This window comes from Leopardus geoffroyi, chromosome D3 (genome assembly GCF_018350155.1).
Source record: "Leopardus geoffroyi isolate Oge1 chromosome D3, O.geoffroyi_Oge1_pat1.0, whole genome shotgun sequence".
In the NCBI taxonomy this organism is placed as follows: Eukaryota; Metazoa; Chordata; class Mammalia; order Carnivora; family Felidae; genus Leopardus; species Leopardus geoffroyi.
The window spans coordinates 79,177,169-79,465,526 of NC_059339.1; the positions used below are offsets into that span (position 1 = coordinate 79,177,169).

The window sequence follows — 288,358 nt, forward strand, 5'->3', positions numbered from 1 at the left end:
AGAGTGAGTGGGGGATGGGCAGAGAGAGAGGAAGAGAGAGAATCCCAAGCAGGCTCTGCACTATCAGCACAGAGCCCCCCATGTGGGGCTCAAACCCACAAACCACAAGATCATGACCTGAGCTGAAACCAAGAGTCAGACACTTAACTGACTGAGCCACCCAGGTGCCCCTCCACGAAAGTGTTTTTAATGTGTCACTGTCATCAGTTCTATGAAGTAATTATCATTATAAATCCAAAAAATATCTTTAATGGGTAAATCTGATAATCTAGATCATGGAATTGCACTGGAAGGGTATTAGCTGACTCAGGAGACTAATTATAACGAGGTATTGAGCTGCTTATCACTCGTCTCAATTGTAAAACCATAAACCACACCGGATGGGCAGTGCCTGCCAATCAGGGTCGGCGTGGGGTAGCAAAAATAACACTGAACAAGGGGCAAACACCCAAGCTCCCGTCATTAGCTCTGTGACCTTGGGAGCTCTTCATAAAGATCATCCCATAGGAAAAAAGCAGATCCCTTCCTTAGAGAAATATGGCTATGCCAGCAGTTGAAGCTGCTCATTCACAGAAAACACCCTAAAACTGTACAATGATTACACACAGACAAGCACACACACACACACACACACACACACACACACTCACTCACCTTTCCCAGACTAATACCTTCTTGCTTAATGGGCCAGTTTAGTACTACTATTAACCAGATGATTATAATTTGAGCAAGTGTTATCCATCCATGTCCTAAATAACAGTAGCTGACATAAAAATGATCGAACTGCTTTCTCACCCATAGAATTTATCAGCCAGAGGTCAAGGCTAAAGTTACTATATTTATTTCTGAATCTACTTTTGAACAATAATAATAATATCATTACATGGTATTTTTAAATTTCCCAAGCACCTGCCAACTATTCCATTTAATCCTAATAGCCCAGGAAAGTCAATGGGACACATTTTCTGAAGGGTGCAGAATTAGTGTTGGTGGCCTGAGTGCCTCCCACTAAGCTAAATTTGGGGATACAAAAGTGATTAAGACAAGGCTCCTGATTTCAGGTTGCTTTTCGTTAGTGGTAGAGACAACACATTGTGTTCTAATTATTTCTTTGTGCATCTCAGACGTCCTCAGAGACCACAAAGGAGAGGATTGTATTTCTAGTGGGAAAAAAATGTGTGTGTGTGTGTGTGTATGTGTGTGTGTGTGTGTGTGTGTGTGTGTGTTTATGGTGGGGGAGGGAGGCTGGGCAGAGGGAGATGTCAAAGATGGCTACACTGAGAAGGTGACTTTGTCACTGGAGCAAAGTCCCCATTCTACCTGTTCCTAGGAGAAGCTCAGAGTGATACTGAATCTCTGTGAGCTTGATATTTCTTGTCAATTAAATATGGGTAACAATGCTGAATTCACAAGGAGGATGGAATTACTAGAAGGATGGACTGAGACAGCATATGGGAGAGCTTTTGTAAACCACTGAGCATCCAATTAATACAGTATTATTATTTCCACTTTGCAGAGGTGCTAACTTGGTTAACTCAACAGCGAATGGCTTGCCCAGGATTGTGCCACACTCCCAACCCAGTGTCCCTCCTCAGACTGTGGTGGTCCTCACTCAACACTGTCCCCTGAAACCCTGGGGGACATATGGAAAGCACTCATCCTGATAATATTTTATGGGCCCTAAAATCATGTTAACATATTCATATAAATAAACATTCCAACATCTGAAGACTTTTCTGGGATATGTTGCCTCTAGATCCTAAGAGGATACTCTCCATGAAAGAAAGATCCAACAGAGCATTGTAAGGGAAAAATCGTGATGGAGTCAATCTTAAATATTTAATACAGGGATAAAACAGTATATATATATTTTTTTACAAAGCATTTTAAACTGCCCAAAGTTTCAGAGCATAAAGTATGGCAGACCCTCAACTGTTTTAACTGATTTAACTGTGAACTTCAATAGAAAATGTTTGAGTAGAAATGTGCCTTGCATTTAATAGGTATTCAATAACTGTTGAATTCAGAGATTTAGCTTGATTATTTTTACTCCTAATATTATAATATTAAAATTTGTCCCCTCTTATATCTATAAACTTTGCTTTATGCCAACCTATTATGGTCCATTGTTGAATTCTTCAAAGACAATATTTTACTTAAAATATTTTACATATTTCATATAAGCTTTTATGTAAAATATATATAATTATACATATTTCATTTAAAATACTTATATACATACATATATGTGTGTATATATATATACATATATATATGTATGTATATATATATACATATATATATATATATATATATATATAAAGTTGTTCCTCCCTTATTAATAATCGTTCCAGAAAACCTTAAGTAAAAAAAATGTATATTTATTGTATACTGGACAGTATGTGTTGATAGATAGAAATATTCAGACATTTACAGGAAATTCACAAATAGTAGTATTTACTGAATGCATCCATCTGTATTAGTCAGGGTGTCTCAGAGAAACAAAACCAATAGGTGATAAATAATAAGGAACTGACTCATGCAGTTATGGAGGCTGGTAAGTCCAAAACACAGCTGATGTCCCAGTTCCAAGGCCATCAGGCAGGAGGATTCTCTTATTCAGAGGAGGGTAAGCTTTTTTTATTCCATTCAGGACTTCAACTGATTACATAGGACCCACCCACACTGGGAAGAGCAATCTGTTTTATTTAGTCTACCAATTTAAATGTTAATCTCCTCCAAAACACCCTCACAGAAACACCCAGAATAACACTGACCAAATATTCAGGTACCCTGTGGCCCAATCAAAGTAACACACTAAACTAACCATACCATCCCTCCCTGCCCCCATGCCCCCCAAAAAACCTGTTTTTTGTTTGTTTTCTCTAACTGTTGGTAAGGAATTTATCACTAAGGAGAAATCACTTCAACCTAACACCAGCACACCAGCCCTCTTCTTAGATAAGAAGGCAATACAGGCTACTGGGGGCCTGAAGACCCTAGCTGCTTTGAATCAAAGTTCATCTTCCCCACTTATACGTCAGGTGACCTGGACACACTACTTATCTTTCTGAGCCACCTTCCTCGTCTATTAAGATAGAAAAACAATAGTGTATACTGAACAGAGCAGTGGGAAAGATTAAATGAGATGACTGATGCAATGCCTGTCTGTCACAGAACACGTTCTCAATAAACACTGGCTGCTGTAATAATAATTGCTGTTATAACTGTGAGTTCCAATTCTAGGCCTTGCTGAAACCTACTTAAAATATGGCATAATTGCCTTAACCAGGATATTTACTTCCATCGGAGCACATTTGGGAATTTTATCAATTACTTAGACACATACTTTTATCAGTTGTTTATACTCATAGATCATTTGGCCACAAGTAAGAGAAAAACAGTTACTCACCAATCAACTCAATCAAAATAAGTTTCTGTATTTAGAAAATCAGTGATGGGGGAAGAAACCCTAAAAGCACTGCACCTGAAGACTGTAAAGAGAGAGAGAGGTAGATGCAGACCTGGGCAGGGATTGCCCCCTTTACCTGCTGGTTAAAACTAAATTGTAGTCAGTAACTTGTGAAGAACTTGAAATTCCAGGACTGGAGACAGGACAAAAGAGAGACTGTCTCTCCTGTCAACCTTGTCTGTTTGGCCCCAGAACCAAGAAGCTTGGACTATAGTCAGAAGTTGCCTTCTGGAATGGCCTGGTCATAGCTACTGTGTGATTCAGAAGGCTCTCTTCACCTGAGGGTGGGCTCAGCCTCCTTGGGAACTACTGACCTTTAAGGTAACTCTGCCCCATCCCTACTTCACCCGAAGACTTAACACTCTGTGGTTTTGCTAGGAGGACAAAGGAAGAAATGAGAGCATTTGGAGAAATTCTTAAAAGTAAATGATAAGACGTTTTCCTCTTCATCTGCCACGTCTCCTCACTCCTCCTCCTCCTGAAAATTAGGTCTGTTGCATCCTCAAGGTCAAGGTTAAACCTAGGTTGCTATTCATCCCTTTCTGATCCTGTTTGCCTATCTTCCTGTTCTCACTAACTGCCTCTTCTGGAATCCATAATCTACTCAGAATAAGTCACTTCAACTTCAGGGGGAGTTTGGGGGGTAGATACACGCCCCCCCCCCCAGGACTACCCACCTCCTTTCTTCTTGCTTCCTCTCAACATTTCCTTACTCTCTCAGCCAATAGAGGAGTTTAAACATTTAAATGTGGTATCTAAACTGCATTTAAAGAATTAACCCATTTTGCCCCTCACTGCTCTAAACCACAGGGTGCCAACCGGACTCTAATTGCTTTCATCTGGTGGGGTTCCAGACAGCTCCTCAGAAGGAAGGAGCGCACATTCCTGGCACCAATTGGCTAATTCAATTTACTTCCACGGCATTAGCCTCTGTCAGAATATTCATGAGCAGAGGAATGAGGACCCGCGGCACAGGCAGGCGGCAGCCACTCGGGCTAGGGAAGGCGCGAGGGAGGGGAGGCGGACCGCGCGCCGCGCTCCGGGGACGGTGACCGCGACGAGGCGGCTCTTCTCCCCGGCCGGGCAGAGCGCAGGGGGCCACGGGAGGGCGGGGCAGGGCATCGGCGGGGTTGGCGCGCCAGGCATAGCCGCCCAACTCCCGGCGACCGCGCAGGGACTTTGCGAAAGATCTGAAGGCAGAAAAGCTGTGACACTTTTGATAGAGGGGGTCGGGGGGTGGGGGGCGGGGGCACGTCGCAAGCGGGGGCGAAGGGACCCAGCGGGACACCGGCCGCCCGGCGATGTTGGCAGCGATGTGAGCTGGACGCCCTCCCCGAAGGAGTCTGGACCGAACGTCCCCGGAGAGTCGCCGGCCGTGCCAGGTAAAGCGGGGTGCTCGGGTGGGGGCCCTCGCGTTGTCCCCAGGCTCCGGAAGCAGGGCCGGCGCAGGGCGCCCAGAGCCCGCTGGCCCCGGGCAGCCACCCCCCCCCCCCCAACCCCGGCTCTGCGCCGGGTCCGGCTCCGCGCCGTGCTCTCCCCGCGGGTAGCAGATGCCGCGGCAAGCCTGCGGGCCGGTCGGAGTTGGACTTCCTCGGACTTTGGGGGAAAGGGACGTAAAGGGGCTGCCCGGGCTGGGGAGCTGTTTCCCGGGAGCAGGGAGCTGGGGCGCGGCGGGGCAGACGGAGGACACGGCGTGCTCGTGGCAGGGCTGCGCGCGCCGGGGCACGGGGACTGGGGACCCCAGTCTCGCGGGGGAGCTTGGCCCCGGCTTCGCCCTCGTTTGCCCCGAGGGCTGCGGCGCCTCCCTCCGGCTGCGGATGGACGAGGAGGGCTGGCTGCATCCCCAACTCGGGGATGCGCGCCGGAAGGGGGACCGGAGACCAAGGCTTCTGGGAGGCTAGGGCGCTTGCGGGGCCGATCGCAGCCCGCGCCTCTCGCCGCGCCCCCGCTGGAGCTCAGCCGGGGGAGGAGAATGTGATGGTGACTAGGGTCCCCGCCACCTGCCGGACATCGCCAACTCCCCGGATTTCCTGTCTCCGGGCCCTGACACTCCCAGGGAAAGCTCTGAATTGCGCGCGGGGTGTTTGGGTTTTGCTCGTTGTGGTTGCCGTGTGGTGAGAGCTGGGGTGAGGGGGGCGGCTAGGAGGTCGGATAGGGTGAAAGTTGTAGATTTGTAAAAGAAACGCGACCGCGGAGTCCCAGCCCGCCCTTAGCAACAGGACAGACTGTGGGCTGGACTTAGGCTGAAGCTGGAGACTCGGCCTGGCTATCCACCTCGGGGGTGGGGGCGGAGGGTGGGGGCTGGAACCTGGAGGGCAGCCCGGAGGCAGCGCCAGAGCCTTTTTTTCTGCGGAGACCAGGCAATGAGTGAGAGGACTGGCAGCAGAACACCTGGGGGGGGGGGGGGAGCGGGCTGGTGGGGAGATGGATGTTGGTCGTCTGGTGGATTCAGGGTTTGCTGTGCCATTATTTTTTGCCATTGTCATTACTGTTACTATTGCTGCTGCTGTTTTTGGCACAACCACCAGGAAGTATTTTGTCTTCTGATTGTTAATAAGTCTCCTGGAAACTGGGTCTGCCCTCCCCTGATCCCTTCTAGTCGCTGATGTCTTCCCACCAAAGGAAGTTACCCCTCAGAGCTGTGGTGGGGTCAGGGACACAGCCACTGGATCTACTTAAAAGCAACAAAAACAAGACACAACTGTATGCCGTGATCGCACCGATCCTATAGACGGACGTTGTACTTCCATCAGCTCACCTTCCTCAGCCCTCCCTGGCTGGGGAGCCCTGGGGTCATTGCCAGCTGTGAACCCCATACCTGACCCAGCTTTTTCCTTTGGTGTCTTTATACCATCTGGAAATTACTTTTTATCTTAGTGTGCCCCCTCGAAGCCCCACTGGACGTGCTACCTGGCAGGGGCAGGCTTCGGTTCCCAACCCTGGAGGCGGCCACAAGGGCACCAGCAGTTGGCTCTTCTTGGCTTGGCCCCTGGTGAGAGCTGGCCAGCCGATGGCAGAGAAAACAGGGCAAGAGTGTGGGAGAACAGCGTGTCAGAGTTGAGCCAAGTACAGGAGATGAGGTCAGGCCTCCTCACTGGCCACATCCCTTCCTGCCAGAGCAAAAAGAGAGATAAATGAAGAACAAGTGAGAAGTAGTATGAATTGGAAAACCAAGCTCTCAGAGTCTACTGAGTGGCTGTCACCACTGACTTTGGTGTGACCTTTCCTTTCCAGTGCTTCTGATTTTCCCTATTTGCCAATGCAGGAGTAGCCATGCCTTTCTAATGGGACAGTTGTTGTGAGATGATCTAATTTTGTATCCAGAAAATGCTTGGGAGCATCCTGGGAAAGGACAGTCTATAAAATATGGGATTTTAACGTTTTGTGAAAAGTTTGCTACACTGCAGGTTACGGAGACACATTTTTAGCATGTGTGCCATGTGGCAGTGTAAAATTAAAATGGAAAAGGAAAGTACAAACATAAAAATGACTTAGCATTCTTGACATTCTTGTGCATACTTGTAGAAAAATTATCTTTCATTTGGGGAGAGTTGCCCGGGAATTTAATCAGTGTTTATACTACTGAAACGCCCCCTTCTACCTTTCTCCCCTGTAAAATTTAATGACCCAGTTCTCACAGGGAAAGGCAGTGCGAATGTAGTAAGTGCTGGGGGCTGAGAGGCGAGATCCAAGGGTTGTTAGGGGAACCATCACATAGGGTATGGAGCCTGGAATGGGGACAAAAGATGCTATCATCCTTGCAGAGCAGGGAAATGTTCCTCTGGGGAAAAAAGGTTGAGCAGTGTAGGGCAGTGGCCCCCAGCACCGGTAGTCATCTGCTCTCAGATTCTGGAAGGGCGCTCCATCAGTTGGTCCAAAGAGGGCTACCCGAGGTGCTTTTTCCTTCTCCCTTTGGTAAAGGTATGGCCTTTCTCTTGTCTTTGGATCGGCCCTAACTTCTCTCTCCCCGGCTGTCAGTGCAATAGTTTTCTCTTGCCATGTCAAAGAGATTCAGACATACTCTCTCAGCCTCTGATATATTTGTAAATATTCCCCAAGTTCTGAAGCTTCTCAAAGACGTGCAGCTGTTGGCAAATTTAAGTAAATAGTTGGAAGTAATCAAGAGAGCCCCTGAAAAGTGGATATGTTTTCCCCTGGTGGAGAAGTTATTGAATGCCTTTTGAGCTAGAAAATTAGCAGTTGAGAAAAGCAGGAAGGATTTCCTTGACTTTCCTCTACCCATAAACCAGTAGTTGTATTTTTCCTTCCCTCATAGTAGTGAGCACTGTTTGGTTAAGCATTTTTTACAATTTTGGACTTAAAATGGGGTTTTGCCTGGTGGTGTTCTATGGAGAGAGGAAAAAATGTAAAGAGATACGGAAGGAAGAGCTGCAGTGGCCAGAACATAAATCAGCCAGAATATATGGGGGAGTGATGAGAATAGGTCTTTTCACCCTAAAAAAAAATGTCCACTTTGGAAGAAAAAGAAGTCTGATTATTGGCATCCGAGGCTGAAACCAAGGCAGCTGATGCCGAGAGAAGCCAAAGGGCAGTTCTTCTTAGTTTAGAAACAGCAAGACAGCCTCTGCCAAAGATTGCTGTAAACACGGAATAAAGATTTCATTGTGGGCTGGTGTGACCAGAATAATTAGACAGTTAATTGTTCATTCTGATCTGGTGGTGTTGGAATCACTAGTGCAGAGCAGCGAAAATAAGAGCAGGGCGAAATAGACAAGTAACACATCACTTCTATCTTCACTTGTTTCACTGTGATGTACTTTGGAAACCCTGGTTCCTTTTCAGGGAAGAAAAAAAAAAAAAAAAAGCAACATTCATACGCCCAGAATGCTGGGAACACTGGATCTACGAGCCACTGTTGCCATTCTTCCCCCCTCCAGGTTCTACTCTGGTTATGGATAAAATGTGGCATCTTCTAAAAACAGCCTGAGGAACCACAGCAGTAATGAATACATTAGGTAATCCCGGTGTCCATTACTAGATCTTAGTTAGGTGCAAACCTTAGCAGCCGCTCAATCAAAAGACAGGCAAAGAGCACCACATTTTTGTGCTTCTCCAACACTCTTTGCACAGACATTTAAAGTTTAAGAAGTAAATAATCCATTTTTGACATTTAACTATATTCTATTGTGAAACAAAATGCCTAGTGATTAATCTTTTACATTTAACTGAAGAAATCGCCTCCTCTGTGTTTTCATGCTAATTTAGAGACAAAAGAAAACATTTTAAGTGATAAAGGTGATTTTAAGCAGCTGAGCATCTACAGTTATTATAGGCAGGAGACTGTGACTTATTGGTATTTGCTAAAAGATGGCACTGTCATGAATTCCTTCCAAAATGCCTTCTGCAGAAAAGAAATGAGTAAGGGACTGTAGAGAGCATTAAGTACTTGGTGTCGAGGGCTGGAAGGAAGAACCATGTATTCATTAGGTTTAAACCCTCCCTGAATCCTCATATTGACATGGAAGATGGAGCAAAGTTCTCATTATTCTAATTAAAAAAGGAACATCTTTAAGTGTCAATGTTAAGTGTAATTGTTCTGCGAATAAAAGCACTATGTTATAAAATAAGCATACTAAATTACATGAGGCCATAAAGTCTCATAAAAAGAAATCCTTCATTTCTCCAAGATATTCATTTGGTCTCAATTTGTAAAGTACAAAACTATCTTTACCAACCTTTAGTTTCTTTTACCCATCACGAATCAAAAGGGATTGCAAAGGCAGAACACTTGCTGGGTGTTAAAGAGCGTAAGTGGTACAAAATTATGGAACTCTACCTTTCAGATGACAATATCTACTTTACGAAATGCACTGTCTACAGCAATTAAAAATAGAAAATCATATTGCCACATTAAATTATGGCAACAACCCATTATAAAGAGAAATTTAGCCTTTTCTCATTTAATTGCTATTCATGGTTCGCTAAATAGTTTTTCAGAATAACCTGCCAATCTCCTGCTAACCAGGACTGTCTAGTTAAGAACATTCCTAATTACATATGGATTCACTTAATTTTAGAACCCTAAAAATATTCAGCTCAAAGCATTACTCAAGTGCAATGCAAACTAGAAATGGCCCAATTCCCCTCAAGGTATATGTAATTTTTTTTTTAAGTTTAAGGAATCATAAAAGAAAGAACATTTGGTATGGGAATGCATCAGTTAATAACTGCAATAAAAGAGTAAGGGAAACTATAAACTGGTAGGTCTTTTTAAAATATGCAAAGTAAAGTTATAACAATGCCGCTCATTTCTTCTTCCAGAGCTGAAGGCCAATTACATAATAAAATACCATACAAAGTACAAACGTCAAATACATGCACAGCATTACCTGAAATGGGGGTGTTTTTACTACTTTAAACAATGTTTAGGGGCACCTAGGTGGCTCAGTTGCTTAAACGTCCGACTTTGGCTCACATCATGATCTCAAGGTTCAGGAATTCGAGCCCGCATCTGGCTCAGCACAGCTCTGAGCCTGGAGCCTGCTTCAGATTCTGTGTCTCCCTCACTCTCTGCCCCTCCCTGGCTTGCGCTCACGTGCGTGCTCCCTCTCAAAAAATGAATAAACATTAAAAAAATTTAAGAATTTTTGACAATCTAATTAAAAGTTTGGAGTTTATTCCAACTAATGCCTTGACCGTGTTGAGAGCAAAAAGTTCTCTTGCATGGAAGAGATATTTCTTTATAGTTCTATAGCTCATAGCTGGAATCTTACATATAGTAGATTCTCAATAAATATATGTTGATTTCATTTTATAAGGAAAAAACAGAATTAATAAAATTTCCAAGTTAGATGAATTTATAAAATATTATATGAAATACTGTACTTGAATACTTTGTTACTTTAAATTTTTTCTCTAAACGGGAAAGACATGCCTGTGACCAACAGTAATAATCATTGGCAAGTTCATTCTGGTGTGGATATAAGGGAGGTGAGAAAAGAGGGAAAATCTTTAAAAAAAATTTTTTAAGGTTTTTATTTATTTTTGAGACAGAGAGAACAGAGCATGAGCAGGGGAGGAGCAGAGAGAGAGGGAGACACAGAAACTGAAGCAGTCTCCAGGCTCTGAGTTCTCCCCACAGAGCCCGACGCAGGGCTCGAACTCACGGACTATGAAATCATGACCTGAGCTGAAGTCGGACGCTTAACTGACTGAGCCACCCAGGCACCCCTAAGAGGGAAAATCTTTAAAGGCTTTCCATATGTGTTGGCGTTTTGTTGAGTTTTACCTAAATATTGTATGCATATCTACATAAGTCGTTAAAAATGCATGGTATCTCTTCATAATAAAGATGACCCATCACCAAATGATTATTATTCCCAACAAGTAGTCACACAAATTCCACCCTTGAAGTACTGAGTATTCATCAGATCAATTCTGACTAAATGGCTGCATGTTCCCTTCTGCATCAACTAATTAAAGGGTTACTAATAAAATAATAATTCCATTGCCAGTGGCAGTGGCTACTTCTGGTTGTCATTGAGGTTTATCTGACATACGGTCAAACCCAACCATGCAACTGCAATAGCGTGTTCAACATCTGTAAGGACAGAAACTTCCATTAAAGTTACTTGTGGCCAATACGCTCACACTTACCTGCCCTTGCACCTAATTTGTAACTAAAATCAGCAATGTTAACTGAATATCAAATCAAAAACAGGTGCCCGTAAGGAACTAAAATGTCTATTATAGATAAATCAGTAGCCTTGTGTTTGTTTGTTTGTTTGTTTGTTTGTTTGTTTGTTTGTTTTCCTTTTAGGTCTGACCTTAGTGGAATGAACACCATGGTCTTGGTGTTTTCTTAGAGAACAGTACGTGGTATAATATGTTAGCATAATTGGGAGCTAGTAGTCAAGAGAAAACCAGGATAGAATTAGCATGAAGATTCAATTACCCCTTGTTCCCAGAGAGAGTTGTTTACTAGGATTACAGTTAAGGTTGTGGTCAAAATAGCATGAAAAGATGCACAGTACAGCTTTCTCCTTCTCTAGCTGATATCTTTGCATGGATCCAAACTTTGGCTTCCATTTTTCACCCCCAACTTACAATACAGTTTATTAAATAGTAGCTGATATAAATTGTTGGATAGACATTTTAAGTGTGTACCTGAGCATATACATATTTTAAACATATTTCTAAAAATCTGTGGCTAAAGCTATTGTATACATAATATTTTCCTGAAGGAAGAGTGTACATTTACTATCATATTCATTATCACTTTATTTTACTTTATAAAGCCAATGTCTTTGAATCCCTAACCAACTCTTAATATGTGGTTAATCTGTATATATCATGAATAATCGTGGTTAATTTGTATATATCATGAATGATCAATGAACTTACCATAATTTGTTTTTCAATGAATAGAAGTAATCTCATTTAGCCATTTAATTAAAAATTGGCTAAAGGAACTTCATTTAGAAGTAATTTCTAAAGGCAACCACATCCATGTTTTTTAATTTGAAAAATTATTAGTGCTCTGATATAAGTATCAGAACAGATGAAAATAAACACTCAATCTCTGTGTCTAAGATCTTTTTCCATGCAGATATTTTGAATACACATGTAGAGTGCAAAAGTCATCATCGATTTGCCACCTTTTAAGGTCAAGGAAAAACCAACTGGACATTACAGCCATCTCTGCCCACCCACACACAAGCCCATATGTTGCCTTCTCTTCATTTTCTAATGCAAGAAACAATACAAGTTCTGGTCTCCCTCTTCTTCAAATCCCTTGATTCTCCATGTCCAAGGCCTCATCTGGAGTATGAATTTGCAAAGGCAGCATCATCACATCACTGAAAGAAGAAGCCACACTTGAGAGCATGGGTCTTATAAACTTTTTTGGATATTAAATAAGTATCTAAATCTGTGCCCTTAATTTATACAAACTGGCAAGCACTCCAATTGGCAAGGACGTTCATCTTATAAATAAATATTAAATATAATTTTTGTACTATCATTAATATCACTACAAACTGTATTTAAATTTTTTTTTTCAACGTTTATTTATTTTTGGGACAGAGAGAGACAGAGCATGAACGGGGGGGGGGGGGCAGAGAGAGAGGGAGACACAGAATCGGAAACAGGCTCCAGGCTCTGAGCCGTCAGCCCAGAGGAAACAGGCTCCAGGCTCTGAGCCGTCAGCCCAGAGTCTGACGCGGGGCTCGAACTCACGGACCGCGAGATCGTGACCTGGCTGAAGTCGGACGCTTAACCGACTGCGCCACCCAGGCGCCCCACTACAAACTGTATTTAAAGCGAAAAGTATCTAGCAGTCAAAATACATTTTCATTAATATGGTAGTTTTGAGGTCTTCTAGTTTTATCTACCTTTACCCTTAGCCATGCTTTCATCTCCATAACACTCGGAACATGTACTTCAGTCTAAAAATGGGAGGTATACTGGTATTTGGAAATAAAATCTTCAAGTAGTCATTAAAAAATTAATCCATTTGGCAGTTCAGCATCTCCCTGGAATACTTCAGGCAGCTAAGCACAGAGGCTATCATCCGATTCACGGGCTGGTGAACATTTGGAGATCAAATTGCTGAGGGTTGTTTCTTTAAACACAGGAAAACAACAGATTTCTTCATGATATAGAAGTGCTATCCGTTTCTTTGGGTACATCTATATATACAGTAGTTCGCTTGTGTCAATTAAAATGCATAGTATTCACAGAGAAAGCAAACAGGACAATAAAAATAACCACCATTTATTTCAGTCCTTGCCGCTGTGCCAGACGCTACACAGAGTATTTCGCATGCATGACCTCATTAGTCCTCTTTGTGAAGACAGCATTGTTACCATCTTCATTTTGCAAATGCAAAACCAGAGGCACAAGGTTAAGTGGTCACTGAGGGCAGATTTCAAACCCCGGACTCTCCAGCTCCCGTTACATTGCCTCCCCTAGCGCGGGATTTTTCAGCCTCCACACTACTGACATTTGTAGTAGATAACTCTTAATTCTTTATTGGAGGGGTAAGAAAGGAGCTGACCTGTACACTATAAGATATCCAGCAGCATCCCTGCTCTCTATCTGTTAGCTTCCTTCCTTCCGACTGTGAACACCAAAAATGTCTCCAGACACTGTCATGTGTCTCCTGCTGGGCAAGATTACCCCTGGTAGAGAACCACCGGCTTGGGCAAAGTTCAACCTCCATGCATTGCTTACCAAAGCACACGTTTTCAATTTAAGGGTAGGTCATCCATTTTCCAAATAATAATATACATAATTCTCATAGTTATGTTGGCCACATTACACATGATTTCTAAAATTATCCTAGACAAAACTTTGAGAGAAAAAATTATTAAGTAAACAGGTCTTTATTAGTATCTTTTCCTATTAAACGGTTTCCTTTGGGGCGCAAACTGGGTGATCAAGACCGTGCTGTAATTATATCTTTGTACCAACAAAGACTGGTAGAAATGGTTGAAAAATTTTAAGCCACAGTGCCCCCAAACGCCAATGAATACATTTTCCACTAGACTCCAGTACCAGGAGGACAGGGATGGGAACTCTCTTTTTCATCTTTTTACCACCTGAATGCAACATCATGCTGAGCACATAGTTCTTTAATACTTCCTTAATAAATGAATGAAACTATGGTTAATCTAGTATAGGTTTTGAATTCTCTACTGTAAGCCTCTGTTCGCATGTATTACAAGTTATTTTATTTTTTTAATGTATATTTAGTTTGAGAGAGAAACAGAGAGAGAAAGTGCGAGCAGGGAAGGTGCAGAGAGAGAGAGGGCAGGCTCCAGGCTGTCAGCACAGAGCCTGATGCGGGGCTCGAACTCACAAACCATGAGATCATGACCTGAGGTGAAGTCGGGACACTCCACCGACTGAGCCACCAAGGCGCCCCATATTACAAGTTATTTTAATTTGTGGCACAAATGTGCAGATGACAGTATGCCGATCATATTTATAAATTTAATGAAGCCAGAAGAGAAAGGTGATACATTAGATGAAGAAATGGGATCAAAAAGGTTGATAGGACGGGACAGAGCTAAGAAGTTGAAATGTCACATGAACAAATGCCTGTGAGAAAGATAAACCATGTGAAGGGTGAGTGGCACCCTGGCACCTGAGTTGTCTCATTCTGTTCTACTCACCACACTCTACCTGAGTCCTATCTGTAGAATACAGCCACTGCCCTCAAAATATACCCAAATATGCCCAAAATATGCTAAAAAAATATGCCCTTTGAGATGAGAGAAATGGTTGAAGGTCTTCAAAATGGCAGACCCAACACAGAAAAGACCTGACATGGAAAAGACGGAACAGTCATCTCCAAGTATCTGGAATATCTTCATGTAAAATAGAAATTAAATTTATTCTGCGTCGCCACTGACCGTTGAACCAGAACCCCTGAATAGAAACTACATAGAAGCAAATTTTATCCCAGCATAATGACAAGCTTCCTAATGACGAATTGTCCTATATTGGAATGGGCTCCCCTGGGAAGCAGTGAGCTCTCAGTCATCAGAGGGAAACATGCTGCTGACTGGCCTATGGAAGTCTGAGCCCAAATAGATGGGAGAATGTACCAGACATTCTCCAGGGTGCTTTCTACCCCTTCAGTGTATATGAACTCTTTCTTATAGGTTATTATTGACCTTGTAAACTACTCAGTATAATTCTGGTAAGAGCAAGATCTAAGTTATCTCTAATCCAGATATTTAGAGTTATAGGGGTAAGTGCAATACAATAAGGACAGGGAACCTTACCATGTATCATCATAGAGAATAAGAACCACTTCCTGTGTGCCAAGGCTTCCGTAAAGTGTATTCCCCATATTGTCAAACTATTCCTGGTAAGAACCCCATAACGTAAGGATTGGTATCATCACCACTTTGCAACTGAAGAAATGGGAGTCACAAAGAAGTAATTTATCCAAGATGACACAGCTACTGATTACAGTCTTACTACTTGAAACTGACAGTCCAAAGTTACAAAGTCTGTTTTATAAATATACAGCATAGCGATTCATCCATTTAACAGGGATACACTATTTTGTTTGAAAGGCTGGCAATTTCTAGAGTTTGAGACATATGGCTATTTAAATGCAAATACCTAAAACATTTTCCAAAGACTCAAATACATTTAAAAAATTATTTGCTGTTTTCTATTATCCATGATATTGTCCCCTCAAAACAGTGCATATTGCTATGGGTTGACTTTAAGTAAATGAGCAAAACAGGGTTTTTAGGGGGTTTTTTTGTTTTTTGTTTTTTGTGGGTTTTTTTAGCATCTACAGAAGAAAGAGTTGGCAATAGCATTTTAGATACCATTTTGTAAATTAGAGAATTAGAACCCAGGCCTCCAGGCTAAAAGTACTTATATAAAAACAAGATTGATAACTTTGATTTCCACAAATTCAGGAAATTCTCATGGCCAAGGTTTTTAGACAGTTATATCATTAGAGATTATGTTCTCTTCTGATCCTAATTATCTTGTTGGATTGTCTTTTGCTTTATGATTATCTTACTGGCTATTTCATAAAAAATAAACTGATTTTTAAAACTACTTTCAATGCCTTTATTATTTCAATGCCAAAAAAGATCCTGAGAAGGTCTAACCTCTTCTGCCGGAGAGCCCTGCATTCAGCCTATTTGTGACTCTGATTTCCTAAAGAGAACTTCCATTTTGCAATTTCCATCTGGCAACTTCCTATTCTCAGGGAATGCTGTTTCCTGCTCACCATTGCAGACAATAATCAGCCAAAGACTTCAAACATAGTTCAGCACTCTCTTTCTAAACTTACTGCTGCCCTGGTGCTTCTATGCACTTCACTGTGAACTGAAGTCCATAATTGCAGGTTTTTCATTCTCGCAGAGCATAAAGGCAGTTGTAGGAAGGGGCCCAAGCACTTATCACAGGGCTAAAGATGGCATCGGACGCAGCTCTCTGCAGGCGGCTCTTTCGTCAAAAGGCAGAAGGCTTTGCTAGGCCCGGTGGCTCACAGAGTGCCTCCTCTGTCGATGACAGGGGTCATCTGCTGCTAAAAAAAGAGTCTGGCGCTATATGTTACAGCCCACCCAGCACATGTCTAAAATAACTGCCTTGTTGAGCCTTTTACTGTAACATTTACTCATGAGGGTACCATTGTACCATGTCAAACTGTGGCTTTAAGAATGTTCATATGACTTAGTGATGTAGAACAGAGATGAGCACACTCATGTTTTATTCACGGATTTCCTCCTAGGTTTTTATATTATTCCACAGGGGGAAACCTTTATAAAAAGAGTGTTCTCAATGTACTTTGTGGTGGGAAATATTCTAAATCAAGAACGAAGATGTCTCCTAAATGAACATGAGTCACAGGAAACATCTCTACAACTCAAAGCAGTGTGGAGCACAGAGTGTATGAAACCATATGAAAGCACACCCCAGTCACTCATGAGCTGACTGGTTATTCAGGGGTTTCCTACAGAATAAACCAGGAACTGACCTGAGAGAGAAACATCCTAAGAACACTGAGGAGTGTACCGGGCAAGTGCTGCTACTGGTCCCTTGACCTTGGACTTCCCAGTTTCTTGAGTCAATATCTGTCAAAAGTCATATGGCATCGATCTCTCCCTTCATTCATAGTTCTAAGAAAGTTGCTGCCCACAAGGCCATGCAGACACCTTTAGAAGTCACTGGCTAGGGAACTCTTTGGGGTAGAAGTATGTGATGTAGAGGGGAGAAAAGGACCACTAAGACACAGCCTTATTTATCACAAGGGTAAAGAGAAAGTGTGGCACTATTAGGAATTTGTTTCATTATGATAAGCAGCTTTTAAGTTAAAGAGATCTGTTACCTTCCCTTTACACCCACCCCACCATTATTAATGTCCAGTGGAAGATACCAAAGAGAACTCTTGCATCTTTGAGATAAAAAGAAACCTTTCATACATTTGGTGCTGGGAAAAAGAAATATTTAAACCAAATTGAAGGCATCAAAAATAAGTAACTGCATTGAAAAGCCACAGCCATATTGAACAATAAACAATTTATGGAAGGAGCCTGGAAAAAAAATTGTTTTTTTAAAAAATTGAAAACCGTAGCTTCTGACAAGTATTCTTTATTTATGAGTGTAAGTAGAATTTTTCAAGGAACACCAAAATACTAAAATAAAATGCAAGTTTGACACAGACATTTTTCTTTGAGGGTTGGCCAAAAGGGGAATCTAGGTAGATTCGAGGTTAATTGAATAGTTTAATTCAATGATCATTATCTACGCTGATTGAGAGAACTGAAGAAGTCAAGATTATGTGAAAATTGTAAATGATCCAAATCATTTACAGTTGACTGGGGAAGTGTTTCTGGCCTTTGACTTGAATACAGGTATGCCCTGCTATCTAGCAATTCAATTTTTTTTTTTTTTTTTTTTTTTTGGAGTTCAATTTTTAGAAAGACAAGTTTCATAAGTGAAGTCCAGATGCCCAAGCTTGAAAACATCTCTTGTCCCACCTCAGCAACTTCCTACTTGTCCTGGGGTGCTGGTGGGCCATACTCCCCAACTTAGTGCTGGGCTTACTTCATGCTGGGTATGCCAGATACTCGATGGTCCATCAGTTATATTCTTGTTCTTGCTCTCTGTTCCCTTAGAGCTCCGGTAATTGTATAAATGTATGAGTCAGAGGACAAGGAATGGGAGGAGGTACTGAGAAGGTTAACCTAGGAAGTTTCTGCCCCACAACTCCAGGCCGACATCCCAGACTGTTTACCACTATCAGAAACACAAAAACAAAATACCACCTCTCTTCAACAATTCTCTGGTTTCAAGGCAAATTGAAATATGAATTGTTTCAAAAGGATTCTGTGCATGCAAAGCGAATAGCTGTCAACAAAGCTATAATTAAGGAGATGAGATGCTGTCAATAAACTTGAAATAATGATTTTCCTTGTAGCAGCCACATTATGTCTTATCTGTTCCTAACCCTCTCCTCACATGGCCTCCATAGAATTTTCTCAATATAATTTAGGAGGGGTTGGGGGACTCCCGATGTTCCTCTCTGGAGACTTTGAGAAATTCATAGACAGCACTCTTCTTCCCTTTCAGGTGGACATGTTGCTTTGTTTTCTGAAAATTCATGATGTATTTTTGACCAATTATTATCAACTGTCCTATCTCCAGTGTTCCATTCAGTTAAAGAACCCAACATAGTTTCATCAGCCGATGACTACAGCAATAAATAAAAATTACCTGCTGGGTGAATGAATAGAGCCTTGCCTTTGCAAATTAGTTTTACATGTGCTATTTCATGTTTTCAGCACCATCTGCCAACCACCCTTCTGGCTGCAACTGATTTCATACTATTTTGGTCTACTTGGGACATTTTAGATCTCAACAAATGTTTTTAAAAGGAAGTATGGACTTTCCCTGCCAATTAAGTCAGTTTCCTCACTCTTCCACTCTTAGGAACTGTTTCTACCACAATCTTGCTCATGTCACTCCCACCTCTTGAGGAAACCACATTTCTTTGGAACTATCTCTGATCCTTTTCCCCAAAATATGACTCAAACATCTCTTCCTGGATGAGAACTCAATTAGCCATAGATTTCTCTGCCCATCCCCAAGCTTCCGTTGTTCTCCCTGTACAACTTACGTTTGTGCACCACGTTTGACGGTGTTTCTACCAGTGATGGTGGGTGGCTCAGGTGTGTATTTTCTTACCTGAGTAATAACTTCTTCAAAGCAGAGAGGGGATATTGCTCCTTGGAATCTAGGTGTAGCTTTGTGATGTGCTGGGGAAAGTAAATTTATTTTTAAATGTCATGTGGGCTCTGCTTTAAAGGTTGAAGACTGCAGGAGTTGAAAGGTATACTCTTTAGAAGTGGCCTTGAGAAACTCAGCAATTACCAGAACAACTAACCATGTCTCCATCTCTGAATTCCAGGCACCACATGGTATTTTGGCAAACCTGTTTTCCGTGCCCTACCTGCTAAAATACCTTCTGACTTTCACCATCTGCCTCCTAGCAAATCCAGCCCAAATGCAAAATGAACAGGGGGAATTAGGTCCTAGATATTGGCACTTTCCCAGGAAAACCTAGAGAAATTCATTAACTGTTAGCAGTTTGAAATACTCATTTATAAGTTGAACCTAAAACACTGTCTCTGAATCTGTCTTCCCAGGTTGAGATGCATGAATATGAGCTATCCAGGAAATAGGTTCATTTAGAAGGAATTTAAGTTCTTAATGAATGTTTCCTACAGATTCTATAATGACTCCATTCTGTTTTTTTGCCATGTAAAGAAGTGTGCCCTTTTCACTGTTGTTAGCATGCACTTTTTAGATATTCACTCCTACACAGTACAATGGCAATTATTTTTCCATGGGTATCTATAGATTCAGGATCTAGAGGATCTGCAGTGAGAATCAGCACATGCTCATTCAACCATATCTCTCCAAACTAAGCCTAAAAGCCAAATGCAGCAACATCCCAAATTAGGCCAAAGTACTATATGAACTCCTAAATTGCCACATGCATGTGATAAAAAAAGAGAGGAGTAGGGGCGCCTGGGTGGCTCAGTTGGTTAAGCGTCCAACTTCAGCCAAGGTCATGATCTCGTTGTTCCCGAGTTCGAGCCCCGTGTCAGGCTCTGTGCTGATAGCTCAGAGCCCGGAGCCTGTTTCACACTGTCTCTTTCTCCCTCTCCCTCCCCCGTCTCTCTCTCTCTCTCTCTCTCTCTCTCTGCCCCTCCCTCACTCATGCTCTGTCTCTCTCTCTCAAAAATAAATAAAACATTTAACAATTTAAAAAAGAGAGAGAATAAACCATATTAAAATTGGATGTTTTGGTCAATATCACATTGTAGCTTGCTACGATGTAATTTGGCACCTATCTCTATAAACTAACATAAATTGAAGATTTAAATGGATGACTAGAGAATCAGAGCCAAAGGTGGAGTATTAGGGGTTCCATGACAAAACAGCGCAGATGGGGTGGTTCAAACAACAGAAATGTATTTTCTCCTAGTTCTGAAGGCTGGGAGTACAAGATCAAGCTGCCAGCAGAGTCAGTGTTTAGGGAGAGCTCCTTCCTCGGATTGAGATGGCCACTTTCTCACTGTGTGCTCATGTGCTTCTTTGTGCATGTGTGGCTGGGGGGAGGGAGAGAGCGAGCGAGCGAGCGAGTTCTGGTGTCTCTTCTAAGAACATTAGACCTATCAGATCAGGTCCCCACCCTATGACCTCATTTAACCTTCATTACTTCCTTATTCCAAATATAGCCACACTGGGAGAGGGGGAGTTAGGGCTTCCACATGTGAATCTGAGGAGGATATATACATTTGTACCATAACAGTGATGTTTCAACCAATACAACTTATTAATGTATTTGTGACATTTAGATTGACTCAAGCATTAAGGGACCCCTGAATACTGTTTGAACCCACTGAGTAGAAGTAACTCACAGTGGCCACACAATAGTTGCCTAACCTGAAACTGGATTCTAGGGCCCCATGCCACCCGCCCACATCCCCCACCATCCCCCACAGTGCCTCTGTACTGATTAGATGACCACTGCATTTCATGCTATTTACCAATGTCTATTTCTGTCTAGTCTTAAGAAATACCGAAGAATCTAGGTTTTTCTCTCTAGTCTACTGGCTTTATGTTCTAGCCATTGTCATTTCTGTTACAATTCCCAGCATGAAATTACTGCTGGTCTCCAAACCTTCAGTTTCTTCCAGCAAGGCACTTGACTTTCTACCAAGGCTGAATTCCCTTCAATAATCCCTTCGGTTCCAGGACTAGACTCCCAGAGTCTCCAGTTGAGAGGGGAAGTCCAAGCAAGATTCCTTCCTCAATGAAAAGGAACCATAAGTGGATGTCTGACCGTGTTATGTGTTGGAAAGAGAAAGGGTGTACCATGAGGGCTCAGAACTATTACTGTCTGCAGTACTTAGGGCACACTACCTTCTAGCGACTATAACAAAAGCACCAAATGTCAGTGGTTTAACACGACGGTAGTCTATTTCACATCACAGTTCAGCTTCCTATCAGGCGGTCGGTCTGAGTGCTTCTCCTCCAAGAAATGACTCCAAAATTTACAGACTGCGTCCATCTCTTGGTTCTACTTCACTGAAGGGCAGAAATCTTTGCTTGAAGTCAACGGAGGAGGAAAGGCAGAAAGTGCAGAGGGAGGGTCTTTCAGAGTGTCTTATAGTTAGTAATGAAGTGGTGTATGTCACTTTCAACTGCCTTTCACCAACCAGAACCCTACCATTTGACTCCAAGTTATCAGCAGGGAGACTGAGAAATGTACTCTTCCTACATGTCCAGGAAAAAGAAATGGGACTCTTCAGCACGTGAACACAGCTCCCAACTTTTTCTTTACTACTGGTGCTTAGATAAACTCACCTAGTTTGGTGGCACTGGGGATGGGGAAAGGGGGTGGGAGAACACCAAATAATTGTCAGGAATTTCACTGTGTCTGTAACGTGAAATGCAAACCCCTTAACAAATCTCAGGAGATACAACACAGCAGTGCTGTATAATGGTCAAGTGCACTATCTCCGGAACCAGACAGCCTGAGTATGGTTGCTGCTGGTCCCAGGATCATATATAACCCGCCCCACTTTCTGGGAATGTGGGTGTCGCTCCCCCTATCTGATGAGCTCCAGGAGCACTGGCTGGGGGTTTAAGCCACAGACAGTGGAGTCTGGTTGGTTTTCGATCACTATTCCTGACTCTTTCTGAGCCAGTGATATTTACTTAAATTCCTGGACAATTTAACTTCATCTCTCTGAGCAAGTTCACTCATCTGAAAAGTGGGAGTAATAATGCCAATCTCAAAGGAATTATATTTGATTAAACATTTGATATTTGTTTATATATTTGTTACAATATACACATTATATTTGATAAAACATTGTGCACCTTCCCCAACACATAGGAAACACACAATAAATGGTAACTGCAAATACTATCAGAAGAAGATAGGGACTACAGTCCTCTTTACTGCCTGTCGCCAATAAAACTGTTTCAAAACACACACACACAACAGTTTTTTCAGTGGTACAGGATAGTTTAAAAAGCAGGAGGTTTGTGGGACGCCTGTGTGACTCAGTCAGTAAAGTGTCTGACTTCAGCTCAGGTCACGATCTCACAGTTTGTGGGTTCAAGCCCTGTGCCATCAGCACAGAGCCTGGAGCCTGCAGCACGCTTCAGATTCTGTCTCCGTCTCTCTCTGCCTCTCTCTCTCTCTCTCTCTCTCTCTCACTCAAAAATAAATAAATTTTTTTTTTAATTTTTTAAAGCAGCAGGTTTAGAATTCTCAAATCTATGTATAAGCTGTGTGATTTTGGTCAAGTAACTTGACATCTTTCTTTAAAATATATTCCTACTACCCATGTCATGAGATTGACGTCATCACTATGTATCATGAGAGAACACATAGAAGCATCTAACACAGTTCCTGCAACATAGTAGGTACTTAATGCAAGCTGAGTACCGGTTACCAAGTTCCTCTCAAATGGTTTTGCACTGGAAAGTAATATCTCACACTACAAGAGTGAGAAAATACCATCTTAGAAAGACATGTTTGGAGAGAATAAGTGATTACAGTTAGAGCAGATGCCTTCGTATGAAGATTTTTTGATCTTTGACCTTTATCACCCCTCACAGCCCTATTTAAGAACAGCTTCTCGATGCCTCTACTCAAATGACAATCATTGTGCAAAAACTCCATGTCTCGCCATTCAGGAGCTTACAGTACACATCTTAATAAACCATAATGAACTGAAGACGTGACGAGTATAACTGGATAAACAGGCCTCTCTCCCCAGCTGTCATGTCTGTTTGTGACAGCAACTGGTATTTCATTGTAAAAGATGCTAATTTCAATCTGAGCCGTGGCGGTGTTGAGAGGAGCATAAAAGGAATTCTTGATTATCTCTATCAGTAACCGTGGTCCCTGGGGATGTGCTCGGAAACTTCAGATCACATATGGCAAGAGTGCTGTGATAAAATATGCATCAATGAGGCTTCACGACTTATGATAACAAAGAAGTGGAAAGTTTTGCCCTCTGTGATAACTATTTGTGGCTGGGATTTCTCTCTTTTGTCTATTTGTGGAGGCTTTAAAAATGACATTTGTTGTACTAATTATTACATCATTCTGTACCTGGACCACCATCTCATTTCTGTAACTGTTCTGTCAAATTCCTGGGGGCTTATCATAATACTGTTTCAACAATGGTGATTTTCCCAGCCTAAATTTGAGAAATAATAATTACGTTGGCTGCTGGACCACATTAGCTGCCTATCAGACTTAAACAAACACTAACTGTTATTTCAACTTAAATATCATTGCTTATTAAGCACTGGCCAGGCTACAGGGAGGCCAAAGTTTTCAGAGATGCAAAGCACACATCACAGGGGAGATGAGCAAGAGAGCCAAATCAGGGTGGCCACTGTCTTTCCTTGGGAATGGGCCATTCTTTATTTTTAAATTATCGTCTTCCTATTTGGGGAGCAGGGAGTGTGGTGATGAAATTTATTACCTAAAATGGTATGAATATGAGATGATCGTGTCTGGGGGAAGAGTTAATACTCTCACTTGGCAAAACTAAAAGTTAGCAACTCCAACTCCTCTCTTGCTTTATTTTGACCAGTCCTTGAAATTTCAAAATCCAGAAGGCAGCTGGATGTTTCCCTCTAATCCCAGCACAAAACCTTTAGGTGGGTGAGGGCTTCCTGGCCATTTTATAAGGTATCTGTTCCATTCAAAAGCTCTCGTGGTAAGAAATTTACTCACTTTGGGCACCTGGGTGGCTCAGTCGGTGGAGCGTCTGACTTCAGCTCCGGTCACGATCTCGAGGTTCGTGAGCCCAAGCCCCACATCAGGCTCGCTGCTGTCAGCCTGTCAGCACACAGCCTGCTGCAGATCCTCTGTCCCCGCTCTCTGCCCCTCCTCCACTTGTGCTCTCTCAAAAAATAAATATTTTAAAAAAGAAGAAATTTACTCAGTTGATTGATCCAAAATCTGCCTTCATATAGCGCAACCTTTGCTCCTCTCGTGTTACATGGAATAACCCTCATCCCTTTAGTTACAACGATGCTTCAAATGGACAAAGGGCAGTGTCGTCTCCCAGTCAGCCTGCAATCTGGTCACCCACATCTGCTGCTCATGTTTTCACTTCATGGTAACCCTACTAACAGCTGCCCCTCGCTTCCAGTCACCTCCATGGTCTGTGCCCCTACAAAAGAAGGGTGCGATACATCCATTTCCAACTTAGAAATATTCATTTAATTGTCCAGAGAACAAAGCCCGAAGTTTTTAGAGAGGCACTAGCTTCTCCACCATTTGCTTTTCCACACAACCTTTCCCTCCCACTGGTACACATTCTTCTCTCCGGTCTTAACTCTTTCCTGACCCTGGGCCTTTTCTCACCTTGATGCTAATCTCTATCTCTCCAAGCCTGACATACTCTTCAAAGCCCACCACTCCCTCTACAAAACCTTCTCAGATCCATAGGCTGATATTCACTTCTCCATCCCCTAGATTCCCACAAAAGGGACTTCATGTTGCAATACCAACACTAATGATTTATCTACTTGTGTTCCCGTTGGTCTCAATAAGACATTATAAGATCTATAACTGCACGGACAGCCCCACTTGCTTTTGAATACCCTATAGTGTCTACCACAGTGCTCTGCGCTCAGTTTAATGTTCATTAAAATTCTGTACTGTTGACCGAAATGGTCCCTCGCAGGCACGCAACCTATCAAATACCCTTCGACTGCCATTCCCCAGTTTGCCAACCCCACCCCCCCACTGAGATCTCTCTCGATCTTCACCTACACTGTCCAGTACTGTAGCCACCAGCCACATGTGGCCATTTAATTTTAAACTCACATTAGTGAAAGTTAAACGAAATTAAACCTTCAGTTCCTCAGGCTCACTAGTTACAGTTCCAGTGCTATCCACAGCCACATGTGGCTAGTAACTGCCATACTGGACAGCACAGATATGGAACATTTCCATCACCACAGACAGTTCTATTGGACAGTGTGGGTCCAGCACTATTCCGACAACAGAACCACTACCTTCCTTGCTGTGTGATTAGCCACATCACACTCTTGCCAAACAGCATGCAAGCCTCTGGCTAATTAAAATCCCCAGGTCTTCTTTGAATGAACAGCTTTTAAGCTCAACTCCCTTCATATTGTACTTAGACAATTACTTTTGGGGATCTAAAGGTAATTTCCTCCCCACCACACCCCATTAAATTCTAATACATTTTATCTCTTCTATTTTATCTATTCAGCTTATCAAGATCTTCAGTTTTTCATTCTGGCATGCTTTGGGCTATCTTATCCTAGGTCTGAGTCACCTAAACATTAGTTAATATGATAAAAATGCTGCAGGTAAATAGGGTAGGTATATAACTTCTCATCCAAACGAGGATACTTTTCAGAGTGAAATGGAATGCTGTAAAAAATTATGCTGACACACAGGCATTAACTGGGACTCTCCAGAGCTCACCAGGGTGGATGGAACTCTGTCCATGGAAGGTCACAACTACACTGTCACTAGAGAAAGTCCTCCAGATTAAGAATGAACTAATATTTAAAAATCTGTGAATATGTTAACTAAATTTTATCTAATTTCAGACCATATCACTCCATTTCATTCATGATCCTAACATGAGAAATAAAATATCTTAAGTTCAAATCATCTTACTCTTTTCAGCATTCAATAAATGAACCAACACATCTTTTCCAAAAAAAAAAAAAAAGAAGAAAACACAATATAAGTAGACATACAATGTATGTATATGTTAGATAAATATGAGGAGAATTCATTTATAAATGAATTTATAAAATTTGGATTTATATAAATATAAGCAGAATTCATTTATAAATGAATTTATAAAATTTGGATATAGTATCTTCCTTACTGTTATATAAAGACTCCAGAGGTCCAGAAAAAATCTGCCTCATACTTAACAGACTAACAGTGACTTGAAGCTAATTCAAACTAAAGGAAAGAACACATATAGCAGTCTTATATTACTTTTTTTTTTTCTTCTGAAAATGTCACTTTGAAGGAAGCCTCCAGCTCATGGTGGTCACTAACTAGTACTTGCCATTCATCTATGGCAACTGGGCCAACAAAATCCTGGTAAAATCCTGACAGAACATGGTGCCCAGATTTTGTAAAAAAAAAAAAAAAAAAAAAAGTAAAGACAAAAATAAGTATGGATGCTTAAAAAATGAAGAAGATGATGTTACACTCCCAAACCCACATAAAATTAAGATAAAATAAAGATTTATGTGGAAGTCTGTTCTAGTAGAATTTATGTACAGAAATATGAATATATTTGGGCCAAAAATTGGACAAAAGCCCCATAAATTAATGTAGCTAAAAGTCAGATAAAGGTCACAGCATAAGACTGACAGAAAGAGAGAAAAGAGTCATACAGTAAAACCTTGGTTTGCAAACATAATTCATTCTGAAAACATGCTTGTAACCCAAAGCATTTGTATATCAAAGCGAATTTCCCCAGAAGTAATAATGGAAACTCAGATGATTTGTTCCACAACCCAAGAATATTCACATAAAAATGATTACAATATTGTAATTAATAGAAAATAATAAATAAAATACAAAACATAAAAAACAATAAATTAACCTGCACGTACCCTTGAAAACCTTTGTGGTTGGTGTAAGGGAGACAAGAGAGAGGAGGGTTATTGGATAGGACTAACTATCCACTATCACTATCAGAATCACTGCTGTCTGTTGGGTCAGTGGAATCTTTTTCTTTTCGTGCAACTTTAACAAGGAGCCTATCCAATGACACTTGTTTTTGCTTCCTTTTGAGGATTTCGCGGAAATGTGACATGTCATTATTGTTAAACAGATTCATCGCTTGCCTTATTCGGGTGGTGCTTTTCTACAAAAGTTCGCACTGTTTCCCACATTTTACACATCTCCCTAATCTCATTTGAAGTGAGGGATTCCCGTGCCTTTTTCTCCTCTTCCTCTGCAGACGAGATGCAGACACACACTTCTTATAAAATCTTGCAATTTTGGCCACTCACATACCTCATTTGTATTCCTCGATTTCCTTAACTTCACCATAATTAACTCCTTCTTCTTACTGCCTTTTTTTTCAACCTTTTTCTGCATGGGGGCCATTATATACATCCACGTGAATGTTGACTATAGTGCAGTATTAATAAACTCTTGCCATTTACTGTATTTAACGTAACTGGCAATAAGGCAGCAGAGGAAAGGGTCTGTATCTGCAGGCGGCCTGACCTAGAATGAAGCAAAGCATTCCTAAGCTTCCTCTTGTACCGAAATACAAAGGACAGTCCATAGGTGCTTTGAAGTGACAAAAAATATACCAGTGCCAGTTGTGGGCACCTCCCAACGTTCCGAAAAATCACTGATTTCTGCCAACACCGCAGCCTGAGCATGGGAGATGATCGCCCACAATCCTGCATCAAGGGAAAGAAAGAGAGAGAGACAGAGAGAGAGAGAGAGAAGAACCATTGGCTCAGTTGTGATCAAGTGACATTCTGTGTCACGTACTACTCGTATTGCAAGACATCACTCGTTCATCAAGTTAAAATTTATTAGAATGTTTGCTCATCTTGCAGAACACTAGCAGAACAAGTTGCTCACAATTCCAGGTTTTTACTGTTCTAGACCGAAAGCAGAAAAGAGGGGCCGAGTCCAGGCTCCCTGCTAACCAGCCCTGGCACCACTGGCCCTCCATACCCTCTGCGTGCATTTTCTCATTCACTCCAGAAACAGCTCTTTGCCCTGGGATGCCCCGGGAAGGGGGGTGTGCGGGAGGAGTGGCCTCAGCTCTCAAAGTCCACAGGGACAGCCTTGAACTCAAATTCTCCAGCGTTCACATCCTGCAATGCTACAAAGAAGTTTCGAAGGAAACACTTATGGCTTCTCAAACCCGTTGAAAATATAGTTCTCATTTATAATTAAAATGAATTCTTTTGGAGCTGTCATTTATTTCTTGGATCTCCACAATGTGTAGCAGGTGTCTACAATCCATCTTTCCTCCTTCTAAGACATTTTTAGGGCACTACATAGCATTATTCCACCTATGTGTTTTACTTATTTTTTTTTTTAATGTTTCTCTCACATAGATTATATTTCCTTAAACTTGAAATCAGATATTTGTAATTAGGTGTTTATAAGTAAAATATTATTTCAACAAAATCTGACTTCTACTGACCTATTACAGAAATATTAAAATGAAAATCATATTATTTCTTAGGAAAATACTTACTTTCCTCTGAAACCTAGGTAGGGAAAACAATGTTCTAATCAATAATCTGGGTTGTATCCTTTTATTTTGGTCCTTATTTTAATTCCCAAGCTAACAGCAATTCACAGGCAGTTAAGAAACCCAATTTGATCAATTTTCTAAGTCCTGTGTTTTTCATTAGGATGATCCTTAAGGCCGGTGGCCTTCAATTAGTTTGGCGGACAGCTCTGGCTAATGTTTTAATGATCCCTAGCAAGGGAAGCAAAAAAAGAGAAACAAATAAGGTGGAGGGAGACTTCACTACGGTGAGGAGAAGCTCGATCAGGCAGGGAGACAGAGTACATAACCACTAATTAACTCTCGTCGTTTCAACATCTGGAAGCTAAAAGGAGACACCCAAGTACCCATGTACTGCTGACGAGTCAGTCCTTGAAGTCTGCGCTAGAAAGAGTAGCCCCTAATCCTGTATTCTCAGATGCTGGGAACTTGTCAAACAGCCTGCCTAGTAATACGATTACAACATCTAACCTTTGAAGGCATAACTATACCAAAATACTTGTAAAACAAATAGGAGGAACAACATCATCTCTTGCAACAGCCTTCTAACTGTTCCCTCTGCTTCCATCTTGCCTCTCTGCTATGTAATTTACATACAACAGACAGAATAGTCTCCAAGAACAAACTAGATGGTATCACTCTTTTGCTTAAAACCTGCGGCTAAAGATTTTCTATTGCAGTTAGAATAAAGTGCGAAATTCTTTACTGTGATAATAAACCCTGCTTGACCTGGCCCCTGACCACTTACACTTTGAGCTGCATGTCTTGGGAACCCAGCTATCATGGCTTAAACACTGTAACAGTTAAACGAGCAGGAGATGTAAGCACTTTACCCTTACCCGAGTAAGAGATTCATTTTTCCCTCGTGTAACGACAAGTCTAGAGATTGGCAATGCAGGGCTGGTATAGCTACTCGACAGAATCATTAAGGAACCAAACTCTCCCTGGCTCCCTGCTGTGCCATCCTTAATATGTGGCTCTTGCACACAGTTGCAAAACGGCTGCTCTATCTCCAGGCGCTGCATCTGTATTCCAGGCAGGCAGGAAAAGAAACAAGGGAAGGATGAAAACACTGCATGCCAACAGAGTCTGTGACTTTTAATCAGAAAAACCATCATTTCCCCAGGATCCACACGCGGTAGTCATCATCTCCTTGTTCAAAACAGTATCACAACGCGACTGCAACACAAGGAAATCAAGTGTTGTGATTTTTTTACTTCATTTCCTAATCTTTTCCCTCCATGCGCCATGCTCCAGCCATCCTAGCCTGTCCGTCCCTCCAACACCTCTTCTTCCTTCCCATCTCTTGATCTTAGCACTTATGGTTCCCTTTGCTGAACTTCTTTTCTCCAAATGGCTGCACGGGTCATGCCTTCACATCATTCAGCCCTCTGAACAAATGTTAACTCCTGTGGGCTGCTTTATCTGACGCTCTTGAAAACACAATCCACCCCATCTCCAGTCCCTCCCCATCTTTTATTTTGTTTCATGTTTGTTGTAATGGGTTTATTTTCTTCATAGCATGTCTTGATATTTGAAATATTTTATTGTTTCTCTTCATGCCCTTATAGTCTACACCCATTAGAATATAACCTCGTAATAATGAGGTTTTCCCTCTCTTCTCTCTGCTACATTCAGTGCCTTGAACAGCACTTGGCACAGGGCAGGTGCTGAGTTAAGAGTCTTCTTCTGACTTAATGAATGGATCAATGGACTTCCTGACCTATCCCGAATTTTCAACCCTTTTCTGCACTGCGTTCTCACTCACTTGTCTTTGACTCTGAAATGAATAGCAAAATGGTGCTTGATTCTATTTGAATTTTTTAATTATATTTCATGTTTTCTTAAATTTCCATATTGCTTAGTTGGCTTTTATAAGCATGATTTTCTTGGTCATAAAATGTGTTTGCTCGAGGAAATGATTTCCAATTGTCTGGTATATGCATTGGACTTTTGGTTCCCCTATCATATAGAAGCCTCAATTATTTTATTCTTAATATTTCTATACATTCTTAATTATTTATTATTCTAAATATTTGGGCCATGAACAGTATTTTCACATTTTCTGAGTGACTCTTTCTGTGTTCTAGGAACCACTATTCAAAATTGATCCTGCACCCTTTTCTTTCTTAAAGTCCAAGAGCATATTTTTTAAACAATTTCTCACAAACATCTCTAGATCCATTATAAAGTAAACAATCAAGACATTCAATTTTCACACTCTACTATCAGAGAAATCTCCAAATCTTTGAATACAAGTATTTTTGACTGTCTGATTTTTATCCCTGCTTCAAAACTTGGTAGATAAGTAAATGACTTTAACATGACTTTCCTATTCCATCTCTTTTTGCATCCTCTAGAATACATTTTTGCAGAGCATTACAGAGGGACTCAATTTTCCTTATCCCGGAGATTTAACATTTATTATTCTCAAAGCTTCTAAAGATTTTTTTTGACGTAGATTTTTCCTTTACATTCATTTGTCCTGCTGCAGGGACAAAAAGCTAGGAGAGGAGGAAAAAAAGAAAAGAAACGAAAAAGAAAGAAGGAAAAAAAGAAAAAAAAAACGCACCCAGCTTAGAAATCTTTTTCCCTTTCCCTCATGGGCATAAATGAGAACCTTTTCAAGGCCAATCTTCTAAGAACTCATTTTTTTTTCACTCTAGCTTCACTGAATAAGGGTGGGGAGCACGGATTATCTGAAGTAAAGGTAAAAATAGTGCTGAAACTATGTTCTTCTTGAGAAGCCTGAGGCATGGTACGTTAAAAAATATATATATATCACCAAATCGTCCCATCCTGGGTTTTTTTTTTTTCTAAAGAGACAAGAACATTTGGATACCCCAAGCAGAGCAGCGAAATGTGTGATAACGAAGGCTATTCCCCATAGATGAACTAAAACGGATCTTTCCGGCAGTGGGTTCCAGTCCCTGGTGATCACACCCCTTCTGTCATTACAGCTATTCTGCCGGCAGCCTGACTCTGGGGTAAGTGCCAGGCTGCCCGGTCGATGTCCCTGGATTAGCATGGGGCCTGGGTCCATCCCTGTGTACAGAGTGACAACAGACAAGGCAGCTATCCCTTGAAGGAGATAAAGTCTTTCAGGAGATTACAGAATAATTGCTAGCAACCTCTCAGAGAAAGAGCAGCTGTTCAAATTTTAGGGGGTGCCGGAGTCACTAGAGAGTTTATTGAAAATGCAATCATTTCTTCTTTCACCTTACCTTTACTGGATAAGGGTGGGAGCATGGAACTAACTGGAAGTAAAAAGAGTGCTGAACCAAGACTCCACATTTGGTAGGTGGGAGGGGGAACTCGGAACCTGCGTTCAACAAGCTCCCCAGGTGATCTTGATGCAGGTGACCCATAGGCAACACTTTCGGAAAAGATACCCCAAACCATTTAATGGGCAAAAGGGAGGGATATGGCTCAGGCCTTGACAACTAAGCCTGTTCCCCAAAAGTGATGAAAATAGATTGTTGGACAGAAGAAAAAAGGAAACAACCCAGCCTGGTATGTATATATGTATGTACGTGTGGGCATGAATGCCCTTATTCGCTAACATTTATGGAGTTATGTAAAATGAAAGAAATCACCCTTGCCCCAGAGGTGCTCAGTCTCTTGAACAGAACACAAGCCCCCACCACCCCCAGCGGTAAGTATGTGGTGAAGGCGTCCTAGGCGTCCTGAGCGGAGGGCTCAGATTTACTGAGCAGCTAGGCTGTGCCAAGCACTGTGGGGACAGGTGCCCTGCAAGCTCTGCCCGCAGGCACTGAGTCTGCCTCCAGAAGGGAGATGACATTGGAAGAATGAATGAGAATTTACCTGGTAACTAAGGTGGACACATTCCAGGCGGAAGGAGCAGAGCCCCAAAGCACAGCCAGGCAAAAGGATCCAACACGTTTCCAATCCAATCCCACTTGCCCCAGGGCTGGGTGCAGAGAAAGAAATGGTGGGAGACCATTCCCTTAAGTTGCCACCAAAGCCGCGAATGCTTTTAAACTTTCTCTTGTGTCAGTTGCAATTTGTAGAAATCATATCGTGTTTGCCACACTCGTGTTAGCAATGTCGAAGCTACCGTAATTTATGCCTCAGAATTTTCCAGCAAGTGTGCATGATAAATCTCAGTCTGTGTCTTTGGCACTGTATCAGTAAGGTGGACAATTAATTTATCATTCGGACAGACTCTTTCTTTCTCTGGACGTTTCTAACAAGCCCTGTGTGGTGACTATAAGTATTTCAATTAGTTCGCAAAAGCAAGTTCCACTCACTTGTTGCCGTTGCTTCCTGGTTAGCTTTCTCCTCGGCTGGAAGCATGCTGCAAGGCAGTAACAGAAGCTTGGAGAAGGAGCTAAGGGGAGGAAGGTAAACGCGTGCACTCGAGGGCATCCCCCACACCAGACTGAACAGACTCCGGCATTATCAGTGCTGTGCACTTGAATGAAATTTTAAAACAAAGGAGAAAATTGTCTTCCTAGAAGATGGTGCAGTGCTCTTTTTTTTTTTTTGGTTTCTATCTGCGCTCTCCTTTTTTATAAATTTGTTTATGAGTTTTACCATCTCTTTAGGTCACTTAACCTCTTGAGATAGTTACATAAAAGAAAACCTAACAACCTTGGAACCCAGAACAGAAAATAGTCATTTTTTTACATACACCTCTCTGCTCAGTCACTCACTGATGACAGTAATCAAATGAGAAGAATCATGTGAGGCCACCTGGGTGTCAGCTAGTGTTCCATAACCAGCAAACTCCCAGAAATTGGGAGTAAGTGTTCACAGTTATAGCAATTTGGCACAGAAATATTTTGTCTATTATATCTAAAAATAAATTCCAAATTTTAAATTTGGGCTTGTGTATTTTTTATTTCATTTTTCTATCAAGTCACTTTTATTGTGCTCTATAAAAACCTCAGAATATAGCAGATTAGAAAATAAAACCAGCCAGCCTATCAGCACAGATGGTTTGAGATGCCTGTCCAAGATTATCCTCAGACCTATAATAATAATAATAATAATTACAGTATTAGTTTACAGTTGCACAGAGCGTTCTGTTTTTCAAGCGTTCACTTGGTAGCAAACACTTGACAGCAACCTTGCTAATTGTTAATCTCCATTTTACAGAAGAAATTCATCTCCAGAGAGGTTAAGTGAATAATCCAAAGGTCACACAGCAAGTCTGAGGTAGACCTAGGACCATGACCTGTGGCCTCTTATTTTAAGAAAGACTTTTTTTTTTCCTACCAAAACTCAAAACTACCACTTAAAAAATGAAGTTTTAGGAGCACCCGTGTGACGCATCTGACTCTTGATTTGGGCTCAGTTGGTGATCTCACGGTTTATGAAATCGAGTCCTGTGTCAGGCTCTGCCCTGACAGTGTGGAGCCTGCTTGAGATTCTCCTTCCCTCTCTCTCTGCCCCTCCCCTGCTCACTAATGCTATCTCTCTCTCTCTCTCTCTCTCTCCAAATAAATACACAAACATCAAAAATAAATGAGATTTTAGAAAATTTAAGAAACTCTACCAACATTAGGAAGAAATGTTTTATAATTTTTCTAGGGCATGGTTGAACAATGTTTAAAAATTATTTTCTGTTTATGGATGATTTTAATGACGGCAGAGATTTTAAGGATCCATAACTTATATACCTTCCCTCATATTATATGGATGGGAAAAACAGACCTAAAAATATCACTGTTATTGGGGTACCTGGGTGGCTCAGTCAGTTAAGCTTCCAACTTCAGTTCAGGTCACCATGTCACGGTTTGTGAGTTCAAGCCCTGTGTTAGGCTCTGTGCTGACAGCTCAGAGCCTGGAGACTGCTTCAGACTCTCTGTCTCCCTCTGCCCTTCCCCCACTCTCACGCATGCTCTCTCTCCCTCTCAAAAAAAAACAAACAAAAACATTTTTAAAAAAATTTAAAAATACATATCAGTGCTATTTATCGACAGAGCCAGGCATGACAGATGATACATCGCCTGGTCCAGTATCCTTTCCACTTATAAGCACAGCCTCTTTCGTTGATTTATTCAACAGTTACTTATTGAGTGCCTACTGTACACCAAGGGCTATCCTAGTGTGAAAAATACAAACAAGAAAAAATCCCAGCCCTCTTGAAGCTTACATTCTAGTTGGGACAGACAGATGGTAAATAATCAAAATAAGGAAATTAAACATATCGACAATAAGCACAATGCTGATGAAAAAAAAAAAGGAGAAAGGGGGCCCTGAGAGCAAGGGAAGCAAGAATTTTAAGAGATCGTGGTAACACAGAATAGTCTTTGCTCAAATATACATATTTATATTATATATATGCATATATAATACATTTATTCAGAGTTTCTCAAAAATGTCATTGCTTTTGGCCAATGATGGAAGTGCATTAGGGGCAAAATCATAGTTCGCTAACCTTCACAGAAGGTAAGGCCTTTGAAACAAGAGACTTTGAAGATTTAAATGCCCTGGAGAAGTTTTACGTCTTATTCTTGCCATCTCCACAATCCAAGGGGCAGAAATGAAAGAGAGCAGATGCACCTTCTATGATTAATTAACAAGTGTTTATCGTGCTCCCCTAACATACTTGGATCTGTGCTTGAATTGTGGAGAAAACAAAAAGATATTTGGTCCTCTCTTTAGGGGGTTTAAAATCCAGCTTGGGTGATTAGAAAAAAAAAAAGAACATACTTAAAACATCCCAGGAGCCATTTGGGGTGAAAGTAAGCAACAGTGGCTATGAGATGAAGTGAGGCCGCAGGCACACTGAGGAAGCTATTTACAAAAGCCTGGGTGGGAATCTCTTTACTGGGCACTGTACTTTTTATGGGACCTGAAAATTCTCCTACAAGGAACTCTACCCGTCCATCAGATAATAATGTAGCAAGCATGCTGTAATATCTTTTCTATTGTAGCCTAATTCATGGGGACGCGGAAGTATTCCTCCAGGATAAGAACTAAGACCAAGATGAGATAAATAAGAGACATCAGGAAAATAAAGCCATAGCATTCCTTCAATGCATTTAATGTTATTTTAATTGATAAATAAGATCCATGCTTTAATACATTTTCACTGTGTTTGTTCTTTTGGCTGAAAGAGCATAAATCTTAAGTATCCATGTGGCTTAATGTGATGCTTATTTTCTGGGCTTGTGCTACATGTCAGGGAGAGAATAATGACTTATTGTGGATTTATGAAGGAGGTCTGTAAAATTTTATTTTATCTTACTTAAAACAAGAGGCAGGGAATTCATCCCACTGGATGGTAGTAACAGCTTTTTATTACACCAAAGCTGGTGGTAGCTTAGAGAGGAAAAAATTGGCCTTCAATAGTGTCTAACTTTCACGACCCAAATGAAATGAGATAGACAGTCCCCTCCCCTGGCTGATTCTTTATACTGTATGAAATATTAAAAGGGAGAAAAAGAGAGAGACAGAGACAGAGAGACAGAAAGAGGGAGAGAGGATGGAAGGAGGGAGGGAGGGAAAGAAGGAGGGAGGAAGAAGGAAGGGGGAATAGGGGAAGGAAGGAAAGAAGGAAGGGAGGGAGTGAGGGAGGGAGGGAGAGGGAAAAGAAAGTACCAGTAGTAAAAGCTCATCTTTACACAGTACAGTGCAGTTGAGAACACTCAGGCACCAGAGTGAGATGGTGTTAGGGATGACTTAGAACAACGGAATCTCTGGTACAACTCACAATGGCCATCTCTATCATTAATTTAATTAAATTCCCTTAAGTTATATTTGTAACTAGTTCGCTATTAGGCAAAAACAAAACAATGAAACAAAAACATGATCAAGCTTTTGGGAATATCTGGGAAATAAGTCATTCTAAATCACAAGCTAGAGTTGACATTTTACATCTCCAATCTTTAGTAAAACTATCTACACTAGTTTTACTGTTTTAACTTGAATAGAAATCCCATTTTCTTATCTAGGAAATACAGGTACCTCCATAGTGTTTTGCCTCTGCTTTCAGGACATTTAACCCCCTATCTACAAATCACATCTTTTCACATTTGTCTGCCACCCCAATCAATTTATGGTACACTCCTCAGGAACAGGAAGTGTGCTTCATTCACCTTTGCTTTGCACAGAGTAGATGATCACTAACCTTGAGTCAGCATCGCCCTTGCCATGACCACTGCAGGGCTTTCAAAGACTCTCTCAATGACGTCATCATGAATAACCATTATTGAGCAGGACTGTAAGAGATTCCCTCGGGTCCTACTCAGGACTGCAGAACTGTTTGCGTCTGTATTAACTCGTCCCAGACCCTGTGGGTTCTTAAATTCCTATGACATGTCTTGGAGTTTTGGCTACTTCTAATCTGCTGGGAAACCAGACCACTACAGTTTTTTTTCAGGTGCCCTGGCATAGTAATGGATTTCCAGTGATGGTCCCAGGAGTAAGAATTGTCCAGTGAGTGAAAATAGGAGTTGTGATCAAAGAATTTTCTGAACTCTCTCCTGACAACTCAGAACTACCCCCTCATTTTAAACTGATTATTGGGTTCTCATATATGTATCAGAAAGATGAGGCTAGTGTCTACATAATTGAGATGTTATATTTTCCAAACCTAAAAATTCTTGTAGTTATAATAGGTTTACAGATTCCTGGAAATCGAGTCTCTTCCCAGGTAAATGTTTCCTTGGAACTCATGGATTCTACAACCTTATAAGCTACTGACATAGTAAAAATCATATTTCAACATGACACAGTGTTTGGCCACACCCCAGACATTACAAGTCTTGTGGTCTTCTTACAGAACAGAATTGACTCGAGGATTTATGTGTTCAATATTTAAAGCATTTAAAACTCCTTAGATATAAAATTTGGGTAGAAATACTGGAGTTTTCTTGTTACATTTATAACTCAAAACACACACACACACACACACACACACACACACACACACACACTACTTGCAACAACACCCATTTTAAACCTCTTGTGGATTTTACATACATACATAATTTGATCCTTATACTGACCACTCATAAATACGGGCTCGTGTGAGATCTTCATCAGTTAATCTGTAATACTTAAATTCTCAAATTTCATTTGGTTCTAAAACTAGCCTCCTGAATTCTCTTATCCTAGATATTATTCATTTCTTGTGTAAATGTCAGAGGCCACAGAAAAACAAACTCACATTCTGCCATTTGGTATGAAGCAAGGAGTCTAAACCAACATCATTAGGGGAGGCGGCATCGGTGGTAAGCACTACAAATACTGAAGACGTGTTTCCAAGTTAGAAGTAAAGGGCTTCTACTCCCCTCGTGTCCTTCTTGCGACCATTTCACGTTTCCTTAGACTATATAATGTGTATCATTGATGTCGTTCAGAAAAGTTAATGTTTGTAAAATGAATGTGGCCTTATTTCTCTAAATATACACTGAAGAAATGGTCACGTCCATAAGTATTTGATATTTTTTAAAGAATAGCAGCTGCTATAAGTTACAAAAATAACGAGATTTCTATTTCTTAATTTTTAATGTAAAAGTAGTGTATAATGAGTAATCAGCATCTCTGATTTAGGTATGCCTTAATTATAATTTTTAAAGCATTTGTTATACAGCTCATTCTGGACAAATTTGAGTGTTACTTGGAGACTTATAATGTTGCTACACACACACACACACACAATTTTTCCTAATTTCTTTTTCTAATTTCATTTCCAACAGTGAAACAAAGCAGAGCGTGTTAAAAAAAAAATCTCTTCTTGCATGGTTATAGTCTACCTCAAGATTTTCTATTAACTGTTACTTTACATAATGCTAAATTACTGTGAAAAACTGTGGAATTACAGAGGAGGCTTGTGGGGATACAAAATGAATATATTAGGACTCAAACAGGTAAAATCAATTCCTAATTCTTAGTATACTAATGGCCATCTGTGGTGTGACTTAAGAGGTACACCCAGGATTGTGAAGTAATTTCAGAGAAGAAGAGAAACATTAAAAAAAAAAATGGGTCTATTGTATGTCTCACTATAAAGGACTTCTCCAGCCTTTTTAGAAAAGGTGCACATTTCTAAAACATTTCCTGTTATGTGGAGCAAGGGAATATCCTAAAAGAGTTTGCAATTCTTAAGAAAGGGAGAAGAGAAGTATGACAAGTTCCTTTAAAAATGTTTCACATGTTCTCTAAAATAGCAGACAGGGAGAAAGGAGCCCAAAAGCTTTGAACCCACGAGATAAAACCAGAACAAAAGGAAGTCAAACAGAATCCCAAGGAAATCAGATTTCATAACTAAGAGAATTAAACTCATAGTATAGGGTTTCTATAGCTGCTGTAACAAATTAGTACAGCTGACCCTTCAACAATGTGGGGGTTAGGGGCACCAATCCCCGCACAATAAAAAATCCACAAATAACTTTTGACCTCCCCCCAAAAAACTTAATTACTAATTGCCTACTGTTGACCAAAAGCCTTACCAACTAACATAAACAGTCAATGAATACATTCTTTGTATGTTATACGCTGTATTCGTATAATAAGGTAAGCTAGAGAAGAGAAAATGCTGTAAGAAAATCATAAGGCAACGAAACCCATGTACAGTACTGTACTATATTTACCCCCCAAATCCACATATAAGTGGACCCATATAGCTCATACCCATGTTGTTTAAGGGTCAACTGTATTTAGTGGCTTAAAACTATGCACATGTAATATCTTATAGGTCTGGAGTTCAGAACTCCAAAATGGGTCTCATCATGTAGTCTCAGGGTTGTGAGTTCAAGCCCCATGTTGGGTTAGAGCTTATTAAAAAAAAAAAATGAAAAGAAAATCATTGTTTCGGGTAACTGGCTGGCCCAGTCAGTGGAGTGTGCAACTGTTGATATCAGGGTTGTAAGTTTGAGCTCCACATTAGGTATAGCGATTACTTAAAAATATAATCTTTAAAAACAAACAAAAAAACCCAAAAAACAAAAAACAAAAAATCCCAAGATGGATCTCACTGGTCCAAAGTCAAGGCGGAGCTGCATTCACTCCTTGCTGCAGGTTCTAAGGAAGAGACCGCTTCCTTGTCTTTTCCAGCTTCTAGGTGCCGCCTGCATGCTTGGACCATGGCCCCTTCCATCTTCAGAGTCGGCGGTGGCAGGTCAAGTCTTGCTCACCCGGAACCACTCTACGACTCTTTTGCCTCCCTTTTCCACATGTAAAGGACCCGTTTTAGTTTGCTGGGGCTGCCACAACAAAGTACCACAGACTGGTGGCTTGGCCAACAGAAATGTATTGTCTCACAGTTCTGGAGGCCCAAGACAAAGGGTGTTGGCAGTATCCTCCCTCTGAGGGCTGAGAGGGAATGATCTGTTCCCGGCCTCTCTCTTTGGCTGGTAGATGACACGTTCTCCCTGAGTCTTCACATGGTCTTCCCTCTCTACCTGCCTGTGTCCAAATTTCCTCCTCTTAAAGGACACAGTCATATTCGATTAGGCCCCGCTTTAACAAACTCATTTTAGGATTACCTCTGCAAAGGCCCTATTTCCAAATAGGTTCACATTCTGAGGTAACAGGGATTAGGATTTCAACATATGAATGGGGGGGGGGGGGAGGCCTAGTTCAACCCAAGCACCCTTGTGATTACATTGGGCCCACTTGGATAATCCAGGACAATCTCCTCATTGTAAGGTCAGCTAATTAACAACCTTAACTCCACCTGCTTTCTTAATTCCCCCTTTGCCATATAAAATAACATTTTCACAAGTTCTAGGGATAAGGACGTGGATGTCTTGGGGGGGGGTGCATTATTCTACTGATCACACTCACTTCATCCTTTTTATTTAATGTCAAGTTTTGTTTGTTAAGAAATCTGGTATATTTGAAGACACTCTTAAGCACAGAGAACAAACTGAGGGTTGCTGGAGGGATGTGGGCTGGGGGAGGGGCTAAATGGACAAGAGGCGTAAAGGAGGACACCCGTTGGGATGAGCATTGGGTGTTATATGTAAGTGATGAATCACTAAATTCTATTCTTGAAATCATTATTACACTATATGTTAACTAACTTGGATGTACATTAAAAATAATAATTAAAAATAAAATAAAATAATAAAAAATACATTCCTGGGACATTAAAAAAAAGAAATCTGGTATATTTGCTGTATGTTGATTCTGGAGACATTTTCGAAGATTGATAAATGGTGACTATTAGGAAAAACTGCTATTTCAGTGAGGGGTGGTGCAACTGATAAACGTATATAGAGCCAACACACATTTTAGGGCTAAATAGATAATTCTAGAAATTATAAACATAGATGTAATGTATATAATATTTTTTAACTTAAAAATTTAAATATGTGTGAACATTTCCAAAGTTCTAGAAGATGACTTTCCATTTTATGTTGATAGTATTATACCTAAAAACCAGATAATATCTAAAAATTTTGATTATGTTATTACATACTCTACCTCTTAAAAACAAATTAGTAACCAATTGCATTTAAAGTATGACTATACCATTTAATAAACATTACTTCTGAAAACATTCTTGTGGAGAAGAAAGAAAAATTTTTTTCAAAGGTCAAGAAGGAGTCAAAATTTATAACCAAGATGTGGAGTTCCCATAAAGCCATCCCAGAAAAAATAAAGTAGGAACTAGTTCTTTTTCAGAAAAACATAAGTTCCAGATTAGCTCCAAGCTAATCTACTAGTCCCACAGAAAGGCTGGGCCTGACATCTAATAATGTAAAAGCCTAATTTCTAATAAATAATGATTTTACTGAAAATAAGTCATAAAACACAACTAGTCCCTAGGACCTGGCAGTGCTCTGTCAAAACTCTAACCTGGGGTTTGGATTCAAATAAAAGAGCAAGAGGAAAAAGCATGAGCACTACTCATTTTTGTAGGTTTGCTATGCATGAGACACATACATACATTTCAAATAACACTACAAGACAGGTAGGTAGTATTTTCCAGTGTGGAAGCAGACTCAGAGAAGTTACAGGATTTATCCAAGCTCAAACTACTTCTAAGGGCAGAACTGGAATCTGAACTCAAGTTTGTCTGACTTGCAAAAGCTCATGTTCTACTCCACGCTGCTTCCCTGAATCAGAAGGAAATATACCATATGGATTTTTAATCTCTTTAGTTACAGGATATATATTTTTTTAAGTTCATTTATTTCTTTTGAGAGCATGGCTGAGGGGCAGAGAAAGGGGGGGGGAGGAGAGAGAGAGAATCCCAAGCTGGCTTCATGCCGTCAGTGCGAAGCCTGACGCGGGGCTCAATCTCATGAACTGCAAGATCATGTCCTGAGCTGAAATCAAGAGTTGGACGCCCAACCGAGCCACCCACGCACCCCTGTAGGATATACTTTTAATAGAAGCCTATAACTCTACACATAATATATATTCAAATTAAGTATTCTTTTTTTAAAAAGGATCCAGCCCCTATGTTAATGGTTACATGCCAGACATAGTGGTTTTAGGTAATATATTTTTAAAAGGATGTAAATCTTACGTTTAAATTCTCATTTCCAAGAGTTGTCTTTCAATTGTGACTTTTTATAACTAAGGATTTCTGTTTTCATGAGGATAGTTAAAACTTATGGGGTGCTCATTCTGTTGCTTTGTCCATTTGGTTTTCTTCGTAAGCCCTTTGTATTAAGGAAATAAAATGACACAAGGTCTCCTGTCCTGAACGTAGCATTGTTGTCCACAAGGAGGCTCTAAGGTTGATGGCATGCTTGCTGCCTGGCATATTCTTTTCCAAACGAGATTTGGGGTCTTGTTGATTTGGTAATTCAAATCGTTTAAGAGTGGGTACGTCTATGCTTTGGGTCCAGGTGAGTCTAATACCTACTGAATGCAGGATAGTTTTCATAACTGATGTTATGTGATCACAGTATTACTTTTCCACTATTAGATTTCTCTTTGAAATATTCACTGCTCCAGTAGTGTATTAATATCAAAAAGTATCTACTTTGGGGTTTGGATTCAAACAAAAGAACAATAACAGACCAATTTTTAACTTGAAAACCATAATCAGGACATTCTTTTAAAGTAACAGTGGGATTTTTCTCCCACTAGAAAAAAAATTAGATGAGGCAGGTAACTCCAGCAATAATTATCGATAGGTGATAAAATCTACGGATCGACAAAAGTGTCCTTTTAATACAACTCTTTATTGATAGGGTCATGATCTCCAAAAAGATCTTCTGAATTAAGAATGAATTTTAAGAGCAAGGAATATTCATTAAAAAGAGAGACCATGTTTGTTTCATGTTTCCTAAGTTTGAAAAAATACGGGAATTAGTAACCTGCAGTTAACCTGCTATATTTGTGCACTTCTCATTAATCAAAGTGCTTTCCATTGTAACTGATAAGACAGAGCAATGGGGCAATATTTCTTCATTAGTGCTGGTTGGCTTGTTTTTGGGTTTTGCTTCCTACTGAAAAAAATTAACTGGTGATAATGAAATAGTGTCTGTCGTGTTATAGGTGTTGTATAGTGAATCACTACAACCTTCTTTGGGATTGCTATCCATATTATTGGAACATGACATTTACTAAATTGAGGCTAGACTCAGGGAAATGAGGTCACACATATTTTGTAATCCATTTATATGCATGGATATAAAATATACATTTCCTTGGATATAAGAAAAAAAAAACTTCTTTTCACCAGAACTAAAGAGAAAAATGAGGTATTTTCTTTCCAAAAATACAGATGCCCTATGTGTCATTACACAATAATGATTGACAGCTGCCTAGAGGGCTTTGTCTCAGGAAAGGCTAATAAATGACCAAAAGAAAATAGCTCATTAGGAGCTAGAAAGGAATGACTTTTTATATCCTACAGCTAAATTTGTGACAAACATGATTATTGGCCTTACATTTTCCAAATGGTCTCCCTTATTTCATTACAGTACAGAAATGCACACTACTGGAAGTCAGCATGTCTTCTAGATGATTCCAGCAGAGGAGTGCTACCTGTAAACAGCTTGGCTACTCAGAAATGTACTGATTTCAAGAACAATATTTCAATCCTAGTCATTCCTTCCTCATACTTGAAGGTCATGTTCTTAAAAATCCCTGTGGGAGTAAAATTGCAAGTTGAGAAACTATCACTGCAGAGAAGATGAGGTTGGAACTCATAGTCAGGAAAGAGTCTAGAGAAGGCTTTATACTTTCATTCACTAGGTATTTCTGGGTGTGTGTGAACATGCATGTACAAATAATGCACACTAAATAAAGATAAATAACAAAGACGTTTCACTTGTTTTAAAATTTAAAATAATGGGTACTATACTATGAATTTTCATTGGTCTCTCCTAGCTCCCCAGAAATTGCTCAGGATTGCTTTTCCCCATAATTTCAATGTCCTAGATTTTGTTCTGTTTGTTGCACAGAATACTCATGCTAAAAGATTTTCTGCATCTGTTGATCCATTCAAATGGTCAACTCATCTCCAATTTGATAACACCTCGTTAGTAAAAGAAAAATATTTCAAAATAAAATACCATGTATTTAAATATGTAAATGCTCTAGAAAGACTTCAACTGGAAAACAAAACAAAAACTGCCTCCCAAAGTTTCCCAAATGCTCCCTAAGGGACAATATCTGCCCCATCAAGGACTTCTAATTTGGACCAAAAGTTAGCAAACTATGGCCCACTGCTTATTTTTCTATACTTGTCTACATAATGCTTTATTTTATTAAAATCAAAGTTTTAATCTAAGTCTTCTCATCTATGATTTGAAGATTAAGCATTTTGTCCATTAGCAATTATACATAAAATTACAGTAATTTTATGCTTATTTTATTATCTTTAAATTTTTAATTCCAATACAGTTAACATAGTGTTATGTTAGTTTCAGGTGTACGATATGGTGATTCAACATTTCCATACAACACCCGGTGCTCATCACGACAAGTGCTCTCCTTAATCCCTGTCACCTATTTTCTCCCGCCCATCCACCCACCTAACCTCTGGTAACCATGAGTTTCTTCTCTATAGTTAAGAATCTGTTTCTTGTTTCGTCTTTCCCTCCTTTTTTCCCCTTTGCTCGTTTGTTTTGTTTCTTAAATTTCACATATGAGTGAAAACATACGGTATTTGTCTTTCTCTGATTGACTTCCACTGCTTATTTTTTATACAGCCTGCAGCTTAAGAATTATTTTTACCTTTTTACACGGTTAGGCAAAAACAAAAGGATACTGTCTGTGATGTTAAAAATTATATGAAATTCAAACTTCAGTGTCCTCAAATAGAGCTTTATTGGCACACAGCTACACTCATTCATTTATGGCTCCTTTTGTGCCCCAACGGCAAAGCTGAGCCACTGTGGCACACTGACTGGCCTGCAAAGCCTAAATATCTGACCTTTTACAGAACAAGTTGGCCAACCCTTGATTTAGATTGCAACATCCCCCAATACATCACATTACACATTTTCAGCCTTGTCCCTGATGATCCCATGACCGAACCTACATCATCAATCCATCCGTCTTCATTGATACAATGTAATTCAAAGGCAAGATTTTGTCTTTTCTTCTATCCTGCCCCAAGTCAGCCTGTCTAACTCTTCTGCTTTGGGGTTTCGGTATTTTTGTTCTGTTACTTTAATTCTCTCCAGTATGAATTACTTTTCTTGTACATAAAACCCATATATTCCTCACCCTAGCAGATGATATTTATTTTATATCTAATTACTATTATGTGAGAGTCCTTTACCTCACTGCCAGAAATTTGCCCCCATCAGATTCTCCTACCATTTCTCAGGCCTTTAAGAGTTCCTTGGCAGATTCCATGGGGACTTCTGTCTCACCACAAGGAATGCCATTCTGTTGATCAGACATACCGTGGCAGCAATTGCTGCCACCATGGCTGAGTTGTTGACTGCTCTTCCCTTGGCTGCTCTTTCCAAAGCATGGGACAGACTCTGATTCGCTGCAGTACTTATGAAACCAAGTGTAGGGACGATGGAAGAAAATGTAACACAAAACATAACTGACAACTGTTACTAAAATGGCTGTTTGTAAAGCCTGGAGCCCAGACCTGCTAGGACCAGAACGACCCATTTCCAGGAAGTCACAAGCCACCTCCTTGCCTTGGTACCCGGGACCAACGGAGACCCCGTCAGACGTGGAGGAAGTTGCCCTTCCCAAACCAAGGCCTATTTTGTGTCCTACTCCATGTCTGAGGACGTTAACCTTTCTCCCAGACAGCTATTCTTCTCAAGGGAAACCATGTCCTCAAAGACTAGGGACTGAGTTGGCACCAGGGCCCAGACAATAAAAGCCCATGTCCGTGAGTACAGTTTTCCCAAACAATCCAAATTGATTGTCTTCCATTCTCTGCTACAATATTTTCCCTAAGATGAAGTGACAAGAAAATCAGATGTGTCTTTCTCTCTGAGCCCTGTCTTACCTCGCAATCCTATCTAGCTCAAATCATAACTTTCAAGCATACAGTATCTGTATTTAAATTTAGAGTGTGTGTGTGTCAGGGGTTGGGGGGAAGTTCACCAACTTTACCCCATAAAAGCATAAATAATACAGCAAATCTCCATTATTTAACACAACTCTTAACACTTCAGTGTAAAGCATCGTTACTGAATTGCCTCACTGCCAACACATCCTGAGAGTAAAGGGCTAGTATTTGCTTTATATCTGCATAACTAACAATATCCACTATAATGGAATATTCCACAATTGTATATTTTATATTTCTCCGAGAATAAAAAGATGGTCTGTTCCAAATGGAGGGAAATTCCCATAACTCTTTAAAAGGTAACTTTTCAACCTAAAAAGCAAAACCATAAAACTTTAGGTTTTATTTTGAACAGAAACTGTAACCAAAAATATTACTATTTTCAAAAAGGTATAGAGAAGTACACTAGTGTATATTAGAATTCCAAAAAGTTGAACTCCTCATTGGAGAGGTATATTTTTATATTCTGCTTGCAACTGGTTTTCAAAACACTAAGAAGAGATCAATTAGCATTTTACACAAAGTTATCTACCCACCCTCTTTTAAACCCGTGCGAAATTTTCTGTTTAAACCATTTCTAAATACTTTGAGTTTTTAGATTCTCCTGCACTTGAACATTTTGGCTTCCAGTTATCTATTAAAGGTTTAACTATGCCCTCACAGTTTAAGATTTAGGTCAGTAGGGATCTGTCTACACAAAGCAAGCACAAGTGAAAAGACATGTCTTATGCATTTTCTAGAAGGTTCTACTTTCCTGGTCTATCCACTCTGGTCTTATTGTTATTATTAATAATGCATCCTATTTTATCATTCATCAGTTTTGTCCAGTCAATTTAGGTGTCGTTAGCAATAATACAGAGGCTATTTTAATGTAAGCCTTTATAAAGACAACAAAAACATGAGATTAGTTAAGAATGACTGAACCCATAGTGTAGAATACATATTGCATAATTTATTACCAAATATCTATAAATATATATAAATCAAGTAATATATAAATTCATCATAAACCAATAAATACTTTCTGTAACCCTGTAACCTCTCTTTTTTCAACAGATAAGTAGTCTGGCCTCACATCAGATCTGGAGGGAGTAGGAAAGAGTTACCTATTGACTTACGAAAAGCATCTACAGAAAATATGATTCATTTGATCATAAAATGCACATAAACATATTTCTGACCTGATACCAAATATCACCCTGTTGACAGAATATATTTTTTTAATATAATAAAGTTTTCGAATATGGTTCTGGCTTGCAAATATTTTTTTTTTTTTAATTTTTTTTTCAACGTTTTTTATTTATTTTTTTGGGACAGAGAGAGACAGAGCATGAACGGGGGAGGGGCAGAGAGAGAGGGAGACACAGAATCGGAAACAGGCTCCAGGCTCTGAGCCATCAGCCCAGAGCCCGACGCGGGGCTCGAACTCGGACCGCGAGATCGTGACCTGGCTGAAGTCGGACGCTTAACCGACTACGCCACCCAGGCGCCCCCTGGCTTGCAAATATTTTTAAAAAGAAGTTTCATAGAGGCACATTGACATGTGCTCTCCATTCCTAAAACAGAGTAGGGCCATCCAGATTCTCTGTGAGGTGTGGTGTGAAAGGGTGAGGTGCCAGGGGTGAGGTGTGAAATCAGCTCACCTCCAAGTCAATTCCAGGGGATCCTGTTCACAGGTCAAAGGAATGCATACATCTGTTATACACAGCACAGTTGGCTCCTTATTCTGATTTTCCTATCAAATGTGTAAAAGACAAAGGCAGCGGTACTCAACTCCTTAAAGGTGGCATTTTTACAAAAACCAACCAATTCCTTTCTAAAGAAAAAGAATCAAGGCTGTATACTTATGCTGAATTTTTACATATACACATTTACAGGTTTTGGTTTACATTTGCATATAAAATATCCTCACTCATCTATTATTTTCCCATGAGAAAGTCACTTTCCCTGAAACTACCAGTAGTATTTTGGGCATTATCTAAGAGATAGATTTCTAGCATTAAATGCATAGCTTTTTAGGTGTTGATTTTCTTGAAAACTAAGTTTTGTCCAATCTGATCTTTCCTTAAAAAAAAAAAAAAAAAGTTGCCTCTTATTGATTTTGTGATTTGCTGGGGTTTTTTTCCTAATGTTTATTTATTTTTGAGAAAGAGAGACAGAGTGTGAGTGGGGGAGGGTCAGAGAGAGACAGAGACACAGGAGACACAGAATCTGAAGCAGGCTCTAGGCACTGAGCTGTCAGCACAGAGCCCAGCGCGGGGTTTGAACCCATGAACTGTGATATCATGACCTGAGCCGAAGTTGGGCACTTAACGGACTGGGCCACCCAGGCACCCCTGTGATTAGCCATTCTAACTCATTATTATTAAAATACACAGATTGAGTGTGTGTGTGTGTGTGTGTGTGTGTGTGTGTGTCCCCACTCGTGAGAGAGAGAGAGACTGAGAGAGAGACAGAGAGACAGAGACAGGAGAATGAAAAAATAAATATGCTAAAAACCTTAAGCCTTCAACTTCATACTCTGCAGACAGTTTCTTTATGAGTAAAATAACTTTAGTATATGTCCATGTCTCAAATGTCTCTTTGGAGTGTAGCTTTAACTTACAAGGTTTTCCGTATAACATATGAACTATTTCAGGGTATAACAGCCCCCAAAAGATCAGCAATCAGAGCAACAATGGTGAGGAATAGGTGTGTATGCAGGCACGGAGTTGGTTATTTATGGAGGAGAATTATCAGAGGGAACAACTGGGTAAACCTAGGGATTCTGCTAAGGTTTCAGTAAGAAAAACTGGGACGCCTGGATGGCTCAGTCAGTTAAGCATCTGACTCTTGATTTCGGCTCAGGTCATGATCTCACAGTTGGCGAGTTTGAGTCCCATATCAGGCTCCACTGAAAGCACAGCGCCTGCTTGGGATTCTGTCTCTCTCCTCTCTCTCTTCTCTCTCTTTTCTCTCTTCCCCCACACATGCAACACACGCACTGTCTCTCTCAAAATAAATAAGTAAGTGAACATTTTAAAAAGCCAGTAAGTTGTATTAGCAAGGCTGAATAAAGACTAAGCTGATATAGCAACAACAACAAAAATACAGAATAGAAATTTATTTCTCTTTTATGTAGAAAGTGAGGCAGCACTGCTCCATGAGGTCATTCAGAGACATACATTCCTTCCAACTTGGAACCCACAGAATTTACATAGTCAAAGTTGAGTTCGCCCCATATCCCTTTTCCAGCCTGTGGTTCTCATGGGAAAAGTGGGAAAAGGAAGTCTAGAACAAATAATTTCCTTCTAAACAATCGCTTGTAGAAGATGCACTTGGTAACACCTATTTACATTTCACTGGAGAGAAGAGAGTCTCATAGCCACATCCACCTGCAAGGGAGTCTAGGAAATGAAGTCTCTAACAGGGCAATCAGGTACCCAGGTAAACTCTATTACAATGGAGCAGGGGAAGAACAACACTGAGAGACTGAGAGATAATGAGCAGGTACTTATTGGAGCCCTTTCCTATGGGTTCCCCAGCATTGCCATTTATCTGTTTTTAGACGGTGGCTCTCAATTTGGGGTGGGGGGTGAAATTACATCCTGCATCTATGTTATTCTTCACTTCAGAAACGTGCACTTAGTAGGTCAATTTACTGTCTTTTGGATTAGATTTAATCCATGTCCCAACAAATAGTAGGTTATTTAGTTTACATTTTTTGAAATATGAGGTGTTCCTTTCAGGAAGGGTCTGCTGAAACAGGAGAAATTTGTACTTTCTGCCAAATTGAACATGTTTATGAGGGCATGGAAGCACACACTTTAATGTCCCTGCCTTCCTTGCAGATTCCCAAGGGTCAATAGGGCTCTATTACCTCAGAAAAGACTAAAATGCTAAACAGCAGATTGTTCACTCTTGGTACATTCTATCAAGATCAGATTAAATACTTCTCTGAGTATTAAGAAATAAATCTTAACACAGTAAGATTAGGAAATAGCTTCATTTTCAAAATGATGTTGATTTTGGCAAGCTGATGTAGTAGGCAGGGTTCTCCAGAGAAAATGAACCAATAGGGTATATGTATATATTATAAGAAACTGGCTTCTGTGATTATGGAGGCTATATAAGTCCCAGGCAACCGCTACACTTAACTGGAGACCCAGGAAAACCAATGGGTTTCCTAGTCCAAGTTCGGAAAGGCAGGAGAAGACCAATGGCCCAGCTCAGAGACAGGCAGAGTGAATTCTTCTGTACTCAGCTTTTTTGTTCTGCTCAGGCCCTCAGTGAATTACTTGCCAATCCACAATGGGAGGAGTAATTTGCTTTACTCAGTCTACTGATTCAAATGTTAATCTCACCTAGAACCACCCTCAACAGACACACTCAGAATGTTGTTTAACCAAATATCTGGGCACCTTGTAGCCCAGTCAAGTTACACAGAAAGTTAGCTCTCAAGGCTGATGACTGTCCTTATTGTCTTTAGTAAAAGTTCCGAATTATATCAAGTATGACAAAAATAAGCAGGTTGATAATGAAGCAAACAGTTCTGTGTTGCTGTTGTTTTAATTTCTAAAGGCCTGGCATTCGGCACCTGAGCTTAGGTGTGACTTGGGATATATTTTAAGGAAACAACCACACTCCAAGCAGAATTAATAGGAGACACTCAGGGCTACTTACCAGGAATAGAATATGTACTGCAAATAGTCTAAGAGAGGACATGTAGCAATTTAAGACGGCCTTGTGAAAAATTTGGATGGTGGCCTTTTCTTTTTCTCCCTCTCAGTTTTCCCATGGTATTAAAGACTTTCTGAGATGCCTAGATAAATATGATATAAAATGAAAATTTAAGAATAACATCCACAGTTAGGTTTTTTCCTTTATAAAAAACCTAATTTGAAAGCTTTTAGGCTGTGTCTCTTGAAATGATGTATAAAAATGATAATGACTCACAGTGTAACACAGACAATCAGTTCAGATAATTACGGCACAAAAGCAGATTTCTTTTATTGCAATCGGCTATTTTAATTGATCAAATAAGCCTAATAATCAAGCAAGTTCTACTTAATTTGTGCTAGGCACATACAATTTGAGCAGCTTTGAAGCATCACTATGCTCCCTCAAAATTTTTGCTAAGGCTCTTTGGAAAACAGTAATGTCGAATTTTAATAGCTTTATAGAAGACACCAAACCTTAAAACACGAATAGAAAAATCCCTTCATAGTATTGCATTGGTTTCCCTGGTTCTAAGATATAGAATACACAAACTTAGCAACTCCTCTCTTTGTATTCTTCAGGCTCACAGTATAAAGCTTAATAAGAGTGAGGAAAAAAACCTATAAAATATTCTCGAAGACCAAAGAGACGGAACGTCTATTATTAACTGGTAGTTGTCGGTACCGTTAGATAGTGCCCAGTATGAATCCCGAAGATATCAAAGTTTTAGAGCGCTCTGAGTAGCAAAGAAAACATCAGAGGGAAGCCTAGAGTGTAAAACCGTGGACTTGAAATTTACTTCTTCTCCCTCATCTAGTGTCTTTGTCCATAAAATGGTTATTGCTGGGGTTGTTCTAATGTGATTTGTTGACTGACTCCAAGGGTTTTGCTTAAATGAGATAACTATTACCACCGAGAAGACTGCCAGGAGGGAGAAAGCAGGTGGGTGTCCTTTGATGATTTCATTTGGGTTGTAAGGTCACGAGCCGTCAGCAGGCCTTCTGTCTGCCCTCCATCTGCTGCTGGACCACAGCAATGAGCAGGGTGCTTCGAAAGACTGTCGGCTCAGGGTTGATACAGGCGAAGCATCCTTGTCAGGATTAGTAATGCAGGCAGACAAGAGGATGTTTATTTTAGATCATTCATTCTGACAAGACTGTCGATTTGGAGTTGCTGTAACCGTGGGTTAAGAGAAGTACTGAGAGTGGCTGCAGGCAGAGAAAACCTCCAAAAGGGGGCTTCTGGGGAGGAGCGTCGATATCCTGATGAAAAGTCTTCTTAAATCTATCTACAGTTAGTTCTGAGCTTGCAAAATCTAAAGTGAAATCACAGTGTATTTCCAGGACTTGCAATAAAGAAGCCCCCATGGCAATTTCCAGCATTGCACGGGGACTGGGGAGAGCAGAGAGGGAGTGTGGTCTCAGACTGAACGCGTCATATAAAGACCTGGGCAAAAGGAAGTGAGAAAAGCACTGGTAAAGGTGAAGTATGTGAAGAAGAGATGACAAGGTTCTGGTTGTTGTTTGGTTGTTTTGTTTTTTGGTTTTTTTTGGTGCATCCAGTGGAAACTAAAGTTAATTCATATTTTCCTGTTTGCATCTCTACATTTTCTGTTGTAAGAATTAACCAGACTGGGGCTGAGGAAGAATCAGCACAGAGGTGCGTCTTGGTCAGTTGGTGGCATATATCGCTGAAGTAAGATAAATGGGCTCTGATTTTGAAAAGCAATTATTCTGCAGAAAGGATACAGCCGTCCCTCCCCTTAGTCTGATGAACAATGTGTTTACTGTAAAATGCTAATTAGCCCTTAAAGTTATTAATGTAATTATTGTTCATCTAAGGGCATAAATCTGACAGCCCCTGAGGACAGAGGCATTGCTCATTTTGAAGCAGCAGGCTTAAAGCAATTTTTGCTTACCTATTTGCTTATTTTAAACCAAATCACTCTTAAAAGACAAAAATAAAATATGACCAAGTTTCCAGCTGTTTGAAGAGGACAGAGATGCTTAGAGTGAAATAAGAGGTTATGAGACACTGACATTTGTGTCCGTAAGTAAGGCACCACTTTCTAGGCCTAGTAAGAGCAGATCGTCGACTTAAGAGTATGTGTCATGAATGCCTCATTTAATCTCGGATAGGGCAGCTTACTTTGAGTACTATCTGGAAGAATCATTTGGGCAGGGAAAATGAAAAGTGGTGTTGCTCTATTCACAAAATACAGGAGATTTTGGAAGGGTCTATTTATTTATATTTCTCCCAGAACTTCAAAGTTATTTGTCTCTGGGGCAATACTGCTATCTTATCCTCACTGCCTTCTTCAAATAGAAAGGTGTCCCTCTAGTTGCCTGGAGTAAATAAAATTTCCTTGCTACAAACATAAAAGGCATATTAGAATTTTACCAATCGTGTTCAACACTATTAAACTGAAAATGGTATCAGGACTCCCTCCTCATTAGGCAAAAAGAAACAGGAGGCCTCATTGCTCAAATTCCCACCCCTTTTACTATAAAAATTATTCACACTGCATGTAACAAAAGATCTAGCCTAACATGGCTTAAGTAAAAACAGAGAATGGCTTTTCTCTTACAACTGGACACCCTGAGGTATAATCAGCTTTAGTTATAGCTTGATCCAAACGTCCACCATATAATCAAGGCTCCCACTATGTTGTGCTGTGATTCTCACAGCTGTGTCCTACTCTGTGTATTGTCTTTGTCTTCAGGTGAACTCTCTCCAGAGCAACAGTAGTGGTGGCAGCAGTTTTAGATATCAGAGCCACCTATCACAGAGTCCATAGAAAGAGGACGTTTCTAGGTCTCTTGGAAGAGCCAGAAGGATGCCCTGCAAAGATCTACTTGTGTCTACTGAATCACAGGCCCCAGGCAACAGACTATATGTTGCCTATTCAATAGCTGTTACCCCCTTCCTCCTTGATAACAGAACGTTGATTTTGTTCAAGTATGAAGCAGCAATGGGCTCGGGGAAGTGGGGGCACGCCTTCGGTCTTAAGGGATAAACCATAATTGGACTAAGTCAATCATAACACCATTACTTTTTCCAGTGACTGGTTTAGGGTCCAGGCAATTCTGATCAAGAGAACCTTTAGATAAGTCTACTTGAGGCCTCTGTAAAAGATGTCTCCCTTTAATAGTACAAAGAAATGTAAGTCCCTCTACCCTTCTTTGCATGTTTTTATATAAGGAAGTGGTATTTGGAACTGTGGCAGCCATCTTGTGACTCTGAGAATCTTAGGTGGATCTAGAGAGTGACTCTGTTGAGTCACGGGAAAACATTTAGAGCCACCTTCTTTCAGAAATCTTGCTGCGGGGGATAACCTCCCGGTCCTTATGATGCTTTTCCTCGGATGTCCTGTTACTTGCAGCTCAAAGCATTCTAATTGATAAAACTAATCCTGAGGAGTCAGGAGATGCATGTGGTGGCAAGCTTAAGTTCTGAAAGCCTATCTACTAAGTAGAGGGTAGGTTAGCCCCATTCAAAGAGCTTGGCTGAGAATGAAAAAGATGAGTTTTCTAGAGTGGATCTGAGTATTTTCAAGAAAGGCAAAAGGAAGAATGAATGCCGGAAGACAATCCATAAATGTTTGACATATATGACAATCCACTTTCATCAAAAACACCAAGTTGCTCATCAGGAACCTGTAGAATCCCTGTTAACTATGAGGATAATCAGATTTCTGCCTTTTTATCAGATTTCTGCTAGGCACTTCTTCCTGTGTGTCCCTCAAGTTCATCACCCTTAAATGTTTAAAATAAAACTCACATTCTCCCTCAAAAGTCATTCCATCTGTTATATTCCACATCTCAGGCCATAAGATCTCTTTCAAATTCAAATTAACTAGAAACTTGAAATCTTTTTTTTTAAGTTTATTTATTTTGTCACACACACACACAGGCAGAGAGAGAGAGGCAGAGAGAGAGAGACAGAGAGAGAGAGAGAGAGAGAGAGAGAGAGAGGGAATCCCAAGCAGGCTCCAAGCTGTCAGTGCAAACCCGATGCAGGGCTTGATCCCACAAACCATGAGATCCTGACCTGAGCTGAAATCAAGAGTTGGATGCTTAACCAGCTGAGCCACCCAGGGGCCCCGAAAGTCATTCTTGACCCATCCGTCATTACCACTTCCCAATAGGTCAAAACTTCTGTTCATTCCACATCCAAAATGTCTCTTGGCTTCGTGTCTTGCTGGCCATTCCCCTTTCCTCACCCTAATCTATGCCCCATGCCCCACAGCAACAATGCGAAGTTGGACTTCCAGAGTTTAGATACATCTAAATCCATCGTCTCATATATGTTGGGGTTACAAACATGATTGAATGATGTTTAAAACAACTCTTCAAAAATTTCTTACACTGTTTCTAACAGAAAGCCTCAGACCACTTTGTTCCCTAAGTCCACACTTCAAAGCACGCGTCTGAACACACCATCGTAATTAAGCTACCAACAAGTAAGATTATTTAAATTGCAATAATGTATGCTAAAGAAAACAGAGTAATACCTAAGGCAAAAGGGCAGAACGAGAAAGCAAGGGCGTTGAAGTCAGCAAGCCCTACACCTGAGTGTTAGCTTACTAGCTGGGTGCAAACTGGTTAAGTCTCTTAACCTCTCAGAGACCTACTTCCTTCTTCTGTGAATACGGGGAGCTCATGCCCCACTCTAGGAGCCAACAAGGGTTTGCAATAAGGAAACAGAGGTTAGGCATCTAGTGCAGAATGACGGTAGATACTCAACAAATAACTATCAGTATTGTCCTTGTTACCAGGGCACTTACAAATGCTGGATTTTCTTCCTTATTCAGAACCAAGACTTGCAGAGATTAACAAACAAAATCCACAGACAGATTCATGTACTATTGCTCACACAATTTTCTCCTAAGAGAGCAGCACGCTAAGTTTATAAGTGGTGACAATATGCAATTCTAATAAGCTTTTTTATTCTGATTTCCCAAATCCAAATCCAACGAATAGCAGCAAATTGAAAGGCAGAAAGGATGAAAAGGGAGAGAAATAGCAGATGACAGCGGGGAAGCTTAAGGAGACCCCTTCGCATACAGATGGAAGAACTCCAAATGCACAAGACCAGAGCAAACAGCCTTCACTGGCCCAGAGGGAGCACCACGAGGGCTGCAGAGGGAGCACCATGTGGTTGTTAAGGACACAGATTCCGAACCCCCGCTGCATGCGTCTGAACCCCAGCGCTTCTGCTGGTGACCTTTCAGTCTCAGACAAGTTTCTCAACCTTTCTGCGCCTCAGTTTCCCCTCTGCGAAATGAACACCATCACTGTTCCTATGTCATAGGGCTGTATGGAAATGAAAGTGGAAGTAAATAACTTGAAGCTCTAGGAGACTTAGAACAGTGCCTGACCCACAGGGAGTGACCACAGAAGCACTCGCTTTTATTATTACAACACGGTATTATCAACAGGCTTATCTGAAAGACTGAAGCATTAAATATCATGCCCTGTACCCTCTGCTTTTAAAGAGAAGTGGCAATACCTCTGATAATCAGTTTAATCAAAAATGTCACATACTTGGGGTGCCTGAGTGGCTCAGTCGGTTAAGCCTCTGACTCTTGGTTTCAGCTCACGGCTTTGAGGGTTTGAGCCCCACCTCAGGCTCTGCGCTGGCAGCATGGAACCTGCTTAGGATTCTCTCTCTGCCCCTCCCCGACTTGCACTGTCTCTGTTTCTCTCAAATAAATAAACTTAAAAAAAAAAAGTCATATTCTTAAAATGGTGTGGTTTCCATAAGGTAGGAAAGTTTAGGTATCTGAAATATTTATGTGTCTGGAACTCCACCAAGAGTACCAGAAAAATGAGATACTACACTGAGGTTCAGAATTCTTAAGTGGATGTTATTTTCAGTACATTAAAAGAAGTCTTTTCTTTCCCCCACGCCTGCGGAACTGAAAAGAGAAACAGGGAGAAAGACAGGCTCTTTTGAAAGCAGTTTCTGAGCATGGCCATGGGAGGGCCCAGCCTAAGTGGACGTTCCCCAGTGGGAAAGAGTTCAAAAGTTTCTAAGTGATATAAAGACCCCAGCCTTGCGGTTTGTGAGATTGCCAGATCGTGGAACAAGGCTTCCCTACCTCACACACAAATCTGTCACAGAGGCACTTCTCTTTTCTGAAAAGAAACCACAAACAAATTTACTTATTCCTACTTTCTCAATTGAGAGAAGCAGGGAGGAGTCCTTCTGCATTTTTATAAAAAATGGGTGAAAACCACTTACTAAATTTTTATCAGTATATTATGTCAGACTACTAGGTATGTTCACTTTAGAGATTTTTTAAAAGAATAAATCACTCGGATAATGCTGCACTCCATTTTTGGTCCAAAAGCAAATTAAAGTCATTTATCATCATCATTCATAATTTTTTTCATTGTATCTCATCAGGAGAAAGAAAACAGAAGTCCTGATTCAGCCTAATTTTAACAATAAGTTCATATAGTCTTCAGTATTTCAATCTTTGTAACAAATCTTCTGAAGGTGGAAAAAAATGCCAGCCCTGAGCCACAGAAACATAAAGTAGGACCTGGGAGCCCTGCAAAGTGTGCCATCTTTTCTTACTTAATTACTCCCAATAACTTAGAAAAGCTAAACAAAAGTGTGGTTGGGCCATTGTGGCCAAAAAAATTACCTGACAACATTTTTCAATTTCAGTTGTGGGCACTAAATAAATATCTGATACATAAATAATTAAAATACTGATTTTATTTTCTTACAGAATCTTCAGGATTCTCTTAGCATTTAGGGATTAAGTCCAAATAATCAATTGACTAAGTTGGTAACTTCCAGCTGAAGGATTATTAAAAGCCCAACATTAATATTTACTCTTTAAAAAAATAATTAGGAGCAAATCAAATTTGAGAACATATAAAAATAACATTCCACTGCAGCCGAGTACTTTACTGAATCAATGTAAGAATCTATTAGTAGACAAGAGATAAATCTGACAGCATTTGCTCAATAGATATACTAAAAAGAAGTTTCGGAAAATGCCCACATTTTCCTAACATAAGTAAAAATAATAGCTAATATTGATCGAATACCTCCTGTGTGCCAGACCCTCTGTTATGGTTTAGGTATATTATCTTCTTTAACCATCTCATTACTATATCCAGAAGATAGCATCACAGAACTCCATTTAAAAATTAAGGCTTAGTGGTGCCTGGGTGGCTCATTCGGTTGAGTGCCCAACTTCAGCTCAGGTCATGATCTCGCGGTCTGTGAGTTCGAGCCCCGCATAGGGCTCTGTGTTGACAGCTCAAACCCTGGGGCCTGCTTCAGATTCTGTGTCTCCCTCTTTCTCTGCCCCTCCACTGCTCACACTCTGTCTCTCTCCCTCTCTCTCAAAAAATAAATAAACATTTAAAAAAATTTTTTTAATTAACATCTAATAGAAGACATTAAAGAATTTGTCTAACACTTTATTTCCAAAACTAGGCTTTAACTCATCATGATATACTACATATATTCTTAGTAAAAAAAAAAAAAAGAAAGAAAAGAAAAGAAAAGAAAGGAAAAGAAAAAAACTATAAGGCAACAGTCTTAATCTTATAAACTATATCTACCTTAAACCAACAACCAATATCATATTTATGACAAACAAGAAATCAATGACTAAGAACATTAAGACCCCACATAAAATACATTAAGAATTTATGCAGAAGACACAAGTAGAAAAATATACAAAAAAAATTTATCAACTACTAGCAATCTAAAGGGTATAATTTTTATTTTTTCTTTTTAAAATTTTTTTTAACGTTTATTTTTGAGACAGAGAGAGACAGAGCGTGAACAGGGGAGGGGCAGAGAGAGAGGGAGACACAGAATCTGAAAAAGGCTCCAAGTTCTGAGCTGTCAGCACAGAGCCCGACGCGGGGCTTGAACTCATGGACCGTGAGATCATGACCTGAGCCGAAGTCGGACGCTTAACCGACCGAGCCACCCAGGCACCCCTAAAGGGTATAATTTTTAAAAGTGAGTTACTGTTTATATTTATCAAAAATAGCAAACATTTTTAATATAACTTTTTTAAGGATGTACTGGAACAATTACTGGTAGAATAGCAAATGTCTAAACTTCTCTGGACAGACATTTATCAATAAAGACTCTTCTTAGGCAATTCATACCTCTTATTCAAATAATCCCTATATTACATATTCACTCTAGGGAAATATTTAGAAATTTGTACAACTTCTACAAAAAGACAATCTTTGAAATGTTCTATCTAACACTGAAAAAAACTAGAAGCAGCCGGACTATGGAACAATAGAGGAATGGTTAACTTAATGTTAGTTCATCTGTATGACAGAATATTAAGCTAACTTCTAAATGCTGTTTGAATATTCCCTTAACTTAAAAATAATCTGTATCAAAACATAGCTAGTTCAAGTTAAATGAAAAATAGGACAGCATATTTATATATAATACTACACTCATTGTGTACCTACACATTAACAGAAAAAGACTGAAGGTCAATACATGACAGCATTGACAGCAGTTATTTATGTGTGGTAGATGTATGCTTGACTTTGATTTACATCTTCATACATTTCTGCATTTTATAAAATCTCTACAAGGAGCTTGCGTAGATGTTATACTCTTTAAAAATGTTATAAAAAAAAAACAAGAGGGTCTCAACTAACAGTATCCTACAGGTGGAAAACTTGAGACTATCTCAAGTTTTGTCACCCAGGAGCTCTAGTAGTTGTGATCCATCTTCGTGGACACGTGCACTCAGCTTTTGCGAATAAGACAGCCCCCATTACACTGTCGATGTTCGTTAAAGGAATACCAGTGACCATCAGTGTGGTTCCTATGGCAAGCACACCTCTCTCGCTGTTCTGGGGCCCGGCTTTCATAACCTTGGCGGACTATCAGTTGTGCCAAAAGAAGCAGGAAATGGAGTAGAGCTTGAGGTAAACAACTGCCAGGGTCTGTGCTCAAAGTGTAAGCAACGTGCTCCTAAGCGTGATGATAAAACTGCCACTGAGTCATGGTTCTTGTCCCAGTCACCCTCAGACCCTTAACTGTGAGAACCTACGGGAGCATGCATTCCTCCTTTGGGATACATGTCCATTTCCTCAGTTCAATGAAGAGCGGTTCTCACTTGGCCAAAGGCTGGAATTCATTCACCTCTGCTCAATTTCTTGATGGGATTTTCAGAGTCAAGTGCCTTCACATAATGCTTCTTGACTTTCTAGAGTGCTTTCCAGACAAGCTTGTCCATACTCTGAGCAAATTCCCCTCTCTAGTCTAAATATACATAAAATAATATATACAGAGACATAGAACAGACATAAATATATGCCTGCCAGGTGACTACATTGGACATCGAGAGTCAGACAAGATAGATTTATAGTCGTCCGCTACCTTCTAGCATCAACAATGCCTACCTGACTAAAGTCAACATTTATTTGTCCATAATGGGGAAAACATTAGAATTATTTCAGATTCTAAGCACTGGTTGTATTAAGGCAATGGATCAATGAAATTAATTCTTTTTAATTTAAACGTTTTATAATTTTTCCAAATTCTCTCTCATTGAGTATATAGTACCGTTATAGTAGGGAAAAAACACACTTAAAAATGCTTAATGTCATCTGCTCTTGCAGAAATTAAAACCTAGCAAGGAGGACGGAGTTTTACAACTGGCTATATGTCCGTATAAAGGGTATTACCCACACTCTGCAAAGCTCCTAGGGGAGCCCTGAGGGAACGAAGAAGATTAATTCTGTCCAAGAAGGAAGAGGAGCCATGACACTGCATGAGCTTCAGAGAGAAAGGAGCTTCTGAAATGGGCCTTGAAGGATGAGTAATATTTTTACCTGACTGAGAAGTGCATTCCAAGGGAGAGGTCAGCATGAGAAAGCTAAGACATGAAAATCCAGAACATGCCAGGGCAGTTAATCTGGGGAGACAGTCCTTACTTGATGTGGCCACCCAAACTGTCACCCTAGTCCAACCCAGTATTTAATCTCAATTAGCTCTGAAGTCTTTAATATGCATTTGGGTTTAAATGGATGTCTCAGTTTTATATGTTTCAAATTAAAACTATGTGCTTCGTCTGTCTCAAAGTGGAAATTATTTTAAAAAGTGAAACTGATTTCAAAATTAAACAGATTTAAGTGTTCAGTCAATTCATTTAATTTGCATTTTAAAGATTTTTGTTGAGAAATTATAATGATTCCTCACAGCTCATTATTTCTCAGCTATTTGATTAAAGGTTCTGTAACTTGGCTAATGCAGGTGTAGAACAATATTTAGGAAAACATTTAAGTGGCTTTATGACATATGTGAACTGTAATATAAGTAAACAGTAATGGTTTCTGGCAGAAATCCTTTAAGATAGTTTAACCAGAGACTCCACTGAATCAACATAAAGCCAGTGGGGGAAATCATTTGACAGTAACAAAAGGACGGCCAGAACAAGGAACAGAGGACTGGGGCTCTGATCCCAGTTCCTCCATTTACCAATAAAGAGATTACAGCAAATGATAAACTCTGAACCTCAGTTTCCAAACCCATAAAAGATATAATAATACTATGTAAAGTATAACCCTGGTTCGCGAGCATAATTCTTCCCGGAAACGTGTGTAATCCAAAGCACTCATATATCAAAGTGAATTTCCCCATAAGAAATCATGGAAACTCAGATGATTCGTTCCACAACCCAAAAATATTCATGTAAAAATGATTACAGTACTGTAATATAATACAAAATAATAAAGAAAATACAAAATATAAAGAAAAATAAACAAATTAACCTCCATTTACCTTTGAAAACCTTCATGGATGGTGTGAGAGAGACAAGAAGGGTTATTGTGCAGGACAACTTTCACTATCACTAACAGAATCACTGCTGTCTATTGACTCAATGGAATCTTTTTTTTTTTTCCTGCAACGTTAACAAGGTACCTATCCAATGACCTAGAATGAAGCAAAACATTCCTAAGCTTCCTCTTGTAATTGAAAAGCACCATAGGTGCTTTGAAGTGACAAAAAATACACTAGTGCCAGTTGCGGGCACCTCCCAAAGTTCTGAAAAATCACTGATTTCTGCCAAATGCTGCAGCCTGAGCATGGGAGACAATCACCATGATCCTGCAGAGAGAGAGAGAGAGAGAGAGAGAGAGAAGAAGAACCACTGGCTGTCACATCAAGTGACATTCGGTGTCACATACTACTCGTATTACGTGCTCATTTACCAAGTTAAAATTTATTAGAAATGTTTGCTTGTCTTGCAGAACATTTGCAGAACAAGTTCCTCGCAATCCAAGGTTTTACTGTATTCCTTACTTCACAGGATTATTAAAAATCACATGAGAATTGGGGCGCCTGGGTGGCGCAGTCGGTTAAGCGTCCGACTTCAGCCAGGTCACGATCTCGCGGTCCGTGAGTTCGAGCCCCGCGTCAGGCTCTGGGCTGATGGCTCAGAGCCTGGAGCCTGTTTCCGATTCTGTGTCTCCCTCTCTCTCTGCCCCTCCCCCGTTCATGCTCTGTCTCTCTCTGTCCCAAAAATAAATAAACGTTGAAAAAATAAAAAATAAAAAAAAAAAATCACATGAGAATGTACATTCATCACTTATGCAATCGTTAAAGACCTTAGAAATAATCTTATTAGGTTTCTAGATTTTGCTCCCTTTGGGGACCCCTAACAAGACTCAGAAATACTGAAAACAGGATGAAGGATACTGTTGTGAACGGATTAGGGTTCACTCTCTCACATCTCCATTTTCAGCTGATGAGTCCCAGATTATCTGCTTTACATTTTGGGCTCCAGAAAAGCTTCCATTTGAAGAAAATGCCCAATGGTTTAAAAAGATTGAAAAACCACTGATTTATCCCAATTGCTTCATATTAGAATGACAAAAGTAAAAACCCAGAGAAGCTAAATAACTTCTCCAATGTTAAGTAACTAGCTAGAAAGCAGCTGTGCAAATCAGAAAACCCAAATGAGCTGTCCCCAAGCCCAGTGCCTTCTCTGCTATCCACATGAAAGAGTTAAATACGCATTATGTAGGGACACAGAAGTGCAAGTGTATATGGGAGATAGGACATTACCTGTTCAGTATGAAAATTCTATTTGGCAATAAAACCATATAAATTAGTTCATTCACTAATCTGCATATTTACTCAATAAATATTAAGTGCCAGATACGTGCTGGAAATTGTTCAAAGCCCTGGTTTAAAGACTGAATGTAATTCCATTTCAAACAAAGAAGTTATGATGCCTCAGCTTAACAATGGAACAAGACATTCCATTGTTTGCTGGAAGTGATGAACAAACAGGCAAAATATTATAAATTTAATTATTGCCTATCCAAAAGCACTTCTAAGTCCAGGAGTGAAATAAACACTAATCTCCTTGTTTCTGGACCCATCCTCCCTGAATTTCCTCTTATTAATTTCTTTCCTTCTTTCAAAGCTAACACTCCATTTGGGAAGTGCATTTCCTGTACTCTCACCTTCAGGGAACTGGAACCTGCAGGTACTTCCTTTCTTGTTTGCCCTCATGATCAACTCCAACTCAGTTTTTTAGGAAAGAAAGCCAAGTATTTTTGGAAAGAGTTATCTGTAGCTATCATAGCCTTCCCACCCTTACCCCCCACCCACATCTACCGGAGAAGGCAAACTCCAATGTTTCTCTTCTCAAGACTGTGAGAAAGGAGATCTTATCTGTTCGCTATTGCATCCCCAGCACCCAGAATGGCAGCTACCATATACCAAAATCAGTAAATATTTATTGAATGAATAAATCATGTAGAGCCATAGAGTGACTTACTGAATTACATCACATATAGCCTGCCAATTTCTCATATATTTCTGAAGGATGGCTCACAATATATGCTAAGTATTATTTGCTCCAAAATCAAAACACTACCATCACTATTTGAAAAAATTTGTAATGACCCCTAATGCTACAGTAAAAGTAATCTACAAATGTATTCAATCCCTACCAAAACTGCAAAAGGATATTTTAGTAATTTGGCAAAATAATTCTAAAATTCATTTTCAAGAATAAATATTTTTAAATAACTAGGAAAATCTCACAAAGAAGAATAACATAGGCAAAACTGCACTACCAAATATGAAAATTGTATTCCAAAATAACCGTAATTAAAACAGCATGAATCTGGCACAGGATGAGGGATCAGAAGAAGAATACAGAGTTCAGAATTGAGCTCAAATATATCTGAGGATTTGTGAATAAAAAAGACTGCACTTCAAATCAGGGAGGGGAATAGTGGTTATTCAATTAAAATGTTTTGGGACAACTGGCTAGCTAGTACTTGCTAAATAAATAAGTCAACGCTTCCCTATTCCTCATATCAAATTCCAACCAAATTCATAGTAGAAAATAAGGACTGGAAAATAATTTTACAGCCTTGGAGGGAGGACTCCCTTTTGAGTATATCAGCAAAGCTAGCACCCATAAAGTAAAGGACTGATGACAGATTCAAGTACTCCAAAGTGAAAAAATATAGTAAAAACAAAAAATAAACTAGGAAATCCCGTCAGCAAGATTAAAATGCAAACAAAACATGAGCAAACATCATATACATACGAAAGGGGTTACAGAAGAATGACACCAAGTCAACAGGGAGAACAGCCTGATGGGTAAGTGGGCGAAGGAAATAAACAACTCACAAAAGAATAAATATAAATGGTCAGTAAACACGTGAAAAGATGTCCGGTGTCATCAGTGATCAAGAGGATACAAGTTAAGATACTTAATTTTCTTTAACTGTGATCATAGCCAGCTAACATTAAAAATATTGACAATACAGGGGGACCTGGGTGACTCAGTCAGTTAAGCGTCTGGCTTCAGCTCAGGTCATGATCTCGCGGTTCGTGGGTTCGTGCCCTACGTCGGGCTGTGTGCTGACAGCTCAAAGCCTGGAGCCTGCTTCAGATGCTATGTCTCCCTCTCTCTCTCTCTCTGCCCCTACCCCGCTCATGCACTCGCTCGCTCTCTCTCTCTCTCTCTCAAATATAAACATTAAAAAAAATTTTTTTTTAATGTTGCCAATACACTGGGTTCGCAAGGGAATGGAAAGCAGAATTCTTACACACTTATTATGAGAGAATAAATGGGCACAGAGTTTCTGGGAGTTCCTTTGGCATCAAATGTAAAATATCCATTAAGGGAATAACCAGACAATTAATACATAAAGGATATTCTTTGCAGAGTCATTTATAATTGAAAAAAAAGTCCATCAATAAGAGATTATTGAATATGTCATTATTGATCCATACAAAGAACTACAATGGAAATCTAATTACGTGGATCTACATTTTTGAAATGTAGAAAGATATCCACGATATGTCCGGTGGAGGAAGTAGATTACAAAACTGTTCTACCTCCTAAACGTTTCTCGAATCAATCCTCTTCTTTCATCTCCATCACTACTCTGGTGCAAGCTAACATGCTCTTCTCTTTCCTGCCCCAGCCTGCATCCTATGGAATTTCCACAGGCAGCTATAGGACAGTTCCACAATGCTAACACCTGGTTCTCTCACCGCTCACTGAAAAAGTGTACCCCTTGCCCCATTTCGTTCCTGCTTACTCCTCCAGCTCTCTTGCCTCTCTCCCACTTGCTCTAGGTACCCCAGGCACAGTGGCCTTCTTTCAGTTCTTGTTACCCCTGGCCCACTCCAATCTTGGTCCCTTGCACTTGTTCTGGAACCTTCTCACCCACCCTACACTCTCATAGCTAGTACTTGCTAAATAAATAATATACTCTCATAGTTCTCTTTCCTTTTCCTTGATCACCTTATCCCAGTTTATAATTATTTGTAGACTATACCACTTTTATCCATCTCCCTCCAAGGGCTGAAGACAAAGGCCATGTCTATTTTCTTCATCATTATATATCACTGACACATGTTAGATACAATTTAGAGACTGCCATGTATTAGGCACTGAACTATCTTATGAAAGAAAGAAGAAAAGGAAGGAAAAAGAAAGGGGAGAGTGAGGATTCAGTACTGTTACTTGAAAATCAGTAAAAAAAAAAAAATTAGAGCTAAAATCAAGAGCTAAAACCACCTCTTGATTATTATAATTAAATATGTGTACATTCAGGGGCGCCTGGGTGGCTCAGTCGGTTGAGCATCCGACTTCGGCTCAGGTCATGATCTCTGGGTCTGTGAGTTCAAGCCCCATGCTGGGCTCTGTGCTGACAGCTCAGAGCCTGGAGCCTGCTTCGGATTCTGTGTCTCCCTCTCTCTCTGCCCCTCCCCCGCTCATGCTCTGTCTCTCTGTCAAAAATGAATATTTACAAAATTAAAAAAAAATGTGTACATCCATCACAAATTTTTGAACCATGAAAGTAGTAAATAGACACCTCACCCAAAGAAGATATACAGATGGCAAATAAGTTTATGAAAAGATTCCCCACATCATATGTCATCAGGGAAATACAAACAGAAACAATGAGGTACTTCCACTCACACACCTGTTAGAATGGCCAAAATCCACAATACTGACCACACTAAATGCTGGCCAGGATGTGAAGCAACAGGAACTCTCAATCACTGCTGGTAAGAATACAAAAATGGTACAGCTACTTTGAAGGACAGTTTGGTGGTTTTGTACAAAACTAAGTATGCTCCTAAGATACAATCTAGCAATTACACTCCTTGGTATTTATCCAAAGGAGTTGAAAACTTGGGCGTGCGCAAAAACCTGCAAACAGATGATGACATCAGTTTCATTCATTGTCAGAACTTGGAAGTAACCACAATGCCCGTCAGTAGGTAAATAAACTGTTGTATTTCTAGACAATGGAATATTATTCAGGGCTAAAAAGAAATGAGTGATAAAACCCTGAAAAGATGTGGAGACTTAAATGCATATTACTAAGTGAAAGAGGCCAATCTGAAAAGGCTACACACTGCGTGATTCCAACTAGATGACATTCTAGAAAAGGCTACAACTATGGAGACACTAAAAATATCTGATTGTCAGGAGCTGGGGGGAGAAATGGATGAAGAGGCAGAACACAGAGATTTCTGAAGCGATGAAAATACTCTGCATGATACTATAATTATGGATACATGTCATTATACATTTGTCTATACAGCGCCAAAAGTGAACAGTAAGTAAATTATGGACTTTGGATAATAATGATGTGTCAATGTAGGTTCATCACTTGTCACTCCTGCTGATAAAAGGCGGAAGCTGTGTGGGGTCAGGAGTGATAGAGGAACTCTCTACTTTGCACTCAATTTTGCTATCAACCTAAAACTACTCTAAAAATAGTCTCTTTAAAAAAAAAGTCATAAAGCGTTTTTTTTCCTACTATTTATCCTTCCCAAATAAGAGGCTCAATGATGCATTATCTGGTTATTGCTCCTCACTGCCACAAACGAGATGGCAAATTCATCTCAAGTGACAAGATCACCGTCTGGGTCAAGTTTACAGGACTTGAGTCTGATGCCAAGAACCAGGCCCATCTTTAACTCAGAGCCCTGATGTCCTAAATGTTGTCAATAACAAAGCCAATTCTATTTTCCATTTGCATACAATAAATGTTGAATCGATGATTCCAGATTTCTAATTCTCACTCATTCTTGCCCTGAGACAGTTCCCAAGATAGTTTCACTTTCTTGGGAAAATTTCATTATCAACCCAAAAGAGAAGACCAATTTCCTCTTCATCTTCTCTCTTTTCTTAGCTTTCTACCCCATACACCACCAAATGCCCATCAAATCCACCCACCCCTAACCACCTATGAAACTCGGGGCAGACATTTTGCTCCCATGGCTATCACACTCCAGTCCATAGATCCCAGCTCAATTTTAAATTTTGGAATTGCACTGGCAATAATCAATGTTTATCTATTAGTTCAATAAAGAATCCAGGCCTAAGCATAGAGCTCAGCGCATTTGTCCCAGTTAGGTCATTCTGATCTCACTTAGGAAGATGAAAGGTATTAAGGGAGAAGAAGACCAAAGTGGCTCAAGATGGTTAATGATTTTATTTTTAAAGGATTCAAGAAACTTCCTGTGTATTCTGGCATCAAAAACATATTATATAAATTGTGTATAACTGTAGGCAGATTGGCACCTGTGGATAGTGGGTGGCTGAAGATTTATAGTCAATATTTAGTCAACAGTTCCATCACTTTTTTCCTGACCAGTTATATAAAAATATTTAAATAATGCATTTCAAAGACATTTGACGTAGTAAAAAATAGATCTATAAATCTATAAATCTGTTTATATACACAGTGTAACTGAAAGAGTGGAATTACGGTAGGTAGACCTTCACAGCAGGTCATCTGTCACTTCTTGAAATGAGATTCTATACGTATATAATAAAAAAAGAAGCCAAATTAGCTGCAAGACTTCAATTCCCTTCTCAAACATTTTTTTTTAAGTTTATTTTGAGAGAGACAGAGTGAGAGCAGGGGAAGGGCAGAGAGAGAGAGAGAGAGAGAGAGAATCCCAATCAGGCTCCGCACTGTCAGCACAGACCCCAACTTGAACTGTGAGATCCATGAACTGTGAGATCCTTGAACTGTGAGATCCTTGAACTGTGAGATCATGACCTAAATCAAGAGCTGGATGCTTAACTGACTAAGCCTCCCAGGCGCCCCTCAATTAACAATCTTTTAATTTATGTAACAGTCTGCTTGTATCTCACATATAGCATTTACCAGGTTCTACTTTTGTTTTTAGTTATCTGAGTTTTTCATACTCTGCCCACTCCCTCTACCACCACCAACTCCAGGTCCCTGAAGCAAGGGATTTTGTTTCATTCTATCAGTATATTCCCTTCTATACCTAGTAAAGTGTCCTGAATGCTCAGGTGCTCAGAACAGATACTGAATGAATGGGAGTGGCCAAAAGGGAGCAATGCCCCTGACACCCACTGTTATGGGTTGAATTGTCCCCCCAAAATTCACATGTTGAAGTCCTAATCATAATATGACAATATTTGGAACTAGGATTGCTGCAGACAGAATCAGTTAAGATGAATAGGGTGGGCCACAATCCGTTGTGACTGGTACCTTTATAAAAAGGGGAAATTTGGACACAGACACAAACACAGAGAACAGCATGCAAAGATGAAGGCAGAGATCTCAACGATGCTTTTACATATCAAGAAACACCAAAGATTGTTAGCAAACTACCAGAAGTTAGGAAAGAGGCCTGAAACAGATTCTTCCTCATAGTCCTCAGGAGGAACCAACTTTGCAAGCACCGCGATCTTGAACTTTCAGCATCAAGAACTATGAGACAATAAATATCTGTTGCTTAAGCCACCCAGTTTGGGGTTCCTTGTTCTGTCAGCCCCAGCAAAGAATTACCCACTCACTGCATTACCAATAGCTGCCTCACTGGCAGTTAGAAAAATGAACCCCTGGGGACTCCACAAGCGTTTGCCACAACGGCTGCTAGAAACGAAGCCCACTTGGCCATTCTCACCAAATCCTCATCTCTACAGTCTGGTCATCTGACCACCCCCTTACCCTGCCTATCTGTTCACCTTCTCACATGCTTCCAATATGCTTTACCTTTCCATAAAATGCTCCTTCCACTTCCCTCCCTTAATGGAAACCAGTGTGTCCCCAGGAGGAACTGCTGTCTAGAACATGCAACTTTTTTTTTTAAGTATTTATTTTGAGATAGGGATCATGTGCAGGAGAAGGGGAGAGAGAGGGGGGAGGGAGGGGGGGGGAGAGAGAGAGAGAGAGAGAGAGAGAGAGAGAGAGAGAGAGAGAAGAGAGAATCCCAAGGAGGCTCCACACTGTTACTGCAAAGCCCAATGCGGGGCTCCAATGCATGAACCATGAGATCATGACCTGAGCCAAAATCAAAAGTCGGACACTTATCCAACTAAGCCACCCAGACACCCCTTCAACCTGCAACTTTCTTAAGTGGGGGATGGTTTGTCATTTGTGCCTGTCCTGTCTCCAAGCCAAGAGTTCGAGTTGCCCAAGACTACTACTTTCTCTTCCCCTTGTAAACCCTCCTGCTTCTTGAAGTTTCCCACCATACCCACTGTCTCCCTGTTTGTTACCTGCCATGTCACCTTACCATTCACTGATGCAGCAAAGCAAGGTGGTTAAGTATGTAGGCAATGGAGCCAGACTGCCCAGGTGTGAGAACCAGTTCTGACCCTAGCAGTGTCACTTGGTCAAGTCTGTCAACTTTTGTGAGGCTCCTTTTCCTCATCTATAAAACGGTACACACTGAATAAGTATTAGCCTCTGTTGTATCAGTTTCTAGATCTGAGTTGTCCTCATCCCTACCTTACTGGTGGTCCTCTTTCCTGGTGCCTTCCACATTCATGTGGATGACCCACCCCAACTTTGGCATTCGATTCCTTGATCTCCTTACTTTCTAATGACCTTTCCTCCTCAACATTATCTGACCCACCAATGCTCCTAATCACATCCCAACCTCATCAACTCCAAAATGTGTACCACTTCCAATTTCTGAAATTAAAAAGTTCTCTGACCACAACCTCCAACCTGTCTGCTGACTTGTGCAAGTGCTCTCACTATAACACATCTACCACCTCCCATGACAGCCCATGGATGCCATTCTCAGTATGCATCGGTCTCCCCCGTCTTCCCTTGCCACTAGCATATTCCCCTCCATGCTGGTCTTCAACCAGGTGAATACTACTAAAGAAAATTATAAAACCATTTAAACTGGTACAGTGGGTGTAGCATTTTAAAATACTTCCCTCTCTCCCATGAGTTTATCCATACAACAGTAAGGTTGTTCCTTTTAAATATGCTGATAGGCATGACTCTGCTGACTCTCACACAACTGGATGCATGAGCAGCTGTCTCTGACTGCTGGTTCCCAGTTCAACCCAAGTCATAGTCATTAATCTCGATAATGGATGTCTGTTTCAAGAGGCAAATGGGAACCCTCCAAGCCTGACCTTCACTCCCAGGTTCTTTCCTGAAACTCCCCCTCCCCCAAACAACCTATTTGTGTCTATTGCTAGATGTGGGATCTAGTTATAGGGACAGTCTATGAAAAAGTGTTCATTTCTTTTTATAAAAGCAAATGAAAACTTTTTTTTGAAAGAACGTGTACTTTTCCAATAGTCTTGGAAACTATCCCCCTCTGAGACCGTGCACCAGTCTTACGGTGAAATCTGGTTCCCACCTCTCTCCACCTATGCCTGCACATGTGTGTGTGTGTGGGTGTGTACGCGTGCACGCGTGTGTGCACACACATATGCACAGGTGCAGGATCACTGGCAAATCAGAAGCAAACCCCATTGAGGAGGTATTCAATTCACTTTTATTTTGATAGTCATTTCTGTCTAAAGAACAGTACTCTCGCTTTAGCTGGTGCTGCTAAAAGAATAAGTATTAGTTTACTTTAGAAAGACCACAGTCCAAGTTAGAAGCCATAAAAGTCCTTTTCATAACTCGTCTTTTCTAGGTATTCTCCCTAACACCTGTAATTCAATTTACTAAAAAAATTTTTTTAATGTTTTTAAACCTCTGACTGGCTTCACCTATCCTCTCTTCTGAAGACTACCTTTTATCTGCCCAGAGGGTTTAAAACATTCACTTGTGCTTTTTCAAGCTTTGCCTCATCACAGACTACCTTTATTTTCAAAATCCGCAGTGACTTCTGAGAGTCGACCTCCTCTCTGATGGTTCTCCCACAGTTAAACATGTTGCCTCCAAGTGATTTGGCTTTAATTCCAGTGTTTGTAATCAACCCACAGTGTGAATATTTGCTGCAGGTGAATTTTTACCAAACCTGGAAGATGCCTCCATGTGAAGCAAGTAAGAGCCTCACTCGGCCAACTCGGGTGTGCAAGAGATCAACTTTATTTTTCCATTATTCCACTTCTGTTTTAAGTCTCCATTCTGTGAAGGGAGCCAGAAGGTAACCCGTAGCATTCAGCAACCTGCCTTTTCCTGAGATCAGCCTAACTTTCTGGGGAGAAGGGAAAACTTTCTCAAGTAGCAAGACATTATTGACTGCATTTGCCATTCGGCTACAGAAAATCTCCTGAGACATTCCTAATGACTACCTGCGTGATTCCTTCAATCCCGGCTGTTTTCTCCACTATTTGTGTTCCTGGGGACTCGGGAACTGTTCTAGCTTTGGTGCCACACTGGGACACCAGAGTCTCTCTGATGCTATCCATGACCCCATTTGTCTGGCTCTAAGATACTGCCAGTTCCTCTGGTTGAGAAAGGGACTGTGCCTTCCCTGGGCATCAACCCAGGGCATAGGAACGGATGGCCCCGGATCTCAGCATCTTGGGAGTTTCTCAGTGACTGGCCACACCCCTAAGACTTTCTCCAGGACCCACCTACATCTCTGTCCTCACTGCCTCTCCACATACTTCCCATCCCCATTCAAACACCCCATATTCCAAGAAATATTTTTCTCTCTACGTGAATAGTTTTCTCTGTCTCATAAAATTTCTTCCAGACATTTTGTCTCAAACCCTGTTCTGGCTCACCCCCCTCCAGAGGCAACTAGCACCCACCAACCTGGCTGCTCTAACCCCCTGGCCCTTGTTGAGTTCCTTGAGCATCTGACCTTCCCTTGGCCTGAATACTCTCTCAACCTTGGCTGCCTCCTTCTTATCCTTCCTGCCTCGGTTTAAATCCTCCTCCCTTCAATGCAATTTCCCCTGATCGCCCTAAGCAGCTACCTGTCATTCTCCATTACCATTTGTTTCCCATAGACCTATCACTGTAAGTTCCAGGTGAGAAGAGACTGTATCTTGGAGTTAGAGGAGCTTGGGCTTTGGAGCCAGCCTGCCTGGGTCCTAATCTCAGCTCTGTGCTTACTAGCTGTGTGACCTAGGGCATGTACTCAACCTCTCTGTGACTCTGTTTCCTCATCTGTAAAATGAGGGAGACATATCTCCTACAGTTGTCATGACAACTGAATGAGTTAATATCTGGCACACAGTAAGTGCTATCAAGTGTTTATTAGACAAACTACCTCACAATTGGTATAATACCTAAATCATCCGGGATGCTCAAAACATGTTTACTGAATGTAGAGATCAATGAAAGAAAAAAAGAATGAATGAATGAATGAGGGCTACAGGTCCAAACATGTCATCTGAACTTACTTGCTCTTCTAGCTGAACCACAGTGAACAAGATCAAGGTCATTTGCTTGAATCCTAAAAAGGGCAGAAAAGTTCATTGTTCCATAGCAACAAAGGCCATCTTAAACCTGTGTAGTTGTCTAGCAACTGAATAGTGCTGTTTTCAGCTAGAATGGAGAAGAAAGTCTGAATGGGTCAGTGTTTGCTTGTCACAGTTAGCATACAAATCATACACAGGACATGTCCTATTTAACCACAGCCTCACAGCTTTACCTGCTTTACAAATGATAGCTCTTGTTTTCTAATCATCCTACAAAAACTGTAATTTTGCCAACAATAATTCTAGAACCCAAAAAGAGTAAGAGAAATTTAATTCCAGTCTTAGAATTACTTAGAATTACTTGCATATGTATGAAATTAATATATCTTCCATATTACTTACATTCGTATGAAATTAATATACCTATAGATACATATTTACTTCTATATATGGCTATGTAATCAAAATTTGAGTCAAGTATTTGACTCAAAGAATAATCCATGCAAGTACCTGAAAACCTTTCTGCTGCTCCACATGCTGACATTTTTCAACGTCCAAAAAAATAAAAGGAGACACAAAAATGATCTTTAAAGATGAGGCTCTAGTATCAATTTAAGATCATCTACCACAGCCAGGGGCGCCTGGATGACTCAGGAGGTTAAACATCCGACTCTTGGGGCGCCTGGGTGGTGCAGTCGGTTAAGCGTCCGACTTCAGCCAGGTCACAATCTCGCGGTCCGTGAGTTCGAGCCCCGCGTCAGGCTCTGGGCTGATGGCTCAGAGCCTGGAGCCTGTTTCCAATTCTGTGTCTCCCTCTCTCTCTGCCCCTCCCCCGTTCATGCTCTGTCTCTCTCTGTCCCAAAAATAAATAAACGTTGAAAAAAATTAAAAAAAAAAAAAACATCCGACTCTTGATTTCCACTCAAGTCATGATCTCACCGTTCGTGAGTTTGAGCCCCGCATCAGGCTCTGCACTGACAATGTGGAGCCTGCTTGGGACTGACTGACTCTCTCTCTCTCTCTCTCTCTCTCCCCCCCCTCTCTTTCTGTCCCTCCCCTGCTGGTGCATGCATGTACACTTGTTCTCTCAAAATAAACAAACAAGCAAACAAAAAAAGATTATGTACCCCATCAAGAAAAGTACAAGTGTTCCTGTTTTGTTTGCTTTGTGGGCTTTAGGGCTCTTTCCTTTCTTTCCCACTATCCACTCCAGGTCATTATAAAGGAATCTTTGGCATAAGAGTTGGTCTAGCACTGGCCAGTCAGAAAGATCATTCTCATAATAGAAAGTAGATGAGTTAGGAGGCTGTGCTTCCAGCCCACATAAGTAAGTCCTGGGTAGCTAGCACTCACCACCCAAGGAGAACAAGGTAGTCCCCTTGACTCTCTGACTAGGGGAAAAATTACTATTTCCCCAGCCCTAATCCATTATCAGTGCTTGAGAGCACAGCTGTTATAAAAGAGAGTCCGTATGTTTATACAGCACATTTGAAATTTAGTCAAGCATGGGGAAAATGCAACTTTGGTCCACGCAACTAATGGAATAAAGACATAAGACAGACACATTTCATTATGACCAACCTGTCGGATTCTGACCCTATAATCATTCAGCATTCACTGCTAATTCATGCTGAGTCCTAGGCTGTATTCACAGAGCACTGGCAGTGGGATGAAACTCTACTGAGTGGAACATCTGAGATGTTTTCTGTGATCAATGTGCCTAAGAGCAAAACATCCTCTATCCCACCACTAATTCCATGACGTACTCAAGTAGCCTAACTTGTAACACTTCTCTCTCCTTTCTGCTTTTCTTGGGTCTCACACCCCAATTTTAAAATCCCTTTGGCTATAAGGCCACACATAGAAATGCTATATCCCTGTTACACCTGATTTTGTGCCAATACCATGATTCATTTTAGACAGGCAGCTCAATCTAGCATTTCCTCTCCAACCTAAAATCTCATCGTGTTTTGTTCAGCTCACTGGATCAAAAATATATTGCCATATCATTTTCTCCACTGGAAAACACACTTACTATGATTATTTTCTGTCATGGAAATCAGGCTTTTTATCCTTTGCACACTGTTCCTCATCTCCCCTACCAATGGTTCTCTCCATTCCTGTCCAAAATTGTTCATGATTCCAGTAAAGTGATATATTGGAATGGAAAAATACTGGTTTCAGTCTTGGGGATCAATTTATGATCATCTTAAATAAGCCTCTTTTTAATTGATGAGTCTATTGCAAATTGCATACTTCAGTTTCCTCTGTAAGGAGTACAATTAAACTAAGGCAAAGCTGGTTATGACTCATGTATAATGAAATGAAAACAGTATCACCATTAAACACCAAATAAAGCCATTGATTCCGTGTATTATTCTGTCAGTTTTAATTGAATTGCATTTCCCCCTTTCAGTTCTTAATTATGCAGTTCATGCTGAATCTTTAGTTTTGTGCACAGAATGGGATAATGTTCTCTTCCTCCTTACCTTAGTGTCTAAAAATATAAGCCTATTGAGAACAGAGAAGTCTTTGTTGGTCTTAATTAAAGCAAAACACCTGCTTTTATCCCGGGAGCTGAATGTGTTGCTGTGCTGTGAGACTGTCACCAAGTGAGGGGACAATAGGGCTGTTTCCTTTTGCATGTCCCTCTCCCCGACCCGTGGTCTCAACCTCTTTCCAAATTCCATCGCAACTGGAAAACTGTGACATCACACTGCCCAGCAAAGAAGGTCCAAGGCCTCTCTAGCCTCTCCTAATGAGCATTAACCCTATCTAGACTGTCAGGGCTAGACAGTACAAAGTGAAATAGATACTGTTTAACGTGAGGGTAGATACTGTCAGTGAGATAGTAATCTAAAAACTCATTGTTTGGTGAACTTGTGAAAGATTTCAAGGCAAAAGCTGGACTCTCTTCTCTGATATGTACCATATACCTGAGATTATATGCAAGTAAAGATGAACAAAGAAAGACGGAGTAAGTGTAGAACCTAGACTGGAAGGACATCCCACTACTGGGGTGTCATGCCTTAATTTGGAAGAGGCAAAGACAACCTCTGTTCTTCTCTCTTCTTGTAAGCATGTTGGCTGTTTCTAAGTGCTTGTACCAGACTCAAGTACACAAATCACTCTAATATCAACTATTTTATTTCTCAGATTCAGTTCACTGGGGCCAGAGGTCCTCGGTCTAGAAATACCAAACAAGCAAGCTATTTATCCTAGAGCACACGATAAAGGCAAAACTGTGTATTTTCAGCTAGGACAGCTACCCAACAGAAACCTAGTTTGGTGAACAAATCTGAAAACTGACAATCCAGGGATGACCTGAGGTCAGTCTCTGATGCCCCAAGGACACTGCATAGGAACTGAGTAAATAAAAGACTGAACAATTAAGATCACAGCTTGTAAGCAGATGACCAGGGCCTGACTCATGGGAAGAGGAAGCAGTTGCCGTCAGGACATATCCTGAGAGTTGCGGGACTGGCCTTCTTGGGCTGAGAACATCTGGTTGGCGGTGAGGAGCGGGCCCTCCCTGGAACATCTCCTAGCTCTGGCATATCAGACTCTGCCACCCCTGCAGCTGCCATCTCCAGAGCGCATGGTAATAGACAAAGCTGTCTTGGAATGAGAAGAGGCACTAATCATTCTTGTACTCATTTTACCCATGTTGAAACTCATCTGCCAATATTTCCCTGCATGATACGCTGCTAAGCATTCTAATAAGCTTACTCTAATCCCATCCATTTTATGTCCAACTTACCCTTCGATAGAAGAAAGGAGAGAAAGGAAACGCCTAAGAAATGAGAAGGGGGTACAGACAAGGCTGTGGGATCTCAAATGTATCAAGTTCCTTTCATGTCATAGGCACTGTTTGGTTTTTCTACATCAGCGACGAGTTTTGGTTTTTGGTTTTTTTGTTTGTTTTTTTACATCACTGGAAAGGTTTTTTTTTTTTTTTTTTTCCTATCAGTTTATGTATAGGATTAACAGGGAAACAAATGATACTGGACAGCCAAGGGTTAAATGTAAATGAGAGACATGGGTCTACATATTTTATAACATTCCTGACTCGGATTCTACGGTAATAGGTAGTTGGTAAGTCCATAAATAATGTTGATTTTCTATGTTCATTGTTTTGAATGTTGCAAACTAATGCTTATGCGCCATGGTAACATCTATTTCAAACCAATTTCCTGCAAATGCCTTTCACCACTATATTGTTTATATTAATAAATTAAAATAGCATATTTGGGCAATGTTATCTTTCTTGTTCCACACAAATATGCAGAGATCCAAAAAGATTATGAAGGAGATAAAATTGTTGTTTACAGAGACTCTCCTTCAGAAGGGTCTATGAAATTATTCTTCCACTATTAAAAATGAGAAATCACAAAACAAGGAGATTATAACAAATCCTTGGCATAAATTCACATGAAGACTGCCTGCCAACATTTTAATTAAGGAGAATAGGTTGGCTTATCAAATAAAACTGAGAGAACATTGACCAAAGGTTGGCTTGTCTAAAGGGCTGTCGATGGAACAGGAGGTTCTGGATACAGCCTCTCTCCTGTTCCCCCTTGACATCCTTTGAAAAGGAACACTCTCCTTTACTTGGCCTTCCAAGAGCTGAAACCGTTAAATCAAAATGCCTGGCTGGATCTGACAGCCAGGTTCTCTGGAAGTATAAAGCCTTCTGATACTGAAGGAATGTTTTGAAGTTTGACACCAAAGGGATCTCCAGGCCTTTAGGGGTCCAACAGGATGCCCAAGCTGGAGAAGGGTTCATGCCCCACTCTGCCTATAACTTGGGCCCTAACAAATTCTCTGATTAGATTTGCTGAACTACTTCTAAATTCAGAACGACATAGATTTACCCTGCCAGCACACAGAAATAACTTCCTGAGATTAAAAAATGACATATATTCAAGAAAAAAATGGAAATCGACTGACAAAAATATCCTGTGAAATACATCCCTTGATTCCTTAATGCCATCCTCTTTGAGAGCCAGATTTTCTCATTGCCTAAACTACTCCCTGATTGTAAATTAAGCACCGTGTGGATAACTTGCTTGACAGGATTCTAGTGATCTAAGGTTAATGTTCAACTATTAACAGAAAATAGGATTACAGGTACTACGGCCTGGGAAGAGTATCATTAGGGTACCATTTAGTGAATTCCGTTTAAGACTTATAATAAAGAAGTAACTTAAGTGCTGGAGGAATCTGAGCCAATCAAGAAATTGATGTGAAAAGAATATATCCCCTGGGCTGGGGTATTTTATGTTTCAATATTGAAACTTGAACATTTTTTGCATCTGAAAAGTTATTCTTAGTTGTTGGCAGAGTAAATCCATGTTATCCTGCATTCTGAAGCAGTTCAGCTGAATCTAATTAGAACATCTGCAGATTTATGCAGCTTTCTGTATATTAAAGTCCCTACCCTTGTGAAATAAATATTTCTCCTCAATCCTTTATTTTTACCCATCTGAGTGTTAATCAGACTAATATGGTATAAATTTTAACAACCACTTTTATGATCCCAGGATGAATGGTGCTCTACAAGTCTAAAATACCGAGACCTTATAAATAGCATCAGTGTGTACTGCCTTTCAATGCCTTCCTACTGGCCATCAATTTTGGCTTAGAGAAGGGGAAACAATTATGAACTCAGTCATTTGCTTCTTATGTTATTAGTTTGTCAGAGATTTTCAAAGGTGTTCCATGCATTCCTGGGATATTATGGAAGATCTCTTTGGTTTCAAACTCTCTTGACAAAAAATACGTTGAATCATGTAGGCAATTAGACCAAAAAAGGTCAACTTGTTTTCGCAACTTAGAAAAACTACTCAGACTCATAGAAAATGAGTGTCTTGCTAGAGTTAACTTTAAAATACTCCAACTCTCGGGGCACCTCGGTGGCTCAATCAGTTCAGTGTGTCTGCTTCTTGGTATCAGCTCAGGTCGCGATCTCGCAGTTGTGAGACTGAGCCCCCATCGGCTCTGCACGGAGTGTGGAGCCTGCTTGGGGTTCTCTCCCTCCCTCCCTCCCTCTCTCTCTCTCTCTCTCAAAATAAATAAACATTTAAAATACTCCAACCCTCTTGGTAAGCAAGTCTGCCACTTTTCCTGACTGATACACCTAGATGCTGTACTTCACATTGGAACTCTTTTTTTTTTTTTTTTTTTTTTATCTTAACCAACCTTCTATATCAGATCAGGCTCACCTCAAGCTAATGAGTAATTTCCTCCTCAGCTGTGTAACACCTCAAGGTGTTATCACTTAGTCTTAAATTAAAATTAGTCTGAATTTTTCTGGCTGAGAAGCAGCATAGTGAAAAGAGGCTTCATCCTGAAGTCAGATGGCCCTGTTGAAATTCCAGCTTTATCTCTAACTAGGTTTGAACAACTGGGCAGCAATCAAACCATCCTGAAGCCTAAATTCTTCCTGCGTAAAATAGAGATAATAATATTTAACTCTGTACATAATTATAACGATTAATTGAAAAGATGCATATAGCTAGTACATACTCAATAAGTAGGAACCCAAATATAGACATGGGGGCCTAAAAAGACGAACATGCAAAAAGAGACCCTTTTTCTTGGCAACTAAAAAGAATGTAACATTTGTTCAATTTTTTTAAGGCATTATCAACTCCCAAAAGATTGTTACAAACAAACTCCATCAATTCTTCTCGCCAAGCAACACTTTAAAGCAATGATTCTCAAAACACAGGGCCTGGACCAGCAGCAGCAGCATCCCTTGAAAATTTGTTAGAAATGCAAATTCGTGGGCCCCTTTCCAGGCCTACCAAATCAGAAACTTTGAGGGTGGGGCCTAGCAACCAGGGCTAAAAAAGCCCTCCAATGCATGCTCAAGTTTGAGAAACACTATGTTAAGCCTTCCTTCAAATGTCAGCATAACCCCTAAGGCTTCCTCTATGAGGATGTGAAGATTCCCAGAAGACTTGCTACAGATCCGAATCTCACTTCCTCCCTCTTGGCATTCCTCTCCTGCTCTTTATTCAGGACTAATTGATGTTCACACCGGCCAATTAGTTAGCGCTACAATTCAAATAGCCCCAGCTGTAGCCAAAATTAACATGAAAGCTTTCCTAAAATATTTGAGTGGTTGTTTTTTTTTTAAACATTGTAGATTTTCCTATTTGAAAAACAAGGATTTATGCCTATTTTTATTCAAGTATGAAGGTGTATTCATGTATTCCTTCGTCCATATAATCATTTTAGATGCTCAACAAATACAAACACTGCTAAAACCAGTCTGTTAAGATTTCTCTACAAGTTGAAAAGAAATGCGAGAAAAGCAGATGTACATCTTCATTATATAACCACCCTAATCTGTTGATCATGCCCATCTTATTAATTCTGTTCCACAAATATTCATTGAATACCTATTAGGTGCCAGACACTGTTCTAGGTATAGGGGACTCAGCTATGAACCAGACAGACTGATTAGGGGTGAGGAGAATCTCTCCCTCCTTTTGCTTTATACTCTAGTAGAGGGAAACACTATGAAAAAGTCAACCAATCAATAAACATAGTAAGTACTGATTGTGTTCAGTACTCTGTAAGATATACACAGGATGATGTGATAGACAGTCCATGGAAGGAGTGGCTTCCGTAGGGTAGTCAGAAGGGCCTCTTTAGGGATATTATATATGAGCTCAGTCAAGAATGGAAAGAACCACTTTTATAAAGAGGTACAGGAAGGTGGAGGGTTTCAAGCAGAAATTCAAGCAGGTAACAGCTTGGCATTTTTCAAGACAGGAAAGAAAGCCAGAGTGAGTTAATGGAGAGGAGTGTTGGGGAAATAGAAATAAAAACAGAATCTCTCCAACCAGGAAACCTCTCCACAAATGTAGATGAGAAAGAAACAGTTTTATTACTGAAGAAGCATTAAGCCAAAATGTGACACCCATCACAAGCGATCCATCAAGAGATTCCAAAGACTGAAAGACGTCTCATCCCTTTACGTAGCCAAGTAGACACAACGCACTACATACACGTTCTCAGGAGAAACAACTAGTCATGTAAGAGGACTTGACAGCACCATTTGTCACACAGTTGTTCCTAAATTTACTCAGTAGTTGGGGTGACCATCTGTGTTCACTAATTGGTTTTATTCAAAGGAAAAATAAACTTCTCTTTATAACAAGAGGTAGCTTTATAGCTTGGAATAAGGCACCCGCTACAGCGAGGTTCTATCCTCCCACAGACACTGGGAGGTAGTTAGAGGCTCTATCTTCCTTAATGGTGACATTTCAAAGAGATGGTTCCCAGGTCCCTGAGAAACACAGTCCTGGGTCCTCAAGATGGCAAGAGTCTATTTTAGCTTTCACAAAGATTTACATACATTTCAAGCAGAGAGCAAAAGACCTTACAAGGTTTCTAAAGTAAATGTTCTAAGATTAGGGAGGGGAAAGACATCTCTTCCCTTATTTTCAACACTGAGAATCAAGCCCCGATTTTTCATTTGTTTTCGCCCTTCCATGAGGCATGAATTAAAGTAAGGGCTAGATTGGGCAGGGTCTTTGAAGAGTTTGCATGTTACTCTCAGAGAAATGGAAAACCACTGAAGGTTTGTGACAAGACCTAATATGTGTAACAAGACATTTAGCCCCCCTTCACAGATGTACTGTGAAGAACACAACATGATTTTGGTGACCATTCTTGCCAAAAATGCATAACCCTCAATCTAATCATAGAAAACAACAAACAAACCTAAACTGGGGAACATTCTACCAAAGAACTGACAAGTACGTTTCAAAAATGTCAAGAAAGTCAAAGAGAGACTGAGGACCCATCATAAATTGCAGGAGGCTAAAGAGATAGGACAACAAAATGTAATGAGAGGTCCTGTACTGGTTCCTGGACCAGAAACATTATTTGGGAAAACCGGTGAAAACTGAGTAAGGTTTGTTAGCTTAGTTAATAGTACTACATCAGTGTTAACTTCCTGGCTTCTATCATTGGCCATGTAAGATATTAACATTAGGGGAAGAAGGGTAAAGAATACACGGGAACACTTTGCAGTATTTTTGTCCTTTTCTATAGGTCTTAAATTACTCCAAAATTATTTTTTTAATTTAATAGATCATTTAGGCTACTGAATGAATACACTGATGGGGGAGCGGGGTGGGGACAGAACTGGTGAGCCCAGTTAGGAAGCTAATGAAAACAAGCCCAGGCAAGAGATTCTAGTTTGAAGATGATGTCAGCACAGAAGGAGAAAATGAGGAATCAAGGTGCATTTTTGAGACAGAATCAACAGTATCTGGAGATCTCCTGAGTGTCACAATAACGGGGATTATTTCTAGGAGCTTGGTGTAAGTAACTGTTGTAGTAGGCCATCTGTTCAGGTAAGAGAACTAAGGGCGACCCAGGATTTTGGCAAGAAGATCTGTGGTTCCAAACTCTCCTCTAAGATGTCATCTCATAAATCCAGCTGCCTGTGAATTAGGAGAGGGCACTGATCAATGTTATAATGATCATATAATTATAATCATACAATATATGATTCCTATATTACTCATACAGGTGGATACAGAAGCAGATACTTCCAGCCCTACTCTAGACACATGCACAAGGCACCATCTGCACACATAAGACTTGCTTGTTATCAATTACTTAGTTTTAGATTTGTTTTCTTTCCCTCCACTTCCCCCAACTACCTCTAAACTTTAAATTTTTTTTTTTTTAACGTTTATTTATTTTTGAGACAGAGAGAGGCAGAGCATGAATGGGGGAGGGTCAGAGAGAGAGAGAGACACAGAATTGGAAGCAGGCTCCAGGCTCTGGGCCATCATCAGCCCAGAGCCCGACGCGGGGCTCGAACCCACGGACCGCGAGATCGTGACCCGAGCTGAAGTCGGACGCTTAACCGACTGAGCCACCCAGGCACCCCTAAACTTTAGATGGCAAACTAGGAAGAAAAGAGGGATAACCCGAACGCAACCAAACCCTTTCTTCCTCTTCATTTAGCCAACTATGGAAGCCAAAAGGAAACTTCCACCTGCCTATTTTTTATTCAGATAGTTACACGGCATAGTTAAAATTTAACTAGTTTTCACTTCACAAAATCAGTATATGTGGATAAAAGATAAAACTAGTTAAGGAAATGACAGAACTAATGCTTCTAATTCTAGGATCAGCTCTTCATCCACCACATTACAGCTTAAAAATCAACGAATGAAATCAGATAAAGCAGTAACACTCTACTCTGCACTTTTAAAAAAAAATAAATAACTACAGTGATTACCACCTGCCCCTTCCAGATGAGGATGCCTTCTCACAGAGACCAAGAATGTTACTACTTTTCACAAGAAACTTACGCTATGCCTCCATGGCATTTTGGGCATTTTAAAATGCAGGCTCTGCGCAGAGAGCCCAGTGCGGGCTTGAACTCACGAACTGTGAGATCATGACCTGAGCCAAAGTCAGCTGCTTACCTGCTCAGCTGACTGAGCCACACAGGCACCTCATAACGCCCTACCTTTTTAAAAGGATGGGCAACTGTTTCTGTCTTTGCTGTCCTGACTCTGGGACAGACTCCTTCAGCAAGTGCCCATGGCTGTCCTGGAGAAATTACGGCAAATTCAGGAGACCCTCTGGCGGAAGCACTGGGACTCCAAAGTCACACTACCTGTGTTCACACCCTGGCCCAGACACTTACTAGCTATGTAGCCTTGACAAATTGTGTATCAGCCTGAGCCCCTGTTTTTCATTAGAAAGTGGGGTTTGACATAATGCCTCCCTCACAGTGGTGCAAGGGGGATTTAATAAGCCATGGAATATAAAGCTTTCAGAACAGAGCTGAATAAAGGTTAGCTACTACTGTCTTTGATGCCCTAGTGGTAGGAAGGGGGTTTCTTCAGTTCTTGGTTTCAGAATTATCCTGCTCCTGGATCAACCACTATGCTCTCTATAGTTAAGGCAAGCTGTTATTGAAACATGAGCACATTTAACTGACTGAAAATATTGAAAAACGTTGTAAAACTGCATAACTGAATAAAAAGCATTCAGCGCTCCTAGTAATCAAGGATATGTACAATAAAGTTTTCAGATACTATTTTTCATCGATCACATTGGCAACTTAAAAAATATATGTAAACCATATGTAATACATATGTACGGTATTAGTGAAATAAGTATTTGCATATACTGCTAGTGAGTATATAAGCTGGTACAACTTTTCTGGACTCTCTCAAACCATGCGTTAAAATCATACCCAACAATTTCATTTAAGTAAGTAATATTTTTTCCTTCCTTCCAGATGCAAAATATATTATAATAATATAAATATATCATTCTATTTAATTATAATAATTAAAATAATATGTTATCTGAACAAGGTACAGAGAAAGAGATTCAAAGAGATATGGCCATTTATATTAAGCTGGCATTTGAAATGAGTGGCAAAAGATAGTACGGAAAAGAAATAGTTTGGAAACAACTGGATATTCTTTAGGAAAAGAAAAAAAGGTTTTCTTCCTCATACCATTAAGCAAAAACAAATTTCAATGGATTTCAATGGATTAAATATCTAAACACAAAAGCCCTAGAAGAAAACACAGGAAACTATTTTATAAATTTTCCCAGCAAAGGCATAAAACCTAGAAGTCATACAGGAAATGATTAAAATTTGGACAATTAAACATTTTTGTATGGCAAAAAAATTACCACAAGTAAAATTAAAAGATAAATGAAGACTAGGGGTGCCTGGGTGGCTCAGTCAGTTAAGGGTACAACTTTGGCTCAGCTAGTGATCTCACAGTTTGTGAGTTTGAGCCCTGCCCCAGGCTCTGTGATGACAGCTCAGAGCCTGGAGCCTGTTTCAGATTCTGTGTCTCCCCGTCTCCCTGACCCACCCCATTCATGCTCTGTCTCTCTCTCTCTCTCTCTCAAAAATAAATAAACAAAAAATTTTTTTAAAGATAAAGACTGAAAGAACACATATGCCAGACATATTTAAAAAGGGGTCTAAAGTTTCTTTAAATCAATGAAAAGAGACCTAATTTAATAGAAATATACAGAAGTGACTCAAACAGAAAATAATTCACTGAAACGGAAATAGCAGACACACATTGCAAAAAACCTTTTGAATTAGCAAGGCAATAAAAATCAAGTTAAATGAAATTTTGCCTGTAAGACTGGCAATATTTTGTTATTTGTAATGCTCAAAAGGATGTGGAAAAATGGAAACTGACACTGTTGTTGGGGGGTGTAATTGGTACAACTTTTTAAATTGTATTAAAATATATATTCAAAATTTTTATTTGGCAATATATATTAAAATTTTAAAAGCCACACGTCCTATTACTCAGACATTTCTCTAACATAAATCTATACTATGTAACATTCTCAACACGAGCAACCAGATATGTGTCCAAGATGATTATAGTAGTTTTGTTTATAACAGGAAAACAAACAAGAGTTCATCAGCTGGGGAATAAGGGCACATAGTGACTCAGCTGAAAAGGGATGTAGAATCAAAAAAAATTTTTTTTAATTACAATAAACAAAAAACTGAAAATAACAAGTGTCATGAACTATCACTTTAAAACAAATGGTTCATTTATGATGAAATACGTTATAGTCATTAAAAACGATGCTTTACAATATTTACTTAAGAAACAATAGGAAAGGGTTCGTTATACACAGATCAAAATTAGGTTACAAGTACCACCTGTTCCATATGACCCATTTTGCCACACATACACGCCAAAGGAAGGTCACACAGCAGCATATCAACAATGGACATTTCTGGGTGGGGTAGGAAAAGGCATTGCAAAGCAGCTTAATTTATTCTTTTATTTGTACTTTCCCATTTCCTCCGATTCACAACTGAATTCTGTAATTGGAGGAATAAAAGTTTACCAAGAACAACAAAATGAAGAGTCAGGAAAAGAATTCCTGAACTTTAAGGCAGTGCTTCATTTTCTTTCTCTCCAACCTCTACCTAAAATGAAATGCTTTACGTTTACTTTATACGTCGAAATACAGGATGTTTTAATTTCACCTCCAAAGCATCCGTAGTACCATCCACACTCACATCTGTCAATCCCTTAGACGGGGGGTTTGGGAATTTGTATGGTGGGATCTGTGGAGTCCACATTCTGCTGTCAGTCTTAACTCCAGGGGTTTTATTCATCCAGCATGAATAAAATGTGCTAATAATGCTGGCCTTGGGATAGAAACATTCCACAGAAAAATGTTTATTTTTTATTTTTTTAACCAAAGAATGAATACATGTTTTCAGCTGCTATATATAAAAATATTCGCTTTTCAGTAGGAAAGTTCAGCTGCAATGGGAAAAGACTAGAATGCACTGTAAGAAAAATTTAAAGTTATAAGCTTGTGTGGCCATGCATAGAAACTCCTAAAAACTGTGACCATCCCAGGGTTTCTCTCTGAATGGGTCTTTTATTCCACTGAGCTGGCGCCGTGAAAGATGCCCTGCATTGTTCTGACATCACACCAGGGTGAAAACACACAGTCCTGTTGACATCAATACAATGCACTACAATATATTTTTTATATCCTCTGTAGGTGTTCTGAAAGGACTCCATTGGTGGAAATGTTTTTTTTTTTTTTAATTGCAGGAAAATCCCTGCAATGAATAGAACACAAAGGCATCTCAATTTCCTAGGAAAAACTAGAGTCTACTTAGAAATGTGACAGTAACATTAGGCATACAAATAGAAAGAAATTTCAAAGAGAACATATAAAACACTTTCCTGTGTCACAGTTTATTATGCAAACTCCATGCATCCTGGTATAATGCGGTATATTTAAGAAAAATCAGATTAGGAAACTTGCTCATAATAAACCTCAGCAGATCAAGAGAAACTTAATTTTGATGTAGACATGGATGCATCTCTCTCCATGCACTCTGTGGTTCTTATGCCTACTGGTCTTACTAAAAATTGTGTTTATTTGAATTCTTATCAATGAGAATTCTTGCGGACTTCATGATCCCTCCCCTCCATCAAATTCTGGAAACTAAAAAATAAAACATCATCAGATGCAGGTGTGAATGATAATATGAATAGTGTGGGATGCAATTAAAGCAGTGGGAAACCAGACAAGTAAGGAACAGATGCAAAGCTTGGATCCCAGTGGGTCTTGGGAGACTGCACATTCAAGTGTAAGAATTCAGAATCTTGTTACATGCAGCTTGACTCAGAAACTGGAGAAACACAAAGGAAGGTCTCAGCAAAATCCATTCATCTCAGCCCTATATATGACCCTCACATTGTAGGCCTATGAGCCTCACATTATGCAAAACAGTAGCTCCAAAAGAACAATGGGAATCAGAGTACTTAATCATTTGCTAGCCTAGTTAGATATTAATTATAGATTGGAATTAATTGAAAATAATATAATATAGTGTGCTCAAACTGATACGGGCTCCATTGTATAAAAGTGTCAAAATGAGTGACTTCAGATTCTATACGCTCTGCTTTCTTCTATGAGCATATCCATATAGTACAATATCCACATAACAGCAATCCTGCCCAAAAATATGTAGAACACCCAAACTAAAGGCATGAGAAAGAATGAAAGCAGTCACTAACGAAAGCATTCTGTGGAAGGCAATTTGTGTTTGAATTTAATTAAATTTTTTAAAATTAATTTTTAGTTTTTTGAATTTGTGGTAACATATAAATAACATAAAATTTACCATTTTAACCATCTATTTATGTATATGTGTACACTTCAGGAGCATTAAGTATATTCACGTTGTTGGGCAAACATCGCCACTATCCATCTCCAGAATTTTTTCATCCTCCCAAACTGAAAGTCCATACTCATTAACCAGTAACTCCTCACAGTAAAAAAATTTTGATAGAGGAAAAATATCAGTAAGAGTACAAAAACATCATTTAAGAAGTCAAAGTCAGAATAGAGAAAACAGGTTTTTGATGTGATGTTTCCCAAACCATATGTGTAATAGTAACTTGTGATTTTTTTTTACTATATTCAAGCACTTTTATTATCTAGTACTTTTATTAATATTTATCATCTAACTAGCTATTTCTACTTAACCCTCAGTACATCAGGAAAAACAGTTATCATCATTTATCATCTGAATCTAATGGGTCTTCTAATTCTATATATTTTTTAAAGTTTATTTATTTTTGAGAGAGAGCGCAGGCACGCACGCACGCGCATGAGCAGGGGAGGGGCAGAGAGAGAGAGAGAGAGAGAGACAGAATCTGAGGGCAGGTTCCAGGCTGTCAGCAGAGAGCCCGACGTGGGGCTCAAACCCACGGACTGAGAGATCATAACCTGAGCCGAAGTCGGATACTCAACCAACTGAGCCACCCAGGTGCCCCTTAAATCATTTTACAAATAATTTACATAATAATAAAGATATAATGAAAATTTTTATTTAAAGTTTCATAAAAACTTAAACACAGCAAATCTGAATCAAGTAAATTTTGGTGCACACGCATCAGAAAAGATGAAATAGTACCATAATACATCCTTTTTGAGAGTCTTGTGCCAGCTCAAGGACTGTAACCTCTAGCCTTTCTTGCCGCTAGGTGTGGTCATGAGTCCTCATTCTGGCCAGTGAGCAAAGCAGAAGTGCCAGGTGTGATATCCAGGAAGGATGTGTAAAGAGTGCTTATTCATCTGAGGGCTGCACACTTTCTGCCCTAGCCCCCTTCTTCCTTCTGCTTCTCCTACAGATGGATGGAAGGGCAACAGCTGAAGGGACCAGTAAGCAGTCATGAGAACAGAGGACTCATGCAAAGAGAGGCAAAGCAGAAAAATCGGATACTGGTCCCTAATTACTATGATGCTGCCATAGCTAAGATTAGACTTCCTATCTCTTGGCTACTGCATGAGACACTTACCTGTTTCAGCTGTTGTTATGTTAGGTGGGTATGTAAAAGCACCAATACCAGAGCGCCTGGGTGGCTCAGTCGGCTTGGGCATCTGACTTCGGCTCAGGTCATGATCTCACCGTCCATGGGTTCGAGCCCCACATCGGGCTCTGTGCTGACAGCTCAGAACGTGAAGCCGGTTTGTGATTCTGTCTCCCTTTCTCTGTGCCTGTCCCCCACTCACACTCTGTCTCTTTCTCTCTCAAAAAAAATAAACATTAAAAAAAAAAAAGAAAAGAAAAGAGCCAATACAAACCAATACAGCAAATATAACTGATTCTTCTAATTATGTCAGTGATTCAAAATTTACTTCTTTTTTTGGTGGGGGTTTTTTGGCTTTTTTTTTTTTTTTTTTGAGAGAAGGGAGTAATAGATATTGGGTACGTAACCAGCAGTTTATGCTATAGCCACCAAAAGCAGAGAGTAATCACAACACATTCAAGAAGAACAAAAATAATATGACTTTGCTATAGATCTGTATTTGCTGATAACTGAAGTTCAAAGCTCAAAAGCTTCTCTCACTTGGTTAAAAAGGGAAAATATAAAGTACAAGAAAAATGTTAACAATTTTCTCCTTGACTCCAATCAAAAGCACTGAAAAGGGCAAAAAACTGTTTTCCCCCCACTGATTTGATAATTCAGTGATTCAATATTCTTTAACACTGTATTTACATAAGCACTCAAAATCACCTCTTGAACCAGTGGTATGCCTCCCACACTTTGGGAAAGGTTGGGCTTCAATGCCACATTATGCAGCACTCAAAATCAAAATCACCTCCTGAACCAGTAGGGTGCCTCCCATACTTTGGGTAAGATTGGGCATGGAAGAAATCATGAAAGGACATAAGATTATAGAGGTAAACTGAGGATATGGAGAGATAAAAGACTGGTTGCTAAGTCAAGAACTAAATTAGAATAGTAGAATATATAACCAAAAGGGCACTTAGACATTAGCTAGCCACAGAATCATAAACTCACAAAATTGAAAATTATTTCACTAATCTTTCCCATTGAATAGGATGATTTCTTTTTAGAACATCTTTGGAATAGTTAATAATAGTTGTCTAAGCTCTGTTTCAACCCTTCCAATGAGAATGGAGCCAATAATTGACAACCAATTCCATTTTAAAACATTTCTAATCCTAGAAAATGCTTCCTTACACAGAATTAAAATAAGCCTAATACAACTGAGCCTGTTTCCTCTCTGAAACTATATAGAGAAAGGAATTTAACCATTTCTCCATGTATTAATCCTCTAAAATTTTATTTACTCACTTTTATTCATTTACAACTCCCACTTATTATTCATTCTTATTTTTTAAACCACTTGAATACGTTTTTATGTAAAATTTACAATTTATGCAAATAAGAAGCCCCTTGACCCTCCCTGAATCCCAAAGAGGGAACCATTATTGTCAGCTTATTATGAATTATTCCAGATCTTTCTCTCTTTACACACACAGGGAAAGATATCACTTTTGTGGGACTTTTCCATACATTATAATACATACATATTATATTCAGTATGCTATTTTTTCACTTAATAAATCTTAATAATATTTTACATATTGGAACCTGTAGATCCATCTGTCTCTTTCATTTTAACTGCTGCATGGTATTCCATAGTTGTATCAAGGATATAACCTATGATAAACCCTGAGGATATTTCCAAGTTGAGGAAATTAATAAAACTGCTAGAGTATATACCCTTATAAATTTCTTTGTCTACGTACTTTTGCACATATGCACTTGTGCACAGAACTTCCCCTAAATTACCTAGAAATAAACGTGCATCTTAAAAAAAGCAATCATGCCAAACTGCCGTACAAGGCAACCAGAGCATTATTTCACACCCACGACCCAACTACAAGAATCTCCATTTCCGGTACTAGATATTGTCAGCATATATCTCCTTTCCCAATCTGAAACAACCATTTCTTTTTTTGAAGTCATGTAATATCTCTACAATCTTTTCTTTCCAAGCCTAGCCTTCCAGTTCCTTCAATCCTTTTTTTTTCTACTTTTTTAATGTTTATATATATTTGAGAGAGAGAGACAGTGCACTAGTGGGGGAGGGACAGAGAGAGAGGGAGACAGAATCTGAAGCAGGGTCCAGACTCAACTGTCAGCACAGAACCTGATGTGGGGCTCAAACTCATGAGCTGTGAGATCATGACCTGAGCCGAAGTCAGATGCTTAACCGACTGAGCCACCCAGGTACCCCAATCCTACTTTCATAGGTCATGATTTTCAGATCTTTCACTATCCTAGCTTCCTCCCAGAGATGCTTTATCATGGTTACTCTTAAAATGCATTTCCAAGAACTGATTATAATGGTACAACTATACTTTGACCTGACCTACATACAAATAAGACTGTTACCTATCTTCCTCTGAACTAGTAGATCTTAATACTTTCTGAGTCACTGTTCTCATTAAGAACTTAATAAAGGTATGAGCCCTTTCTCGGAAGGAAGGAAGGAAGGAAGGAAGGAAGGAAGGAAAGAAAGAAAGAAAGAAAGAAAGAAAGAAAGAAAGAAAGAAAGAAAGAAAGGGAAAGGAAAGGAAAGGAAAGGAAAGGAAAGGAAAGGAAAGGAAAGGAAAGGAAAGGAAAGGAAAGGAAAGGAAAGGAAAGGAAAGGAAAGGAAAGGAAAGGAAAGGAAAGGAAAGGAAAAGAAAAGAAAAGAAAAGAAAAGAAAAGAAAAGAAAAGAAAGAACACATAGGTACAATATGCATACAATGTCAGAGGTTTCATGAACCACAGATGCAAGATTAATCATGTATTAATGCAGCCCCAAATCACATTTACATTTTAGTGACCGTATCAGATTATTGTTGGTTTGCATTCAGTTTGCAATCAACTACGTCTCAAGTCTAATCTACACGAGGTATTTAACTACAGGAAAACTACATCTTTGTCAGCCTATATATTTTTATACTTTTTGAACCTAGGTGCTACTAAGTATTTGCATTATTCTTCTAATGTTTCATCTTTTTACCTTCTACCTTATTCTAAAGGTCAATTGTGTTCTTTGTGAACTGTAAGTCTGCCGTCACCTAATTTATGAATGTCTCACTCATCTCTAGGAAAAAGATTTAAGTGGAAGCACCACAACATGCCATACAGCTTTCCTCCAGAGGCTACTATTTTCTTTTTTCAATTGCTGTTTTTTGAGTGACCACTGGCCAGGCTCTGACATAACTAACCTGTGACCTAACATATACTTGTCTCTTCCCCTGAAAGACGTAACATACAAATTGATCCATATCTTGCTGAATTCTAGGTATACTTCATGTATAGTATCCCACAATCTACCAAAGTTGTAACATAAACATCAAAACAGGAACTGATATTAGTTTGCATTGCCCTGATTTGTTTTATTCACTCTTTCAAATGATTTATTGAAATAAACGTGTTGATTTATTGAAATCTAGGCGAGATGTGCTGTCCCAGGGCTAGAATCCCCACAGTGCACAAAACAAAACAATGCCTCCCTCGCAGAGCCTGCAGTCTGGTGAGGGACTGAAGGCTCCTGTTAGGTCCACGTCATCACCGCCCCTGATGAGCGTTCCAACACTTCTATTGGATAATCCATTCTAGTATTATGCCAACTATAAAAAACAAAGGGTGAGGGGTATTACTTGATCTTTCCAAACTTAAATGGCTAACTAGTGATTAAGTTTGGCATTACCTGATCATCGGCAACAGCGGTGAGATAACCAAAATGGTGTCTAAGAAAACGTTCAAGAATTTTTTTGTTAGAAGACGCAGCAGAGCAGAAAAACAGAGGCCATCCAGAAGACTGTAAACTCAGAACGTTAAAAAGTTCTAAAAGTGTAATCTAATCCAATGAACATGAAGGTAAATTTCACTTAATGAAATTCCTATTACTCCCTTCTATTACCTTTGCAAATTCACTATTATCACCAGATGCAAAAATCCCATTTGCACATTCCAAAAGGTAAGCCCAGAGTCTAGATCTGAGTCTCAGGCAATCAGGCCAAAATGTCTGTCACTGTTTAATCATGTAGACCATCCAGAGGGCACATGGTAATAACATAAAACTGACAATTCCACTGGGAAAAAATCGAGTTTGGCTTCTTTGGTGTCAGTGTGTTTAAAAAAAAAAAAAAAAGGAGGAGTTTTCATCTGAATAGTAACAAATTCAATTTTTAATAGTCCATATCATAAAATGAGCTCATTTTCCAAGGCACTTTTCAAAAATCTATACACTACCACGCTTACTGTGCTTAATATCTAAAATAACAAAAGAAGCATATTGATTTGGGATTAACATGGTTTTAGGTCCAGGCATTCATGACCTTAATCAGTATGGTAATATAAAAATAATTCATGAAGTACAATGTTAAATTAACATGAGTAGGTCTTTAGTTCTGTGGGACAGAAAAGTGATTTCCTACATAAGCTTAAAGATATAATTAAACATATATTTCATTTCTCGTTCAAGAATATTCTATTGAGCATGTCTGATACAGCTAAGGGAAAAACAGCTGCTAGTCAAAAGAAAATCTACTGGGTTGGGTTTTTTTATAAGCTACTTTATGGCTTTTCAAATTCTCTTTTTGCCTCTCCACCTCACCCTCCTCTGTCTTGGTATTATTTGTTGAATTAGAAATTAGTGTTTTACTGGAAAAAAAATAATGTTGCTACAAGTAAAAGCAAAACTTAAATAGCCAAATTAATGGGAATTTTTCTAATTGCTTTCTAGTCAGCCAAGAATTTCTGTTGACCCTTGCTCTGTGTTTCTGAGAGAAGCTGTTATTAGAAGAAAACTACATAGCTGCAAATTATATTTTTAAAAAACTCAAACTATTTCTGTATCTCAGAGAAATAATATGACCCAGCATGGGAGCCAAGATTCTGAAAAAAAGATCATCACACTGTGAGTTTTTGATTACATGAGATTTAACAGAAATTATTCATAGCATATATCATAAATGAGAACAAAAATGCATTGTTAGTTATATTTATATAAATATATAATAAATATATACATACTTAAAATATTTATAAATATATACCCAATATATGAATATATTCCTAAAGCTATATAAATGTCCATATTTTATAGATATAACTAGTAAATGTGAAGGAGCATAAAAGTCATAAATAAAACTGCCCAAGACTCATCTATTTAACATAAATTTACTCTATGAAACAGCAGGGAAAATAGGTTGCAATAATTATAATATTTTGCTTTTCACTATAGTCAGATGCGAATTCTTTTGCAGAGAGCAATGTGTTTTTCTATTACTTTTGCTTATTTATCGCCCCGAGTCTTTAAACACTAACACACAGCACAGGAGGAAATGTTTTCTGTGAATTTTAAACTTTCGCAACCCTATTTTACCTTCTTCTAGGCAAGTTAACTTTCCTGAAGTAGCAGGAGAAAAGAGAGGGAAAAATACAATTGTTAATTTTGTAGCTTAGGATAAGTCTTATGGATAGGTGACTGGCTTGCTTACTAACTAAAAACACAACTGTAGAATTATCATTTGGTTCTATTGCTTCGTGTTCTTCCCTTGTATCCAACATCACAATTAGCATTGCCTACTACACACAATGATCACCCACAGCATCCATCTTAAGCAAAATTATAAAACAGACAATCAAGTTTTTACTTTGAAAAACATGTGAGCCAACATAAGTCAGGCAGCTGTTCAAACTAAACCAGCAAACCCAGAGGACATGCAATGGCTTTGTCCAGTGGGAGAAGTAGGCCCAGGAGCAAATGCTGAGCAGGCCAAGCATCGCATGAAGAGTGGACCATGAAAGATGAGGTCAGCAGGCTCCAGTCAGCATCAGAGCAACAAAGGAAGGAGGTATTGGGAGCACAGGGAAAATGGTTTTGAGAGGGCCTTGACTCCCAACGTCCCTCTGGTCAGTTCTACTAGGACAGTTTCCATCAGAGCACTCAGTGTTGTGTGACACAACACCAGACCTTCCATCTTGAGCTTCTCTGAGTATGTCTGAGGACTCACTCCTTGGTGTGGAGAATCCACTACTCTGTGAATACTTGGACAGTACAATCCCATTAATCCGTATGTCAACGACCTCTGCTTTACCCACCAGGGCCAAGGTCGATTTTCCCTCTGCACCAACTCCCCTGAGCATGATGTATCACATGTGTGAGGATCTCTGAAGTCCACACTGATTCTCTCTGGAAGTGTCTTGTTCTTTCTAACTTAAAACATCTGTGCTACACTGTAACATCTAGCAAGAGCCACTGCTTAATCATGATGTGTTCTAGACTCCCCAGGCTCTGCTCTTCCTTTTCTCCCCATAAAAATCCTTAAATTCAAGGCTCTGTGATCAGTTGTATAAATCTCAAATGCTGTAAAATTCTGTTACTTAACATAAATTGACTATATTTCACTTCCAAAAGCTAGAAAATGGGTTGTCTGTATTTCATTTCTAAATGCTACATTAAATCCTTTCAAGCTGACAGTGCTTTATTGTTTCCTCAAGTACCAAAATTAATTAAAGAATATAACATATGTACAGAGATAACGATCTCACTTTCAAAGATTTTAATCATGTCTAAAAGTTTGTAATTTTTTTCCATTTTATCTTTCTCCTATTTTCTGGCAAGTATGCCCTTTTTAGCCCAGTCTTCCTATGCTCATCAACAAATGGCAGACAAGACAATCTCCAGAACTGTCTCCAGTGCAAACTCAAGTACGTGCCAGAGTCTTTCAACTCATGTTTGCAAGCAGTGTGCTAGAGACACTGAAGTCTTGCCTGCCATCTTACACAACGTTTACTAAATGGGAGGCCAACTGGAACCGTAAAAATCTTACTTCTCTGGGCGTTGGGCAGCATGGTAGTACTAGCACTATTATTTGTGTCTGGATTAGACTTCACTTGCTCTAGAATACAGAAGATGCCCTTCCCAATCAATACAATATTGGGGCGCCTGGGTGGCTCAGTCAGTTAAGTGACCGACTTCGGCTCAGGTCACGATCTCGTGGTCCGTGAGTTCGAGCCCCGCGTTAGGCTCTGCACTGACAGCTCAGATCCTGGAGTGTCTCCCTCTCTCTCTGCCCCTCCACTGTTCACACCCTGTGTCTGTCTGTCTGTCTCTCTCTCTCTCTCTCTCTCTCAAAAATAAATAAACATTAAAAAATGTTTTTAAGGGGCGCCTGGGTGGCTCAGTCGGTTAAGCGTCCGACTTCAACTCAGGTCACGATCTCGCCATCAGTGAGTTCAAGCCCTGCGTCGGGCTCTGGGCTGATGGCTCAGAGCCTGGAGCCTGCTTCCGATTCTGTGTCTCCCTCTCTCTCTGCCCCTCCCCCATTCATGCTCTGTCTCTGTCTCAAAAATAAATAAACGTTAAAAAAAATTTTTTTAATGTTTTTAATACAATATCTGTCACACTATGGAAGCTTATGAAATATACAGAGATTACTGAGATCTCACCCATCTCGACTTTTGTATATACTAACTTTATTTAATGTCAAATAGCACTGGTTTCAAATTAGTCAATATAGTCTTTGAATGTATTTTTTTGACATCTGCTTTGAGGTAGCCTTCTTAGGATCACTGGAATAATATTGGAATCCAACCTGATATGATATAAGAACCTACCTGGTGCTTATATAATTTTAAATCATAGACTGCTTCTTCTTGCTTCAGTATTTTTGCTTTCTAACCATAAAAGAAATGGTGTAAGAATCTGGCCGTTGGCCACAAGACATTTTGGGGAATTCCTCAATAGTCTCACCCCAATTTCTGTTCAAGCAATGAAAAGCTGATCAAAGATAGGGTTAATAATTAGATTTCAGAGCATCTAAAATATCTCTCATTACTCAACAGTCCTTTTCTCTTTCCCTCCCTTTCCTCCTCCCACCTAAAACATCTTACTGAAAATGCAGGATTGTATTTCTGAGGAGAAAGCCAAAGTCCTAGGGATGCTTACATCAGACTGTAGGGTCTGTATTTACAATTTCCCCAACGTCACTATTCAGATTTGTTCTCAGGCACAGGCAGATGGACAGAAAGTGGTGAGGACTTCTAGTGATGACCCTGCCACTGCCCCCACAGAACAGAAAGTAGAGTGCTATGCTCTCAGGTAAGGGGGAAGGTTGGAAGGAGACAGAGAATGAGGGAGTAGGGGCCTCAGGGGCGGCTGAGGGACAGAGACATGAGCAGCACCCCAGCATCTCTCTCACGGTCCCCCCTGCAGACACGACAGGAGCACATTCCCTCCGCCAGCCCCACATCGTCCTGTGCCCCAACTTAAAATGGGGATACAAAGAGAACATAGTTCCCAGGGCGGCTGAGAGGATCAAATGAGTTAACATATATAAAGCTCCTAGAAAAGGGCCCAGCACACAATAAATCCTCACTAAATCATTTTTGAAGAAATACAGTGTGACGTACAAGAGGCCCAAGGACATAAGATTTAGAAAGGGCTTGAAAATGGTTGTTTAAAGCCTTACAGGAGGAGAGGAATTATGGGAGGAGAACGGTGTTCTTTATCTTCTCAAAGTATAGAATTTTTAAATAGGCCTAGCAAACGGGCAAAGGAGCAGATTTTTTTAATTTGCTTGTTGTGTTTTTTGACAAAACCTAAGGAAGACTCTCCAGCACCAGTCTTAGAATAAATCAGTTCTTTCATACGGGCAGAGTCTGATGAGAATTAAAACATCTTGTCCATTGTCGCCCACTGTTCTTTCCATGACAGGTCAATATTGCTTGTCCCGCAAGGACTGACTTAATGGCCTGCATCAGCAGCATACTGTGTGATTCATTTTCTTTGCAGGAAAATCAGTCATCATTTTCATAAACATTTGTAGTCACTGCTCATCTTTGCTGCAGTGTTCCTGTGACACATCCTCGTGGTTTCGTTAAGTGGCAGAGTGGGCACTCTGTCAAGACATCAGCCACCCCAGGTAATCTCTGTGACGACTCCGGCAGAGAAGGTGAGGCCCCCGGACACAGGAGCGCAGCGATTCTGGCGAGGTCAGGGAGGCAGGGATGCTACTGAGACCACCATGACTGAGGTGTGTTTTACAATAAACAGTGTGAAGAGGGCACAGAGAGCTGAGGGGCCAGAGCAGAATGGGAGAAGAGCAGGTAAGAATTCAGAAAACATTATCGTGGTTGGTAGGGAGAGATTTGGGATAAAGAGGGAATAGTGAGAAGGCATAATCTGTGGAGATGTCTGGGGACCCAGGGGTCTCTCTGAGTAGCCTTGTAACCACAAGCAACTCTCACACTTTCTCTGAGTCTGCTTTTCATCTACAGAAGTAATAGTGGCCAATAACTGTGCAACGTTCACTACGTGGCAGGCCCTGTCCTTTAGGTGTGTGGACTCTGTCATGACAACCACCTCAGGAGACAGGTACTAAAATCTCCCTCATCATCATAACCCATTTTACAGAAGAGGAAACTGAGGAACAGAGATTAAGTAATTTGCCCAAGGTCACTCGTCTAGAGAGCAGAGGAACCAGACTTCCAGCTGGGGAGCCTTCCTCCAGGTCACATGTTTATACCAAGGTGCCTCTCTGAAAAGGCAGAGCACCAAACTACAGATGTATAATTTGAGATGGGAAAAAAAAAGACCTTTTTGTTTCTTTTATTTTTAACCCTTCAGAGACCAATGCTACTGTAAAACTACTACAAGTATGAAGTACTAGAAGAATGACCCCAGGACTAGATGTTTCTGCAATGTCGAACTACCCCAAGTTTCCAAATGTACTTATCGCAAACCGATGAACAGTCCAAGGCCCAGGATCGGTCCATCGGCCACGCTTCTTGCGGCACTAGACTGATGGTCTCTGAACTCCAGCTCCACGGGTGTGAAGGGCCAATTTTGAAAAGATGTCCAGGTATCCCCCTTCTCCACAAAAATTCAGTTTCAGTAGAGGTTAAAATTCAACCCAAATAAAGCACCATAAGTGCCTGTTTTAGGTTAGATATCCTCCATCCATCTACAAGAAGTTGCTGAGCACGTGCTTTGTTTCTGGTGTTGGAGCGCATGCAGAGGACATAAAGATAAAGATACACCTGCTCTGTGAGCTTGGATTCTCGATGGGAGGACAAAAAAATACATGTCGGATGATACAAGATTATCACAAGTGCTGAAGACATTTAAAGCTGTAAGAGCTTTACTCTCTCTCTTCTACACCTTTCAAGGAATAAAAGGAATGATATCTGTTTCTCAAGTCTTCCTTTTTACCAGCTGAGTAGGACGGGAAGGTGTCAGGGTGGTATAAACATGGACTTTCCAGTCAAGTAAGAGCATTAACTGGGCCCTCGCATTACCCATGCTACAACAACTCTGGCTCTCTGTCCTTAACATTACTACCAACGAGGTCTGGGTGGCCCCAGAAGGTGTCTATGTGTATCCTGTCACTAATCCTCTTGACCCCATGGCATATCATTGGCCTTTTCCTCCCTCTCTGATCTGGTTCGCTGTGATGATGTCTTGTGCATCGCATATAAGTAAGCCAGAGCTCAGTAACTGAGGCCACTAGAGTCTCCTGTGTTCAATGCTGAGGGTCCTGCTACCGGGTCAAGAGTTTCATTTCCCATCACTGAACAGGGGCACCATCAAGGCTGATCTTTCCATCTCACTATGTCAAATCTCCTAGCCTCTACCATTCTTCCATCATGCTGGTCTCATTTCCCCTGTAGAGAGCTCAAGTCTTAGTTGAAAAGGCTATGGTGGGGAGGACACTGATGAACTCTACACAGAATCACCACACCTCCCGGGCACAAGCCAAGGCCCTCGGAGATGTGCGTTCCACCTTTCCCTGCAAGATGGAATTACTACAGTTCCCTTAGTTCTTTCTACTAACATGGACCCATAAAGGGCCCACCGCCTGTCCTCCGGACATGGCTGATACAGTAGAACACCTATTCAAGAATATGCCTGTGGCTAAACAATAAGCCCCTCCCCTTTTCTTTTTGTAATGATCACCACTTGTCTGTGCCACAGGGATTCCCAACTTAGTAAGTCTGCACAACACGGCACTTGGTAACAGATCTCAGTGTAGGCGTCGGTGTTATATGGGAATCCAGGTGGTGATGCTGGTTTATCTGAACCTCTGGGAGGTATGGAGGTGTCCAGAGAATCCCAAGTGAGTGACTTCTCTGCAACACACAGGCAAACAAGGGGACTTTTTGGAAAGTCACAATGCACTGCATTTTTTCAATGCTAATTCATTGCATTGAGAGAGTTGTATCTCCTCTCTCAGTTGCTCTCATTTACCTAAAAGTTGGCTTTCAGATACCCTTTCAGTTGTTTAGAACCTCCAAATAATTACAATTAGTGTGTTTGTTGCTCAAATAAACAGCCAGCCAACTTAACATCTCCCACGACTTCTGCTTTGAAGGGAAAGCCTGTTCTTCAGACGCAGCCACAACTTAAATTATTTTTGCACTTTCCAAATTTGACTCATCTTCCCCAAACCACCTGGAAGAAGTGCAAAGCACGCTCCCCTCCTCTTCTCTCCAGTGCACTAGACAGCCTCTCCTCCCCAGATTCTCACTGGCACCATCATCTCAGCAATTCCTTCAAAGTCTTAGCAACATGCCTATCAAATTAAGAGCAGAGAGAAGCTTGGGGGAGTTCATTTTGAGAAGTAATTCCTCACTAATCCCTTCTCAGATAAACGGTGATAGTTTACAATTGTTATTTCTTGTTTGGGATCAGTTACCCTTCTCTCTCTTACTGCAACAGACTTCTGTTCCTTTGTAGCTGAGACTGTGAAAAACAGCCTATAGATGCCTTCTACTTCGGCACCTATGTTTGTGCCACGTAACATTCGTGTAAACTGTGAGGAAGCTACAACGACAGAGGTGACCAGCACAGACGCTGTGACCACAGGGCATCAGAAGGGCTCAGTAAGGATCGCAGAATCTGTGGCTCTCAGTTCACCCCTCACCCTTAGGTATCCTTTTCTTTCTTTCTCTCTTTCTTTCTTTCTCTCTTTCTTTCTTTCTTTCTAACAAAAATGCCTGAGTTGTTTTTCAGGTTGAATAAATAAACCTGAATAAATCTCACAGTAGCTAGATTGTAAACTCTCTGTGAATAGTGTATCTTTTTGTTTTTTTATTTCAAATAGTGAAAGGTATATAAAATGAGTTCTCGACAACCACCAGTCAGCCGCTTTCAGAGGTAAACCATGAACAACCTCTTTTTTAAATTTCCAGAAAACGTCTGATCAAGAACTGAATTTGCTGCATTCACCCATCAAATGTTTTGTTTCCCCATTACCGTCGGCAACAGGTTTGTGGGCAAAGGCTGATGGGAAGCATTGGCTCTCACCTGAGCACAAGGAGAATAGAGGCTGCTGACCTGAGTCTGTGCTCTGCCTCCCACTCCTGCCACCTTCCTCCCACCTGGAGAATCTGCTCCTACTTTCCTTGTCTTCCTCCCTCCTGACTGGAGGCTGACTGATACTCTGACCTTTGACCAGCTGACATTTTTAATGCTTTTGACATATTCTACCTAATCACCTTCCACAAAGGTTATGCCAACACTCCCACAACAGCACTAACAGTGACAATTTTCCAGCACTCTCACCAAAACCGAGTATAAGGAAGTAGATTCTGGGTGACAAAAGTCACTCACTGTTGGAATGACAGGTTATAGATAAGCAAAGTGAGAAAGTAGAATGAACCATGCAGTACTAGATGAGAATCAGTCATAAGTGTGAGTTCGTGTTTAGCTTAATACACAGATGGATATAGACAGAGAAGTAATTAGAGATGCACAGGTACATGTGTGGCAGTACATACACATATTCCCTAGCAAGCAGGCCTAGAAGTAACAACACCCCAGTACCAACAAGCACACTGAGGGCCCAGATCTTGGTTTCTAATACCATTTTCCAGGAAAAGGAACCAGGGCCTCTTGAAAAAAATGGCTGATTCTGGGGCTGGGGCATTAAATATACAAGATGAGCCTGGAGCATCTTAACAGTGCCAGAAAGTAACAAAGTGCTGAAAAAACAAATGACGGGGGCCTGCCAGAGAGTCATAGGGACTAACCTGAAAGAGCTCTTGATGGCCAAAGCTGGAACAATTTAACCAACAAAATAGGTAACACAGTATTGGATTATAACCCAAAGTACAACATAAACATCCATAAGTCCATTACTAATATAAATCAATGATTAAAAAAGTAATTAAATGAGGGAGAAGAGACAGCTCTCTATGCAGAAGAATTCCAAATCATTATGTAGATACCCCACCTTCGAGGAGGTGGTACATAACTCCCCATTCCTTCAACGGGGGCTGCATAGTAACTTTCTTCCAAACAGTACAGTGTGCAAAGAGGAGGAAAAGAGTTATTTACAGTGGAGAAGCCTGACAATACTATCAATTGACCAAGGTTAACATCAACAGTGATGAACCATGTTGACAGTATGCATCCTGGATATGATGTGATGAGAATGGTACTCTACCTCTGTGGTCTTCTTCCCGAAAACCCACGTAACCCTTGTCTAACCACAAGGAAAACATCAGACAAACCCAACTGAAGAACAGTCTACAGAATACCTGACCAGTACTCCTCAAAACTGTCAAGGTCATCAAAATCAATGAAGTCTGAGAAACTAAGGAGACGTGATGACTAAATGCAACGTGACAGCGTGAATGCGAAAGGGGTATTGGGTAAAAACTAAAGGAACCCAAATAAATTATGGACTTCAGTTAAAAATAATTTATCAATACTGGTTCATTGGTTGTGACAAACGTCCCATAGTAATGTAAGAGGAAACTGAGTACAGAGTAGATGAGAACTCTCTGCAATATTCTTGCAGCTTTTCTATAAATATTAACCTATTTTAAAATATAAAACTTAGGGATGCCTGGGTCCTTCGGATTCTGTGTCTCCCTCTCTCTCTGCCCCTCCCCTGCTCACGCTCTGTCTCTCAAAAATAAATAAATACACGTTTAAAAAAAACATTATTAAATTAAGAAAAAGGTGTGGAAAGTACCTGACATATACAGGAGTTCAATATAATGGTACATCTATTCTTTTTAAAATAATTTTTGCCATTTTGAAAAGTAAAAGGAAACATCTTTGTTGTTGTCATTTTAATTTCTTTGATTTCTAACGAGGCTGGACTTGTAAAAACGTTTGTCTTTGTGTTTTATACTCATGTCTTTTATCTGATTTTTGTGGCTTCTTGACTCTTCTGATTTATCTGGCTTCTCTAGGGTGATCAAACTTCCCAGGCTGTCAGGGACAGTTCTAATTTATGTCTGCTGTCCCAACTAGCGATTAATGGGAACCCCTTTAACTTAGAAAGATAAATTGTGTGGTCACCCTACTGTGTCCCACTGCTGCCCTCATGTTTTCTGTGTTCTCCCACATAACTGCACTACCACTCCAGCTGCTAGTCCTTACTGGGTCCTTTCTGCTGCTGGTGCCCAAAATATACCTTGAAAATTAAACGGGGCAAGTCTTGGGGGTAGTCAATAGTCTTCTGCCAAAACACTCAAACTATTTTGCCACAAGTACACTTTATAGAAGATATGGTCTCAATATAAATTATAACTCAGTTCGTACTGTAATACCCAACTTTCCACATCTGGAATGAAAAGTGTTCGACACGCATGGAGGTCCCTTCCCCACGCTCTTGTGCTTTGAAGGACCATTTCCTCTGCTCCTGTCCTCTGGGCTGGACTGCATTCAAAGGGACACAGTGGGACAGAGCCATGTACACACATCTCCTAAAGCCACCTTAGGAAGACACCCTTCCCTCTAATCCCTTTCTTTCCTCTTTCCTCTTTCCTCCCGTCCTTCCTTTATCCCCACTCCCCCTCCTCTCCCTTCCCTTTTTCTTCCTCTCTTTTCTTACCTTACTTTCTTATCACTTTCCCTTCTTCCCTTTCTCCCTCTATCTCCTTCTGTTTTGGGAAAGAGGAAGTGGTTTATGGTTCAATTTACTTCCCCCCCCCTTTATTTATTATGTAAATAAGCTCATGGAAGAAAATCAGAAAATACAAATAAGCTAAAAGAAAAAAATTCCACATTCATAGATAACAATTACTAACCTATATCTGTTAGGGGCAGTATACCAATGTGCAAAAACCACTGTTTGGAGTCCAGAGTTTTCTGGCTCTCACACATACTGGCCATGTGATCTTGAATAACTCACTTAACCTAAGCCTCAGTTCTCATATCTGTAAAATGGGGATAAATGTTATATTTATTATTAAAATATATATTATTATTTATGTTGGGATAAAACAAGATAATATGTGTAAATCACTTAGCACAGTGCCAAATATAGAGCAGGTGCTGAATAAATGGTAGGTATTACTTATGTGTTTTGTCAAACATGAGATCATACCAACATTCCAAATTGGGTACCCTGGCGCTTTGATCAACAAAATACAGAACTCTGGGATTAAATATAGATCTGCATTCTCATTGTTGGTATTTACTTCTTTGTGCTGCATTTTTATTTTGTACTATAAGGAGGGAAAGTATATGTTAAAAGATCATTACTGGATGATACGTCACCACTACTTTAGAAACTCCCTGTGAATTATCACTGTTCTTTTATTTCAGTCTCACAGGAAAATAGGCCAAAGTGGTAAAAAGGCTGGGCCAAAGGTGTCCTTGGTGGCCCTTTGCTCTCCTGAGCAGCAGCTCCTCAAACCACATACACCTTCAGGGCCAGGACTGAGCCCGAGGCCTAATGAGCTCCAAGGAACAACCTAAGCTAGTACTGATCACTGAAGTCTGAACTTAAGGTGGTCTTTTTGTAATTTTATTTGAGCAACTGCCTCTTCTGCCATTTGCTGTTCTACGTGGTGGAGTGTGGTTTGCTTGTTGCTACTGCTGTTTGTGTTGTTCAAGAGCGGGGGCTCGGCCTGTGTTGGCTTTCATAATTGAGAAATAAGAAACCAGAAAACAGTGGAGAAATGTAATTTCTGTTTACTCGTAGAGAACGGAACCCTGGAAACAAATTCAGGAGTAGAATCAATACAACACAAAGAGAAGGTATGGAGTTCCTCAGTATGTGACTAGATTTTCCCTAGAGAGTAGTCTGGGCAGCCTAATTATCTGAGGACACACATATGTATTTGTACTCTTAGGGTTCCAACATAACAGTAATAGCCCTTTGTACTAGGACATACATTTCATAAGTTGTCTGTACATTTCTGAATATATTTCCATATCACACTCTGTATATTTAAAAAAAAAAACCAGGATGTGTATGAATCAATTAATGGAGCCTTGATGATATAAATCTTCCTGTCAGTTAACTGGTCCATTTCATCTATTAGAGGTCCCCAACAGGGACAGCTAACATAGTCCCTAATGTTCCAGGCAATGATAAAGGCCTGCTGAACTGATGTGAAGGTTAATTACCATAAAATGTGGCATGGAACTCCGTTTTTGGTTTACAAGTTATGTGGAGAAAGGGTCTTCCAAGGATCCCTCAACATAAAGCACATTTATCAAGGGCTTACTAAGCACCACACACTGTTCGAAGTGTTTCACGGGCCGTCCTCACTTTATCCCCTCTGACGCCTGTGACGGAGGCATATGATGACCTGAGTCTCACACACAGGGAAACTGAGACCTAGAGAAGTTACATCACGGACCAAGGGCCCACACAGCTAGCAGGTGGCAGACTGGCACAGAAGTCCCATCCTCAGCCACTTGTGCCTGCTGCAGGACTTGGCCTGGTGCACTCACCAGCATCAGCCCCTGCCTTCTAAGTCTTCACGCGTCATGCGGTTTCCTCCCGCAGCTCACTAATTACTGAGCTGAGACTGATGAAAATGGATAAAACACAAGTGAAAATCATGATGTGTGGGGACATTCTGACCCATCAAGTAAACAGTTACTGAATTCATCCCAATGTTTGTACCATTCCACAGCTCTTACACTAATACCTAGGTGTCCACAATAAGGACTGAGGAAAAAAACACAATGACCTTGAGCAAAGCTCAACCAGCACACCCAGGCCAACTATAGACAAACCCATGACGTAGGCAGGATGCCTTCGGTACCTCCTATTAGTACATACCCTGCTCTTTTCTCTCCCAGGTTCCCGGGATCTTCTCCCGTCCTGGTTCTCCTTGGCATGAAGGAAAATGCTACTAACCTCCTCAGGATAATTTACCTCATGAAGTGGGTCAAATATGGTCCAGGCATGTTGCTGGATGCAGGTGGACAAATATGAATAGGAAACTAACCCTTGCAACAAATACACAGAATAGTCATGGAACACAGTAAGGATGCTATTATCCTAGAATGAGGAACAGGTGGAATGAGCTCAGTTTTCTCCAATAGATGTAACAGCTTTATACGTTTGCATACCATATAATTCATCCAAAGTATACAGTTCAATGGTTTCTAGCATATTCGCAAAGTTGTGCAACCAACACCACAATGAATGTTAGGGCATTCTAAACACCCCCCAAAAGAAAACCTGTACACATTAGCCAACGAACACTCCCCATTCCCACATACGTCCTACACCAGTGCTAATCAACTGCTCATCTACCCTCTGTAGGTATAGACTTGCCTATTCTGGCTACTTTAGATCAATGGAATCATATCATATGTGGTCTTTTGTAACTGGCTTATTGGACTTAGCATGATGTTTTCAAGGTTCATCCCTGTTGCAGCACACATGAATACTTCATACTGCCTTACTGCTAAAGAACATTCCATTGTGTGGCTATATCACATTTTGTTTTTCCAGTCATCCGTTGACCAACAATTGAGTTGTTTCCACCTTTTGGCTATTATGACTAATACCATTATAAACATTCATGTCTAAGTTTTTGTGTGGACACATGTTTTAAATTCTCTTGAGAATATGCCTAGGAGTGGAATTGTTGGGGTATATATATGACAACTCTACGTTTAACCTTTTGAGGAAATGCCATGTTCATTTCCAAAGCAGCTATAACATTTTCCATTCCCACCAGCAATGTATGGGGGGTTCTAATTTCTCCATATCCTCACCAACACTTGTTATTGTCTGTCTTTTTTATTCTAGACATCCTACTAGGTCTAAAGTACTATCTTTCTCTTTGTTGTTTTGATCTGCATTTACAAGTGAGTGACAAAGTTTAGTTTTAGACAACTTGAATGTGAGATGCCTATGAAACATCTAGAAAACTTCTAGAAATGCAGCTTTAAGTTTAATAGAAAGTCTGAACTGAGGGTAGATGTTGTATTTACTCTTTGAAGACATCTGTGTAATAATGTAAAAGAAAGCACTTTTATTTGTGGGATTCAGGCACTATGGAATTAAGGGGGAAATATTTGGGATGTGGGATTCTCCCAGGAATGACAAATGGTACCACAATAGGTAACTACCAACTCTAACTCTGTTCACACTCAAGGTTAGCCTTGGCTAAACAAATTATCATCAGGCTTTTCCCATTTTGTGTTATGTGTAGAGACTTTCTGATGGTGGGAGAGGCTGTATAGCTGAGGGTTAAGTAAGCTCAGCCTGTGGGTTTAAATCCTGTCTTACACACTACATAGCTGCGTGACTTGGGGACATTTTTACTTAACCTAAATGGTTTCCTTTGCTGTAAGTGAGGAATAAGCATCTGTACCTACATCCTAAGGTTACTGTGAGGAATAAAAGAAAAAAAATAGAACTGGACCTGGCACAGAGTAGGCACTCAAAAAATAACAGTTGAATGCATGAATGAGTGAATGAATCAGCGAATAAAGCTGAATGAATGAATGAGTTAATTAAAAGTACTCGGCATGGAGTCCTGCACTTAGTAAGTGTTCCACAGTTACTATTTATACTCACTACGTGCAAGCAATAAAGATTAATGTGCAGCAAGGGCAAACATTCCTTGGCTACCATCATCCTTTGGCCAGAACGAAACATGAATGGTAGATGTCTTTATATGTTCTGCCCAGCTGGCAGGTGGCTCCCTGTGGGCCTGTCAGACAGGAAGAATTCATGTCCACAGTCACTCAGCTCTTTCAGCCGAGGAGACGTGATTTGTGAGCCGCCGTGCTCATCATCCTCTTCCATCAGGCCATTTATGGCCCTTACAATTTCACTCTTGATGAGAATGCATAAAATATTATTGGCCCTGTGTGCTTACTGTATAATATACGGAACTTACAATAGACATTATTAAATATTGTTAAATGAAGAGCTGAATAGGCACACTAAAATGACTGCATGTTGAAAGGATTCGTTAACCCCGCTGATGCCACAGACTGTAACTGCGACATTTCCCCGACTGCTCCTTGCACAGAAATCGTTAACTGGTTCAAAGGGGCCACGCAGAAGGCAAGTTCTGGGCCAGGGGCACTGGCCTGGGAGCCAGGAGCCTGGGTTTGCTACTGGCCCTGGTATTCACACCACCTAGAGCAAGCCAGTCTTTTTGGGACTCCAGACCTCAGTCTCATCTATAAACCGAGAGGATGGACGGTACGGTTTCTAGGTTCCTTTCAGCTCCAGCATTCTTTAACTCCATGGAAATATTCGGTGCAGAATCTACCGCTACTACTTCTTTTCTCCCTTCAGTGAACTCTCCATTCGTTTTATTATACACACTGTGTTTCGGGGCAGGGTCGATGAGACCTTGAACACAAAGCATCTCCAGGTAGAACGTCATGAATCGTCTTCACTTGGCACAGGTGCCCCAACCAAGCACAGGAGACCTGGGTCCTGGGGAGGACCGAGAATGAGTATCTTGAAGCTAGAAAGTCACATCAGTGGAACCCAACAGGAGCGTTTCGGCTCAGCTGACGGGTCTCCACCTCTTCCACATTCACACCTGCAGGTGCCTGTTTCCACCTCTTCCTGGTGCTCCGGTCTCAGCACCACTGCTCCACCCTGGAGGGCTCTTCTGCCTGTATCTCTCCCTCTCTTTCCCCCGGACTCCTCTGACGCTCACTGCTCCTGAGGACACAATACCTTTCTTCCCTGGCGCCGTATGTGTTCAGGAGTGAGGAGGGAAACAAGGAAAAGACGGGGGTTGAATCAGAGAAGAGAGGGGAGGGGGAGGATAACTCTGGAGCGGTCCCTGGCCCACCCCCAAGCTCCGGTGCTCCCGCTAGAGGGACTTCGACACATTTGACACAGGAAGACAGGCAGACAGGCAGGCAGGCAGAGGGCACCTTTAAAAGACAAATCCAGAGGGCAAACCAACTGAAAATATGTACGGTACGTCAATTTTTTTTCAAAATGCTATTTCAAATAAATTTTTTTCTCATACATGCTTGTAGATACTGAGATACTGGTAAATACTCATTTTTATCAAAGAAAAAGTATTTTGTGACTGCCCTACTTCCTAAATAATAAAGTGGCAGCATTCAAAGGAAGACCGATCAGTGGAAGAAACCATGTTAACAATCAACCACAAAAAACAATGTCAAGGTTCTAAAACTCTCAGGGAAGAATGTGACATACCTCTTAAGACACAGGTGACATACCATATATAATAGGGTGTTTCAAGCACTTTTCTGTGTAGCCTATTATGTGCGACGTAGAGTCCTGCACTTCTATAATAAAATGAATTTATTCTCTTGTTTAGTGGTTGCAACTCATTTTACAGTTCAAACTAAAAAAAAGTTTTATACTGGTTTTTCCGGTTTCTACAACACTGTAAAACCCAAGGGAACCTCACTAAAAGGGAAGCAGATAAAGTTATAAAACGGAAAGGAGGAGAAACACCACATAACCCCCCAAAATGCAGTGAACATACAGAGGAACTGACAGGGTGGCTGAACAGAACAATGAAAACATTTTTGGCACACTCCTGCTCCAAATAATGTCTATCTCAAAAAAATAATAATAATTCCATATTCTTCCTAGCATATTAATTGCCACAAATTTTTAATAGGCTGTTTTGGCTTTTTCATCCGCAAACTCTCTGTCGCGTAAATGAGTTTCATCAAGTACTTGAGAAAACAGTTGCCCCATTTTGCCTTCTAAATAGTTCTCCCTGTGCTCAAATACTGTTCGTAGTTCTTCATCATTTTCCTGTAATAGGATTACATGCCCTTCTTTTGCCATATGACTCTGCTGGGCCTCCAGCAATACAGGTAAGCTACACACTGCCACACTGACTTGTGGCTTGGCTGTGTGACTTCCTTTACACAATGGAATGGGAGTGGGCATGGTCAAAGACTTTAAATTTGCTTGCATGTTTTAGCTTGATTCTTGTGTTTCTGCCATCTGTCATGAGAAAACCACATCCACAGTAGCCCTTATCCTAGAATGAGGGACACATGAAACAGTCCTGAATCCTACCCTCAACCTGAAGCAGCCAACCTCAAACCTGGGAGGAAAATAAAATGGAAAAAGAAATATTGTAAACCAGTAAGTGTTGGGAATTGTTTGTTATACAGCTTTACTGCAGCCAAAGCTGACTAATACATACTCTCTGTATCACTTTTCTTTTTTTTTTTTTTTTAATGTTTGTATTTATTTTTGAGACAGAGACAGACAGAGCATGAATGGGAGAGGGGCAGAAAGAGAGGGAGACACAGAATCTGAAGCAGGCTCCAGGCTCCAAGGTGTCAGCACAGAGCCCGACACATGGCTCAAACCCACAAACTGCAAGGTCATGACCTGAGCAGAAGTCAAACGCTTAAACGACTGAGCCACCCAGAGGCCCTTGCTGAGCATTTACATCTTGGGAACCTATTAGATTCATTAATTAAATGAATTTAATATTTCAAATATTTATGGATGGATGTCCTCATTTTAAAGATTCTAGTTTCCTAGTGCCTTCCAAGTTCCCATCCTATTCTTTGACGGTAGATGTCTTTAAGATGTTTAAAAATTCATTTTATTTTTTAAATGTTTTAATGTGAGAAAGAGAGAGAGGCAGAGTGTGAGTGGGGGAGTGATAGAGACAGAGAGAGACACAGAATCTGAAGCAGGCTCCAGGCTCTGAGATGTCAGCACAGAGCCCAACGCGGGGCTCGAACTCATCAACTGCAAGATCATGACCTGAGTCGAAGTTGGATGCTCAACCAACTGAGCCACAAAGCCACCCTCTATATCACTTTCCTATTGCCACAACCATTCTATATAACAGAGCAACACAAAACACATAAAACAAGAACCACTTATTATTTTTCATAAGACTATCATCAGCTGGATGGTTCCAGTTTCAGCTCAATTCAATGAAACTTACTCATGCATCTGTAGTCAGCTTCAAGCCAGCTAGGAACATTTTCTGATCTTGGCTAGACTCTTCAGCATGTCTGGGAGCTTGGCTGCACAGATGGGCTTAGGCTTAGTCAGCTCTGCCCCACAAGGTCTCTCACCCTCCACCACATCAGGCTTGTTCTCATCGTGTAATTGAGTTTGGAGAGAAAGAGAAAGCATACAATGTATCCTTTGAACTTCTGCTTGAGGCCACTGCCATTTCTGCTGCTTTCTGACCAAAGTAGATCATGAGGTCACCCAGATTCTGAGTAGAGGAAGCCAACTGTACCCCTTAATGGGTGGAGCTACAGCCACATTACAGGAGATATAGATGCAGGGCAGGGCAGAACTTCAGAAAGAACCAAATGAAGGGCTGGGGCTCATCAGGTACCATCTGTTCTTTTTATTAGGTGAACCAAATAAGCAATAAATATAAACTCTGCACACGAAGGTGCCCAATAAATTACAGTGAAGTTTGTGAGACAAAGAAACACTGAATGATTTTTGTGCCCATAAAATATGCTGATAGCAATAGGACCCAGCACTGTCTGTAAAGCCAACTTCCTTTAAGTATTTATTTAACAGCACCCAACTTTAATTCCTCCTTTATTTTGTGCCTCCTCAACATTCCTATTCTGTTTACATTGTAGAATATTTTACATTTATATACTTACATACTTCTGTTCTTTTTATATTCTCTCACCCACCATTCCTTGCTTAAAATTCTAAATTCAACTGTCTTTAGACTGAAGAAGTGATGACCCCAGCATCCATCTCATCTCTCTCAGCTCAGGAGCCATAAAATCTCATGCTATTGTATACCATATAAATAAATTAAAAAACAACAAAATGCAAACAAAACTCAGAAAGCACCAAGCAAAGGGCTGCTAATGTGGTCCTGGGAATTTTCCAGGCAAGGTTTCTGTTTTAGAACACCTCAGTGGTTTCCAGAACTTTACCCAAGGCTGGTTAACTGAAGGCTTACTCAAAATCAAGTCTTATGCATCACAAGTACTCTCTTGTAATTCCCAATTTCAATCAGCGTACTTTATATGGCACAAGAAAATAGTCAAGGCTTTAAACCAATGAAAAGCTGGCAACAAGAAAGCTGACCAAAACTGAAGACTAGTGTGTGCTTTCAGAGAAGTCAGATCAAAAACCATTGTGTAAAATTTGTAAGGATTAGAGGGAGCAGTGAAATGAGAATCTTTGTAACAAGAAGATCACTGAACCATCAGAAAACCAAAAGGCAGTTTCTAAAGCAGACTTTGATATAACCTCCTCTCTTGGGAAGGCTAATGGTAATTCATCTCTGAGCAGTTAGGAGAGGTGCACAGGGCTGGGCCTCTGAGACACCCTCTTACCCCTTCCTGGTCTGCTCTCAGGTCTATAGATTTAACGGCTCCCCAGGTTCCTGGAAAAATAGTGCCTGACAGATTGGCACTGTGGCCTTGCTGTGCATGAAAGAACATATGCATACTCACCTTTCCTCCACCCTCCTCTCCCAATCTCATCACTCAGCAGGTTCAACACAACAAGTTTTGAGTGATTTTACGATGGGGAGGATCCAAGAGAAGATTCCATCAATGGATCCAACAATAAAGGAAGGAAAAGGAGAGGCAATCTTAAATCACACCCCAATCCACTCCTTCTCCTTCCTGGGGCTGAGCTACAATCATGCTCGTTCGGTGACCCCCATGATTCTTAGGGGATATCAAATCAAATGCCTCTAGGGGCCATCAGGCAACAAAAATAAACAAAGTGGGCCAAATGGGTCCCTTGGTTTCCCTCAAGGTACATCCTCAATATAAAAGGGATGGTCACTTTCAGTTTCATCTGAGTATTATCATGTAGGAATATGGGACCCCAAGACATCAGATGTTGAAGGAACACAAGACAAGGGCATGACTAAGAGGGGTTGGAAATGTGGAAGTTTATGCAAAATCTTTCCATTTTAAAATGCTGACACCTGGGTGCAGGCCAAAGCGAACATATCTGCAGGCCAGATACAGTACAACAGTTCCCTAATTTGCAGTTTACACAGTAGAGCAATGCTACTTAAAGTGTGGCCCACAGACCTGTCCACGAGTTTTTGTTCTCAATCTGTGACAAAACAGGGAGCCAACACTAGAATGTAAATCACGTCAACCACTAAGGAAACCATGTAGTTCAGCTGACATCTTTTCCACAGTGAGATTTTCTTTATAGAAGACACAGGGCACTGATTTCTCCTCTGGCGCAAGCTCCTTATCACATTGTAGGTGACATTTTGGGTAGCAATTACTCTCTGGAGAAACTTTCAGGGACCTTCTCCATGGGCCTATCTCAGAGACTTGAATGGACCCATACCTTGGCTCCCTGAAGGCCAGAACCCTATGAGGGATGGAAAGGAGACAGGATAACTCCAGAAGAGTCTGGAAAGTTGCTTGTGGATGGTCCAAGACAAAGCCAGGGAAGCAGGACCTGCCTGTACTCCAGTGGCTCTGAGTGTACGATGTGGGCAGAATGGCAGGCAGCCTTCCAGGCCACTTAAGCTTCCCCTCTCTTAACACACCCAACACCTGCGCTCTCTCAAGCACATAAGCGTTTTGGGCTTGTAGCCGGTCAAGATATATTGTATGTCATGGATATTCTTTCTAGTGGCATTTGTCTGTTTATTGTCTAGCTTCTGTGGTCTATCTCCTCATCAATGCCACCCTTTCCCAAACCCCCACCATAGATTACAAGCTCCAAGAAGATAAGGGGTCTAGACCAATGGCTAGTACATAGTAGATACACAGTAAATATCAGATGAATGAATGATGTTATAGCAAAGGTACAGAAGACAGGTGAACAGATCATGCTAATTAGATACGAAAAACAAAATTTTTTTAATGCTTCCAGAGGTATGGGGCACCTGGGTGGCTCAGTCAGTTAAGCATCCGACTTTGGCTCAGGTCATGATCTCACGGTTTTTGGGTTGGAGCCCCACGTTGGGCTCTGTGCTGACAGCTCAGAGCCTGGAGCCTGCTTCAGATTCTGTGTCTCCCTCTCTCTCTGCTCCTCCCCAACTTGCACTCTTGTGTCTCTGTCTCTGTCTCTCTCTCAAAAATAAACATTAAAAAAAATTTTAAGGGGCGCCTGGGTAGCGCAGTCGGTTAAGCGTCCGACTTCAGCCAGGTCACGATCTCCCGGTCCGTGAGTTCGAGCCCCGCGTCGGGCTCTGGGCTGATGGCTCAGAGCCTGGAGCCCGTTTCCGATTCTGTGTCTCCCTCTCTCTCTGCCCCTCCCCCGTTCATGCTCTGTCTCTCTCTGTCCCAAAAATAAATAAACGTTGAAAAAAAAAATTAAAAAAAAAAATTTTAATGTTTCCAGAGGCTGACATATACCCCTCTCAGGAGCTGTTAAGTATACCTTGTTATTATGTCCAGGCCAAAAGAGATGCTCAATAGCCATTAATTAAGGAATGGGGAATATTCAAAGGACAAGATCCTCAAAAAAAAGACTTAAGTTGGTAGATACGGGAAGAATTCAAGAAGCCAGTTCCCAGACACTGAGCCAGTAAATTACTGATTGATAACCTTTTGAGCAAAGAACAGTTTCCTGTCTAAGGAAGTTTGGGAGAGATTCAGCCACAGGTGGAGGGCCAGTAGAGGACCTCAAGTCCTGTGCCAGCCCAAGTGTGTGGCTAATGTTGAGAGAGAACACAGCTGTGGCCATGAGATGTCTGTTGAATGATGGAGGGATTTAAATCTTCCTCTTCTTTTCTGCAATGCCTAAACTAATCCTGTTCATCAATCATATTACTTTCCTTTCAGCCTCTTGGCCTTCCTGTTCTCTCATAATTGCAGACCCATTATGGTGAAGTTTTGTGGCCTTTTCTAATATTTAGAAACTCATTATTTTTCTAATCTTCTAAGCCTATTTCTTCTAATTCTTAGTACTAGAACAAAGGGGTTGCTCTAAATACTTTTTAAAAGTCTTTTTCCTACTCTCATCATTCAAAAGTTTCTTCTATTGAAACTTACATTAATTATTATCATTCCCAAAACGTCATCATTATCTTTACTAGAACCTTCTTCCAACTGCCTCCAAGGCTTCAGTGCTTGTCTCAGAATTTTCTAGTCTGCCCTACTCCTGCCAGTAGCCGTAAGTAATTCAGGGATATCATACGAATTATCATACTTACAATTAGTATATTACTTGTTGAGTACCTACCATGTGTCAGTCACTCCCTACGCTATTGCTAATCTGTCATACACTGATCCTAATCCCCAACAACCCTGAAAGAGGTTTCATCCTCCATTTACACAAGAAGAATACATGATTCAGAGAGGTTACATAACTTGCCCAAGCCACACATTTAGTTAGCAATGGAACCAGATGGTAAGACAAATAAAACTGATGTCAAAGCCCAGCTCCTCCCAGACTTCCCTAACAATAAAATGAATAGCTACCATTTGTTAATAACTATCATATAACAGCTATGGACTTTATACCAATTATTTCCAAATCCCACAGTAATCCCTGAGGTCCATATCTTCCCCACTTTAAAGACAGGACAAATGGAGCTCAGAAATGTTCCACATCACAGAGGTGGTCAAAGATTTGAACTCAGATCACCCAGTGTCCAACACTTTTGCTCTCTGGACAGACCACACTGACATACAGAAACATCTCTGTTGAGTACCTTGCTGAAACCCTACTCTAGTTTTCTGTTGCTGCATACAAACCACCCAGATTTAGTGGCTTAAAACAATAATCATCATACATTTTCCTCACAAATCCACAATCTGGACAGGGTGCAGCAGGAAAGGCTCCTCTCCATGTGGCATCAGCCTGGCATGATCAACTCAATCAAAGGCTTGAGGACCTGCCTTCCAGAGTTTCCCTTCCAGAATTGCCAGACTGCTGCTGGATTTGGGCTGGATCTCAGCCCAGGCAAGGGTTGGGTCACACTGTAAATGCCTCTTCACACAGATCTCTCCACGTGACCCAGGATTCCTCAGAGCATAGCAGCTGGGCTCCAAAGGCAAGCATCCCACGCGAGAGCCAGCAGGAACTTACGCTGCCTTTTATGACCTAGTCTCACAAGCCACACAGCGTCACTCCCAGTGCATCATTAGAAGCCAGTCACTGAGACAAGCCCATACTTAAGGGGAAGTGTTTCAACTTCGCCTCTTCTGAGAAGAATACCAACACACGCTGCCCCACACTCTCTCACCCATTTCATCTCCCTTCTAAACTAGCCATGAAAATAATGCACTTCAACCAGCTCAGCATCGCTGAAGACAGCATCAAACATAAGACTTTGACTCTGGGGCTCACCTCCTTAAGCTGTTTTCTGATCTCATATCTCTCTCTCTCTGTCTCTGTCTCTCTATCCCTACCTTACTGCTCCTGAACTTGACCTTCTCCATCAAGAACTCTAATCCCCTTCTCCACATTCTTCAAGTCCTCCTCTCTCAGTCTGAGCTCCATAGTCAGGAATTTCACTGCTGCCCCTTCTAGTATCTTCTAATTCTTCACATCCCCTTCATTATCTACACCCTTTTCATCACCTTGACATCAGTCTTCCTCTCTCTCAATTCCTCTCAAATTATTTACTCAGAAGTTACCAATGACGTCCTAGTCCCCCTAATTCCCTTCTCCCTTCTCTCACTTTCCTTCCTGTTTCTGCATCACTTGATATGGTTATCTAGTCTGTCTTTAAGCTCTTCCCTTTTTCATATCCTGGGATATGTCTGTCCTTGCCTCAATTCTTTTCAGTTTAACAGAGGAGCCCAAAGCTAACAGGAAGGCCAGTCATAAAAGCAGAACTGAGGATAAGCATGTGATGAATGATAGCACAGCAGCACAACTTGGCATATGTAAACCACGTGATTGTGTTATCCCCACACAAAGGGCATGAGACTGAGATGAGAAATATTACAACGGCTGGGATTTGTAAGTCTGCACAGAAGTACCTGTCCCAAACACTGGGATCATGATCCACGGGAAAGAGTTTTATCTTAAGGAGGAATGCACAATAGGTCTAACCTTTTCTTGAGCCATGGAACTTTCAAATTGTCTAATGAAAGCCCTAGACCTTCCCTTTAGAATAAAAATATCTACAGACAGAGAGACACAAATTTTGGAATATAGAGGCTTAGTGTGTTCATTTGGGGCATATTCGATTTACTGAATCTGAGGTGCCCTCGGGACTCCAAAGTGGAGTAGACTAAGAAACAGTTGGACACAGAGCTACGTGTTCAGGAAAGAAATTCAAACTAAACTAGAGATTTTGGAAGCAATAATTACAGGCTGGCTAATGCCACTGGGTGGAGTTTATAACCCCTAAAACATAAATACAGTAGACTGGCATGTATGTTAAGGGTAGATTCTTGGGAAACACCAGAAGGTCAAGAGAAAGTAGAACACATAATGACACTGGTGAGGAACAGGCAATAAGCCGAGAGAAAAACCTGGAGACGGTGGTTTCATAGATGTCAGAGAATTTCAAGAGGAAAGGGGTTTGTAACATTCAATAATGATCATTAACTGCCTTTGTATTATGGGTCAAAGATTCAGCAATAAAAAAAAGGTGAGCAAGGTCCATGACCTATGGGGTGAACAGACATTTAGTCGTTATTAAGTGTGATGAACAAAACCAACAATTCTCTTTTGGGAAGAGAGATTTAAATCTAAGTTCACATCATGACTTTAGTTCCTGTTCTGTTTCTCCACACAGCAAGGCTGAAGCCTCCTCACCAGTTCTCACACATACATAAGCCTGCCTGTTCGTCCCAATAACACTCTACCCTCAGCTTATACCTGCCTCTGCAGCCTATGTCCTGAGCAGAGGACTCCTGCCCGCGAGAGCACCTTCTCGGAGTCCTCTGTTACTCTGTACCTGATGAGGGCTCCACGCTGGTTTAAATCAACGCTCCATGTCTTACTAGCTACATAACCCCAAGCAAACACTTAACCTCTCTGAACTTGTCTTCTCATCTGTAAATGGAAGGTGATGCTATCTCCCTCCTGCTGATATCACAGGGCATTAAATCAGATAACATAAGTAAAGCACAGAACACAGTGCTTGGCCTAACGCTCATTAAATATCAAAAACAAAAGAGAAAAGAAGACTAGAGATGTGTTGAGCACAACTCCACCTCCCTTGATTTTAGAGGGAAAGCTACAGAAAGCCCAGCCCTTCCCCATCACAACATTTAAGGGAATAACAGGAGACCGTGTATTCTGGAATACTTCTGAGAACCTTCCTCCTCTCTCGAATACAAGAGAGAGGTTAAATAATATAAGCCTATAAAGTGTCCACCAAGTGGGCAAAACACATTGGGTGAGTTTCAAAAGTCATTTCAATTGATTAGAAAAGGCAAAGCCAAATATCACTAGGTTGCAAAGAGAATGGGAAGTGAGAAAGTGAAAGTTATATGAACTTCCCTTTCAGGAAGCATGGCCGAGGCCACCAGAGGACTAGGCGCTATTTAATTTTAATTAGCTTGTGCTCCTCTAAAATCATCCACAGCCTTCCCTGAATTGGGTGGAACTGGCCTTCTTGGCCTTATTTGAACAAAATCTCATTTATTTCCTCTCAGATACGGAACGAGTGAAGGTGGTTTTAAATATTCACCATTATCTAGTCGCCAGCTTTCTCTCTCCTGCCAATGGGGTACCATTTCTGTATCAGGAGAAGTGGCTAAATCTCTCTCTTTCTAGGGGTGTTTAGGAAATGGATAGATGCAGGGCACCTAGGTGGCTCAGTCGGTTAAGCATCTGATTTCAGATCAGATCATGATCTCACAGTTTGTGAGTTTGAGCCCTGCTGACAGCTCAGAGCCTGGAGCCTGCTTTGGATTCTGTGTCTCCCTCTCTCTCTGCCTCTCCCCTGCTCACTCTCTGTCTCTCTCTCAAAAATAAACATTTTTTAAAAATTAAAAAAAAAAAAAAAAGAAAGAAATGGATAGATGCTATTGCCAAAAGGATTAGACTTTGGATTAAACTAGGCGACCTCTGAAGTCCCTTTTTCAACAGCAGACGTTCCATTTCTGCTCTTGGAGCTGCTCTATCTAAAACTCAATCCTAAGGAGTCCTACCAATCTCTTCACCAAGAAAGAACGGATATATTCTTAGACTGCACTCCCCTTTCTGATGGTAGTGGGTATGCACCCTGACACCAGGTACACAGAGAGGCGACGGATGGCTTTCAATTCCGCTGCCCCACTTCTACTTTGCTCTCAGTGCCAAGAAAGTCAAGAGGACCATATTCACATAGCACTTTTCTCATTAAAGCCAAACATGAGCCTGAACCCCCCACCTTTACCACTCAAACCAATAACGACCTCATTTAATTCCAGCACAGAACAATGTCTTTCACTTAAAATTAATGTCTTGTCCACATAAAATTGAAATACAGAATGCAGCCTTCCTGATGATAAGTAGAAAGCATAAAGGTGACTTTTAAGGAGATAAATTTATTCTGTCAGGGAAGGAATAAAAACCTTTTGCTATTCACCTGTGACTTGAACACTCCTAAGCAATGAGTTCTTCCCTTATTTGTAACTAAATATGATCTGTCGCTCAGCCTTCCCTGCTGTCATGTGTTAAATTAAAATATATCATTAATACATACATCGCGTCTGATCCTCACACGGCTAATGGCTCTCTATTAAAAGACCGGGCAGTGTGTTGGCATCCGATAGCCACGCATACAAAATAATATACCGTACAAATGGATAGGTGGTAGGGAACATGGTCTTTAAATTACTTAAAATAGCATAATTGTATCACCTCCATTTACAGAGAATATCAAGCAAGGCAACGATAAACTGTTTTGAGTTAATGGAATAATAAAGAATTACAATGATCGAATAGAGATTTCTGGAAATAAAATTATATAGAAATATTTATGTTGTTTAATATGACAGCCCAGATTTTAAAATAGGAAAATATATTAGATAATTGAACACAGAAGAGGTATTTTCTTCAATGAGTCAAAACCAAGAGTCTTGCATTCAATCCTCCATTATCTCTTTTCTAGATGTGAAATGAGACAAATAAATTATATTAGCTATTCTCTCAAAGAAAACTTAGCTCAGGCTGCATTTCTGTTGTATTATTCCAGTGTAGATGCAACTAGCATTTGATGAATACTTACTGGGTGTCAAGCATTTTATTTCACTTAGTCCCCACAACAACCTTCAAAATTTATTTTATCATTATCATTATCATCATCATCATCATCCCTATTTTTCAGATTGGGAAACCAAACAACAGATCATCTGAGTAACTGCCTCAAAATCACTCAGTGACTAAGTGGATAGTATGGATTAGAATACAGTCAATCCTGCCTCTTGATAAGGAAAATAAGGTTCAGTGTGGACAACTATCTCAATCAAAGTCAGAAATGAAATGAAACTAAAATTCAAATGCCTCTTTTTTTTTTAACTTTTTATTATGGGTATTTTGAAACAGATCTAGAGAGAAGGTATTATGAACCCCAAATAAGACTTTCAGTTCCCAGTCTAAAGCCTTTTTTTCCCCTAGAACAAGTTTCATCTATGAGATAGACGTTATGTATCACAATAATTTTTAATGGAAGGAATTTCACTGTTACTTTTAATTTTAAAGGTAATACATGCTCGCTATAAAACCACTCATTCAAAAAGACAAGAAATAACAAGTGTTGGTGAAGATGTGGAGAAAAAGGAACCCTCATGGGTTGGTAGGAAGGCAAACTGGTGCAGTCACTGCAGAAAACAGTATAGTAAAGTTCCAGAAAAAATTAAAAATAGAATTACCATATGATCCAGTAATTCCATTACTGAGTATTTACCCAAAGAATATGAAAACACTACTTCACAAAGATATATGCACCCCTGCGTTTAGTACAGCATTATGTACAACAACCAAAATATGGACACAACCTAAGTGTCCATCAGTAGATGGATGGATAAAAAAGACATGGTGTATATATACAAAAGGATATTACTCAGCCATGGAAAAAGAACGAAATCTTGCCATCTGCCATAACATGAGTGTACCCAGCAGGTATAATGATAAGTGAAATGAGTCAGACAGAGAAAGACAAATATCATATGATTTCACCCATATGTGGAATTTAAGAAACAAATCAAACAACAACAACAAAAGAGACGAACAAAGAAAAGATGGAACTCTTAACTACAGAGAACAGATTAGTGGTTGCCAGAGGGGAGGTGTATGGGGAAATGGATGAAACAGATAAAGGGGATCAAAAGTAATCTTATCGTGATGAGCACAGAGTAATGTACAGAATTGTTGAATCATTATATTGCACACCTGAAACAAATATAAAACTGTATGTTAATTATACATCAATAATAAAATTAAATAAAACAAATAATCAAAGATTAAAAAAAAACAATGCATTCAGAATCGAAATATTTGCCTCTATTAGTAACTTGTGCAAATCTTTCTAGACTTTCTCTCCTCGTATATATACACATGTACAGAGACATAATTACTTTTTACAAGATGGAATAATGCTTTGTACACTCTTAAAACCTACTAATTTTGCTCTTAAAATGTACAACAGACATATTTCCATTTCAATAAACATTTATCTACAGATTCATTCCTTTATTTTTTTAATGTTTACTTATTTACTTTGAGAGAGAGAAAAAGAGCGAGAGAAGGGCAGAGAGAGAGCAAGAGAGAGAGAATCCCAAGCAGGCTCTGCACTGCCAGTGCAGAGCCCAACACGGGGCCCCATCCCACAAATCACAAGATCATGACCTAGGCCAAAATCAAGAGTCAGACACTTAACTGACTGAGCCACCGAGGCACCCCTTCATTCTTAATGTTTACATTGTATTCCATTGTGTCAATGAACCATCATTTACTTAACCCATCCTTTGTTGACAAACATTTATGTTTTTTCAATGTTTTGTTACTATAAAAACATTGTGGTTTGGCTCTCTCCCTAACTCTTAAAAACTGAGAATAAACTGAGAGTTGATGGGGGGTGGGTGATGGGCACTGAGGAGGGCACCAGTTAGGATGAGCACTGGGTGTTGCATGGAAACCAATTTGACAATAAATTTCATATTAAAAATAATCAATAAAAATAAATAAAAATAAAAACATTGTGGCAAATTTCCTATCTTATGCATCTTTCTACGCTTATAGAATTAATTCTTAGTTCCTGGCACATAAGAGGTTCTCAATAAATTTGCTGAATTAATGGATGAATAAATGGTGAAATGGTTTGGTCAGAGGATTGGTAAATCTTTTATTTTGATACGTATGGCTAAACTGCCTTTTAGGAAGGCAATTAATCCATCTTCTGTTATTTACATCTCTTTTTTTTTCAACTCTATGACTTAAATATTTCTGGTGGTACACCTGGGTCACTCAGTCGGTTAAGCGTCCGACTTCAGCTCAGGTCATGATCTCGCGGTCCATGAGTTTGAGCCTGGCATCGGGCTCTGTGCTGACAGCTCAGAGCCTGGAGCCTGTTTCAGATTCTGTGTCTCCCTCTCTCTCTGACCCTCCCCCGTTCATGTTCTGTCTCTATCTCAAAAATAAATAAACGTTTAAAAAATAAAAATAAAAATAAAATATTTCTGGAAGTTTCAAATCTTTTACTTTGTGGTTCTGTCTTAGGGACAGTGATGGGTAGGAGAAAGAGCCCAACATCTTGTGAAAGCCAACTGGTGAATTTTCAGAAATTGTGAGAACTGGTTGTAAAAGGTAGACATTATTTAAAAATTATGTAAACTTACAATTCAATAAATTTTATTTAAAACAAAGGTAATAAATACTCCAACTGCACTACTTCCCAAGTATTTTTCTAAATTTTACTATTCTCTATGCTCTCAAAGTCAGTTATGACTACCATACTGTCAACCGAGAAAAGAGGCAGGACTAAAATCAAACAAAAGCATTCGTTTAGGGTCTCAGAACTACAACTGAGGGAGCACAGATTCAGGTAACAGCCTAAACTGTGTCCCACTAGGCAACAAAAGTCAGGGGTTTTTTTTAAACAAAAGGGAATGCTTGTACACGTTGTTTACGAAGAATTTTGATTGGTGTTGGTGGCAGAAAACTATCTTGGCTAAATAACTGGTTGCTAAAACTATCACTAAGCAAAAGCCTGTTACTGTAGCAAGTGGCAGATGTCCCTGCAGAGTCCTTGGAATGTCTGGCCCAGTTCAGAAGTTCACAGTTCCACCCAGTGAGGACCTGCATAAAGCCCACGTCCCTAATGGTCTCTCGGCTCCATTTTAAAACCCCGTGACCTCAGTGACTCCATTTTATTTCACCGTTCACAGAATCTGGAGGCGGGAAATAACATATTGTGGTGTGCTTCTCCGATCTCTTCCCAACTCCATGCTCAGTGACTTTATGTTGGTAGCTTTGAAACTGGTCGTGGTAGGAGTATTTACCTTGGAAACCAGCAAGTGCTATCAATCAGGGCTTGATTTCGTGTTGAAGCTGAAAGAGTTTTTAGTTTAATTAAAAATTTATACGAGGGTGAGAAGTTTAACAATAAGCCACATATCAGATTTAATGGCAATAAATCTATTAGGAAAAGAGCAGACTGAGATGTGGCTCCCTTTGTCAAATCATGACTGAACATGCCTACAGATTTAAAGTTAGAAAAAAATCCAGAAAAGCATTATGAGGAAAACAACGGACTACATGGAATTACACTTACTGCCGATAAAGAGAATTGTGAATTTTTATTTGTCAGCTGTGTGCTATGCATCCTTTATACTGGAAAACCCATAATAAATACATGTGCGCATATATATCTGCATACCTTTTTTCAAACAGCTAGTTGTTAAACATTTAATGGCACATTACTGTTTAGACTCATGTACTGGGGAACCTTCCCTTTATAAAAACTGAAATACCACATGTATTGTATTCTCAGTTCCTACACGTAGTTGGCTATTTCTGAAATTTATGTGGTTTCACTGATGTTTCTGTATTTACGGTCTTAGTACTTCAATGATTAAATCATAGCTTTAAAATGCATTTAGACTATGCTGTATACCTGAAACTAATACCATACTGTGTATTTCCTATACTTCAATACAAACATAATAAAAACAAATAAAATGCATTAAGTATCTGGAAGGGCAAACCCACACACCACTTTCTCCACCCGTCTATACCAGATGAACTTTAAAAATCTCTTTCAACCTCCCATCCAAGAGTACACCAGTACATCTCCTTTCGTTCAGCTCTTATTTTATATTGTTGGAATCTTAGCATTTGCTTTATATATTCCCTATACATTTCTAGTCTTCTTAACTCTATATATTTTATGTTTTTGGTTTTTATGTACTTCATATGTGGGATTTTATATATTTTTTGAAATTATTTATCACATGAGCACTGAATAATGTATACAAATGGTGAATCACCGTATTGTACACCTGAAATTAATATAACACTGTGTGTTAATTATACATACATGGAAATTTTTAAAAATATGCATGGAAATAAAAAATTATTTATCACACAAGCTAGATACCACTAGTTACAAGTATTGCAAAACTCTTCCATGAAAAACCAAGTTTAAAAGAACAGTTGCAAGCCAATTCTGACAAGGATGATGGCTGGATCATTGCTCATTTTTACCATCCTTCTAGTAATTCTCAATTTTTTTCACCTAGAAACTGATTATGGTTATTTTCTTTAAATTTCCTTTCTTATAGAAAGAAAAGTATGAAGGGAGTACTAGAAAGCCAACCAAAGTTCATAATATCAGTTAAAGCGCAGATGCTTCATTTGTACCATATATAAACAGGTACAAATATGCCACCTCTAGTATTTACCCTTTCTATTCTGTAGAATATGAAAATAATATGAGCCCTACATATGCACTAGCCCTTGAATTACCTGTATTTGTCCTTCTACTTAACAGCTATATAACTGATTCATGTTTCCCTCTTGGCTGTGACTGAAAGGCAGCACAAAGCCAAGTTTTATGTCTTAACACTTTCTTAGTTAATTTCTGTTAATGTTTATTTATTATTTTGAGAGAGAGACAGAGAGTGAGCAGGGGGAGGGGCAGAGAGAGAAGGAGACACAGAATCTGAAGCAGGTTCCAGGCTCTTAGCTGTCAGTACAGAGCCTGATGCGGGGCTTGAATCCACAAACCGCGAGATCATGACCTGAGCTGAAGTCGGATTGCTTAAGCGACTGAGCCACCCAAGCGCCCCTAACACTTTCTTAGTTAAGATGCACACACTGCTTTACATTCTTCTTCCCCCCCCCCCCCCGCCGTTGGTAATTTTTAATGCACTAATAATGCATGAGTATCCATGAATTTTTAAAAAATGCAAACAAAAATATTTTCAGGACAAAGTAGCCACCCTTCCCTTCCTTAATGTCTGGCTATATCCTATTTTAAATTAAACTTTTTTATTTTGAGATAATTATAGCTTCACCTAAAGTTGTAACAAATAGTTCAGAGAGATCTTGTGTATCACTCAGCACCCCCTCCCACCATCCCCCATAGTAACTTGGTGAGTGAAGTAGAGGATCACAAGCAGGGCCCTGAAATCGATATGGTCAAGGTCTAGACTATTTCCATCACAGCAAGGATTCCTCATGTTGCCCTCTTACAGCACACCCACATCCCCCCTGCCTCCACCCATTCCTTAGCCCCTGACAACCATGGGTCCAACCTCCAGGTCTGTAATTCTGGCATTTCAAGAAAGCTCTATTAATTGACTCCTACAGCGTATAACCTTTTGGATTGGCTTTTTTCACCCAGCATAATTCTCTAGAGTTCACCAAGGTTATCACATAGATGAATAGTTTTCTTATTGCTGAGGCATATTCCATGGTGTAGACATGGCAGTATGTGTAACCATTTACCCACTGAAAGACGTCAGCGTTGTTTCTGTTTGAGGGCTATTATGAATAAAGCTGCTATAAACATTCATGTGCAGGTTTTTGTGTGAACATAAGTCTTCATTTCTCTGGGAGAAATGCCCTGGAGTGCAAGTGCTGGATAGTAGGGTAATTGCATGCTTAGTGATTTTTAAGAAACTGCCAAACTATTTATTTACCAGAATGGTTGTACCATTTTACAATCCCACCAGCAATGCATGAGTAATCCAATTTCTCCACATCCTCACCAGCATTCGGTGTTGCCACATTTTTTTTTTATTTCAGCCATTCTGAACAGCCAACAGTACTGTTGCATTATGGTTCTAATTTGCATCCTCTGATGGATAATGATTTTGAACACCTTTTATCTGCTGCCATCTGTATATTTTCTTTGGTGAAATGTCTCTTCCTGTCTTTTACCCATGTTCTAATTTGTTTGCTTTTCTTACTACCTTGTTTTGAGAATTCTTTATGTACTCTAGACACCAGTCTTGTGTCAGATATGTAGTTTGCAAAATCATTTCTCCCACTCTGTTGGCTTGTCTTTTGTTTTGGTAACTACAGAAAAACCCCACAGTAAGTAGAAATCCAAAAAGTTCTACATAAAATGCAGAGTTGTGAATTGCAAGATTAGTGCAAATCAGTAAATTTCATGTCAGCCTTCCAGTACTGGAGGGCAGGGAGGTGCCAGAGGTGGGGGAAGAAAACTGTGTTTTCATTTATTAGACATGTAAAGACAACATGCACTGTATACAATGAAATGAGAAAGTTTCAAGTGAGAGGAGTCACTTCCTACCTCATCCTTTCAAGATAAAAATGTCTGCCCTTCAGCCACCCACTTCTAAAAACAAGATCTGGGTAGAGCATCAGGACCATGTGCCAATCACGTTACATCCAAACAACCATCCTGTAGGATCTCATATTTTATCTGTTCTTTTAATATAAGCCACCTCAAATCAACTTATAAACAGTCCAGGTGGACTCGTCAGTACCCCCAGGGCTACATTCTATGTGAACACTGTCCCAAGAGCATAAACAGCATCACCAGGGTTTGCGGGTCCCCATGTGTTAAGGTGTTCACTGGATGAAGTTAGAGGCACCATTTTCATGGTGCCTTGAAAAAGGATCAGGTGTGTGGTAAGAGAATGGAGTACTCCATTCCTGTAACTGATCTGGGGGAAGCCATTTAAACTGGAGGCAGAGGACTTGCTTTCGGCCAATGAAATCAAGAATTCAGACTAATCAATAACATGGTTTCTAAGGTCACCTCTAGCTCCTAATTCTATTTCCATTAGGAAAGTACGAGAGTTACACTAAAAGGTATGATTTGAGAAAGTATCGTGCAAACCCAAACTGATGGGCCTTCTGCAAAATATTTAAGCAGTACTCTTTAAAAGTGTATCATGAAAGCCAAAGAAAGCTCAGGAAACTGTCACAGATTGAAGGATACTAAAGAGACATGATAATTAAACACAGTGTAGGATCCAGGATTAAATCCTGGAATAGAAAATGGACATTAGTGGAACAATTGGAGAAACCTAAATAAAGTCTGTAGTTAATTAAAAAGTATGATTGATGGGTAAAACTTTTAATAGGACAGTTTGCAAGATAACGGTTCTGGAGCCATTAATGAAATTATTTTTCGGAAAAGAGGTCAACTCTTCTTTTTAAATGTGAATATACATATTTAAATCATCTTAAAATGGCACAGCTTTTGAGTAATTTATTCCATGTTTGGGGTTCCTTCAATATGGTTAATTATAAAATCAATGGAAGGTTCTATAATCCCCTTAATATTTTTTGGCCACGTAGTCATCTTCTAAGAGGTTCTACAAGTATACAATTATGTGTCAAATGTGGGAATGTAGTAATGAGAACTTGAGCTAAACAAGCAAACAAACCAACCAACCCCACAATTTTACCCATAAGAACAACAATCATAGTTCCATGCTAAATGGCATCAAAAAGATGCCATTGAATTTTATTTTTAATTTTCATTTTATCTCAAATTACTATTTGTTATATAATTCGCACAGTTAACATCATCTCAATGATGAGCATCCCTTTTAGAAAGAGTTTTTCATAAATTACTGGAAAATGTTTAAACAGGAAGACATAAGTTTAAATTCTGGACCCTTTTTCACTACAGAATTTACCCCCACAGAGTTCTCAAAAATGAATTCCTGTGACCCTATTATTTAATAAGCTTGGACTGGCTTCATCCCACAGGAAGTTGCTAACCTCAACCCTCTAACCTATAGTTTGGGCAGCCCCATCCCTCATATTTGGTCCCTGGGGGGTGTGGAATCCACATAGTTGCAAGATAATAGAGTTCAGTGCATTTGATGGTAGTAAGCGCAAACTTTTTCTTCCCTTCTTTCAGGTCAGCAGATGCAAAGCATGACTTGGCCCAGGTATTCTGTGTTCTCCATGGGATTTGGTGGATACCTCTCTGAGTTTTTTCCAGACCTATTCCTGTCTTTATTTGTTATTCATGGGTAATACCACTAGATGCACTTCTCATGCATCTACAAACCAAATCTCTTTCAATGCTTGAAAAACTTCTAATCTATTTTAACAGAGCTGTTTATATGTTTAAAATATAAAAACTAGGGACGCCTGGGTGGCTCAGTCAGTTGAGTGTCCAACTTCAGCTCAGGTCATGGTCTCACGGTTGTCGGGTTTGAGCCCCACGTCCGGTTCTGTGCAGACAGCTCAGAGCCTAGAGCCTGCTTCGGATTTTGTGTCTCCCTCTCTTTGCCTCTCCCCTGTTCACGTGCTGTCTCTCCCTCTCTCTCTCTCAAAAATGAGTAAATATTTAAAAAAAAATTTTAAATATGAAAACTATTCATGGCTAAACAGAGATGTGTAATAACATAACTATTTAAAAAACAAAAACCAAGGTTTGGGAGGTCATGTCTTGAGAGCAACACAATTTTAGCCATTTTTGGGTGGGAGACATTTTGCAATAAAAACAGTCTGTCTTTACAAAAAAGACCACTTGAGGGCATTAAGGAATCTACTTCTGAAATCACTGTTGTACTATATGCTAACTTGGATGTGAATTTAAAAATTAATTAGTTAATTAATTTTTTAAAAAAAGATCCTACAAGGCAGTACAAACCAAAATCATGCTGTCTTGTTTAGGTGGCTATATACTGTTTCATTTTATTGGGTTCACAGATTTGTAAAATGACTAATTTTGTGCTAAATTGTAATTTTCTAGACTTAGAGAGTTAGGTGACCTCAGGCCTGTCAGAAAATGCTCTTAACGTGACATTAAAGCATCAAGTAATCATCAAAAAAACAAACAAACAGGGGGGCCTGGGTGGTTCAGTTGGTTAAACGTCAGACTTCGGCTCAACTATTTATGTCACTGCGGCTCAACTATTTATCTCACTGCTCGTGGGTTTGAGCCCCACATCGGGCTCTGTGCTGACAGCTCAGAGCCTGGAGCCTGCTTCAGATTCTGTGTCTCCCTCTCTCTCTCTGTGCATCCCCCGTTCATGCTTTGTCTCTCTCTCTCTCTCTCTCAAAAATAAGTACATTAAAAAAAATTTTAAAAAAACAAACACAAACAACAACAAAAAAAGCAATCATGTACTTTCTCATTAAAAACAAAAACAAAAAACCTTGATTAATAAAGCTATTTCTGGTAGAACGTATTCCAAAACAGACCCTTGGTCTGCCTGAAATTGTTCTTTCTTCCCCTGTAAACAACAGCAATCTTGTCTCTGAAGCATTCCCAGAATCTGAAAAGAGATGGTGACCTCTGATTATCAACTGATGCTCTAGCAGTTGCCTAACCATAGCTTACTGAAACGAGTGGTAGCTGTATATCCAGAAAGCCTGGTCGGAATAGCTTGTTGATTATTAATAATTATTAATGCTATTAATTACTGGAAAATTATAATAATTATATTAATAACAGTTATCATTTATCTAGAACTTAAAGAGTTTGTCAGACACTGTTCTGAGTGCTTGTTGTACTATTTCATTTCCTCTTGACAAGAATCTTGAAAGTCAGGTACTCCTATTATCCTCCCTATTTTACAGATGAGGAAATTTAGACACAGAAAGGTTAAATTACTTACCCAAAATATCATAATGGCACAGCTACCCCATGTGCAGCCAGTATAAATATTATTACTCATTTCCTTCCTAGCTAGGTCACTTTTCCCAAGCAATTAAATCCCCAGTCTCAGTTTCCTTACCTGCCTTTTGACTAGATGGTCTCAGAATTAATACCTGTATCATCAACTTCACAGACTTGTTGGAAGGATCAAATATGATGACAAAGTAATGTGTTTGGTGTTTTTTTTTTCCTTTGGGGCTATTATTAAAAATACTGAATACAGAATATGTAGCATGTGTGGCAAGACCTTAAGTATTTGGGTGAAAATTGAGTTCTTTCTAGAGCCAAACCACACTGAAAACAGTAAGTTGAGGATTCTTCAGTCCTTTCATGCCCTTCCCCCTCTCCATCCAGTCAGGCCCAGAGCCCCCAATGCATGGCCATCCACTGCCATTTCCTGGTTGGCCTCCCACTGCTGCCTCTCTTCTGTATGATACATGGAGTTTTAAAATGCAGATTCTCCAATGAACCACCTTGGTTCTCAGTCTACTCTTTTTGTGAACAAAGGAATGAGACTTGCTTTGAACACTTTAAAGAAAACACACAAAGAGCATAAGTGTTTCAATAAACAATAGAATGTCTTTCTGCTCTGTGGTGTTTCCTCTGCCTCTGCATCTCTTCTCCATGTTTGTTTCTTTCTTCTTCTGTCTGCCTTGTTGGTATGAGACCCTCTCCGTCTGGTTGCCTTCTCATTCTCTACCATCTCCTCCCTCTGCCCCATGCCACCCTCTTAGTTTACTGTGGTAAAATACTGAACCAATATATCACCTATTATTTACTCTATTTTGGAGTAGGGTTTTCCTTAGTTAAGGAGAATGGCAAAATATTCTAAATACCCATTTTCAAAAAGAATTCTGAAATACCTTAGGTTGTTCATGATTTATTTGGCCCTCGATCCTAATTTATTAGGCCCATTCCTGCAATATTTGGGGAAGAGAGGGCCAGGAAAGTAGTCTGTCAAAGAGACATCTTGGAAAGTATCTCTTCCCACACAAGGCCTGCCACAGCCCCCTCCCTTTCAGAGCAAAGCATCTGGGTCTGAGCTCTGCCAGACGAAAGGCAAAAAAACTGTCCTCCACAAACCTCTTTGATTCTGCTTCCATCAGTAGAGACTCCCTCAGGGTTGCAGAATCGGGCTGAAAGGCTCATGATGTCTGTAACCTGTGATTCCTTCAGGATCTGAACAGAAGCTAAAGGGCCCATATGCAGTAACTTAACTTGAAGGTAGATTGTGCATAAGCATCTGAGAGCAGAAGTCAGCCCTGCAATGGTATGTGAATTAATGAAGGCAAATTAGCCTGGGATTTGTGTTTGCTGTGTGGGAAGGTGATGGCAGGGTAAATCTTCCAAATTTAAGTATATTTTATGTTAATTGCATAAAGTAGCATAGATTTGTTGCTTTAAATCTCATCCACAGGGAGCTAGAATTGGGCTTGTTGATTTCTTTTATTATCCACTAAAATGACTCAGTCCTTGTTTGTATTTACTTGAGAAGCACAGATCTATTTCAGAATTGCTTCACAACTTTAAGTGTTTTAAGAAACTTCTTTTTAATACCATTCAGTTAATTGTACCATGATAGCTCCTAAGTGGAACATTATATCTATCAGTCTTAAGTGCTGCTGTGGATATAATAGCTTTGGTCATATTATTATAATCTCTTTTATTTAGAGCACTTGGAAAGCTGAAAATTAAATATGCCTCAATCTGCTATCATTCTATTACTTACCTTAGTGCTAAGTAAATAGTAATGAAACTCTATCACCTCTGATACAACTATTTTCTAAATTCTTTCATGATAGAATATAGGTTCACTGGAAATAGACATCTTTCCTTGTTTCTCCTCTCTCTACACAGTCAAAAATGTTTTCTCTATAATGGCAAGTTTCTGTGTGCACTAATTTTTTGAACACAATTTGTGCTTTTAGTGAGAGAGAGAAATGAAATGAAGCAGAAAGGGGAAATGGTGGAATTACATCCATGTGCTAAATCCTAATGCACTCAACGTATCAAGCCCAGAAATTTCTAAGTGTTGGGAGAGAGACAGGGCCAAGTAAAGCTAGATACCCCCAGAGGGAGCCACCCCTAGCTACTGTAGATGCAGTCCACCAACTAGCATCTGTTCACAGCACCTCCAGGCTTTTCAGCAATGCAAAAGCCCAGGCCCCATCCCAGGCTGACCCAACAACATCTGCACCTTAGCCAGACCCTAAAGGACTCCTGTGCATCCAATGTACTTTCAAGTCTGAGAAGCCTCGTCTGTACCTGGACCAGAGCCTCCACTGGGAAGATGGGCAAGTCCTCGTTGACTTGCCCTCAGGAACTAACTAGGAACACTCTAGTCATTCCCCTCAGTGGAGAATGGTGCTATAGAGATAATGGAAAGTAAAAAGCCGCAAGTCTTTAAAAATCAAATGAGCCATTGAGATCCAGTGGCAGAAGAGGTAGAGATGGGGAGGCGGGAAAGTGTCACACACTTAAGTCCAACCAACTGTTGAAAGAAAAAGCTCTTGTTGAAACTATTTTACCCTCCCCTCTACGTGATGTTATTGGATTTGATTTCCTTTCTTCTAGAGAAGGACAAATTGGAAAGAAAAAAAAAATGACCTAAATTCAGTATTCCATCCAGATGCTTTCAATTTGGCAGGCGGGAAGCAAGTTTTGCATAGAGACTGAGCTCACCGAAAGGGATTAGAATTTTGAGTTTGAAATTTCAAAGGCATTTTAAAGTCAAGAAACTGTTTAGAAAAAAAATAAATACAAGTGACCTTGATATAATTCTGCAACGATACTCACATCGCAGAGCCGTCTTGCAAGAAACCCCCTGAGCACCTTTATAACTAGTCTTCTTGGCGCGGAGTTCAAAACAACAGACATATGCTAAATTTCCCTCAGACAAGTGACAAAAAGTGGGAGGTGTCGCGGGATCTCAAACACATCTCTAATTTCAGTGGACGAGCCAGTCACAGAAACCTCCTGCGGTTCAGGGAGGTTGTAACACAAACGCAGCCACCACCAAAAGGGCTGTGCTTACCCAGCTAATGGGGTCTCAGGATCGGCTGCCCTCTTTGGGTCTGACACAGTCCTGGCCTTCACACTTGACAGTCATCCATGGGAGTGACATGGGCAGCCACACCATCCTTCCCTGAAGGTAATCTGCAGGGTCAGATTACCTGCCTCTGGTCTCAAAATAAATTTGAGATTTTTGACACCCCGCCCCGGCCATACAGCCTATTACTGCATAAGCTGCTTTGCTGAGTTTCCTTAGCCATTTGTGTTTTTCTCATGTTTTTGCCACTTCTTTAAATGAGTAGACATCTTAGATACCATCAGCTGCTGACATCAGACAATATTTAAGTACTTGTTTTTCATTTTTTCAAACAATTTACTGATTTAGGAGTAAATATATTTTCAGTATTTTTTAATCAAAATTATTTAGAATATCTCAGATAGTAAGTGCTGACAAGTTGTAAGACACTGTTACTTACATTTTTTCCACTAAGATAACACAATTAAGTTTTTTTAAATCTAAAAGAAAAATAGCCAGGGAGCCTGGGTGACTCAGTCAGTTAACTTCCAACTTTCTGGTTGTGGTCTCGTGGTCTGTGAGTTCGAGCTCCGCGTCAGGCTCTGTGCTGACAGCTCAGAGCCTGGAGCCGGCTTCAGAGTCTGTGTCTCCCTCTCTCTCTGCCCCTCCCCTGCTTGCGCTCTGTCTCTAGCTCAGAAATAAATAAACATTAAAAAAATTACTTAAAAAAAGTAAAATAGCCATTTTGGCATTTCATGAAAAGGTAAATTCAACCACAGCACACACAGATTATATAAAAACTATACAGGTGCCTATACAAGTAGGGGATTTGAATTTAGTATTAATTGAGAACATGTTTTAGTTTCTTTAATGACTGTAATGATTATTCCATCTCAAATAGTAGTAGACAAAACTAAATGACCTCATTCAAAATTAGATAAAAATGATAATTCATTATAGAAAAATAGTTAAGCATGGTATATTAGCTTCCTAGGCTGCCATAACAAAGAACCACAGACTGGCTGGCTTACGACAACAGAAATGTTCTGTCTGGCAGTTCTGGAAGCTAGAAGTCCAGAATCAAGGTTCTGGCAGGGCTGTGCTCCTTGCACACCACTACAGGAGGATCCTTCCTTGCCTTTTCCAGCTTCTGGCAGTCCTAGGAGTTCTTGGCAACAGCCTCCACATTCTCAGGACCACCTTCCCTCTTCCTATAGAGACATCAGTCTTGCTGGATTAAGGGCCCACCCTAATGGCCCCATCTTAACTTGATTCTATCTGTAAAGACCCTATTCCCAAATAAAGCCACTTTATAGGTGCCAGGGGCTAGGACTTCAACCTATCTTTCGGAGAGGACACAATTCAACCCAGAACATGTGGCTAGCATTTTCTCAGGGAATATACCCTTTAACTTTACCAAAATCATAGCCTTATTCTCTCTCCTTGCTCCAAAAATTATAACTGCTTTACACTTGCCTTCACAAAACAAAGGAACAGTTAGAAATCAAGCAACAGATGCTAATATAATGTGTCCAACAAGTGTTTGGTAAAGGTTCTCTGAGAAAAGAGAAAAGGGCATCCAGAGCATGTCAGAGATGGTTGTGCCAATGATAGGAACTAACGACTTAAGACCCTTGAGATTTTCCAGAAGCTCATCTGCCTGGGTGGCATAGGTTTTTTTTTTTTTTTTTTTTTTTTTTTTTTTATAATATATGAAATTTATTGTCCAAATTGGTTTCCATAAAACACCCAGTGCTCATCCCAAAAGGTGCCCTCCTCAATACCCATCACCCACCCTCTCCTCCCTCCCACCCCCCATCAACCCTCAGTTTGTTCTCAGTTTTTAACAGTCTCTTATGCTTTGGCTCTCTCCCACTCTAACCTCTTTTTTTTTTTTTTTTTTTTTCTTTTTTCCTCCCCCTCCCCCATGGGTTCCTGTCAAGTTTCTCAGGATCCACATAAGAGTGAAACCATATGGTATCTGTCTTTCTCTGTATGGCTTATTTCACTTAGCATCACACTCTCCAGTTCCATCCACGTTGCTACAAAAGGCCATATTTCATTTTTTCTCATTGCCACGTAGTATTCCATTGTGTATATAAACCACAATTTCTTTATCCATTCATCAGTTGATGGACATTTAGGCTCTTTCCATAATTTGGCTATTGTTGAGAGTGCTGCTATGAACATTGGGGTACAAGTGCCCCTATGCATCAGTACTCCTGTATCCCTTGGATAAATTCCCAGCAGTGCTATTGCTGGGTCATAGGGTAGGTCTATTTTTAATTTTCTGAGGAACCTCCACACTGTTTTCCAGAGCGGCTGCACCAATTTGCATTCCCACCAACAGTGCAAGAGGGTTCCCGTTTCTCCACATCCTCGCCAGCATCTATAGTCTCCTGATTTGTTCATTTTGGCCACTCTGACTGGCGTGAGGTGATACCTGAGTGTGGTTTTGATTTGTATTTCCCTGATAAGGAGCGACGCTGAACATCTTTTCATGTGCCTGTTGGCCATCCGGATGTCTTCTTTAGAGAAGTGTCTATTCATGTTTTCTGCCCATTTCTTCACTGGGTTATTTGTTTTTCGGGTGTGGAGTTTGGTGAGCTCTTTATAGATTCTGGATACTAGCCCTTTGTCCGATATGTCATTTGCAAATATCTTTTCCCATTCCGTTGGTTGCCTTTTAGTTTTGTTGGTTGTTTCCTTTGCTGTGCAGAAGCTTTTTATCTTCATAAGGTCCCAGTAATTCACTTTTGCTTTTAATTTCTTTGCCTTTGGGGATGTGTCGAGTAAGAGATTGCTACGGCTGAGGTCAGAGAGGTCTTTTCCTGCTTTCTCCTCTAAGGTTTTGATGGTTTCCTGTCTCACATTCAGGTCCTTTATCCATTTTGAGTTTATTTTTGTGAATGGTGTGAGAAAGTGGTCTAGTTTCAACCTTCTGCATGTTGCTGTCCAGTTCTCCCAGCACCATTTGTTAAAGAGGCTGTCTTTTTTCCATTGGATGTTCTTTCCTGCTTTGTCAAAGATGAGTTGACCATACGTTTGTGGGTCTAGTTCTGGGGTTTCTATTCTATTCCATTGGTCTATGTGTCTGTTTTTGTGCCAATACCATGCTGTCTTGATGATGACAGCTTTGTAGTATAGGCTAAAGTCTGGGATTGTGATGCCTCCTGCTTTGGTCTTCTTCTTCAAAATTCCTTTGGCTATTCGGGGCCTTTTGTGGTTCCATATGAATTTTAGGATTGCTTGTTCTAGTTTCGAGAAGAATGCTGGTACAATTTTGATTGGGATTGCATTGAATGTGTAGATAGCTTTGGGTAGTATTGACATTTTGACAATATTTATTTTTCCAATCCATGAGCAGGGAATGTCTTTCCATTTCTTTAAATCTTCTTCAATTTCCTTCGTAAGCTTTCTATAGTTTTCAGCATACAGATCCTTTACATCTTTGGTTAGATTTATTCCTAGGTATTTTATGCTTCTTGGTGCAATTGTGAATGGGATCAGTTTCTTTATTTGTCTTTCTGTTGCTTCATTGTTAGTGTATAAGAATGCAACTGATTTCTGTACATTGATTTTGTATCCTGCAACTTTGCTGAATTCATGTATCAATTCTAGCAGACTTTTGGTGGAGTCTATCGGATTTTCCATGTATAATATCATGTCATCTGCAAAGAGCGAAAGCTTGACTTCATCTTTGCCAATTTTGATGCCTTTGATTTCCTTTTGTTGTCTGATTGCTGATGCTAGAACTTCCAGCACTATGTTAAACAACAGCGGTGAGAGTGGGCATCCCTGTCGTGTTCCTGATCTCAGGGAAAAAGCTCTCAGTTTTTCCCCGTTGAGGATGATGTTAGCTGTGGGCTTTTCATAAATGGCCTTTATGATCTTTAAGTATGTTCCTTCTATCCCGACTTTCTCAAGGGTTTTTATTAAGAAAGGGTGCTGGATTTTGTCAAAGGCCTTTTCTGCATCGATTGACAGGATCATATGGTTCTTCTCTTTTTTTTTGTTAATGTGATGTATCACGTTGATTGATTTGCGAATGTTGAACCAGCCCTGCATCCCAGGAATGAATCCCACTTGATCATGGTGAATAATTCTTTTTATATGCCGTTGAATTCGATTTGCTAGTATCTTATTGAGAATTTTTGCATCCGTATTCATCAGGGATATTGGCCGGTAGTTCTCTTTTTTTACTGGGTCTCTATCTGGTTTAGGAATCAAAGTAATACTGGCTTCATAGAATGAGTCTGGAAGTTTTCCTTCCCTTTCTATTTCTTGGAATAGCTTGAGAAGGATAGGTATTATCTCTGCTTTAAACGTCTGGTAGAACTCCCCTGGGAAGCCATCTGGTCCTGGACTCTTATTTGTTGGGAGATTTTTAATTGGGTGGCATAGGTTTTAAGAAAACAAGGTAATGATAAGTTCAAAATATTCATCAAGGGGAAGAGATAGCAGTCTGCCTAAAGTCATTTACTCCATGAATACCATAAATCATTTAGCATGACAAATCTTCGATACCTGTTGGATGCTTAGAAAACATAATTCACACTAAATTGTGATATAACATATTGTAGTAAACAACTTTTTGTTGTTACAGTTCTGTCCCTGTATTTAAATACATCACTTTCCTCCCCAGACTTTGAATATTCCCACATTCCCCCTTGGAGTACCACTTAAGGGCCCTTTCCATTGTCTCTTCCCCTGTGTGAGCTCTTTTTCTATTCCTGCGAAGGTGTACTTATGGGCACCTGTCCTGCCTGCCGGCTTCCTCTAATCTCAACCCCCGCTCCCTAGTCCTATCCTCGTGCCTTCAATACGCACTCACGCTTCTCAAACTTGAACATGGAATCTTGTCAAAATGCAGATTCTGATTCAGTATGTCGGGGAGGGGTCTGTGTTTCTGACAAGCGTCTGGCTGATGACCATACCCTTGCGTGATGACCATGCCACTGGCCCATGGGCCACACTTCGCACAGCAAGGCTGCACATGCTGATGGTCGGCCCTCCGAGGCCTTCACTATAAGCCCCGCTACCTTCCCCAGTTGGGCCTCCCTTCTCCCACAGGAGCTCATACTTAAAAAGGATCTCTTACCACTGCTAGCTGCCTCCTCTCGTCAGCTCCTGTCACCTTAAGCACATGTCAGGTAGGCAAAGGAACAAAACAGCCCTGCTGAAGAATAAGTGGTTGATCCATGCTTCCTACCACCCCTCTCCTTCCCATCCTCCCAGACGTTTTCCTTGGCAGCTTGTGTGACTCTCTGAATCAAATACTTTTCACGTGAAGTGTAAACACTGGTACATTTTTCTAGGGAGTAGAGTCAAGAATGTTATCAGACTTTCGAAGAATTCCCTAACCCCAAAAGATTAAAAAACAAAAAAGCATACTTTAAGTAGTAACATATCAGGTACTGCCAGTAAACATATGTCAAAGGGCGGAGAGAGGTAAAGGTGGAAGGGTCTCCTCTTAAAGCACACCGCTTGGCTTTCTTCCTTTCCCTCCAGCAGGCTGTTGATGGGGGATAAGGAGACGGCAAGAGATGGGGATGGGCAGCAGGTTTCCTATTCACATTGCCTCAAACTCAGAGAAGGAGTCGCTTTAGGTTCTGCTTCCTTGCACTCAAACAGAACTTCCACCTGGAGGCTGGAGCACAGGCTGCCGGGTCAACTCCTGGCCCTTGGTGACACCTGAAGGTAAGATAGGGCATAGGGAGAAGGAGTTGTGTCCTCATTGCATCCAACTGTGGCTAAGATTCTAGGGCCCAGAAAGTCCAAACTCCCAAACTGGGGAGAGGACAAAGGACCCTGAACCACTGGGACAGCGTGTGCCTTGCCAAGGAAAAGAGAACCCCGAGTCTTCCCAAGGGCCGAGAAGTGTAACCTCTCCCTCCTCCAACCACGTCGGACCCTGGAAATGCCTTGTTTAGCTACACATTAAATGAGATAACATATGTAAAGCACCCAGCATGGAGCCCAGCAGATATTAGGAATTCAATAAATATTAGTTCCCTTCCCTATTAAAAGTAACACCAGCTACACTGTTTATGTGATTTGCTTGCCGTTATTACCATATAGCACAGTGAGAAGCGTGCGTAATTAAATATGTACCACTATGGTAATTTCGGGTTTTTTTATTTTATTGATAACATCATTATATGCTTTATATAAGCTCAGAGTTTTTCTGCTTATGCAGCATGGGCAACTCTTCTTCCTAACTTTCCAAAAACATGCAAAGGAACATCTGAGAGAAGAACAGTTTAGTGGTTTCACAAGGTAAAAAAAAAAAAAAAAAGTTTAATGCCTTCTTGCAGTGCAGAATACCACTTTCCTCACTGTTCTTCCTGTGCTAACACCAGGCACACCCCTCAACCCTGATATGCCCCACCAACCTCCACACAACACCCCCTCCCTCTGTCCTCGTTACACTGCACCAAAGACCAGGCGACCTCCAGGAATATGCCCTTCTATCCATGTTCTAGATGCTTTGACTCATATGCTGTGTAACCCTAGCAATTTGGGAACATGAGCCAGGGCACAGCACGCCACGGGAGCTGACAGGCACCCACCCTCACTAGGATCCCTGATCAAAACACTGGTGGAGAGTGAACATGAGCGGTGGCTTGATGCCACCTGGGAGCTGGAAACAACCACACCCATTTATCAATTATCTGAGACGAGGAGGAAACATTAGCATCAGAGTGAAGAAGAGCCAGACCCCTCCAACTGGAAGGGAGACACTAATAACTCAAGCACAGAGCTGAAGAAAGTCAAAGCTGAGCTTGTGGAGAAGCCACTTGGAATCTCCATCAGGGTCTGGATGTGAATTATTCTTCCTAAAAAGTCTGTGGAACCACTGAACCTATTTAGGAAATCCTCAACAATATTTATCACTGTATAGTAATAAGTCCCATTTGTAATTAACTTAGGAAATGATCACAGCCACAGATGGAATCAATCATTTCAAAATAAGCCTTCTAATAGCAAACAACTTCAATTCCAAAGTAAACCCTACAGAATATTTCACGATCATGCTCACTGGCCTGGTTCCCCAAAAACATCACCGGATATTTTTTAAAATTGAAACTGAGAAGTGCCTGGGTTGTTCAGTCAGTTAAGCATCCAACTCTTGGTTTCGGCTGAGGTCATGATCCCACAGTCGTGGGACTGAACCCTGCATCAAGCTCTCTGCTGGGCGCAGAGCCTGCTTAAGATTCTCTGTCTCTCTCTCCCCCTCTCCCCCTCCTTCCTTCCCTCCACCCCTCCGCCATCCTCTCTCTCCCTCCCTCCCTCTACCCCTTCTCCGCCCTTCCTCTCAAAAAAAATTTTTTTAAACACGAAAATAAAAGAGAATTTGAAAAAAAACCTGAAATTGAAAATAGGGTCACTGTCAACAGGCACTGGCACTCATTACTCCCCCCACGTGTCCTCCTATGGCTACTGAAAACAAGCATAAACATTAAAGAAAAGCATCAAATCTACTGACTGGAGCCATCCTCTAGCCTGCTGGCTTCCCTCAACCATAACTTGGCATCTGATACTTAGAACCACCATTTTATTACAAAGAATGGCACCACCCCCATCTTCTGTGTGGACCTTTCACCAGTAACACACATTACCTCCTCTCACGATGAAGAAAACAAGACAGAAATGGCAATAAGAATCCTAGATTTGTTCAGATTTACCAGATTTGCAGAATAGAAATGACAATTTATAAATTTAAGACATTTATGTCTTAAATAATGACATTTATTTAAAACAAAATTTTAAATTTTCGTATTTGGGAAGTAAAATGATTCTTAATGTTCAGAAAGAATTAAAGAATTAATGGCCTTGAATTTTGTTATCAAATCAGGTGAATTTTAAGAGCTCATTTTAAAAATTAACATTGAAATGAAACAAAGTTTGAATGGCATAGGAGATCAAAGCATCCAGAAAACAGATGGAAGGGGATGTTTGTGAGTGTGAAATCAATAAAAACTATCCTCTTTCTAATTCTACAGAAAAGCTCAGTAACCCACCCAGATACATGATGATCTGACCTAAAAAGCAGGCATCCTCATCACCTAGACAATACAAAGCTGAATAAAGCCATGTCCCCTTGAGCAAACAAGCAGTTCTTTTCACCATTTGAAGAGTAATGAATTACCTTTTGAAATAAATACAAATACAAAGTCATGGTAAGTGAAACACTGGGAATGGCTTTGGCTCACTGTAAGTCCCAAATAAATACTAGCTATTAGTACTAGCGGGAGAAACACTATGGGCTGTGGGATCAGGCAGAACTGGGTTTCGATTTCCTTCTGTAAATTAGCACCCAAGTGATCCTGCTGCACGTCACGTCAGGTTGCCTCCTCTGGAGAATCTGAGCCTGTCCACAGCACGTGGCTCTTCCCAGTGATCACTCTCATTATTAAGTCAATGTGCCCTAACGTTGTCTGTGAGAATAGCCACAATTCCATCCCAAGTTCAAAGTAAACCAGAGTTAAAATCACATGGCTCGCCTTTTCACTGCATGCGTGGAGAACAGAAAGGGCAGTCTCAGTTGCCAGGATTCTGCAATGTTTATTTCACCCAAACACAGCTCTTTTTCCTTGTATCTCCTAAAGATTGAAGACACCATGACATGTTAAAGGTGTTATGAGTGAGGGGACTCTCTTCACTTCTGTGTGTAGGGGTGTGTGCACAGGTGTGTGCACACACGTGTGTGTGTGTGCGTGTGTGTGTGTGTGTTTGGGGGAGGAGAGCACAGTATAAAGAATACTGGGAGCTCTCTTCTAAAAATGTTCTTTTCCAGGGGCGCCTGGGTGGCACAGTCGGTTAAGCGTCCGACTTCAGCCAGGTCATGATCTCACGGTCCGTGGGTTCGAGCCCTGCGTCAGGCTCTGGGCTGATGGCTCAGAGCCTGGAGCCTGTTTCCGATTCTGTGTCTCCCTCTCTCTCTGCCCCTCCCCCGTTCATGCTCTGTCTCTCTCTGTCCCAAAAATAAATAAACGTTGAAAAAAAAAAGTACCTTAAAAAAAAATAAAAATGTTCTTTTCTTACCTCTCCTTTTAAACGTAAGCATATCTGGTCTCTCTGCCAGGTGACCTTAATGGACTGCATTCCTCTAGTAGGTTTTTTCCCCCTGCTTGCTCCATTAAAAGTCTTCCAAATTCAAATCACTACAGTGCAACTGGCTTAGATAATGTACTGTCATCTGTACCTCATACATCGTGTCCAGGGGACGTGCCTTACAGTAAGCATCACTTCAACTGCACTGAGCTGGCCACAAGCCATGACCTATGGGGGCCCTGGTGGCCATTTATTGTAAACTATAGCTTCTGGGTGATGCTAATGAAGTTCTTCAAGAAACCACATTTGCATGACTTCACATTTTACTGTGTCTCCTTTAAAAGTGATAATAAAAAGCTGGCAAACGTGTTCTTTATTAATGTGTTGCCCCATTTTCTTCATCTCTGTACAGGGAAACCACTTCCATTCATTACACTACAGCACATCCCTTCATGACCAAAAACCAAACACCTCCCCGAAAAAAACTTGCAAAAACCTAGTGTGGTAACTGCCTCCAAATCTGGAGTTTTATATGCAAACTGTTTATGACATTTACAAAACCGGGAAGGAACTGCAATAGCGCTGTGCTTCTGGAAAGATGAGGCCAATTTCAGAATCCAATTTTCAAAAAGAAATGCCATGTTTGTTTCATGTCAGCCTCTGCTTCAGATCAGAAAAAAAGCTGAACAAAGAGAAAACCGTTGGTCTGGCTGGTTACTTCCAAGCAAAGCAGAGGGCAGATGGAAAGCCATCCAGTTGGCCGTAGCACCTTGTCTTGTCTTCCTCCAGTTGCTCTGAAAGCAGCTGAGCAAAGCTTAACCCCATTGAATGGGAATTCTCTCTCTCTCTCTCTCTCTCTCTCACTCACACCCACACACACACACACACACACACACACACTTCCAACATATTTAAATAACAATATTTTTAAAAATATAGGCTGGGCTGTCACATAGACAGGTGGCCTGACTGCTTTGGCAGTTCTGATACACCAGGCTGGCCACCCAGTTTGCCAAAGGCCCTGCCTCCCAACCGACCTGTAATAACAACACAGTACACAGTCCTGGTTGTACAAGCCCAACCATAGTCTGTCGTTAAGGTGGAAAGATTTCTGGAAGGGAACATGTGGTACTTTATAGATTTAGAATCAAGCCTTGGAGTATGAATATACATATATATGTATGTGTGTGTGTGTGTGTATATATATACATATACGTATGCACATATATATGTATGTATACATTATATGCACATATTATATATATACATATATACATATATATATATATATATATATATATATAAATGAAAATCACCTCGGCTATTGCATGTTTGCATTTGCACTTACATAGGCACATTATAGTTTCCAACCACATCCATGTATTGTGGACTTAATGAATGCATAAAAACATGTAGTCACAAACACACAGACACACAAATATATACCAAACACAGAGCAGGATCTAGATACACTACAGACATCATATATGATATATGATATCAGATATCAATGTATCTAAATACAATGAAAATCATATATCATTTATAGTTCACGGAGATTCTGATTTAAAAATCTGCATAGGAAAAAAATATGTAATCGACTTTTAAATGAATTTCTTTCCCCTGTATTCAACTTTCTTACCAAAGACCGTTTTTCTCATTGCTCCCTAGTGCAGAGCAAGCTGAGTATCGCCCCTGCTGGTCTACACAACGTGCAGAAAGAACGCGAGCACCAACCAGTCGCATCTGTGTTTGCTCGCCTCTGCCAACTGTCCATATAGAAGTTCCACTCACTCCCCTGCCAACTGCTGTATATGCCGATCGTACAGAGTGGAATGCCCAGAGTGTGTGGGAAAACACAGCTCGGCTTGATAATTGTGGGGTCACATCTTATCGTCCCTGTATACAATATATCCCATGACAGTTGTCTGCAATACGACTGGGCACTGGCTGTATCCAATCTATTTCAACGCTGTATTGTCACTGGTCAAAAATGGCCTTGTTCTCCCAGTCCCTCCATTTTCCAAATGAAAAAGGAAAGGAACCGATAAGCTTGAGTTCAATTTGTTCTGGCAATTATTGCAAAGTTCCTACTGTGAGGGAGGCCTTGCCCATTGGTGCGGAATGACATGCAGCCATCCAGGGTCCAGACAAAGGGAGACCCTGCTTTTCTCCAAGTGTATTCATCCATGTGTAGACATATTGGCTGAGATGCCTACCCATTCACATCTTAATGGGAAAAAGAGAGAGACAAGAGCCGGGGGTTTGGGGGGGAAGGCGAATGAAAGATTATCAAGTGACACCAGACAACAAAATGTGAACTTGGCGAAGAGGAAGAAAGGAAACTATTTTGATCACAGGACAGTAAATCACTGATAAAATGTGGATATATATGTTTTAGTACTATCCAGCCAAATTATGCTTTTATCACACATAAAGGTTACTATAATGATACTGCAATGTGAAATTGAAGAAAGTTATGCTTAGAGGTTGGATTACATGAGTCTCTTGCTTCTACTATTTTCTCTCTCCTCTTTCTCTCTCTCTCTCTCTCTCTCTCCCTCTCCCTCTCCCTCTCCCTCTCTCGCTCGCACATTAATTCAGCCAAATGAAACTGTTGGATGAAGTACCACCAAGATGCATTCTAAAGTGTAATTCCTCTGAAATAAGTATGTAGCCTTATTAGAAAACCAAAGTACCGGTCAAAAGGTGAAAAAAATGTATTATATTATGATGAAAAAGAGGTCATTTAAGAAAAGGCTGAAATAGCACTTCTTTTTGAAATGGCATATGGAGGCTTTTATAACGCTAAAAAAAAAGGTGACTTTTTCTTAATATTTGTCCTTATTCTCTGCTTATGAACAGAAAGAAAACGTTTGAAGATAAGGTCACTTTAAATTCTAGGCCACGGCACATGTTCCTCTCTGGGGCCGAATGCCCTCACCTTTCCCCCTTTCAACTACATCTAATGATAACTGTTCTACCCATCCACCACTCCTGTCTACTAGAAAAACAGTTGACAAGAAATAATGTCAGAGTTGCGCCTGCGACATACCAGAAATCATTTCTCCCAGCAAAAGTCACTTATTTCAAAGAATAAGTAATGAAATGAGCAAGGGAAAATTAAGTTAATTTTAAAATCTGTTATTAGTTGCTTCTCTTTAGTCATAATGGAAATGGGGGGGGGAGGAATTACAGATTCAATAACATGCATTTTTTCCATTACGGAGAATGGCTAATTCAATGGATGAATCATTAGAGAAAGATCCCTCTGGCCTTGTGGAACTCCAGACAGAGAAACAAAAAGGAAAAAGTTTCAGATAGAAAATATACCATAAAATTGTTGGGAAAAGTGATCTACAACCCCCAACGAAATTACCTCTTCTGGCAATTAAGAGCCCGTTTGTTAGAGCATTAATAGCCCCAGGCAAACTAAACAAACCCGGTCCTGGCTGCCGGTAATGACAGATTTCTTAGGGAGTATTATTTAATTAACAATAATGTGAAAGAGCAGCTCGGCTGAGACACACTGCATGTACTTACTGGAAACACTGAGCAACGGTAGTGGAAAAGACGTGCAATGTGTTAGCCTTCCCATTATCTTTCTGAAATACGTAAGTCGCTGATAGGTATTATACGTAAGTAGCCACTAGGTATTTTCAGCTGAGGCCGACATGTCCAAAAAACTTTAGCTCTTACTGTACAAGGCTGCTAATCGTCCTCTGCAGTTTGATTCCGTGAAGAAATCCCCCAGGGCCTCAAATGTTCAGGGACAGCATTCTTTGTCCTTCCCCCATCTAGACAAGGGCAACTGCCGCCCCCCTCCCCTGTGTACACCAGGCTCCCACCCACCCCCACACATCATTTGCCGCTGATCACCTAACATAAGTGATGCCTTTTGTTCTCCTTCCCGTCCCAAGGAGCTGTGGGGTGCGTTAGCAACTTGTGGCTGGCTGGGCCTTCCTCCCCCAGAGACGCCTTCCGACCCCATGGCACTGGCAGAGGGGGAAAGAAAGCTCTAGCCGGGAGCTGCCTTCTGCCCTCCAAGTTGCTGGACTGAATCCCCTACCTCCAACAGCCTCCTTCAGAGCTGATTATAATTTAAAGACCAATTTCAAACGGCAGAAGAAGGACCACTTTAAGTTGTTCTGACACAGAGTGGGAGCTGGCAGCGTGACGCGAACTCCACAACTAAAGTGACGAGCTCAGGAAAATGCAAAAATAGTGCGCTCCAAGGAAGAAGGAGAAAAGTAAGTTGTAAAACTTCATGCCGTCTGTGATTTCCATGACATAGCTTCACAAAATCCGGTTTAAATTTGGCCAGTGACACAGAAAGATTGTCTTGGGAAGTGAAAGTGTTGATTTAGTTCCTGTGGGAGCCAAACAAAGCGAGCTAAGATAGTAATTTTAAATTATTATCGGGTGGCTGTTAATTGTATTCACCAGGGTCCACTAAAATTCCTGCCAACAGAAAATCTTTATCTTGACTTGATTTGTGATAAGCTTGGGAATGAACAGTCAGTTGTAGAACATGTTATTAAGCAAAACAAACTTCTGCGTGTGGCTTCTGAAAAGACAAATCTGAAAGTCCAACCAGTTAGCTCGTGCTTATGTTTGAGAGTGCATTACGACAGGGTATGTATAGACACCTAGCATCCACACTGGATTAAGATTGACTGCAGGAGCTAAAGATTTTGTTCTGATTCTTTTGAGTCCACAGTAACTATTCCTCAAGTCATATCAAAGGCATCTGATTAAATACATCTCCCAGCAGGATTTTAGCACAGGGCATGATGCTTTATTGTGTACAGTATAATCAGATTGATATCATATGGCATCAGCCAGTGAATGCCTTGTTTTGAAACAACTTGTGGAAAGAGATTTTTATCCCTTTCTTTAATCCTAATTTGATACTATTAACCAATTCCATTATTTAAATGGACTATTAAGATTGAAATCAGTTTGATTTATCAGAATGTATTTTCCATTAATAAGGCTTTCTTTTGAGCCTCCTCCCTTAACCTTCATTTAGTTTTGGTGCTTTGAAGAGAAACATTTACAAAATCTTTTTCCCTCATGTGGATTAAAGCATGTGGATTGGTTCTTGTTAAGCTATTCTTAGCCTTATGGTAGGAGAACAAAACCTTGTAGAGTTTATATGGGTTTCTTTGAATGTTTCTTTACTACATAGAAGAAAAAAATGAAAGGGATTATAAGAGAAAGAAAGAATAAATTAAATTCTGCAAGAGATATATAAGAGCATTTTCCATTCCAAAGAAACCCAATTCCTTTACCAACACAGAGAAGAAATAGACAGGAATTTCAACTGCTAATGCAGTTTCCACTGGTAACATTTGAACATCTTTGTGGCACTGCTATATGGTATTTAAATATCAGAAAGGCAGAAAAGTGCCAGCATAAAAGCAAAGGAGACACTCAATTTTTCCAGGCAGCAGGGCTAACAATCCTATCCTGCAACAAGTGTTACCAGAGATCAATCAGCAAGTTATTTAAAAAAAAAAAGTTTTTTTCATTTTTTATAAGTTACTTTAAAGCAAGTAAAAGTAGAAATAGCTAGTATCAAGCATCATCACCAACCGACTACGCTTTAGAGAAAGACTACTAATTCTTTTCACTGCATGCTCACAAATTCACCATTTCTTCTAGGCGAACATGAGTGAAATGTTATAAATGCTTACTATGATGTAAAGTCAGCATTTGAAAACATCCCTGATTTGTGGGATTTGTAAAAGGCCTTAAGGCCCTTTGGTTCCATCCCCACCTCTGGCAGACCTACTTGAGTCTGTGAGAGCCTCTGTGCCTGCAGTGTCCTGCCCCTGCCTTCTCCCCGCGCCTGGAAAAGGGCAGACTTCTCAATTTCCATAAGCAATCTGTCCCAGTTCATAAGCTTCACTGTCTGGAAATCTTTGTTTAAATCTCTTCCTCTACTGATTAAGGCCATGTTCCCTGCTCCTGATTCCTAGGAGATCCCATCTTCAGTGGAAATGAGTTTCTAAAATGTGGATGTGGTTAATTAAGCAGCACCTTGACTTTCTCTCCTCTAGCCTTAAAGCTGTCCTTTCCTTGGACACTGTAGGCTTCATCTTTAGAGCCTTGTGGACTCTGGTGAATCTGATCCAAGCTTCCAGCCTCACTCCACAGTCTCCTTCGGGTTGCCCCTGTCAGAAACTGAGAAAGTTCTGGTGAGGATCCCAGTCCCACCTGGTGGATCCTCAGAACCCTTCCCTGTTAATATTGCCATACAAGTGCCACAATTCTCACTGAAATGAGAATGCTACATTGCTGAATCTTTCACTTTTTGTTTAATTTCATTCAGTTCCAAGTTTTATTAAATTGCTGCTTGGTGCTGACACATGCTAATTCTGAAGACACAGGGGTGACAGCCGCTGCCCTCAGAGATTCATGGGCTAGTGGGGAAAGCAGACTGATGTGGGCTGTGCCAGTGAAATGGACAGAGTAGAGTGGTATGGGGGCACAAAAGACAGGCCTCATAATGAATAAATACTTCCTGGAAGAGAGGTTGCCAAACAAAGGGCCTGGAAAAAGCACTTTTGTTTGAACAAAATCATAAAGGTGTTAAACTACAGGGTCTGTAGTTTATTTTAATGGACGAATGTGAGGGGAGAAGGGACAGGAAAAGAGGCTAGAATGGTAGAAGGAGTCAGATCATTTACGTCCTTGAGTACCTCCTCAAGAAGTTCAGATTTTATCAGTTAGGAAATGAGGAGCCATTAGAGACCTTTTAGCAGGTGAGTGACCTGGTAAGATCCCTCTGGCTAGTAAGAGAACAGATAAGAACAGGGACACCAGTTAGGAGGCTGCTACAGTGGTGAAAGCTTGAAAGTTTACTGGGGCAGTTGGAGAGGAGACAGAAGGAATCTTACCATAGCTTCTGGATTCCTACTTGGATGGCTGGAAGTGCCATTTGTTCCACAGACTGGAGTAAGCAGAGCAAGAGACCCAAGAGAGGAAACAATTAGGAGTCAAACTGGGAGGAAATGATATCCACTATGACCTATCTTATGTTTGTTCTTTGAGCTCTTACTTCCAGATATTACCAGATTTTATTTTATTCATTATTGTTCTGTTTATATTCTAATACTTCTTCAAAGAGCCACATGCCTAAAGCCAAGACACGTCCTTTTCCACCATCTCTTTAATTTGTTCCACTTTGGTAAAATCTCAGTGCTTAGTGATCATGACTTTAGATATCCTTACAATACAAATGAATATTAAACACTCTATACAGAACTTACTCCTTTAAAATACTACTTGTCATTGTACTAAAGTTGAGAATAATCAATTGATAACAATTCTCCAGCCACTCAGTACTAAGGAGTCAGAACCATATTTCCTTATTGTGTATGTATAGCTCATATAGATACACTCATCCTTTAGATACACCCATCTCTATCACAACATACATGGTAACTAGGCCATTCGAACAAGACCTGCTCTCTATATACATGTTTTTTGGTTTTGGTTTTGGTTTTTGGCTTTCTGTTTTGTTTTGGGGTTTTTTTTTGTTGTTGTTGTTTTTTGAGAGAGAGAGAGAGACAGACAGAGAGAGATCGAGCATACACACACAAGTATGTGTGCGCAAGCCAGGGAGGGACAAAAGGAGAGGGAGAAAGAGAATCTTAAGCAGGTTCCATCTCCAGAGAGGAGCCTGACGAGGGGCTCAATCTCACAACCATGAGATCATGACTTAAGCCAAGATCAAGAGTCAGATATTTAACCGACTGAGCCACCCAGATGCCTGTGTATAAGATATGAATATGGATATGGATAGGTTTAGTTAGACAAAGAATGACTTTCCCCCACCCCTTCCAAATCCTCTTCCAAATACAAAACCCTGCTTTTGCTTATCTGAGATCACAAAAGTTCTTCCACACTGACCTCAGTGGCCCTGGATGGCTTGTCTCATGTTCCAGGCATGGCAAAGTATATTTTCTAAAGGTGGTCACAATAATATGTCTCATCCCACAGGCTCTTCTGGAGCCTTGCCACTCCTCTTCAGGAGGTGGAGTCCAATTCCCTTCCGTCCAGAGTACAGACCTGGAAGTGGCTGATAACCAACAGAATGCAGCAGAAGTAAAGTTGAGAAGATTCTGAGGTTGGGCCATAAAAGATAATGCCTCTTCTGCTTTGAGAACAGACATCCTCACATGGGAGCCCTGACCATATTACGTAGTCCAAATGCTCTCATGGAAGCCACCATGCCATGAGGAAACCCAAACTAGTCCATGTGGAAGACACGTGTGAAGAGACAGAGATGCACCAACAGCCTCCAGCTGCACCAGATCCCTGTGTCCCAGTATAGCCACCATCTGACTGCAGATGCCTGAGAAACCCCATGCCAGAGCCATCCAGCCAAGATACATCCAAATCCCTGACTCACAGAAACCACAAAAATTAACAAAAACAACTGGTTGTAAGCTACTACGTTTTGAGATGATTTGTTTCATAGCAATAGCTAGCCAGAACAGGAATTAGTGCCAAAATGATCCAGTGCGGGGTCAAACGATGAAGGGTCAGGGGATAAGATCTCCCTTACCTCATTATATGAGGCTATACTTGTGCCTTTTGATCTAGGCCTAAGGCCAGTCGGTGACCCTGATGCCAAAACCAGACTGGACTCTGATGAGCCTGAAATGACCAAAAGATCCTAGACTGAGAACAGTTCTCATTCCTCATGACTCCACTGGTCACTTCTGGAACCCATGATGGATGGCTCTTTGGACCAGTTTGTTTTGCTTGGGCCATTTGGGAATCTCCTTTTTTATATATCCCCTGTTAACATGGTAAAATGTCCCTAAGAACACAAACTTAAGTATATATTCAATGATTCTATCAGAGGCTAATTGGACCAGATTTGGGGGGAGCAGAAGGAGTTCATTCAAGAGTTCAAATTAAGACCATCTCACACATTTGCTTGGAAGGTAGTTCCATTACTGAGCAGAGAACACTACCAAAGAACCATCAGGGGATAAACTAGCCCAGAAAAATGAGGATACTGAATCAATCTCCACCCCATGATCATATCACTATCATGTAATTAGAGGGAGGTTGCTGCTGCAGCCTGCAGATCAAATAACCACTCCTGTCACATGCACGTGGCTATGTGTGCGAGGCTGGGCATGGTCTGTTGAGGATAGCCAAGGCACAGCAGTATCGAGGAGGAGTACAGAATACTGAATCTCAGGCTTAAAGACAATGCCTTCTGTAACTACCTTCTATGAAGGTAACTGAGATCTATACATAATGGACAATACCAGTCTTGGATCAGCTAATTCTAACATAACTTGACTCACGGTATTAATTCATTTTGAGGTATTTCTGGAGTAGATTTCCCACTTTCTGATAAAATTATGAAATGTCTAAATTCTGTTTCTCCAGTTGAAGCACACATGGCAACATTGTGTTAAGCAGGTGACAATAAATGCTGTTTCTGAGAGCTGCTTTTTATTTTTTTGGTTTAAGTTTATTATTTTGAGAGAGAGAGAGAGAGCACAAGTTGGAGAGGGGTAGAGAGCGAGGGAGAGAGAATCCCAAGCACTGACAGCGCATACCCCAATGTGGGGCTCGAACTCACAAACCATAAGATCAAGACCTGAGCCGAAGTCAGATGCTTAACTAAGTCACCCACACGCCCCTTGAGAACAGCTTTAATACGGATTCTCGACTGTCCTTCAACGACAGAGTTGCATGATAATCCTTTGTGTGGATATATCATAGTTTTCAAAATCATCTATTGTTAGAAATCTGGATGAATCTCACTTTCTGCTACAGTAGAAATACCATAATAAATACAAATATATTTAAATTCAAATAAAATGTGTATCATAATTATTTCCTTAGGATCAATTACGTATTCGTTTTAAAGACATGACACATACTGCAAAACTGCTTTCAAAAAAACTTTTGTCAACTTACACTTCTATCTGAAGTATATTTTCAATATGTCTAGTTTCTCACATTCCCAGCAACATTGGTTAGCTTGTTTTTTAATGTTTTCCAAGTTAACAGGCTGAAAATAACTCATTTTCCTCAGCTAACTGTAAAAGTAAAATGTTTCTTATATATTACAGGTCATTTTATTTGCTGTTTTATGAATTTCTCTTGTGTTCATTTGATCATTTTCTACTGGAATGATCATCATTTTTAACAATGAACACAAAGACTCTTTAATATGTTAAGGATAATAAGTCTATGTTTTCTCATGCATGTTGCCTCATTTTTATATTAAATATATAACAATTTCTAATAATTTAGTTCACTCTATTAACATTTTCCTTCACGACCTTAGCTAATCCTTTGGAAGGCTTCTTCAACCCAGTATTCTAAAAGCAATATTCACCTATATCTTCTCTTAGTATTTTTTGTTTTTTTAATGTGTTCTATGAACCTGCGTGGTTTAATTTTTCCCATTTGACTGTCCAGTGAATGAAGAGTGCATGGTGGATGGTGGATGGTGGATGGTGAAGGACAGGACATAGCTTTTCCAACCACAATTAACCAACTTACTTAAGAAGTCTGCCTTGCCAGACATATAATATAGATTAATATGGAGCCTAGAAAAGACGATATAGTAGTAAAGACAAGGAAAAAGATGAGGGAGGCAGAGTCTAGCAATTTCACCCTGAAAAACCTCCAGAACTCCTAGTGCCCAGAAGAGCAGAGCTCTGAAAAATCCTGTACTAAAGGATTTCCACTTCTGTGATCCTATGAAACCACAATTAAAAGGTACCAGAAATATAATAGTTGCAAGTTTTGGTTGGGGGAGAAAGGCACTTACACCTAAGTGCTAATAATGTAAGTACTAATAACCTTCATAGTTATAAGATGCATTCTGATCTCAGAAATACTTAAAAGGTTTTTTTTTAAGTCCTAAAAAATACAAAATATATCCATTTGTATGCTTTGGATACAGTTTGGATGCTTTCTTTTCTATTCAATATCTATTTTGCTTATTAATGCTTTTAAATTTTTAATCAGTTTTTATTTTATTAAAAGTAAAATATTTGCATTGGTCAAAAACAAAACAAGATGGCACTGGAAGGCTAATGATAAAAGAAAAAGCAGTTCCTTGCCCCAATCCCAAAACCCAATCCCCAAACGCAACCCCAGAAGCTGTTTCTTCAAATACTTGCCCATGTATTTCTAAGTAATATGCTTACACAGATATTTCCTGAAAGATCTATTTTACATATCAGCACCTGACTTCCCAGTAGAATAGGTGAGAATTTAGTTCTCTTTAAACATATTCCTGGGGCACCTGGGTGGCTCAGTTGGTTGAGGGTCCAACTCTTGATTTCGGCTCACGCCATGATCTCACGGTTTGTAGGTTCGAGCCCCATGTCAGGCTCCGCACTGCCAGTGCAGAGGCTTGCTTGGGATCCTTTCTCTCTCTCTCTGCCTCTCCCCTGCTCATGCTCTCTCTTTCTCTCGCTCTTGAAATAAATATATAAACTTTAAAGAAAAAGCATTTAAATACAATAAAAATAAATAAAAGTAAGTATATTCCCACCCATTCTCCTCTCCCTCACCTTCTTAACACAGTTCTATTTCAGTTTTCATTAAAAGAATAGTCAATATTTACCTTATTATGAATGAATGTTGTTTCCTATCAAGTTGTACATTAAGATTCTAATTCCTTCTTTCTAGAACAGTTTTGTTTTTCTGGATTAACAACTGCCTAACATTTTCTTTTCCCTTCTTCTTTATGTGCATGTCACTTTTTTCAAATATTCCTAAGATCTGTCTCCTGCCCATCAACAATTTTTCCAAGTACTTCAAGAATTTCTCAAACCCTCTAATACCAGTTTCATTTTTTCCCCTGGTACCCTCCCTCTCCTGGCCTGGCTTCCGTGTCTAGACCTAGGATACACCTGTTAATTAGGGCTTCTCCTTGCTAGTCCCCTATGCTGGATCTCTTTTCTCTGGAATCCCATATCTTTTTCTTAATTTCCTCTATCATTTTGCTAAAATGCATTAAATTTCTCAATGGTAAGACTCAGTTCTAAAAGACAGTGAAGAAATTTTCATCATAGACCTCTATGCACAGCCAAACTAGATACAATAAAAACATTTTGAAAGGAAATGTAAATACAGCAAAGACTGGACTACTAGAGACTCTAGGTTCAAGAAAGAGGCGACTGTCAAACCAACAGGTAGGGGATGACCATGAAAAGAATTAGAGAATAAAGATCTTCTCATATCAGCCCCTTTCCCCCAAGGTTAAAAAGCCAAACCACCAGAGACAACTTCGTGGTCATATCCCTTTAACCAGCTAACTAAAAAACATCCCAGAATTTTAGGTCACCATAATTTTTCAAACCCCAATTCCCTCATAAGGTTTCTGAGCATCTCTACAAAGAATTCCTTAACTTTGCATTACAACAAATGATGCCAAGGTCTAGAGCACTTCTGACGTGTCAGGGCTTACTGTATTTGCTCTCCAAGAACAAAAATATCATGCATAAAAACTCACTGTTTTCTGGACTTTTCTGCCTTTATACTGTCTGGTTATGCATGCCTCTTAATACATTGGTGGTAAGAATAGATATTAAGATAAGTATGAAGAACTATTCATTAAAAGACTGAAAGCAGAAAGAATAATAATACCAAACTGTTAAATACTTGTTTACAGCTTTTAAAAAACCACATCAGCATCAGTTAATATTTACTCAACACCTGGGATGTGTCAAATACTGCACTAGGCATCAAGTATCTAGGGATAAAAGACACTACCTGTATCTTCAAGGAGCTTTCAACATGGGGAAGGGAGAGGCAAGTAAATAATTACCAGACTGAATAATGAAGAGCCAACAGGAGATGCATGAGGCACTCTGAGAAGAGATGAGATGGGAAACACACAGGAAATTTTTAAAAATAAAATAAAACTAGAACTTAATCTATAGTATTAGATCGTGATAATCTTTGACAACCCTTTAAACCCCTTAAAAAAGATATTTGAGCCTCAAAAAGGTTAAGCAAACACCCAGCATCACCCATTGAGAGGCTGAGCTAGAAAGAGTCTTTAGCCAAGATGTCCAGAGAGTCCAAATTATGCATCATTTTCCAAAAGAGAGGGAGGTTTTGTATTAGAAGAGAAGTTTCTCGGGGCACCTGGGTGGCTCAGTAGGTTAGGTGTCCGACTTCGGTTCAGGTCATGATCTCGCAATTTGTGAGTTCAAGCCCCATGTGAGGCTCTGTGCTGACAGCTCAGCGCCTGGAGCCTGCTTCAGATTCTGTGTCTCCTTCTCCCTCTGCCCCTCCCCTGCTCACACTCTGTCTCTGACTTTCAATAATAAATAAACATTAAAAAAAAATTTTTTTAAAGAAGAGAAGTTTCTCTTTTCCTTTAACAGAATAAATAATAAATATCAGTGAGATTTTGTTTTCTTTTGTTCTGTAAGTTTCTCCTTCCCTTGAGCAGAGCAGCCAGTTGGCCTTTTTGCATACATTCCTTCCACACTGGAGAAATGAAAGATACAATACACATGACTCCAATGTGACAGTGGATATTACATAAAGGGAACAATATCTGGGAGCTGACAGGTCAAAAAGTCCCTAGCTGAGATGAAGCTTCAGATCAGTTTCACCAAGTGGGCCACAGGAAGCCACTTGGAGCAGGCCTCAACCCGGGTCATGAGCAGGGGGCCTGGATGCAGGGTAAGCTCTGGAAGCAGCGAGAAGCGCTCTAAAGGAGAGGAAGGAGCTCATGTTCTTTATGCCCAAAGCTGCTTTGAAGTTTTGGACTAAAAAGAGAAGGAAAGTTCTTCCTCTTTAAATAACCAGGCATAGAAGGATGAATTTTTTATCCCTAAATCTAAAACCGATTTTATTACCTTGCCTCTAACGAATGCCTCCTCCCAACTTCCAGCTGTAGCCGAAGCACAGAAGTTTCCTGCCATTGGTTCAGACCCCCTCCCCGCCCCGTTCCCCACCCCCATACCCACATTCTTTCACATCCATTCAGTGTACAAGCGATGGAGACTCTGCCTCCTCAATGGTTTGGACTCCTCACCAATCCTTTTCTGACCCGGGATTCCTGGTTGAAGTTCTCCTCACAGGTTTCCCTGGACTCTCAACCGCCTGGCCCACGGGCCCCCCCTACGCTCCAGTGACCCCACTAAACAGTGACCGGAGTGGCCCGCCTGCACACTCAGAAACCTTTCATCGCTCACTGTGAACAACTACAGATACTCAAAACACTTCGGCCCAGCAATGTCCACAGCTCCTAGCTACTGGTTTCTGCTTGTCTCTCCTGCTCATCTCTCATCAGTTCTTGAATGGGCCCCATTCTCCATGCAAATTCAAGTGTTCTCCTGCCGGCCTCCGCACCCTGCGTCTGCACCTTGCCACTTGCATTTTCTTTCACTTGGAATGCCCTCCTCTCTTTCCTTCAAGGTCTAGTTCACGTGCTACCTTAAACTTTTCCTCACTGACGCACATCATTTCCCCCTCCCCTGACCTGGCCTAGCGCTGTTTCCAGGGCTCTGGCGGGCCTTCTCACAAACAGATCTGTGTCACAGTCAGTCATGAACAAAGCGCGTGCGACAGCCGCTTCTGAGAAGAACCCAGGTGCATCCGCTCACACTCTCCGTCGCACTTGCCAAGAGCTGCGGTGTCAACACTCTCGCCATGACCAGTTTAAGGAGCTGCAAAGGGATGTGCAAACCAGCTCTTGTGAGAGCAGGTGGGAGCCTACGAGCCATCCCAGCACAATGCTCTGTCTCTGTGTAAAACAGGAAAAGAATACCTTTTCGTGGAATTCTTGCAAAGACCAAATGGTAAAGTAAAGGTAAAGGACTTAACACAGGCTGGCATAAAGTGAACACTCCACGCTAATACTTCTGCTGTCCCTGCTTCTGTTATTCCTGCTGCTACAACACTGTCATCCCTGTCACTAGCGATGCTGTCACGCCTACGCCTACGCCCACTCCTACCACTATTTCTACCACCAGCATTAACGGCAGTATCTCCCCTACTAAACTGTAAACTCCTTGAAGGAGGGAAAAAGAACTAACGTTTATTAAGCACCTACTGTTTTTCAAACACAAGGCTTTGACCATCTGCCAAATACTGTGCTAAGAGCCTTGCATGTATTTTCTCGCTTAATGCTGACAATCACCCTGTAAGAGTCTACAATGATCTCCAGTTTGTAGACGACAGACAGACTGAAAAAGTTTAAGCCACTTGCTCAAGACCACACAGATCAGAAGTAGCAGGGCTAAAACTGAAACTCCGTTCTGTCTGGCTTCACAAACCACTATCGACTAAGCATATTTGAGGCTCCCATATGTACCAAACTGAGAAATTAAGTCTTAACTTTGGCACACTGACTTCTGCCAAAAATTCTTCTTCCTATGGATTAATCTTTATAGTTCAGGAAAGACTGTGGTCCAGGAAAGAACTGTCCTGTTTTCCTAAAGTTCTGTACAAAGGCGAAGTTATAAGAGAAAATACTAAGCAGCAATTATCTGCAACTTCTTTCAAAGAACTTTAGCCGAAGAATTACATTTCAAACACATGCTTTCTTTAAAATGAACAAGCACAAATTAAAGCAATTATAAAGGCCACATAAGGCTACAAATTAGTGAGCATGTGAGACAACTCTGAAAAATCAAAATTGATCATTCTTGTCTAACAGTAGTCAAAAAAATTGCCCGTGGACTGAACTGTACTTTCATTAGCTTGATTAAAAGTGAAAACTGGAGGAAGCGTAAAGTAGGTCAAAAACTTCCTGACTCCTTTAGGATTAAAACATGGACTAGATACTAAGTATGCGTGAAAGGAACTCGCAAGAATCCATTTGCCATTCTTGGAAGATACAGAAGAAAAGACAGGGCAACCTCACATGGAAAACTGATTCTAATGGGAACGAAAGCAAGGAGGAATTGGACAGGAACTCTTGTGAAAGGACTTCTAAAGTGTATATGCCTTTTTTGTGACCCGAGCTAGGGAGTTTACAGCTAGGGGCATCAGCAGATACCCGGGATGCACACAGCGGGATTTATTATGGGCCTCATCAGGTTTTTCAAAGCCAGTTTCTAATTACATAATTCATGCTTTCTCCCATTTTTTTTGTTCTACTCTTCTCACCCACACATGGGGACACACACACACACACACACACACACACCCTCATATAAAACCAGATACTGTTCCTAAACTCTTCGGTTCAGCTACCCTGTGCCTCCCCCTCAGCCACGTCAGCCCCATGCTTCCATTTTTGAACTTCTTAAAAGCACTCCCTCTCATAAACCAGTCCGGTTGTGGGGAAGAAAATGAGAGTAGAAAGAACCAGCGGTGAGAAAAGGAAGATGTCAGAGGCGATAACAGCTTGAGTGAACACTGTAACTGCTGAACCGTTAGGTTCGGGATTTCCAGTTTCTGAGGAACTTGGAGAAATGGGAATTCATCGAGATACACGTCAGCAAAGTTAGAACAAGCAAGAGTGATAACCACCTTCTCTAAGAAGTATCCATGGAAATTAAAGTATTCTTTGTTTTTCTACTTCTGGCCTATTAAAAAAAACAAAGGTCTACCAAAATTCCTCAATTCTAGACACACCATCAATCTATTAACAGCCTCTTGGAGCGGTAAAGGAAGGAAATATGACCACATTAAATGTACACACTGACACTAAGCCGTATCTGTTTCAGAAATGCTAACTTTGGGGATGGGAACAGTGTCACGAGGAAAGTCAGGCATGGAGTAGCAGAATAGAAGTGAGAACACAACCCAAATCCAGGAAATCTAGTACCTGGACAACCTCTTCTGGCTCTGCTGAGGGTCGATCGCCTCCGGAGATGGGTAGCTTTGTGGAAGCTGGTATGCTGATGGCCACAAGAGAGGGATGAAGCTTCTATCATTCATGACTGCCCAGTAAGAAACAAGATGGCACGTCTGTAGCAAATAAAAAAGACTTCTGGTCAGAGAAGTGTCTCATCTTTCAGCACACAAAACCACAGTACACACCTTCTCCAAAACACATCCCCAGTGGTAGACTTTGGTCTGTAGCACACATACACACACACACACACACACACACACACACACCCAGATTCAGGAATGCTACAAGTTCATTGACACAAGCAATGGAAGTAATTTCTTTACAGAATTTCACAACGGGAATCTTGCTGTTTGTGAACTGTACATATTCAAAGATATCATCATCATATGAATTTTTCACTCCAATTTATACTCATAACCACCTGCTCTGTTCTCTCTGGGTCCTATATCCTATTCTGAAGAATTGTGACTCCTATAAAGTACAGTATTTTTGCTCATATTTCTCAAGCGAGACACTTGATCGAGGCAGGATGGCATTGTGACACTGAGATGCGTTTCGATTCAATGTCGATGCACGTCATAGTACACTGTCACAGCTCACTGTAATATTTAGGATCTTCACAGGTTTCTTTTTTTTTTCTTTTTAAGTACATTTTTAAGGCTCTTTCCTTAAAAGCGATAGCTTAAGAAGTTTAGTTCCCCAAAACCACAATATCATCATCTATGTTTACCTCTTAAAGGCATGAGGCGACGTTAGAAAATTAAAACACCTTCCCTTTATAGAAAGAGTCTGTGGCAGAGGCAAGTGACTTTCTGCTTCTACAGAGATGTCATTTGAGCTTTACTGAGTAGTACTTCCATTAACCATGAAAGGCTCAGGAAAACTGGAATAATGAAGAAAGAAATCAGAGGGAGACCATAAAAGCCCAGTTCACTTCAAGGAGAAAGCAGTAACCATCCCTTCCCCCTCCATCTTAAATATCACAACGAATTTAAGTAATGAAATAAACAATCCACCAAGAGCACACTTTATCTACAACTTTAATTTCTTCCTACTGTGTTCATTACCAAGCTGTTTGCTTTCTTCAGGCAGGATGGGGGAAAAACTTTTAAAAGACTCATTTAACACAGAAGTCAATTTCCACTAATGTATTCTCGGTGTGGCATATGTGGTCTTCCAAAGCAAATCCATACATACAAATATACATATATTAGTCTCTTCCTTTATATGAACAACAGAAATCAGCCCACCTTCAAACATGTCATTGCTATTATTATCCCGTAGGAAAAACATGAACAGGAGAACCGTATTTTTTATAAAAAAGTGAAAATGGGTTAGTATTTCTGATAGAACCGATTTCCCTTCACATGTATAAACAGCCCTAATTATGAAAAGATAATGGAACTTTTGTATAACCCAGACTGTACTTTCTGAAAAGTTAGGCAGGGAGTATTTTTCATGTATTCTGCCCCCGAGGAAGCAGGAATAAAGTGCTTTCCATCAACTGCAGCTATGGAGTTGTTTAACACAAAAGAGTTTACAGGCACAGCGGGCTTTGATATTTCATGTCTGTGACGGGGAGCGTGAGAGGGGCACCTGGACCACCGGAGCTTTCACAGGACCACCGAGGGGCTCCCCAGGTCCTCAGCATCCACCCTCGGCCGTGTTCGGCAAAAAGGAAGAACGTGAGGCCTTTGCACTCGTGTGTAGGAGGCCAAAGTGGGCAGGAGAGACAGATGAAAGCTGAGGCAGCTGAACCGCCTACAAAATATTCATCACAAAGATTCGAAAGAACACCTTTTTTTTTTTTTCTCCTTGAGCTCTTCAGAGCACATGGAGGAAAGGGGGGGGGGTTAACTGGCAAGAATGTATGCATGCATAGTCTGTAAGAGATGAGAAAATATAAGGGACAGTATTTAATATCCCTCAAAATTTCCTCAAATCTCATTCTGTCCAGAAAATTCAGCCAGTCCAAGCAGGCAAGGGGGCATCTACAAACCCCACACACAAACGCGTATGCACTTGGGCACTTAGAATTCAAAAGCAAGATGTTAAAACTAGCCAGAGAAAATACAAAATCATCAAAAATAATGCTTAGGCAAAATGTATACATGTGAAACACAGATATTAAAGGAAATAAATAAAGTGTGTGGGTGTGTGTATATGTGTGTGTATATGTGTGTGTGTGTGCGTGTGTGTGTGTACTGAGTTTAGTCTAACTTTGATAAATGCAATCCCAGAAAAGAATTTTTCTCTGTTCTACAGAATTTTCAAATAGCTAGCTGGTCCTTCATTAAGCTCCCTTATATGGAAAAAAAAATAATGTTGTTTATTAGAGAATTAGGCTGGGTCAGAATCTACTACCCCATAGTACTTATCCCAGAGATAGAAATCTGAAATAATACATATACATTAAGTCCTTTCAAAATTATGGTCCAAAAAGTGCCCATGAAATATGGTTCAGGCTCGGTTTCGTCGTTTTTACACACGAGGTCGTTCAAATGTCAGCTGGCTCCCCAGCCATTTACAGAGGACGTTCGCCTACATTCTCTCAGCTGATAGATCCTCAGGGTAGTCCTGTGGAGTAGGTCCAATTATGCCTCCCTACTTAATAGGAGGAACGGAGGTTTACAGAGTGAGTAAGTCAGAGGTAATGAAAATACCACCAGGGGCTGAAGTATCGGACGCTTAATCTAATGCTCTCTGGGGAAGTTACACATGGGTTTGTGCTTCACAACACATGGAATAATCCCCTCGTGATGACGCATCACAGTATTCTGGCGATAGCTTTTTGGGGTCATGCCCTTCGGTCCATCTTTTAAGTCCCTAAAACAGCATAGCTGTTTCTCACCAATCTTTGTTCATTAATCCATCTCCTCGGGTTAAGACTCCTTCTTCCAGAACAAGACTCCTTCTTCCCTGGAACTGGGTTTCTGCCTATCTGTCCAAAGAGGAAACCACTAATACTTGGTGAGCAACCTTCTAACACACCATTGTTCTTTATTAACAAACACGTCACCTTAAATAAGGTACACCTAGCTTGCTTTTACTTAACAGTCAATCTGCCTTTCAAGCTAGAACCTGAGGCATAGCCTCCCATTCTATTACAGAAATTCCCTGGTCTCCCCCAGCTTGTCCTCTTTATCAGTTCTCTCTGAAGTGATTTCTTACACAGAAATGAAATGGCATATTGTGTGAAATGATTATAAGATATCTTTTTAATTCTTTTGTTCATTTCAACAGTGAGTATTTGAGAGGCCACTAAAATGAGTTCTGATGACAGGTAGAAGGTGGTAATTGAGATGGCATCACTGCGTTCATTTTAAACCACTTGCAGAAATGGAGCATTGTTTAGCTACATGGGTCGGAAATCCCCAAATACACACATTTGTTCTGAGATGATGACAGCAGTTCTCCACATCAACAGTGAAAATATTAAGCCCTCAGAAGTTACTTTGGTTGTGCTGACAGAGTGGTGGAAGGGCTATGCCATTTCATGACACCCGGCCAAAGTCAAGGAAGAAAAGGTTGATGAGGTCATAGCCCAGGAGTGAGGTCACCAGGCAATCTGACTTCATAGCAACAGAAGAAGTTTGACTGATGAAAAGGTGTCCCCAGGGCAGAAGTCAACATCCCTTTGTCTAAATGACTCTTTCAGATCAGGAAAAAAATGTGTTGGCTAGCCTCTCTTCACATGCCCACAGAGGCATGTGACTAATGGCACTTTTAAAGTCTGGTGTGAGTGATATAATGATTAACTGGCCATTCAAATCCTAGAAAGGTCACATTAGCAGCCCCTCTCAGTGCTTCAGAGCCAAAGCAGTAGAGTGTGAAACTCAGATTCCACCAGGAGGTCAGAGAATGATTAGAGTCAGAAAGGGATCTGTAGCTGCCTGTAAATGAAGTCCAAGATTCCTAATATTATCGATAACATGGGGTAGACACAAGATAATTGTGGGTGGCAAAAAAAGATAGTTAGATTTGCTTTTGGTTTTTTAATGAGCCAAGAAAAGCAGTTGGGCTAATGAAAACATTAGTTATTAGCTGTAAATTTTGGAAGCGAACGCTATTTTTAAGAGTTTAGGAGGCTGCCTGATCATAAATATTTCAAAGAGCGCACTATTAATTCAAGCCAATCAATAATACAGCATAACCCTCCAACTATGATATCAAAGAGAAGAAATTTATTCACCAGTTTTATTCCCGCTGAAATCCATATCCAAAGGCTTGCGATTGATTATAGCTAGATAGGTTGTCTTCTTTTTATTAAAATATTATTTGTTACTCAAACATTTCTAAAGCAATAACATGTGATGACTCTTTAATTCATGGAGTAGAGAACGGAATATTTACTGACATTTCTTGAAAACTTGCTATAAGCCCACAGGAAAGAACTGACATCATCACAGTGTGTTCTCCTTCACTTGACAGGAAGTCAACTTCAAGCAGATTGACTTGAATCGGGATCTCATTTGGAAGCCTAAGTGTCCGGTAAACTGTAGTAGTTATTTTTTATTTGGAAAACCCTCAAGTTCCAGTGGCTTCATCATCCTGTACTTTACTTTCTGAAAACCTGGCAATCCCATGTGGACTTCTGGTAGAATGAGCAATGCAAAGAGCTGGCTGGGACTTGGCATGTCCTTGTACTTCTGGGGACTGATGGACCTTACGACCACCGTTCTCTCCGGCACGCCAACACCACCTGGCAAATTAGAAGCGCTCCTGTCAGATAAGCCACAGTCACACTCGCGGACAAAGAGGAGCTGGGTTTGGAATCAGTTTTTTGTTCTGGAAGAGTACACTGGAACTGACCCTTTGTATGTCGGCAAGGTAAGAATGGCCACACAGACACATTATCAGGTTCTGAATATTGAAAGAGAATATGAGTATGAACTGAATATGAAAAGGTCACCGAGCCCATGTTTGGGTCCTGAGAACAATTTTACCTAGCAGTATGTTACTTGGCAGCTAGTTGAAATCTAATTTTTGCTTTGTCAGATACCAGTCAGGAAAGGAAAGATTTCTCGCCTTGTTCGTATGTCTGTTCTAAGTGGGAAAAAACAAGGAATTGGATTTGGGAGGAAAAGCCTGGGACCCTGCAAGAAACATTCGAGTCCCAAAGGAGGCAGCAGCAGCCCGGGGAATAACAGGATGGGGAAGAAACTGGGAAATGCAAAGGGAGGAGTGGAGGGAGGGTTTTTTTTACTTTGCTTTGTTTTGTTTTTTTTTTTTTTTTTTTTCAAAGCATTTCCACAGGTATTGCCTGGGGCCTAAATTTAATGGAAAAAAAAAGAATAAAACATTCTTCATTTCAGAAGATCCTAGCATGCACTTTAGAATAGTTGGAGACAATCAATGAATATATTTATAAACTTTACACTCGAATTCCCTTGATTTATCTATCATCATTTCATTTTTAATCCAGGCTTTCTCCTGTGTTTACTTTATTTGGATGCTAATCAGAGACCATTTTGTGAAAGCAACCAAGTGAGAGAAAAGGGGAAACAAGGACCTAATTAGAAAATAAATAATTCATTCAAATGATAACTTAAACACTTGTTTAGCACAGAGGCTAAGAATGTGGGTGGGCTTCAGAGTCAAACACATGTGGGTTCAAAACCCAGCTTTACCAACTGCTCCCGGAGTGACTCTGGACAGGACACAAAGCCCCATTAGCCTCTATTTCCTCAAACATCAAATGGGGATAATAAAAGAACTACTACTTCCCAAGAGTTGTCTCTTTCCTCAACTCCCACCCACTTGTGGATTCAGATCTGACTTCTGTCTGCTGCATTAAAGTTGTGTTTTCAGTGCCCCCAAGGACCTCCCTACTACCAAATCCTGTAGTTTCATATTATGGAACTGCCCGACACAGCCTCAGACGCTGCCCACTAGTCCTTCCTTCTTGACTCACTTTTCTCTCTCTGCCTCATGATCGTCACAATCCCATTTTCCTTCCTTCCTCCTCAGCCTCTTTGCTGGTCTTCTCCCTTCACCTGACACCCTCCATTAGTGGTCCATCTCGTCAGCTTTGCCTGGGGTCTCTTCTCTACCCACATTCATGCTCTGGATGGATCTGCCATGCCCTATGATTTTCAACACCACCTCTAAACCAATGAATCCAAAACCTCTATCTCTGGCTCAGACCGCTTGTCTGGGCTTCAGACTCATAAACCCCACTGCACACATGATAGCTCCCTATTTATGGCTCAAAGCCCTCCCAAACGTGGCATATCCGCTAAGGAATTCTTGGTTTTCTTCCCAAATCGAGTCTGCCCACCCCTGGCATCTTCCCTATGTTCGCACTGCCATCACTCAGTTTGTAAGACCTTTCTCTTGCCCCCCACATGCTCTCCACCGGCAAACTGTCAGTCCCTTGCCAAAACATATCCCCAAATCCTTCATTCCTCCTCCCTCCATTTCCCGTCGCCTCTCACCTTTGCAAACGCCTAGACTCCCAACCAGTTTCCGCACCTCCACCCACACTTTCTTCCAATCCAATCTCCACACATGAGAGTCAGACCATGTCCCTCTTCTTCCATCCTTCAATGTCCTCCCATTGTACTCTGAATCACCCAGGCTCCTCCCCATGGCTGCCATGGCTATTCCTGTCTGACCCAGCCTGCCTCCTGGCCTCCTGCCACACTGCAGGCCACTCTTTCTTTCCCTTGGTCTCATGTTCCAGAGACATAGCTTCCTGGTACTTCCTACAACTTGCCAAGCTTTGCCTTATTGTTCCATAATAAAAATTCTTCCTCTGGCTTCTTTGGTGGTTGGCTTCTCCTCGCTCTTTAGGGCTCATTTTGAGTCTAGGTCTTTCTTGACCATTCTCTAAGGTAGGCCCCTTGGTCAGGCTCTCTCACTACCATTATTTTTTTCTAATCACAGACCTCTAATCACAACCCACAATGTCTCATTCATGTGTTTATTGACAGGAGCATTGTCTGAAGCCTTTGGACTAGACTCTAATAAGGGCAAGGACATTGCTCCCATTTTATCCCCAAGGCCTAACACAGCACCTGTCACATAGAAGGTACGCAAAAAGACATTTAATAAGTGAATACCTCATGGTACAGTAAGGGTTAAATAAGCTAATACATGTAAAGTGCTTAGCACAGTACTTGGTCCAGAGTAAGATCTTCACAACCATTACTCTGTAGCAGTAGTGGTAAGGATAGTGGTGGTAACAGTGGTAGGCAGGGATTTCGTCACAGGAACTCAGTAGCTCAGGATGCATACACCTAGTGCAGCTGCAAATCTCTTAGCCTCAAAATCTGTGGCTTTGACTTTCTTTCTCTCCATCCCTCATGCACAACCAGTCACCACATCCTGTCAGCATCTCCTTGCCAGTTTCTCTCAGAGTCACCTCATCCTCTCCAGGCTCTGTCATTACTGTGGTCCCTCTGCTCCTCATGATTAGATTAACTAAGCAGCCACTGCCCATCTCCCTGTAGAGAGGATCTTCCCATTCCTCCTCCCAGGACTCAGGACATTCATCTCCTTGAAGCACCCTTTCCATCATGTCACTCCTCTGATTAAGAAAGCGTTGTGGCTCCAGTGCTTATCAGAGCTCTTAGCATATAGTTCAAGGGCTTGCAGAAAATGAGTCCTTCTCCCTTACCCGGCCCTCCCCCATGATTTCTCAAATCTAGTCCCGATCCCAGTCACGCTGGTCTCCTTACTGACCCTGACACACACACCTAGGGCATCTGTCCCTACCTCAGACGTGTACTCAGGCTACTTCCCTGCCCAGGACACACAATCACCAGCTCTCTGCTGAATCACGTTCATATTTCTCAGGGCCCTAGCTTAAAAGCCACTGCCATCATGAACACATCTTCTATCTATTCAGAATTCCAAAGACTTCTAGCTACTCATTATTTGTAAAATATTTCTTCCAACTAGACATACATGGCTACTGCTAAAGTAAGTTTCGGAAAATACATTTGTATTCAGTAGTTGCTTTGTGTGCATGTACAGTCCAGAGCCCCCTTCCCTTCTCCCGTGGGTGGAAACTGAGATGCCATCTGTAGCCTTCCCTACGCTTCTCCAACCCTGAGCACCCAGCACAGAGCTGGACATATAAAACTACAGAAAGACGAGGGCACCTAACGTTTTACCGGGCTTCCACAGGACCACATGCCAGGCACAGTCACACAGAGCAGGTCACTTCACCATCAGAACAATGCTGTGAGGCGAGTATGATTCACCACTTTCCGATAATCAGCCGACCGAACACGGCTCAGAGAGGTTATGCTTACTGCCCCCAGTTACAAAGAAGGTAACAGGAAATCTGACACTGAAGCCATGGGTTTTCCTTTTCACTGCCCTGAGATTTGGCCCTAAGAAATACACACAAGAGTCGATGGCGTTAGGGTGACACCAGGAATCCAAGCAAGCCTGACTGCTTCCTGACGTTGGGAATACTTGGCTGTGTAGCACCCTCGAGTACTCATGATTAGTGCCCACCCTTTCCTAACTACCCCAACCCAGGACACAGAACACCCTGCGTGCATCTCTACAGCCACCTTGTTCAACCAACACTGCGCAGCCACTGAGGTGGGGTGTGACCTCCACATTTTATATTCACTTACCCAGGCACTTCCCTCCGCCCTCACTTTGTTATGAAAGAGAATTCATCCACTTCACTCCCACTCCCCCCAGGGGCATTCAGTTTGTCACCTTGAGCTCTGGAAGATGTCTGTTTAGAGAGCCTGCCTGAGTATTTGCCTATTTCAGAAGGAGTATGGCAACAATTACCGGCTGTAATTGGTATGGCCTTATAAAACCCACACTGGGCTTTCCAGGGACAAGGCAGTGTCGAGTTAAAGCTAGATTATATTGACATATGCAAAGACGGGGATGCAGAGCGCCCGTGCCTGGGCACGACGCTGCGGTTCCAAGGCATGCTGAGGTCCACAGCTCCACGGCAGCTGTCTGACCACAAAGTGGAAGCACTACTGCATTCCTGGAATTGTACGAGGCACTATGAAAGACGACCAAAAAAGAGGGAAAATCACCCTTGATTTTAAAATCCTAAATCAACCAAGATGTGTCATAATCTACATGGACTGCCCATCATTCACTACTCCTTTAGCTGAACTGAAGCATTACGAGGGTAAGTAGGATATCCACCTGTCTTATTCCGCCTGGATTTGGGGGAGAAGAATGTTCTCCCAAGGTGTGCATGAGCATGTGCTGCCAACTCCATTCCAGAAGCTCCTTACCTTCTTCAGAAGAGCTGGCACTCAGACAGTGTTAGTTGAATTAGATACGGTGAAACGGAAAACACATTTTTAGTACACGGCCAATCTGCTGAGTGACTTCGGGGAAAGCCGTCAACGTCTCATGTTTGCAACGGTCGCAACCAAACGTGTCTTCTACGGCTGGTGAACCCTAATATTAAATGCGCACTACCAAGCTGCTCCGGAAGCTGGGGTCTCTCGGCTCTGTGTTCACCTTACCATACTCCACACGGTGATGTCAGGACGCAGACTTTTCCCGACCAGCTCCCCCTTGGGTTCTGACGGTACAATGTACTAGAGGGAGAACCAGAGGCAGGAAGAGGGAGAAGGGACTTGTTCCTGGAAGCCAGCAAATGGCTCCAGTTCCTGGATGCTTCCCCCACCCCCAGCACAGCACCAGCCTCGCCACACCCCCTCAACAACAGCGGCACGACTGGATGGTACACCCTTCTCAGAAATCGGAGTCTGAAGTCTGAGAGAAGTGCGTGATAGGGGCACAGCCACTGAGCTCCTGAAGCCCCAGCCCCAGGCGGCCGCGCTCCCTCCTCAGATGCCTCAGGCCCAGCCTCCTCCAAACGTCTCGATTCCAGAGGCGCCAACTGCTGCCCTCTGTTCCCCTAGCTGGAGGGACGCTAGCTGTTTCCTGGAATTTCTCTCTCTCTCTCTCCAATACTTCCATGTTCCCTTTTTGCCTTTTCAACCCTCCATATTAAATTCACTCTGCGAACATAACTCGTTTAGGTTTTGTTCCCTGACTGGATCCTGAACTGATACAATGATATTCCTCAGAAAACAGTTCTGTGTAAGCAGATTCTGGTCCCTTTCATAGCTGGTCCCCATCTCTTCCTGTTCACGAGAGGCTCATCATGCCTCTTGTTCCTTCCTCCCTCCCTCTCTCCTCTCCCTCTTGCACACGGGCTCACACACACACACACAGAAGCTACCTGCAAGATGCTTGCTAGCTCTTCTGAGACAAAGGGAACAAGATCCCACAAAATGCTTTAAACCTAACCCTGTACGCTACATGCCCCATTCGATACACTTGTACTGAGCATTTGCTGCATGTGAGAACCCACACTGTGATGAAAGCCACATGGTTCCCGCCTTCAAGGAACCTACCATACAGAGTTCCTCAAATTCTTCTCCCAGCACTGACAAAAACAGAGAACAGATCTGAGGTTCAGCCCAGGTTATACTGACCTCAGCCAGCCGGATGGCTCCTAAGGAACTAGAACCCCCTGCAGCAGCAATGATGTTAGTCTTCTGTTATTTATTAAGCTCTCCCCACAGGCAGAACACTTATGTTTGGCCTATAATGACAGAGAGCATGCTTAGTTTTTTTAAGGACCATAAGATAAAACTTTTTAGATAATACGCAGAACACCTCAAAACAGTCCTGTGTACTTCATGTCAGATATTCTTTTCTTTTCCCCCTAAATAATCTGCCATGCCCTAAATGAACCTATCTCATTCTAAGTAAATGTTCTATGCCACATGCCTTAAGATTACACGTCTTACAACATATATAAATACTCAGCAACTTTTTTTAAGTTAAAAAACATCCTGAGGTCCTTGTCCTCCTTTGCCCAATTCCATCCCTTTGCCTGGAAACATAGCTCCCGATGGAATGGATTTTCATTTCTTTGTGGCCAGGTCCCAACAAAATGGCTTTCTATTCTACACAATAAGAGCTGGCCACCTCTTTTTTTTTTTTTTTTAACTGCATTATTAGAAGATTCGGATTGCAAAAAAATAATAATACTGTATACGGTATGAGGAAACGTGAGAATTGCATATTCTAAATCGAATTCTCGAAGTAGAAAAAAAATCCACAGCTATTTTTTCAGTCAATTTTATTCTCTTATTTCTCTTCTCTAGATAAGACACAGCTGAATTCCTCTAGGCGGCAAAACAGTTGCCTGCATGATTTGGCCATCAGTCAATCTGAGATCACCTCAGAGCCAGCCACAACCTCCAAACCCACCCTTGTCTTAGGATGCCGTGAATACATTTTTCAGGTGTTCTCCTGGTATCTGTGCCACCTAATCCTCAGAGTAACACTGTCCCAGCAATGCTTCAGGCAGCCTTCTGCAGCTTTTACTGTTAGACTGTGCATAATAAAAAAGCCAACAGGTGGTTTCAGCTGTCTCTGCTAAACTCTTGAAGATTTGAAGGAAGCAGAGAAGATTTGGGGCTGTTAAGACCCTTTTCTCTATGCACATCACCATTACTATCATCATCATAATCGGCCCCATTTGTAGCGCTCCTATTATGGGAAAGACAGTGTGCCAGGTGCTTTACATCCATTAATTTCTAATGATCCCAACAACCCTTCAAAGTAAGTATTAATGATGTTCTCCACATTTATAATATCAGAAATTTGAGACTAACAAACATCCAGTACTTTGTCAAGGGCCCTCAATTTATAACCGCCTTCGTGTTTTCGACCCCATTTATCTGCCCCACTAGCTTAAGCGTAACACCGGGTTGCCTGATTTATAAACTAAATCTCTGAACTGTGCAAAGTGCTAAAACCCAGGCAACCACAGACCTAGTGGCGGGCCCCTTTAGAGAGAAACTCTTATTATATGATAACACAAAATTCCAGGATTCTTGCCATAGAACTATATCTATAATTACAGACGCAGAAGGAACATCTTTCTAGGCCTACTATGAATATAGGGCCCCGGACTCCTTTTGAGAGTGCATCAGTCATTACAGACAGAGTAATCCAGTAGAAAACACAGTTGGATGGGCAGATAAAAGCATGTCCCCATCCACATACAGATTTGAGTGGTTCAAGGACAAGCCCAGGAAACGGTCCCACCAAAGAGAGATACATTCATGCAAATAATAACAACCTCCGGTAAACCCATGTTGACACCTGAAACACAAGCACTCATAGTCCTACCGAATGCAATTACTAGATTAGGACCACAGCATCAGAGAGTTTCAAGAGTCCCTGGAAGTCACTTAGAATTTCCAGTACAGTGGCCACAGCCTATTTTTAAATCCGTTCATCAGTTTTTCAGGCAACTTGAATCAGCAGGTTTTTGAAACTCAAAAACTTAATTTATGTCAAAAACTTTACTTTTAAATATTAGGCTTGTTCATTTTTTTCTTAAGTGGAAAAGCTAGGTTCCTCCTTATGATACTTGCTTCTATTCTCATGCTGGGGGCCTATACTTCCCAGAACTCCTGTTTTCTAGACTTCTCAGGGAAAGGAACCTAAAGATAGAGTGGTAAGTCTAGGATACTGAATGTGATATGGAAAAACTTTACTTACTCGTCAGTCTGTATTTGCTCCTTGATACAATCATGTTCAACGTATGGTAATTCTCTGTAGATCAACATTTTAAACACTTGAGTGAAAAAAAAAATTACTACTATTTGAAAGGAGGTCATAAGTTTGGACCAAACTGACAATTTATTTCCCACACCTGTTCATACCCATAATGAGATTTCAAGTTTCTCTGTTTGTTTCCCCAGCTCCATTCAGACATGGACAGAGGGGATGGATCCATCAAATACATCCTCTCAGGAGAAGGTGCAGGCATCGTGTTTACCATCGACGACACCACTGGAGACATCCACGCCATTCAGAGGCTTGATCGAGAGGAAAGGGCCCAGTACACTTTAAGGGCTCAAGCCCTAGACAGGAGAACAGGCAGGCCTATGGAGCCGGAGTCTGAGTTCATCATCAAAATCCAAGACATCAATGACAATGAGCCCAAGTTCCTGGATGGACCTTATGTCGCCACTGTGCCAGAAATGTCACCAGTGGGTAAGGTGGAGAGTCACTGATTCTCACAAAAAGCAGTTCTACAGAAGATCGCCCTCTTTATACCCAGAAAGGGAGAATGTGCAGAACAGCTCACAAAGTATAAAACTGGACCAAAAATGATAACCAAGTCCTTAGGCAGGAAACTACACAGACACTGAAATCAGTCATATTAAAAAATAATAGTAATAATAAGCCTAGCATGGTTATTTGGTTCTGATTCTTTTTTTTTTTTTTAATTTTTTTTTTCACCGTTTATTTATTTTTTTTTTTTGGGACAGAGAGAGACAGAGCATGAACGGGGGAGGGGCAGAGAGAGAGGGAGACACAGAATCGGAAACAGGCTCCAGGCTCTGAGCCATCAGCCCAGAGCCCGACGCGGGGCTCGAACTCACGGACCGCGAGATCGTGACCTGGCTGAAGTTGGACGCTTAACCGACTGCGCCACCCAGGCGCCCCTGGTTCTGATTCTTAAAAGACAGATGATAGACGGATACATGTTTGGTTCATGAGGAAGAAGCATTTTGGTATTATCAAAAGAGCAATGAAGAACCCAAAGGCTGTGTTCCTCTTGCTGGTTACTAAGAATTTAAAACACAAATAACTCTTGTCCCACTAGAGAGGCACCAGATAGGAGTTATGGAAACCTGACCTCAAAAGGGATGCTCCCAAGGAAACAAACGTAACAATTCCAAATGCCCATTCAGGACTGCATCCGGCCTTTAGCAATTCAACTTGAACAGGTTTCCATCATCTCTCTTCCTCAGGGACCTCTGTCATCCAGGTGACAGCCACAGATGCTGATGATCCAACCTACGGCAACAGTGCCCGGGTAGTATACAGCATTCTCCAGGGCCAGCCATATTTTTCTGTGGACTCCAAAACAGGTATCTGATGCAAGTTGTGGGAGGTGGTTGCTTTATTCCCTATTAATTTATAACTGCTGCTTACGGCAAACTCAACTCTCCTTTTCAAGGACTCTCTAGGGACCGTATAAAACAAAGGAGATTGTTACAAGCTTTAGGATTAAGACAGGAAACCAGCACTGCCCCGGTGGGTAAGAGCAGGGCTACGTATAGACAGTGTACCAAATGTGACTGGAGAGGCCAGAAAGCCTGCCTACACAAAGGTATAGCCTCACTAGCCTTCAATAACTCCTACAGCTGAATTTATCCCCAGGGAATGTCTTTTATCTCTCCAGAAAGACCTGAGAGGATTGACACATTAACCTGGGCTTGCTAGAGAACTAGGATCATTGATTTTGCAACTATGAAGAGCCTTAGGGGAATCATCCAGTCCATCACTGGTCACTTAACAGATAAGGAAATTGAGAACTGAGACCTAACAAAGTACTTCTATTTATAGATATGTCCCCTGACATGTGGTTTGATGTTCTTCCCACTGAGCCACCCTGCACTAAGCAGAAAACACGGCCAGAATAAATGGATGCTGGGACGCACAGGTTTTGTTGAGGCGGGGGAAAGAGCACAGAGCATGAGATGTGGCCCCCCAAAAGGCAGGTACTGAGTGGGAAGCTCTAGCAGGGGGGACAGCATAAAGAATTGGATGGGTAAGGAGGAATGTGGCAGAAAAGACAGAAGTTTGGTTTTGTTTTTCTGTTTTGTTTCAGTTCTACCTGAGAGTTTTGACTACAGAATCTGTTTTATCATTATCTTGCACTTGTGCCAATCTTTCTTCCTTTTAAAACACTTTCACAGACATTACCATACTTGAGCCTCCCATTATTCTTGTGAACTCATGAAACACATGAGTGCGCCATTATTCCCATTTTACATACCAGAAAATTGAAGACCTAAGAGTAATTAACAAGGAACTTGAGTGAAGAAACTTACAGTCACAGAGGTAGAGTAAATGGTGAACACTCAAAGTCACCTCTCCATTTGAAAGAAAAAAAATACATTTCCATTAGCAACCTGATAGAATTTTTTTTTCCAGAAGTCCTAAGGGGAACCAGGCATTCAGAAAATTATATCATAAAAGTACAAAGTGAAGGAGTATAAATTAGTAGGAGGAAAGAAAAAAGGTTGCAGTGAGGGACTTCTATAAAACAGTAACTTTAACAATTCTACAAATGGGGGGGGGGGTAGTGAGGAGATGCCCACAGGGAAGAAAAATACAGAAGAAGAGGGTAATGTGTCCTTTATATCCTAAGAGGAACCTTACATTATTTTGACAGCTCCCAGGGGGTATCTTTAGTGTTAAGGTCAAAAATACATGAAAAGATAGTTATTGCTGTACCCACTGGGCATTTTAAAAAAGGAAAATGCTGCATATTTCACTTAAGAATGTTGTTACTATAATGCAATATATACACTACAGGAGTAAACTGGAGACAGGTTTGTGGTTCCCAATGTCTTCTGTTTGCATGCAAAAGGTCTATTTAGCCCAGGGTCATGCTGTAAACTTGCAGTAAACAAGCCTTTAATCTTTGCCTAGAGTGCTAGAGAAGTCAACTTTTCTAAGTAGCAGGGCTAAAAGGGAGATAAAACATTACAGCACATCCTCCGCAGGATCAAAACAACACATTTCACTGGATTTTGATTTAGACCCCTCTTCTTAAATGGCACTGTATCATCACAATGTGATGCTGCTCCTCACTGTCTGGGGAAGTTCGTCCCTTACGCATGTTAAAAATGAACAACCCAACAGAGCATCTTTCATGTCCCAGCTCACGGAAATCAGTGAAGCACAGAGGTAAGCAGAATGTAACAAAACCGCATGGATATATAAGAAAAGAAAGCGTATCAGAATTCCAAACCTGCTTACAGGTATAGGGGAGGCAGGGAAAAGCAGACTAGGAGTGAGCTGCCTAAAGAAAAGTCATTCACACTACAAAGGCTCTAGGGGCTGAAGAAAGAGCAAGCTGAAAGAGGGAAATCTAAAATCACAGATTTGCAGACATATGAGGCTTTGTTTTCCAGACGCAAAGCCCCAGTTTTCTCCGGTAAGACAGAGACCCTTGAAATCTGCCCAGACTGCAAGTCCCTAACTCTGTTGGAGAACACTGCTGCCACCTCCTGTTCTCTCCCGGTAATGCTGCCAAAGGAAATGGGCTCTGAGCTCTTCCTGAGGGAACAGGGCCTACTCACCAATTGTTTAATTAAGCACGGCATTTTTTTGAAGCTAGACTCCTGACCTCAAGTTTAATAAAACACAGATGATTTGCATCTCGACTCTAGATATTAACAATGCACAAGGGAGAAACCTAGAAGCCCATCTTAAACACTGCATTTGTGGTTTTATTTTTAAAAACAAAATCTTAGGGCAACTGGGTGGCTCAGTCGGTTAAGTATCTGACTCGGTTTCACCTCAGGTCATGATCTCACAGTTCAGTTCGTGGGACTGAGCCTGTTCCCATTGACAGTGCAGAGCCTGCTTGGGATTCTCTCTCTCCCTCTCTCTCTCTCTGCCCCCGCCCCCACTCGTGTGTGCACGCGCACAAGAGCTCTCTCTCTCTCTCAAAAAATAAATAAACAAAACTTTAAAAAAAAAAAATAAAAATGAAAACAAAATCTTTTCTGCCCTGCAGGTGTCATTAGGACAGCTCTCATGAACATGGACCGAGAAGCCAAAGAATACTATGAAGTGATTATCCAAGCCAAGGACATGGGAGGGCAGCTTGGAGGGTTAGCTGGGACCACAACGGTCAACATCACCCTCTCAGATGTCAATGATAACCCACCCCGCTTTCCCCAGAGTGAGTACCTAACCAATCAGAGTACAGATCTCAGGCCAGAGGGATGCACCTATTACAGAAATGAAAGAAAAAGGGCAGTCTGAGTCCTCCTTAAGTTCAATTATCCATGGGTTCCCTTCATACATTTTATTGTGCAATTCTCACATAAACATTTCCCTTCTAGGTCCCAACATCCCATAGCACTATACCAGTGTTTCTCACTTTTTTCATTATCACCTCTCTCTGGAGCTCTTCTAAACTTTTTTTTTTTTCCTTGATCGTCATGCCCTGCACCCTGCCCCATAAAATTAAATAGTAAGGAATAAGATTTTGTTGGATAGGGGTGAACTTTAGAAAGCTACAAACCACTGTAGCATCTAAGGTTTTTTTTTTCAGATCTCCCCCTTCCCCAAACCAATGTTTGTCCCCTAGGAGACAATACTGCCCTGTTGAGAATGCAAACAGAGAAACTAAGCCAAAACTGTAGGTGAACACATAGCAGCCTAACTACTTAACCAGTCAACTCACAAGAGTACCAAGTACCTGCTTTGCAATGGCACTGGCCATGAGGGACACAAGATACCTGAGATCCCGTTGCTGCCCCCATGAAGCTTAAAATTCAGCTGGGGAGTACATATTCTAAACTCATCAGAAGTTAACCAACAAGTAGATTTGCCATGCCAGTTGAGTAGTGCAGAATGAAACTTTCACAATGAACTAAGAAGCCTTCACAGAAGGATGATACCTCAACAGGGGACTGAAACATATAAAAGATTTAAATAGAAAGAAAGGAGGACATTCCAGAAGGGGGAAGCCATTCAGTCATTCAAAAAAATATTTGTTTTGGGCACCATCTAGGTATGGGACATAGAGCGGTTTACAAAACAAACAAAATCTCTGCTTTCCTACAGCTCATTCAAGTAGAATCGAAATGTAAGGGAAAATATATATACATACATACGTATACGTATATATGTACATATATATGTATATACATATATATGTATATACATATATATGTATATACATATATATACATCTACAACAGAAAGACCTGGAAATAAAGTAGGGAACGGAATTTTATGTTCAAAGACCGCCTAAAAGTGGAGACGTGCTCTTCAGTGTTTCAAATGTGTTATATTTCTAAAGGAAGTCACTGAAAAGTTTTTGAGCAAGACAGAGACATAAAAGAAGGCTAATCTGACAGCCAGGTACAGGAGGGGTTGGCAAAAGTGGAGGCTAGAAGCTGGGGAACCTGTCAGGGGGCTTTTACAATGGTCGAGACTTGACCTAATAGGGACTTAAAGAAACAGCAGAAGGACTGGAGTGGGACTAACCAGAAAACATGGATTTCTGTCTCCTGATTTCCTGGCTGAAGGAAACATGGCAGAGGGTGGAGTCAAAGATGACTATGATGTTTTAAGTCTGGGTGACAGGGAGAAGAATCGTAGTACTGATGGAAATAGAGGATGCATAATGGAACCAGTGGCAGGGAAGGAGGAAGACAAATACGGATTTGAATATGAAGTGACAGCAGGACAATCTGATTGAATGTCCTTAAGGAAGGTGGAAATACAGAGCTGTAATTGTGGAATGGAGCCCAGCAATGGAGAAGGGAATTTGAGAATCAGATGCCTAAAGGGAGCCGTTGGAGAAATGAGAATTCCAGGTGAAAGCACCCACAATACCAGGTGAAAGACTTGACCAGGGAAATCAGGTTTAAAAAAAAAAAAACTAAACTAAACTAAAACCAGAGTCAAGCCAGACTAGTGGCTGAGTAGCTATATTCTGAATCAGACAGACCAAGTGAGCCATCTCTTTTATCTCTGAAAGATAGGAGAAGTTCAAATACTCACATACAACTGGTGTACACAAAGACCCCCATGAGATTTTATGAAACAGAAAGGCAGAATACTAGGTAAGAATTTCACGAATGGCACAAGCAAGTAGGCTGAGAAGCTGACTGGCTCTACCATACTGAAGAGCAGTGCATCGTGGAACAGTTTGTGAAATGCCATATGGATTGGTTTCTTACTGCTTTGCTGATTCTGTGGGTTCTATCTTTATTACTTCACGAATGGCTCATATTGCACACTATAGATTATATACACTATATATATGTACACTATAGATACTATTTATACTATATATATACTATATAGATACTATATATACTATAGATTCTTGAACATCCTTAAACTACCCTATTTGGCTTTTTAAATTTGACACTAGAGGGTATCTCCAATGAAAACAGGGCAAAAAACCATGTTATTATGTAGCTCCTAAGTGTGTGAATTTGGACAAACCGCAGGAAACTCTTATCACCCCAAACCTGCCAACTTCACAACGGCATCACACAACACAACGAGAACCAGGGTTTTAGTCCTGCCCCGCAAGCCAACATCTTAACACCCATTCTAAAGCAAACATTTTGAGTTGTCACTTTTTCAAAATAATGGAGAATCCAGCGTAGAGTAAAAGCATGGACCATGTTGCACAGAAGATGAAATGTAAATACACAAAAGTAATCGTCGTTAGGGTGCCTGGGTGGCCTAGTCAGTTAAGCATCCAACTCTTGATCTCAACTCAAGTCATGATCTCTCAGTTCCTGGGTTTGAGCCCCGTGTCAGGCTCTGCACCGTCAGCACAGGGCCTGCTTGGGATTTTCTCTCTCCCTCTCTCCCTCCACACTGAGCATGGAGTCTGATATAGGGCTTGATCCCACGACCCCAAGATCACGACCTGGGATGAAATCAAGAGCTGGATGCTCCGCCGACTGAGCCACCCAGGCACCCCTTGACTGCTCATTTTAAAAATTCAATTTTCCTTCTTTCTTATAAATATTACCATAATTTGATCATGGGATGTTGACCAAATGACACAACTATTATTTTATATTGAGCAAGCTCAGTTACCTTTAACTGAACCAAATACAAAGGAATATCAAGATCTTAGGCTATTTATTTCTAGTACAATCCATCATGTATAGAAATCTTACGTATATGCTTGTTTAAACACAGAACACGTAGCTTTCCTGGTGTGGGAAAAATACTTGTTAGTTTTTCCCAAAAGTTCTGCAATAATCCTCAACAACTTTGGAAGAGAATGGAAAGAGATCATGAAATCCAAGTGCCTGCCAGCTTAGTACAGAACTTAGCAATTTCCTGGCTCATATTTGCAAAGAACAGGCTTTATTTCTTTTCCTGTACAAGGGAGGGTGCTGTGAGTTGGCTGGGTGCTATCAACCTCCCCAAATCTTTGTGAAACTCAAGCCCTTACATCTCAGGCTTCCCTGTAGCTTGCCAATACATATTAGAATAAGAGACCATGAACATACTGAAAATGTGATTGTGTGATTTTCTTTGTTATTCAGTCAGTCACATTTTGATTGACAAAATAATGAAGAACGTCAAAAAGTTGAGCCCCAGAGAAGGTAAGTTAGTGAAGACACAACTCTTTGAAAATGAAAATGAACAAATTTAATTGTGAATTCAAAATATCAAGTTGAAAAGGAGAACATTTCCAACTCTGAGATTCTCACAGATGTGACGACTTTTGGGATATTCTAACCTGGAACAAGAGAACAGGACACCACAGAGGTCTGCAGTGGGCAGGGCTGAGGGCAAGGACGCACTGATGGACAACACTCGGAGCTGGAAGCTGGTCGTAGAGTAGCTGGAGCTGCTCTTTGTGGCTGTTCCTCATTTAGAGCTCACTGATCCCCACTAAATATGGGCAAGTGGACAGAGCTAGAAACTCCATATGCTGGCCAGGCCACGAAGGAAAATGTGGACATTTCAAGTGTGAACAGAATAAATACATACTTTGCAATCATAATATTTTTTCCTTTGTCAGAAGGAATTAACATTTGGGGAAATAGTTCATTAGGAGGGACCGAAAGATTGGAAAGCAAGATAATTCCTTCCACTCTGAAGGTAGAGTCACTGAGAGAAGAAATATTTTGGGGACACCTGGGTGGCTCGGTCGGTTAAGCGTCTGACTCGTGATTTTGGCTCAGATCATAATCCCACAGTTCATGGGTTCAGGCCCCGTGTTGGACTCTACACTGACAGTGTGATGCCTGCATGGGATTCTCTGTCCCTCTCTCTACCCTTCCCCCACTCTCAAAAATATAGAAACTTTAACAAGGGGGGTGGAGAAGAAATATTTTTGTTTTCATCTTGTCCTATTCTTTTTTTTTAATGTTCATTTATTTTTTTTTATTTTTTTTTTATTTTTTTTTCAACGTTTATTTATTTTTGGGACAGAGAGAGACAGAGCATGAACGGGGGAGGGACAGAGAGAGAGGGAGACACAGAATCGGAAACAGGCTCCAGGCTCTGAGCCATCAGCCCAGAGCCTGACGCGGGGCTCGAACTCACGGACCGCGAGATCGTGACCTGGCTGAAGTCGGACGCTTAACCGACTGCGCCACCCAGGCACCCCAATGTTCATTTACTTTTGAGAGAGAGCATGAGTGGGGTAGGGACACAGAGAGAGAGGGGGACAGAGGATCCGAAGCAGGGTCTGCTCAGACAGCAGCAAGCCTGATGCGGGGCTTCAACTCATGAACCATGAGATCATGACCTGAGCTGAAGTTGGACGCTCAACCAACTGAGCTGCCCAGGCACCCCTCATCCTGTCCTATTCTTAGGATTAGGTCAAGCTATTTTGGTCCCTCCTTATCAAACATCCAGTATAGACTATGACCTCATAATGTTTGCTCAGCCTGTCTGGATTTCAGTTTTTTCTCTGTAAAACTCAAGTTTTAATTCTTAAACCAGGAGGAAGGCATTTTGCCCAGCATGCCTGATATGATTTGACACTATTGAGGCATTTTTTTATAGCAACAGATTACACGAATGCATGTTCTGACCTTTCTTCACAGAACATTATCAGATGAGTGTGTTGGAATCAGCTCCAGTTAGCTCCACTGTGGGTAGAGTATTTGCCAAGGACTTGGATGAGGGAATCAATGCAGAGATGAAATACACCATCGTGGATGGAGACGGTGCAGATGCCTTTGACATTAACACAGATCCCAATTTCCAAGTTGGCATCATAACTGTGAAGAAGGTAAGGCAACCCCTCTTTTCAAATCATGTTAATGGGGGCTGGGAATATATATGAGATCGGTAAGGGCTGTTACACTAGAGGTATGTAATGTTTTAAATCCTCGGACAAATGTTCTTTCCACTTGTTAAAAAAAAAAAAAAAACAAAACTCCTTTCGCTTACATGTACACACTGGCTGTGTCATCATTTTACAGAGAGGGTACCATGTGATGATAAAAATATAATTATGTCATTTCTCCTAAGTCATTACTTAATCACTTAAAAAAACTGTGGTAGCTTAATTCACTAATGATGTTAATGACTTGATCAATATTTACAGTTGAATAACACTCAGATTTCACTATTTTACACCATAAATAATAAAGCAAGCTATAATATTATTTATGAGTCAATAAATAACATGCAGAGATTTTTTAATTGCTACTCGAAGATCCACAGATGCTAATTAGGCTTGGAAAAGTTTTATCAAACATAGCTACTGAGTGGTATTATCACTTGAAATTCCTTTGCTTCACAAATTACCAAGTTTTCTGAATATCAGTTTTCTGAAAACCAATTTTTTCTGTGACATAAAGCACATATGGATATATCTGGGTGGAAAATAAAACCTTAAAAAATAGAAATTTTATCGTCCTAGTAGCTCTATATGTGATAAATTCAAAAACTCATTGATTTAATCTTCCATCTCCTCTACTTTAAATACATCTAAGATATCTTATTTATTCAACAAATATTTGTCGAGCATCTACCTATGTGCCAGGTATCACTCTACACGCATGATGTAGACAGTAAGTAAAATAACTGAAAATATCTGCCTTTGTGCTGCTTACATTCTAAAAAGGGGAAGAAGATAGTTGAAATACCAAATAAAACAACAAAGTAATATAGTACTAGGAAGTGACAAATGCCACGGTGGGGAGGGGTAAAACAGAACAAAAGTGAGATCAGAAAAGCCAACATGACTTCAAATTTAAATTGGGTGTTTGGGACTGGCTTCACAGACAAGCGACACTTATACAAAGATTTAAAGTGGGTAGAGTTACAGCACAGAGCTGGGCAGGTTGACAACGCACACCCCTGGGAGGTGCCCTACAAATGACTTCAGTGAGAACTATACACAGAGCCCTGCAGACAGGGAATGGGCATGGAAATGTTGTTCCAGGCAAAGGGACAACCAGTGCCAAGGCCCAGAGATGGGCTCTGTCTAGTCTGTTTCAAAAGCAACAAAGGGGTTGATAAGGCTGAGTACAGGGGAAGACTAGTAGACGAAAAAAGTCAGACCTATACGGTCTGACTTATAGGATCCTATAAAGAGTATAGGATCCTATACTCCTTATCCTATAGGATCTTACAGGCTCCTCTAAGTACTTCTTCCTCTGAGGAAAGCAAGGAACACCTGGAGGACTTCAAAACATGTATGACGTAACTGGACTTTCATTATAAGATAATTACTCTGTAGGCTGTGTGGAAAAAAGACCATAACAGGGAAGCAATCATCCAGGTAGGAGATGATGGTGGCTTGGCCTAGGGTAGTAGGAATGGAGGTGGTGAGATGCGGTCAGAATCTGGATATAATCTGAAAGTAGAGCCAACGGGATTTCCTAACAGACTGAATGAGGATAAGAAAGAAAGAGAAGAACCAACTGAGCAACAAGAACAGAGCTGCCTCTGAGATGGGAGAGTCTGCAGGTAGAGAAGGCAGCAGGCAGGTGGTGACAAATACTGGGATTAAGCGTGGACATCTTACCCAGATGGAGATGTGTCGTAGCTACTGGTTACAGGAATATGGAGTCTAGAGAAGAGTTCTGGGCTGGAAATATAAATTTGGGCGTCACAAGCCTATCAATGCTGCTTAAAGCAAATCCAACAGAATGACATTCCAAGGGACTGGGCACATACGGAGAAGACAATGAAATGAGCCCTATAGCACCCCAGCATGAAGAGGTCAGAGAGAAGGGCAAGGATAAGCAAGGAGACTTAGAAGGAGAGATCAGGGAAACAGGAGGAAAATCGAGGGAGTGTGGTACCCTGGAAGGTATTAAAAACTGTTTCCAGGAGAAGGGAAAGACAAATGCTGTTGAAGATCATGTAAGAACACTGAAAGCCGACCACAGACTTTAGGAACAGGGAGATCATCGATGACCTTGACAAAAGCAACAAAGTCGTAACTTAGAATGGAGCACAAGTCAATAATGTCTTTAACGACAACTTTACTACACGCTATTCCACAGAGTTGAATTAACACTGATTTAGAAGGGAAAAGTTCACGTTTGTCCTGTATTTACATAAGCAATATACAAATACAGCAAAAGAACAGATGTATTCAGCATTCCACCAACCAGAAATCTTTATAAACCAGCACAGGATGACCTCAAAACAGTGTAAAGTGCTGATATTAACTTCAGAATAATCAAATAAACCTGGATGTAATTTAAATATTACAATTTCTTATGTTATTCTCATCCTTTGAGTTAGTAACACATTAGAATTATAAAGACGACTAAAAATGGTAATACCAATTTGGTATATGACATAAGATTAAGAACACTCCCCTATGATGTGGTATGCCTCAAGTAAAGAGTTAATAATACACTGCCTACCATGACTGGTAACTGTACACAAGGTAAATGCTCAAAGATTTGGAGAATTATTGTTTCTTTAATGCAAAAATTTTCTTTAAAAAAATTAAACAATCAGAAAAAGAGCTTTTGGCATTCCCCATATATTTTAAATTTCATTTTGTATCTTAAAATAATATATAAGATAATTCTAAATAATAATATATCAGTGTATTTTAAATTATTAGAATATGGCTTAGACCTTATTATAGGCCATTTATTTTAAAAAATACTAACTATTACAATTTTGTATCTGAAGGGAACCCCACAATATTGTTTCTCCAGCTCCCTTATGTGGAGAAAAGATTAAACCTTATAAGATAGACCACTATCTTTCACTGTCATTACTAAAACTATATCCATATTTAATCAAAATAGGCATCAGTTTTGCCAAGGTCATTTGGATTTCTCTTCTGAACTTAGGAGGTGATAGAAAATAGAATTAAAAAAGAGGTCAATAAGTTGGGTAGATGGACAAGTCAAATATAATAAATACTTTAGAGGCTATTGACTGCTCAGTCTGTACTTTTGGAACAACATTCACTCAGATGCCTGACCCACACCCATCTTCCTACTTTGTCATTAATAATGTCATATAAAAGTGAAACAGAAGTTCTGCTTTTGATTTATTTCCATAAGCCCTATTATTTGTCTAAAAAGCACATACTTTTTCAAAAAGAAAAATTAAGTTGAATTGATAGAATTGGGTCTTCATAAAACCACACTGATTACTACCCAGTATCTTGGGTCTTTTTGGCTTTTAAGTAATCAATCAATTGATTTCCAGTCTCTTAACTCAAATGCTTGAAAGATAACTTGAAACACGTATTTTTCAGATTGCTCTTTATTCTAGACAAGCGTGCCGTTATGCCCTACTCTGGTCTTCAGCATGTCTTCTATCTGCCAGCATACAACAAGCAATTGTTTGGAGTCCATCCTCCTTTGTGGCAGGCCACAAAAAGCAAAACTTCCATATTTCATCAAATCTAAGGTGCTCATGAAATGTAAATCACATCATTGTTTTATAAAAGAAAAAAAAACTCTTGCACTTTAAAAAAGAAAAAAAAACCCTTGCAATTCAAATGATACGATGCTTTCTTCTTCCTTATGGTTTTTTTGGTAAAAAGCTCTTATTGACACAGATACATGTGCTTCACTAATATCAGAGTTACTCCCTGCTGTTGTTTCCAGGCCATTCTGCCCACACAACAATTTTTGTTTCATTGTCAAATCATAGTATAATCTTTCTGGAGACATTTTAGGAGGTAATAAAATTCAACACATGTAGTCCCAAGAATGTGCAGAACTCAGCTGAAATACATGCATGCTATCTCCTGCTGGGCCTAAAGCAACTGTAAGATGCCATCAATTGGAGAAACAACTCTATTTCCAAAATGTCAAAATATGAAAAGATGCACACCTTAAAATCACTGAAATATTGTAACATAAAATCTATGTATATTATCACCCAACTGGTACTTGTCAATACTCGTCAATACTTGAACTGAAAAACTTTTTTGCACTATTCAATGTAACATTTTTTGCTGCCTTTCAGGTTTTAGGCCCTTGCTAGGCACTGGGGAATAAAAATCTAATTCTTAGCCTTTGCCCTTGAGTTTGGTGAAAAGAACCAACAGGGTCACATTTGTAAAACAAAGAAAGAAGAACCGTAATAAAAGAACCACAAAACATGACAAAGTACTATAGGAACAGAGGAAGGAATAATTAATTCTGCTGAAGGAAAGTACATTACTATTTTGTGCCCAATTTTTGTGGTTCAATTTTCAAGAATATAATGGCTCTTCTTATGTGCTCTAAGTCTAGGAAATTTCTCGAATTTGGAACTTGGGTTCTAAGATTATTCTTCTTTGATTTACTATTATGACTATGGAAATAAACAATTCTTTGATGTTAAAAAATAAGTACAAAAACTTTTCAAGACAAAAGTCAAACTCCTATATCAATTGTGAGCAAATTAAAGCTTAGGGTATTTCGGGCAATGCTTTCTTTCAATTTTAAATCATAAAATTAGTTAAGTGAGGAGACAATCTTAATGTAATCATCCCTGGGTAGTTTATTTCGAAAAAAATTTTAGCAATAACTAAAAACTCACTTTAGTCCTTTCAACAGATAGTATTGGAACAACTGGATATCCATATGCAAGAGAAACCACTTTACTACCTCACAAAAACAAATTCAAAATGGATCATATACTTACCTAAACGTAATAAACTAAAACTATAAAATTTCTAAAAGGAAACATGGAAGAAAATCTTTCTGACCCTTATTAGGCAAAGATTTCTTAGATATGACACCAAAATCCCAATAAGAAAGTGATAAACAAGACTTTATTAAAATTAAGAGTTTCTTTTCTTCAGGGTACCTGGGTGGCTCAGTCAGTTAAGTGTCCAACTCATGATTTTGGCTCAGGTCTTGATCTCATGGTCATGAGATTGAGCCCCACATCGAGCTCTGTGCTGGTCATGGAGCCTGTTTAAAATTCTCTTTTTCTCTCACTCAGCCCCTCCTCCACAAGCACCCATACATGCTCTCTCTTTCTCTCTTAAAAAAAAAAAAAAAAAAAAAGTTTCTTCTCTTCAAAAGCACTGTTACAACTAATCACAGGTTGGGAATAAATATTTGCCAACACATGTCAGATAAAGGACTTGAATACAGAATATATAAAGAACTCTTCAAGAAGATTTAAAAAAACTGCTAAACGTTAGGCATTAGGGAAATAGAAATCAAAACCACAATGAGATACTTCATATCCACTAGGATGGCTAAAATCAGAAAAACTGATAAAATCAAGTAATGACAAGGATGTTGAGCAGCTAGAACTTTCATGCATTCCTGGAGGGAATTCAAAATGATACAGTCACTTTAAAAACTGGTGTGGAGGGGCACCTGGGTTGCTCAGTCGGTTGAGCATCTGACTTCAGCTCAGGTCATGATCTCACAGTTCATGGGTTCGAGCCCTGCATCAGGCTCTATGCTGACCATTTGCTCAGAGCCTGGAGCCTGCTTCAAATTCTGTGTCTCCTTCCCTCTCTGCCCCTCCCCGCTCACGCTGTGTCTCTCACTCTATTTCTCAAAAATAAATAAATGTAAAAAAAAAAAAAAAAGAAAACTTAAAAACTGGTGTGGAGGGGTGCCAGGGTGGCTCAGTCAGTTAAGTATCCGACTTCAGCTCAGGTCATGGTCTCACAATTTGTGGGTTCGAGCCCCACATCAGGCTTGCTGTGGTCAGTACAAAGCCACCTGGGCGCTTCGGATCCTCTGTCTCCCTCTCTCTCTGCCACTCCCCCACTCACACTCTCTCTCACAAAGACAAAAAAAAAAAAACAAAAACAAAAAAAACTTACAAAAATATATAAATAAAAATTGATCTGGAAGTTTCTTACAAAGTTAAAAATACATTTAACCATATAATCCTACAATCCAACTCCTAGGTTTTTACCCAAATTAAATAAAAATCTATGTTCACACAAAAACCTGTACGCAAATGTTCATGGAAGCTTTATTCATAACCATCAGAAACTGGAAACAACCCAAATGTACCTCGAGTAGAGAAGAGATAAACAAACTGGTACACCCATATCCATACAGTAAATAGTAATAAAAAGGGACAGACTATTCATTCACAAAATAACATGGATGAATTTCAAACGCATCATGCCTAGTGAAAGAACAGATTCAAAAAAGTATTTCCTGAACAGCTCCATTTATACATTTTTTTTAATTTTTATGTTTTTTTTTTAATTTTTATTTTTGAGAGAGAGTGAGAGACAGAGAGAAAGAGAGACAGATGGTGAATGGGGGAGGGGCAGAGAGAGAGGGAGACACAATCTGAAGCAGACTCCAGGCTCTGAGCTGACAGCACAGAGCCCAACCCGGGGCTTGAACTCGTAAACCACAAGGTCATGACGTGAGCCAAAGTTGGATGCTCAACCACCCAGGTGCCCCTACTACGTTCTTATAATAGAGACAGAACATAGATCAGTGGTTGCCAGTAGGAGGGACTGACCACAAAGGAGCCACTGGACAAGGAGCAATGGTGGAGTAATGACAATGATGGAACTGTTCCATATCTTATCATGGTGGAAACATCACTGTGTTAAAACTTACAAAACTTTATACTAAAAAAAGACAAATTTGAATGTATATAAATTAGACCTTAATTAAAAAGAAAATACAAAATGGGGTGCCTGAGTGGCTCAGTCAATTGAGCATCCAACTTCAGCTCAGGTCATGATCTCACAGTTTGTGAGCTCGAGCCCTGCATTGGGCTCTGTGCAGCCAGCTTGGAGCCTGGAGCCTGTTTTGCATTCTCTTGTCTCCCTCTCTGCCCTTCTCCCGCTCACGTTGTCTCTCTGTCAAAAATAAACATTAAAAAAATAATAATACAAATTTATACCAAATTACAAAATGACTTAAAATTAAGGAAAACAAACTTTACCTAGCTCAAACCTACCATAAACAACAGTGCCTACTTTGGGTTACCAATAAGCAAGAATTCTAAGAGAACATAATGTGTAATCTAACAGGAAAAGATGAATATCTAAATTTTGAGAGTAAGTATAAATAAAATGAATTCGTAGGGCACTCGGGTGGCTCAGTGAGTTAAGCATCTGGCTTAGGTCATGATCACACACTTCCGTGCATTCAAGCCCCTTGTTGGGCTCTGCACTGACAGTGCACAGCCTGCTTGGGGTTTTTGGTCTCTCCCTCTGCCCCTGCCCCAGTCACACTGTCCCTGTACCTCTCAAGATAAATCAATAAACTTTAAATACACAGATAAATAATTGGTAAAACTATTCCTTCAAGTAAAACTACTCCTTCCTATCATATAATCTGAGTGGTAGATTTCCCTGTTAATAAAACTTTGCCTTGTTTAAAACCATTTTATTTATTTACTTATTCACTAAATTATCTCTAAACCCAACATGGGGCTCAAACTCAAAACCCCAAGATTAAGAGTTGCATGCTCTACTGACTGAGCCAGCCAGGCACCCCTGAAGCCTTGCCTTTTGACTAAGAACTAAGGAGACAGGCAAGCTGGTGGAAATGGTGCCTGGTGCCTGGTGCCTGGTTTTAAAATGGGAATGGCTGACAGCAAGACACAAGGAATACAATGTACGCTGTAAGTAAATGCAAAACAAGTAGTAAGGGAACAACAACAAAACAATGTTTTGTTAGAATTTGAAAATACCCAATTTAATTAAAGCCACTTCTGCTGTTTCTCAAAAGCTAAGCACTTAATTAAATGGACACATGCCTCCTTCTAACATCAAATATGCTGACATGCAGCATATTTTATGAAAAAAAGTGCCAGTGAATATTTAGTTAGAAAAATTTAAGTCACTGCCAAGTGGACAGGTGACTTTTAAGCTTTAGTTACTGCTTCGCTACCCACTGTAATTATTTTAAAAGTTGGACTTGCCATGATTTTTTTTTTTTATTATTGGTGATGTTTTGAGGTAATTGTTGCTCAAAACATTTTGATATTTTTTTTAAAAAAATAAATGGGTCATTCTTTTTTTTAACGTAAAAATAAATGGATCGTTCTTAAGGGATACCATTCAAGTTCGCTTTCTACCCTAAAGTGTTATATTTTTTTTGACAGAAAATATTCTTATGGTATGAATAGATTTAAAAAAAAGGAACCATCAAAAAAATTATATGTATGACACGGAATGTTACCAGACGAAGTTAAAGTTTTGTGGATGGCCTCTGAATGTGGAATTTAAAAATCTAGGCCAGCAGGGCACCTGGGTGGCTCAGTGTGTTAAGTATCCAACTTTATCTCAGGTCATGATCTCACAGTTCATGAGTTCAAGCCTCGCATCAGGCTCTGTGCTAACAGCTCGAAGCCTGGAACCTGCTTCGGATTATGTGTCTCCCTCACCCTCTCTGCCCCACCCCACTTGTGCTCTGTCTCTCTCTCTCAAAAATAAATAAACATTCAAAAAAAAATCTAGACCACCATTTCTACTCTGACACTATGTAACCATGTCCGCTTAGCCCAGTATTCTGAGCTTCCTGTGTCTCAGTCTCTCCAACTGTAAAATGAGGCCCCGGATTAGGCTCTTAAAAGAGGTTTTTACAGGAGAACAGCTATGGTAAACTTAATACACAAACACTGATCTAACACAGTGCTCTGAGAACCCTTGTAAGGTGCCTATGGTAGCTCCTTGGGGGTAAAATTCACTATTGCCTCTGTACTTAAGAATTTTTTTAAGAAGAAAATGGAAAAGACTTAGGCCTCAGTTATATGTATATTCTCAAACTGGCCTCAAAATCTCTTTAATTATCACATCTTTTCAGACAAAGGAGTATCTCTAAAGATAAGGTAACTAGGCTGATTAAAGAGGAGGCACATTAAAGTTGAGCCTGCCCAGAGTACAGTGGATGTCCTGATCAGGACACTGGCTGCCTTCACTCTCTGCGGTGTCTAGCATCTTCCTTACCTTCTTTACCCGATTTGTGGAAAAGGACCTTAAGAACAAGAAATACAGAACAAAGGAAAAATTCCCTTGTTTTTCCCTTTGCCTCTTTCCCACCATTTTAATGACGATGGAAACCCACCCCTAGCTGTCAATCTTGGCCATCCTTTAGAACCTTGACATCCATGCTCACGGCTAATCAATTTTCCTGTTACTGTTACTTTTCAGCCCCTGAGTTTTGAAAGCAAGAAAAGTTACACCTTGAAAGTGGAAGGAGCCAATCCTCACCTAGAGATGCGTTTTCTGAACCTAGGCCCATTTCAGGACACAACAACAGTGCACATCAGTGTGGAAGATGTGGATGAGCCCCCCATATTTGAACCTGGCTTTTATTTTGTGGAGGTTCCTGAGGATGTGGCAATTGGAACAACCATACAGATCATTTCTGCCAAGGACCCAGATGTGACCAACAACTCAATCAGGTTTTTCCACAGATTTCACCTTTCCCACATTTTCTAGCACTTTTTCCCTTTGCTTCTTCTGAAGACTCTCCTTAGTTCTTCCTGTTTAAATAGCACGGCCTTTTCACGTTATTTAGAAGTATTATGTTGGCAACTCACTGTCAACTGGTTTAGCAAAAAGCACACGTGTGCACACACACACACACCTTAGTTTTCAATCATGGCCCTAGTGACATTTTGAGATGGATTCTTTGTTGTCATGGGCTGTTCTGTGCATGGTACAATGTTTAGCAACATCTCTGGCCTCTACCCACTAAATGCCAGTAGCACCCCTGAGTTGCAACAACCTAAAATGTCCCCACGTTTACCAATGTCCCAGGAGGAAGGGGTGGGGAGGTCAAAAGCATCCTCAGTTGAGAACTACCAAATCACATAAAGCACAGACAGACACAGAGATTACCCAAACATTAAAAGAAAAAAAAAAAAAAAAAAAAAACCTGTCAAATCTTAGGGCACCTGAGTGGCTCAGTTGGTGAAGATCTGACTTCAGCTCAGGTCATAATCCCACAGCTCGTGAGTTTGAGCCCCACATCAGGCCCTATGCAGACAACTCAGGGCCTAGGGCCTGTTTCAGATTCTGTGTCTCGCTCTCTCTTTGCCCTCCCTGCTCATTCTCTCTCTCTCTTTCTCTCTCTCTCTCTCAAAAATAAACATTAAAAAACAGTTCTTTAATTGTCAAATCTTAGTGAGGAATACAAAAGTGATCATCGCACACTCTTTCAATTTTTAGGAACATTTTTCTACTTTAAAAAAATTAGAAAAAAAAGTATACTATATATATTTCCACACACTACAGAAAAAACATAGAAACTACTCCTGTCCAAGGCTTCAATCCCATGTACAATGGCCAGACAGGGCTTTCTATTTCAAGCCTTCAGATCAGTCTCTCCAAAGTGTGTTCTGAACTTAAAGATTCCAATCAAGATGCTTCCCCATCAAGAGGCAGAGGAGAGCGGCTCCTACAGCCATGGCCATTTCCTCCCATCAATTCTGGAACCAAAGTGCAAACAGCTGGTGGACAGGTTGACACCTCAACCTTCCAGAGCAACTGCCAAGCCTCTGAAGCTCAACACAAAAGATCAGGATTCCAAGGCTGTTTGAGGCCATCTGTCACATTCATTGTGGAAGCCACATGGTAAAACGGATCCGGGGCTTTGGTGCATGCAGACAACACATTTTAAATGCACCCAATTTATCAAATGCCTTTTCTATCATGGGTACTTCCTTCACCTAGTGCTATTTTGTATTTAAAATGTGCTTTTTCAGTTCAACGAGGACAGTTCTCTCCTGAGAATAACTATAGTGGGGGAAATCTGCTTCGTCTAACCAATTAGTAAACATTTCACATTTTCAGGCATTACAGAAATGGCTAAAATGATTTTGCTTGAATTCTGATCTCTGATTGTTAGAAGCCAACTAATCTTTCTAGTATAAATTATACCAACTTTATAGAAGTGATATTTCAACCTTAAACTTTTTAAATGTATGATAGGAAGGAAAAAGTTAGTGAAAATATATTATCCCCAACAGAAATGATACATAATAACCATAACATAAATGAAACAAATTCTGTAAATTCATATTTTCAGAAACCAAGAAAACACACATACATATATATTATATCTATCATATATTAGAGATAAAGTAATGTATCATAGATATAATATATGTATCTTCTAATCAATTAGTTAACCTACTCATGTTAGGGAAGATACTGTGAGGAAAGCTTCAGAGAATAAACCTTTATGGGGGGAAGAGAGAAGTAAAACAAACACAAGCTTGAAAATATCAGAGCCCATTTCTAAAATAGTCAATCAGAAGACCCAGTGGATACTTCTGCATCTTCTTTTAGGATTCTAACTCTGGACTTCCACATGGTTAGCACTGGAAATATGACTGTTAGACAAGTCACACTGCTAAATGACAAGCAAAAGGGACTGAATGGAGTCAGAAAACACACACCCTAGAGTGTATGTGCAGTATTCAAGACTGAAGTCATGATCTTAAGACATATGTAGAATGAAAGCAAGATACCAACAGGCCTACATCCACTACTGCCATGGAGCAGTGAGGCATACACAATTAAGAAACCCTGTCTGGCTAGCAGAAAATGCTGCTTCAGATGACTGGCCTTTGAAAACCATCAGTAGGGGTGCCTGTGTGGCTCAGTCGGTTAAGCATCCGACTTCGGCTCAGGTCATGATCTCGCAGTTTGTGGGTTCAAGCCCCGCGTCAGGCTCTGTGCTAACAGCTCAGAGCCTGGAACCTGTTTCAAATTCTGTGTCTCCTTCGCTCTCTGCCCCTCCCCTGCTCATGCTCTGTCTCTCTCTGTCTTTCAATAATAAATAAATGTTAAAAAAAAAAAAAGAAAAGAAAAAGAAAAAGAAAACCATCAGTGGGTCAGCATCAGGAAGGTAGATAATGGAGAGGCTTTCTATTCCAATAGATCCCAGTCAGGAGGAATCCACGAGTGAATGAATAGGCCAGAGGCAGAGAGCAGGGTCCACTGGGCGTATTCTGGGGCAGCACTCTAGGTCCTGAGAGAGAAACTGGCAAGAACAGCCTGACGGCCACAGGCCTGGAGACAACAGATAAGCATGCAGGCAGAGGGGGCAAGGGATTCCACTTATCAGAACTAGGGGTAATTCTCCCTCTGCATTTTGAGTGCAAAGGAGAATTCATATTGCTAGCTTTAGGGTCCCTGACTCTTTGTACAGCCTCACAGCAATAAAGAATGGTCCCTAAACCCAAGTAGAACATCAGGGGTCCTGGATTCTCAGAAGGAAAAACACTTAAAATCAAATCTCTGGAGATAATTTAATAAACCCACTTGGAAATTACTGTCCTGTTATCTTTCCCCAAATTGTTCATTTTATCCTTATTTTTTCCTATAGAAGTTATTTTCTTTTAAAATAAGTTGCATGTTATATGCACCTTGGCTAATTCATCTTCTACATTTTTATTAAAATTAATGAGATTTATATTCCTAAAAAGAAAACACATATTAAATTGCCCTAAAATCAATATATCACCTGAAGTTAAAATGTTATAGATAAAAGGCCATTTAATTTTTTAAAAAGATTGTTAGGACTTTTATAATCTCCTTTCTAGAAAGTCTATGGCATGTTCAGGCATATAAACTGGTCGTGATTTACTAGTAAATCCCAAAACTAAATCTCAATATTTAGTTACGTATACATGAAAAATATAATGTTTAGTATCTCCTAAACAATTTAGGATCTCCTAAATTTTTTAATAAATGCTACAGGCACTTCTGGCAAACAGGAAACTGAACCATTTGGCAACTGAAATAGACTTCTGCTGGTATGGAAACAGCCTGCCCTCCTGTCCTCTCCTACGGGGGCGGGTGTGTGTGTGTGTGTGTGTGTGTGTGTGTGTGTGTGTGGATTTAGCAAGCCCGCCCATTGACGCCCTACCTTCAAATCGCTCCCAAATTCCGAGTGTGCCCTCAGCCAAGCCATTAAGCAGGGAGCCCAACAAACACTAGTTATTGTTCACTGAAGGCTGTTTTGTCTGTGTATATTATGCCTATTCTGCCCATAATAGGTGAGAATATTATGGTTAGAGAAAGGAAAACCACCTACATAATTCACTAGTGTGTCCCAATGTCCCCATTTTCCATCTGTACCTACACCTTTAATTTGTTCTCCTGCCTCCTGAAAACTGGCCCGGCGTCCCATCCAGAGCAGGGAATGCTACTGCTACCGCAATTCAGTAGCTTCTGCTTTGGGAAATCAGAGGGGGGTTCCACCTGCTGAGGGAGGCTTCTCTGAAGCGAGCGTGCAGTGCTTCTGCTCAGTATGTCACCAGGCAGTACCGTCAGGGTTCTGTCAGTTACTTCTATCGCTCCATCTCCTACACTGTCTGTGCCATTTGCTGTGGCGCTGTAGGTCTGAGTGTAGAAAGCTGGCGCATCATAGAGGCCGGGGGCTGCCTCGGCACTGTGCCTACCGCTTGGAGAGCCGCCACCAGGGTTATGGCTCTGTGGGCTGAACGGCTGACTGAGGAAAAGACTGTCATGAGCCAACCAGTACTTTTTTCCAAAGACAAATTCAACTCTTAAAATAGTGAACTTTAAGGGGCGCCTGGGTGGCGCAGTCGGTTAAGCGTCCGACTTCAGCCAGGTCACGATCTCGCGGTCCATGAGTTCAAGCCCCACGTCAGGCTCTGGGCTGATGGCTCAGAGCCTGGAGCCTGTTTCCGATTCTGTGTCTCCCTCTCTCTCTGCCCCTCCCCCGTTCATGCTCTGTCTCTCTCTGTCCCAAAAATAAATAAACGTTGAAAAAAAAAAAATAGTGAACTTTAAAACTACATCACTAATTACACCTAGAAAAGAAACGCTCCAATTAATTTTAAGTGAAATTTTTAGGCATTGTTGTTCTTTATTAAGAAGCCAATAGTTTGCTATCATGGCTTAATCTATCTTCAAGAAGAGAGGAGGCCGTGTTCCCTTAAAGAATTTCCTACGTTCCATGTGCAGTAAGGCGGAATGGTGTGGTGGTTAACAGGAACCGGAAACCAAACTGCCCAGGCTTGATTTCAATCTTGAGCAAGTGACTTAACCAATCCAAGCCTCAGTTTCCCTACCTATAAAATCAAGACACTGTACCTACCTCTTAGGGATACTGTAAGTATTAAATGAGCCAATATATGTAAGGTGTATAAAGCAGTGCCTGGCTACAGTAAGTGTTCATTAAATAGGGTCAGAAGCAGAGAAAGGCATTAATGTACTTCCTTAAATTTCCCAACTCTTGGAGAATTATAACTGAAATGATTCCAACTTCTCCAGCCCTTAGTGGTCACCTTTCCCTTTAATTCATAATCTCTGAACAGCCATTCTGAATTCCTACAGAAAAAAAAATACGTCTTTGGAAGAAAACATTTTACCAAATAATACATATACATGACATAATACATACATATGTGTGTGTGTGTGCATATATACATATCTACACCCTTGTACATATTTGAAACAGGAGTTTTACCATCAATATTTACCCTCATAGCAGTCTGGGATGCATATGTTCTATTTCATTTTCTTTCAACGCTAGTCTGAAAAACAATGCACTCCCATCAAAATGGCAGTTTCCCAGTTTCCACAACTTTAAGATATACACTGTAATCGCTGAGAACTCTAAATAGAATTCTGAACCCAATATATTACAGTAGTTTTATATGTACATATATAAATATATATGTGCTACCTTTGCAAATTATTAGCTGTTTAACTGTATGAAAGTGACTTAACTTCTCTTAGTTTTCTTTTCTGCTAATTGAGAGAATACCTACCTCCTAGAGATTTTATAAGAATTTTAAAAGAAGCTATAAAATATCTGGTATTCCATAAATGGCAGCTATTATAATTATTCACCATTACCAAGGACTACACAGATTCTCAAGAATGGTTCTCAATCATGGCGACATATTATGGAGGGTTTTAAACGTACAGATGTCTGAATCTCCCTCCACACTAACTGAATCTCCCAAAATAGGCACCACGTGAAAGAACACAAAGGGTCAGACTGCCAAATCAGGTTCAACAGGAATTATGGAGTACCCAGGTAAATAATAATTCAAAGGATACAGACAATAGCAAACTATGAGGCAAGCATTCTGTCCTCAGAGAGGTCTGAAACCGTCAGGTAAATATCCTTCTTTTCCTGTGTAAGGATGAATTTTGGTCCACACTGAACATGAAAGATAAAAGCAATGAAGTGCACTGCCTGAACAAGAATGGAGCCATTTGGGTTATGGAACATCTGCTTTGTATATCCCATTAATTATATAACTTACACGATATTTTCTAACAAGTTGTGCCCCATAAACTCATAAATTCCAAGTTTATTTACATGATGCAACCCAGTCAAACCTCGTTCGCCCTACTAAAAATATTGCATGAATGAGGACTCTCTAGCTATTAAACACTATTACTGTGTTTGTCAGATCAGTCATTAGCATGTTTACAAAGGACCTAATGCAAAATCTTTCCTTCTCAATAGGTGATACTAATTATAGGGACTGGAAACACTAACTACAATTTTTCCAGTTCCAATCCAGCATTTCAAAAACTTAGTGAATAAAATTCATTTTGAACAAAGACATGCAGAGATTGATACTCAGCATGTCCCAAAAGCCTTAGGGCAGTATTAAGATTTAAAAAGCTGAAATGGATCTTTAATTGGCTTAAAACTGTCCTAAGCCTTGGTACCCTGTTTTATTTCAACTTACGAATGAGAAAATTCAAGCAGTAATACTTTGTTGTTGGTTTTTTTATGGGTTTTTTTTTTGGGGGGGGGGGGTGTTGGTGGGGGATTGTATCTGGACATGATAAAAACAGCAAATGCAGTCTTCCAAGTGTCCATAACTCAGAACTCGTTGCACCATGTTTCACATAGTATGCACTCAGTTCTCTCATGAAATATGCTGTAGTATATTTATCCAAATAAAGCCACGCATTTAATCTGTGTTTTTGCAGATATTCCATTGACAGAAGCAGTGACCCTGGAAGATTCTTCTATGTTGACATTACAACAGGTGCCCTAATGACTGCAAGACCCCTTGATCGGGAGGAGTTTTCTTGGCATAATATCACTGTCCTTGCTATGGAAATGAGTAAGTAACACAATAAATTGCTCTCCATAATGTGACAAAATATAAGCATTGTAGAATGTAGACATTTCTAGAGCTTGTTGGAACAAGCATTACATTCTTTATGGGAAGAGACAGAAATTATGGTTTATACAAGCAAGTGAATGCATTTAGTTCAAATACTTACTGAGTATCTCCGATATACCTAGTCCTGTGCTAGAGATTAAAAACTAAATAAATAAAAAATAAAAAACAAGACACTACACAAAAGCAATACCAAAAATAGCATCCTTAAATCAAGGAGCTAGACTTCTATATGAAGAAAGGGACAATTCCTGAGAAACCTAAAAGGCTTTGAATCCTTAATAAGACTGGAATGCACACAAATAGTATGGTCAGGGGGCAAGAATTCCTGTCCCCTTCAAAGGTCCTTACAGCTGGACTAAGAATCAAATTGACATGAGACAGATTAACAAGAGAAAATCTAATTTAACAGGCATATATACAGGGAATCCACACAGACATAAAAATTCCAAAGACAGGCACAATGAGCTATACCTGTCATTCTGAACTACGGAGAAGGGGGTAGGAGTTTGGAATTTCAAAGGAAAGGAATGCACTTTACAGGACTATAAGAAGAGCAAATGTTTAGTAATCAGAGGCTAGCCCGACCATACAGATGGGTCACTCAAATAAAATCTGTTGAGAACCCTTATTCTGGGAAAAGTTCCCAATTTAGATTCTTCTCTGTGGGTTAAGGGAGGGACAAAAGTCTGTCTTGAACCCACAGGGCTTCAAGTCCTTCAGCTCAAAATAATCCACATGCAAGAGTGGCACATGGGTGGGGGGGGGGGGGGGAAGGGGGTTGCTGTCCTTAAGTATAAAATAGTATCACTGGATGAAAGGCAGCATTCATAATATATCACCCTTACCATGCACACACATACACACAAACATGGACACAAAAATTTGAGACACCTTGCACTAAAAGGCAGATTTATGGGGCGCCTCAGTGGCTCAGTCAGTTAGGCATCTGACTCTTGATCTTGGCTCAGGTCATGATCTCACAGTTCGTGAGTTCGATTCCTGCATCAGGCTCTGCGCTGACAGCACGGAGCCCGCTTGGGATTCTCTCTCTCATGCTCTCTCTCCCCTTCCCCCACTCATGCTCACTCACTCTCAAAAATAAACATTAAAGAAAGTAATAAAAGGCAGATTTATGAACATAAATGTAAAAATGGAAAACTACTAAAAACTAGATTAACATTTATTATAAACTTCACAAAAAAGTAGAGTATTTACTACTATACTCAATTTTTTTTCATAACACTTGGTGATGGTAAAAGTTCAGGGAAATGCAGACCCTGAGGTACTGGCAGAATTATGTACAGCCATTCAGAAAGGCAAATGGGCAATTACGCTTTGAATTAAGATTATCAAAAATATTCACAGTCTTTTTCCTCAAGAATTCTACTTATAATAACCCTCTTAAAGAAATAATCACAGTTACCAACAAAAATCCATGCACCAAATGTCTACCGCAGTGTTATTTTGACATAGGGGGGAAAGTGGGAATGACCTAAAAGTCTAATAATACGAGTCTAAGTAAATTGTTATAACCACACAGTAAAATGAGATTATCAGCAGATATTAATATACATGTCTTCAAAGCATATTTCAAAGACACAGGATAATACTTCCCTAAAAGTTCTAAATCCAACTTTTTAATTTTGCTTAATTGCAGTCTATGCATGTGTGTGTATGTTTCCATACTTTCGGACACATATGTAACATTACATATATAATGGATATAGCCAGTGGTGGGGTTGTAGATCATATCTACCCTGATTTTTTTTTTTTTTTTGTATTTTCATGATTCCTTCTATAAACAAGTACCATGGTTATAACGGAAAAAAATTTAAGTATGTCAGCACTTTTGGTAAATAGGCAATAGAAATATTTAAGGGGAAAATATAGCAGAGCATAGGTATTTGGGGGAAAGAAAGGAAAAAAAAAAGAATAAGGCATTCTGAGATTTCATAAAACTATTTAGGAAGAATAATTTATGTGTCTTATAATTTCTATTTTGTCTTCCTGGGATGTGGCCAAAACAAAAAAGGACAGCAGGGACATTCCTGGGGCTGTGAAACTGTCCTCGTGTGCCATTGCCAAGCAAAAGACAGACCAAAAAGACACACTCCCCAAGCAAAAGACAGACCAAAAAGACACACTCCCCCGTGAGTGATTATGAGTAACTTCTCCTGCCCCGGCTAAAGATACAGATTCGGTGTGTGTTTGATCCTGTAATATCTCCTTAGTCCCTAAGCAGAAATAAATGTGCAGTGTTATCTGGACTCCCGCGAATAGCTTGAAACCTTGTGAAATATAATTCGATTATTATTCCATAGGAACTGATTACTCCACAGGAATCAAGCCAAGAATGCCACAGAGTATACACCCAATTAGAAATGGGCTGTTTTCAAGCCCAGAATACAGAACTCACCTGTCTTTAATTCCAGAACCTGAAGCATGAGCCTCTTTTTAAGACGCGTTTTACGATACCACCACCCCTCCTCGGAGTCAGACTCTTCTCCTCAACCTCCTAACGTCACACACTCTCTCAGACACACCCCTTGTTTGCCCAGGCGCCTGCGTTCTGACCGCACTCTTACTAGGCAGCACACACGCCCTGCATTTATCTTGCCATCTTCATGTTCTTTACCCATTCCTTTAAAAAGACGGACTGACAAGGTGAAAACCTATTCCAGCAAAGAGCCAGCTTCTTGGACTGCTGACCCCTCACCTTTGGTCTTCTTTGTGTTCTCTTTAGACAACCCTTCCCAGGTTGGAAGTGTTTCCGTCACAATCAAAGTCTTAGATGTGAATGACAATGCTCCAGAATTCCCCAGATTCTATGAAGCTTTTGTATGTGAAAATGCCAAAGCAGGGCAGGTAAGGCAGCCTGTGTGGTGTGTATGTTGGTTAACCTCCAACACATAAAAAGAACCATTACTGGGGCGCCTGGGTGGCTCGGTCGGTTAAGCGTCCGACTTCGGCTCAGGTCATGATCTCACGGTCCGTGAGTTCAAGCCCCGCGTCGGGCTCTGTGCTGACAGCTCGGAGCCTGGAGCCTGTTTCAGATTCTGTGTCTCCCTCTCTCTCTGCCCCTCCCCTGTTCATGCTCTGTCTCTCTCTGTCTCAAAAATACATAAACGTTAAAAAAAGAACCATTACAGATAACCAAATGTTCCCTCAAAGAAATTGAGACTCCAGAAACTAGCAGTTTACAAGAGTCCCCAACTTCTGTGCATCATGCCGCAACAGTCTGTTAGGAAACGCATGTGGAGCCCCCAATGCATTTTATGACCTAATCAATGCTTTGATGGTAGCCTGATTCACAGGCTGGCCTGAACTTATCTACCCATCTTGTGACTCAACAGTATAGTACCGACTACAGGAATATGTGCTCTGGGTCCTGGGAGTGAGGGACCATGAAGACCAGGAGAAGAGTCCTCTTTTCCTCAGTTGAGCACTAACAGCTGAAAATATCTGCAGTAGGGAAGGTTTATTCTTAAATCTTTCCATCTCCCTTTCTTAACTTCTGACAACGGGCACCTTGTTGGGGGACTGCCTGCCCTATTCTCAGAATGCTTTGTTACCTAGAATACCTACACTCTCTCTCCTCCCTCAATTAAAACACCATTTTCTTGGGGCGCCTGGGTGGCGCAGTCGGTTAAGCGTCCGACTTCAGCCAGGTCACGATCTCGCGGCCCATGAGTTCGAGCCCCGCGTCGGGCTCTGGGCTGATGGCTCAGAGCCTGGAGCCTGTTTCCAATTCTGTGTCTCCCTCTCTCTCTGCCCCTCCCCTGTTCATGCTCTGTCTCTCTCTGTCCCAAAAATAAATAAACGTTGGAAAAAAAAAATTAAAAAAAAAAAAAACACCATTTTCTTAATGTTGTTCATGTCACGTAAATTTTGAGAGGAAAGGAACTGAAGGAACAAGTTTCTACCAATTTGAGACAGCCATAGTTCTATAATCTGTAGAGACATATTTGTACCTTCTTTTATAATATGCTTTTAAAGGTAAATGAATAATTTGGTTGATCAAATTCTAAGTGGTGTAACTGAGAAACATCCAGCACTCTGCTTGGAGTAGTCATGTAGTCAGGCGTGCAATGGGCTACTGCCCACCCTGTGCCCACCCTTCTGTACCTCAGAGCACAGGCCATGTCCCTGCTTCCGTAAGATGCTTTCTTGTCTACCTATAACCCAACAGACCCCCTAATAGTCCTAATTTCTTCTTCCAAAGTATATTCTATGGTCCTGTGGATTCTGGTGGTGAGGCAAATGGGTCAGTATAGTTTTAATATGAAATTTATGAGTCTATGAAGCACATATCTACAAGGCAAGGACTCATGCTTTGGTACTTCAGGTCTTCTGGCTGAAATGCAGATTTTGCTTTCACTTCTACACCTGGAAAGTGGCACCTTGCTGCACAAACTGACAAGTGTGTACAACCAAAACTGCTATCGGTGTCCGTACTCACCAAAGATTGAGTCCACACGTCTCCACCATTCTCACTCAAAAGTGATTCACATTCTCCACAGGGGAAAAAAAATGCCCTATAATGATTCTGATCTAAATCATCTCATCCATTGTTTCTTAAAACTCAGTGTAATGGTCTATAGCACTCCTAAAAATTTTTTTCAACAAGTCTAGGATAATTTTACTTCCACATATATTGAATTTCTAGGGAGACTTGAAACATTACACAGCTAATAAAAGTTACAATGCTGACTTTACAGTGTAACAAATGATCTGTGTTATTATAAGTAAAGAGAGAAAGTATCAAAACTACCTGTATACGCTCGCTCGCTCGCTGCTCGCTCGCTCGCAGTTACATAAAGTTATGACTACATGTGAACAAAGACTGGTGGAGGCAGGATACAAAAACAGCAAGTTACTGTGCTGTGGTAATTGAATTTTGAGTGAGAAGGTCTGGACCTTGATTTTAATAATTTCTTTTATGTTATAATATAAAAATTTCATATATAGCCTGTGAAGTATAATATATAAAATTGTATTGTATAAAATTTTACCATGACAAATGTATAATACACGACAAAGCTAATTACTAATCTCTATTATAAAGAACATGACTAGCAGCACAGCAAATTAACCTCTTCTCCCCCAGGAAATGATGTACTGAGCATACAGCTCGGTAGGCATGTCTGGCGTATAAAGAACCAGGCCTTCTTGTGTTAGAGGCGTCGGGTAGTCGTCAGCTGTGTGTCCGCCGAGGCGGGATATGTGCTTTCCTCCTCACAAGCAGCCAGGAAGGAGGCCCACAAAGAAATCAGACAACATGCCTGATGCTGGCTAAAGGCAGAATGAAACCAGCTAAGCAGAATACTGCATGGCAAGTGGGGCTGAGAAGGAAATCTGACCTGTCAGGATAGCGGAGGGCAGGAGAGCAGGCCCCTATGTTCCCAATTGCTACCGATAACCAAATTTGCCACCAAAGAAATTTAGCCTCCAGAAACTAAGCCAGCAAGGCAGTGTCTTTGCTCACTCATTCTTTACAAGCCCAATCATGAACCAGTCCTATATCTCAGGGCCCTCATCTCACCAATATAGTTATGATTTCACAGGTCAGATATTCTGAAATGATTTACCCAACTATGTTTGCCAAGTTATATATAATCAACCATTTATAACATTCAGTAAGAGGTATGTTTTGTTAAAAAAGAGAGAGACAGAGATTCTGTCTTTATGTGTTTGGCACTGTGGGAAAGATGGAAAATACAGGATTTGTCTCAGTAGGGATAGGGTGGTAGGGTGGCCCTCATATGTGAGCAGAACTGACACTAGGCTATGCCATGGGGCAAGTTCATCTCTCAGTGCTCAATCAACCTCTCTCCTTTATGCAACTCCATTCCTTCAACCTTTAGGTTCAAAAGAGGCCAGCTGCCAGTTGCGTTTGCAGGAGGCGTATCCGAAAGCGGAGTTCTGGTATAAGATGTTTATTAAGGAATGCCCTTGGGACCAATGCCTGTAGAAGAGGACGACTTTGCAGGACTAGGCAAAATGAGAAGTCCAGCTGTGATGCAGACCCACTAACAAGGCTTGCATGACTTCAAAGAGCTCTAGAACTAGTTTGCCCAAGTTTAGATGGGATGGTCAGGCTTTTACACTACTACATCAGTCATTTGCCGTGGGCTTCCCTGGAAGGATGTGGTAAGTGTGGGTAGGTGACTCTCAGCAAATGAGACAATCCTCAAAGAGACTGACAAATCTGGGGCATCAAATCCTTCACTGAAGGGGGATCTGAACAATGCAGTGTCCACCAGAAGGCCCCCAGCTGGGAGCCTCCCTCTCTTGTTATTTAACCTTCGGTATACTGAGGGGTAGCATTACCTCCCTTAATTTACAGAGGAAGAAATATAGACTAATAAGCAAGCCGACCTGGGCCCGCCAACTGACCCTTGATGCTCTGGTTTCTACCCTGGCAGAGAAGCATAACCCGTTTTAAACAGCAGGAAGGTCAAGTCTACAGGTTTAGGCCCAAGACAGGTGGGAGGTATCTGTGGCATTGGTTGGTAGAGGAAACACATAGGAAGGTGACCATCCATTCAACACTTTTTCTATATCCCTCCCAGTTGGCCTGCTGCTTTTTCAATCGCATATTCTGCATTGCTTTCTTTAGTAGCTTTTTTTTACCATGGCCTTTATAACCCTCCTAGCAACCTACTACTTTCAAAAGCACTATGGAAAAGGCAAAGTTTAGGCCAAAGAGCTCAAAAGAAAGCCATCCCTTCTTTTGTTCTCCTCACCCCCAAACCCTGCTTCTGACGCCAGTCTGTTCCACATATCCCACCCGAGATCTTGGGCTCTCCACGTTTCCTAGCTCCCCTTCCAGCCAACCAAAAGCAACTGCCCTGTGACCCATCCCCTCCCAGCTGTGTTCCATTAACCTGACACAGTAGATGTTCACGTGTCTATTTCTCTTCTAGGTATTGGTCATTTTTCAATAGAGGCTTCTCAAAGATAGCAATTTGACCCCGAAATATTAACCCAAATGGTGAGGTTAAGTAGGTGAAGTAGAAGAATGGAAAACAGAAACAAGCAGGGCCTTGTGGCATCTGCCCACAGTGTTCTTATCCAGTCTTCTCTTTAGACTGCTTAAAAACACTGGTGTTGGTGTGAGAATTTGTTATGCTGATGCCTAACCCCTGAAGTATTCAGGTAACTTTCACCATGTGCCAAATATGTACTCAGGCCCAATAATAAAGACCAAAATTCAATCTTGAGTGGTGTGATGCCATGGAGAGTTTCCAGGTAAGTTTTAGGATGCCTTTCTCATCAGGTAAAACAATCCACTATTGGATTTTAGGGTTTGGGATCTCACGGGGTCCTGACGATTTTTCTTCTGACTCTGACTCACATGATTCCATGTCACCCCCTCAGCTGATCCAGACAGTGAGTGCCGTGGACCTAGACGACCCACACAGTGGTCAGCACTTCTACTACAGCTTGGCTCCCGAGGCTGCTAACAACCCCAACTTCACCATTCGGGACAACCAAGGTAACCAGGTGGATAGGTGGCCACCAATGCTCTTCTAGCTTGGGCTGGAGACTTCTGTTTACTCTACCATGCAAACAGTGTCACGCCAAAGGTCACCTGCTCTTTAGCAGCAGCAAAGACATGAATGCTCATTTGCAGTGTCTTTTAAAGTTTTGTTTCAAAACATCAAAGAAAAAAGAATGTCCTCTGCTGATTCTGAAACTTTCAGTTAGTTGACAAATGTCTGAGAGCTGCCTCTGTGTGAGACACTGTGCCAGGCACACAGGCAAAAGCCTTCCTTCTTTCCCACAGATAACAGCCATGTGTGTATGTTCTATAACTATGGGGGAAATCTGAGAAAGATAGAAATTGAACTAGACAAAGAGAGAAACCTGAGGGAACATGTCTGGGCAAGCATCAAAGGGGATGACGGTAAAGAGCTCCCAGAACAAAAGGGAGACAAAGCCTAAGATAACAAAGGACAAATATAGGATCACAAAGAGTAGTCTGAGCACTGACACAACTTTATTACTTTAGAATGGTTTAAAAAGAAAGAGTCAGGTGGGGTTTCCTATTCTAGAAACCATTCCCCACTACAACTTAGCTGGAATGGAATTCTAGACCCCTCTTTTCCAGTAAGCACTCTGATCAGCTAGGAAATTTGTAAACCTAGCACATTCTTCATCGGGCACAGGTAGGAAAAGGAGGAGCTTCTGCTCTCCAGCCAGATGATTTTCAAAGGAGATCAGAAAAAAAATTTTTTAATTGTCAAGTGAACTCCTTCTGTTACTAACTCTGCTACTTTCTGTCTGACCTTCCGGAGAGAGAGCGTCACTTCTCTGGGCTCTACTAGCCTCATTTTTATTCCAATTATAAAATATTGTCACTGTATAACAATCTAAACAAAGGATAACAAAAAGTCATGACTAGGCCTGCCTGGTCTTAGTCTCAAACACCAATTATTTGAGACTTAAAGTATTAATTCCACCCCCCATCATATTCTGCCATTAAAACTTAAGACTATTAAACCTGTTTTCTTTTACGTGGAAAATGTTCCTCCAAGTCTTTCCTTTAACCTTCTACATGTTATCATAAAATCACTCTAACAATTCTGGAAGGAAGGGTAATATAAATCATAACAACAGAAGTACTACAATTAAACATCCCAACATTTTTATTGGATCAAAGTTTGAAGTATTCCTTTATCTGCTTCACAGGGAAATCCTTCCTACAAAAAGTGATTTTAGCCCCCTTAGGACTGGTTTTACAGCGGAAACCCTGGGGTCGGGAGGATGATACATTATACTGTTTCTCCAAATTTTCAGTGAAATGTCACTCTGTTCTTTCACACTATTTGTCAGATTCAGTACGGAAACAATATGCAGCAAAATGCTGCAACTTTCTTAAAGATGACTTTGGACGCCAATTCATGGAGCCAATACTTTAAAAAGAAAAGCCACTAGAGCATGATGACTATAAAAGAAATGACTCATTACTTGGAAGGTTTTCCAAAATGAAAATCAGCACATCTTCAATAGAAAGAACGAACTCTTAAAATTTCCTCATAACAATTATCCCATGAGTACCTTTTACTAAGGCTCATGAAAAATTGAACATCTGATTTGGTGGATCCGCTGTCAGGACTCCAACTCTCGTGCCCTACACATGATATCCTTTTATAAACACAACAAGGCACTACCTCAAGTAGCACCTTTTTAATCCCCAAAGCATTATTAAGAGGACTGTGTGTGTATAACAATTTGCAGTTTCAAACGTATTTTCCCATACTTTGATTTATTTGATATTTTTAATAATCTTCTAAGGTTTCAAGGAAGTTACTAATCCCTCCCTCCGATTCTCATTGTCTCATTTGATAGATAAGAAAGCAAATGGCCCAAGATTAGAAACCGAGTAGGCTAAATGTATTTCACTGGTGTGAAGTGTATTTTCCTGGAGTCAGAGAAAGACAGAAATCTTATGTTTTTACTCGTATGTGGAACTTGAGAAACTTAACCGAAGACCATGGAGGAAGGGAAGGGGAAAAAATAGTTACAGACAGAGAGAGAGGGAGGTAAACCATGAGAGACTCTTAAATACAGAGAACAAACTAAGAGTTGATGGGGGGATGGGGGAAGAGGGAAAAATCGATGATGGGCATTGAAGAGGGCCCTTGTTGGGATGAGCACCGAGTGTTGTACGTAAGCGATGAATCATGGGAATCTACCCCAAAACCAAGACCACACTGTATACACTATATGTCAGCCAACTTGACAATAAATTATGTTACAAACAAAATAATAAAGTAAGTAAGCATTTAGAGTAGAACTAGAATTTGGGAACGGTTTCAGAAAAAAAAATGTTTTGTGTCACCTTGGAAACAAATATTGCTTCCAAATGGGTTACTAAAGCCCTAATTATCATGTTCAACAAAATCTTCACAAGTGGCTACTATATGCCAGACCCCTTCTAAGACTAGACTTAGCAACACAATGCTCTGATCTTTTTTATTTAACTGTAAATAATTCTAAGATCAAGAAACATGTTGTGTAAGTAGGCATGATATAATACTTTTATGAAATTCATCTCTGGTCAAGCTTTCTACAAGTCTTACAACCTAGCCTTGATTAAATTGAAAAATAAAAAATAAAACAGCACTCTGTCTGAAAAAAACTTGGTTTCTGGAAACATAAAATTAACACTGTGAAAAAGAATTAATAATACTTAGCTACAAAATCTGGACAAACAGAAAAGGAGGTGGGCTGTAGAGTACACAGAGATACTAATTAATCCTCAGGTTGGCAACGAGTTGCTACATTCCTCCACTGAGAAGGAAATAAAAGAGGAAAGGGGCCTGTACCAAAGCAGGGAAGGGATTTCCACTGGCTGGATAATTTTCTAGAGTTAGTATCACTAAACTAAATTAGTAGTTACACGGCACAATAAAAGAAATGTTTACGTGGAGTCAGAGAGACCAGAGTTCAAATCCCAGCTCTGCTACTAAGTAACTTTGAACAAATTATATAATCTCTCTAGGCCTTAACCCATCCACTGTAAAAGGGTCAGCTTATCACTATCTCATCAAATGTGAAAATTAAATGAGATACTGCGTATAAAGACTAAGTATTTGCACATGAGCACTCAGTAAGCTGTAACTGCTACCATGAAAAGGCAGGGCAAGGAGGAAGTGAAAGAGCTAACGAAGGATAATGTGTTCATCAGGATAGGCTAGCCTATGCTGCAGCAACAAATGACACCAAACCTTCAGTGGCTTAACACAACTAAAGTTAATTTCTTGCTCACATGAGGCTGATCGTGGGTGTGAGCGACGAGGACAGCTGTCCACGTAGCTCAGTGTCCCAGGCTGCCTGGATCTCCACCTTAAACGTTCTTGCATAACGCCACGCCAAGGCAAGAGAACAGAGACACACATACCACCTGCTACGTGCTTCTGCCTGGAAGTGACAGGAATCACTTTCGCCCATTTATCGTTATCAAAAGCAAATCCGGTAGACGTGCCAAAATTTAAGAGGGTAGAAAAATATAATCCTTCATTATGTCCAAGAAGGGAAAGAGAACCAGAAATATTGGTATTAATAATGTTCACTTTGGTCAGGCTCTCAGAAGTTTTTGTGTAGTTCTAGACTCTTCCCGGTGAAATGTAAAACACATCCAGAGGACCATGCACGTCGATATTAGCTTTGAGAGTCACTGCCTACATGTCCTACCACATCTCTCAAACTTTTCTACTGAAAATGATCTGAACTTTGCAAAAAAAGACATGACTTACGATGCAAACCCACTCGAGGAAACGTGAAAACACAGATTAAAAAAATAAAAGATCCCAAAACACTACATTAGGCAAATATAAATATAAATACACACACTCACACACACCACCTTTGTGGAAACACATCAAATAATTTTCTAATCCCCTTTAAAACTGGAGGAGAAAAACTAATATTGCTGACCAGGTACGAATTTTCACCACATTCATATTGTGTAAACTCTCAGACCACCAAGAAGGGGGGAGATAACAGGGTGTATCAATCATGTGATTAGGGGATTTCAAGTAAGCTTCTGCTAAATGAGCAGGTTCTTCAGAAAGCACAGGAGGAGGTGGTGACTGCGTTTCAGAGACATAAAAGAAAATAGCAGAAGACGTGAATTCCAGCCAAAATGGCAAAAATAAGCAATCTGCCACAGCCAAGAAGGCTCGTCAGCGTTCTTTTCCTGGAGGCACGAAGCAGCCCTGTGGCCTTGGAAACCTGCTGAGCGGGAACAAACAGGGATCACAAGTGGCCAATGGTTGTTCATTTACATCAAGCTTTCACAGGAACATTCAGTTAGATCTGAAGTCTAACAGTTCGCCCTGGGCACTTTATGTCACAAAGGGTAAAACAGACTCTCAAAAAGGGTTTCTCTCCTAGGCCTCAGGGTTTTGCCTAGAAGCAAGCAAAAATCCAATGTGTCTGAATTCAAATGCTGATCCACATGAACCAGGAGTGGCTGCAGCTAAATGCCTCCAGGAAATGTGTGACCATCCCTCTCTGCCCGTCCCACATCCCATCCCTGCGCTCTTGGCTTTCCTCAACCCAAGAAGTTAATTCACTCGTCGGTTCTTCCATTTTCTTCTTTCCTCCCATTATCCCTCTCCCCATTTTTCAATCCTGGAATCCCTGTCTTTCAGATAACACTGCCCGGATTCTCACCAGGAGGTCTGGCTTCCGGCAGCAGGAGCAGAGTGTGTTCTACCTGCCCATCCTGATAGCAGACAGCGGGCAGCCGGTACTGAGCAGCACGGGCACGCTGACCATCCAGGTGTGCGGCTGTGACGACGACGGCCATGTCCTGTCCTGCAGCCCTGAGGCCTACATGCTCCCGGTCAGTTTGAGCCGGGGCGCCCTCATCGCCATCCTGGCCTGCATCTTCGTCCTCCTAGGTGAGCAAGCGGCTCCCTTCTATTCTGGGGGGTCCCGCAAGTGCCTACTTCGCCATCACTCTAACACAGCTGTTCAGACCCGGGCTTCTACACCAGGCTTGGTGAAAAGGTGACAGAGGGAGGCCAGGGAAAAAAGAAAGAAACCAAAGATAGTCCCTTCCTTCAAGGAACGCGTGGCTTCTTTGGCCGGATCAAAGCACATCTGTTTCGGGGCGCCTGGGTGGCGCAGTCGGTTAAGCGTCCGACTTCAGCCAGGTCACGATCTCGCGGTCCGTGAGTTCGAGCCCCGCGTCAGGCTCTGGGCTGATGGCTCAGAGCCTGGAGCCTGTTTCCGATTCTGTGTCTCCCTCTCTCTCTGCCCCTCCCCTGTTCATGCTCTGTCTCTCTCTGTCCCAAAAATAAATAAACGTTGAAAAAAAAATTAAAAAAAAAAAAAAAAAAAAAAGCACATCTGTTTCTCTGGCATCTACTCTGGGCCAGGATACCTTTCCATGTGCTGGGATTGATAAAACACACACGTCTGTCTTCACAAAGCTTACTTCAGAACAAAGCAAGCTCATTTTGACACCACAAAATCAACATGACAATTTGGGGCGGGATACAAGAAACCCCTCTTTTAACCCCTTCATTTCAAATAAATAGGAGCTAAATCACAAAAGGATAGTGACGGGCCCAAGGCCAATTGTCAGAGGCAGAGCCAGAAGTGAAATGCAGCCCAACCCTGCACTGTGTATCTCTGTATCTGAACCGTAAAGGCTCTTCTCCTAAATGTTCATTCTCAACTTTGGAGGCGGTGTTACAGAGAAGAGGGACAGGGCATCCTGAGGGGACAGGAGACAAGGGTAGGTGTCATTTTAAACAAAGTGGTCAGGGGCACCTGGATGGCTCAGTCTGTTAAGCGTCAGACTCTTGACTTCAGCTCAGGTCAGGATCTCACGGTTCATGGGTTCGAGTTCCACACGGCGGTCTGCGCTGACAGCACAGAGCCTGCTGGGGATTCTCTCTCTCCCTCTCTCTGCTCCTCCCCCCCACACACATGCTCTCTCTCTCTCTCTCTCTCTCTCTCTCTCCTTCTCAAAACAAATAAACTTCAAACAAGGTGGTCAGGGCGGGCCTCACTGTAAAGGAGACCTTTGAGCGGAGACCTGAAAGAAGTGACAGAGAGAACCCCATGGGCCTCTGGGAGAACAAGCTCTCCGGGGGCATCAGCACCCCTCCGAGGCACCGCGGCCATCTAAGGGGGAGCAGAGACTACACAGGGCCCACGGGGCCGGTGTGCCACTGCTGCTGAAATAAAGATGCAATGACGGGCTAGTGGGAGAGCACCAGCGAGACAGAACCCTTTATTCCTCCTCTCAAATCGTACAGTGAGGCTGCTACCCACCTCCCTTGCGTATCGGGCGACTGGAGCAATTCTTTTTCAACTCAACACTCAAAAACAAACAACAAAACACCTAAACTAACTCTGGAAACCACAAAAGCATCTGAACATATATCCCAACTCTTCTGATTGAATTACTTCATTGCACACATGTTTTGCTTAGAAAAAAAGCAGACACAGAAGAGAGTAATATTACTCAACGTGAAAGAACTCCTAGCGTTCTATGAGGAAAAAGAGTACAGCCCTGCGGATTTAAGCGAGAATAGACATTCAGAAATCCACATAACCCCTTGATCCCAGGTTTACCTATACACCACGAGACTGAGTCAGACCAGAGAAAGAAGGTTCTACGGCAAAATATCAGCACCTGTTTGAATTTCTAGGTCAGTCTATGGAATATGCTTCTCACAAAACATTTACAAATACAACATGTGGTTTGATTGTGTTGTTTTAGTTCAGTGCTATATGAAGGGAGAAGTAATATAAATAACTAACCTTTCTAAGTCCTCAGATCCCTGGATCAGAGAGAACTGTTTGGTTTCTGCTCCCTGTCTGCATTGACAAATAACACCTTCCTGCAATTCCTTGGTTGTCCGTAAGATGGCATTGGGAGTCCTTGAGTGCAGAACAGGATACACTACAAGAGGCCTTTGAAGGAACTTGCTCCTAGGAGAAATTTCCAAACTGGCTGTCCCTACTTCTATGTTTGGAAAATGTCTGCATTATAAGTTCACGCTTGCCCACAAAGAGTAGAAAAAGCCATCATTACGGAAAGACTGATCTCAAAAGACTGGCACAGAGAGGCTCCCAAGCTAGAAATGGTGTGCAAGGAGCAATTTATATTGTGCTTCCCAAGCCCATTATGCCTTACCTTTTCAATTGTACGGAATAAATAGACAGCTTTCAGGAGCTAAACTGAGCAGAGCTATGCAACTTTATTTACAACCCTCACAGTTTTAGGCACTCTTATTTCTAAGAATGCACATCCTAAATTAAATATAATTCATAAAACTGAGTAAGATTCAATTGCAGTGGATCTGTCAACAAAATACACTTTGTGGACAATTAAATAAATATAATTTTGACTTTACAGGATTTTTTTTCACGTCTCCAGTATGTATCTACTTCCTAGAAAATCTCATAGGCCCTTTGGACTGTGCCTATAATACTTAAAGAAAAAAACACCCCTAGAACGGACTCTCTTCTGTCCGGGAAGCCTTTCAGTTGAATAGGACCATGTTTCCCAGAATCTGATTTTCAGGGCATTATCCAATACTTGTTATTTAAATCAGATTACCTAAAAAATAAGATATTTGACCTTATTTTGTAAGATATATGTAAGATTTCTGTACAACAAATACAAGATGGACCAGGTCTATAAGCTGCCTAATTCTCTATCTTCAGAATTCTTTCCAGAAGATATTCAAAGACTTTTCTAATTTTGCTTCCTAACATTTTCTAAACTACCACACTAGCATCCCAATGTAATCTATGTGAAGGTTTTCCAGGCCCCTAGGAAGAATTACTTGGCCCTGCTTCTGTATTCTCTTTGCAACACTTAGAACCCTCTGATAGGCCCTATCACTGCCTGACTTGCATTAACCATCAGTGCCCACAACCTCCTTAGATTACAAGTTTTAAGAGCAAAAATCATCAGTGTTGTTTCTCTTTTGCTTTGCACAGTGCCTAAAACAATATTTGAGTTTAGTAACCGTTTACTGAACCCCACAAACAGAGCAGGTTCACACAGAATCCCATTCATCCAGCCTGCATCCATCCAGATCACACCCCAGCCTCCCACACCCAGTTTAAGCCCCTACTTGTTTAGGGGCTTGTTAGTCCACTTCTCTGAAATCACACAATCCCGTAGTCCATGAGCTATATTCCGGCACACACAGAAAACACACGAGAATATATCATTGTTTCCTGGGTGTGCATTCTGTCACCCAAGCTATTTGGGAAAATATTAGGTACGAACATTATTAAATGCAATTTACAGAAAGCACCTTCTACATTCAAATTTTTTAAATCGTTACTGTGAATTTTTTTGTCAGTTCATAATCATACTGGGCATACAACCAAATTCCACTTTTGTCCCCCTTGGTAAACTGCAGTTTTATTTTGCAATGTTGTCAAGCTGTTACTGTTCACAAGCTGCAACAAAGCGTATCAGGGGAAAAAAAAAAAAAATCAATAGCAGTTCTACCGCTAAAACCTCAACACACTTCCTGGAAAACATTTTCAGTCACAGAGATAAACAGTTCAATGGGATTATCTCTCTCTCCCCTTTAAACCCCAGGGAACACATCCTGGAAAAAAATACATTTGTTGGGATAAAATTTTATCCAAATCTGCAAGGGCACATCTAACAATGTGGTGCTTCTTTGAGAACATGATGAATTATATAAAATGTCACTGCTCATTCCCTCCCTTCCACGAACATCACTGGAGCCAGAGTCCCCACCACCGCCTTAATGGAAGGCTTGTCTGAAGAATCAGAGTTTATTGGAAAACGGCCGTCACTTACACTTGTTTTTTGAAAGAGGTATAAAAAGACTAAGACTTGGATTCATACTTAGCCTATGTCTACATGCATACGTATTAGTGTATGATATTTACACAGCAGGATCCTATTTACATACTAATGTTTAAAAAAAAAAAAAACCCGTATTCCACCTACATAATAAGATTTCCACGTTATAATAGAGAAATGTATACTGTCCTGATCCCTGGCATAGGTTCTATGGCGGGCCACAAGGCTCTGTGCTTGGTTAATGGGATTGTATTTTGGGTGGCTGGCTGGACACATACCCCCACACAATTTCGAAGCAATAAGCTAATGCAACGAGACTTTATATACAACTTCTCCTAAGTGGGCCGCTTGGAAAAAATAGAAGGCTTCGTGTGCCTACACAACCTGCCCTACAGAACGGGTGAGAACGAGGCCGACCCTGTGGTTTAACGTATCCAAACGCGGTCCCTGAGCTCACAGCCCAAAGAACTCTCCCGGTACCTGTGGTCAATCATGAATATTTCAAGTCACGGCACACACAGCCAGGTCTCCCGGGTAAATATCCTGTCGTCTTTGTTTCCGGCAGTGCTGGTGCTGCTCATTTTGTCCATGAGGAGGCACCGGAAACAGCCGTACATCATCGACGACGAGGAGAACATCCACGAGAACATCGTCCGCTACGACGACGAGGGCGGCGGCGAGGAAGACACCGAGGCCTTCGACATCGCGGCCATGTGGAACCCGCGGGAGGCGCAGGGGGGAGGCGCCCCCAAGACGCGGCAGGACATGCTGCCCGAGATCGAGAGCCTCTCCCGCTACGTGCCTCAGACGTGCGCCGTGAGCAGCACGGTCCACAGCTACGTGCTGGCCAAGCTCTACGAGGCCGACATGGACCTGTGGGCCCCGCCCTTCGACTCCCTCCAGACGTACATGTTCGAGGGGGACGGCTCCGTGGCCGGATCGCTGAGCTCCCTGCAGTCGGCCACGTCGGACTCGGAGCAGAGCTTCGACTTCCTGACGGACTGGGGGCCCCGCTTCCGGAAGCTGGCGGAGCTCTACGGGGCGTCGGAGGGGCCCGCGCCCCTGTGGTGACGGAGGCCGGGAGGCAGGCGCGCGTCCAAACCCAGACGTTCTCGGCGGACGCTCGCCGTGGGCGCCGCCAACCGCACGAGCAATACTGTGCTGGAGAGCGAGAAGGGGGTGAGCGGCGAAGAGAGCTCTCTCTGGATCAGCTTTACTTGGTTACCTTAAGTTAAGTAATCAAAAGGAAACACAGGAAGAGGGGGGCAGTAACTCCAATTACCTTTCTTTTCTTTTTCCTTTTTTCATTTCAATTTTTGTGACACTGTCTGCCAGGGCTTGGAGCCCAAGGTTAAGTTCTGGCGAGCTTGGCTTTTCTCTGCCACGCGCCAAGGCCTTGGTCCCTTGGCCACCGCTAAGAGTTTCTGGTCTTACATACACAGGTGGCGAGTGAAAGAAAGTCTGACTCCTCATATCCTTTTCTTTGTCTTTCTTCCTCCCTTTAAAAAAAAAAAAAAATCTTCTTTTATTCTCCATTTAAGAGTTTTGCTGGCTCATCAAACCGCACAAACCAACCCACACAAAAGAACACTGAAAACTTGTTATTCGGTGAAATTAACCTACTTGTCCTGGGATGGATGGCATTTCTTTTAACCCTTTTGAGACAAGGTTAAGGCGAATCGGCCTTGCATGATGGGTGGGTGGGGGATGGGAGAAGGAAGAGGCATTGACTTTGTGCTCAAGTTTAACGGCTGAACCAAGAGTTGTTGGCATTAGGATGGCTCCAACTCCATCAAGTTAGAGTGCCCTGTTCTCTCGGCTCTTTAACGGTGCCCCTGCAAAATTGTTCAGAACGAAACCAGAAAATCTGCCTCTTTTGCACTGTAGATGTCTCTTCCATGTGCCAAATGTGAAGATTAGATGCTACAAATGAAAGCCAAATAAAAAGAAGTATCTGATAAAAGCATGGGTTAGAGGGCTTTCCTAATCTGTGTGAGGTCAATCCAAGGGATGTTTACATACTGTAGATAACCTACTTGAACAAAAATCAGTATTATAGAGAATAAATGGATGTAAGAAAATTACATGTATAAGTTTTGTATATTTGTTAATAATTTTGGTAATAAATATGATGTACTGCATCTCAGTACCCTAGCGCTTCTTTTAATAAAAGCTAAATAGAAGGGAAAGTCTATGGCACATTTGTTTAATTGCCGAGCCCAAAGGAGGCTTTGTGATCTTGACCTAGCCTCGGGTTCCTGGGGCTGGAGCTGATTCATAAGGCAAAGGCAGCAGCAAAGAAGTATGAGGCTATGCATCCCTTTTCAGTCACTGATCATATGAACGTTGTGGTTCCTACCGTTAAGCTTTTCATGAACACTCTTCATTCCCCCATCTCTGGAAAGAGTAAAGGATGATTTGGTAACATCAATGATACAATGGTGAATTTTGCCCGTATTTTTCATTTTGTGAGAGGGTTTTACACATAGCCACCAAGGAGGCACGCCACTATGCTTTTACCGCTGTTCTATTGGTAGATCAAACATATACAAATTAATGTGTGCAAATAGGTACAGCTCACCAACACTGGATGAGTTCACAGAAGGCTGGGACCATATTTTTATTCTTCTTTCTTTGCCCCGCAGTTGATTGTGAACAAAAGTGTTTTCTGTGGATCTTGTTTATAGAAATGGATATCAAATTTTAATGGGTATCAGAATCCTGGAACACTTGTTAAACAATAGCTTGTTGGGCCTTACCTCCTCCCTGCACCCCCCACCCCCGCCCCAGATTGGAATTTAGTTGATCTGGGGAAATTTGCATTTCTCACAAGTTTCTAGGTGGTGCCAATGCTGCTGGTCCAGAGATCACACTTTCAGAACCTATGGTGTATGGCCTCTCTCTCTCAAACATAAGAAGATTAGATTATCAGCCCACTTGCTCTGGAAGCCAACCCATCCATAAAATGGTGTGAATTTTTTTTCCGGTATAAAGAACAGTTTGGCAGAAATGTGTGAGAGGGCTGATGAGGGTCCAGGAGCCAGAAGGATGTGCTTTATTGTCTATTATATGGTACACTAATAACCAAGTAAATTTGCATCATCAGCCTTCAGCATACTAACCCCTTCTTCCCATGAAAGCTCTCATAATCCTCTATCGGGGTCAATGGTATAAAAATAAACAAAGTTAGCAAAGAAAGAAAGCATGAACTTGTGTTCAAACTAGGCTCTACAACATACCAGTTATTTGAATGTGGCCAAATTAACCCCTATATCATTTTTCCTTTCTGTCACTAGCCATGAGGATAATTGTGTGACTATTTCACTTTGTATTGCATGTGTTAAAAACTGAGAACAGCTGTTCTCCTAACCACAGGAGGTTATCATGCCCCACATCCTGCAAATGTGGTACCCATGATACTGGGCATGAAGTGATTAAACAATCTCCTGGAGCTTCTGGTCCCTGGGAGGATGTTTAATGGTGTGATACAGGAAGTGGGAGAGAAGCAAAGAATGAGAGATCCATTTCAGCTCACACTCTAAGCTGAAAAAGATTTTCCCTCCAAATGGGTTTTAAAATTCCCTTTCCACTGCCACAGTTTGCCACAAATGCTGGCCCCTCTGAAAAGAAAACATTATCACCACCAGACAGAATGCAGGATGTGATCAGGTTAGGCAAAAGAGCTGTAAAAATATCCAGCCATTTCTTTGTTAAAACGTAAAGGAGCTAGCCTATAATTTACACGTTGGGGGAAAACAGGAGCATCCGTAGAAATCCATTGATAAGACTGTCTGAAATTATTCTGGATCCAGAGCCCAAGCAGATAAAAATTATCAATGAATTTTCTGAATCAAAAACAGTAGAAAATCCCAACATAACAGATGGCAAAGACAAAGATGGAGTGGTTCACACAAGGAAGATTCTAGATCCTGAACACAAAATTCAGACAAGACAAGATCAGTGCAGGCACACTGATTACAGGTTGTTACTAGTTCACTAGTGATGCAGAACTAGACCTTGATGTCAGAATTCATAATATATTATTTATAGTCATGGGACTACATTAACATAGGATACACTTTACAAGTAGCTCTTGTTGCAGATGGACTTATTCTCAAGTCCATTTGTCATCTTTGTAACGGAGCTAAAGAACTCTAAATATTTTTATGCATAAATACCTGGATTTGGGAGGCTTTTGCCTGATTCTAAGGGTCAAGGTTCTGATCTAGGGAGTGGACAAAAGTACATCAAGGAATCCTTTTTAAAATTATCCGATAATGGGGCGCCTGGGTGGCTCGGTTGGGCGTTCAACTTCGGCTCAGGTCATGATCTTGCAGTTGGGGAGTTCGAACCCCTCATTGGGCTCTGTGCTGACAACTTGGAGCCTGGAGCCTGCTTCGGATTCTGTGTCTCCCTCTCTCTCTGCCCTCCCGCCTTGTGCTCTGTCTCTCTCTGACTCTCAAAAATAAATAAATGCAAAAAAGAAAAAAAATTTCAAAGTGTTCTACTAATGAGACATATCTGTCTCTTGTGATTCATGTTGTGCAAAAATCATGAGTACTAATTATAGTATGTGCAATTAACTGCAACATTAACCCCAAACAAAATTTTTCTTAAATCTTTATTTCAGAGACAAGAGACTTACAAATCCTACCGCATGTGTTTGGCCACATTTTTGGTTTTGAAAGGATTGTCAGGGGGCTGATGATGAAGGAGTTTCTTCCACTCCAATACTTGTGCTACTGTGGCCACTTTTCTGGTACCCATGATAATAAGGGCTACTTCCCATCCCAGAAAGCCTTAGACCACTTCTCAAGAGTATCAACTCTTGGGGTGCCTGGGTGACTCATTTGGTTAAGCAGCTGACCTCGGTTCCGGTCATCATCTCACAGTTAATGAGTTTCAGCGCCACATCGGGCTCTGCACTGATAGCTCAGATCCTGGAGCTGATTTCAGATTCTCTCTCTCTCTCTCTCTCTCTCTCTGTCTCTCCCCCTCCACTTCTCACACTCTGTCTCTCCCTGTCTCTCAAAAAAAAATGAATAAACAAAAAAAAATTAAAAAGAGCAGCAACTCTCAAAAGCCAGTAAAACTACTTTTCTAATTTTTCAGAAAAGCTGGATCCTAGCTCTCTTGTACTATTTCTATGGCTTCCCCTTCCATCCTAATAACTTATTTTGTGACCATTGCTGCATAAAAGGACATTCCAAACTTAGTGGTGTAAAAGGACAATGACTTTAGCATGCTTACAGATTCTGAGGGTTGGGAATTCAGGAAGAATCCATCAAGGACACCTCCTCTCTGCTCCACAATGTCAGGACCTTAGCTGGGGTGATCAGGGTCTGGGGGTGACTCATCCATCTCCTCCATATGTCTTGGGCTTGGTGCTGGCCATCCAGACCTGACAGAACTGGCAACTTGTTGCCTCCTCGTGGCTGCTTGGACTTCCCCACATCACAAGAACTAGATTCCGGGAGTGAACGTCACAAGAAAAGGCGGAAGCTGAATCATCTTTTATGACTTCGGAAGTCACATAACATTACTTCCAAAGTAGTCACAATCCTCCCCATATTGAAAATGAGGAAACCTAGATTCCACCTCTCAACGCAAAGAGTGTTAGAGCTACAGTGTAAGAAGAACCAATGTGCCCATTGTTGGACAATATGATCAACCACATTGTCTCTCCCCTTTTCTGCCTACCTCCTCCCTCTATTCCAGGAATCATTCTTGGTTCCATTCACCATTTCCTTTCTCTCTTCCACTCCTCCTTCTCTCCAAAGACTACATTCTTGTCCTATGGGTATATTATTCTTCTCTGAAATTCAGGTGTATCCCTGCCACACAGTACTTTCAGAAGTAAATTAATATTTCCAGAAAACAGGAAAATACCCAGCAAGCATGTGTGTGTGTGTGTCTATAGACACACACACACACATATATGTATGTATGACAAGCATATATTTTTATTGAGGTGTAATTAACATACAATAAACTACACATATTTAAGGTAGACAGTAAGGGTTTTTTGAGAGAGAGGGGCAGGGTGTACAAATGCATGCACACACACAACTGGAGAAGGGGCAGAAAGAGAAGAGAGAGAGAATCTTAAGCAGGCTCCTCGCCCAGTATGGAGTCCAAAACAGGTCTCAATCTTGAGAGCATGACCATGAGATCATGACCTGAGCCAAAAATCAAGGATCAGACACTTAACCAACTGAACCACACAGATGCCCCCAATTTGATAAGTTTTGACCAATATGTAGACCCATGAAGCCATTACCACAATCAATCGTGAAGCCAAATCACAATCAACTATATCTATCACCCCTAAATGTTTTCTCACACCCCTTTATGATACACCCTTTCCACACCTGCCTATCACCCCCAACTCCAAGCAACCACTGTTGTGCTTTCTATAGACTAGCTTGCATTTTCTAGAGTTTTATATAAATGAAATTATATAGTGTGTGCTTTTTCGTGTGTGGAGGTGGAGATCTGGATTCTTTCACTCAGCATTAGTTTGAGATTCATCCAGATCACTGTGTGTGTCAGTAGTCCATTGCTTTGTATTGCCAAGCAGTATTGTATTATAGATAGACTACAACTTGTTGGTCCATTCATCCGTCAGTCTGCTTGGGCTGCCCTAACAAAATACTGTAAACTGGGTGGCTTACACAACAGAAATTATTCTCACAGTTCTGGAATCTGGAATTACAAAATCATGGGTGCCAGCATGGTTAGGTGCTGAGGATGACTGTCTCTCTAGTTTGCAAATGGCTGCTTTCTCACGGTGTCCTCACATAGTAGAGAGAGCAAGTGAGCTTTCTGGTGTTTTTTCCCATAAAGACACTAATGCTCTCAGATTAGTGTCCCATCCTCATGACCTCATTCAATTTTAGTTACCTCTTTACTCCAGGCATAGTCACATTAAGCACTGGGGCTTCAGCATATGAATTTTGGAGAAACACAGTCCATAGCAATTCACATGTTGATGGACATCCATGTTGTTTGCAGCTTTCGGCCAATACAAGTTAAGCTGCTATGAGTATTTGCATATGAGTCTTTGTACAGACATTTTTTTTTCCTCTTGGATAAAAACATAGGAATGGAATGGCTGGAATCATAGGGTGAATATGTGTTTTGTTTTGTTTAACTGCCAACCTGTTTTCCAAAGTCTTTTTATCATTTTACATCCCCACCAGCAGTGTATGAGAGCTCTATTTCCTCCACACCCTCATCACCCCTTGGCATGGCCAGTTTTTTTCATTTTGGTCATTACAATAGAAGTATTATAGTATCTCACTGTGGTTCTTGTGTCTGACAGCTTAGTGATTCATAATGTTGAACATTTCTCTGCATTTTTTTGCTTTCCATTTATCTTCTCTAGTGGTGCATCCAGATGTATTTGCCCATTTTTAATTGAGTTGTTTGTTTCATTATTGTTGAGTTTTGAGATTTCCTTATATTTTCTGCATACAAGTCCTTTATCGGGTATATGCTTTGCAAAGATTTTCTCCCAGTCTGTGGCTTGTCTGTTCATTCCTTTAACAATGTCTTTTGAAGGACAGGAGTTTTTTATTTTAATGAAACCCAATTCATCAATTATTCTCTTATAGATTGTGCTTTGGTGTCATTTCTAAGAAATCTTTGCCTACCCAAGGTCACAAAGATTTTCTTTCATGCTTTATTCTAGAACTTTTATGGTTTCTGGTTTTAATGTCTATGATCCATTTTGAGTTTATTTTTATAGCTTAGCAGGTTTGAATTGAAACTCTCTTTTCTTTTTTTCACATATCAGTATCCAATTGTTCTAGCTCATTTGTCCCATTATTATAGCTCCATGTTTTTAAATGTTTATTTATTTTTGAGAGAGAGAGAGAGAGAGAGAGAGAGCGAGCCAGGGAAGGGCAGAGAGGGGGACAGAGGATCCAAAGCAGGCTCTGTGCTGACAGCAGAGAGCCAGTGTGGGGCTCGAACTCACGAACCCATGAGATCATGACCTGAGCCAAAGTCAGACCTTTAACCAACAGAGATACCCAGGCACCCCCAGCTCCATTTTTAAAGGACTATCTAAGGGCTGTTTTTTTTTTTAACTACACTGTGTTTGAGCCTTGTTGTGAGTTGAATTGTGTCTGCCAATGTTCAAGATATGTTCAAGCCCTAACCCTCAGTACCTGTGAGTATGACCTTATTTGGAAAGAGGGTCTTTGATTACAGATGTAATCAAGTTGAGATGAGGTCATACTGGATTAGAGTGGGCCCTTATCCAATGACTGCTGTCTCTATGGAAGAGAAAGTTGGACAAAGAAACAGAGACACAGAGAGGGTAGCACCATATGACAACAGGCATAGTTGGAGTGATGTGTCCATAAACAAAGAAGCATTGAGGATTGCTTTCAACCACCAAAAGCTAAGAGGGAAGCTTGGGACAAATTCTCCCTCCGAACTTTCAGAAGGAACCAACACTGCCCACACCTTGATTTCACACTCTTGGCTTCCAGAACTGTGAGAGAATAAATGCCCACCATTTTAAACAACCCAGCTTGTAGGAATTAGCTCTGGCTTCCCTAGAAAACCAATACTAGCCTCATGCAGTACATTTTAAAAGATCTATTTTGGGGGTGCCTGGGTGGTTCAGTCAGTTGAGCGTCGGGCTTCGGCTCAGGTCACGATCTCATGGTTTGTGGGTTCAAGCCCCGTATCGGGATCCGTGCCGACAGCTCAGAGCCTGGAGCCCGCTTCGGATTCTGCGTCTCCCTCTCTCTCTGCTCCTCCCCTGCTCCCTCCCTCCTCTGCTCTCTCTCCCTCTCAAAAATAAACATTAACAAAACATAATAAATAAATAAAAGATCTATTGTAACGTAAAAAAAATAAGCATGCATCCTTTACGGGATCCTGTCATTTTGGCTGGATCTACAACACACACACACACACACACACACACACACACACTCCAGCTTCTGTATTAATTAACTAATTTGCGTGTTTGCTTTGTGGGATGTTTGTGATTTCCACCCAGCCATTGCACGTGTTTCGAGTGTATGGCGAAGGCCTGTGAGGGTGCCCCTTTGTCTGGCAGGCCGCGGGCAGCAGCGGCCCTCGTCAGCTGACTTGGCAGCGCGTGAGCAGCTCTCACGGTTCCAGGCGGGGGGTAGGGAAGAATGAATCACCAGATGGCTCGGAAGAGACCCTTGCATTTGTGTGACCCCACCGACGGGGGCGGTGCAGCGAGGTTGCACACAACGGAGAGAGGCATGCTGCTGGCCGAAAACAGCGCTAAGTGCCCGCCAGTCCGCAGGCACCACAGTAAAAGGACGATGGCCTGAGTGGCGTCCCCCACTGCGCTGTCACACGGAGCATATGTGCCACGTAGGGGAAGAGCTGTACCGCGAAGCGGAAAAATTCACCTTCAAAGAGCGGGCCGCGTGGTTTCCGTCTGTGCCTCACGCCGCACCCCGGCCACCCCAGGCCCCTGCTGCGGTCCTCTGTGTTCCCCTGCCAGGCCCATATGTAGTGACAGCCACCCTAATTGCTATTCTTCACTAGCCTCCTGAGGGACACTGGCTGTCCAGCCTGGTGTTTACCTCCACGATTAGCCTCGGCAACCTCAAACCTCATTGTTTGCCGATGACGTCTTGGGACTCTGACTGTTGGACTACATAATGGTCAGTGCAAGATGAGATTCTCAAATGAGGGCCGCTACCTGAGGATGAATATTCATGGCACAAGAGGGGACAGAGGCCCTCATCGGCATGCTCCGGGCTGCCCGACATCACTGCTGATGAGCTGCAGACTTTAGGAAAAGAGAAGGGAGCAGGAAACAGCCGGCAATCGAGCAGCTACTGAACGCAGGTACCGTGCCGGGTGTTTTCACGCCAAGTATTTCACACACCTTGAAATATAAGCAAAGTACAGACCCAGAATCAGAAAAGGAGATGGAGCCGTGTATGGCACATTTACCTTGGATGCTGAGGCCATTGGCCCCTCTGGGAATTGTAAGGCGCAATAGGCTTTGCACGCATTCTTTACCATTGGTTATCGACACCCCTTGTACACCTTGAGCCCTGGAGGGTTGGAGGCTGGCCTTCACAGTGGACGGTGAAGCCAGGTGAGGACAGCTGACGTGAGTCATCTGAGAAATACTGAGCAATCCTGCTTTCGAAGTTCCAGTCTTGGGTTCTTTCCTGAAAGCGTGATTTCACTACAGATGTAAGAGTTTTTATAAAAATAGATGTTATTGGCTAGGACTTCATTATCAAGGACCCAGGTTAATCTCCTCTCAAAGGAGTGGGAGGCTATTTCCGGAGGACGCTGGCATGCCGCCATATCTACAGCGTGTCCCGTACCTACAAACTGGGTACAAATCCTCTATAAACTCAAAGCCGCTTACCCCATCCAGACTCCACATGGATCTAAGCATATGCCATGTACACCTCGGGCACATTGGGGAAACAGATTATTTATGGGACTTGGCAGAGAAGTCATTAGCAGGGTTTTTAGTCATAGTCTCAGTGATGGCACCCACTGTGACAGCGAACAGGTAAAGTGAATAATAATACATCCAACTTGGAAGGTCAATTCCTGCTCATATTTCTAATTATTAAGTACACCATTATCAAGGGCCTCTCTGTGGCAGTTTCCCACCGTGGAGACCGTTCATTATTCAAAGCTGTTATTTGTTGCAGACACACACCAGCACAAGCAGAAATTGCTCTAATACAATCCCTTTATTTGGGGGGAAAAAGAGTTTTTTTCTTGAAATGGAAGTTGAGTGCTTATTTCTTCTCATTTCATTTCCTTGACATCCTCACTGTTAGAGTTCACTGGTAAACTTGAGGCTCAATTAAAACAGACCTTGATTAGGGAGCACCCTTCCGCCGTGCCTGGGTGGCTCAGTCGGTTGAGCGTCCGACTTCGGCTCAGGTCATGATCTTGTGGTTCGTGAGTTCAAGCCCCATGTCAGGCTCACTGCTGTCAGTCAGCCTATCAGTGCAGAGCCCACTTTGGATCCTCTGCCCCCCCCTCCCTCTGCCCCCCCCCACGCACTCTCTTTCTCTCTCTCTCAAAAACTAAATAAAAACATTTTTAAATAAGGGATCACCCTTTAGCGTCCCTTTAATTGGTCTGTTGCCCTCCTGTCTAAACACTTTCTTGTGAAGGAAAAGGAAATGATGGGACTCTCCCATTTTATCTCAAAGAGAAAAAAAACACATACAAAAAGAAATTTCAGTTTGCAGAAATAGGAACTCACAGCACAGGAGAAGTCTCAATGGGCTCCCGCTCACCAAACATAGACTAGGCTCAAAAACACCAACACAGGAGAAACGTGACCATCTAAATGAGGGTCACATTAATTGTATTACTTGACTGTCCTTGGCCAAGTTTTCTAATAAGGCCCAAATGGATGGATGAGATAAATAGCAAGCTTACGTCAGTAGGTTATTTTTATATCTCCTATATTAACTAGCACACTTGGGAGCCTAAATTATTGAATACTAATCATAAGACTGTTCATGGGATGACCCTATATCCTTTGTCCTTCTGTTTTTAAGTCTTTGCTTATAAATGGCATTATTACCCATGGCCGTGTTCTAAGAGTTTGCTCAGCATCGTATTAGTGGTTTCATCCAAGTGCCACACCACAGGGGGGTATATTCTGCCTCTCCAAAGTAATAAGTATGGCGACGTCAATGTGTAGTCACTGCTAAAAGAAAGCTGCATCTCAATGTGGTGGACATTAGGGCTGTTCACAAATATTCCACTTCTCCTCCTTACAAGCACACAGTAGGTCTGCGCTTCCCTACCTTCTATGGTTAGACCTGGCCATGTGACTGCACTGAGTTAATGAAACATGGCCAGGAGCCTTACCAGTCAATGTAGGAGTTGCCACATTCCCTGACCCAGCTACAGTGATGTTTAAAGTCTACTCTAAGGTGGAGCCTCTGTCTGCTTAGGTCTCTGAGTGGCTGTGTTAAGTAGGGTCCCCCTGCTGGCTTGTAGCCTGAGATAGAAATGAGAGCTGTCCTATGACAGAGACATCAACTTTTGTAGTATTAAGCAACTGAGATTTGGGAGTTACTTATCAGCGCAGTATAACTTGGCCTATCCTGACTAATACAACGACAAAAATTGTTAACTTCTCTAAGAAGAGAAACTAAGGCAGGACGCCTGGGTGGCTCACTCGGTTAAGCCTCTGACTTTGGCTCAGGTCGTGATCTCACAATTCCTGAGTTTGAGCCCCACCTCGGGCTCTGTGCTGACAGCTCAGAGCCTGGAGCCTGCTTCAGATACTGTGTCTCCCTCTTCCTCTGCCCCTCTCCCACTCATATTCTCTCTCTCTTTCTCTCTCCCTCTCAAAAAATAAACATTAAAAAAGAGAGAGAGAGAAACTAGGGGTGCCTGGGTGGTTCGGTCAACTGAGTGTCCAACTCCTGATTTCAGCTCAGGTCATGATCTCAAAGTTCATGACTTCAAGCCCCGCATTGGGCTTTGTGCTGACAGCACGGAGCCTGCTTGGGATTCTCTCTCTCCCTCTCTCTCTCTCTGCCCCTCCCCTGCTTGCATGCCCACGTGTGTGTGTGTGTGTGTTGTGTGTGTGTGTGTGTTCTCTCTCTCTCAAAATAAATAAATAAATGTTTAAAGACATAGAGTAGCACTGCATCCTGAGATGGACAGGCACAGAGGCAGTGTGGCCATGTGACAGTGGACACAGATTAGAGTCACGCAGCTATAAGCCAAAGTTTGCAGGCAACCACCGGATGCTAGGAGAGAAGCATGGACAGATGCTCCCTCTGAACCCCCAATAAGTTACCAATCCTGCCGATACCTTGATTTTTGGACTTCTTGGCATCGAGAGCTATCAAAGAATAAATTCCTGATGTCTTCTGCCATCCAGTAATAGGCAATTGGTCACAGCAGCACTAGAAAATAATACAGTGACCTTGGCTGTACTTCCCACCATTCCTCAGTCTGTTTGGCATTTAAAGAAAAATTTTTTTAATGTTTGTTTGTTTTTTAGAGAGACAGCACAAGCAGGAGGAGAGGCAGAGAGAGAGGGAGACACAGAACCTGAAGCTGGCTCCAGGCTCTGAGCTGTCAGCACTGAGCCCGACACGGGGCTCGAACCCACAAACCGTGAGATTGTGACCTGAGCCGAAGTTGGATGCTTAACCGAGTCACCCAGACACCCCTGTTTGCCATTTTTATGATGAGTCTTTACACAGTAGTCCTGCACAAACCTGTATTTTAAACCCTGATGCTTTCCAGGCCTCTTCCCGAGTGGAGTAAAATAGAGCATGAGGCCTAAACTCTTCTTTCACCAAATAAGCCCCATCAAGCAATGTCTTGCTCATCCTTTACTCCTTCTTCCAAGACCTTCTCAGAACCTAGCACAGCACCTGGCCCTCCAAAGTATTTGTTTAGAAAATCACAGAACAAATATTGGGCATTACCCCTTACGGCACCCCTCATCCCATACTAAACAGTGATTTAATACGACTGAATTCCTGTCTGTTAGTGTTGGCTCACTTCATGGCCAATGACCAAACAATAAACTGGGTCACTTTGGTAGCCAATCTAAATCTGTCCATGTATATACAGTGCCAACTATTCCATGGTCCATTAATGCCATTTTCATCAATGATTATATCAAGTCAAGCAAAGAAGCAGCCAATCACCAGAGCCAGGCTTGGGGTGTTTGAAGTAACAGAACATCATTAATCACTGAGGGCAGAACAAGAAACCAAAGATTTAAGAAACAAAAGGAAAAGTTAATCTGAAAAAAAGAAAAAAAATGGGATTCCATGCGCATAAAGCCAGTCATCAAAGACTGTGTACACATACCTCATCTCTCAACAGAATTTGTTTATTCATTTGTTATTCGTCTTAACGAGCTGGCTCACAGGTAAGATATATTCTGGCTTCCATATATACCTGACTTTCTTTCCAGGCATAAGGTAAAGCCAGTTTTCTCATTCTGGCTGGGAAGGAGTCCTAATTACCTTAAGAACCAGCACATTTCAATCGTGAGAGGACTGAGTTTCACTGTGTGAAAATGCCACCAACACACAGAGTTCTGTCTCACACACAGAGAAAACGAATCGAGGGTCTCCCCCCAAACCATTTAATGCCTGGGAGAATCTCCAGTCAACTTTATCATTCAAAACCATATCCCTTACAGGCAAACAAATGATCCCTGAAGCACCCCTTTCACCATTAATCTTCTCAATTTGTGGCATTTGGGGGATGTTTTAATTAGCCCAGCTGCTTTATCATTCCCTTAAGTCTCTCCAGGTAATTGCTGGCTTCCTACGGGTCTCAGGAAAATGGCCCTCCTCCCTAGAGGTGGTTAGGAAATCTATATTTGCTTTCAAAGTTCTATGACAAGCAGTTTATCTTCTTATTTCCTTTCCACTGCTAGTTACTAAATATTCCAAACCTGGGGCACCTGGGTGGCTTAGTCAGTTAAGTGCCCATCCGACTCCTGGTTTTGACTCAGGTCATGATCTTGCGGTTCGTGAATTCGAGCCCTGTATTGGGCTCTGTGCTGACAGTGCAGAGCCTGCTTGGGATTCCATCTCTTTCTCTCTCCCTCCCTCCCTCCCTCCCTCCCTCTCTCTCTCTCTCTCTCCCTCTCCCCTGCTCGTGTTCTCTCTCTCTCCCAAAATAAATAAATGAGCTTTTTAAAAAAATGTTCAAGACCTTAACTAATTCTTCGTACCCTAATCCACAGTAAATCTGAAACAAGGGAAAATGAACTGAAAGCTAGATCGTGGATGTTCCTGTACCCATATTAGGACCAGACTGGTCACAAAGGTAGAATAGCTAACTATCCTCTTTGAGTTCCCAAAAGGGTCTCAAACTTCTTAGCATTACCCTCCACCCCCAGATCCTCTCTAAAAATGCAAGAAACCTGAGGGAGATAAATCCTCTTTAAGAAGACATCTTTTTCCCATGGCAGCATCGATCAGGGCACTGAGGTGATGATGATTTTTGTAGAGCTAGAGAGAAAAGGGGTCTGACAGTGCCTGGGTAGGCACAGAGCTAGAGAGGGGATCCAAAGAGTAGATGATAATATCTGTGATCTGAAATTTAGAAATAAGAAATTTAGAAATTTAGAAATAAGGCAACTGAGTCCTTTAGAATTAAGAATGGCACCCTGTCGAACAGGAAGAAGACACCAGAAGAGAACGAAAAAGGGCAGTGGGAAGGTGCCAAATCCTAGCTGGCTCCTTCATAACTGTGCCCAGAATTTTCTAAACTATGTGAAAATGCTAGTGTCACCTGTGAAGGTGACACATTAAGTCAACACCAAGTATGGCTCTGAAGAGGTAGGACATGAGAGAGGGGTGTTTACATGAAGGAAGGGGTGCCGGGCCCAGGAGACATGGTGGTGGGGGTAAGAAGGAGAATAGAGAGTCAGGGACCTTGAGGGCTCTGAATATCTGGCTGAGAAAGCTGGGAAATGGGGAGAGCGAAGACAAAGCTTGCTTTTTTATTGCTCGAAGCCAGCACTAGCCGTGATTTTTTTCTTGCATTTAGGATAGATTGACAAGTAGTGGAGGAGCGGGGAGGGGGGGCAGGGAGTGACCAGAAAAAAAGTCAAAGTAATGCAGAAATGAGTAAATCCAAAGCTTTTCTGTGTAAAATCCATTGTTTGAAAACCTCTACACTAACATCCACAACTCTACCTTGGACCTTACCCATGCTATGGTGGACGTGGCCACGGATCAGTTAAGAGCGTCTCCAAGTAACGGAAAAGCATATTAATGGTGGCCTAAGCCAAGATTTATTTTTCTCACAAACAAGAACTCCATGTTGCTTCGGTAACTCAGTGGTGTCAGGGCCAACATTGCCGCAATCCGAAGGTCACAAGACAGCAACAGAGCAAATCTCACACTGCACACTGCGTTCGAAGGCAGGAAGCCTAGGACAGGGCTAGGTCGGGTTCTCTTCTGTACCTTCCTCTTACCAGGTAGGAAAAATCTTTCCTGGAAGGTCCCAGCAGATTCCTTATATTCTTGTTGCTCAATATGACATGCTTGCCCTTAGATTAGGGACTGTGCCCACATTCCTGAAAATTAAAAGTTCCCTATCCGAAGCCTGTCCAAAATCGCTTGCCCCTGCTCCTTCCTGTGAGCATGGAAGACGGGGGCAATGGCTTTAGAGGTTCTAACTTCTATTGTTGATGAGATCTGAGGGTAGACTGAGCACTACTCTTGGCAGAGAGTTGTCAAAACAAGTGGAAGCAGAAGGCTGCCCGGACTGCCATGGAGAGAGAAGCATGCATCCCAGACAGGCATCCTGTCCAGATTTAGAAGCAAGAACTAGCCCTCCCAGGGGCTCCTTTGAAACTGGTAAGAAGTTATAATTAGACTTTGTGCTTCTGCTCAGCCTTTCATCCCAGGAGCTCAGGGCACTTCCCTGCATCGTCTCATTAATCTTCACACTATTCAAGGCCACCGGCATCTATTGTCATCTTTATTTTCAGGATGAAGGAACTGAAATGTAGGCATAGGTTAATGACTTGCCTGATGTCATGTGCTCAGTGAGTCACCAGCCGGCTGGGGACAGGACCAAAATCGATGGGTCCCCAACTACCCCAACTCACTGAAGACCCTGGGCAAGTACATGGAGGTCATTGACTTACCCAGATAGCATGAGTCCTGAAATGTGACTTGAGAAGGTCAGAGCTCTGGGCCAAAAGGCAGGAAGAAGAACACAGTGCGAGCTGTGAATTACTGTCCAGGCAACCTTGGGCATGTCACCTGCACTTTCTGAACACTTTCCTTATTTAAACAATGAGGAGAGTAACATCTACCCCGTCTAATTCACTCAGCTGTCTTAAAGACAAAATGCGTGTTTCAAATGAAACCATGTGGGCGAGGACATTTAGCCTAAATCTAAGTCAACTGAAGGAGTTGATAGAACCAACATTTAAAATCAGCCTGCTGCTTTTGGCTCACAATGACAATCCTAAATTGCAATCAGACAGATCATACAGAACTCTTCCCGCTTGACCAAGAAATTTCCTTTGGCCATTCAGTGTGCTAAGAACCTGTTTTCAGCACGTACTGTATGGAATATGGGAGGTGGGATGCAGGCATAGCCAGGATATGACCCACTTTTCTTTAGGAAATAAAAGTCTGGTGGAGAAGGCAGACGAATGAACCACTTATTTCACTGGGAGGCAAAAAATGGAGTAAGAATTATAATGGACAAGAAGGTCAAAAGGCGGAGGTGGGGAGGAGAGGCAGTGATGCTTTGGATGAGCCAGTGAGCTGGAAGACGGTGAAGTGGGGAGGAGGCCAGCATACCAAAGCTAAAACAGGAAAAAATATATATCCTTGGCCCTTCTTTTTCTTCCCCACCATCTTTCATTCTTCCCTCTGAGAAAGGTGAAGTCAAGGTGGTAAAGCAGAAGAGTGGAAGGTTGGATTCGCTTGGTTTATACCTGTGGGCAAGGATATTTACAGAGAGAACATTTCCTCTGTGCACCTTGGGCTGGCCTCTCTGCGGACAGTCTTACTTTCAGCCACAGGAGGGCGCTTCTCCTCCTCTACTGGTTTCTTCTCTGCAGCCGGCGCCACCCAGCTTCCCAGCTACATCTGGCTGGCAGGGGTTGTGTCTCCAACACCTGCAGCCTAGAAGCAGCGCACCCACAGCTGGGGAGCCTGGAAGACGGGGTCACAGGCATGCCCAACTTCCAACGTGTTATCTGTTTTAAAGCAGCCGAGATAGACGTTCAAAAAACAATTACTCTCCCATCAACAATGTACATTATGTAGACAATAATCCCTGGAAAATTCTCAGGGAGCACTGTTGGAACACTGTCTATAGGAAAGAAAGAAACTGATTCATCAGGAGGTGGAAATAGTTTCTGCAGCCCCGGCAGAGAGGTCTCCCCTGTTCTAGGCTTAAAATAAGGTGGTAACCAATTGACATAGCAGGACGCTGTCCCTTCCCAGGGACATCCAGTGTGATGTGAAGGGGGCTGACAGGAGAAGAAAGGGGCTTCCAGATCTCAGACATGATCAGAAAGGGAAAGCAGCCACCTTTCATTTATTTTTGTTTGGGCAATTAATCGTTAAGATATCTGAAGAAAAGAGGCCCTTTGGGCTGGCTCTGTACCAAGCAAGAATTCCTAAATTGCACTAACGCGGCTGTTCCCCAAAGTTCCTTTGTTCTCTCCACACCCTCATGTAAACACACCCCTTACCACCACCCTGTGTTATTTGTCCTCAAAGAATTAGAAAGAAGGTTTTAAGATAAGGCCAGATGAAACACTGACAGCCAATTAGGAGGCTTTCACTCAAAACTCCCCCTCAGAATTAATGGAGGACTGTTTTGTTTGTTGGGTTTTGCCTAAGAGTAAGTAATTCCATGATTTGGGGGTCACCACTGGATTAGAAACAGCCTAAACGTTCCTAAACTTAGAGATGAACAAAACCATCACAGCGGGTAAAAACAAAAATGACCAGCACACTAAAATTACCCCTTCTCATAAAGGGAAAAAAAAAAATCTCAGCTTATAAAAAAGTTCTAAAACAATCTAATAACTGCACACTAACACCCAAAATAGATCTTAAATAATCTGAGGAATGCTTGAGCTAAAACCCCATTACTCGCTCCACAATATTTGTCAAGACGCATGCCTAAAACATACTGCATATACAGAAAGGTGCTGTCAGACGAAGGGGGCATCATCATTGAATAAGTGGTTTATCAGCCAGAGGCTGGCTCAGGTAGAAGCCATCATTAAACCCTAACTTTTCCCCCTTTATTTGCTGAGCCTGAGTCCCTATGTTGGCACGCTTGCTGGGTCATGGATTGCCTCTGTGTTACTGTGGACACTAAAGAAAGCCTCTCTCCAGTTCCTTCCCCAGAGCAGAGCACTATGGATTACATGTGAATTACAGCATAAGAGGAACAGAGCAAAATTGGGCTGAGTGCATCTATTTCTGGAGACATGTCTATGGATGTTATGGGCTGGCAGGAAAAACAATGATGCATGTGCTTTCTATAGTGGCTGCACTCTCACCATAGGTTTATGCTTCTGAAATCACAGCATCACCACCCACTTCAAGGAGATTTGAAACTGGAAACACTAAGGAAAGTAAGTCTAGAGAATAAAGATTATGTGACGGTTAACTTCATGTGTCAACTCGGCTACGTTATGGTACCCAGTTGTTGGGGCAAACACTAGTCTAGATGCTGCTGTGAAGGTATTTTGTAGGTGTAATTACGATGTACAACCAGTTGACTTTGAGTAAAGCGGATGACTCCTGATGAAGGGAGCATGCGTCCTCCAGTCAGTGGAAGGCCTTACGAACAAACACGAGGTTTGCTGTAGAAGGAATTCTGCCTCGAGACTCCACCATCTCGGGAGCTCCTCTCTTCTTGCTACCTGGGATGCTGCCCAATTCTTGAATTGTTTAGTAAAGCCAGTTAGCTCTCCAGACTTAAACTGTGTCTCCAGCATGCTGGGCTGCCCTACAGATTTCAAACGTGCTAGGTCCCACAACGGAGCCAGTTTTTAAAGTAATTCTGTGTGTGTGCGTGTGTGTGTGTGTGTGTGTGTACGTGTGGTGTATGTTGGTATATACCATTGGTGCTGTTTCTCTGAAGAATCCTGGCTGATACAGATTTCAAGTGAATCTATTTTCATTTTTATGCTATCTAAATTAAAACAGTGAAGACCTTTAGTAATGCTATTTTACATGATCTTACACACAGCACCCAGGCACCCCAATAAACATTTTTTTTGAAGAGGGGCTCCTGGGGGCACCTGGGTGGCTCAGTCAGTTAAGCGTCCAACTTCTGCTCAGGTGATGATCTCACAGTTTGTGAGTTCGAGTCCTGCCTTGGGCTCTGTGCTGTCAGCTCAGAGCCTGGAGCCTGCTTCGGATTCTGTGTCTCCCTCTCTCTCTGCCCCTCCCCCACTCACCATCTGTCTCTCTCTCTCAAAAATAAATAAACATTAAACAACAAATTTTAAAGACAGGCTCCTGTGTGGCTCAGTCAGTTAAGCATCTGGCTGTTAATTTTTAGCTCAGGTCACGATCTCACGGTCCATGGGGTTGAGCCCTGTGTTGGGCTCTACTTGGGATTCTCTCTCTCTTTGCTCCTCCCCCACTCACAGGTGCGCTCTCTCTCTCTCTCTCTCTCAAAAATAAATAAATATTGGGGCACCCGGGTGGCTCAGTCTGTTGGGCATCCGATTTCAGCTCAGGATCTTATGGTTCCTGATAAGCCCCACGTTGGGCTCCACACTGATAGCTCAGAGCCTGGAGCCTGCTTTACATTCTGTGTGTCTCTCTCTGCCCCTCCCCTGCTTGTGCGCTCTCTCTCTCTCTCTCAAAACCAAACAAATAAACATAAAATGTTATAAATAAGTTAAAAAAACATTTAAGAAACTACAGATACATTCACTCTACACCCCAACCATTCCCATCTAGAACGTTATCCGACAGTTATATATGCTCATGTATAAAATGATGTTATTTGTAATTGCGATAATTGGAAGCAAAGTCGTATCAGTGGAACAAGGATTAAATCATCATAGATGTAGACAATAGGATAAAGAAAGGAGGTAGCTCTCTGCCGTAAAATGGAATAATCTCTAAATTGTATGTTAAGTAAAAATATAAAGATGAATGACAATGAGTATTGTATGCTACCATTTATATTTTCTTCTTTTATTTTAGAGATGGGGTGGGGGGGGGGTAGGGAGAGGGGTAGAGGGAGAGAGAAAACCCCAAGCAGGCTCCACACTCAGCTCCAAGCTGGACATGGGGCTTGATCCCACGACTCTGGGATCATGACTTGAGCTGAAATCAAGAATCAGATGCTCAACTGACTGAGCCACCCAAGTGCCCCTTAAGTTTTCTTTTATTAAAAGCTAAATATATGTTTGTGTAGAGATCAAGTAGAAGCCGACCTAAGAAACTGGAAATTGTGGCTCTATCTAGGGATTATAACCTAGGAACTAGAACACAGGGTGAGACAGAGTTAATGTTCCACTGGGTATCTTAAAAAATAATAATAACATATAAATGTACATCAGTTATTTTAAAATTAATAAACTTGGGGAGAAAGTGAAATTATTATATATACATTTCCTGATTTGCTATAATGACAGTAATTCTGAAAGTAAACTACCACGCTTATATTTTGGATAAATGATAATTAATGATCAGATATAAAACAATGATTTGGTACATTTGTTCTCATTTCCCTTTCTGTCTAAATAAGGGCAGTAGAAAAAGGATCTTGAATTAAGGAAAGAAAATGACTCTTATCTATAACGTTTTAAAAACTAGTTTGCTAGGCATTTGGCTTTTCCATGCATTCTACCCCTAAAGTGCCGGGTCTAGATGTCTTCTAGTCCAGGGTCCTATCATTCACTCACATCCACTCGTTCGAGAGATACTTAACTAAATGCCTTCATTGTGCCGGACACTGGGGCTACAAAAGAATAAGAGCCAATAACTGCCATCTCCACGAACTCAGTCCCTTCACTATTGTCATCCTTCAAGGCAGATAGGAAGAGTGATGGTGTAACCAACACACTGAGAGCTGCAGACCCTAAAAATACAGAGAACCCACCAGAAGAAATGATAACAATCTGGGAAGGAAGACATTGAGAATTCATGAAGAATACCATTGTTCCATAGAAAATCATTCTAGAAAGAACCTTTTCCAGCCAATGGTTGCCATGACCCAGGAAAAGCTTATATTAGGAAAAAAAAAAAAATTAAGAAGGAAGAAGGAAGGAGGAAGTGAAAAACAAAGAAAAGAATGGGCCCAGCTGCCAGAATAATGCTGGAGAAGTAACCTCCAAACCTGGGGTTAACACATTCATTAATTCATCCACTTGTTTAACAAATGTTTAGGAAGAGCTTACTAGGTGCCAGGCTAAGAGTCAGAGGTAAACCAAAAGCCCCTGCCCTTGAGAAGCTAATACACAAGAGAGATAGATAATAAGTGGCTAAATGTATAATGTACTGGCAGGTCATAATAAATGTTATAAATAAAGGAAAACAGGGTAAGTAGAACGACGGGCTGCCATTTTAAATTGATGCTGAGAGAAAGTCTCTCTGAGGAGACACTGAGCACAGATTTGAAGGAAGTGAGAGACCCATATGGGTACCTGGGGGGAAGAGTTTTCCAGGGAGAGGAAAGACCCCTGGTGTGGAAACATATTTAGGAAGTTGAAGAATCAAGAGACAAATATGAGTGACTGTCCTCATTGAGTTTAGAAAAACATAGCTGGGAAAAATGTCACTGTTTCTTCTGGAAACCGTACCCAACAGTTACATAACTCCACACAGACAGTCCTGGATCTTTAAAGCAGAAACAGAATCTCATTTAGACACAGGGTAGGAATGTGCTCACATGAAATGGTGTCGGTGACACTTATGAATTGCCCTTTGACCAAGAAACACTGCCCCCCGCCCCTCATAGTCATCGACCCTTGGGTTTCCTTCCATAGAAAGCAACACTTCGGGGTCCATATTTTTAGGTGAGCTTCAAAATGTGACATCCCATAGATAGATAATGTGTAGATTTGAATTCATGCCAGGGTAAAAAGAACCATTATCTGATAGAGCAGTATAGGCTTTCTGAAATCAGGGAGGGCAGGACATCATCAAAATTAAACACTTAAAACACAAAAACTGTAAGCCCCCAAATCAAGCTTCAGCTGTGCACTATCTTCTCTCACACTGCAGAAATATTCTTTCTCCCCAGAGAGAATAAAGGTATTTCTGTTAAGCTACCATAGCTTGTTACAAATATCCCTTAGGGACCCACAGCTCCCTTTGGAGTCTAATTATATATTCACCCAGCGGTGTTCTGATCTGAATTTAGCTACCCGGGAAAAGCCCAAGAAGGGAATGCCATTTGCAGACAGCTGTACTAAAGGCATGTTGTAAATTAATAAATGTATCTTGTTCTGTATAATTCCAACTCTGATGAATTTTGCAAGTGTGATAGAGCCAAAGACCCAACTCTGAAACAACCTAATAAATAGAAGTGTCACTTGAATTGAAATCTGTGAATGCCTTGGTTAGGCCTCACTATTCCTAAACCTCTCCAGATTTGATAACTAAGGACATTGATTTCCTGGTCGTAGACGGTGGAAGGAAGAATCCATTCATTCCACAAAAGATGTGAGTAAGCAGATACTCCGTGCTAGGGGCAGGACTCCCAAGGAAAAACAGGATGTGCCTCTTTCCATGTGAGGCTACCCACATCCAGCAGTTAAGCAGAGTGGGACCAAGACCCCAACGCTGAGTCCTGTCCCTCAGGCTGGCTGTCAAAGGGCAGGGAGAGAACTCGCCCAGCCTCAGTCTCTGTGGCAGGAGAAGGACCTTCTGCACCTCGTCCCTGACCCCACAAGACACACAGTGAAAGGAGGCTCCAGAAATAGGAAGTAGGTATGGTTTGGGACCTTCAAAAAAAAAAAAAACAACACACTTGGATGGCAGTTGATGTTGGAAGTCAGACTGAGAGGCAACAAAGAGGGACGACAGGAACGGACTCCACAGACAGCTGATCTCAAAATCAAAATTCACAGAGTCTATCTCTACATACAGAAAGATGCTCCAAGTGAAGAGTCGAGTTTAAGAGCAATGCTGGGAATAAGACGTCCATAGTTACCTGCAAAGAGATATCTCTTGGTGGGGGGGGGGGGGGGGGGGAATGACAGTCCCACCTGCCTTGAACAGTGTTATTGAGAGATTTTGAGAAATGAGTTATCCAAAGCACAAATCAAAGTCACCCCAGAATTATAAGATAAAAATTTAATGTTACTTATGTTTAGTACAGTTAGCACATCAGAAAGGAGTCAAATTTATGATATGGTAAAGTTATATATTTTTTTAATTTTTTTTTTTTTTTTTTGAGAGAGAGAGAGAGAGAGAGCGCGCGCACACGAGCAGGAGAGAGGCAGAGAGAGAAGAGGATAGAGGACCCAAAGAGGGCTGTGAGCTGTCAGCACAAAGTCTGATACAGGGCTCGAACTCATGAATTGTGAGATCATGATCAGAGCCAAAGTCAGTCGCCCACCGACTGAGCCACCCGGGTGCCTCTAAAGTTATATTTTTAACAAAACATACATATATTCTATAACACATTTGTGCCTATTTTATAACCAATATACAGAGTACAGTTATGTCTATTTTATGACATCAAGTATAATTTTACTACTTATATGATTATACTAAAGGTTTATGGATGTTGTGGCTTTACATGTATTAGTCTGGTCCATAATTTCTTTGGAATAAGGATGTAACCTCCAAATCATTTAAGACTGACCCTTCCTTCTGCAATAATCCGCTTTATAGCATTGTTTCCAGGGTCACAGAGCAAAAACTGAGGCCTGACCATTTGCTGCACATAACTTTTGACTTATTATTATAATAAAATGGTTGAGGTTTTTTGGCTGCATTCTCTTTGAACCTACAAAACTTGAACTTTACAAAATTATACACCATGGATGCTTTCCAAAGTTTACATTTTCCAAAATGTAAATGTTCTAATGTTCTATTCTGTTAATGTTCCAAATGTCCCATTAATGTCTCGGGGCTGTGATGGACATTTCTACAGTCCAAGACCGGAAGAGACTATAACGAAAGTTTACAGGAAAGGAAGGCGTGTGGAGAACATCTCCACTGCTCACCTGGGTCTGGAGCTTATACCAAAGTTGATTGACTCAGGACTTTTCCCATCAATGCTCACTCATTACGCTGTCCCCTAATGCCTGCCTCCCGACAGCGCCCTATGAGTGTGATGCTCTGCTCAGCCCATGCTGTGCCTTTGCAGGAGTTGATGAAAGATGTGCGTTGAGGACAGAAATAATTCTGAAATATATATATATATATATATATATATATATATATATATATATATATATATATATATAAAATCCATCCCCCAAACCCCACATGGTTTGCATTTTCATGATTTCAACAATCTAAAAGTTTACACTCCTGGTAAACTTCTAGATTGGGCTGAATTGTGTCCTTCCAAAATTCGTATGTCGAAGTCCTAACCCCTGGCACCTCAGCTGTTGACTGGAGATGAAGTCTTTAAAGTGGTAATCAGGTAAAAATAAGGTCAGCAGGATGGAACCTAACCCGCTACGACTGGTGCCCTGAAGGGAAGAAAAATTAGGACCCAAACACAGAGAGAAGACCAAGAAGTCTCAGGGAGAAGACCACCACAAGCCACTGGGAGAGGCCTCAGAAGACATCAACCCTGTCAACACGTTGATCTTAGAATTATGGACCCAGAACTGTGAGATAATGAGTTCAGTTGTTCAAACCCCACATCAGCCTAGCGACGGCGTTACATCAGCCCTAGCAACTACTATCTTTGGGTAAACTTAAATACATTGATACTAATAGATGTGGAGAACAGAGGCAAAAGAAATGGAGAAAAAAATTCAAACTCCTTACAACTTGCAGCCCATGCCTAGTACTTGGGACCGGCAGGGTGACCTTCCTCGAGGAGCTCAACCGCCTCCGTGTGAATACTTTGCTAAAGGCAAAAGGCAACCTTAGCTTGCCATGAGCCCTACCTCCAGGATCCTGTAAGTCTTCTTTAACATATGAAAATCCCTTTGGAAGCTTCCTTTATCTCTTCCCACCCCCCCAGATATACATTAGCAATCATCCTCCAAGCATATAGCCCCCTGATACACCTCTGAAGGGTCTCATGGCTTTACTGGACAATGTGGTCTAGATCGGTTTTCTTGCCATGTGGCCCCACGTGCAGGTCACATTGTGGACCTTTGTGTTCTTCCAGACCAGCCAAGACACATGTATATGACTTCCAGTTCCCCTCCAGTCAGCTATAGCAAGATATCCTGTCACACTGTGGTATAACATGACCTAATCAAGAGAAAGACGATCCTATCCATTCACAGGCCTGCCCATGCCAGGGAAGTGGGCATCCGTGAGGTCCCCTTCAGAGCTCTGCCTCCTATGAGGGTCTGGATGGCTCTCTGCAGCCACGAGTGTCCGAAGCGGCTGACAGCTGAAGGCTGGGCACCAAGTCCCCTACTGCAGGGGGATCCGAAACTCATCCCAGTGTGACTCATCACGTGCTACCTCTCTGGGGGAATACTGTACTTTTTGGACTGCCTGCTGCCAGCAGCTTGCTTGGACTTGTTTTTCACAGTTTCTCTGTAGTTATGGTAATACTAGCTCCTGTAACATGTAAACCCTGAAACCTCGGCTTAAGGCAATAAAGGTTTACTTCCCGCTGCTCTGAAGTTGGCCTGGGGATCTGGAAGGCAGCCATCTGCATACAATGAGACTCGGGCTCTCTCTGTGGCACCCATCCGTCATCCTCTAGACATCAAGATTTTTGTTTTGAGCAAGTATAACAGAGAGAGAGAGAGAGAGAGAGGGTGCTAAAGACACCCATGTCAGTATGGGAGTGACACACGTCGCTTCCACTCCTATCCCACCGGTGACAGCTAGTCCCGGGGTCCCACTTGGAAACGGGGAGAGCTGGGTAATGCAGACCCCCGCTGGGCAGCCACCTCCCACCTCCCACTGGCCGAGGGGAGGGAGCAGGACAGCTGGGCTGACTGTCTCTGCCATGTTCCCTTTGTGCCCGCCCAGACTGTCACCAGCAACCTGGCCTCTTCTTTCCCACCCAGTCACCAGTGCACCTGCCCAGCCCTGCCCAGGCCCAGTTTGGACAGGAGCTCAGTGGGCCACTGGTCTATATTTGCCATTTCTGAGGAGGGTGCTTTCTGCAGGAGGAACACACCCTGATTAACATCTACCCCCCAAAGGGCTAAGTGGTGAAACCAAAGGACAGCAGGACATGCCAGTGCTCTGATGAGCTCTCCATCCACTGGGGGAGATGGACTTTACAATATAACCACAAGGCAGCACGAAACCCACCACAATGGAGGCTTATAAGGGCCTGCAGGCATATGGGTGAAGCAGAGTCTGCCTTTGCCCAGAGTAGCACAAGGATTCTCCTAGGAGGCAACGTTCAAGCTCAAGTGGAACAGATAAAAGGGGAAGGATGTGCATTCCAGATCGAGGGTGAAATGTCCGTCAAGATACAATTGTGTGAAGAATCAAAAAGCTGCAAAGAATTGGGACACCTGGGTGCCTCAGTCCGTGAAGCAACCAGCTCTTGGTTTTCAGCTCAGATCATGACCTCGCAGTTCCTGAGTTTGAGCCCCACCTGGGGCTCTCCGCTGACGATGCAGAGCCTGCTAGGGATTCTCTCTCTCTCCCCTCTCTGTCTGTCTCTGTCTCTCTCTTTCTCAATAAATAAACTTTAAAAAAAGCTACAAAGAATCCAGGTGTCCATCAACAGATGGATGAATAAACAAAATGTGGTATACACATATGAAGGGACATTATGCAGCCTAAAAGGGAACGAAATCTAGACACACGCTGTAACACGGATGAACCTCGGAAATATTATGCCCAGTAAAATCAGCCAGTCACAAGAGGACGAGTATTGTATGATTTCACTTACGTAAAAGATCTAGAATAGGCAAGCTCAGAGACAGAAAGTGGATTCAAGGTTACTAGGGTCTAGGAAAGAGAGAATGGGGATTTGCTGTTTAATGGGCACAGAGGTTCTGCCGGGGATGATGAAAATAGGGAGTCGCCATGGTTGCACAACACTGTGAATGTAATTAATGCCGCTTAGATACTTTAAAATGGCAAGTTTTGGGGCGCCTGGGTGGCTCAGTCGGTTAAGTGTCCGACTTCGGCTCAGGTCATGATCTCATGGTTCACTAGTTCAAGCCCCGCGTCGGGCTCCGTGCTGACAGCTCGGAGCCTGGAGCCTGCTTCCGATTCTGTGTCTCCCTCTCTCTCTGACCCTCCCCCCATTCATGCTCTCTGTCTCAAAAGTAAATAAACGTTAAAAAAAATTTTTTTGGGGGGCGCCTGGGTGGCTCAGTGGGTTAAGCGGCCGACTTCGGCTCAGGTCATGATCTCGCGGTTCGTGAATTCAAGCCCCGCGTCAGGCTCTGTGCTGATGGCTCAGAGCCTGGAGCTTGTTTCGGATTCTGTGTCTCCCTCTCTCTCTGGCCTTCCCCCATTCAGGCTCTGTCTCTCTCTGTCTCAAAAATAAATAAACGTTAAAAAAAATTTTTTTAATTTTTTTTAAAAATAAAATAAAATGGCAAGTGTGTATTAGTTATATATTTTACCACATTAAAAAAAAGATATGTTTGCATGAAAGAGCATAGGGAAAGGGAAGAAGTTTCTTGATGATCTCTATTTTTAAACATTGAAAATTTAATTAAAGATCAATTTGGTTCCTGGTTACAGCCTGCAGCTTCTTTTTTCTAAATTAAAAGGGGGAGGATTGAGCAGAGACAGAAAAGGAGCCTCAGAAATTCCTCTGCAGACCAGCTCTAGCGAGATGCTGCCTTGTTTTTAGAAGGTTAGCTGTTTGTGGGAAGGGAAAGGCCCTGTGTGCTTCAACTCTGACTTCCTTTGAAATGTTCTTTTCATTAGGCAATAGTCCATTAAATGAGATTTAATTAAAGTTGATTTGATTGATGCGCTAAGACCCCACAGCCTCTCCAAAGACAACGTAGGTTTGTGTCATTGATCCAAAAAACCCTCACCTTTTGGCAACCATGTGGCAAAATGATTTATTTCCATGGTAAAAGCAGGCAAGACTATTGATCTCAGGAAACATCCCTTCAGTCATTCCTGTGTAGTAGAGGTTCTTAACTGTTATTAAATCAGCTGCTCATTGGCTGACACATCGCAAATTGAAACTACACGCACAAATCACGGGGCTGAACTTGAAAAGCCAAACCTGTTTTTATTGCACTGTGGAAACTAGAAATGGGATTTCATTCTGCTGAGGTTATCACATGGAAATAAAAAAAAAAATGCAAAACATCCCTCCTTTAAAAAATAATAAATGGCATAAATCATCTTGACAGCTGACCATTACGCTGCAATATTCCAGTGAGTTTTGCACTAACAAGAGGCTGAATTAGATTAATAACTGTGCATTCTCCTCAACGTTTCAAGGAAATTAATTTAGCTCTTCATATGTCTGAACGAAATGCTTTGGAAATATTAACTACCTGATTCTTGCCACCAAAAACACATTTCCTTTACACCTATTTGCACATGGGGATTTTCTAAGCAATTCAAACTGATGGATTATATAATCTAAAAATGTAGTTTTCCTATTAAAAAGACAACTTGGAACTTGTTTATTTAAGTGGCAAACCGTGCTGAGTTTTTTTTTTTTTTTAAGTTGGATTATTTCTGGTTATAAAAATGCAGGGAGGTCTTATTTCATACAAAGGGTGTATCTCAGAAGGCCTTGTGTAATTTGAACCTGCATAATTCAAGAACAATTTTCTCAAAGGAATAAATATAAAATAAGACAGATGTATTCTCAGAGCACATTTACAACTTGTAACATATTTTTGCTTTAAACCCACTTTTCCTGCTCCTGACATTGTATCTAATATTTCAGAATGTCGATTTCAGAACGTTGTCTCCTGTGTTAACGGCACTATGTTTCATTGTGGTTGTTTGCCCTTCTTCTTGGCATCTTATCACATATAACTTTCCTTCCAAAGCTATTGATTTGGGGCACATTTTTCAGCGTGAGCACTCGCATTGCTATTTTATGAATACTTAAGTGACATTGTTATGGGTCATAAAAATATTTTACATGATAATAACAGTGAATGCTAAAATAATAGCATCATAGTTAAAACACACACACACACACACACACACACACACACACACACACACACACAGAAAACTCACTTGTAGAAGTTCCATTGCACATAAAAAAACAGCATGCTTTAGAGGACACTGCAAAGCCAGGCTAGAATTTCTGTTTGCAACCCAAAGCGGCAAGCTGTGTTATAAAAGCGTAAACAAGGTTTGTGATAATCATTCTGCCCATTTGCTTTGAAATTACATGATTATTGACAATTTTTTTTAATTTGATGGGATTGACGCATTTTCATCTTCGTACATGAATTAAGATTTTATTGGCATTTGTATTTTTAAAATTTTTAAGTTTATTTATTTATTGGCGGAGGCGGGGGGCAGAGGGGGGGAGAGGCAGAGAGAGAGAGAATTCCAAGCAGGCTCTGGCTGTCAGCACAAAGCCCGATGTGGGGCCCGAACTCCCCAACTGTGAGATCATGACCTGAGCCGAAATCAAGAGTCAGATGCTTAACCGACTGAGCCACCAAGATTTCATTGGTACTTTTATATTCATGTTTTCAAGTTTATATACTCCCCGGGCTGCTTCCCCTGGGGGTAGCAAAGGAAAATGGGAAAGGTGTATTGCATTGAAGCCCAGGGTGGCCAATGAGCAGAGTCAGAAGATGGAAGAAAGATTTCATCTCGTATCATGCCTACAAAGCAGAAATTGCAGGACCCACACTCCCCAGAGAATAAAGATCACTCAGAACCCATGTCTACCCCAGCACCTTCCTCCTCCTACAGCTCTCAGAGGGCCTGTGGATTGAGGGTGGAAAAAGAGATCTGTGTCTGTTTTGGTCACTGTTGCCCCACCGAGAGGGTGAAGTCCCTCCCTCTGCGCCCCCTCTGTGGGCGTCTGTGTTTGCAGGGAACACCCGTCACCTCCACCCCGCTCCTCCTCCGCTCAGGTGGCTGTGAACAGCAGGTGAACAAATGATAGTCATTCTCAATGGAGGGCAGCAGAACCACCAACCTAGGTATCAGGGGGCTTTGGTGGTTTGGAAAAAAATACATTATTCTTTCTTAAGCGGAAAAGCAAAGATAGAGTTGCCACTAGAACTGGAAATAGACTAACTTATTTTAATTTTTTTTAATGTGTATTTATTTTGAGAGAGAGAGAGAGAGCACGCGCAGGGGAGGGGCAGAGAGAGAGGGAGACACAGAATCGGAAGCAGGCTCCAGGCTCTGAGCTGTCAGCACAGAACCCCACGTGGGGCTCGAACTCACAAACTGTAAGATCATGACCTGAGCCAAAGTCAGATGCTTAACCGACTGAGCCACCCAGGCACCCCTAGACTTGCTTATTTTAAAATAAACTTCTAGGAAATGTGAAAAATTCTAAAAAGCATGAAGACCAAAGTCAGATGCTTAACCTTAGCCACCCAGGCACCCCTAGACTTGCTTATTTTAAAATAAACTTCTAGGAAATGTGAAAAATTCTAAAAAGCATGAAGACAAATAATTTATTATTCCACTACTAAGAAATACACACTCTAAAATCATAGTGTTCTTTTTCCCCTCCTTTTTTTATGCCTTATTTCTTCCCTTATTACTATGACATATACCATTTTTTAATTCTACTTCAAAAAAATCTCATTTGGAACCATTTTTCATGCCATTATACCAAATCCTTCTAAAATGCAGTTGGAATGCCTGATTTCTAACCCAACATTGGCCTCGTGACTTCTATTGCTGAGCATTTAGACTGTTCCAGAAAACCAACATTGTAAACATATTATTCTCCAAGTGTAGAGAACATTCAGAATTTTTTTATTTTTCAAATTTTACAATATGATTTTTGAATTCTTAAATTAAAGAGTTTGCTATATACTGATTAATACTCTATCAGTAAGGGACACCTGGGTGGCTCAGTTGGTTAAGCATCCAACTCTTGATTTCAGCTCAGGTCATGATCTCACAGTCATGAGATCAAACCCAGCGTGGGATTCTCTCTTTCCCTCTCTCTCTGCCCCTCCCCCACTTGCGCTGTCTCTCAAAATAAATAAGTAAACATTAAAAAAATATGCTATACTAAGTTCTTGAATTGCCTATGATTTTCAGGCCCTGATGATCCAACAGTAACAAAATAACATCCCTGCCTTTATGAAAATTTATATTCTAAAGGTTTGCCAAGGTAAAGGGAAAAGAGGTACAGAAAAACAAATATCAAACAAATGTATAAAAATCAGGTAGTGGGAAGAATTATGGGGGGAAAAAGTAGGTATACAATACCAGGTGCCCAAAAGACATTTGAATACAGAGCTGAGGAAAATGAAGGAATTTGTAGGCACAAATATGTGAGAAGAAATTACCACAGGCATAGAGGAGAGCAGATGCAAAGGCCCTGAGGCAGGTGTTTGCTTAGAGTGTTAAGGGAACCACAAGAAGGCCAGGAACAGCAGCAACAGTATGACAGCTGGAGAGAGTGGTCATGGGTGTTATCATAGAGAGAGCAGAAGTGGGAAAGATTGCGTAGGGTCTTTTGAGTTGTAGGATTTTGAGTTTTACTCTGAATGACAATGAAGCCTTGTAAAGATTTGGGGCAGTTGATAGACATGATCAGTCTTAAAATTTTTTTAAATATCACTCTGGTTACCGTGTTGAGAATAAATTATGACAAGACAAGGGCAGAGAAGGGATGCCAGTTAGGAGACTATTGCAAAAACCTACAGCACAAATCATGGCCACTTGGACCAGGAAGACAGTGGTTAGAGATGGTGAAATATGGTCAGATTCTGGGTATATTTTGAAAGGGATTCCGATAGGATTTGCTAATGGTGGCACATGGAGTGGAACAGGAAGAGAAGAATAAAGGCTTTCTTCACCTGACAACTGAAGACTGGATTGCATTTTCTGAGATGAGGACAATTGTCCAAGGAACAGGACTGACAGAGGGTTGACAGGGTGAGAATCAGGACTCCAGTTTTGGACACATTCATTTTGAGATACCTGTTAGGGTTCTGTCTCAGCTAGATAGTGTGAATCCCAAACTATGTGAATCCTCATAGCTCAATAGCTCATAGGACACAAATCCAGAAAAGAAAACAATTGCTAAAATTGGACTTCATCAAAAGTAAAACTTTTTGCTGCTCAGAAATCAAAATGGCAAGCCGCAGGGTAGGAGAAAATGTTCACAACACATATGTCTAACAAAAAACTTGTATCTAGAATATATAAAGAACTCTTATAAATCAAAAATATGAGACTAAATCACACAATTTTATAAAGGGCAAAAAATTCAAATAGACACTCACAAAAAAAGATAAACAAATAACCAGTAAGCTGGGATCTGCTCTAGTCTTGCTTAGTGTAGACTCCTTAGCTGAGAATCTCTTCTCTAAGTCCCTCCTTGAGGGGGAGCAAAATACGTGACTCCAATATATGCCACTTTAGCATGTGGGTTAATTTGAACTGAAGGCAATCAAGATCCAGGAGATCCAAGAAAAACTTTTACCTCTCCGTTAGCTACTGAAAGAATTTAGATAGGGGCCTGGCCCAGAAAAAGAGCTATTACCAGAGATAGTGTTTTTATCTGTAAGACCAATCTGTACGGCAGGGCAAATATCTAATTACCAAAACTCTGCTTTTCTTCTTGTCCCATGAATCATCCTTCTCCCCTTTGAAGCCCCAAACTCCTATCCTGTTCCTTAGCTCAGGGTCGCATAGAAACTTCAATTGCCTAACTTGTCCTTCGGTTTCATATTTCACGTGAGGCTTCCACATATAAGTATTTATGTTTGCTTTTCTCCTTTTAATCATTTTTTAATGTTTGTTTATTTTTGAGAGAGTGTTAAGTGGGGAAGGGGCAGAGAGAAGGGGACAGAGGATCTGAAGCAGGTTCTGTGCTGACAATAGCAAGCTGGATGTGGGGCTTGAACTCATGAGCCACAAGGTCATGACCTGAGCCAAAGTCCAACGCTCAACTGACTGAGTCACCCAGGTGCCCCTCCTTTTAATCTATTTTATGTCAGTATGATCAATAGACCAGCGAAAAGAACACAGAAAGGTAGAGAAAAAAATTTTTCCTCCCCCACATCCTCTGTGACCACATTGGCTCGCCTGGTCTTGTACTTCTCATAACAATAGCAGAGGCACAAGAGACAGTAAGTAGAAACACACATCCTCTTGAGGAGTCAGCATGGAACTTACGTACCAGAAATTCTTCCTCATCTTATTGGCAAAGCAAGCGACATGGCTCAGCCCAGATTGAGCAGGGGTGGCAGGAAAGGTAAACCTTACCTCTTTAGTGAGAGAAAAGGTCAAGTCTCATGGGCAAAGGCTGTGGATATTAATGCAATCAACTTCAACATCCAACTAGAGATATCACAGGGCAGTTGGAAATGGGTGTGTGGAATGTGAAGGTCTGGGCTGAAGAAATAAGTGTGAGGATTGTCAAAATAGGAAGGTATTTGATGTCATGTGACTAGATGAATCACCAAAAGGGTGATGTTGATAGAGATGAAGAGTTCAAGGTTGGGAGATGAAATTCCCCCAATTCAGGACAGCGAGTCCTGAAATGAGGAGCTCGTAAGGAAGGTGAATAGTCAAGAGACAAGAGTGTTCTAGAAGACAAGCTAAGAAAGTGTTTTGTTTTGTCTTGTTTTTTAGGTTTTGGGTTTTTATCTAAGATTTTATTTTTTTTTAAATGTATTTATTTATTTTGAGAGAGAGAGCATGTATGAGCAGGAGAGGGGCAGAGGGAGAGGAAGAGAAAGAATCCCAAGCAGGCTCTGCACTGTCAGCACTGAGCCCAGTGCAGGGCTCAATCCCATGAACCGTGTGATCATGACCTGAGCTGATATCAAGAGTCAGACGCTTAACTGACTGAGCCAACCAGGCGCCCCAAAAGTGTTTTAAGAGAGGAATGATCAGTTGTGGAGCAATGATTGCTCCATGAATTAAACAAAACTTTTTAACTGCTACCTATATCTTCTTGAGGAGCCGTGAAACTACTGGGTATATCACTGTGCTAATCTAGGATGCAGTTAGAATTTAATAAAGAAACCTGTCTCACCATGCTCACCATATATGCAGACACATAAATGAACCAGCTAAGATTACTTTAGCCCAGCCAAAACTAAATCTTTTGCTACATTCATGTATTGATAGATCCAGGAGGCGGGGGGGCAATTTCCAACATTCAAGAGATCTTCATGTAACAAGCATTTATTGGGGGCCTTGTTTGGTCAAACACTGCTCGAAGCAATGAGGCTATAACAGAAGATAAGATAAGTAGGTTTCCAGCTGTCATAGGGTTTACATTTCAGTGGAGGAAACAGACAAAATATAAATGAGGAAACATACAAATTAGCAAGCAATTTCAGATAGTGGAGAGTGTTGTAATGATGATAAAGCAGAATGATGATTAGAGAGTTGACCAGGGGAAGTACTTTTGACCACATGGTCAGGGAAGGCTTCTCTGAAAAGATGGCAATTGGCTAAGATCTAAATTATTCCAATTAGACAAATCCTCAGTGAGTTTCATTTCAGCTCTTTGACCTTCCACCACCCTTGAGCTGCTGCACAGAATGAGGAGTCCAGCATCATCCCATGGTCCTCTCCACAGCCACCTGGGAGCTGTAAGTAACAGGGACAGCAGGGATATCACGTGACTGGCCATCCTGCTATCGGAGAGGTGAAGGGAGGTGCTGGGTTATATATGTACCACATTTCCTTGAGACTCATCAGCAAGTGAGATAGTAGGAATCACTGGAATGAAGACACTGGTTCAGAGGACCTAAAGAACTTACCCAAGGTCATCCGGATAATAAGAGACAAAACCAGAATATGAGCAACGAGACTATGAACCAAGGGCTGGCTGTTTCCAAAGACCATGCTCTTTCAGCTAAATGACCCTGCCAGGCTGCCAGGCTGGACATCAGAAAATATAAACCATTAAAAGATACAGGGCAGAAGCAATTCATTTGTAAAATTCTTCTAAGGGGGCAAAAGTGAGGGAGAGTAAGATCAATAATGCTGTGTTGTATTTTTAGTGATGGGCAGTGAGAACAGCACACAACAATTTATAGAAAAGGAAAGGAATTTGTATTCCCCGGGGCTGGGAAGTTGTTAGACATTAATAGCAAGAAAATTGTTAGGGAGATGACAGGAGGTAAAGGAAATGTCCTTGCTTTCTCCCCTGCAAAAACCTCACTGCAGGAAATGTGGGACAGAACACAGGATTGAGATTTGAAGCAGATTTGGAGTAGGAAAAAAAACACAGGAGGGAAACGTGAGAAAATTTCAAAGAAAACAATATGAAATGAAAGAACTTCAAAGCAAAAAGAAAAATAAGCTTACCTATTGTAAGGGGAGCAGCATGGCTAATTAACAAGGGGCTTAAAAATGGCCTGCAGATAATATTTATCATCTTTCCCAGTTTTCCTGTGGCTTTATTTGTGCCCATCTGTCAGCTCAATCTTTTCCAAGTGTCTGCTGCCTCAAACACAGCCCGTTAATTTATTGAAAATATTACCGAAATTTGATTGCTTCTGACTTTCCAATTGTTTCCCTTTAAACTTTAAAAAAAAAATTGTGTTTATCGGTTTGCCTGTTTGTGTTTTCATTTGGCAAGTAGGAATGATGCCCAGGCTCAGAAACATAGTCTTCCCAATCCGTAACAAAAAGAAAACTTGGGAAACATCCCCGTGTCCAAAAGCACACCCATCTACATTTACAAAACAATTTTGCCAAATGTACCTCTGCCCACACCCCTCATCCCCTGGGGTGAGAAAGCTCAACCTGAAACGTTCGGACAAAAAGAAAGCAATGGCAACATTGCATTTATTTGCCTTAGCGGAGAACAGAGGTACATGGGTGGTTCTTACTACAAACACATCTAGTTTACATTAAAAATAATAATCCATTAGAATCCCCTAAGAAATAAGTAGGTGATACATTTAGATTATACTCATTTTTATTTCAAAATCGGGACAAAGAACCTTTTGATCAATGCTGTCACAGGCTAACTGAAGCCACTATCAAAGGAAGAGAATTACGATATTTTTAATGTGACATCATCAGATTTTTAAATCAGCAGCTGAGTACCTATTTCCGGAGTTGTGGAGAAAAAACTGTGCAAAGGGCCTGAGGCCTTGATTTGATTTCTTCGGCTCCCCAAGCTTGCCCCCAAAGAACAGACAGGCCACCCCAAACCTCCAGTTTGTCAAACCGGCTCCAGCCCCAGCAGGAATTTATGAGTGCTGCTCTTCAAGATGTCACCCAGGCTGGTTGGCTGCGGAGATGAGCCGCCTGTGATTTCTCCTTCAAACCTCAGGAAGTCTGAGTGCGAGAGCTCTCACCTCCCGATGGGCTCCAGGCCTGCCTCTTCTTACCCCTCCTCATGCTGAGCACCTACTCACAGCCAATCAAGGCCGCTCTCCCACTCCCCATTCACCTGCTGGCAGCTTGAGGTGCAAGACAGAGATGGGGATGAAAAAGCAATCCACTTTCAGAGGCTTTGCAGGGGGGAGGGAAAAATTATTTTTCCCTCTACCCATCTTAGGTTGGCTGAAGCCCCTGAATCATACTGATAAAAGACAGATTAACAAGAGGGGGGTGGGAACCCATATTTAATTACATTTGTATGCGCTGGGATTTCACAAAGAAATGAGATGTAAGGAGACAGCCTCCATCACGGAGGTTTATATACCATCTTAGGCTAAACAAAGGAAAAGGGGTTTGGGGCTTCTGGATCCGGGAGGCAAGTTATGCAAAGGGACAAGTAAAAGTATGGTAAACAAGGGGTGTTTGGTATGGTCTGTTATGCAGAATTTAGTGGGTGCTTACTCCACTGATGAAAGTTGTTGGAAGTTCTCCTCCACCTGGCAATTGGTTAAGGATGAGAAAAAGAAGGGAGGTGGGGGGAGGCCCGGGTGGCCTCAGTCAGTTAAGTGTCTGACCTTAAGTCATGATCTCGCAGTTTCATGGGTTCGAGCCCCACACTGGGCTCTGTGCCGGCAGCACGGAGCCTGCTTAGGATTCTCTCTCTCCCTTTCTCTCTGCCCCTCCCCCAACTTGCACTGTCTCTCTCTCTCAAAATAAATAACTAAACTTAAAAAAAAAAAAAAAAAAAGGATGAGGAAAAGTCTTAAAGCAAGCCTATACACAATTTCAGATATGGATGACTAGACGGGGGGGGCGGGTCATTGCGCTATGGGCAGATGAGGAAGTCAGGTAGACGAGAAGGGGCTGGGACTGGGGAGGAGGTCATTGAAAATTAGCGTAATTTTAGATGTAATGGATTCAAGAAGGCAGTAGGACATCCAGGCTGAATGAATATGTTCTATAGAAAGTAAAAATGTCAGACGTGACCAGAAGGTAAATTTTGAAATTCATTTCACTTGTGTTGAAATAAAAGCTAAAGGTTAGAAATGAGTGAGAGGGCCAGATATGCAAAATAGAGAATTGAAACTCATATATGAAATCCTGGTCAACACTTAGCTTTAGGGACCTGGAAGAGGAAGAGGAAGAGTTAGAATTTGCCAGAAAGAGAGGACAGAGAACCAGGACCCCGTGGGATTATAATATTGTGAATGTGAGTGTGTTTACTTCCCAGTAACAAAATGTCATGAACTGAATGGCTTCAAACAACAGAAGTTTATCATTTCACAGTTCCAAGGTCTAGAAGTCCAAACCCAAAGGCTCAGCAGGGCCATGCCCTCTCTGAAGCCTATAGGAGAGAATCCTTCCTTGCCTCTTTTTTAATTTATTTTTTATTTTTTTTAATTTATTTTTGAGACAGTGCAAGCCAGGGAGGGGCAGAGAGAAGGGGACAGAAGATCTGAAGCGGGCTATGCACTGACAGCAGCGAGCCCGTAAACTCATGAACCTCAAGATCATGACTTGAGCTGGACTTGGATGATCAACCAACTGAGCCATCCGAATGAGGCCCTGTTCCTCGTCTTGCTTCTGGTGGTGGCTGGTGAGCTGTGCTGCTCCCGGGCCCACATCTGCAGCCCTCCCATCTCTGCCTCCATCATCAGGGAATAAAACAGTGTGGCCTTCTCCCTGTGAGTCTCTGTCTCTTTTCTCATAAGGACACCGGCCATATTGGATTAGGGGCCAACATAATCTCATTTTAACTTGATTACCTCTGCAAACACCCTGTTTCAAAATATGGTCCCATTCACAGGTAGTAGGGGTTAGGATTTCACATATCTTTTTTTGGGGGGGCGGGGGGGACACAATTCAACCTGTAACAATTAGCAACCTCAAAGGAGAAAATGATTGGCATTCTATGCTTTTAAGGAAGCTGGGACTGAGAGAGGGTCATTTTGAGAGCTGACAAGTGAGTGAACATTACAATAAAGTGGTGGTAATGGAAGCCAGCTACCAAGAGCCGAAAACGAAGAAAAAGAGGCAACAGGCACAGCCTGCAATTTAGACCGCGGCGGGGGGAAGCAGTGGGGGAGGGCTGGCAGCTTGAAGAAGCCAGACTTGACTGTTCAGTGGCCCCGACCACAGAAACACTCTCACCTGGATCCCTTCCACACTGCTCTGTCATTTCCTGCTTCAAAGTTTGTCCCCTCCTGAGGGCCACCCACAGACATCCTATTTCCTGTCTGAAGACCACCCTGGTTCATTTGTAGAGCATGGATAACTGATGTGCCAGTGGATGATGAGCCCTGGGACCCAGCCACCACCCCTTTCCTGGAAGGCTTTTTGGTGACTCACTGGTCGGGTATTCCCAGAGGAAGATGGATGATTTTCCTAAGATGACTAAATCATGTTTTCAAGGTTTAAAAGGGAGAACTATGTAACTAAGGCTGTCCACTTTTAGACGAGAATAATCCAACCCCCAAATTGCTAGAGTGTACAAGGAGAGCTGATCAGATGTGCAAGCCCAAGCAGAGAAGTTTGGGAAGCAACTCAGGACCCAGACCAGGGATGTAAAGTAGGACATGACGGAGGGTTCACCGCAGCCTAAGCACATAGCAACAGGGACCAGGCTCCAAACGAAGACCAATGCCCACGAGGTTGGTAGAGATTCTCCCCACAAAGGGCCTCTCTCTAACACTGGAGGATGGATTACAGATTCAGTCCCAGGATAATCTGTGCTCTGCCCTGGTTTTCCTCCTCTGGGATCTGATTTGTTATACATCTTCCTTATTCTAAAAAAAAAAAAAAAAAAATAGCCCTACTGATACACTAGCCCCAAAACTGTGCTCATTCTCTCCACGTAACGTAAATGTGTGCTAATGAGGGATACACATCTGGTATATGCAGAAGACTCGAAAGTGCAGAACGTTGAGTTGGATCAAATCTTGCATGATTATAGGCTCTGAAGGGGTCCAGAATAAGCCACTATGGCAGAAAAATTAATTTGAGCCAAAGGCATCTGGGTTCCTGAAATCCCTTATCTGCTTAAAAGCAGAGCCTCCCCAAGAATTGTCATAAATCCCCTCCACAGAGTGACTCTAATTTTCTCTCCTTAGAGAATAGAAGTTGGCATCACACCGAAAGAGGCATTGCCATGAAACTATCATATCTTCCAAATATTTTCCTTAGTGCCCATTTATCTTTTAAAAACTTCCTTTGTTTTTCTGTAAGTACCCTGTTTCCATTCCCCACTAAGACATGTGCCTCTGTCTCTCCCCATTCCCTGTTAAGATGGTATATAAACCCTTGGGATGCCTGGGTGGCTCAGTTGGTTAAGCAGCCAACTCTTGATTTCAGCTCAGGTCAAGATCTCACAGTTTCCGAGATCAAGCCCCTAGTGGGGCTCTGAGCTGACGGTGCAGAGCCTGCTTGGGATTCTCTGTCTCCCTCTCTCCGTCTCTCCCCCACTTTCTCTCTCTCTTTCAAAATAAATAAATAAACATTTAAGAAAAAGATGGTATATAATCCCCAAATTCTGCCTGACTCCTTGAGTCACATTTCTCTGTGAACTCCCATACATGCATATGTAATTAAATATGTTTATTCTTCTTGCTAATCTCTTTGTCAGATTAATTTGCAGGCCCTCAAGCTCTGAACTTAAGAGAGTAGAGGAAAAGTTTTTCTTCCCCAGATAGTAATGGAAACCTATTCACATTCAAGACCATAATAAAAGAGGGTTGCTTTTGGCTCAGGTGACTCCAAAGATAGAATCAAGTCCACTTAGGGAAAAGCTCAGGAGCTGATCCTCAGGGTTGGCCAGATTTCCTCTAAAAAGAAAGGACATATTACTACCACTCTTCTCCAAGGCCTCTAGACCCTCCCAGTCATAAAGTAGCTATCTGTACATGATGATTCAACTGTCTTGGTTAACCAAAAAAGGGTAGCCTGAATAATGACCCTCAATGATATGCAGATCTTATTCCCTGGAGCCTATAAATGTTACCATATATGGCAAAATGTTACATATATGTTACCATATATGGACATTACCACATTTCTGCAGATGTGATTAAATTGAGCATCTTAAGGAGATTATCCTGCATTATCTACAATTTTACATGGGCCCTGAATATAATAAGTTTCCTTATAAGAGGAAGACAGAGGGATATTTGACTACATAAAAGGAAGAAGGGGAGGTGAGGTTAGCAACAGAGCCTGGAGTGATGTAGCCACAAGCCAAGAAATGCTTGCAGCCTCTAGAAGGTAGAAGAGGCAAGGAACGGATTCTCCCCTGGAGAATCTTCTAGCCCTCCATCCCTTCCAATGCAAAAGGAAAGAAAATCTGTGTCCCACTTAGTTGAGAATGGAGATAGCAAATAGGGACAGGAAAGAGACAGAATGGGTTGCCTTCAGGATACCATGAACCCAGAGGGGGTGTTAGTAGTAATTAAGGGCTTGCTGGTAAATGTTCTGGCACATTAGTAAATCTTTGGCAGGTTCACTACGTCAGTTAATATATTAAATACCATGTTTTATAATGTTCATAAAGAGGAGTGCCATTTAGACCTTGCCAGGACCTCTTCTGAGAAAGCTGTGAGTTCTCAGATTTTTGGAAAAGGATTCTTCCAAATTTCCAGGCAAAACAAATTAAAGAAGAAAACAGAGCTTCCCAACTACCTGACTTTTTTTCTCTATTTATACCTTTTGATTTTATAGATTTGTGGAGAGAAGTCAGGAGTTACCATCTTAGATCAGTCCCTGGCCCACATTAGCACTGATTCAATGTAGATGATATTATTATTATTATTATTATCATCCTCATCATCATCATAAGGTCATATATTATTATAAGGACCTATACAAAGATCCAACTGGGACTTGCTTCTCTTGAGAATTGCCTCCTGCTTCAAGAACAACTTTTTACATATGCATCTTGCATTAAAATGGTATTTTCTTTCCTTCTCTTGTCTATGTGAAAACAAATAAATCTGTTGTCCTGTCAAAAGTACTTAAATTGATCTCAGCCATGGGTCACTCCACTCCAGACTTCCAAGTGATCTGCCCAGGAAAATCCATAGGACTGATTCCAAGTGCAGAGATGAATATGATGGAAATCTGGATTTGCCAAACAATCCTAGAGGGAAAGCTTAAGGAACAATGCTCTGCTCTTGGCTGCATCCAAGATCAAGAATCACTGGGATATGGGGGCGCCTGGGTGGTGCAGTCGGTTAAGTGTCCGACTTCAGCCAGGTCACGATCTCGCGGTCCGTGAGTTCGAGCCCCGCGTCAGGCTCTGGGCTGATGGCTCAGAGCCTGGAGCCTGTTTCCGATTCTGTGTCTCCCTCTCTCTCTGCCCCTCCCCCGTTCATGCTCTGTCTCTCTCTGTCCCAAAAATAAATAAACGTTGAAAAAAAAAAAAAAAGAATCACTGGGATATGTGAAAATCCAAGTGCCCTGGCCCCACACTTTGAATTTGACCTCATGCCTGAACATGCTTTCTCATCTCTGGACAGTGCATCCCCACATTTTCCTTGCCCTCTTTATTTCAGGCTCTTTCCTCTCTCTACACACTCCCCTCCACTTCCCTGCCTTCCCCACCTCCAACTCCACAGTAGGCTTCTCTGTGCCTTACCCATTTTCTTCAGAATGAAGAGTCTTGGAAAAAGGAAAAGTAAATCGTGCTACAAACTTGGGATTCATTTTTTGAAACTGCGCATACTTTTGTACATGTTAAATCAAGGCAGGGAATAGAGTCACAAAGAATGATCTTCAAAGTAAATTGGAGCATCTCGTATGGCTCAAAGCAACTTACAAACTATATGGAAGTAAATTAACTTGCGTTATTCATCCCTTCCTTCTTCCTTGCTTGGGTATCTAATATCCAGCAAATGTATAATGTCAAATTTTAATGTACACAGACCATTCCGTGTTATTAAAGAACCTAAAATGTATATACAAAGGTGGTATTCTCAAAGGTCAGCTCTTTCAAAGAGTCATTCAATCTCAGCCTCCTTTTCCTCTGAGGCTGTGAAAAAGGCCAGCACTCCAGCCTGGAAACGTAATGTCAGCTCAGGATCTATCACAGCAAGTATCGCTGCACATCCAGAGCACAACAGAGGGAGCAATTATTTGTATTTACAAGAAACTGTATTTGTCTGAGAAATCTTCACATCTGTTTTCTCACCTAAAAACAACTAAAATAAATTCTGAATGGAGAAGTGACCACTATTTTTCAGTATGTGCCACCCACCTTATATCACTGTGTACTTCACTCAAACATGACTCCCACACTGCTGTTACCAGTTTTGTAGGAAGCATGGCTATTTACTGGCCATAACTTTAATGAGGGGAGCAATGATTCTGGATAGGAGACATAGAAACAAGCAATCACTGATCTGGCCATTCAACTACTTTAAGACAGGGCTGTTTCAAAAACTTACTCTATAACTTGCTAATGTCAAGTATTTGCAGTACTCGATACTCATTAAAATGTTAGAGGTCTACCTGTTTGAACTAGTCCTCCTCTGCCCCAGTACCTAAGTCTCTTTTCTGAATATATATTACTTATCTATTAATAATGGAGTAAGCTGAATAAGCTTTCCTTAAGTCTAATTTAAATAAAGCAGAAGATAAATGAACTATGTCCTTGGATGTTATGCCATGATGAGTAAATAACCAGGTGCAAACCTTCAGGAATAGCATTAAAAATAAGAATCAATACACTTTCCCCCAAATGCCTCATGGATGTCCTTGACAATTGTCTCAAAACATTAAGAGCACTCATCTAATCCCAAAACTCTCCAATCTTTAATAATTCATGTCAGCAAACCTTTATCAATCATTTACCATGTACAAGTGACTGGGCTTGTCATTTCAGCAGGCATAAAGATGGATAAGACATGGTACCTACAAAAGAACTTATTTATTTCTCACCCATTAAGATATTGACACTTTTTCAGTGCCCAATCTTATTTTCTGTTCCCAACATGACTTGCATTAGGCAAAATCAAAGCATGTCCTGCCCCTTGTGGCATGAGTTGAATCTAATGTCAAAATAAAGGAGGAGGACAATATTAACAATTTTTTTTCCATTTAATCTATTTATGTTGTTTAGAATCTCTTTTCTCAGAGCCCTTTGTTCCCTAAAAAATTCTTAGATGAGTTTCAAATATTTGTTCTCATTGTAATTTTGCTTCTGGTTTGCTTTAAGACCCATAGGGAAAATCTTATGCTTTATTACATGACAGAAAGGGAAGCTAGCTTCCTTCTCAGGAAAACACTAAACCAGTGAGAAATGGCTGCTGAAAGAATGAACCCCATCATGTCTTGTGAAATTTGGAGAATTCGCCTTAAGCTGAAATTTTGAACACAGACAAAATGCTGAATAGGTAATGCCCAGAGCCAACCAATTCTAATGAGCCCTAAGGAGATCTAGTGTTTAATTTTGAATCAGAAATATGAAATATGCTGCCCATGTCAGGAGGGCTGGGGTTTGAACAAGCAGCAACCTTTTCTCTGAAATCCTGAAGTCCTTTGCCTGGCCCAGCCAATGGATCAGTTTAATGCACTGTCATGAGAAAATGCTCTAGTCTGAGTTTGGACTTGCTTAAAGGCTACATAAATCTAGCAGGGTTGTTGATGTGTGGGATAGGGAAACAATCTCCCTTCTATCTTTCTTAGTTCTTGGCTGGGGCCCCTATAACAAAAGACAGATTAATAAGAAAAAAGCAGAAGTTTTATAACACGTATAATTCGTGTATACATAGGAGATACCCAGGGAAAAATGAGTAACTCTAAGAAGTGGCTTAGAACTCCAGGCTAAATACCATGGTCAGCTAAAGACAAAAGAAGAAAAGTATAGTCGAGGAGGAGGTCAGTTATGGGGAGGTTATTTGGAAAAGCATGGCAAACAAGGATAAGGTTTGTTATTCAAATTTAAATCGATGCTTTCTCTATTGACAAAAAAAAAAAAAATTCTCTTGTAATTTAGAGCCATTCTTCTGTTCCTGATACAGAGAGGGAGACACCCTTTATAAATGTAAATTTTCCTTGCCAAAGGGTAACTTCTATTGTGTTTTCAGAATTAAAAAAGTTTTGGGGCGCCTGGGTGGCACAGTCGGTTAAGCGTCCGACTTCAGCCAGGTCACGATCTCGCGGTCCGTGAGTTCGAGCCCCGCGTCGGGCTCTGGGCTGATGGCTCAGAGCCTGGAGCCTGTTTCCGATTCTGTGTCTCCCTCTTTCTCTGACCCTCCCCCGTTCATGCTCTGTCTCTCTCTGTCCCAAAAATAAATAAACGTTGAAAAAAAAAAGTTTTAAATTAATGCCTAATAACTTTTATTAAGGAAGTAAAAGTAACTGAAACAGTTTCATATGGTATATCATACAAGGCCTATGCATAAGGACGGCTGCCCCAGTTCCACACTCCCCCTCACGCACCCTATTAAGATGTCGTCCTGGTTGGCCACAAAATGGTGGTAACGTTATCCAAAACAATACACCCATATTAATGCATTAAAACATGGGGTCGAGATGAGAAAGGGCAGAGAAGACAGCAATGTTCAAACGATCAAACTTCTGTTAACAGGGCTAGCATCCTTCCAATTTTATACCAGGCTATTTTATTTGAAAACCTTTTTCAGTGTAAAAATGGTACACATGAACCCTTTTCTGCTTTCTGCTCAGCTTCTCCCAAAGTGCAGCTCAACCATATGCACTATTTCATAAAATAAATTAATTTAAATACTTTTCAACAATGAGAACAGTAAAGAAAAGAGCCATGAAAGTAAGAACATCAGTTGCTATATTTGCATGTATGATCCATGGTACTTAATCAATAAGAATACATTCATAAATATTCAGAACTGGAAGTGACCTTGAAATTTTTATTGCAGCCATCTCATTTTATCAGTTTTAAATACTGAAGCTCAGAGAGATTCAAATTGCCCTCACTCACGTTTCCAATATGTGGTAGAAACTGCAATAAAAATTAATTTACTAAAATGAAACCACTTTCCTAACATATATGCTACAGCCTGTTTACAATGAGTACAGTACTGCTAATATCACAGAGAAACTTGCACCATATTCTCCTCCTTTTCTTTGCCCTAGCCCCCTCATAGAGCTCTGAAAGAGGAAGAGGTCATTAACAGAAGCAGAAAAGAAATAACAGACATCATCTTCCTTCTCCCATCTCTCTCCAGGTATCACAGAAGTAGTAGGAACTAAAAGAAGTAAAAATATTATCCAAATCAGGAATGGGGTGGGGGGGGTGGGGGGTGTCTTCTTGTGTGGATGCCCTGCTTGGGGGATGCAGCTGACACCAAAGAACGGGACAGGAGGGGAGAACAGGCACAAAGTGGTCCCAGCAGCCCCTGTGCTGCACAATCCCAGTAGGCACCATTCACAATGGCCCCTGGAGTTAAAGCAATGGGGACAAATTTGTGCTTTCATGGGAAACTATGCATCATCTAGATTCTACAGGACTCTTCTGGGTTATAGGATTCTGTGGAAGCTAATTTACAACTGTGAATCGTATATGACTGATAGAAATGCAAAATAATTCTTGGCCATAGACATGCAAAATAAGTCCTATCCCTAGAGGTTTCATTGACTTCCCTTCTAATGTAAAAGCTAGGTTGGAGTACATGTTCATTTTAATATTCTTGTACTCCAGAGGTTGTTTTTTGTGTTTTTTTTTTAACTTTTCCATTGGACTGGTTGTAACACCTCACCAGTTTGAGTTAAATAAAATCTTCAGCATGTGTTTTTTTCATATATGCATGAGAGTTGTGATTTTTATCCTTTTAAAAAAATATTCTTGGGGCGCCCAGATGGGTCAGTAGGTTAAGCGTCTGACTCTTGATTTCAGTTCGGGTCATGATTTCATGGTTCATGAGACTGAGCCCCAAATCAGGATCCTGCTTGGGATTCTCTGTCTCCCTCTCTCTGTGCCTGTTACCCTCCTCCCACTCCACCGACTCTCTCTCAAAATAAATAAATAAACGTAAAAATATATGTATTCTTTAAGAGCCTCTAGTAAGAACCTACCCAGGTCCTTCCCTGTGATTCAGCCACAAGCATCTAAAACTTGGTAGAAGTTGTACACCTGCTCATGGCACATTAGCATAACAATAGATGCTTCACCCTGGAGGCTCAGGCTTTTTCCCTCTCTTCCCCCTGGGTTCCTTAGAGGTGAAAATCCATTGCCCCAGGGAGGGTGTTTTAATTCACATCCAAGCGACTGGACTCCAGCTGAGTCTGCATCCTCAATCCACTGGAGCCTGGATTCATTTGCAAGTAAATAAAATTTAACTTTCCTAACAGTCCTTAATGTCAGTGACAACAAGGAGCTATGGCAAAATTTTCATAACTGAAGTGTAAGCTTTGGCTTTAAATGCTAAGCAAGTTCTTTAAAAATAAAAATAAAGGCACTGGCCCTCTTCCTATAGTATATAACTTCCCAACCCTTCTTTCCACCCCCTCCAAACCTCTCCCCCACCACTCTCCTACCCTCTTTCTACTGGAAGGGAAAGTATTCTTTATATCTTCACTTAAATGTATTTGGTACCAAAGCAGACCAATGCTCATCAAGATTCTCAGCCTGCTGGAGGTAACTGGAGGCTCCTGGGTCTTTTGCTGAAACTCAGCCACTCAGAAGAGACAACACAGTGGATAAAAAAAACAAAAACAAAAAAAAAAAACAAAAAACGGGATCCAAAATGAGTCATTCCAAATTCATTGTTGGTTTCCCTACTATACCCTAAACCGAGGGTAGTGGTCTCCAGAGTGACGTGGAGGAAGCAATAATTCAAACTGTTACTTTTCTTTATTTTTAACTTAAAACCATTTTATTGTGTTTATTTTTAAGTATTTTGTGTATATTTTGCAATATAACGTAGCAGGATTATAGTATATGTATATAATTTATAATCAAATGAATGAATAAATATGTCCGGGCGTATGCTCAAAAATGTATGATAAGGATGACCAGCCAAAACAACTTAGGGGCCTTTTCTTTAGTGATACTGTTGAATGTTAACTAAGCCCTGCATTCCCTGAAAGCAGGGGTGATAGAGGAATTCTCCAGCCATTTTGCGTTCCCAGAAAACACAAAGAACCACTAAGGTAAGAGCCACCTCTGCCCTTATTCAATGATTTAATGGCTCTAAAATAATGGTTAGGACCAACTAGAAAGAATTCTAAAAATTAGAACAAGCAAAGGTAGGTTCTGAGATGGTCAGAGTTGGTTGACCCTTAGAATTGAGTTATGCACTAAATTGTTTCCCCTAAAATCCGTACATCAACTCCCTAATCTCCACTGTGCTTGTATTTGGAGATAAGGACTTTAGAGAAGTAATTAAGGTTAAATGAGGTCTTAAGGGTGGGGCTCTAATCCTATAGGACTGGTGTCCCTATAACAAGAGATATCAGCTATCTCTCCCCTTTTCCCCTACAATACACAAACACAGGGGAAAGGCCACGTGAGGACACAGCAGGTGGCCATCCACAAGTCAGGAAGAGCGCCTTCACCAGAAAACAACCCTGAAGGCACCTTGATCTTAAACTTCAAGCCTCCAGAACTGTGAGACAATACATTTCTGTTGTTTAAGCCTCCCTGTCTATGGTATCTTGCTATGGCAGCCTGAGCAGACTAATCTACTTGTCCATTTAAACTCTATTGTCAAAAAATAACTGTTAGAGTGGAAGATGGTAGGGTCTCTAAGAGAATATTGAGGAATGGGTTCCCATAAGAGAGAAATAAATCCCCTGTGAGAAGTCACGCAGAGGAAAGGGGAAAAAACATCTTTTCCTTCTGACCTTCCTTCTGTCCATCTTGGATTTGTTGACCAGAGACCCTGCAAATCAGGCTCACAAAAGACAGATTGACAAGAGAAAAACTGAGCAGAGGTTTTATTAACATGTACATCACACTTACACATGGAAGTACCCAGAGGTGAGTAACTCAAAGGGGTGGCTAGAGCTTGGGCTTATATAGCATGTTAATAAAACAATAGTAAGGTTTTAAAGAAGTGACAAGACAAAGGAGAAGGACTTTGAGTTTCTAGCGTGGCAAACTGGAAAGGCAAATATATGGGGGAATAAATGGAAGATAGGGCTGGTTAGCGAGGTTTGCTATGCGGATTCCTCTGGTGCCCTCTCCCGGCAGATAAAGGTCTAAAGTTGTCTCCGGTGATTATCTTTTGTCCTTTCTGGCAGAGAGGAGGGAGGACACCTTTACAAACTTATGTCCTACTTTTAGGCAAAAAGGGGGAAGGTGGAGAACTTTTCTTATATCTCCTTCTTCTCACTTGCCTTCAGCTCAAAACAACCTTCATGTCAACGTGGCGTATTTTGTGGTTGCTTATTCTGCTACCCTCCGCAGGGAGATCTTTCCATCTCCAAAAAAAAATGTATGAAAATCACTTCATCCTCCCACCTTCCAACCCACAGTGCGAAACACTTGTGACCTTTCTTTTAGTAATTACAAAGCCACTCCATCCTGAATGATTTCTAACATCAACTTAGAAGGTAGGAGTCCAGGGGCACCTGGGTGGCTCAGTCAGTTGAGTGTCCAACCTGACCTCGGCTCAGGTCATGATCTCACGGTGCATGAGTTTGAGCCCCGCGTTGGGCTCTGTGCTGACAGCTTGGAGCCTGGAGCCTGATTCTAATCCTGTGTCTCCCTCTCTCTCTGCCTCTCCCCCACTCACACTCTGTGTGTGTGTCTCTCTCTCTCAAAAATAAATAAACATTAAACATTAAAAAAAGAAAGTAGGAGTCCAGAAAGTCAAAAAAGCAATCATCTTTTGAACTCTAGGAGGATATCAAGGAAAGGTAAGTGCAAGTTCACACTTCTTAAAAAGTATCTAAGCTGAGGGATACCTGGCTGGCTCAGTCAGTGGAGCGTGCAGTTCTTGATCTCGGGGTTGTGAGTTCAAGCCTCGTGGTGGGTGCAGAGATTACTTAAAAATAAAATCTTTTTTTTGTTGTTTTCAGTAATAATTAGGCTGACCAAACCTACACCATTTTTCAACTTCTGTCTGTCATTTGGGTCTACCTGTGCCTTGCCTGCAGCTACTCAGAACTTCTTTGTAACCTGCACGGCTTCTCTATTCCCAATCACTCTCTGCATGTTCCTTTCTTGCCTGGAATTTTTTAACGCCTCAAAATCTTTACATACAGTGGCATCTGATACCATCCCCAGCTACTTTGGCTCACTATCTGTACACAAAGCTCACTTCACTGAGCCTTGCCTGACCTTCCTCTTACTTCCTATAACACATCGGTATTAAGCATTGGGCTGGCTTAGTCCGTCTGGGTTTCTAGAACCAAATACCACATACTGGGTAGCTTACAAATGACAAAAATTTACTTCTCATGGTTCTGGAGGCTGGAAGTCTAAGGCCCCCTCTTCCTGGTTCTAAGCCTAAGAAGTCTAAGAACCAGAAGTCTGAGAACCCTCTTCCTGGTTCACAGCCACAATCCTGCTGTATTCTGCCACAGTGAAAGGGGTGAGTGACCTCTCAGGAGCCTCTTATAAGGGCACTAATCTCATTCGGGAGACTCCATCCTTATGACCTAAGCACCATCAAAAGCCCCACCTTCTAGTACTGTCATCTTTGGGGTTTGGGTTTCAACATATGGATTTTGAGGAGGCGCAAAATGTTTTCATTGGCCTAGTGATTCCAGATAGAATCATTGCAAACTGGGGAGGAAGTGTCCCCAAATGGCCCAGAGAAGCATACTTAGCGAAACAACTGTATTGCCCTCAGTTTGGCCAAGGTCTGGGCTTCTGGATGACCAGAACTGCAAGGAAGTAGGCGTGTGGGAGAAAGAAGGTGACCCTCAGACACAGTAGTCCGTCTCCAAACCTAGTCTCTCTCCTCTAGTGACCTCATTTTCAAGGATGGTTTGATGTCCATTTTAATAGCACTCAGAGCATTAATCTGGGCCAATTTCCTATAGCCCTTCTTGATCAGAACGTTCATAATGTCTCACCCTTTGGATTAAATTTTTCCTTCTTCCATAAAGAGATGTTCTACCACTAGTATAAAATATCAGGCTAGAGGCAAGGGTCCATGTAGTCTGAGTAGCTGCAGCTTGGAAAATGGTGAATTAAACAGCTAAAATCTAAAATGAGAATGAGATGCCTTACCCAAGACCCTTCATGAAAGGGGGGGGGGGGGTCACACCCAAGTCACATGACCATGCCGTGCCTCAATCTTCTTACCCTTACGAAGGGCACATTCACTCTTAGGCTAGAAAGAATTTATAGGCTTGGCTTTGCCAAGCCAATTTGAAAGGGCTATTAACTTCCCCCTGCACACCCTGTTACCCAAGTACATGTTAATGCTTGCATATGGCTTTCAGTCTCAGGAACCTGGCTTTTCATAGCCACTGTTAACTGGACTGAAAATGTTACCTTGTAGGACCTATGAGTTTAATGTTGAATTTTGAGCTTCCGAAATGGAAGTTGATAAACTGGATGTTGAAAACTTACTGAAGATCTTCTCAAGAGTCTCCACTCCCAGTTTGCAACAATCATGAAGGAGAGAACCTCCACCTGGTTTATTCTGTCTCCCTTCAAACCCCCTCCCTGGATACATGTTACAAACTGGCCTTCGCCAGAGCCAGGTGACCGCATAATGCTGTCCCTGCAATTGCCGTGGCCTGAATTACTATTGCCTATTATTCAACAACACTAATTGAGTCATGGTCCCATTGCAAATGTGACTTAACTTGCTGTTTTACTGCTTGCTCAGGCACTGCAAATAAAAAATAATGACAGTTGTAATTAACTCAGAACCAGCTATATACCCTGCCCCTCAGCCCGTGACGGGTAAAAGTTCAATTAAAAAGTAAAGTTATTAACAGAGTAAGGTTTGGTCACACATCTGTCAGAGTGTGACAGGACACGAAAATTACCCCATGTTACTAGAGAGGGAATCACTAGGAACCTGCGGTAACTTTAATTTGGGGCTTTCAAGATAAATAGCTCTCTATTTAATTACCATAAAGCAATTAAAATTACTCCATATAGAGGGTCACGTGAGTAGTCACTTTCCAAAAAAAAGTCTAAATAGAGGTGTTTATTTTAGAGTCATGAAAGATATAGCAGTAAACCCCTCAACTAGAAGAAAAAAAGGATCATGAAGCAATGCCAAGAATATAAGAACCTTCTAGAAATGTCTGCAAACTACACAAAAGGTCAGTTATTAGAAACCTTGGAAAAGACATTTGACACGATGAGACATTGCTCACATCCACTAGGGCATTTGTCATGAAAAGGAAGGACAATAACAAATGGTGACAAGGATACAGAGAAGTTAGAAAACCTCACCCCCGCCATGAGAACGTTAAGATTGGTGCAGCCACTTGGAAAACAGTTTGGTGGGTCCTAAAAAGTTAAACAAGAAGTATTCAAATGACCTAGTGCTTTCACTGCCAGATATATACTCAAGATTGAACACATGTGTCCACACAAAAACGTGTACATGAATGTTCACAGCAGCATTATTTATAATAACCGAAAAGTAAGAGCCACACAACTGTCCATTGATGGATGGATGGATAAATAAATTATGGTATGTCCATACAACAGAATATTATTCAGCCAAAGAAAGGAATAAAGCAGCAACATTTGCTACAACTTGGATGAATCTTGAGAATGTGTTCAGTGAAAGCAGCTAGTCACAAAAGGCCACACCTCATATGATTCCATGGAGACGAAAAGACTAGAATAGGTAAATCTGTAGAGGCAGAATAGTGGTTGCCGGGGGCTGGGAGATGGGGGTGCAATGGAGGAAAAACCCTTTTCATTGGCTGGGTCCACAAATCATATCGACGAAAGATGGATTAACCAAAGGGAAAACAATTACGTATGTAGGCACAAGAGTTTCATCAAGAAACGAGACACACGGAGGCAGCCAGACAATTGAGGCTTATGTACCATCTTAGGCTACACAAAGGAAAAGGGGTTTAGGCTTCCGGAAAGGTAGGGGGAGAACAACTTATAAGAAGGGGAGGAAATAAATGGTAAATAAGGGTTGTCCTGTTATGCACATTAGAGTCTCTCAGATGATAAAGGTTGTCCCTGGGGCACCTGGGTGGCTCAGTTGGTTAAGCATCCGACTCTTGATTTAGGGTCAGGTCATGATCTCACTGTCCGCATGTACGAGCCCCGCATCAGGCTCAGTGCTGACATCTCGGAGACTGCTTGGGATTCTCTCTCTCTCCCTCTCTCTGCCCCTCCCCTGCTGGTGCTCTCTCTTTCTCTCTCTCTCTCAAAATAAATAAATAAACTTAGGGGGAAAAAAGAGTTGTCTCTGAGAGCGGCTCTCTTCCTATTCTGGAAACACCTTTACAAAAGGGGAAATTTATATTTTGAGGCAGTTAGGAGTGGGCAGTAAAGAACTTTTTTTGCTGGTTTTCAACTGTCTTTAGCACAAAATAATCTTTGTGCCAAAGGGCATTGCCATGACTTGGCCTATTCTGTCAATCCAATGGCCCCTTACTACAGCTTCCTACTTTAGTATAGGAGCTACTGCCTTCAGGAAGTGGAGTATCTTCAGCAACAGATACTAGCAAAGCCAATAACTGAGACAATAAAGGCACGACTCACAGTGAAAACGGAAGAATCGATAGAGGCTTGGTCCTTTACATTCTTGCCTGGGTGAACGTATTGTATTGGGGTTGTAAACTTTAACCTGCACAGAGGGAAATATACATTTTCTTTTTATAAACTTTTTTTTTTGAGAGAGAGAGAGAGAGCGCGCGCGACTGGGGGAAGGGGCAGAGGGAGAGAGAGAGAATTTTAAACAGGCTCCATGCTCCATGCAGAGCCTGATGCGGGGCTCAATCCCACCACCCTGGGATCATGACCTGAACAGAAGCCAAGAGTTGAAGACTCAACTGACCACCCAGGCACCCCAGAAAATGTACATTTTCATTTTGTTCACAAGTAATCAGGCCTCCCACAACTTCTATGATTTAAACAATCTTAAGTAAATGTCCAAACTGGTTTAAAACTAAATCCAACCTGATAATGTAAACAATGCTTTAGGAAGGGTCCAGTATCTTTTAGATAAAGGTGTTCAGCTCCCAGATGGCTTCATCTTCCCCCAGTTTGTCCCCTGTAGACACCTGGACGTTTAGGGGAAGTGGGATTGCAGCTCGTGTAAATTGTGATCCGGTCTTTCCTGGTGTGAGCACTGCTCTGGGCGGTATGCTCAGGCTTAATCCCACCCCCCCACCTCCCCCACCCCCACCCCCAGTTCACTCAACCCTCTCTGCTATAGACCTCTGGCCTTTCCTGCAATCAGCGTGCTCTCCCGGTGGTCCCCTGCTCCCACAGACCTCCGCAATCCCAGCCTCAGCGCTGATGTCCTTTCACACTACCGCTGTGGCCCCGGGGAGTGCGCACACTCTCGACTCAGCATCCCACAAACAGGGATCCTGGTAGCCTGAGGTAGTTCGATCCAGAGCCTCCCTCTCTGGTGCTACCGGCAGGACTGCTTTCCAGGGTGAGCTGGGCAGGTCTGAGAATTGATACGGAGAGATTTTCAGGGTCCTCATGAGCATCTTGGTTTGACAGAGCCCTTCTCTGCCTTTGGCTTTTTTCTCTCCTTCCTTGAGCCAAAGCCAGATGAGGCAAAAATCTGGGCACACACAACCCATTTTTGGTCTCCTACCTCGTTCTACAGACCTCTTCTCCACCGTCTGCTGGGGCTGGAAGAATCAGGCTTTTTTCCTCTTCCATTACCTGGCAATAAATCCCACTTCTCACTATCAGATGTCTACGCCCTAGCAGAACTCTCTGAGTGGGGTTATCCAGGATTGGGCTATGTTAAGGAGGAGGCGGGGGGGAGGGTGGAAGTGGAATGAATTGAAAAAAGTCTTCTCTTCATTCTCATTTGCATGTCAGGAGCTGAATGTTATCTCATCTTTCCTGCATCACACTAGAATATGCTGAATCTCCTTGTCCCATACACGGCCCCCCTTCCTTGAGCCAAGGTGAGTAGATGCTTGGACCCAACTAGGCCAAAGCCTGGCGCTCAGAAAGGCAACAGAGAAATGCACATTAATACCTTTCAGAACCTTCCCCTTTGCCATATATGTACACGCCGTTTGATGGGGGTGTTCAGTCGTTAAGAATATTAAGGAATCCTGGAATAGTTTGCAGTACTGAAAAAGGATACCGTAATGTATCGTTTTTCTAGATTAACAAGTGCATTTTAGTGTGCTAACGGCAGATACTCTTGCACCATGATGAAATGTAGGTGCATATATAAAAGGAAGACATGTTACGTAAGGGTCCACAAGAGTGCCCTGGAACCAGATAGCCTGGATACAAATCCTGATGCGGCTGCCTACCCGGGCAAGGTACCACCCTGTGCTTTCGTTTCCTCGTTTATAAAATGGGGGTAATAATTTAGAAGGTGTTTGTGACAAATACAGAAAATAATACATATAAAGGACTTAGAACAGTTCCTAGCATGTAGTAAAAATGTAATAAATATTGTCATAGGTGCATATGTAATTATGATATGCATGTAACTGTGATATGAATCTGACTCCCATATAGCCCAACAAATATGGGCCAGGTGCTGTGCGAAGCATTAAAATTCAATGTTGAACAAGACAGATCTAGCCCTGCCCTCGTGTGTGTACCAGAGCTCACCACAAGGACCCACACAAGCTCATTGTAGCTAGCCAAGATCAAGGTGTGTTCTCTCAAGGAATTCCTCAGTTAGCTACAGTTGTATGGCTTCCCGAGGCCATCGGGCCACCCCACCTGAAATGTCTCCCCGGCTGGCATGTATGTTCTTTGCCAGTACGATGTGGTCAACAGCTCTGCAGCTCCGTTCACAGCTCTGTGCATCCCAAGGTCTTTGGTTCTCCCCAGGTATGTGGACTGAGTTCTTTCATCAACAAAACACAAGGGGGCAGTAGTGGCACTCGGGCTTTAAGGTGGTGTGGCTCTTAAAATAGAGCCCTAAAAAGAAAGGAAAATAGAAATGGTGGAAGGCAAGGAAGGAAGGGGGAGGAGAAGAAGAGGAAGAAAGGAAGGAAGGACAGAGAGAAAGGAAGGAAGGAATAGGGGCTCAGTGTAAGAAGAGTTAAAGACATATTGTGTTTTGGCCCAGGTCATTGTTCCCTTCTAGAGTTGAGGCAAAGCCTGGAATTAATTCACCCAAGCATACAAAGGGGAAGATGGTCTGATGTCCAGGAAGAAGTAAAAGGCCAGTGACGCTGAAGCCCCACCCGGAGCTCCTCGGGAAGGCTCCCCCACCCCCCAGCAGCTCCTTCGGCACCTGGTTCTTCCTTCCCACCAGCCCCAGGACATAGCCAGGGAGCTGCCATCAGCCACTCCAGACTTAGAGGTTTCCTCTCCTCCGAACCAACTGCAGAGTGAGCCCAGAGTCCCAGCTACCACACCCTACCCAGCCCCAGCAAGCCCACAGTCCGTTTTCTTTCTAAGAGATTACTACCAGGAAACAGATAAGAGGTAACAAAAATAAGCAGAGAGGGAATTATCAAGATAAAGGCAATCTTTTATAGCCCCTGGAGTAGAACCCCTAGTTATTGTTTTCTTTTCAAAACTAGATTGAATGCTTTGCTTTTTCCAGAGAGAGCTAAGGTGACCAAGTGTCCAGGTTTGTCCAGGACAGAGGGGAATCCCCAGATGGGAAACCCTCCCCGCTAAGACTGGAAGAGTCCAGCGCAAAGAGGGAAGAGCTGGCACCCTCCAGGAGCCTCACCCCTGCCCCTCCCACCCTTCTGACAAAGATTCCAGACTCAACCTTGAGTCAAGGGCTGAACACGAGGCGGGTGTTCGGGCCTCTCTGGGCACCTGCTGTCTCAAGTGGGCAGTTTATATTACTCAAGACGATTACGAAGGAATCACACCATCTCCCAGGACCCCTCCTGTTCTGTCCTGCTTCCTCGCCTAGATGGGAGGGAGGAGTAGGGCGGGGCTCTTTCCAGGCTCTCACCTGGCCATTTTTTAGGGAGGGGTTATGTTCGCAAACCCGGGAAACCCTCCCACCCCCCACCCCCTGACCGCCCAACAGCATTTTGCAAACTGCTATTTCCTGAAAGTCTATCTTATAAACCATCTCGAAGTTAAACAGGATTATTTGCAGCAGGACTTCCAGCGAGGCGATACGCTAACAAACACCATGCACTTCCCAGCGGAACGCAAGGGATGCAGCCCCTCCCAAGCCATGAAACCACAGACTCTCCTCGCTTTTCTTCTGCCAGTTACGAGAACAGCTTCCAGAACCTGTGTTCTGAAGAGCAGAGCACCCTGGAGTCTTTGATTCCACCTGAAGAGTTTGGGGCTCTCTCCTAATGATACCCAAGCACTATTTTTCGTGGGGAAATCACATGGCATGCTAGAGGAATTTCACTGAGGTGGACCCAGTGCCAGCTCAGCCACACCAAGCAGGGGGCAGAGGTGTGTGTGCGTGTGTGTGGATGTGTGTGTGCGTGCGCGTATCGGTGCGCTTATGGACTGTCTGCCCTACTCAGTTCTTTGCAGCTGAACCCAGTTGCGTGTGGCATCTCTACTGTTGTGGGGAAGGCCATATAAAATCTCTCTAAGGGCCTCTGTGTCTGCCTGACTTCTTACAGTTTTTAAAGATTTTGAGGGGCGCCTGGGTGGCTTGGTCGGTTAAGCTTCCGACTTCAGCTCTCAGGTCATGATCTCGCGGTCCGCGAGTTCGAGCCCCGCGTTGGGCTCTGGGCTGACAGCTCAGAGCCTGGAGCCAGTTTCAGATTCTGTGTCTCCCTCTCTCTCTGCCCCTCCCCTGTTCATGGTCTGTCTCTCTCTGTCTCAAAAATAACTAATCGTTAAAAAAAATTAAAAAAAATTTTGTGGGGTCCCGTTTGTGCAAATTCCAGCCAATATAGTTCTGGGGTCACCCCCTGGTGTGCCAGCAGATGTAGGATTTTCCTCAGGTAATTGTAAACAAATGGTAATTTTGTTACATTCTTGCTTAAACGTTCTATCACACACGCCCATTTTATGTTTCCTAGCAGCGTTAAAGACTGTTGACTTGAGATTAGTTCAAAGCCACACATATGTGACAGGTTCCTTTTTTTTCTCACGTGATACTTCTTTTCATTTTCTTCCACGTTTTGCTTTTGCAATTTTTTAAATGGCAAAAACACCAAGTGCTGATTTATATACTGAAAGCAGGCTCTCTAAAAGTAAGTTGGGAAAGAAATGCAGTTTGAATTCCTTAATTTATTTATTTTCCCCTCCAGCTAATGTCGCTTGCTTGTTATTCTGAATCTGAGTGTTGATGTTAAGAAAGAAAAAGGGTGCCCTCCTGCGGGGCATTTATCACCTGTAAATTTCCATGGGAACTTGTGCCTCTAATCTCTGAATTCGTTTCCTCCAGAGCAAATCGACTTTCCTTGGGGTGACTTTGGAGCCAAGGCCATTTTTGCAGGTTCAGAGAGGTAAAGTGGGCAAGGCCTAGGGCTGAGCCCCCTGGCCGGGATTCCGCCCCCCAGAGACCCCCTCTGACATCCCCTCGCCTCAGAGCAGCCTCCAGGGGGCAAGAGTAACCCCCCAAACAATCCAAGTTGTTTCATTCAAACATCACCAGCTCCTTATTTCCTACGTGACGCAGAACGGTAAGCGTCCCCTGCTGTAATGTAAATAACGGAGATCAGCCTTCTCTGGCGCATCCTGGTGAGGGAAACTGCTCTTCAAACTGTTGTCAGCCTTTCCAGCACTTTGGGCAGAGACTCACACATATGTGCTATTGAAGTTGATTTCGGGCAAGCGCTGTTAGTGGTATAGTTAAAAGAAGCCAAGTATTTCAATGGAGTGAAAACAAACAGGTCTTTCACTCTGTGAGCCCCAACCTACAACCTTTGGCTCAACCTCCTCTGGGTTCTGTTTGGATTTTCAAAAGCTTGACAACACCCTTTAATAAATTCCCACTTTCTGTACCAACTGGTCTCAACTGGCCCTAGAAATGCTGAAATGCCAAGGAGAAGGTTGACGCTGTCTAGGTGGCCGCTTGCTGAGAAAAATTAACCTCCCTTGGTTTCCTCCCCGGGTTTTAGACGGATCGAGGTCACCTTTTAAAGAACAACCTGTCCACTCTTACCACCCGCAAACGGGGGGGGGGGGGGGGGGGGGGGGGGGTGGCTCCTCCCTGTGGCTCGCGTTAGTTACTAATGGTGGCAGCAATGCTCCGGGGCCTGGGTGTTCTGCTGGCCTGGGGAGAGCTGATGAAGTTAGGGTTGCACAGTGAATTTCAATGTCAGAGTGTGACAGCTGGAAGGAACCCTGGAGAAGATGAATCCCTGCACTTTCCAGAAGAGGAAGCTGAGGCCCAAAGGCCACAGAGCTCGCTGCCTGGGGGAAGGGGAGCAAAGTGGTTGCTTCTTCTTGCCGACTCTTTTCCTGACCACCGAGACTCACTGGCCCCAATTCCCCAGCTTGGATTTCTTTGCTGGGGGGTAGGAAGGGACAGTGGGAAAGGGGCCTGATGGTTAAGGAAGACTAATCATTCTTCCAGAAAGCATCCAGCACTGGAGGGGAGAAGAGGGCAGGCACAACCAGAAACGACTGTGGGCTTTAAAATGGGTTTTCTCTGCCTTCCCTTTTAATTTTTCTTTTTGACTTCAAAGTGCAAAGGTTAGGGTTAATTATGCACATCAGTTCCCGGCACATTATCATCTTTGTCCTCTCAATGGCCCTTTGTTGCTTTGTTTATTTATTCTTTTTTTAAATATTTGAGAGAGAGAGAGAGCGCGCGCGCGAGAGAGAGCGCGTGTGCGCGCGCGCACGCACGCGCGCGAGAGGGAGGGAGAGAGAGAGGGAGAGAGAGAGAGGCATGTGCACAAGTGGGGGAAGGGACAGAGAGAGAATCCCAAACAGGCTCCCTGCTCTCAGTATCAAGCCAGATGCGGGGCTCGATCTCATGAACCGTGAGATCATGACTTGAGCTGAAATCAAGAGCTGGATGCTCAACTGACTGAGCCACCCAGCTGCCCCTGTTTATTTATTCTCTTTATCTCCGAACTCTATTTACTTCCATTGATAAGCGTATCTTTTTATTTGTATGTGTTCTTGCAAGATGGTATTAGTTTGTGATACACCTGAATATATGGATAGATAGATCACTATGTGATATATAAGAACTTTCAATTTAATTTTGAAACAATTATAGACACACAAGTTGTCATTTTAAAAAATTGTACAGCGAGGCTGTATGTACAGGAGGCTTTGTGATGATGCCTCAAAACGGACGTGGGAAGGCAGTCCTGGGCTGGAGGAAGATCAGCCTGGAGACAGTGAGAATCCTGTGTGATCCCCTCATTGCCTTGAACTCTTTACTTCCAAACCTCTCCTGCCCACCTATGGCTAAGACCAGTGAGTGAGTGTCAGCTGCGTCCCCAAGCCCCTTGGGGACTAGACTCAAAGGTCCTTTAGGCCGCCCAGTGCCCACCTCCAATAAGGCTGGCAGTTTGCCTAATGCCCATGCACAGGGGTCTAGCAGTACTGAGCCCCAGGGGACAATTTATGCAGCAAGCCATGTCAGGTCTTCTGCACTCCCTCTTCTGTACTGGTTCATTTTGAACCCTCCTATCCGAGGCGGAAGGCCATGAAATATACAAAAGCTATTTGCTTTTCAAAAAGGCACTTTTGTTCCCAAAGCTATATGATGTCGAGCAGAAAGGCCGAAGCCATTTGGAAGAAGGTGGCAGCTGTGGCCAGGACCAGGGCTACAGAAGCAGGCGCTGCAGAATTAGATTCTGCCCAAGATGTGGTTCTAAAATGGGCCAGTTTCATCCATCATTAATTTTTACTTCCCTAAACTGTGCTGTCTCCTTGCTTTCTCATGGTACCTTCCCCGAGAGGCCTCTTGCCCTCCACGAATCCCCAAACACACAGCACCTGCATTTCCTGTGTTTGAGAACACTCCCTAGACAAACCATCTGTGGACATGGCGTGGGGAGATGACCAGAAACGAAGTCTTACACGCAAGAAGCTCAACACTTACTTCGCACTGAAAAAGGCGAGATGCCATCTATATACCCTTTGTACGTTAAGATGTAAAATTTTTTTTTCTTCTTCCTTTTTTCTTTAGCCTGTTCTCTCTTGAAAAAGATCCCATGACATAGCTGGGAATACTGAGAGCTCTTGCAAGACTGGAGAACTCAATCTAGTAGATGTGTTTTGGTAAAGAGCCCTCCCTGTCAAGGATGGCATGCGACCATTTAACAAACGAGTATTGCCTGTAATTCAAGGCATTCAGTGGTCTTGGCCTTTTTTAATAAAATATTACTGATGAACCAAACAAATTCACCCTATTTATATGAAATTTAAGGTTCTGTATTAGGTTGTATGATCTTGGGATGGGGACTCCACCACGAGACATACAATTTAGAAGCCATAAAGGAAAACGTGCAGATGTGAATGTACAATAACAATTTTTTTTTTTAAAGATTCTGCCTGGCAACAACAAAAATGAGTCAAACAAATGCAAATTAAGAGACAAGAGAAAGACCCAGAGGAGATAGTGAATCATGTAGGAGACATCAGGTCAATGGCCATACTATTCAAAGACCTTCTTCAAACCTGAAAAAAGGTCCCCCAGAAAGGGGTGGGGGGAAGGTGAGAGTGAGGGACAGGGAATTGATAGAGGAAATACAAATGGCAAAAGAATATATGAGAAGATGGGCAACTTACTAAAGAAATAAAAATCTAAAGTACAATACTTTCCTCCTCATAGTAAGAGAAAAAATTTTAAGGGTTTAGGGCACACTGGAACTTTTTTTTTTTAGTGTTTATTTATTTTGAGAAAGAGAGAGAGAGCATGCGAGCAGGAGATGGGCAAAGAGAGAGGGAGAGAGAGGATACCAAGCAGGGTTTGATCCGAAACCATGAGATCATGACCTGAGCCAAAATCAAGAGTTCAAAGGTGTAACAGAGCCCCAGGCGCCCCCACACTGGAACTTTTATATACTGTCAGTAGACATATAAATTAGTATTTTTTTGGAAGCCAATTTTGTAGTGCCTCATAAACTTTTATACAAGGGGAATAATCAAATAAATTATGGTACGTTATACCATACGTTCTATACAAGAAGAATGAAGTGTCATTCTAAGTACTGACCTGCGGGATGCCTGTGATATATTATTACATGGAAGAATCAGATTGCAGAATAAGAGATACATACGTAAGGATTCCATTTACGTAAAAAAAAAATTCTGAAGATAGGCAAATGGACAAATGGGTGATAGAATAATCGCGTGTGAATTCAGCAGAATGGAATGAGACAGACCAAGATATTAAGTGGTAGAATTATCAGGTTTTTTCATCTCATGATATAAAACTTTCCATAAAATAACCCGTTGTAGGCCTCTCAGATCATAACATAACCCACAGGTAATGGAGCAAGCCCTTCAGAGCCATGATCTGGGACACCAGCTCTGTATTCCCCAGATCCAGCTCAGTGGCTGGCATCATGTGTTCGACGAATGCTTTGCTGCAGACAATGGGGCTTTACACTTCCCTACTCCACGCAGCTGCAGAGGTTAACATGGCTTTATCGTGATGCAACTTCGGCTTGAGTTCACTGTCAGAACCAAGCTGCAAAATAGGGAAGGCAAAAGTGTAAGGGGCAGAAACTCCCACCCAAGTCTGGTCCGGCTTCTCCTCACCACCGCTGCAGCAACGGCCACCAGCCTGTCCCTGAAGACTTTTTTAAAATTTTTTAATGTTTATTTATTTTTAAGAGTGAGAGAGAGAGAGAGAGAGAGAGAGAGAGCAGGTGAGGGGCAGAGAGAGAGGGAGGGACACAGAATTCGAAGCAGGCTCCAGGCTCCGAGCTGTCAGCGTAGATTCAGACGCCAGGCTCAAACCCACGAACCGTGAGATCGTGCCCTGATCTGAAATCGGAGGCTTAGCTGACTGAACCACTCAGGTGCACTCCCCCCACCCCCGCCCCCCCGCTGGCCTGAAGACTCAGTTCACATGGAAGGGCCCAGAACTGAAAGACCAAGTGGTAAGGTTGATGGGGGCCAAAGAGGGGGCAACAGAGAGGGTGGATACCAAGAGAGACGAAGCGGGTGACATGAGAGCACAAGGAATTTACTGAAAGCAACCTGGAAGAAACACAGGAGCTTGTACATTTGCATGTGGAGCAAGACTCAGAAAGGCTGGGGGACCTGGTCTTGCCGTGGAAGTGCTCCCGCTCTACTCATAAAGCCCGCTTTAAAGACCACCGCAAATAGACCAATCTCTCCTGAGGGGGAGGGGCGGACATTAATAAGATAAACCCCTTGACATTAATCTCCAAACTGGATTTGTAAGCTTTGGCTTCCCAAGCATGCACCACCTGGCGGGCTGACCCTTCAGATGGGTGTCTGACATCACAGTGACTTGCCTTCCCCTTCGGTCTGGTGTCGTATTATCAAAAGCCAACGTTTGTCCAGGTCCAACCGATGCCATTATTCAAAGCTCTTTGTGTATATTAACTGTTTTCATCTTTCCTACAATACCAATAAAGTGGGTGCCCCCTTCTATAGTTGTTGGTGCGGTTAAGTAATCGGTTAAGCGTCCGACTTCTACTCAGGTCATGATTTCACAGTCCATGAGTTCGAGCCCCATGTCTGGCTCTGTGCTGACAGCTCAGAGCCTGGACCCTGCTTCGAATTCTGTGTCTCCCTCTCTCTCTGCCCCTTCCCTACTCACTCTGTCTCTGCCTGTCTCTCTCTCTCAAAAACAGAGATAAACATTAAAAAGAAAGAAAGAAAGAAAGAAAGAAAGAAGGAAATTGTGGTCAGCCTATTAGCTGAGGAGGACACAGTGTGGGGGACAGAGAGATGTGGGCAGGGGCCAGTTCACCATGTACCTTAAAGGCCCAGGATTTAGACCACACAGCATGGCCGAGAGTCTAAGGTGGTGCAAGGTCTTTGAGGGAGTTTTAAGCGGGAATGGACAGGCTAGGACCTCTGTTTTGGGAATGATAGTGTGTGGAATAGAATGGGGGGGTGGCGGGGGGATAGTGGCACCAGGCTGGAGACAGGGTAGCAGTTAGGAGGCTCTGGCAGATCCGTGTGAAAAATGTCAGTGAGCCAACGACCTGGGAAGCCAGCAGCTGGTTGCAGGGAAAGAGACAAATTAGAGACACTTGAAAAGAGCGCCGAGTGAATAAAATGAAGGAGAAGCTGTGACTGAGAAAAAGACAGTGTTAAAAGACAATTGTGGGGGGGGGGGGGGAAGATCATGACTCATAAGGATATAAAATGAACACATGTTAAAGATTTTATTTTACTCGTAAAGAAGGAACCAGGCAGATGTTATAAGTGGTTCCAGGGGGAAATTGAAAAATAGACACATTTATAGATGAGGAATATTGAAATGAATGTACAAATGGAGGCAAAACTAGCTTCTTGCACAGTGAGGAGAATTCAGCCGCCCTCTACAAGACAGAACGGGATGTGCGCATCTACAGCGAAGAATTATTCTGCAATGTATCAGCTATGTACCATTTGCAGAGCTGTCTAGCCGGCCACCGCACCATCAGAATACTCAGAGCTGTGTCCTCTGGACAATGCACACTTTTCCACGGAAGCAAAATTCTTCCTTGCAGCAGGATGACCCTGACAATGTCCGACTTGGACACCCAGGGGGGATGGTTGTGGCCATTTGCCGTACAGGGAATGTAGGCAGGGAGGGGGTGCCAGGAACGGAAGGAAGAGAGGAGGACCAATGGACTTGGTCGCATTTCAGGAGCTAACACTCCCTCCCGATGGGCAAACATTTGATGGTATTAAGGCAACACTGTTCAAAGGAGAGGAGGGGTTAACACGGGGCAGGCATAAAGGGCTAAATGTCTAAGGCTAGTAGCGGTTGTCCTGTTTTTGTTTCGGTGGCTTCAGATTTGGGGGAGACATTGCCGGAAAAGCCTACCCCGCTCCCCACCACATTTGAACTTTACCGAACACCATTTTCACAGAAGGTTCTGCGTACAGGACTATGGTGTATTCCAAACAGATCTTGCCCGGAAGGAACCTCCAATGTGGCTGTTTCAAATCTGGAACGCATTCTGTTCACTGGAAAGCTCATCACCAAGGTGGCCACTTTCCAACCCAACAACTATGCTCTGTTTGAAGACTCCTCAATGCAGCGATGGCTTTCCAAACCAAAAATGGAAAATGTGAAGGGCAAAGGATTGTCTTCAATCTGTCAATTTGTGGCAGATGACGTATAAAAATTATTTTTAAAAAATTAACTTGGTGTTATGACTTCCATGTATTGAAAACAGTAAAATCGACTGCAGCTTGGGGTTACCCCAGACATTTTAGATCATATGGTTAGATACAGAACGTAGTTTTAATAGCATATTTTGGATTTTTTTTTTTAACTAAGTAAAGCAATGTGGTGTACTAGTAGTAATTAAATATAACCAGAAAAGGGGAAGATTAAACAAGCATAGCATTTGTTTGTGCCAATTCTGGGGGGAATTCTATGTTTTGCAGCCTCTGCTCCTCTCCATTCCTCACAGCAAGTGACATCGGACCCTTATGAACAGGCCCAGTCCCATCCCCATCTAGGAAGCTCTTAAATAGAGGCTGTCTGGGTACTTCTAGGTACCCATGGTAGGTTCCGGGTCCCGAACCCCACCACATAGACCTGACTTTTGGAGGGATTGGCGTGCAAGGTCTGTAAACAAGACCCGCCTTGCTCTGGTCAGTCTCCTTCGCTGAGCCCAAGCCCAGAGGTTAGGACCTTGCTCCCTGCTGATGCATTTCTTTGAGGTCAGCTGCCAATCTTGCTGGACTTTGAGAACTGCCTCCACCAGATTCTCTGCTGTCATGCTCTGCTTGCTTATTGGAACATTCTGGCCTCTGGGGTCAGGCCTACCCACTCACCCCATGCTGAGTGCACTAGGACTCTGGCCAGCACTTGTATCCTTCGGAGGCTCTGCCCTGGACTCCACACCAAACCTCAGCCCAACACTGGCTGCTGGGTTACTGCCAAGCGGCAACACGGCCATGGTGGCCGAGTCCCATGACTGGCTCTATCCAGCCTCCTTCTCTGTCCACGTGTCACCGGGCCACGTCTGTTTTCACTCTGAAAATCCTGCTAATGCTGGGTTGTGGCACCGTTTAAACTTATATCAAAACTGAAATCTGCCCTTTTTTCATAGATTCATTTACCATGGAAACATCATGGGACACTGAGAGCCTTTAGCTCAAGCTAGCTTATTCTTTACTCCATCATCCCTTGACACACTGAAATTGAACTCTGCAGAATTTGTCTTCTACTATGTGTTCTCCCCTCCTGCTTTCACCCTGAAGATCCCTGCTCTCTTCTGCACATCTGCAACATCAACCACATTGCTCAGCTTCACTTTCCACAGTTTGTGTTATATAGAAGATGCACTGTTTAGTTTTATAAAAGTGATTTTAAATCAAATATTCGCCCTTCTCCTCCCCAACGTTAGAAATCACTGTCTCCCGTGCATGGATGTGTATGTGTGTGTTTGTTGGTATAATTACACTGGAAATGCAGTCCACCTCCCCTTGACCTTCCCTTCCGTGATAATCCTGGAGACACTGAGCACTTCCACTCTGCTAAGGGCCTTAGAGGCACTCTCATTCAGCCCTCCTCCCCAAGAAATAGGTCCTCTGATTAAGCCTTAATCGTTGCATAAGAAATTGGAGGCTCAGGGAGATAAGGAATTTGCCAGCATCACAGTTAGTGCGGGGAGCAGAGCAAGAACTGAATCGAAGTCAGGTGCCTGCGGGTGTTCGAAATCTCAGCATCATCCTTGCACCCCCACTCCTGGCATGGCATCGTGCACAGAGAGGGCCCTCAACACATGCTTGCCAAATGAATGAATGTACAACTCCTCCTTACTTAGGATTCAACACCAACTAGCACAGATTATACATCTGTTTAGTACCAGGCACTGTGCTTTGACATGAAGAAGCAGGTAATGGTTTATCTAAGATCCTACCCATAATCAGAAATTAGAAAGCAATCACATGGCAGAACCAAGTCCAGAATGGACTTTTTTCCCCCCAGTAAAACTGCATCACTGACTCTTTTTCGGCCACAATGACTCAATTGTCCTTCTGGCTTGGAAAGGGAATGATAAAGATGAAATTAGAGAAAACGATTTGTTTTTTAATGTAACAGGGGAATACTGAAAAGGAAAAGAAAATCAAAGAGGATGTGTAGTAACCCACAGGATGTTGGGCCCAGAAGTGATTAAATTCCGTTGGAGTGCCAAGGAGGAAGTCGCTGTTTCCTCTTCAGGTGGTTTAAAATATCCCTCCCCTTGCCAAAGCTCATGGGGATCCCAGATCACACCAGAGAGCGGCCACTCCAGGGAACATCAGCCTGGAGGGCTCCGGTTACCAGGTTTCCCTCAACTACCTGAGGCATTGGCCAAGTGCTCAGCCAAGTGCCCTGACTCTGAAACCAGCCCAGCCAGGCTTCAGATTTCATGTCCACCACTCACGGGCCATTTGACTTTACTGAAGGACGAGGACACCCACCTTGCGAGATTATGTCTACAACTTAGCATAGTTTCTTGGCACTCAATACGTAATCGCTATTATACTTATTAACTATGATTACTTCTTAAAATATACAATGAAATTTTCAAAGCATTTCGAAGAGGAACAAACCCTCCCGTGGAGGTCAATTGACAAAGACCCGTTTTTCAAAGTTCACTTGACATATTTGCAAAGGCAGAGAAAGGAGTCACTCCTGAGAGTCCTAAAGCCAAGAAATGAATATTCCTCCCCAGATGTCCTGGGGCAAGTCAATATGGTGCAAACAATCAAATAGACAAAAATATCCCCAGACCTGGAGAAACAAATTCCAGGCCAGAACCATTTCCTTGTTGACACTAATTAAGAGTTCAAGCCAGTTCCTTAGTGAAGAAGAATTGACGTTTGTAACAGAAAGCTTTTTATATCTCTAATAGGCCCTCACACATAACACCTGCGAATAGTGGCTATTATGGACAGTGATTTCAGTCACTTCCAAATTATGTCATCATTTTCATAAGATCTTGAGTTTAGGGGCGCCTGGGTGGCGCAGTCGGTTAAGCGTCCGACTTCAGCCAGGTCACGATCTCGCGGTCCGTGAGTTCGAGCCCCGCGTCAGGCTCTGGGCTGATGGCTCAGAGCCTGGAGCCTGTTTCCGATTCTGTGTCTCCCTCTCTCTCTGCCCCTCCCCCGTTCATGCTCTGTCTCTCTCTGTCCCAAAAATAAATAAACGTTGAAAAAAAAAAATTAAAAAAAAAAAAAAAGATCTTGAGTTTAAAAATCCCTACAGGTATTCATTCTGCCAGAAATTGTGGAACTGACTTGCCTCTCCCAGTCAGGGTCCCACAGCGGAGGGGGAAAACTAGCTAGGCGGCTTATTTCTGACTCGCAGTGAGACAGGTTGCACAGTGCAGGGGTGGAAAAATTTTCCCTTCTTCCCTTCTAAGTCCTTTGCCTGTTCAAACAATTAAAATGACATAAGACAGATTAACAGGAGAAAAACAAATTTAATCATGTACAATCAGGACCCCCATAAAGATGTGTAGACTCAAAAGGCAGCCAGGTAAGTGAGGCTTCTATAACATCTTGAGCTAAGGAGAGGGACAGGGGCTGAGGATATAGAGGGGGTAGGGAGGAGGTCATTCACTGGAAGAGAGAGGAGAGGTTTGAAAAACAAAGATTGCCCTCTTAGGTCAGTAAATTTCTTCTGTAAAGGACAATCTCTGCTATTTCTCTCTTCCTGGTACAGGCTCCCTTTCTAGTGTAAATTTAGGCAATCAAGGTGGATGTTTTTCCTAACCCTGCTGGATTTGACTGCTCTTAGCTCAAAATAATCCTCATGCTACAGTGGCACATTTTGGGGAGACTTGTTCTGAACCCTTGCAATAGTCCTAGGAGAAAGGTCACCTGAAGTGAAACTCACTAAGCAGTCGGGGCTTAAATCAGAGGGAAAAAAGTCATTTTTTATACCTCCCTCTCTGTGATGCCCACATTCGATCTGTCATCAGGTCCTGTTAATTCTCCCATCCGACAGAATGTGAATCCCTCATCCGCCTTCTGTTTCTCCATGTTTACGGCAAACACTTCTCTCCCTTGGTTCCTTCAAACCAATTCTCCATTCACCTGTTAGAATGATCCCTTTATTTATTTTTTAAGTTTTTTTTTTAGCGTTTATTTATTTTTGAGAGGGCATGCAGAGAGAGAGAGGGAGACACAGAACCCAAAGCAGGCTCCAGGCTCCGAGCTGTCAGTTCGGGGTCTGACGCAGGGCTCGGAACTCATGGACCGCACGATCATAACCTGAGTTGAAGTCAGACACTTAACCGACTGAGCCACCCAGGCGCCCCTGGAATGATCCCTTTAAACCTGAACCCATCCAACCACACTATACTGCTTTAACTCTTCTATTAGCAAAAACCCTGGAGTCCTTGCATGGCCGTGTGACTCCTGCTCACTCCTATCCCAAACTGTGTGTGTATACACACACACACACACACACACACACACACCCTGGACTTCTTCCAGTCTCGGAAGGCCTTCCTACAGCCTGTTCCCTCTCCCTGGGATTCATTCTTCCTACTTTCTAGGTCCAACCTACCTTAGGTCTTAGCTCCAAAGTGGCCTTCTTTAGGAAGGCTGTTCCCAACCACCCCAGTTTAAATTAGGTCTCTCTTGGGGCCCCTGGGAGGTTCAGTCGGTTCAGTGTCAGACTTCGGCTCAGGTCATGATCTCCAGTTGGTGAGTTCAAGCCCCATGTCAGGCCTGCAGCTGTCAGCGTAGAGCCCGCTTCTGATCCTCTGTCCCTCGCTCACTCTTTCCCTCCCCCACTCGTGGTCTCTCAAAATACATAAAACATTTAAAAATAAATATATAAATTAGGTCTCTCTTTTTCTTCCTACCACTTATAACAGTTTGTAGTTTATGTGTGTATATGTGCACATATGTGCATGTGTGTGTGTATATACACAACACACACGTGTGTATACGTCTAGACGAGCACTTTAAGTACTTGTCTCTGCTTTAAGATTAAATTCCACAGAGGTAGGAACCATGCCCTGTGTTTACTACCCCACAGAACGTATAAGCCACTGTAGAAATTCCTTGAAAGGGAAAAAGAAGAGTCAGAAGGAGCTGTCTTTAGCATTAACTGCCAAGACAATGATTCTCCTAGGAGAGGAGGCAATATTTAACCAGCTGCCAACAGATGCAGGAAATCTGAAAGCCAAGGATTTTTTACGTAAAACAAATTCGACAGACTTTCTTTTTTTTTTTTTTCAACGTTTATTTATTTTTGGGACAGAGAGACAGAGCATGAACGGGGGAGGGGCAGAGAGAGAGGGAGACACAGAATCGGAAACAGGCTCCAGGCTCTGAGCCATCAGCCCAGAGCCCGACGCGGGGCTCGAACTCCCGGACTGCGAGATCGTGACCTGGCTGAAGTCGGACGCTTAACCGACCAAGCCACCCAGGCGCCCCGAGACTTTTATTTTTTTATTTTTATTTATTTATTTTTTTTTTTTAATTTTTTTTTTTTCAACGTTTATTTATTTTTGGGACAGAGAGAGACAGAGCATGAACGGGGGAGGGGCAGAGAGAGAGGGAGACACAGAATCGGAAACAGGCTCCAGGCTCTGAGCCATCCGCCCAGAGCCCGACGCGGGGCTCGAACTCCCGGACCGCGAGATCGTGACCTGGCTGAAGTCGGACGCTCAACCGACTGCGCCACCCAGGCGCCCCTCGACAGACTTTCTTTAACCATTTAGCATACTGCTCACAATCAAGAACTGAAAAGAACACTTAAAGGGAGGAATGCTATCACCATTCACAGGTGAAAAACCCCTTTTGTGCTTATAAACTCCCGAGAGGAGATGGTTGACGGCCAGGACAAAGAAATTGCTACCGACAAACAGCTACATGCTGCTGATTTGTGTGTTTTCCGAGCTTTCTCGGGAACACTAGGCTATTTTTGCCTCAACCTGTGAGAGCTAACCTAACACCCTAGATCTCGCTGTTTTTAATGGTCGGCTTTGATGCTGATTTACATTTTACCCCTTTTCACTGACAGATTTGCAAGTTAGCAGAGGTGAAGTGCAGGCAATGTTTAGAATGCAGGATTCAGGCAGACGAAGGTGGTAACGATGTTTCCCTTCCAAGAAAAAAAACCTTAGGAAAAAGAGAATTCTTTCCCAGTCCCTGCCCGGACGGTTCTCTATTCCAGAAGCTATTAATGTTCTCTGCTCCCACCATGGGAAAATGTTTGGTCTCAAGGGAAACAAGCCAATTAAGCAGTTGCTTAAGGGTGAAACCAAAATAAGTTAGGAAATTTTAATGGTATCACTAATTGTTCCTTCTGAATTCTAACGAGGGGGACACTCAGATGGAAATTTGGCAGATAGACACCATCAGTGGCAGCCATGGAATGCAATGACATACAGCCTGATGCAATTCACCAGTCTGAGGCCAGGAAGGACTCTGCCCTCCCATAATGCTTTGGGGGACAGAAGGTAGAAAATGTGTTAAGCTGCAGAGAGCTCTTGTTAGGTGTTAGGTAAACTATGAGCGAGCACGGGGCTGTTGGAGCCTGGTAATCCAAATTCATGTTCTGCTGTCTCCTTCACATAATGGGGTCTCACAAGGTAGAGGTCTCTGGCCCACTTTTGCTTCATGGAACATTCTCAACCCGCTGGACCTCTCATTATCTTCACTGATTTCTTGAAAGCCCAGCCCTGCACAGGCTCTGCGGGGGTTAGGATCACAGTGGTAGGATATGTTCAGAATGCAGCGTAATGAAAAGCTGGGCAACTTTCTAAAATGTTCCAATGAAATGGAAAATTAAAAATTTAAGCCTCTTAAAATGTAAATAGTGCCAACTGTGCCTTGCAATTTGGAGACTCTTGCCCATTTCAAAAGAAAGAAAGAAAGAAAGAAGAAAGAAAGAAAGAAAGAAAGAAAGAAAAGAAAGAAAGAAAGAAAGAAAAAGAAAGAAAGAGGAATCCAGAAAGCTGAGTGTGTAAGAGATGAAGTATAACGAATACTGAGTGCTCAGGTAGAAGTTAAGGGACACCATGATTCTGCTCCCAGTGTGACATGATCAGTTCACTCTATGAGCATGCCTCACCCACCCTCCCTCTCCCAGGAAATTGCTCTGAGTTCAAATCATGCTGATGACCCTAAAAGTCGCCTGAAAGTATGAACTACTTCTGTAAATGCCTGATCTTTACCAATCGGCCCTACTCAAATCGGAGGGACAAGAAGAGTAGAAGGATTTCAGGACACTCCCGTCCCCCTCTCAAAAGTCGTCATTTCCTGGGTGCCTGGTGGCTCGTTGGTTAAGCATCCACTTCTTTTCTTTCCTTTCTTTCTTCTTTTTTTTAATGTTTATTTACTTACGTAGAGAGAGGGAGAAAGAGCATTCAAGCAGAGGAGGGGCAGAGAGACAGGGAGAGAGAGAGGCCAAGCAGGCTCCACGCTGTCAGTGCAGAGCCCGATGCGGGACTCCATCTCACCAAGTGCGAGATCATGACCTGAGCTGAAATCCAGAGTCAGACGCTTAACCGACCGAGCCACCCAGGTGCCCCACTAAGCATCCGACTCTCGATTTTGGCTCAGGTTCCTGAGATGGAGCCCTGCGTTGTGCTCTGCCCTGACATCACAGAGACGGCTTGGGATTCTCTGTCCCTCTCTCTCTGCCCCTCTCCCATTCGCGTGTGCACTTTTTCTCTCTCTCATAATTAACATGAAAAAAAAGGCATACTTTCCCACATAGTAGGAAGGAAAACTGACTGCATGTCTCATCAGCCTGATGCAGTAATTCTTTCTTGCTGTAACCAATCTCCGATACCCGTGTGATGTCTTGCTTTTGTCTCGATAGAGTAGGCACACTCTCTCACCAGGGGACCTGCCGAAATCTTTGAAGGCAGAGCTCAAGGGTCCTCACTTTTCTGTGGCCGGGTCAGAATTAAACGCTGCTTCCAATGGAGCTCCACAGCCCTGGGGCTGAACATCTATTCAGCAGGTCATTTGTCGCGCCCCGTGCATTTGTGTGTCCTGCTAGGCTGGGGGAGCCTGGGGACCCAAGGTGAAGTCTTCTTTGACTTTGGTTCCCTCAGAATGGCCAGCCCAGCGTCTGACACACAGTAGGAACTTGATCACATTTTCCCTTAATTGAACATAATTGCCTTTTCTCTTTTGGGAGGCGTTCTAGACATAACAGCTAAAAACAATATTTGCCGCTTCACAATTGGAAAACTGGAAACTTGCCACTGAGGTGAGTAGAAATTTCCACAAGGTTATTTTTCTTCCTCGACATTAGGAAAGCAGTACTCCCTGACAAATACTATTCTCCTATGTGATGACAGAAACATAGAGCTGGAGCAGGAACGTGTGTGGGACAAACAACATTTGTTATTGTGACTCTACACAAACCTCAAGAACTTTTTTGGCTTCTCTAACCTAGGTGGCTTTCAACTGCTCGCTTACTTGCTGCTTGTGCAACCAAACAATGCAGTCCTTTTGTTGCTTAGCATTGCCCCATTCATTCAACAGTTACACCATTTCAGAAATCCTTATTCGCTTCAGAATAAATCTTGATGAAAACTTTGGTAACAGGGAAATTGTAGACTATATGTAATATGATTTGCCTGTCGTTTACGAATAATAAGGTTTGGAGACGTACAGATCCAACTATCAGTGTGGTGAAAGGAAGAAGGGAAGATTATGGATAAATTTTGCTTTCTAATTTACTTATATTTTTTCTGCTTAATAGTAGAAACTATAATTGAGGACTTAATACATGCTAGATACCGTTTTAGGTGTTTTATGTGTCCCGACTCTATCTTTTAGGTTTTATTATCATCCCCATTTTATAAATGAGGAAACTGAGGCACAAAGAGGGTGAGAACTTGCCCAAAGTCAGGCAGTAGTAAATGGCAGAGCTGTAGCCTGGCCCTGCAGCCTGATTTAGGAATTTAAACTCTTAACCATCATGCCAAATTGCTTCATATTCTATATTAATCATAAGAGACTGAAGAATTACAGAGTGTTAATTATTTAAATATTTTGGCCGAGCCATGCGCCTTTGGTTGAGTCATTCAACTCCTCAGGACAATATAGTATAGAATTAAACCTTGCCCCAAATGGGATCTGGCCTTTGCCCTTGGCTTCTAGGAGGTAACTGCTATAGCATTGCTTTGGTTTGGAGTGGGGGCCGGCCCTGCCAGAAAGACCGACAATGTGATTTAGGGTAGGGGCTTTAGGTCGTGCCCAGAGGGCCTGCAGACTGGGACTGAGATTCACCACACAAGCGATCCATCGATCATGCCTGTATAATGGAGCCCCAATAAAAACTCTGAAGCCCGAGGTTTGGATGAGCTTCTCAGGCTGGAAATATTCCTTCTGTATCGTCACCCATCAATGCCAGGAGACTGGTGTGTCCCAACTCCATAGAAAGAGAACAGAAGCTTTGCATTTGGAACCTTCCTCCTGGGCTCTGCCCTATCTCTTCCTTTGACTGTATCTTGTCTACTTCCTTTTTCTGTAATAAGCCATAACCATAAGGAGATAGCTTTCAGTGAGTTCTGTCTTTCGTGTAAAATACTGAATCTGAGAGTGGTTTGGGAGCTCCCTTGCAGCTGGTGTCAGAAGTGCAGGGTAGCCTTGTATGGAGACGGTCTTCTTTAACCTTGTAGCTGAAGGTTAGCTCCTAGCTCCTCACAGTGCCTCAGTTTCCTCATGGTTTCAGAATTATAAAGCTTGTTGTTTCCCAAATCCCAATTCACCAGGTCTAAGTGGTTGGACCTCACTCAACATTGTTCTGC

At 41.6% G+C, this 288,358-nt stretch overlaps 1 protein-coding gene and 2 long non-coding RNA genes across 7 annotated transcripts; 1 reads left to right on the forward strand and 2 right to left on the reverse strand.

Moving 5' to 3' along the window:
- The first annotated feature begins 4,746 nt into the window (after positions 1-4,746).
- Positions 4,747-215,575, forward strand: CDH20 (cadherin 20). Of its 5 annotated transcripts, none has more exons than XM_045459567.1 (12): positions 4,748-4,854; positions 163,457-163,855; positions 171,760-172,054; positions 172,819-172,938; positions 175,602-175,769; positions 180,637-180,824; positions 190,116-190,369; positions 196,905-197,041; positions 199,848-199,969; positions 204,485-204,602; positions 209,269-209,520; positions 214,000-215,575. In XM_045459567.1, exons 2-12 carry the CDS (start codon positions 163,610-163,612, stop codon positions 214,503-214,505), a joined length of 2,406 nt encoding a protein of 801 aa, XP_045315523.1. In that variant the 5' UTR covers positions 4,748-4,854; positions 163,457-163,609; the 3' UTR covers positions 214,506-215,575. The 5 variants fall into 5 exon arrangements, with proteins under 5 accessions (XP_045315525.1, XP_045315523.1, XP_045315526.1 ...); XM_045459570.1 differs by lacking the exon at positions 214,000-215,575 and adding an exon at positions 213,201-213,550 and having other exon boundaries at positions 4,750-4,854; XM_045459568.1 differs by lacking the exon at positions 4,748-4,854 and adding an exon at positions 146,099-146,450.
- On the reverse strand, positions 5,883-214,001 carry LOC123588494. The gene is made up of 3 exons (XR_006707880.1): positions 213,915-214,001; positions 158,996-159,138; positions 5,883-6,582 (listed from the first exon to the last, which is right to left on the reverse strand). It is a non-coding gene; the product is annotated as an uncharacterized LOC123588494 (long non-coding RNA).
- Positions 79,189-84,791, reverse strand: LOC123588495. The gene is made up of 2 exons (XR_006707881.1): positions 82,969-84,791; positions 79,189-82,738 (listed from the first exon to the last, which is right to left on the reverse strand). It is a non-coding gene; the product is annotated as an uncharacterized LOC123588495 (long non-coding RNA).
- Positions 215,576-288,358: the final 72,783 nt, after the last annotated feature.

What these genes read in the sequence shown, in the direction of transcription:
- CDH20 (XM_045459567.1), top strand. Translation starts at nt 163,610, where the DNA reads ATGTGGACTTCTGGTAGAATGAGCAATGCAAAGAGCTGGCTGGGACTT. An exon ending in ACCCTTTGTATGTCGGCAAG is followed by an intron (nt 163,856 to 171,759) that starts GTAAGAATGGCC and finishes TTGTTTCCCCAG; the next exon opens with CTCCATTCAGACATGGACAG. An exon ending in GCATCATAACTGTGAAGAAG is followed by an intron (nt 180,825 to 190,115) that starts GTAAGGCAACCC and finishes GTTACTTTTCAG; the next exon opens with CCCCTGAGTTTTGAAAGCAA.